The sequence below is a fragment of the Mya arenaria genome, chromosome 9 (genome assembly GCF_026914265.1).
Source record: "Mya arenaria isolate MELC-2E11 chromosome 9, ASM2691426v1".
In the NCBI taxonomy this organism is placed as follows: Eukaryota; Metazoa; Mollusca; class Bivalvia; order Myida; family Myidae; genus Mya; species Mya arenaria.
In genome coordinates this window covers 23,412,669-23,686,437 of record NC_069130.1, presented here as the reverse complement: position 1 = coordinate 23,686,437, position 273,769 = coordinate 23,412,669, and the positions used below count along the sequence as shown (strand labels likewise).

At 34.6% G+C, this 273,769-nt stretch overlaps 7 protein-coding genes and 2 long non-coding RNA genes across 15 annotated transcripts; 4 read left to right on the top strand and 5 right to left on the bottom strand.

The window, feature by feature from the left end:
- Positions 1–27,083: 27,083 nt before the first annotated feature.
- On the bottom strand, positions 27,084–30,732 carry LOC128202973 (uncharacterized). Its single transcript, XM_052904189.1, has 4 exons — positions 30,321–30,732; positions 29,878–30,051; positions 28,555–28,737; positions 27,084–27,752 (listed from the first exon to the last, which is right to left on the bottom strand). Exons 1-4 carry the CDS (start codon positions 30,595–30,597, stop codon positions 27,631–27,633), a joined length of 756 nt encoding a protein of 251 aa, XP_052760149.1. The 5' UTR covers positions 30,598–30,732; the 3' UTR covers positions 27,084–27,630.
- Positions 30,733–41,056: 10,324 nt separating this feature from the next.
- On the bottom strand, positions 41,057–45,140 carry LOC128246421 (uncharacterized). Its single transcript, XR_008263245.1, has 3 exons — positions 44,871–45,140; positions 44,562–44,691; positions 41,057–43,840 (listed from the first exon to the last, which is right to left on the bottom strand). It is a non-coding gene; the product is annotated as an uncharacterized LOC128246421 (long non-coding RNA).
- A 422-nt stretch (positions 45,141–45,562) lies between these two features.
- LOC128246420 (uncharacterized) lies at positions 45,563–52,203 on the bottom strand. The gene is made up of 4 exons (XR_008263244.1): positions 51,975–52,203; positions 50,404–50,601; positions 49,459–49,626; positions 45,563–48,739 (listed from the first exon to the last, which is right to left on the bottom strand). It is a non-coding gene; the product is annotated as an uncharacterized LOC128246420 (long non-coding RNA).
- Positions 52,204–56,444: 4,241 nt separating this feature from the next.
- Positions 56,445–87,877, top strand: LOC128246486 (vesicle-associated membrane protein 3-like). Of its 2 annotated transcripts, XM_052964711.1 has the most exons (7): positions 56,445–56,557; positions 69,954–69,989; positions 72,896–72,959; positions 73,821–73,899; positions 75,482–75,561; positions 78,176–78,227; positions 83,020–87,877. In XM_052964711.1, coding segments are annotated over exons 1-7 (414 nt in total). In that variant the 5' UTR covers positions 56,445–56,555; the 3' UTR covers positions 83,121–87,877. The 2 variants fall into 2 exon arrangements, with proteins under 2 accessions (XP_052820671.1, XP_052820673.1); XM_052964713.1 differs by lacking the exon at positions 69,954–69,989.
- Positions 87,878–100,189: 12,312 nt separating this feature from the next.
- LOC128203097 (uncharacterized transporter slc-17.2-like) lies at positions 100,190–117,800 on the top strand. Of its 2 annotated transcripts, none has more exons than XM_052904373.1 (13): positions 100,190–100,297; positions 107,191–107,423; positions 107,860–107,963; positions 109,032–109,161; positions 109,963–110,050; positions 110,415–110,510; positions 112,007–112,137; positions 112,892–113,041; positions 114,653–114,785; positions 114,941–115,091; positions 115,452–115,542; positions 116,618–116,716; positions 117,336–117,800. In XM_052904373.1, the coding sequence occupies exons 1-13, from the start codon at positions 100,270–100,272 to the stop codon at positions 117,696–117,698; spliced, it is 1,797 nt and encodes a 598-aa protein (XP_052760333.1). In that variant the 5' UTR covers positions 100,190–100,269; the 3' UTR covers positions 117,699–117,800. The 2 variants fall into 2 exon arrangements, with proteins under 2 accessions (XP_052760333.1, XP_052760332.1); XM_052904372.1 differs by having other exon boundaries at positions 107,773–107,963.
- Positions 117,801–120,929: 3,129 nt separating this feature from the next.
- LOC128246434 (solute carrier family 25 member 35-like) lies at positions 120,930–131,773 on the bottom strand. 3 transcript variants are annotated; one of them, XM_052964629.1, is made up of 8 exons: positions 131,693–131,773; positions 131,117–131,215; positions 130,710–130,777; positions 128,413–128,520; positions 127,565–127,700; positions 126,519–126,633; positions 125,574–125,677; positions 120,930–123,337 (listed from the first exon to the last, which is right to left on the bottom strand). In XM_052964629.1, exons 2-8 carry the CDS (start codon positions 131,195–131,197, stop codon positions 123,017–123,019), a joined length of 933 nt encoding a protein of 310 aa, XP_052820589.1. In that variant the 5' UTR covers positions 131,198–131,215; positions 131,693–131,773; the 3' UTR covers positions 120,930–123,016. The 3 variants fall into 3 exon arrangements, with proteins under 3 accessions (XP_052820589.1, XP_052820590.1, XP_052820592.1); XM_052964630.1 differs by having other exon boundaries at positions 131,655–131,750; XM_052964632.1 differs by having other exon boundaries at positions 131,647–131,740.
- On the top strand, positions 131,746–243,206 carry LOC128246433 (kinesin-like protein unc-104). Of its 3 annotated transcripts, XM_052964626.1 has the most exons (45): positions 151,507–151,661; positions 152,110–152,225; positions 154,417–154,520; positions 155,705–155,796; positions 168,099–168,278; positions 169,097–169,159; positions 174,059–174,237; positions 177,251–177,362; positions 179,025–179,168; positions 181,875–181,892; positions 183,130–183,208; positions 186,826–186,904; positions 187,244–187,383; positions 187,975–188,143; positions 188,932–189,087; positions 189,623–189,714; positions 190,653–190,841; positions 191,221–191,372; positions 192,401–192,518; positions 192,919–193,001; positions 194,094–194,162; positions 195,789–195,961; positions 198,262–198,414; positions 202,100–202,240; positions 202,460–202,581; positions 205,053–205,141; positions 206,390–206,498; positions 206,931–207,111; positions 207,567–207,657; positions 208,538–208,665; positions 209,096–209,194; positions 210,777–210,836; positions 212,772–212,843; positions 214,948–215,099; positions 215,595–215,815; positions 216,105–216,190; positions 219,239–219,357; positions 223,376–223,521; positions 223,956–224,080; positions 226,794–227,010; positions 228,164–228,273; positions 230,509–230,764; positions 232,963–233,082; positions 236,279–236,397; positions 236,507–243,206. In XM_052964626.1, the coding sequence occupies exons 3-45, from the start codon at positions 154,421–154,423 to the stop codon at positions 236,541–236,543; spliced, it is 5,340 nt and encodes a 1,779-aa protein (XP_052820586.1). In that variant the 5' UTR covers positions 151,507–151,661; positions 152,110–152,225; positions 154,417–154,420; the 3' UTR covers positions 236,544–243,206. The 3 variants fall into 3 exon arrangements, with proteins under 3 accessions (XP_052820587.1, XP_052820588.1, XP_052820586.1); XM_052964627.1 differs by lacking the exons at positions 151,507–151,661; positions 181,875–181,892 and adding an exon at positions 131,746–131,865; XM_052964628.1 differs by lacking the exons at positions 151,507–151,661; positions 198,262–198,414 and adding an exon at positions 131,747–131,865.
- Positions 243,207–247,344: 4,138 nt separating this feature from the next.
- Positions 247,345–253,543, bottom strand: LOC128203038 (uncharacterized). The gene is made up of 4 exons (XM_052904288.1): positions 253,522–253,543; positions 251,669–251,937; positions 251,063–251,284; positions 247,345–249,584 (listed from the first exon to the last, which is right to left on the bottom strand). Exons 2-4 carry the CDS (start codon positions 251,913–251,915, stop codon positions 249,337–249,339), a joined length of 717 nt encoding a protein of 238 aa, XP_052760248.1. The 5' UTR covers positions 251,916–251,937; positions 253,522–253,543; the 3' UTR covers positions 247,345–249,336.
- Positions 253,544–257,400: 3,857 nt separating this feature from the next.
- Positions 257,401–263,750, top strand: LOC128245865 (uncharacterized). Its single transcript, XM_052964086.1, has 4 exons — positions 257,401–257,618; positions 258,409–258,689; positions 261,238–261,667; positions 262,591–263,750. Exons 1-3 carry the CDS (start codon positions 257,401–257,403, stop codon positions 261,360–261,362), a joined length of 624 nt encoding a protein of 207 aa, XP_052820046.1. The 3' UTR covers positions 261,363–261,667; positions 262,591–263,750.
- The last annotated feature ends 10,019 nt before the right edge of the window (positions 263,751–273,769 follow it).

The window sequence follows — 273,769 nt, the reverse complement described above, 5'->3', positions numbered from 1 at the left end:
CCAGAAGTATATTACAATCAGGGAAAATGATATTTTTACTAGAAACTGAATGGGCAAAAATCCATTTAAATATGATGGTAAAACATTGCAAAACTTTTACTCAATTACTAATATTAATGAAACAAAACTCCCTATTAAACCAAAAACATTGAATGAATTATTGATTGTATATGAACAATTTGTAGCCAAGCAACTCGGACAGATCATCTGCAAAACATCTCAGTGAGAATACAGAATGTATTCTTATTTGTTTGTTACAAAAAACATAACCCTCCAAAAATGTTGCAAAATGTTAAAAATGGAAACATGTGTTGTTTAGATTTTAAGGGCAAATACAAATACTGCTTTCATTACAGAATTATCTAAACAATGCTTTCAATAAACTTTTAAAATAATTTGTGTTTTGAAATGACCAATGAATTTGACAAACATCATGTTTAATGATCAAAATTAGAGCTAAATTTTAAATTTAGAGCTAAATTTTAAAGGTATATATCGTACTTAAAGAGATATATATTTTAGACAATTGACAATTAAATTTACACATTTATACCCCACAGTGACCTTTTTGTCTTGCCTTTTGATAAAAATGTGTGTTTTTACAACTGGTGGGAAATAAAATTGTATGAATAGATCCATGTTGAAATGTAGATTTTAAAGGCCCAAGATGTTTAAGTTATGTAAACTTATCATATTATAAAGTGTATGCATATCTAAATGACCTCTCTTAACATTTTTGACATCAAGTATATTCTGAATTAAGCATGGAACCAGATTTCCATAGCATATGGGACTTTCTAAAGACCCAGTAAATTAGAGAAGTTTAATCTTATCAAGATGTAATTACAAACATATGACTTCTCCTAATCATCACATAATATTTTAACCCACAGGATGACAAATGCAAAAAGAAATGTTTACAGATGACCCTAACTCTCGGTCCGGTCTACGCAAGGTTTTGAGCGTTTTGTACGGATGGTCCTCACAGTCGTCAGTCGGTCCAATACAAACATGTAGCTTGTATAGATAAAAGTTCGATTAACACACGCAGTGAATACTGCCCCTGGACGAATGCACGTTGATAAAAACGCATAAATACATCGTTCGAAAATACAGCAAAATGCAACTATTGAGCTTTAACGTATTATATATCCATTTTGTAACACATTCTTACTATTCGGTAAACCGTTTTTAGACATTTTTTGGTTATTCATTTTTAAATTCATTGACACTCTTATAAAATGTGGCTCTGAGACTATTAGTATCATTGAAAGTACTAGAATTATGATTATGATATAAAAAAGAAGAAAAAATAGTTCATCACGTCAGTAAGTTTTTATACTATAAATACGTAACTTGCGATTACTTTATTATAATCGTGAGGAAAAAATACCAGTCGTCAATAACCGCATTTCAAAACTATATTATGTATGAGTGAACATCTGTGTACATGTTAATTTTGAAATATATATTATACACGTCATTCAACCCTATGAGTAAGCAATATATTAAACTAAGTTTGTAGCAGCAAAACATTTCAATATCAACAATCTGACTCTCAGTAATTTTGCAAGATTTATTGTACGCTTCTAAATACGTAAATACTATTTACATCAGGGGAATTGGCATAAACTTGTCACCTTAAACTTAACGAATTATTAATTGACTGTGCCTGAACGTACAATCGTTAAATCGGTAGCATTAAACATTTACTTAAGCTCCATTAGTATGTTCGCTAAATGAGTTCCATTCTTTTGTTTACTAAAAGGCCGATTTATTAATGTTATGAAACATTTAGTTGACAGTAGCTAAAATGACGCGCGAGCGATTTATTAGAACTGATTTACAATAGACTATCTATTAGACACTAGGCAGGCAACGAGCAAACCTCATTTCAAAGAGATCATCCATTTAAAACTAGACAGACAAAATACAAAACTGTCCAAGTCTTTTAAAGCGGATACAACTATGGATGATAAATTGCATATTGTAGTTGGGGGTCAGGCCTTTTCAATTGGAAAAACTCTAATTGACAAAGGTCCATCATCGAAGCTACAGAAGCTGTTGAATTGTGAACCAATCAGCGTTGAAAGACCTCCCGAAGTATTCACCGCCATTTTGGGCCTGTACCAGACAGGCGAATTGCACGTGCCGTTGACGTCATGTCCGAGATCTTTTCTTTGTGAGTTAGAATTCTGGGAGATTGACTTGGACGTTATTGCACTGTGTTGCTCTCAAAGGTACGTTGAAAAATAGGACGGCAAATGTAAATTTCTCTTACTCCAAAATAATCAGTACCATAATTGGTACAATTGTTTTAATTTACCGAAAAAGATGAATCAATATCGAAAATAATGCAATTGGGTAAACTAGAATTAATTTAAAGACATTTAAAGAATTTCCTAAAACATGCATTTTAGTCTGGAAAATTTCGGTGAAAATTGCGGGTAGTTAGTTCGTCGAGTAACATGTTTTAGGAAATTCGGGTTTGAAATTGCATTTTTTTTTGTTAAAACTGTACATTTTCTTATATATTGACACTAACTCTACAAGGAAAGTCCAAAAATGTAGAGTTTGGTTAAGATTTGATAAAGTAATGGCCTCTTAAACAGGGTCATGTCCGCAAATACATGGAAATTCAGGGTCAAGTCGTCACCCTTTACAAAGAAAATAAAATAAAAAAATAATAAAAAAAAAATCTCACAAGTTACAGATACCATATCATATTCTTACTAAAATTTGATAAGAAAAAAATTGATAAAAAAAAAAAAAAAAAAAAAAAAAAACGGACCGGGGGCGTGGTGTGTCAAAACAACGCAACCTGCCCCTGTGTGTACAACAATGCGAACGATTTCTTCACTAATCTGGCAGGCTAATTTAATCAAACTGTTTAGTAGCACATGCATGTAGATCAGGATCGTTAGTTTCAATATGTTCCCATTTTTACAAACTCTGCTTTAAAACTAACCCTTTAAAAAAATGTTTTATTTACCTTTATGCTATGTAATAAAGACCTTTCTCTCAACAGAATAGAAAACTTTTTAAAGGACCAAGTCATTCACCAAAAGTTCTTATCCTCGCATGCGCAAGAAGAAAAAGGTCGCAACGTCTGTTTTGGCCACTGCTCGGGATTAAAGAAGCTGAGGTCTAGCGTGTGGAACGTGTTGGATTATAAGGAAAAATCATGGCTTTCATTAGTATGTTGAGTAATTGATAATACCTTTTAAGTAACTGCTTAAAATAACATTATGACAATAGCAGTTTCGATCCAAATTCGAAAGGCAGTTTGGTTCGTTCATTTGGTGAATATCAGAACAAAATAAAAAGTCCACGGATCAGGCGGCTATCGCTATCTTTTTTTTAATTCATCCCTATAAAGTAGATTTAAAATTTAAAAAAATAGAGTGTTTTTAAAGCTGCACTCTCACAGATTTACCGTTTTTACAACTTTTTTTTTACTTTTTGTCTTGGAAATAGCAAATCTTTGCGTAGAAATCTGCAGACCAATGATATAAATTGTTGACAAAATATCAGATCGTAGATTTTCATATTTCCGTTCGAAAACTAATGTTTTATGCATTAAACCGTTACTAACGCTTTAAGAAAAATGCATAAGACTTCAATTTTTGAACTTAATATAAAATAATATAAAAATCGGCTTACTATTTTTTGTCAGCAGTCTTATATGACTAGTTTCCATGGATTTTCGCGAAGATTTGCTCGTTCCAAGACAAAAAATAAAAAAAGTTGCCAAACATTCAACCTGTGAAAGTGCAGCTTTAAAAATAAATCATGCCCTATTTCGTTCGCGTATTATATTATATATTAGTATATTGCTGAGGTATATATTGACGCATGCGCATTGCGCTGAAGTAACCGTGTGCTGCGGATTATTTAAACACAGCGTGTAAAACGAAAATTCTGTCCGGGCTTGTTTTTGAGACGGAAATCATAAATCTTGAACCTCTAAAACAATGATTTAAGAACATGCCAACTGGACATACAAAAGAAGCCACCAATGTGTACACAGAACAACAAGTTAATATTGAACATTGATGTAATGTAATCGTTCATTTGTGGATGTAGTGTCGCTTATATTAACTTCTTTATTGTCTTGGAATTATCAATGTGACCATGTTAAACATCTGAAAGACATTTACTAGAAAAAAATTGATTGCAAGTGATAACGCTTAATAATCGTTTGTATGTGTGAAAACAATGCTTGACCATTTCAAATTCGATTTGTTTCTTTTCCAGCTGTACTTCGCCATCAGTGTTCTGGTGGTCCTCACGTCCATCTTTGTTATCGCGTACAGCACGGATGAAAGCTTCCATCGAGCTATGACTAACTGTGAGCGTCTAGAATACATGACCAGAAACAACATGAAGGATGTCGAATACGTTGAGAGTAAGTGATTTAGTGTTTCTCTTATGCACTCTCCATTCGAAACTCATTGGCCTCTTTTTATTGGAAACAACCTCGGATGTATGCCGGTTCATCAAGAGAAGAAGTTCGTAAATGAAATTTTTAATTAAATGAAGTGTTTTTGCTTATATTCGTCTATCTAAGTTTAAATTGATTGTCAGTGAAGTGTATTTTTGCAAACATAATTAAGTTTCCCGGGAGAGTTAAGTCATCAAGTTTAACTGCTAAAAATACTACGCGATCTACATGCAGCTAGCGTAGTTAAAGTGTTCCGATTGATGACACTGTAAACAGTCCATACACATCCGAGGTTGGTTTAGACAGAAATGGCCGAGGAGTTCCGAATGATGCACAATCCTTTGAAACCTACACATTGATCTCCCTTGACGAGCATAAATATCTAATAAATATAGATTTTTTTCTCTCAAAATTTATATTTTATAATGCAATATTGTGTTAAGATTTAATTATTGTTTCAATACTTTTTAACCAGGTTTTCAACGAAAACCGGGTTATTAGAATGAGGTTGTAGTTGGGCGGGCGGACGGGCGGGCGTCAAACATTGGTTTCTGTTCAATAACTTTAGTTAGCATTGATAGATATTGATGAAACTTGGTATGTAGGTAGTTTATGGGAAGAGCTAGCTTGGGATTGCTTTTGAGGGGGGGGGGGCTAAGGTCGAGGTCACTGTTACTAAAAATAAAAAAATGGTTTCTGCCCAATAACTTAAGTTAGCATTGATAGATATTGACAAAATTTGGTGTGTAAGTTGCTTATATGAAGAGCTAGCTTGGGATTGCTTTTGAGTGGGGAGGGGCTACGGTCAATGTCACTGAAACTTGAAATAGAAAAAAATATTTTTTGCCAAATAACTTTTGATAGCATTTATAGATATTGATTAAACTTGGTGTGTGGGTAGCTTATGTAAAGAGCTTGATTGGGATTGCTTTTGAGGGGGGGCTAAGGTCAAGGTCACTGTTACTAAACATTTAAAAATGGTGTCCGCCCAATAACTTTAGTTAGCATTGATAAAAATTGATAAAACTTGGTGTGTAGGTAGCTTATGTTCAGAGCTAGCTTGGGATTGCTTTTGAGGGGTGGGGGTGGAGCTAAGGTCAAGGCAACTGTTACTAAAAATAGAAAAATGGTTTCTGCCCAATAACTTTAGTTAGGATTGATAGATATTGACGAAATTTTGTGTGTAGATACTAGTAGCTTATGTGAAGAGCAAGCTTGGAATTTCTTTTGAGGGGCGTGGGGTTAAGGTCACTGCTACTAAAAATAGAAAAATGGTTTCTACCCAATAACTTTAGTTAGCACTGATAGATATTGATGAAACTTAGAGCGAAGGTAGCTTATGTGAAGAGCTAGCTTGGGAGGTTGGGTCAAGGTCACTGTTCCTAAAAATAAAAATAAATGTTTTTCTGCCCAACAACTTACTTAGAATTGATGGATAGTGACGAATCTTAGTGTGAATATAGCTTATATGAAGCTGCAGATTGAACTTGCTTTTGAGGGTGGGGAAGAAGGTCAAGGTACTTGATTTGTTGCGTGTAAGTTAAAAACTTTTTTTTTCCAAAAGCAGACAACTGATTTTTTCAGAATATTTTACAAGGTGAGTTAATTTTTTCTGTTGATTTATAGAAAAACAAAACTTTCTTACTTTATTGGGTAACAAGTCATGCAACAAATTAATTGGCTATAATTTCTGATTGCCCATAACAAAAACCTGGTTTCGTCGCATTGCGGCGTTTCTAGTTTGTATTTAGTATAGATAGCTTTTCAATTAATTTTTAACAATAGCAATTTATTTCAAATGAGGGAAATTTTGTAATTGTCGAATGACGTCACGTGATTTTAATCATTGTCACATGACATGCGTGGTTACAGTGAAAGCTTCATGGCATTTTGTATGGTTTCCGCACTAAGGTGTATGGTTCTCCTATTTCAAGATCGTTTATACATTTTAAATAACTTATATAGTTCTATCATTGAGTCCCCATTTCTCGCCAGTTATTCATATATATTATATATTCAAGTCTTGGTGTTTTCCTTGAACCGTTGTTCTCAACTTAACGTGTTTTAAAGATAATGAATTCAAACGTAGTTTAACTTGATATATCACATATTTGCATTGCCTAAATTACATTTTCATCACCCATGAACCATACGTTAATTTTGTCAACTATTTATAATTTACAAATTCCTACTGGATTTTAAACATGTGTGTGCGTCTTCCCACTCACTTATTTACAAACGTAGTGCGTACGACTTCAAACAGAACCAAAAAGTATATTCCTCAGTTTCTTATTATGTTACGATTTCTTTTGTATTTGCAGAGGAATTCTTAAAGCACTGTGATTCACTGGTCGTTCCTTTTCAAAGACTGGCGAGTCTGCGTTTTAAGATTCAACCTGATGGCTCTAGCTTTGACAACCAGGAGGAGGATATAGAAACACTTGATTTTGTCGTGCCGGTCGAAGAAGAGGTGTCTAAAACCACATCGTCACCTTTACCAGACTGTCTCCAAAGAGAGGCGACAACGTTTTCCATTGTTGAAGAACCAACATTAAATAGTTTGGAAGACTTCTTATCCGACATCATAGAGTTGTCTGAAACGTCTACCAAACAAACAAAACCAACCAAGCCAACTAATGATGATACAACAAAGGTTATAAACTTTGAAATCATAACAGAAGCAAATGGTATAACAACTGACGAAACTAATGTTGAATCGAGTACAGACACGAATGATCATTCTGAAACAAATACAAACAATGACTCCACAATAGAACACACTCTTGGTCGGAGACTAACACGCTCTGTCCAGGAAGGCTATCATAGTTCTAAAATGAAAGCAGAACCGACCTCAATGCTACTTAAGAAGAGGCAAAATAAAGGATTTAAACATGTTCAGAACGTTGAAAGTGTTTCATCTCATCTAACGAAATCAAGTCAAAAAGACACAAGTAATCACGATTTCTTGAAAAGATTTATATCATATTCTAGACAGGAAAGATCTGCCTCTGATGCTACACCTGGTGTACTTGTTGAACCTGCTATATTGGTTACATCTTCACCTTGTATTAGGGCTTTTAATCAAAAGGTGCGAAGTCTTCCTGTTACTCGGTCGGTTTCCATTCCTAATATGAAGGTTAAAATTACAGTCTTTGCCACCTTAGAAAGCATTTGTCTGGTTTTCTTCACTGTTGACATACTACTTCGGTTGCTGAGCTGTCCGAGCATTGTGCAGTATTTCAAATCGATTATCAACATCACGGACGCGATTGCATTAATAGCGGCATATGTCTACATGCTTTGCCTTTTCCAAGTTAAAGTGCAGCGTTATCAAAACAGCTGGATTGATTTTCTTTGGTATATTCAGCTCCTTAGAGCGTTCCGCTTGTTCCGAATAATGGGTCACATTAGGGCAGGAAAGGTGTTGCTGTTTGTTGTCCTCCACAACATGAGGGACTTTCTAATTGTTGCGATTTTCCTCGTTGCGGGTATGTGCACATTTGCCAGCGTCATTTATCTCGCCGAAGGAAAAGACGTTGTGAAAGATATCCCTACCGGCTGGTATTGGGCTGTTGTTACTATGACGACTGTTGGGTACGGAGACATATCACCTAAGACAGCTGTTGGACGAGCACTTTCCTGCGTTTGTGCGCTTTGTGGGGTGTTGATGTTGGCAATGACGATTCCTATCGTTGCTGAAAACTTTATCAAGCTATACGGACAAGCGAGTGCTAAGCCCGTTTTAAAGGAACTGAAAAAGAAGCTAAATGCTTCCGAATCAGCAGGTCCATGTAAAGAATTACAGGATTAAACGTGAAGCTTTATTGGGAACAGTGACAAAAAACAAATACAACAACATATGCAACTTTCTTAGTATTCTAATGAAATTTCATAAACATTCAACCAAGTATAATAATAGAACACTATCCTTTGATGCATACTCGACGTATTTGAAATTAAGGATTAAAATAGAGGAACAAATAGCGTTGAACAACTTGAAAGTCACAACAAAAAATGGGAAGTACTTAAAAATACATTATAACTTAATAATAAAAATCACAAGTAGCCATACAAACAAATCGTAGACTTAAAAAAACAACAAAAAACATTAATATAATATATAAGCTAATACAGTGGACATCGATTAGTGACGTGCGTGCGCGCGTGTGTGTATGTGTGCATCGTTTCTGAATATATGTATATCCTATCAAAATACATAGATTTGTTGTATAGGTTGAAAAATTAAAATTGTACTGATATATATATATGTGTGAAAATGAATAAATAATAATTACTGGACTGATGCACATCAAAGGGCAATGAATATATCACGTTAACCTCGTGAAGTGTCCACAACTTTAGGATGTTGGGGATGCGTTTTTGTAAAATTATATCTCACTATTTAGGTGTAAGTAATCCCACTCCGACACATTTAGGGTTGGTCGGTCGAAATAACTTATCTTCTCTGATTTTGTTTCTATTTATCCACACCATATATGTATACCTTATAATATTGGGCCTTGAATATTTGTTGAAGGTTCTCGTGTTCCTGAGATAATTATAAAATGCAACTGCAATAACGTCGTTGAAAATGCTAAAAAGCAAAATTAATAACGCGGTTTAATACTTAAAAAATACTTTCGATCATATCATCAAAGAAAATGTTATTTTTCATGTTGAAACTAAGGGAAGTACGTCCTTAAAGTTTGATTACCCCACCTTTTACAATAGCTTCAAAGAAGGAGCGATATTTATCGCAGGAATGATTTCGTTTAAAGCTTGCTTATACAGTGTAGTTGATGGTTTAAACTCCGGCCCCATTTATTTCTTGAAACTTCTTAAGCTTAACAGGCTTAAGTAGCTTATTTCAATAAGCCAAAATACATATTTAAATTGGATTTTGATTGATGAAAAATGCTTAATTATTATTATAGTAAAGATAAATCCCATTTAATGAAACCATATGTCAAAGAAGTAAATATTACACAAAATTATTTAAAGACAAAAATAGAAATCTTAGATTAATCCTGTCAAAAGGGACTTAAGAAGTTTCGAGGAATTGGAGCAAGTTGAGTAGGTCATGTACTAAACAAATGTTACGTAGCTGCCTCATAAATAAATCGACTTAGTCAGGTTGCCGTAATAATTGAAATAAAGGACGTGTAATACTGGGCGCTGACTGGCTGAATGGTTGCATAGCAGGCGATGAACTATAATTCTTGGAACCTTGTTTTGTGTTTTGTATTATTTGTTGAAATATGGAAGAATGACCGATTGTAAATAAGGTTCATTCACAGTGAAACTAAACTTAGCCTATGTGTGTGTTAAAATTATATTAGTTTATTGTCTGATTTTCAATATGTGTCGATGAATTGTATAGCCGTTGATCTCTTTGTAATTGTTTTTACCATTCTTGGAAGCAAATGACAAAGCTGTTTTTCACCTTGATATTAATATAACAATACTGTTTTGTCACACTTAAACACAGTAGTATAATAATAGTTCGTAGTTATTTTTTTGCAGATGAAGATGACTTTATTTTATTGTTAAAAAAATCGTTTATGTTTAAAGTTTTGAACACATGTTAAAAGAGATAACAGGAATCAAATTGGAAAAAAAATAATCATAAGTTGTTCAACACGAAAAAGAACATAAGCATGTAAATATATACTGGTTCTTAAAGTAACACTCTTATTCAAAATGAATACATGCAATTATATAACAAACATCAATTTTTACTGATAAACTATTAAATACTTCGTGAATGCTAAAAGATTTACTATGTTCTGCTATAGTCTCATTAGGTAGAAATACCATGTTTTATGCTCATTTCTTTCCAAATAAAATCGGTATCCTTCATAAGAACCATTGTTTTCGACATTTTTTCATCGTTTTTGGAATATTATAACAATATTATTAATTGTTGTAAATCTTATTTGGGAGTGAGAGTGCATTTTTAAATAACTCCTGGAATATAAATCTGTAGTTAAAGATTGTCAGATCAAACCCAGAATATTTTGACTTCAGTATAAGATCGTATTTTATATCAGTGTGTCATAGAAAAAGATGTTTTCAAAGGTGGCGAAAAATATTTTTTATATATTGCATGATATTATGTTAAAGATTTAAAGCTGCACTCTCACAGATATACCGTTTTTACAACTTTTTTATTTTTTGTCTTGAAAAGAGCAAAGTTTTGCGTAAGTATCTGCAAACCAATGATAAAAGATTGCTGACAAAAGATCAGACCACAAATTTTCATATTTCTGTTCGAAAATTAATGTTTTATGGCCCAAACCGTTACTAACGGTTTAAGGAAAATGTATAAAACATCATTTTTCTGAACTTGATAAAAAAGTTGTCAAAACGTTTAATCTGTGAGAGTGCAGCTTTAAGTATGGCAAAAAATATATAATTATTTTTTTCTCATAATAAACCTCTGTTAATGAGATTAGCTATTTCCCGTCCAGATTTTTTAAGAGGACATACTTGAATGTGTAAAATCACTTTTAAAGACATTCCCACATACATAACTGATAATTTATTCTTTTTGACGATATTGTATACCATGTTTGCAAATAACGTATCGCAAAAGAATTCTTCTTTTTTATTTCATGTATTCAATATTTGTATTTGTTTGATGATTATATCGATGATCTATATAAGCTTGAGTTGAATAAATATTGTGTTCTGCTCGTTTTGTGCTACAGTGCGACAATCGATAAATAACAATCATACTGACCTAAGGGTCGATCAAATTGAAATTCATGTCCTTATATAAAAGTTAAACAAAGATCAATAAAATTTTATGAATACGGCCAGGGGTGGTATTTAAAGCTGCACTCTCACAGATTGAACGTTTTGACAACTTTTTTTTTGTCTTGGAACGAGCCAATTTATGCGAAAATGCATCTAAACCAGTCATATAAGACTGCTGACAAACAAAAGATCTCAGATTTTTATAATTAAAAAAAAGTAATGTTTTATCCATTCATCTTAAACCGTTAGTAACGCTTTTAGCCATAAAACATTAATTTTCGAACGGAAATATGCAAATCTGCGATCTGATCTTTGGTCAGCAAACTTATATCACTTGTTTGCAGATATTTACGCAAAAAAAATGCTCATTCCATAAAAAAGCTGTAAAAACGGTAAAATGCAACTGAAGGAATATGGTCATATACCATTGACTTTATTTTACTGTATGGTTGGTTATTTACATCACGCAATCCGATAAGCTACACCAATCATGGATCCAGTTAATACTTATATTGCATACCAACACTTGATTGCTTTATGTTTAGAAAGGGCCAGTTTCGAACAACACCTGAGTGCAGTTCTGAATAATATTTACATGAAATAACTTAAATTATATCAAAATCTAGTGCAACTTGAATAATTAAAGAAAAAAAAATGAAATTGCGTATATAACTATGATAAAGTCTCAGATAATGTTTAATAAAACCCCGAGGTTCACACGATGCTGTATTAAATATAGTAATTGACTGGAAATATCAAAGCAACTAACTCCACCACTGGCTCACTATCATTCGGAACTCCTCGGCCATTTTTTTCAAAAACAATCTCGGATGTATGCCGGTACATCAGTTGAAGTAGTTCGTATTTTTTTTAATTATATCGTTAATTAAATTTAGTGTTTTAGAGTGGTATTAATTGATCTAAGTTTAAATTGATTACCAGTGAAGAGTATTATTGCAAACATAATTAAGATTTTCAAGAGTAAAGACATAAAGTTTAACTGCTAAATAAAATTACTACGCGATCTACTTGCAGCGGACTTAAACGTACCTCTTTTTGAGTATGTAAACCGTCCAAATACATCCGAGGTTGTTTTTGAAAAAAATGGCCGAGGAGCTCCGAATGACTCACTATAGGCTAATGAGGTTGATAAGTGGGCGGAGCAAAGCGCTTTGCACACACAGTACCTGGGCAGTTGCCGAACTCTTTTTGAGAACTTATTCGGTACATTTTCCAGTTCAGAATAATCTCTCTTCAGACACTATACAAACTAACTCATCCGGTACACCTCGCCGTTCATGCTCGTCTTTCTTATGACACGATATAACTGACATCACCCAGAACGCCTACCCGTTCAGGCTCGCCCCTCTTATGACACGATACCAACGAACTCATTCGGTACGCTTCCCCGTTGATAATTGTTGCTCTCCTGACACGGTTCGTTTTAAGGAGATTTTTTACCGAGTGGTGCTTCTGCAAGGGACATTATATTATTTCGACGGCCTTTTGAGTATTGCATACTGGTTGGTTTGGTGGGTGATTGGACAATTGGGAAAACGCAAGGAAAGTTAAATGACCTCAATGGAAAAATGAAAAATAAAGCTGTTGGCCGTAGCAAATTCATATTCAAATTGATTGTTGCATTAATTTTGCATACTATAATTCGATGAATAAATTTGTAACGGGTATGAAATTGCCGATAGAAAATCATTAAGTACTATGATTCATCATGAAGACTTTCGACTTTCGCGGTTGTTAAAGGTCCGCGCTACTGCCACTCATCCGATACACTCTCCCTGCGGCATTGACAATATGCCAGCCAATGCGGTTGTATTCTAAGTTATATAACCTTAAGTACGATCTTTATGGTTAAGAATGGCTCATTGGCTACGCTCACTCCGCCCATTCTTAATTATTGAGATTTTACTTCAGGTCATCTAACTATTACTTAAATCAAACAAACAATAGCTGTAAGCCCGAAATATTAGAATAATCAAGAAAGTATTATATAAGTATGATATACGTGTATTAATGAATATTATGTAGTAAAGAAGATTTGAAATTGTTTTTTGTAAAAAAGATAAGGAAAATTCTCTTTAAGATGCTTAAAATGTCAATACGGCTCCTGATTTTAGATAAATACCTAATGCATGGCCACTAAACGCCAGCTCTACCACTAAACTGTGATGCAAAGAAATATGCTAGCATTTAAAGTACACTTTGTTGCCTACACACACCATAACAGCATTCATGCAAATATAACTGTTATGTTAAGTACTTACGCCGGCACACAACAAAACTAATAAGCACTTCTTAAAAAGGAACTATACAAATAAGTTGTGGCACTGCTGCTCTTGTGATGGCACTGTCGAAAAGCGGTGGCGCTGTCGAGAATGATTTGCACTCTAAGTAACATAAAGATTTTGGCATATAACATGTATCTTTTGTGAGAATATTGTTCATTGGAGCTGTATGAAGAAGTGAAAGCCGGACAACAAAAGATGCCCGTAGCATTTATGACATGCCTCCAAATTCATTACAAAATACTATTTTCCTTATGTTTTCTTAATTATATATCTTGTGTAGAGAATGGTGTACAATGCCGGGTGGAGAAAGAGATGACGGTACAGGAGAGCGGAAGGAGAGAGGGAGGTGGATGAAGTAGGAGAGGGGATGAGTAGAAGAGGGGAAAGAGAGAGGGAAAAGGGGATGGAGTAGAAGAGGTGATTGAGAGTGAGAGTGGACGAGGGAAAGGAGAGGGGGGAAAGAAGGAAGTGGGGGATGGAATTAGGAGGGGTAGAGAGGGGAAGGAGAGAGAGAAAGGGGATGGAGTAGGAGTGAGCGTGGGGATGGAGTAGGAGAGAGGAAGGGGGATGGAGTAAGAGAGGGAAGGAGAGGGGAAGAAGTAGGAGTAGGGCAGGTAGAGATAACGAGGGGGATGGAGTAGGGGAGAGGAAGGAGAGAGAGAAAGGGGATGGAGTAAGAGAGGGAAGGACAGGGGACCAAGTAGGAGTAGAGCAGGTAGAGAGAACGAAGGGGTGGAGTAGGAGCGGGGAAAGAGAGGGAGTAGGAGAGGGGAAGAAGGAAAGGGAGGTGGAGTATGAGCGGGAAATTGAGATAGGAGATAAGTAAAAGAGGTGAGGGGGTAGTTCTGGTAGTATTTTGATAGTTCTCGTAACATGCGCGACCACATACGCATGTACGATGGTAGCTCTGAGAGCCAGGGAAAGACAGGAAAGAAGAAAACAGATCTCGTACCATGCACGACCACACGTACGAGCGGTGGCTCTGAGAGCCAAGCTCGAAAACTAGCACCGCTAGATCCCGTACAAATTCATCCAGGATTATAAACCCCGGGATATTGTTTGATAAAATGCAAACGTAAGAGGTTTAAATCGCAGATTTCTATATCACTTTCCGTGGAAATGTGTTTTGAATAAATGTTCGCAGTGATACACAGAATGTCTACATGTTGTTCTGTAATATTTTAAGAGCATTGTCCTGGAATGACATTTTCCCAAAGTGGAGTTGAATTTCTTAATTTGGAGATTTAATAAAATAAATCTACTTCCGTTTTTCTCTACAGTCTATTTTTATTATATATAAATATTCTATAAATAATTGTACTATTATTATAACAATGCTTAAGTGTAGCGCGTTTAGCCATTACAATGAAAGGTGCGAAAAAGACCATGGGTGAAAATAGGATTTAATACTGAAATTACGGACCGGCAGTATAAGTGTTGATCTTGCTGTTTAACTTTTGAAATATAACTTTTGAAATATGCAGAGCGCTTGATATTTTTAAAGGAAACATTGTACGTCACTAAGTCATAACATATATATTCAACTCCACGACATGTTTGATTTTTCTTAAACTGTTACTATCAGTATACCTGGTTTTTGATCCACAATAAATCTTCGAGTTGGACGTTTTTTTCTCCAGAATCACATAATTTGTTACATTTTATGGTTAGAACTTTATTCTACGAATACTCATATATTACGGCCAAACATGTGTTTTTTTGCATCCCGCTTCATTTCATTTGTTTCAACATTTTGTTTCAACATTATGCATTGTTGTTTTAGATTGTTTGCCTGAAAACGATATAAAAACAAATGAAAAAGTTTATTAGACTTATGTAATTTTCCTGATGTCAAAAAAAAAGAGGGGTTTTGTCCGTTTTAGGGTAAGATCGCAATATATTTCATCGAGTGAGCACCAAAAGCTATATTTCACAGTTGGCGAGTGAAAGATATACTTTTGGTGTTCACAAAGTGAAATATTTTGCGATCGAACACTAAAACAAACATGTTTTTCTGTTATTATATACCTATTTTAAAAAGTATATAAAATGGAATTATATTTTTTGTTTGTTTTTCAGAAAAGCGCGCCAGATTGTATCCGAACGGAACGTCATTTCGGAAATGACGTCGCTGAATTTGTGTCCCAGCCTTGTGCGCGCTGATGATTTATCTGGATTCGAGAACCGGCTTATATTTCAAAACAGTGAAAAATATCAAGTCGATATTTTTACTGTTTGAAACAGAGAAATATAATTTTTATTTCCCTGATAAATATCTATGAACCACCCCGGACAGCATATGCTATAGATGTGTTCATCAAGCAGGCATATTAGATTTAAAGGCAAAATTATATTGGTTTTGAATTATTGTAAATGTTTGTATGCAATGTTCTGCACATGTTAATATGAAATGTTATTCAAAAGTTGTTATAAATTGCCATGTAAATGTTATTTATGTAATATTAATATGTAAGGTTGTTTAAATATTGTTATATATTGTCGTGAAAATGTTGTTATATATTGTTGTAAACATTGTTATGTAATGATTGGTAAATGCTATTTATGACATGATATGCAAATCATATTTATGGAATGATGTGAAAATTTTCTTTACGTAATGTTTTGCTAGTGCTGTTATGAAATGTTGTGCAAATGCTCGTTGTGAAATCTTGTGAAAATATTATTCTGTAATGTTATGTAAATGTTGTTATGAAATTTCAATTTTAGGTTTATGGTTTTACAATAGAGGGACATTTTTGAGGTTAAGATACAAGACATTTCCATCATTATAATAATCGGTCAGACATTCTTTATGACATGCTTTCATTTGAAAGCTACAAAAACATAAATCCTGCAATATACTGTGAATGATTTTGAAAGAGCCTTTCTATTTTGATCTAAAATCTACAGCAATGATGATGGCATAAACTTATGAACTTACACCTAACTCAAGTTACGTGAATTGACGACGTTATATATTTTCTGAAAATAACTTTGAATAACACTTCTTTCATAGTATGTGTTATGGTTGCCTTAGGCACTTCGTAGTTCGTACATATATAAACACACACTTCCTCGTATAAAAATACTATTTGGCAGATTTTGAAGAGCTCTTATATAAGACAAATACAGTCCGATAATAAAAGCAGGCTAGTCAGATGGAGGATTTTTGTATTGTAGTTGGAGGTCAGACGTTCGAGATTGCAAAGACTCTTGTCGACAAGGGCCCGCCTTCAAAACTACAGAAATTGGCAAAATGTGAACCAATCAGAAGAATTGAACGGCCGCCAGAGGTGTTTTCCGCCATTTTGAGTCTGTATCAGACGGGTGAGTTGCACATGCCTATGACGTCATGTCCGGCAGCGTTTCTTCGCGAGCTTGAGTTCTGGGAAATTGGCACTGAATCTATTCCTTTATGTTGTTCTCAAAGGTACGTATGGTTATGTTTATTACTTGAATAATTTTAGGAAAATATAAACTGTTCGAAATGTTATCAAGGATTGAATGTTTTATAGTGATAATATTGCGGCTCATCACATTAAAAAAAATACTCAATATTTATATTCAAATAACTTTTTTTTTTCTTGGATAGTCCTAATTTACAATACTGACCAATAAAGCTTCCAAATATAAATACGGCTGTTTTAACTTTGAATTGATTCCTCTAAACAATGGAAACGTATAAATATATACTTTTTCGATAAGTTGGTCCACTTTATAAGAAGTATAAAAGGTATTTTTGAATGAAGGGTTGAAATGCTACAACAAAATTAATAATTAAAATGTAATTATACAAGTCATTCCTATACCTCAGTGAAATACAGTTTTGAGTGATGTAAAATATATTCTTCAACTGTAACTCCACAATATTTAACACTGCATTGTTAAATAAAAACACAAAAGTTAAACATAAATTATTTTTAGCCAATACCTTTCTCTTATTACACTTAAGTGTTTTCTAGCAGGCGCCCGTTATCTTTCCGCTCAATATATTTAGCGCTAGGATCTGTCATTTTTGCCAAGGAAAACAACAAGTGGAATATGGACGCTTAAGTCGCCAACACAAAAATCGTCAAAGACTCTGAAGCGACTGTTTATATGGATAATGCATTTCACTATGTATCATACATTAAAAGGTAAGTTGTTTACGCAATTTTTCAGTTATATTCATGCTCATTTATGGAGACCTTTCTGTTCACAGAATAGAACACTTTCTAAAGGACCAAGCTCTTCAACAAAGTTTTTTGTCTGCGCAATCAGATGATTCTGTTTCCTGTCATGTTAGACACTGTTCTGGATTACGGAAGATGGTGGCTGGTGTTTGGAAGGTTTTGGATTATAAGGATTCTTCATTTCTCTCATTGGTAAGTGATTGTGTATGTTTTGATCAAAATGAGGACATTTGGACAAATCCGAAAACACAACTAAGGCAAAAATACGTCTATAAACCGCTTGACCCAAATAATGACCTTTTGGCTTGACACCATTATTAGTAAAAACGTCCGAAAGCGAAAAGGTTGCTTAATTGAGTCATATGCTATGTACTTGTCTTTCGAAATTAGCTGCCGGTTGTGCCAGCAGCATTCAAACTCCTCGGCTATTTGTATCGAAAACAACCTCGGATGAATGCCGGTATATTAGTTCAAGTAGTTCGTAAATTTAATTAAATGGAATGTTTTAGATTTGTATTTATTGATTTAAGTTTAAATTGAGTGTTTTATTGCAAACATAATTACGATTCAAAAGAGTTATGTCATAAAGATTAACTGCTAAATAAAATTACTACGCGATCTACTTGCAGCGGACTTAAACGTACCGCTTTTTGAGTATGTTAAACGTCCAAATACATCCGAGGTTGTTTTCGATAAAAATGGCCGAGGAGTTCCGAATGGCCAAAATGTCATTAATATAACTTGAAACGTCCGAAAGCGAAAAGTTTGTTTAAGTCAAAATCCTATGGACTTGTCTATTGATATCAATTGCCTGTTACGTCAGGAGCATATAAAGCACCAATCGGGGCACCTCGGCACTTTTCATTCGAAACATTCTCGGACGGTTTACAATGTAAACATTATTTATATTTAACTACGTTACTAGTAGCTCGCGTAGTAATTTCACTTCAGCAGTTCAGGACTTTATATTCTTGGAAATATGAAAGGTCAATGTAGTAATACTTTTCACTGCGAATCATTTTATACTTATCAATAAAAAATATGCGTTGAAACACTACACTAAATTAATATAAATATTAAAAATTACGAACTACTTTACTCATGCACCGGCGCACATCCGAGGCTCGTTGTATGGCGGAGATGGCCGAGGTGTTCCGATTGGAATATCATGACAAGCAGGAATAGGAATTAATAGTTGATAAATTTATCTTTGACACTATATCAGTTATGTTTAACACAAAAAAATAATTATTGTAAATTACTTTCACAGCATACATGAGCTTCATAACAAACCACACCACTGGAACTGCAGTTCATCTTTTAGAAACAAAATCAACTATGACTTTATGATACTTACCTGCGTCATGTTTACTATACGATCCATATCTTGTTGTCATTGCTTATATAGCCGAGTTATCTCCATCATTGAATGACAGCTCTTCATTTCAATTCGAAAAAGGTCACTTCCTTAATAATCCCCGGCTTTAAAATGATGCACACCGCATCAAGTAAGTTATTATAGCATTTTATCCATGTCAAAGCATATTAAATATTTGTTAACCAGCTTAACATGCAATAACCTGTAATATTGAAGATTTCATTAAAGTATCCATCGAACCGGAAAGAAAAAATGACATTTACTCTTCTTTTACCGCATAAGAAAAAAAAATACGTAGTTACCGGAAGTAACATTAGCGACATCGATTTTGGACAACCACTATCGATTGTCGCCGACATAGCATTGTCAGCGACGATTTATCGATTATACTCGATAATCGTTTCATCACTTATGGACATATACGAGTGTTTCTGTTTAACTTCATTCCCTTTATTTTTCGGGATCAAACGCGGGTTTGCAACAAACCTTCAATCGTCGTATTTCAAACAAGCTGGTATAAAGAAATAATTGTGACCCCGATAACCAGGCCACGAGTAGAAACGATGCTGAGTTTTAAAGCGTCACAGTGGCACATTTTTACTGTCAATGAACCAAGCTTCAGTCTTATCAAATCAGCTTTTTGAAAAACGTGGTTTCTCGCAATTCGTCGAATTCGCCTTTGTCCTGGTTTTAACAAACGGCTGTACTTAACCGTCACTATGACAAAAGGCCAATATGGCCATAATATTCCAGCTGTACTTTATTATCACCATTTTCATGTTCGCTGTGCTAAGAGTCATTATGTAAATTCCTATCTCAGTCGTACTTCACTATCAACGTGTTCATTGTCAGTTTGGCCATTCTAGTTCAGCTGTACTTCACTATCAACCTGTTCATTGTCAGTATGCCCATTCTAGTTCAGCTGTACTTCACTATCAACGTGTTCATTGTCAGTATGCCCATTCTAGTTCAGCTGTACTTCACTATCAACCTGTTCATTGTCAGTTTGTCCATTGTAGTTCAGCTGTACTTCACTAGCAACGTGTTCATTGTCAGTATGCCCATTCTAGTTCAGCTGTACTTCACTATCAACATGTTTATTGTCAGTTTGCCCATTCTAGTTCAGCTGTACTTCACTATCAACCTGTTCATTGTCAGTTTGTCCATTGTAGTTCAGCTGTACTTCACTAGCAACGTGTTCATTGTCAGTATGCCCATTCTAGTTCAGCTGTACTTCACTATCAACATGTTCATTGTCAGTTTGGCCATTCTAGTTCAGCTGTACTTCACTATCAACATGTTCATTGTCAGTTTGTCCATTGTAGTTCAGCTGTACTTCACTAGCAACGTGTTCATTGTCAGTTTGCCCATTCTAGTTCAGCTGTACTTCACTATCAACATGTTCATTGTCAGTTTGCCCATTCTAGTTCAGCTGTACTTCACTATCAACATGTTTATTGTCAGTTTTCCCATTCTAGTTCAGCTGTACTTCACTATCAACGTGTTCATTGTCAGTTTGCCCATTCTAGTTCAGCTGTACTTCACTATCAACGTGTTCATTGTCAGTTTGTCCATTGTAGTTCAGCTGTACTTCACTGTCACAATGACAAAAGGCCAATATGTCCATTATATTCCAGCTGTACTTCATTATCACCATGTTTATGTTCGCCGTGCTAAGAGTCATTATGTTCATCCTATTTTAGCCGTACTTCACTATCAACATGTTCATTTTCAGTTTGCTTATTGTAGTTCATCTGTACTTCACTATCAACATGTTCATTGTCAGTATGCTTATTGTAGTTCAGCTGTACTTCACTATCAATGTGTTCATTGTCAGTTTCCCCATTCTAGTTCAGCTGAAGTTAACTAGAAACGTGTTCATTGTCAGTTTTCACATTGTAGTTCAGCTGTACTTCACTTTCAACATGTTCATTGACAGTTTGCTCATTGTAGTTCAGCTGTACTTCACTAGCAACGTGTTCATTGTCAGTTTGGCCATTGATGTTCAGGTGAAGTTAACTAGCAACGTGTTCATTGCCAGTTTGTCCATTCTATTTCAGCTGTACTTCACTGGCCATAGTCAAAGTCAAAGTCAAACACCCTTTATTCACTCATACCATAAAGATGGCAAATGAGGTCTTGTACAAAACATATATACATGGCGGCAGATACATTGTTAATTTTTAAACTTCAATTCATATGATACCCAATACGGGTATCGGAGAGTCATTCACATGAAATCATAAAACATAATTGGCTAATCACAATGAATCAGGTTGTATCAATAGTATAATTATTACCTGTAAATCACTTGTACATAATACAAAGAATTCTCTAATAATTGTGTGGCTAATTTGGACATGCGTTTTCATTGTCATTTTGTCAATTCTATTTCAGTTGTACTTCACAATCACTGTGCTCATGGTTCTCATGTCCATCTTTGTAATCGCGTACAGCACAGATGAAAGCTTCCATCGAGCCATGACAAACTGCGAGCGTCTAGACTACATGATCAGGAACAACATGGAGAATGTCGAAAACGTTGAGAGTAAGTAATTTCAATGCTTTCCACAGATTTCAGAACATATCACACATCAAAGCATGTCATGAACGTTTTATAATAATCGTTAACTTCTATCTCGTAATTCAGTTTATTCATTATCGACAAAAGCATGTTTATTTTTTCTGTTTTTCCAGAAGACTTGTTGAAACATTGCGATTCTCTGGTCGTACCGTTCGCTTTATTCACTAGCAACACACGTAATGGCAACTTCGAAGACAACATGGATACCGATCAAACAACACTTAACTACATAATTCCGATCGAAGATGAGATATATCCACCATCAACACCATTTTCAACGTTTCTTGAAGGCGAGACAATAAAGCCCTTTTCCTTCGATCAAATGGCTAAAGCCATTGATGACCTTTTTGCAAAGGAGGTAGACTCGCTTGAAGCGTCCGAGAAACAAAGCAAATCAAACAATGACTCAACTGATGAAAATATGGTTTTAAATGGCAGTGCAAGAGAGGGAACAAACGGTGGCATTACCATTGAATCAATTACAGAATTTGACACAGGCAGTAATGTATTTGGTGATTCAGACACGAACCGTCTCAGAGGCTTGCCGAATGACGAACCAGAACAATTAGAGAGTTTTAATCTCAGAGGCTTGCCTAATGACGACCCAGAACAATTAGAGCGTTTTGGTCTCAGAGGCTTGCCGAATGACGACCCAGAAGAATTAAAGAATTTCGATCTCAGAGGCTTGTCGAATGACGATCTTGAACAGTTAGAGGAGAACTTCAAAGGTAGCTCAACTGCACGAACACAAGATGGCAAAACGGACGCTGATAATATGGGTGTATTTAAACGATCAACACCATCAGTAAGACAAATAAGAGATGCACATCCCGACAGAATAATAGTATCTGCACCAACTACTCATACACTACATAACTCAGATTCAGGTTCTGGCTTTAAGATTGTGTCTATTCCAAACCTGAATGTTAAAATAACTGTTTTTGTCTGTTTGGAGCTGACAAGTCTAACCTTTTTCTCCATTGATATTCTTCTCCGTTTGTTCTGCTGTTCAAGCATCCGAAAGTATTTTACCTCATTCATTAACATTACGGACACGATTGCATTAGTATCGGCATATGTCTACATGCTTTGCCTTTATCAGGTGAAAGTTCAGCGTTATCAAAAAAGCTGGATTGATTTCCTTTGGTATGTTCAGCTCCTTAGAGCGTTCCGCTTGTTCCGGATAATGGGTCACCTGCGGGCAGGGAAAGTATTACAGTTCGTTGTTCTGAACAACATAAGGGATTTCCTTATAGTTGCGATTTTCCTCGTTGCGGGTATGTGCACCTTTGCCAGCGTCATTTACCTCGCCGAAGGTAAAGACGTTGTGAAAGACATCCCTACCGGCTGGTATTGGGCTGTTGTTACTATGACGACGGTTGGGTACGGAGACATAGTACCTCTGACAGCTGTTGGGCGCGCAATTTCTTGCGTATGCGCTCTTTGTGGAATTCTGATGTTAGCAATGACAATTCCTATCGTCACTGAGAATTTCATCAAGCTGTACCGACATGCGAGTGCTAAACCCGCTTCGAAGGATCATGTTAAGAAGTTTAAAGCTTTGAAACCGAAATCGGTCTCTTTGTCCATCAGCACTGATATAGATAGTAGGTTTTAGCTATGACACATTTATTAAAATTTCATATCCCGTTTATGCTTACTTTCAAACATCATGTCATACTCTCGAAATTGGAAAAGGAGGAACCAAAATATTGATTTAAACCATTTAGTATGTAAGCAACGTAAGGTTAAAGACGCACACTTACTCCTAAAATTAAATTTAACACAATTAATACTATTGTTTTAATATTCTGGATGAATAAATGTCGAAAGCAATTGTTCTTATGAAGGATACCGAGTTTAATTTGAAAGATTTTGCATGAAACATCGTATTTCTACCTTATGAGACTATAGTAGATCACAGTAAATCTTTTAGCATTCATCAATCATTTGATATTTTTTGCGCGTTTTTTCTATGGAATACACTGTTACAATCTTGTTATCAGTAATTAATATTTTCAACAAATGCATCATTTAGTAAGTAGTTAAAGATGTATCAGTCAAAATTTATGTTTGTTATACATATGTATGTATTGATTTTGAATGAGGGTGTAATGGGTGTATATGGTATCTATTTTATGACAGTGGGACCTACTAGTCATCAATGTGTATGTATCTGTATCGTATATTTCATTGTCGTGTGGCCTTACAGCGAAATAAATATATTGTCATGATTATTGAGTTAGTTTCACTCATATATTGTTGATATATCAGTTGTGTATGAAGTAAATACTGTACTCGACTAAATCGGGTGTACCTTGAAACGGTTATACCTCTTAAGCAATGTACCCATAAGATAAAGACTTTTATTATATAACCGTCATAAATCTACACGCCATACATATCGCAAAATACGGTAGTCCGTATTCCACTCTGGACAGTGCAATACGGCCGTATTCCACTCTTGTGACGTCACGTCATAACTAGTTTCGTTGCGCGATGTTAAAATGACGTCATAAAACAAAATAGTGCGTCGTTAAAATGAAATGTATTATGAAAACATGTGGCTTTTAAGCGATATAAGCAGTAATGTATATAATTAAAGGGTTCTTAGTACAGTGTTTTGATCCGGAATGTCGTAATCGACTCTCGTGGATTTTCGCAGATTTTGATTTCACTCCGAATCTGCAAAAATCCACTCGAGTCGAATACAACCTCCCGGATCAAAACGCAGTACTAATAACCTTATTATAGACCAATATGCTTTCTTATTGAAGTTGTTAAATATTACCTTACTTTTGAAATTGAAAGACAAAAGTTAGAAATTAAATTTATTTTATAAAATTTAAAATTAACAAAAACAAAAATAAAATAAATAAATAAATAAGAAACCATTATTAATATCTGAAGCAGGATTCGATTCAGAGCTTGCAAGACCTCTGCGGCATCGTTGCCTATCAGGTGTTATGTAACGCTAAACAAACAACATGCGGCGAAAGGCGCTGACATTCAAACGCGTATGTGTTTGTCTTACAGTTTAAGTGAGCACACTTTTATACAAAGTTATCTTTTTTGTCGGTCCCTTTCTTATGCAACTGATTATATAATAGTTATTGTTGTTGTTATTCTTGCATATAAATATGAGCCAATGCGACAGTGTTGCTTTAAAGAACTATATCCATGTATGACAGTACATATTACACAATTATACATTTATATATATATATAAAATAAAATTTATAAAATCACCAACAAAAGTTCAAGGACAAGCTCAGAAGCCCAACATTTGACCTTAAAATTTGTGTTTAGAACAAGACTTAAGCTTTATTGTATATCTCGATAGGTACAGTTCATAACGATTTGACAATCTTTACCATGAACAACTGTATATGTTTTTCGATATAATTACATTTGAAAAAAACACGGATGAAATGTACAGGGACAAACCCGCAGCCCAACATTTGACCTTGACCTTTGTTCTTAGAACAAGGATCATGGCCGAACATGATTTTGGATGTATAATTCGAAAGGTGCAGTTATGAGCAATGCGACCATCAACATCGACTTGCGGATTAAGGCGATGGCACACCCAGAGGTTTCAAGTTGACTTATTATTTAAACATTATATATTTTATAAGTTATGATAACTTAAACTTAGTCACTCGCGTTGTCATGATGTTGCGCGAGAGTGTGGTCTTGTGCTGTGAGGGAAACCATTGTACCCGGAGAAATCCGTTTGTCCGGCTTGATGACCACTAACCAAACTTACAAGCATAGTTGTTTATGTCTATATTCGAGATACAATTTGAATGCTGTCAGATTTCAATGACTATATATTTCCTTGGAAACAACCACAAACCCCAATAAAGCCATTAAAATCATGTATTGTTCGTATACTAGAGAACCCAGCGTTCGTTCTTTGTTACACTTCCAAAGTGTACCCCATTAAACGCAAACTCCTTAAACCGCATTTGCCATCTTGAAGCCTTTTATTCTGATGCAAAATATGAATAAAATAAACCACACTAACACGTAAAGTTTATTATCTTAAACGTTTCGGCGTAACACCTTCATCAGTGGATATAAACAAACAATATAAACAGGATGTTACGTCAACGTCATATATCTGCTGCACGTCGCTTGGCGGCAAAATAAGCGACGTTGCTAAATATATATAGATTCTTTATATGATAAAAAACATACAAATTAACATATTATTATTATTATTATTATTATTATTATTATTATTATTATTATTATGGATCATTAATTGATACAATTAATTAATTTTACTGCAAAATATGTGAATTCTTAAATAACATGCTGAAAAAAGCTATGACTGTAATATATAGCATTTTAAAGTAAATTTGCTTAAACTCGGATCTTATATCAGTAACTTTTTCACTTTGGTGACGTATATGTGTTTCATTATGTATCAAAATGTACTTGGTATTCTAAATGATGATGCTAAATTCAATACATCAGTTAAAGATATATGTGTTAAATATTTAGGTAGGATGCCGTGAAAGGTATTCCAACCTTGATAAAATATATACATGTATAGTATATACTGTCAATCTGATATGCAGTGATCATTAACGAAAGTATTGCCTGTGAACAGGAATAAAATACAGCTAAACAAATATAAAAAAAAATCCCACATGGGAATTTTACCACGTCATTTAAAACAGAAATTTAAGCCATGCTCTTGTTTTCATTTAAAGATGCAATCTTACTCCCAAATAAGATTTAACACAATTAATAATATTGTTTTAATACTCGAAAAAGAATGAATAAATGTCGAAAACAATGGTTCTAATGAATGATACCGAGTTAAATTTGAAAGAAATAAGTATAACGCATGATATCTTTACCTTATGAGATCATAGCAGACCACAGTAAATCTTTTAGCATTCAATCGTTTAATATTGTTGCGCCTTCTGTTATTAAATACACGGTTACAATTTTGTTATCAGTAATTAATATTTTTCATAAATGCATTATTTAGTAAGTAGTTTATCAGTCAAAAATATATTTGATATGCATGTGTATATATTGATTTTGAATAAGAGGGTCACTTTAAAATATCAACGTATACTTGTATTTCAGATATTTCGGCCTATATATCACACTATCACTATCAGTCTGCACTTTCATGTTTTGCGATCTTATCTCACATATGTGGGAAATGGCTTCGAAGAATTTTTATATCCTCTTAATTTGAAAACTTCAGGTATTTTCCGTAAAAGGTAGACGCTTTCGAATTGGTTATCCACATAATCGGTTGAAATGGAATATCTACGGAACACGCAATAACAAAAAGTATATACCATTGGAAATTCCTTGTTTTCATTTGTACACACACAGTTTTCAATGATAACTATAAAATTCTTGTTCGTTGAAAATAGCGCTCACGATAAGGTCAATGAAATTTAATGGTTGACAAGTCAGACAGGTTTGAAAAAGCATTTTATTGCAAACACTGAAGGTGAATTTGGATATTATATAAATAAACATAGATATAATTAAATAGTATAGAAAGAAGTATGAATAAGGCATAATTATCTTTCATAAGGATAAATTCAAATATACAACATTGAACTCAATGCAACACATCTTACATAATTCACAATTATGTCAAACATACATACTAAAGAACAAAAAATGTTACGACGCCATTCAAACACACTTTTTAATAAAAGTATTGCCAAATCATACTTTTGTGTGATTTTTTAGTGTTACGTCATGAAGCAAATGTGCCAACACACATGTGATCCTCGTCATACAGATATGCTGAGAAGGCCAATATATGGCAAAGGACTGTAACTCAAAGTACAGAATCGTGAGAAAGGCATTTATGCGCGAGTAAATGAAAACAAATCGTAAAACTGCAGATATTTTCTTGTACGGGTTGTCATTTGACGCATGTTCAGTTATCATGATAAACCACTAATGGGTCTTCTTCAGATAAACGTTAAAATGAAGCGTTAAACGGACCTCAATTTCAAATGCTGGTCCCCATTCTGTTGTTTCTGCTCTGTAAATACTGGTTTATAATTGGTCCACCTCAAGTGGTCCAGCTTCCATTTGTACTTTCTGGTGACAGAGCCTAGAATACATCAATACAAAGAATTACCGGAAGCCGACTGTTGACAAGAATTTAGTATGTAGTTTAATTCGTTCAACGTCAAAAGTCTAAGAAAAATCTTTGCGAAAGACAACACTTGAAATCGATCATTTCATTGTGTACATAAAACTTCCATTTCGCTAAGAAAACACTATCTTAATGTTTATGTTTAGTAAACCTACACAAATACATGAAGTTCTATGACGAAATTTACATAAGTAAGCTGACGACCGGTGATTTATACAGGATACAATGATATGATGCCTTTTTGGCGCCTCCTATCACGTTAAGGTTGGTCTGCATATATTAAACGAGTCTTGATACGCGTCCTAACGTAATATTTCTTTAATTGTATGCCCTTCTAAGACTTCTTCCATGTTTTGGCGCATTTTACGTAGATTGAAGACGTTAACAAGGAATCTCCCGGAATTTCCATTCCGGAAATGACATAATAAATCAATCGCATTAATCTTAAAGAGCATGTTCTTAAATATAAAGTTGAATATTCTTTCATAATGGTTTCTTAAGGAAATCAATAAAATTCCTAAAATATATTAATTATTTATGAATATAAATATCGCATTTAACACCGGATTGTTACAATTCATTGCGGCGAAGTGTATCCCCTACCCATGGACATGGAAAGGGATGCGGAGGAGCATATACCAAAAAGTTGTATACAAGCAGATACATAGTAGGTAGGTTAAACAATTTACCATTCAGGTCGTTACAATTGTAAAACACATTTATTTTTAATTGATGAATAGGTCCAGAAATAACTTACAGCAGTCAACATCTTTCAACTTATTAATACTCCAGATTACACCAATGCTGCAGTAAAACATAACGGCTAGTCCCGAGATGCCTGCATACATGTAGAACAGCGAAGTAAGATTGGAGGACTTAAACCCCATGTCCGGCACAACCTTGGCTCCAAAAACGATGTACAAAGCCATGTACATGAACTCTGTAATACAGAAGTGCAAAATTCATCGGAATTTTCAAGACATGTACAAAGTCATCGTCGGATACCCCCCATACATCACTGCGCTATCTATACCTCATTGTATAACGTGGGCGATCTCGTAATCCTGATTAATAATTGAGGCAGATTCATTTGTTCCGCAAGGGACCAATGTGGGAATATGCGCAGTCACTGAACAAATATTCAGGCGATAGTTCGACTTGAACTCGCCCCACCAGTTCACTACAAATCTAACGAGCTGCGTAGACCTCACCCCCCCACACACACACACTGACAGGAGTGACTTAATAGAGCGCATTAAATTGTGGCCCGCGAATTTATTGAGAGTAGAGTTGTCTCCCCTGCCTCATGTATATGCATTAAAACGAGATTTTGTCAGTAAAAATATTTGTGTGACGGAAAAAAATATCGTGGTTGCCGACGATGTTTTGAAAAGAATGTTAAAAAACATTCAATACGCCACGTATAACGACTACAAGTTTATTTTTACGCTACGCTGGTTTAATATACTCTTTTACGATTTTTTTTATTTCACGTATTAATAGGTATATGACAGAAAGTAAAATATTAATGATTAAGTATGGAGAGGGTTAGCGTAGCGAAGGAGCCTCTCTGAATCATTAAGATTTTGATTAAGGTCATATAACTGACTGAGAATACAACCTTATGGGCTGACACATTTTAATTGCAAAAATTTACGCAGGGTGTGTGTATCGGTTTGGTGGCAATAGGCGGCCCTTTAAACAGCCGCGATAGATGAAATTCTTAATGATTAAGCCTAGTTCTGAATAATTGTCTATCTGCATCATTGGCTGAAAATATAGGTTTTATTGAAAAAAATAATATAGCATTGATCTGCTACTATTTAACAGAAATTGTATGAGCATTGTACATAAAGGCTCGCATCCTTAAACAATCTTTGAACCCTTTGAAAAAAATGACGACAAGTGGCAGTTCCTCAATATTGTATAGTTTCCATAACATTATCATAAGGTTTAAAATAAAGTTTTAACACGTTAAAATGGACAACTTCTTTTACTTATAATTTTTAAAATCTGATGCACTCTTCAGATTTCAAAATCACCTCGGTACCATACATAAAGGTCAATGTCATGTCCTTACCAAATAAAATGGTTGCACAGAAAACCAGCACGCGCAATATGGAAGAACACCATGTTAGTTTCTTGCAGCAGTAGATGGGCACCGAAACGATACAGGTGAGAACGAGCAGGAAGGCGATGAAGAAATATGGAGCAAAGTTGAGGTAATTGATGACTTCAAAATATGTCGGGAGTGCTAAAAAAGAAGAAAACAAGCATGTTTTAATATCTATAACATTGTCAGAATGAATGATTTAGCAGATGTGTTTTATCCCAAGTGCCAATCAAACTATTGGAATTATTATTTTGTTTTCAAAATATCTTACTCAGAAACAGCTTAGTCTTGTAATGCATTACTTTCCTTATCAATTGTTCTGCTTGAAAGCTTGCACATTGTGTATTGTGGTATATCACTTACCAATGCGCTTACCAATGGAATATGATATGGTGATATAATAAACATACCAACTCCTTTTGTCTTGCCACATGTGTCGTAACAACAACAACCACCATACTTGAAATCCAGTTTAGTGCATGGTCTGTCATACCGGTTACATTCTGACCGGATTTCTGCATATTTAAAGTTCAGGTAGCTGAAGGTAAAATTAGTATATCCGACATCTTCTGAATTCGTTTCACTTACTAAATAAGTCCAGGCATTTGACGCGGGTGCCAAAAGTAAATGCAAAATAAATACGCATGAAACATATATGAAAACATGTCGTAACTGATCTTTAACCATTTTTAAACAGTTATTTGTTCTTTTTTAGTATGAACAAAAATGCCTTTTAATAAAGCTGTATTCCTTCTTAACGTACTGGTTCCTTTTAAAAGCGAACTATTCTGTAAATGTCTTGTGTATATATATCTACAATAGAAGAATATGCGCATGTAAAATATTTCGAAATTACAGTGGAATCCCACATATTAGCTGCAAATTTTCCTTGTGGTTATAAAAAGATAAGACAAGAATAGACAAAAAGTCAAAGCGAAAGTACTACGTATTCAATGAACCAGTACATATCAGGTGCATTTTAATTTTAAAATGTATCCTTCTTTTACTGACCGTTCCAAGGCGGTACCTAACATTCCATGATAAACATACCTAGTTTTTTTTATAGTATATATATGCACTGTGTTGTTTGTGGAGTTGTGTGCTGTTTTTCCATGTTTCTTGTTCGTGATGTTTTTAGTTTTGTTTTTGTTTTCCTATGTCTTTGGCATTTACCCTGTGCTATTAAACGGGGTTTATGTTAAAATTTTGGCTACTGAGTTTGTTTCTGTAGTTTTTCACATAAATATTGGTGTTATTTATTCAAAAATGACCTGTGCTTTTATTTAAAACGGTTATTTTACACAAAAATAATTTATAGTTTATATAACTTTATCTAATATTACAGCGATTGTGAAACAAGCTATAACAACTTATATTAATCACTCTCGTTGGCACGATGTTGCGCGAGAGAGTGGTCTTGTGTTGTGGGGGGAAACGGAGTACCCGGAGAAAACCCACTTGTCTGGCTTGGTGACCACTAGCCAAACTCACATGCGCCCAAGCCGGGAATCGAACCCAGGTCGCCTTGGTGAGAAGCGAGTGCGCTAACTCCTGCGCTAACCGGATAACCTTTATCATTTATAAAACACAATACTACAACAAAATGAATTAATAATCCTTATCTCACGTGAACAATCAAAAGTGATTTAATAAAGCAAAAAATGTGCTGTTGCAGATGGTGTTAACGGCAACATGACTGCCGAAAGAGTTTTAACTAATTTTAATGCATTAATTAGTACGATTCAGTAAGAGCAGAGCCAATTTTTCGGCAAATCTAGATGCACTATTACTCCCAAAGAAGATGTAACACAGTTAATACAATTGTTTTAATATACCCAAAAGTATGAACAAATGTGGAAAACAATGGTTCTTATGAAGGATATCGAGTTTAATATTAAGGAAATGTGCAGAAGACAGGGTATTTCTACCTTATGAGACCATAGGAGAACGCAGTAAATCTTTTAGCATTCACCAATCATTTAATATGTTTGCGTTTTCAGTTATTAAATACACAGTTATAATATTGTTAAAAGTAGTTAATATTTTCCATAAATGCATTATTGAGTAAGCAGTTGAGGGTGTATCACTCAAAGTTTATGTTTGTTTCACATGTGTATGTATTGATATTGAATAAGAGTGTCACTTTAAGAAGAAAACATAAGATAAGTTTAATTCAAAATCATGATTCATATAAATCTCAATATACATGTATATGTAATGTATCAAACAGATCTAAATAGTAATAAAAGCATTCTCTTTGCCAGAGTGATGATACTCTGAGATTTATGATTATCAATCCTATGATGAATGAGAATGTACTATTACATTATTAAGCTGGGTCAATGAGTGAATGAATGTATTTGAACATGCTTCAAATCTTTTCTTGCATCTATACAACTATTTAAAATTTAGAATTGTTGTTATTTTCACATCGTTTAAACTGAAGGAATTTTTTTTTAAATTGCATTATTAAAGTATTGACGGTTTTATATACATTCATACATGTTTAGTATGCGCTGTGAACAATGTGTAAACAATTTTTCAACCTAATGATAAACCTTGTAACAATTTCCCATCTATTATTCATATTCTGCTATTTGAAATATATGTCAACAATATACATTTGTTAAGTACATCACAAAAGCAACAGGACAGTATACCCGTGTTAAGAATGCGAATTTAAAAGTAAAAATAAGAACTCAATTGTTAATAATTATTTAATTATATGATGAAAATTGTTGTTGTTTTTAGCCTAAAACCGTTAGTAGCACGATTGCAAATTGAATTATTTCAGGCTAGGTAAATCTATTGTAATGAGTGTGTAATATGTTTGTATTTGTGTATATGGTGTTTATACGTTTGTATCTCTAGTACATCCTTTGGGCCCTTGCCTTGTGCCTGTTGTTTTTTTTACTTTTTGTCAGCTTGGCTTGTCCCTGTAGTTTTTATTGTATGAGTGGATTAACAAATAACTGTTTAATGCTGCACTCTCACAAATTTACCGTTTTTACAACTTTTTTATTTTTTGTCTTGGAAAGAAGAGTTAATTTTAGCGTAATTATCTGCAAACCAATGTTCCGTTCGAAAATTAATGTTTCATGGCTTAAACCGTTACTAACGGTTTAAGAAAAATGCATAAAAATCAATGTTTGAACTTAAATATCAAACTTTTCGATCTCATTTTTGTCTTATATAACTGGTTTTCATGCATTTTCGCAATAATTGGCTCGTTCCAAGACAAAAAATAAAAATGTTTACAAAACTTTCAATCTGTGAGAGTGCAGCTTTAACTGAGTATTTTACAGTTGCTGTTTGGTTCATAAAAAGTCTGTAAAATAACTCAATTTCAACAATTTCAATTTAAAGAAAATCGTTACAAAAGAATCCCTTTAAAGGGTGTCATTTAAATACAAAAGGAGTAGGTTCAGGAAGGCTCGATTTAAGCCCTGCGAATTTGCAAAAACAAACAATTAGTTATCGAGACATGTTTTAAAAATGTTTAGCATGCAAATGTAGACACATTGTGTTCTAATTCACCAAACATTTTTCAAAAACATGATTAAAAACTACGATTGGAAGGTGAACGAAATGCCAGGTTTGCCATTTACCCGGAATTTGATAAAAAAAAAGAGAAGAAGATAGAATGTGGCTGTATGTTACACATAAAATAATTTAACCACATACTTTGTATTTATGACAAATGATAAAAATGCCATTTAAACTACAATCTGTACCTATATTGCATCATGTAATTCTTTCTTGTTTAGTGAGAGAGAAAATTGTAATCTATTTCAACGAATGTATTAACACCACAATGGCAGTTTTATTTTATTTATTTATTTATTTGTTTATTTGTTTATAATGTGTTAATAATTTTATTTATTTTTGATATTTAAAAAAGGAGGGGTGCAGGACCAAAAAGGAGCCTTCGTGAACTGACAAGTGAGTGGTCATATATTATTCGCCAATGCTAACCATTAATGTAAAACTTGAGGGTATGGTTTTTTGTGTTGTTTGTATTTGTGAAAGTGGTGTTGATATATTTGTGTCTTTAGTTTATTCACTTACTTTATTGTCATTTTGTCACTGACGTGTGTCCCTTAACAGGTTTTATTTTTAATTTTCGACAACTGGGCTTGTCCCTGTAATTTTCATTGTATTAAAATGCACTATTCTGGACGCCATTAAAACAGTTCTAACTTGTTTATTAATGGTGGTTTAAACTAAGTAGGTCATGCACTATGACGTAACAGCCTTATAAGATAGTCGACTTCGTCACTTTGCTTAAATAAATGAAATAAAGGGTATGTACCACTGCACACTGATTATCTGCATAGTAGGTGTAGACCTTTAATTCTCGAAACTTTGTTTTGTGTATTATATTAGTTGTTGAAATATGGAAACAAAAATACATATTAATTGCATTGAGGCCCGCGACTCCAAGTTTGGTTATATCCGCGCTGTACTTTTGTATTCCGGCATTTTATTTTTAGCAGAATATAACTATTTTTAGATCGCTATATCTACAAGATAAGTGTGGGTCAAAATAATGGATGCTCTGTTAAACAAAGGTAACTTGCTGATATTTACTCTAGAGTTAATAATGATGCAAAAAGCTACAGAAACAAGCTCAGTAGCAAACAGTTTAAACATAAACCCGGTTTAGTGCCAAAAAAATCCTGATATGAATATCGACCGCCAGTATCCATATGCTTTTATATAACTTTTATGAGATACAAAGAAGAATCAAAATTGATTGTCTTAATGTCAAACACGTTGTATCTAGGACCAATAACTACTATCTCGTTGATTACGCTTCAAATACAAAGATGTGTCTGTCATTCATCAACAGCAAAGTTTATTCATTTAATGACTTGAACATTTACGGCCTTTCAAGCATATATTTCTAATAAGATGTTTTCATTTATTTAAAAACAACTTCGTTTTGGTGTATTCTCGGCATAGTGTTAGACATTCGACTTTTAATTTATTTAAGCACACCTGTACTGATAGTATTCTGCATTCTAGTGCAAAATATCTGATAAAACAAAAAATATTTTGCAGTTCAGAATTTTTCATTTGTTTTGTGAAATTTATATACGAAATATATTCGTTTTCACCAAATATTTTTGTTGTCGCCTTTCAACTTCAGTTGTCCCTGAACATTGATTTTAATAAGCATAATATGTATAAATTATAAACGCCGTCATTATATAAAGCAGGGAGGAGAGGGGATTTGAGAGAAGGGGAAAGATTTTATTTATTTATTTATTTATTTGTTTGGGGGGGGGGAGAAAGAAGGAAATAAAGAGAGAATTGTGTAAAAGGGGTAAAGGAAAGATAACTTATGAGGAGGGGGAAAGGATGTTGTTGAGGGAGAGGGCTAGACTATGGGAATGAGAGATAGGTGATGAGAGAGTATTTGAGGGGAATGAGAGTATGTTAGAGGGTATTTGAAGCACGAAGATGAAAAGAGTGGGATAGAAAAGAAGCTAGAAGGTGTAAAGGCGAGAAAGAGTGGGGTAGAAGAGGGTAGGAGAGAAGCAAGTAAATGAAAAGGCAAGAAAGAGTGGGGTATAAGAGAAGCTAGAAGATGGAAAAGCGAGAAAGAGTGGAGTAGGAGAGGGTAGGAGAGAAGCAAGAAAATGGAAAGAGTGGGATAGAAAAGGGTAGGATAGAAGCTAGAAGGTATAAAGGCAAGAAAGAGTGGGGTAGAAGAGGGTAGGAGAGAAGTAAGAAGATGGAAAGGGTGGGGTAGAAAGGGTAGGAATAGAAGCAAGGAGATGGAAAAGCGAGAAAGAGTGGAGTAGAAGAGAAGCAAGAAGATGGAAAAAGTTGGGTAGAAAAGTTAGGAGAGAAGCTAGAAGATGGAAAGGCGAGAAATAGTGGGGTAGAAGAGGGTAGGAGAGAAGCAAGAAGATGGAAAGGCAAGAAAGAGTTGGGTAGAAGAGAAGCTAGAAGACGGAAAGGCGAGAAAGAGTGGGGTAGGAGACGGTATAAGGGTGAGAAAATAAAACATGGGTAGAGAAATGTAAAGGAAAATTAGAAGAGAATGGGTAGAAGAAAGTAAAGGAACAATTTGAAAGATGATAATGGTAAAGGAGGGTTAAAAGTGGGAATGGAGAAAAAAGGGAACTAAGGAAATGGAAGAGTGAAAAAGCAGGCGGTAATTTGATAGTTCTCGTAGCATGCGCGACCACATACGCGTGTACGATGGGAAAGGCAGGAAAGAAGACAGATCTCGTACCATGCACGACCACACGTACGAGCGGTGGCTCTGAGAGCCTGGCTCGAAAACTAGCACAGCTAGTTCCCGTACAAATTCGTCCAAGAATAATAACCCTTGTACATTTTTTATCACAATGCAAAACATGTAGGTTTAAATGGCAGATTTCTATATCACTTTCCGTGGAAAAAAATATTTGTATAAATTCACACAGTAATAACCAGAAAACTTACATCTTATAACATCATATTTTTAGAACTTAATCCTGGAAAGACAATTATTAAAAAATGAGTTAATTGTCATATTTTAGAGATTTAGTAATATTTTTCTTCTTCCGGTTTTTCTACGGTGGTTGACATTATTAATAAATATTCTATAAATAAATGTATTACTACAATAACAATGCTTTACTGTAGTGCGTTTATCCATTACAATGAAAGGTGCGAAAATGACCATGAATAAAAGGATGTGTAACATAAGTTGCAAACCGGCAGTACATTTAACATTGATGTTGCTATTTAACTGTTTAAGTATAAAGGTTGAAATATGAAAAGTGCTTGATACTTCTTGGGGAGAAAACATTGTATTGCTACGTCTTAAAATATGTAATCAAATTGACTTTTATTGATTTTTTAACTGCCACTTATCACGCCGTTTTTGATCCACGTTTTGTTTTCGAGTGATTTTTTTCTCCAGTGCACCATTTCAATAAAATGCCTAAATCATAAACCTTACGCTCCTAAATAGTACTCAGTAAAGTTACGGGCAGAATGCATGCGATAGCAATCTGAACACTTTGGCCTCTCGGATGTATATGGACGATTTACAATGTCAAATATCTGTACATTTAATTACGCTGCAAGTAAATCGTATAATAATTTCAATTTGTCAGTAAACCTTAAAGGAAGTTCATCGGGGTTTGCGTTCTTAAGACTTCCTGCGATACGTAGATAGTCCCTAAATGACTAGCGCGTGTACCTCAAGCGTAAATCATACCACGTTTTCGTTTCATGACCTCAAATTAACTAATTATTTGATATTTAAGTAACAGATAAACAAATTAGTAATATCCTGTGTGGCTTTTCGTATAAAGATCACACTCCGTATGCTCATTTAGAGTTCAACCATCAATGTATTAATGACTAGACAACACATAATGTTAAAGGTGAATATCCAAGTGGCTAGGACACGTCCAATTGTTTCGCGCCCGTTAGGCCGTCTGAATTCACCCTGACTTCCGGTGAAATTCACAGAAATGAACTGAATTTCATTTAAAAAAAATCATTCGTCATTATAAACTAGAAATCCCATTGGTCATTGTAAAATAAGGCTTAAAATTAAGTGTGTGGTTAGGGTAACATGGCCCCCAAGAATAGGTAGGGTAGGTAGGGATTTAAAAAAAAATAGGTTTTTAGTTTGGAACAGGTTTGTTTGCTTTGTTTTTGTCCTTTTTCAACAGTATTTCAGTTTTATTAGGACATTGCTGTAGCTAAACTTTCGGTAACTATGATTTTCCTTGATAAACGTACCCTTAGATTGATATACCGGCGCTCTCCCAACTGTACAAATGGCAACATACCAAGGTTTCAGTCCCAGTTTAAAATAAAGTCAAATTTTGTTAGGCACCAGCCTGTGTCAGAACTCTCGGAATTTTATATTTCCTTTCTATACTACAAGTTTGTCCTGCTGCTATTTCATTTAAACTATTTTTTATGATTGCATCATCGGATAAAAACATGACAAGTGAAAGGCTCATGCCTTTTCCTGCAGTGGTGGGTGGGGTATATTAAAATAGACAGCATTCAATCTTATGTTTGGGAAAACTTATCCTTTTATCCAGAGACATTTTGTTCCATTGTATACACCTTACTCTGAAGAACGTAAACTTGGAGAATTTCCCGATTAACTATACAAGTGGAATGTCGTACAGCTGTTCTTCATACAAACGGGTCCATGGCCCCTTGTAGGATGTTGACATGTCATTCTCGGATATAAACCCCGGCTCGCATAAAAACAATATCTCTGCTTCTTCGAAACTCATATTGGGTGTTTTGATCTTAACTTCTGGACGTTCTGGAATGTCATGGCGACCACACGCCGTTTTTACGATATTTATGACGGCGGAATTGGTCGCCATGTTTTTGTTGTGTAGCGATTCGCACAACTCATTGTTTTGCAACGCGCCGAGCATAACGCCCGTTCAGTACTGTATAGTTCCGTACCGGGCACAAAATGGCGATCAAAAATAACAGTACGGTCGGCGGTATTTCCAGGTAGGGTCGGGTGACCCGAACCACACAATTTAATTTTTTAGGCCTAAGGTAAATTAAATAAAAGAGTATTGGAAATTAGCTAACGACTTTTCCTGAAAAGTAAAACAGATCATCTTTTAAGGGTTACCGCAACGAATAAAACGATAAAATAGTATACACATTCATTCATGATTGTTTTTGGTGTAATACTGCTTTGTTTTCCTACCTCTCGTTGAGACCAACTTAACATAAACGTCATTTCCGGTGGTGTTAAATTCCCGACCGATAAGCCTACGATATAGAATAAGCGGGGTAATGCTCTGACCAATTGCTCCTTGTTTTGAACAAAAGTCAAGGTCAAATTTTGGGCTGCTGGGTTGTACCTGTACTTTTCATCCGTGCTTTTATTAATTAAATGATATCGAAAAACATGTATAGTTGTTAATGATAATAAATGTCAAATCGCTATTAACTGCACCTTTTGAGATTCACATTTTAAACCATGTAAGGTCTTGAATAATCTTTAAAACACAAATTTCAAGGTAAACTTTTGGGCTTATGACCTTTTCATATATAATTGTGTACTTCCGTATATGGTAGTATTTTGTTCAAGCCACACTCACTTTATGAGTTTATTTTCAAAAACAAAACAACAGCAACAACAACAACAACAACTTTTATATAATTAAATGCATAAGAAAACGATATAATAGTGAATACTTGGTTTACAAATATGTTCACTTTGAAACACATTTCTAAGAAGCCTTCTAGATACCGCAATGTCGGCAAAATTGATAGAATCACGAATTGTGCGTAAAGAGTAACACAATACCAGATAGGTAACTTTGCCTCAGTTGTACTATATTTCCCTATTGATATCGGCACCATACACATGAAGTGTTTAAATACTTACAAAAATAGTATAAAGAACTGTTTAAATTTATACAATACAGTTATAGTAAAATAATTTTAATTTTAATAATGCAATCAAAACTAGAACACCTTTTAAAAGTACATCAACATAGGACAATCAACAATCAAGTATCTTGTCTCAAAACAATTAATTCGCAAGTCACAGTTCATTGTTCAAGAATCCCTATTTTGACATTTTTAAAATAAATTTAATATTTCTTACTTTTGTTTTCATTTTTTTTATTTAACTGCTTAATAACACAGTATATCGGTCTATCGGGACTCGCTCATGCTTGGTAAAATGCATTTTGTATGACACAATAAGGTTTATAAACACATATAAACTGACCCCAAGGAGAAGGTGGCTTAAACAAAATAAAACCAAACAAGAATACAAGTTTTTGATATAAAAACATTTAATAATACCCCAACACCTAAAACACTGTCCTGTTTGAAAAATGAAGTCCTAACATGCTTTAAGATGATTATCTCAAAAGATGCAGTAATTTGCGATTTGCCATTTAATATCATAAAACACTATACATGTTTTTTGATATAATAACATTCAAAAACTATAAAAGAATAATTAAACTTAGTATGACAACTCAGCAGTCCAAACATTGACCTTTGACCTTTGTTTAAAGAATGAACCAAGGTCTAACATGGTTTCAGAAAGCTATCTCAAAAGGTGCAGGTATTAACAATTTGACATAATCAGTATTTATACTTTGGTCATTTAACAGAAACAATTTTACTTTACACTAACACTAGATTTGATACGTCAGTAAAAGTCATTTGTTAATTCGTTAACATTGAGGTAGGATACCCGTGATTGTATTCCCACCTTGATGAAATATAAATAGTATGTATAAGCCGTCAGAAATAAGAAAATACTTGTTTTGCCTGTGAACAGAAATAAAATACAACTAAAAATAAGTACAACAAAATGATAATATTTGGGAAATTCACCACCTCATTTAAATCGCAATTTAAACCGCTGTTCCAGTTTTCGTTTGAAATGTTTAAACCAACTCAGCCTTTACAATTCTGTTTTGCGATCTTATTTCACAGAGTTTGCAGGTATCGGGGATAAGTGTGGTGAAGTACTTCTTTAGCCTTTAAATTTTCAAAAGAAAGGTAATTTAAGTAGCACTCATATTTATAATCAATACATATTGAATACATACTCGTATAACAAGCATAAATTTTGAGTGATAAACCTTTAACTATTTACTAAATAAGTAAATTATGGAAACTATTAATTACTGGTAACACGATTGTAACCGTGTATTAAATGGCTGAAAACGCAAAACATTAAATGGTGTGTGTGTTAAAAGGTTGATAGTGATCAACTATCGTCTCATAAGGTAGAAATACCGTGTTTTCTGCACCTTTCTTTGAAATTAAGCGCAATATCCTTCACAAGATTCATCCTTTTCGGTTTATCAAAGCAATTGTAATAATTGTGATAAATCTTATTTGGTAGTAACAGTGCATCTTTAAAAGTAAACGCTTTCCAATCGATCATCCACATAATTAGTTGAATAAATTCTACGGACCACAATATAACAAAAAGTATATACCATAGGAAATTCATTGTCTTCATTTGTACACACAAAGTTTTCAATGATAACTATAAAATTCTTGTTCGTTGACAACAGCACTCATGATAATGTCAATAAAATTGAATGGTTGACAAGTCAAATATGCTTGTTCAAATATTTTATTTCAAACACTGAAGATGAGTTGGCTGTAACAAGCATAGCATATTAATGAATATAATAAAAACAGGTTGAAATGAAACATAATTATCTTCCATAAGGATAAATACAAATATAAAATGTTGAACCAAATGCAACATAATGCAAATCTTTCATAATTCACAAACGTGTCAAACATATACTATAAAACACAAAACGTTACGGCTTCATGCAAACCCAGTCCAGTGGCGTAGCTACATACAGGCCTTCAGCTTTTTTGAAAAAAGACGAATTTTAAATAACCCAAAATGCAATAAACACTACTAACTACTTAAACACATTGAAAAACTCAACAGTTTGTTTTATTTTAACCAAAGTTTGGTGTGTGTGTTTTTAAATTACGTGCATGGTGTATTGCTGATTTTATTCTTATCATTGCAAATATGATTAAGTGTGTTTAATGCACATATAAAAATTCCCAAACTCACAGAGAACCATCGGGCCTACAAGTTTATTTAGGCCTAGCTACGCCGTTGCAGACTTTTATTTATGCAATTAGATAAATGTTAATGCAATTGTAAAATGTTTCAAAATTACAACGGAATTCCACTTATTAGCTTTAAGTTTTCTATCTACCGACAGAATCATAACTATTTTAACGGATTAGTATGGTGTAGAAAAACAAATTATCGAGACTCGAAAGTCGAAAATCCCAATTATATTTAGCCACAAGTCATGTAAAGGCAGAGATGATATTTCGGAAAATCTTGAGCAAGAAAAGAAAGGAAACGATAAATTTTACTTCAAATACTGGTCCATGCAATATATGACATGACAGATCTCAATACATGTGAAATGTAAAAAAACTCATCAAATCAAAAATGAAAGTTGTAATACAAAAAGCTTAATACAAATGTTAAAAGCACACATAACAAAGGCTCTGTGGACCAATACATTTGAACATGCTCCAATTCTTTACCAGTATCTATCAGATTAAATTTTATTAATTTATTAAAAAGAATGATTGGTACTTTCACATTGTTTGAACTGAGGGTTAATCTTTCAAATTTGAAAAACAAACAGTGTAGTATTGGGGGCATTATATAGATTCATACTTGTTATCTTGTACGTCATCAATGGGAATGGTACGAAAACCTTGAACATATTTAATGGTAATAGAATTAAAATAAGCATAGTAATAAAACTTGTAACAATAAAACTATAATAGATATCAATCTTCTGATGATCGTAGAACCATATATATATATCATTATTTATTGCCAGCTACAGACTGACTTGAACTACTAGTTCGACAAATTATTCAATATAGATACATGTCACCAATACTCATTTGCAAAGTACATTACCTAATAAGCAACAGGACAGTATAAAAGTGTAAAGAATGTTAAGATTGTTATCTATACGTTTTATTGTCTGATCGCGAAACAAAATCGTATTAACTGTGAACAAAACGCTTTTTATAATCATTACGATAAAATGCAATCACTTTTTATTTCAAAAAAGAACTCAGTTATCAATGATTTTTTTTAATGTGACAAATGCTATGTTTTTCCGAAAAGCGTTAGTGATGCTAGTGAACATTGAATTATTTTAGGCTTGAGTTAACAAAATTCTGTTCAAACGTGTAACAGCAGGCTGGCTGTGTGTGTTCATAAAACTGTGTTATTCAACTCAATTTCAACAAAGTTTAGTTTAATAACTATTATCTTATGAAAAAATACAGTTGACAACATATATACAATACCTGGAACATGGAAGGATTTGATATATACTTATTATAAACTTGGATTAGTAGGTAAAAAAATGACAGGCTTTGCCATTTTCCAGGAATGTTATAGAAAAATAAACAATGTTGCTGCATATCTTACCCTAAAAATAGTTTGTATTTACAATACTAAATGTAAATTAAATATGAAGACTGGTACAGAGTGTGACAAAACGATTATGTAATGAACGAAAATGTGATAAAAACGCGACTTTTTGCGTAATCTGTACCTAGTGTATATAGAGTTCATCATGTATTGTTTAATTGTTTAGAAAGAAAATGGTAGTATTTATATTTACATTATGCAAAATTATATTTTATTCAAAGGTATGCCTCAATCACCACAGTAGCCGTTGTTGATTTATTTATTTTATTTATTTATTTATTTATTTATTTAGTATTATTTGTTTTTATTCATTTTTTTCTATTTACATGTTCAACGTTTGAATGAAGATGGCATTGTCAAGCACATCTAACTTATATAAAGATCAGTATAGTTTCAGTTTTATTAAAGAACTGGACTGATATGGACATCTTTTTTAATAAAAAGGTATAAAACAATATAAAAAAGAAAGTAACATGAGTATTACAATACGTTCATGGCATCAATTTTGATATAAAAAAGTACAAAACAATACAAAACATGAGTATTACAATACGTTTCATGACATCATTGTTCATTAAAAAATACAAAAAGTAAAATGGATACATTAGAAATATAATACACTTCAAACAATATCACTCGGAAACATATCAGAGTCAACTTGAATCATGAAAAAAATCATATAAAATATAAAAAACAAGCACATTAATAGATGAGATTGCTATAAAAACGACACCAATAACAGGTTTACAGATGATGCCAATAAAGGTGGAATCAACTCACCACTTTTCTTCTTCACAAAAATAGACAAATTCAAAAGGATGTCAAGGTCACTGTTTTGAAATAATTGTTGGAAGTTCAGGTTATTCTGACGTAAGGGGGCGTCAACACAAAATACAACCAACACTCATTCAATGTTCCATTTTACCATGTTGTAACTTGTGTTACAGTCTGAAAGAAAAAAGGAAGTAATAAAAGCAACATCTAAGCGAAAGATCCATCCTGCGAGGCACACAATGTTAACGCAATATGAAAATGGCACTAACTGCACTAAAAGTTATTTGTTCCCGTAACATCTCAAAAGAAAATAGAGTCGGTAGGTAGGCATAACTTTCGTCTCCTTTTTTGAGATCAAGGAATTCTGTACTAAAACCGGCCTTTAACAGGGTACATCGCTATTGTAAAAAGTTTTAAACTGTTCACTAATAAAGGAACGTTTTTGGGGGAAATTACGAACAAAATCCACATTTTACACCTTATGCAAAAAGCATCCAAAGCAGCTATCGTCTTTTAACACCGTGCGTAAAATGAGGTCTTAAAACGGCCTACACGTAGATTGTGCATAAAATTCTTCTTCTTGCAAATAATTATTTTTTATACAAGGACGATCAACTAACCTGAACTCAACTATAAAAGAAAGTATACATTTTGATATTTCCGATAATTTTCATTCTGGGATTTTTCCCTTTCGGGCTTTTCCCTACAGATCTTTTGTTCTCGTGCTCTCTAATTGTTTTGCCATTTTTTCCGATACCTGCACTGTTCTAAACATTCATGATGACTTTATTTTGTCTCTGAGTGTTACTTACCGCTCATTCTAGATCTGGATCATTTCGATTACATTCTTTATTTTAGAGAAATGTCATTTTTAGGAACTGAGTCAAACACTTACATCATTGTAAACCTTTCAACGTAGAGATGCCACACACCTTGCAATAGCCGCATGCAATAAAATGGACAAGTCCTTAGAAAATTGCAAAAGTTGATTCCTAACGCGTTGTACATGGCTAGAAAGAGGACCTCTGAAATGGCATATCTGACATACAATTTCATTCATTCTAACGTTTGAAATATGAATATATCATATTTAACTTGTAGCTACGTCACTCGTGAAAATATTACTTATGCTCTACTCATCTTTTCATGAACCTAAACTAATATTAATATTAGAATGATAAAACAGTGATCAGTGAGTCATTACCAATTACAAAGGCTGCACAAATTGTGAATCTTTGTTCTCTCTGCCAAATCTTTTCCACAAGAATCTGTATGGATATGCGTATCACTAGCAAAGCCAAATAGAAATATGGCGAGTGGTTGACGTAGCTGGCAACTTCATAGTTTGTAGGCGGAACTTTAGGAAAACAGGGGTAAACTATTTAAATATTCAACAACATCAGTAGCAAAAAACAGTGTAAGACGCAGCATGGTTCTATAAATATATGTAACATAAGGCCACAACAAGTTGATCATTTGTTCTACGGATTTTGCTCGTAGCACAAAAGGAAAATTTCCGAAATGAGGGAAAATTCGAAAGTAAACAAAATGAATTCTGCAAAGCAAATAAAAATAGGCGGGAGCTTTTTTTATTTTTAGGTGCGGAAAATCCGACGAAAAAATGATCATCTTGCTGTGGCCTAGATAAACACTTTTTTCAAAACGTTTTTGATTATTTCTTCTTGCGTTAGACCATTTCCCCAGAAATTTGATTTAGGCATGCGCCTTTGAACATAATTTATTCTTAATTTTTCGTTCAAACATTCAGTACCATAACAAAATACTAAAAATGTTGAGCTATCAGTAAACAGAGCAATTTTAAGTGACACTATTATTCAAAATCAATACATACAAATGCATAACAAACATTAATTTTAAGTGATACACCCTCAACTTCTTACTAAATAATGCATTTATGGAAAATATTAATTACTATTTATATTATTATAACCGTGAGTTTAATAGCTGAAAACTCAAAAAAACATTAAACGATGGTGAATTCTAAAAGATTTACTATGGTCTCTTAAGGTAGCAATACCGTGTTTTCTGCACATTTCTTTTAAATAAAACTCGGTATCCTTCATAAGCATATTTTTTTTTTCGACATGTGTTCATCCATTCTAGTATATTTAAACAATTGTATTAAATGTGCTAAATATTATTTGGTAGTAATAGTGCATCTTTAATGCGATTGGTATCTATAAACTGTATTCATGAGATTGTTAAAATTAATAACTGCAAGGATTTCTTAACGTGATTCTGCCAAAGCTGTTTTCCATTTTTCTCTTGAACATCGACACTTCATCTAATCATAGGGTACAGCTTTGTTCAAGCCTCATTTACACCTAGCGGCAACATCACATGTCTTCTAAACTCAGTAGACAATTTATTGAAATTATTATTATCAATGATCATGACACTGACCCAAAAAACAATTCCATAGTCAAACCTCACATGACCGTCTTTATACGAAGTTTTATAACACTGCAAACTTAGGTTATAAAGTACAATAGGTTTTATGTTAATTTTAACGAGACACACACCCTACTGATCGCAAATTAAATCACAAGAAACGTCTTTACATAAACTTCCTAGAAAAATCTTGTATGACTATCTATAAAAATCTTCACAAATGTTTCCTACAAACTATGTTTCATCATTAAACTTAAGTTAGATGTAAATTTATTGTTTCCGCTCCTAGTTACAGCGACCTTGACCATGACACTAGTGACCACAAAAAGCAATCTCAAACTATGTCCCCACATGGGCAAATTCAAAGTTTAAACACAATACATCAATTATATCTAAAAGTATTGAGATTGACCTTGACTCTACTAACCACAAAATCAACCTGAAGATACGTCAGAACATAAGCCACAAACACACAAGTTTCATCACTATTCTTCAATTCCAACTAAAATGACTGAGACACAGGTGTGACAAACCTTAGGCCGCCCAACAATGTACCACAATTTTATACTAGTATCTTTGTGGTTTTTTTTTTCACAAAAATACCTGATTTAAACGCTTTTTTTCTCAGAAGCTATACTTTTTCAGTGTAAAATAAATTCGTTGACTTTGATTATACGACAACAGTATCTATTACGTGAAGTAGAAATGGTGTTGTATGTAAATGGTCCCTGAAATTCACCAATTTTATTTAACTTAGACAACTTACCCATTTCTCTAACTTCGACCTGTTGGTCAACTGTCTCCTTTGCTAAGGACGTGAATTTATCCAACAACCAAACACAAGCAGTAAAGAGAGGGGCATTCAGTAAAATATGTAAAACAAGTCCATTTATAAAGCATTTCAGAATTTCAATTATCCAACATTTTGTAGAATCGTCAAGCCGGGCTAAACCAAAATCACAAGTAGCGTATTTATTCCACAATAATTTCGCACTTTCGTTTGACGATGTCAACGTGTCCTTGCTTTAAATGAATTGCGGGTGTCTAAATCAGGAAATCAGTTGAACAGGTTTCCCACATATAAAAATAGCATTTCTTTTACATCATACTTATAGATTTTTAAAAAACGAGTTTCTATTTTATTTTTAAGAAGTATTTGTTAAAACAGAAAGAGTTAACTTTGTATGGTTAAGCAACAATATCTTAAACTTTAAGAGACAGAAAAATAGCAAAAAATAAACCTCAATAAAATTGTGTCCATGCCTGAATTGTATGTCAGTGTACGTTAACACCGTTGTGCAATTGGTCAAGTACATGAATGCATTAGAAGAATATACAACAAAGAGAAAAGAAATAGATTTATGACATATGACATAATGATTGCACAGAATGATATTACAAACAAGAGTATTTGTGTTATAGCTTAACATTTACTTGATTACATATATTATTTTCGAAAAAAGGATATCTAACTCTGAGCATATACTTATCTTGATTGTTAAATAACAATATAGAACAATCTGACTTATATAGTATTTTATATAGTATACATGCACTGTGTTGTTTGTGGCGTTTTGTGTTGTTGTTCCTTGTTTATTGTGTGTGGGTTTTTATGTTGTTTTTGTGTTCTATGTCTTTGGCGTTTACCCTGTGCCATTAAACGGGGTTTATGTTTAAACTTTTGGCTACTGAGCTTGTTTCTTACTTTTCACATTAATATTATATACAAAATTTTGGATTTATTTATATTTTCTTGATCACCATATCTAAGTTATAAAGCGGTTCAATCTTCAACTTCCCTAAAAATATCTTACGAAAACGTCATCTGATGAATAATTTTTCTATCTGCCAAGCTCGTAAATTGACAAAAGTGTGTGAAATAGTGTCCTTCTTTTGTGCACCTTATTCCACAATGTATGGTTCTCTAGAAATGTTTGTTTAAAGTATATTATGTTCCAATTTTTCCTATGTCAATCAACCGCTTTTAAAATGTAGTTTGTACATTGAGAACAGTTTAGAATTCATCATAAATGGATTTACTTGTATTTCAAGACATCTTAGTAGTAAACTAGAGATAGTTTTCATACAACCAGTTAATCTCTCTGAGACATCTTCCTGATAAAATATCGATATTGGCAATATTTGTATAGATATACATTTTAACATAATGGCCATCATTTTTAATAAAATTTAAAGTAAAAAAAGATAAAAAAAAAATTAAAAAAAATTAAAAAAACTGGAGTATTGCATTACACTTCATGGCATCATTTTAAGTAGAAACGTACAAAAAGTAAAAAGAGGAAGAAAAAAACGTGAGTATCACAATACACAAACAATATCACTCGGAAACATATAAGAGTCAACAAGAATCATGAAGAAATAATACAAAATATAAAACAACAAGCACATTAATAGGTTAGATTGTTATAAAAACGACATCAATAACAGGTTCACAAATGATGTCAATAAAGGTGAAAATGAATTCACCACTTGTGTTTTATTTTCTTCTTTTACAAAAATAGACAAATTCAAATGGATATGAAGGTCATTGTTTTGAAATAGTTTGTTGGAAGTTCAGGTTATTCTGACCTAAGAGGGCGTCAACACAAACAGACGCTCATTCGCTGTACCATATCACGATGTTGTATCTTGTGTTACAGTCTGAAAAAAGGAAGTAATTAAAGCACACAATTTAAGCGAAAGATCATGTGAAGCATACACTGTAAAAGCCGAAAAAGGTTTTTTTGTTACCGCTAACTTCTCAAATAAAATTGGGCATAACTTTCTTCTCTTTTCTTGAAAACTGGGATTTCTGTACTACACTGGCCTTTACCAGGGTGTATCGCTATTGTAGAAAGCTTTAAACTGTTCACTAATAAATGAACGCTTTTTGAGCAAATTACGAGAAATATCCACACTTTCGGGTGGAAAAATAGGGTCGATCGGTTTAGTGGACGGTAATATTTTTTACGCCTAATGCATAAAGCATCCAAAGCATCTATCGTCTTTTAACAATCACCGTGCGTTAAATGAGGTCTTAAAAAAGCCTACATGAAGAATGTGTATTAAATTATTATTCTTGCAAATAATATTGTTTCAATACAGGGATGATCTTCTAACCTCAATGATATAAGAAAGTGTACAGTTTGTTATTTCCGATAATTTTCGTTCTGGGATTTTTCCCTTTCGGGTTATTTTCTCTACAGATCTTTTGTTCTCTTGCTCCCCATTTTTTCAGATATCTGCACTGTTCTGAAAATTCATGATGACTTTCTTTTTTCTCTGAGTGTTACTTGTTGCTCGTTCTAGATCTGGATCACTTCCATCACAAAGATTATTTTAGAGAAATATCCTTTTAAGGAGCTGAGTCAAAAACTTACCCCATTGTAAACCTTTCAACGTAGAGATGCACCATACCTATCACCAGCCGCGTACAAAGAAAGTGACAAGCCGTTTGAAAAGGCACCAAACCAAGAGGATGAACCTAAGATCAAGGTCAGGCACAACGTTGATTCCTAACGTGACGTACATGGTAAGGTAGATGACCCCTGAAATGGCATATCAGACTTAACCGTTAGCATTTCATACAAAATATAAAATATATATATATATATTCATTTATAGTTTAATTAGAAGTATGCAATAATTTTGAAAACATGTGAAGTAGTTTGAAATTATTCATTTTAAAATGTGTGCCGTACTTAATTGAGCGTGTAAGTACGCCACGCCCCCTTGTTTACCAGATACTGCCCCCCCCCTATTCAACCCTAATCCTGCGTAACAGATACAATTATGTCTGCACATTTGGTTTCTTAATTGGCATAATTACCAATAGTTATGTGAAAAACTACAGAAACAAGCTCAGTAGCAAGTCTATATTTTCAAATTTAATCGTAAGAGTAACGAAACATCCCCTACTTTATTTTTTTTTATCTATCAGGGGTCCTGCTTATATTTTTAAAATTAAAAACAAACCGAGTTTGTCTTTATATAACTTACGATGCATGGAAAAAACTATATGAGGATTCCACAGTGGATTGAGTTATGAAATTCCACTATGACATATACAGTATATATAAATATATATATTTAAGTGAGATAAAATTGATTTATATCTTGCTTTTCGGTGGGTGGATAATGACATGAAAAACTTACCGTAGACACAGTGACCTTATCTTAATATAAGTTCACTCATTCTAACGTTAACAAATATCAAATTTTACAAGTAGCTACGTCACTCGTGAAAATATTACTTTTCGTTCTCACTTCATGAACCTAAGTCAATTAATATTACATTGATAAAACAATGATCAGTAAGTCATTACCAATTCCAAAGGCTGCACAAACTGCGAAGATGCACTGTCTGGTAAGACTCCAATTCAGGTTGTACATTAGTTCTATCTGCCAAATATTTTCCAAAAGAATCCGTATGATATCCAAGAATATGCAAAGCATCAGCAAAGCCAAAGAGAAATATAGCGAGTGGTTGACGTAGCTGGCCACTTCATAGTTTGTGGATGGAACTATAGGAAACATAGGTAAACTATTTAATATTCGACAACATCATTATCAAGTAAAGCGTTAGACGCAGCATGGTTCTACTTATATATCTTACATAAGGTCACAACAAGTTGCTCATTTTTTCTACGGAGTTTGCCAGAAAAAGTAGAAATACAATAGGAAATTCCGCGCAGCCAATAAATAAGTGCGGGCACAAAAAAAACTTGACCAACTTGTTGTGGCTTATGGCTTGTTTCCAAAATGTTTTTTTTTAATATTTCTTCTTGTATAAGACCATTTCCCCGGAAGTTTGATTGAGGCATGCGCTTTTAAACATTTTATTCTTCATTTCTCGTTCAAAACATTCAGTACGATAACGAACTGCTAAAAACGTTGAGCAATCAGTAAATAGAGTAAACAGAGCAACGGTAAGTGTTCAGTATATATAAACAAGCAATTACATTCACTATGTTCCTAAAAACTCGATAGTCTGTATTCATGAGAATGTTATATATTAAAATTTATAACTGCATATATTTTTTAAGTTATACTGCCAAAACTGTTTTCCAATTTTTCTGTGACATCAACCCTTCATCTAATTCCAGGGTACAGCTTTAGGGAATAAGCCTCATTTATACCAAGCGGCATCACCACATGTATTCTAAACACAGTAGACAATTTATTGAAATGATTATTATCAATGATCTTGACATTTATCCCATTGACCCCATATCTTTTCCATATTATAATCTAACATGAACTTTCTATAAACGAAGCTATATAACATTCCAAACTTCAGCTATAAAGTAGAAATATGTTTTATATTAATTGTAACAGAGACATTAAGGAAGCTTCCTAGGAAAACTTTAATCACTTTATATTAACTGAAAATCAATCCCAAGATCCTACAAACTATGTTTCATCATTATACTTCAATTCTATGTAAATTTACTTTCCCACTTTTACTTACAGCGACCTTGACTATGACACTATTGACGCCAAAAAGCAATCTCAAACTATGTCCTCACAAAGGCAAATTCAAAGTTTCAACACTAAACATAAGTTATATCTAAACGTATTGTGCGGAAACCAATTTTCTAATTTGAGCAGCAGCGACCTTGACCTTAACCATATTAACCACAAAAGCAACCTGAAGATACGTCAGCACATAAGCTACATACACACAAGTTTCGTCACTATTCTTCAATTCTAACAAAAATTACTGAGAAACAAGCCGGTGTGACAAACCTTAGGCTCTTCAACCTGTCCGCCAGCTCATCGGCCAACAATGTACCACAATCTGATACTAGTAACTAGGATTTTCTTTCGAAAAAAAAAGTGGTTAAAAGCTTTTTTTTCTCAGATACTATACTTCAATTTAACTTCGACGACTTACCGATTTCTCCAACTTGGACCTGTTCGTCAACTGTCTTCAAAAACTTGAATTTATCCAACAACCAGACAGAAGCAGTAAAGAAAGGGATATTCAGTAAAATATGTAAAACAAGTCCATTTCTAAAGTATCTCAGTAACATTATTATCGTGAAGCCGGCTTAAACCACAAACACGAGTAGTGTACTTATTCCGAAATAATTTCACAATTGTATGGTCAATATCAACGTGTCCTTAAAATGAATAGCTAGTGTCTAAATCAGGAACTTAGTTAAACAGGTTTCCCACAAATGGAAATAGCATTTCCTTTACATCATACTTTAAGATTTTAAAAAATCGAGTTTCTATTTTATTTTTTTTAAGAAGTATTTGTTAAAACAGTAATAGTTTATTTTTGTTTGGTTAAACAACAATATCTTAAATTTTAAGGCAAAAAAATAGCAAAAATAAACCTCAATACAACTGTGTATATGCCTGAATTGTATGTCAGTGTACGTTAACAGCGTTGTGCATTTGATAAAGTACACAAATGCATTAGAAGAATGTGCAACAAAAAAAGAAATCAGATTTATCACATAGCAATAATGGTTGCACAAAATAATATTACAAACAACAGTATTTGTGTCATGGCTTACCATTTACTTAATTACTTATATTATTAAAACAAAGGGATCTCTAACTCTGATCATATACTGATCTTAATTGCTTGATAGACATGTTAACCCAGCTCAAACAACGAGTAGAGTACCTTTTCCCCAAGGTATTTCACAATATGAATGAAATGTACTTTCGTTTTGATGTCCTTTAAATAAATTCCGTGTTTCTAAATAAGGAATTTAGCGGAACTGGTATCCCATATTAATGACATTATGCATTGTTTTCAAAACAATGACTAGTACTCAAATACAGTTTTGGCTATAGAATATATTTCCCTTAAAATCATGACCAAAGGCGTTAATCTGCATATCCTATGATAGAATACGCGTTCTTAAAGTTTTAAATGTCTATGTTTTTTTTAAATGAGTTGAGACTGAGATTAAGATTCAACGGAAGAATGTTCGTGATATTGGGGCCAGGAGGAGCAGATCAAGTGTAACTATTGAATGCTTGGGACTGGGGACAATGGTCGTTAAAAAATATTCAACTTTGATATTAACATATAGCGAGCAAAACTAATCCTGACATATTACCAAAGGTTTGAAGCATATTGCAATCCAAAGTAAAACACAATATACAACCCGATTCTCAAAGCTGGATGCGTGAAACGGTCACTGGTCAGTTAAACTTAGTGAACAGTCATCTTACTTAACGTTATTCAACACTCCATTTTTCTAGTATCGTTTTCTACTCCTACCATACAGACTTAATAATGCAATTGATTCTTTTGTTCAGAAAATGGACGAATGCTTAGAAGGTCAAGTCATTGTTGATGACATTGTATGCTCTGGCGATGACAGAGCTGAAGATAACGCAAACCTCGACTTGTTGATGCAAATATGTCGAGACAAGTGTACCAAATTAAATACTTACTAAACGGAAATTGGAAAGACTGAAACTCCATTCTTTGGCCATTTATTGACGCCACATGGACTTAAATGGACCACAAATACGACCAAGGCAAGCAATGAAATGCTATCACAGACTATCAAATCAAAACTAGAGACGGTTTTCGGCAATATAAACTATCTGCAACGATTCGCACCATATATTGCAAAGATGACAAGTCCATTGAGAAATTTGCTAAAGAAAGACGTTACATTCCGCTGGGATGCGGAACATGAAAATGCCTTGCAAAAGAATAAGACTGTGATCACACAATAGCCTGGTCAAGTACTAGCCTACTTTGACCCAAATCAATATTACCAATATAACCATTGACATCAAATCACCTACAACCCAAAACTCACGACAAAAAACAAAATCAGAGTAAAAATGCAAAATACTCAGCAAATGTCAAATCGTATTATGGTCAACAAAACCTCTAAAATTAATATCCGAAGGTGAAGCAATACGCCGTAGACAAGGTAGGAAATGCGTACCAGCTATTGAAAGGAAAAAGTTGATGGTAGGTCGTACATTGTTGAGACTGCCGATGGAGATTCGTATCGAAAAAATCGAAGACACTTGCTTAAGTCTAATGAAAGATGACCCCAACAACTATCGAGCCATCACTCTATCGTCGGTTATCTTTAAAGTTGTTTATATAGTTATTTTGCAACGATGCAATGACCAACTACTTACAAACATTGTAGACCAACATGGTGGCTTTCAGGAACAGTTAGGGTGTTCGATGTCATCTTTTGCGTTACATGAAAGCTTATTATTTCCCCGGGAACATTCAACTGTATATCTGTGTTTTCTGGATGGGATGCAAGCTTTTGGCCGCGTCTGGCACGATGGATTTTCTACAAACTTCTGCAAACCGCCATGAACAATACAACACTCCTTGCAGTATAAGTGATCTATACAGCAATTCAAAGTCATGTTAGATTTAAGGGTTTATTGACCGAGAACTTCGACATCCTACAAGAAAATCCTCAAGGCCAAGAGACGTCACCCATAATGTACCTTGTCTTTATCAACGGACGTTGCTTGACAGTAGATTTGGCCTGTACATTTACAATATTTCCATAGGATCGCCAACGGTAGCCGATGATATGGTGTTGTTGACACTATCTAAACCCGGAATGGACACTTTGATAAACATTTTTTGCAAACTCCCGAAAATGGAGATTTTTATATAATGCAAATAAATATGCCGCCTTAACATTCAACAACCGTTTACATCAATGTCATATCTTCAATTTTGGCAATGAACTCAACAGTTAATGTGATACGTATACACCTTTGGGAATTATTTGCAATTCAACATTGTCCTCGACAAGGTCCATGTGTGTATCAAGCTTCGTGGCACGTAACCTCGACATCTGCAACGGTGAAATCCATCCGAAGTCGATGTCTCCATAAACTTTGAAGACTGCCTATGAGAGTGTCGTATTGCCTAAATCTCTGTATGGATGCGAGACATGGTTCTCTTATTCATAATCAGACATACAAAAGCTCGAAACGGCACAATTTGCCAATTACTTACGATATGTATCTCAAGGCTCGGTATTCGGACCGATGTTTTTTGTCATATATATATATAAACCACCTACATGGAAAATATTAAAAACGATAAAGATATATATTCAGACGCCGACTTCACCAGCGTGTTTAGAGAGATAATTTATAACTCAGATATGGTATTGTTACAAGAAGACATATGCAGTATGGCGTGCGAATTGTCTGATAAATAACATCTTCAATTTCATTAAGACAAATGTAAAAATAATTTAAAATAATAATATAAAATAAAAAACAGGGTCATTCATACCAGCTTAGACCGGAAATTACATTTATGGAGAAAATCGTGCAGTAAAAATGTTGGTGTAATCATTAATGATAAACTATCGCTTGAAAAGTTTACCAAGCAAATTCAGTATTGGGCACAATGAGAAGATCGTTGAATATTTATTTTATATTCGTGTTCGGCACGTATATCCATTGTGTTGTCCCCACAAGGAGAAAAACATTGTTACTACTGATAGGCTACAAAAAGGGTTACTATATAATGATCCCAGCGATTTAGAGGAAGAACAAAACGTTATCTACAAATGTACAAATGTAAGTTATTTCAATGAAAAAGAACTTTTTAAACTGAATGATGTCAGTAATACGAGAACAAGGGGAAATTGCCAAAATCTGTATGAATATATGCCAAGTCTGTATGTACGAAATATTAGTCGATACCTGACCAATAATCCTTCTCCCGGTCGATACATATGTAACTCTATAAATGAATTGCAGTAAAACTTAAACACTTTTGAAAATGGGTGTTATAGGTACCAGGATAATCAGGACATTATGTTCAACTTTGGAGCGTTAGCTTCAACCAGATCCAGTAATGCACCAGTCAATTGTAACCACGGCCCCCAAGGTCCGGGGGTATATCGGGGATAGCCGGGGAAATGGGCCATGTTTTTACCTTTTAGGTGGCCGCGCAGTGCCGGGTGAATGCGGTGGTTTTTTCTTAGCTTTAAATATAGCGGGGAATGGGCCTTACCTAGGGTCCTTGTGTTACGGGGGCATTTGGCGAGACTTTTACCATCTTTTCGTCCCCGCAGGACGGGGATTTTAGCCGCGGATGGCTGGACCGATAGTCAAAGTCCCCGCTAACCCCCCTCACCTGGGTGGGGTGGTTACAATTGACTGGTGCATAAGATAAGGTAAGATAATATAAGATAATCTTTATTCAACGTCGGTTACATTCAATCAGGGTAACATTAGCTACAATTGTCCGACAAAACAAGCTTATCCAATAACAAGCAAACAAACGAGTAATATTAAAACATTCATCCAAACGAGTACAATTAAGTTCCCGGATCGGGAAAACTGGGTACGGTAAATTTACGGAGTTTAGTAAAATATACGGGTTTTACTTCAGGTGCCCGGATGATGATGTCATTTGCATAGGAAGCCATTTTGTAATACATAAACAGCAGTCAGGCCATTTTGAGCCGAAACAGGCAAAGAAATTGTCAAAATGTAAGTATGGAGTGACAACATTTAAAAGACAAAACGATTTAGCAGAACGTTGAATCTCACCGTGCATTTGCATTTTGTTCAAGAAGAAACGCGAATATTTTAGTACGGATGTTTCAAAATAATCATTCGATCATCTGTCAAACCTTCACATGAATCATGATCATGATTGGTTGATGTTGGTTAATGTTCTATTATTGCTGACAGTGAATTCGTGCTATTATGAAGTTATTCAATAAGTCATAACCAGAGCTCCAGATGAATTGTGTAATTGTATTGTGTGTCGGTAAAAACCAGTCCCCCTCTAGCTTAGTTAGTTACTGAATTTTGAATAGATCTTGCTAGTGTGCATTATTTTGTTCAAACTTATTATGCACCAGTCAATTGTAATCACGGTCCCCCAGGTCCGGGGGAAATAGGCCGTGTTTTTACCTTTCAGGTGGCCCCGCAGTGCTGGGTAAATGTGGTGGTTTTGTCCTCGTGCCAAAAAATAGTGGGGAATGGGCCTTACCTAGGGTCCCTGACCCCAGGGTCATTTGACTGGGATTTTACCAGCAGTTCGTTTCCGTAGGTGGGAGATTTTAGTCGGGGTTGGCTGGACCTCAAGTCAAAGTCCTGCTATTCCTCAGACCTGGGGGAGGGGACCGTGGTTACAATTGACTGGTGCATTATCAGGTGCACGTTCCTTCCCAGGTTTACTTAACTGGTGTTGGAAGAATAAGGCATGAGTGTCTTCAGAGCTTTTTCTATAGTACCCACGGGTCCGACTATCGGACCCGTTCCCAAAGCAAAATATCAGATATTTTTCCCAATCTTCAGAAAAAAATCCTAATAAAAAAAAAGTTTTTTTGATAATTGAACGCGGAAATCATTTATTTGCATCACATCCAGAGATCAGTATTAAATATTATCTGTCATGATTTATTTCAATAGATATTTACACCCCAAGGATTGCTATTTCAGCCATTTTGGGTCTTTTAAAGGGAAATGAACTTATATTAAATCATTTCGTAATTCGAAGGGGACTAGACAGCTTTAACTGTAAAATTTCCCTATTTCGGCATTTTAACGACGCAAAATTTCCCAAAATGTCTAGGGTCTTTTTCCCAAAATGGGCAGAAAAAGCCCTGGTCTTGCTACTGGGGGTATCGAAATGTGGTAGAACTAGCCGCCTGGTTAGCTCAATCTGTAGAATGCAGAGCAAGTGTTCCAGTAGTTGTGGTTCAAGTCCGGCACACACTTTCTATAACTAATTTTGATAATCTTTTCTTGTCTGTAGAATGCAGAGCAAGTGTTCCAGTAGTTGTGGTTCAAGTCCGGCACACACTTTCTATAACTAATTTTGATAATCTTTTTTTGTAAGTACAGTACACTCAACGAGTTTGACCCACTTTCCGTTTCCCTCCGTGGATTTTTGCTATCGCGGACAACAAAATGATCTTATCGACTGTCCGCATTCCTTGGAGAATTTAAGGCCCTCCGAGGGTGATCAGGCGACCGAAGAATAACGAACTCGGCGTTCCTCGGAGGGGTTAACTCCGCAAAACTCTGCGGACACTACAGTACACTCCACGCGGAACTACCACTTTCCGTTTTCCTCGGCGGATTTCGGTCATCACGGACACGACATCCAATTGATCATAATCCTATTTCCTCAGCGTTTTTACTCGTTCACCCACAGAGGCTGATCAGTGGACCGTATAATTACAATCGCCGCGTTACTCGGAGGTAAAAACACCGCGAAACTCGGAGGAAAACCGATACGAATCTCCCACTGTATCTAATTTTGTTTAATTTATTTGATAATTTTTGCTACACCCGTAATTGTTTATAAAAAAAAATTATTTCGTGTACCTAATTTTCGGACACCCAAAGAACATCAATCGTAACTTTCACACTTACCAAGTTTCACAGACGAAGATTATTGATTTTCATCTTTTATCCTGGCTAGATTACCTAACCGTATAGTACACCACTGTGACAAGTTAATTAGTAAATACCCATCTTAAACATGTATTGCATGTAGAAAGAGATAGTGTGAAATATTTATTGGAGGATTAAATAAATAACAAGGGCAATCAAGGGATTAAGAAAACAAAGACATGACATTTTTGTAAAACAAACTTTAAAACTTATACCACACTTATAGACTGTAAGAAGCCATTATGTACAGGTATACTTACTGAATCATCAATAAAAGTCAACACATTCAATGATATAGGTAACTAATTAATGTGATGAATTAAAGTTGGAAATGCAATACTCCAGTTACATTCGAAAACACCACTCAGACACATTAATCCTGCATAACAATATACATGCTCTCCATGAGATCCTCGTGGGTAAAACTGTGAGTTATGTGACGTCACACAGAGTGACTGTTTGATCTGAAGCCGATAGAATGTGTTATTCATTTCAATGCATGTATAAAATGGTGTTTAATGGGATTTTAATTAACTTGATAAAGGATTTACACTTATATGCGTAATAAATAAGTTTAGAACCATTGATAACTACGGATAAATTAATAAGTCAGGTAAAATGCAAATTAGGAAAAAAAGACCGAAAAATATTCACACTTACAAAGTTCTCAACACCTTCATTACTCCAATCTAATTTAAGTTATCAACACCTTAATAATTTATAGTAAGAGAAAGATAACAATAACAAACACAAACGAACGCTATCTTTTAATTACATAATGTGAAAAACAACATTTGTTAGACGATGCTGATGAATATTGATATGGAAATTTTCGATAATTGTTTTTAAAAAGAAACTTACTGTACTTTGAAAAATTAATTATCTAATTATTTAATACTGTTTTAACAGAAGCAATGTACTGTAGTAGCTATGCACAACACGCGGAGTTCCACGATTAGGTCAATAAATCGATACGATCACCGGCGCTACCGGCAATAAAACCCTCCATAGAAAATGATTAACTCGGTGCAACTCAGCGAAATTTAGTGAGGAAAAAGGTTGCGTACTCGGCGGAAATCCGCAATAAATTAAAAACGCCTCCGAGTCACCGAGGAAAGTGGTAGTTCTGCGTGGAGTGTACTGTAGATAAGAATCTACACTAAAGTTATATTTATTTTATTAAAATTTTCAACCGATTACGACGGCTCCAGTAAATTGCTATTATTCTTTTTCCTCTGCCCATTTTGCATTAAGTTAGCTTACCACAAGAATGCAGTCGTATTTCACTAGTTGCACATGCATCTTATAAACGTGTTATTGCTAATGACTGATAAACATATTTCTTCTGAGAAATTCTAGGTTACACATTTTCGGGAAAATCAGGAGGTCAAACACACGTTCCAAGTTCACAGCGCATGGTTTTGAAGGCCTTCTTGCCTCGTTTTCTGTGGAAAATTCCATGAAACGTCATAGCTATTTTTAACCAACAATAATAAATAGTATATTCTACATTGTATTGATCACGCGCTTGACGTCAGAGGTCATGGTTCCGTGTGTGTGAAAGTTTTCAGTATTGATACTGAATTCAGTATTTTGGTAAATATTTATCCTATATAATGTATTGTAAAAATGGCATTTCCCTATGTAAACACCCTATTTTCAGTATTTTGAAAAATTCAAACTTTCACCCATGTGGTTCAGAATCGTGTAAATAGTCGGCTGCTTTATGATGCAATAACTTAGTGGATATACTTTAATGATTCAATGTTTATAATTCAAGACAATATTCGATTGGCATTTACGGACATAAATACAAATTAAACATTGGTACATGTAAGAATCATTTACGCTTAACAATGTGCATAAGCATAAAAATAAATAACTTTTAAACAAGAATGATTTCTTGCTTATCTGATTAGACTCGGAGTTCCGCCGCGGGATCATAAAATCGAACGATTCTCAACGCTATTGTTCATATTAAACTCGGCGGTAAGCCAGCCACTCGGAGGAACTCAGGGAAATTTTAGTGAGGGCAACAGTTTTACCCTTGGAGGAAACCTGCGATCACCGACTTTATCCCTGGGAGTGAGCGAGGAAAGTGGGTCTAACTCGTTGAGTGTACTATATTAAATAAATGACTGTAAAAAAATATTATCATTCATGGAATATACATTGTACAGTGCCAATGACGGACCAAGGTATTCATTTTCCAACAGTTCTATGTAAACTTCAATCAAAACTAGGTTTTGCATCACTTATATTGGCAACTCATTCACTGACCAGGTTTTTTTTAAAGCTTTTAAGTCCCTGCTAAACACTGATTATACATGTGACCGCCTTCAAAGCCTAGTGGTTAAGGCGTCCGCCTCTGGAGCAGGAGGTTGTGGGTTCGATCTCTGGTCAGGTCATACCGAAAACCATTAAAAGTTGGTACAAGTAGCTCCCTTGCCTGACGCTTAGCATTTAAAGGGTAGTGCTTGGAAAAGTGGTGTACTCAGTACTGGTTTAACCTAGGAATATGTCACCCGTGTATTGGTGCTTTACAGCGAGCACGTAAAAGAACCAAGGGGTCTCTTTGAAAAAGAGCTAGGGTACCGCACCCGGACTCCCTTGTATCCCACTAACTTCCCCTACGGCAGTGATTTTTTTGGTGCAATTTTCTGCCTTCTAAAGACTGTTTCCCCTTGCAAAAAACTGTCCATTTTCCCCAAAAAGTTTCTAATTATTTTCCAATTTGATAATTGTCCATTATGTGAATGAATAAAAAAGCAATGAATTTGTTGTGATATACAGTAAACAAAATCTTGACAATACTTACTCTGTCACAGCATTATGTATGCATAAAAAAGTTAAAACATGTATATTTGCCATTATATTAGCTATTTGGCCTGATTTTGTATTTTTCCCAAAGGCGAAATATTTTCCCAATTTGTAAGGCACAGGCGGTAAAAATAATTCCGAAAAAATCTCTGCCTCCGGGTGCTGTCCCTTCAGCAGAAATAAAAAGGCAGTGGCCGAAATTAGCACAAGCCCTGCACTGGTAAAATGTCTTTCGGGCTTGCTCAAATTTTGAAATTTATATAGCAGGGCTTGTTCAAAAATTTGATGCCAAGCAATAGTATTAGAATTCGGGCTTGTTCATCCAAAAGTCTGATTTAGATGACTGAAAAGGCCCCTGTTGGAAATAAGTGCTTGGGTTATTCTTGACCTCAAGGTCTAAAAAAAAGCAAAAGTAACAACAACAACAACATTTAAGTGTTGAAAATAAAATAAACATGTTTATAGTGAGTTAATAACAAACTGTTTGTACAGAGCTTGTTTATGTATTATTTTTGTTGCTGACTGGAAATGTATAATTCACATCAGTGCTTTTTTGCTGAACCAATTTAGAGCTAAAATTAAGAACCATTCCCTATGCTAAACCATTAACCTTTTCCAAGATGTGAAAATCAAATTGATAGTTCCAAATTCATGTTTTGAAAAAAAAATAGGATGAACAAAATGTGTTTTTTTATGAACATGTTTGTGTATTCTTAAAGAAACAAACTTAAACAGAATGTTTTTTTTTTTTCCTTTTTTTATTTTAAGAATTCTTTGTTCATTGAAGACAAAATTGAAATTCTCAGTTTTAGTCTAAATGGCCCTTTTTCCCTATCAGAAAGGCCAGGGTCCCTTTTTTCAGATGGTGGGAAATAACACTGGCGGGGAGGGGGGGGGCATGTTATTTGTACAAAATAAATCCCTATCTTGTCTTTCATATAAGGCCCTATCATGTCACATTGTGCATTTGTCAGATTTCTGTAACAGGCATTGGTCGAAATCCAAAACAAGCCTGCAAGCCCTGCTCCGGTTAAATGTCATCCGGGCTTGCTAAAATTCTGAATTTTACATAGAACGACTTGTTAAAAAATTTGATGCCAAGCAATAGTATAAGACTTCAGGCTTGTTCATCCAAAAATTTAATTTTGACGACTGACATGTATATCATTGTCAAGGGGCGATTTCAATTTCAATTTATAGCTGCACCCTCACAGATTGACGTTTTTGACAACTTTTTTCTCTTGGAGTGAGCTATTTTTGCATAAATGTGTGGAAATTAGTACAGACTACTGACGAAAGATCAGATCACAGTTTTTATGCCCCCGAAGGTGGGCATATTAAAATCGCACCGTCCGTCCGTCCGTCCGGCTCTATAACTTTCCCTTGTATGGACAGATTTTAAAATAACTTGCCACATGTGTTCCACATACCAAGACGACGTGTGGCGTGCAAGACTCGTGTCCTTACCTCAAAGGTCAAGGTCACACTTAGTGTTTATTCACAATGAAGTGCTGCATATAAGGACATAGAGTATAGGTTGTCGTGTCCAGGCTGTAACTTTCTCTTGTATGGACAGATTTTAAAATAACTTGCCACATGTGTTTCACATACCAAGACAACGTGTCGCGTGCAAGACCCGTGTCCCTACCTCAAAGGTCAAGGTCACACTTAGTCTTTATTTACAATGGAGTGCTGCATATAAGGACATAGAGTATAGGTTGTCGTGTCCGGGCTGTAACTTTCCCTTGTATTGACAGATTTTAAAATAACTTGCCACATGTGTTCAACATACCAAGACGACGTGTCGAGTGCAAGACCCGTGTCCCTACCTCAAAGGTCAAGGTCACACTTAGTGTTTATTTACAATGGAGTGCTGCATATAAGGACATAGAGTATAGGTTGTCATGTCCGGGCTGTAACTTTCCCTGGTATGGACAGATTTTAAAATAACTTGCCACATGTGTTCAACATACCAAGACGACGTGTCACGTGCAAGACCCGTGTCCCTGCCTCAAAGGTCAAGGTCACACTTAGTCTTTATTCACAATGGAGTTCTGCATATAAGGACATAGAGTATAGGTTGTCGTGTCCGGGCTGTAACTTTCTCTTGTATGGACAGATTTTAAAATAACTTGCCACATGTGTTCCACATATCAAGACGACGTGTCGCGTGCAAGACCTGTGTCCCTACCTCAAAGGTCAAGGTCACACTTAGGTGTTTATTCACAATGGAGTGCTGCATATAAGGACATAGAGTATAGGTTGTCGTGTCCGGGCTGTAACTTTCTCTTGTATGGACAGATTTTAAAATAACTTGCCACATGTGTTCCACATACCAAGACTTCGTGTCGCCTGCAAGACCCGTGTCCCTACTTCAAAGGTCAAGGTCACACTTAGTGTTTACTTACAATGGAGTGCTGCATATAAGGACATAGAGTATAGGTTGTCGTGTCTGGGCTGTAACTTTCCCTTGTATGGACAGATTTTAAAATAACTTGCCACATGTGTTCCACATACCAAAACAACGTGTCGCATGCAAGACCCGTGTCCCTACCTCTAAGGTCAAGGTCACACTTAGGTGTTTATTCACAATGGAGTGCTGCATATAAGGACATAGAGTATAGGTTGTCGTGTCCGGGCTGTAACTTTCTCTTGTATGGACAGATTTTAAAATAACTTGCCACATGTGTTCCACATACCAAGACGACGTGTCGCCTGCAAGACCCGTGTCCCTACTTCAAAGGTCAAGGTCACACTTAGTGTTTACTTACAATGGAGTGCTGCATATAAGGACATACAGTATAGGTTGTCGTGTCCGGGCTGTAACTTTCCCTTGTATGGACAGATTTTAAAATAACTTGCCACATGTGTTCCACATACCAAGACAACGTGTTGCGTGCAAGACCCGTGTCCCTACCTCAAAGGTCAAGGTCACACTTAGTGTTTATTCACAATGGAGTGCTGCATATAAGGACATAGAGTATAAGTTGTCATGTCCGGGCTGTAACTTTCTCTTGTATGGACAGATTTTAAAATAACTTGCCACATGTGTTCCACATACCAAGACAACGTGTCACGTGCAAGACCCGTGTCCCATCCTCAAAGGTTAAGGTCACACATAGTGTTTATTCACAATGGAGTGCTGCATATAAGGACATAGAGTATAGGTTGTCGTGTCTGGGCTGTAACTTTCCCTTGTATGGACAAATTTTAAAATAACTTGCCGCATGTGCAGGGTTCGAATTTGGACTCGCATACTCGCAAAATGCGAGCGACATTTGGAAATTGCGAGTGACTTTTATTCAAGCTCGCAAAATTCTGCGAGTGGCTTTTTCTAGACCACAAAATGTTAAAAGGAAAGTAGAATAAACATGAACTTAATTCCGCTATGTAGTCGAGTGTAAACAGCCTATAAGTGGCATGTTTACACTACCGGTATAAAGAAGACAGAACGGAGTCACGCTCTAGTAGGTTTTCAAAAATAGAACAAATACGGAAAAGGCCGAGTTTTATCTCGAATCTTTCCGGGATGCTCCGAGGCGTGCATAATACAAAGTAAATACGAATGACGTAATCACCTAGCTCAATCATTGGCTAAATTTAGCGCTTTTGCGCACTATATGTAAACCCCATCATCCTGTCAAAATGAATAGACTTCGTTGATCGATATATTTCATGGTCCAAAGTATCCACGCTACATTTACTGTTGCTTTTTTATTATAAATTTATTATTTTATTGTTTTTAATACTTCTAGACTTAATGAAATCTGTAACGTGCTTGTCGAAGGGGTATTAAATAACCCGATGGCGAGGGTAAATATACAAAGTGAACAATGTCAAATTATTGGACAGCTTTGTTATCAAAAAGCTGCCAGCATCAGACGAGTCTTTCCATACCCCCCAAATAGAATAAGCCATCAACAAGTTCTAGATGTCGAGTTACTCAAGATTGATACTTTTTAATATTCATAATATGTCTTAGGTTTTAATTTCTACTTTAATTATACAATATCAGTGATCTGCCTAGGACGCGCCCTTGCGCCATTGGCGCGAAAAAAATCGGGATGGCGCAACGAAATACCTGTAGACGGGCCGATCGGCGCGCCCGTTTTTCGAAAAGCCGTTTTGACTTAATCGAATTTTTAAAAAGCCGTTTTGACTTAATCGATTTCTTTTTCAGAACTTTTACAGCACAGCATTCATTCAATAAAACAACGATTTTCATTGGTCCTTATACGTGTAACTATCCAACCGCAAGGGGTAGTATTTTTTTTACCAAATTCAATGTTATTATCATGGCTGAGAAAAAGAAAACAACTCAAATTAGATGGGGGAGATATAAACAAATTCAATTTCAATGAGGCCCTGGTGCATTAGAGGAATGCAAAACAGAGGAAAATGTTCCTGGTTGGGGAGGGTTATAATTTAGGGATGTGATTTGTCCGCGGATCTAATGGCCAAAAGGACCCCCCCCCCTCCCCCCCCCCCCCCAAAAAAAAAAAGTAAATAATTAAAAAGATTTTTTTTTTTTTTTTTAGCTGATTCAAAAAGTTACTAGTGTGCTTTTGGGCCAGTCTTTCTTCTACGGCAGTGTGCTTTTGACCCCAAAAGTGCCCTCCAGCTGCCAGGTCAATCACATCCCTGATAAAGCATAACAACACATTGACATGTAAAACTGTTCTTAACATATATCATTGTGTCTCATTTGTGCCATGTTTATAGTTTTTTTTTCTAAATGTTAAATCAATCTGTCCAATATTTGAGAATACTGATGTCATGTGGATGTTACACCATGTATATAATGGTTAAATAAAACACTTTCATTTAAAAGTTTTAATTTTTCCCCAGGAGAAGGTCATGGCCCTTCACTTTTGAAAATGGCCCCTAATTTTCATGACTGCTGGGCCATTCGGCCCCATCTTTTTCAATCCTTGGCAGAACACTGCAATATTATAAGGGAATAAAGCAAATAATAAAATTGCAAGTTGATTTGTCATTTTGCGAGTTGCCTCAAAATGCACTCGCAAAATTTTGCGAGTGCTCCTCAAAGTTAAATTCGAACCCTGCATGTGTTCCACATACGAAGACGACGTGTCGCCTGCAAGACCCATGTCCCTACCTCAAAGGTCAAGGTCACACTTAGTGTTTATTGACAATGGAGTGCTGCATATAAGGACATAGAGTTTAGGTGGTCGTGTCAGGGCTGTTACTTTCCCTTGTATGGACAGATTTTAAAATCACTTGCTACATGTGTTCCACATACAAAGACGACGTATCGTGTGCAAGACCCATGTCCCTACCTCTAAGGTGAAAGATACACTAAGTTTTTATTCACAAGGGAATTCTGAATATAAGGACATAACAGTGTAGGTTGTCAAGTATGGGTGGTATTTTTTATGTTCAGAGGCAATTTAAAATAACTTGCCATATGTATTTGACACATAAAGGCAAGATCAACTTTTCATGTACTGACCTTGTTCGTAGGTCAATGTCACATTCGGGGGCATTCGTCACATACTGTGACAGCTCTTGTTCATATTTACATTAGACAATTGATGTTTTATCGCTTTGTGATACCAACCCTTTCAGAGAATGAACTTTTCGGCAGTTTTCTTTCAAACAGTTAAAATCTGTTCTATCGAGAGTTATCCTGCATGACTAAATTGAATGCACTGATGCCTAATTAAGCTGATTCTGAGACAGTTTTCTATAGAAAATGTCAAAGCTGTTGATCTGTGAGAGTGCAGCTTTAAAGCTTGTAATAACCCTGATTGGTCAAATTGACCCCATTTATGATGGTGATGTAGGGGCTTCTGCGTAACACATATGCTGGTAAAATCATCAAATTAATAGCTTTCAGTCAAAAAACTCGCTCTCTGCTGAAAACATTCTTTGTGTATTCAATGTGCATTTCTACATATTAAGCTTTATTCAGATCAGACAGATTTGGGGAACTTATTCTTCCATAATATAACCATCTGATTCTTGTCTATGAAAATGTTAGAAAAACATTTCATTCATTCAAATCTTAAGGCAGTCTTAAATCATAAAAAACAGTGTGTGTTTTTTTGACAAGTTTTGGGCCGGCACTCGGCCTCTAGTATACTTTTTCCAAAAACTAAAATTCCCAATATAAAAAAAAATTGTAGGAAAAACAGTTGTTACATGATTTGGGCCCGGGAATTTTTTGTGGGAAAGGATCCATGTTGTCTTGAATTTAAGTAGTAACAAACCTTATCAATTTTGTTTTACTTTCTTGAGTCTATATTTTAGCATTATTGTTTATTTTTATGAAAAATGGGAATTCCCAAATAACATTTAGTCAAATCAGCCCATAATTCTCAATCTGAAAGACCCTGGCTCCAAATTGGTTGAAAAAAACTAAATATTGAATTGTGAATGTTAATGCATATAGACATGTATAGGAATGCAAAAAGTGCTTCATTTAGTACCTTACTTGTAAAAAGTAAGCAAGCCCCAGATAAATCTGTTATCCTATTGGGCCAGTTTGAATGACTTTGTGCTGTATTTGGCAGTGTTCGGAGCTCTGTACTCGGAAGCTATTGGATTATTGATCCACCAAGAGTTTTCATGGGGAGAAGAGAAGGTTTTTCTCCGATACTTTCTGGAAAATGGTCAATCAATAAGTTATGGCTGACGAAGGTCTAGTCTGGCAAAATACATATCTGAAGGACATTTACAGGCTGGTTTTGGGAAAAGAAAAGATATATTCTTTCCTTTGTGCAACGTTGGACTCTGATTGTCTATTTTTGGATGTGTTGTTATGGTAACAAGTCTATGATTGGATAATATTGCGTTGGTGGATGCTTAAAGCAGCGAACAAGCTGAGCAGAGAAAATGAGATCTCATGAGATTCTGAATTAAGAGGCAGGATAAACACCCTTAAGTTTTTTGTAGAATCAGCTGATGTGCAGTATTGGAAAAGATAAGTGAAGATCTTGCTTACTGAATGGAAGTGACATTCGAATGCAAATTTCTGCACAAAAGGGATAATAGTCCTTTATCTGATTTTGTCTGATGCTTGGCTGGTTGAATTTACAACTTAGTAGGATTGGCCATATTTGATCTTCCAGTTTTAGCAGTATTACACATTCTTTGTGATTCATTGGACTTTGTAATCTGTTCAGATGATACTGGTTGCTAGCTGTTTAAAATTGCAATATAAATGAATCTGAAAAATAACACGATGCCCAGGAACTGACCATTCAAGAGTGTTTGCTTTTGCAGAGGGTGTATGAATAAGGACTAGGAAATGTATGGTTCTCTCTAGTGAGATTGGAAACCAATCAATGTATTGGATCCGTGGGTGTTCTTTGGATTGACTGAAACTGTCTATGTGGCTATTGGAATATTAATTTGGAAACAAGTAGTGATATTATTGGAAGTATTCCCTTAAAAGCAATGTTTTGGCATTAATTGCTATATTTTTCACCAGAGTTCTCATCTAATAACTGATTATTGCCAAAGATGCTTACTCGTTTAGTGCTTTGACCCTTACTTTCGTGCTTATTCTAACTTATATGCATTATTAATGGTTTCTTGGGTTGTCTTGGGCAAGTCAGATGGATCTAATGTATTACATGTCACTGTGATTTGGGAAATAGATCGTTGTAGCTTCAAACAGTGCTATTGATGGATAATGATCATAGCTTTAAACACTGCCGTTTATGGATCACTCTTACCCTATGCAATAATTGTACAGTATTGTTAATGTGTATTGACATGCTACCAGTAGTGAAACTGTGAATTTGACCATGTATATGTGTAAATGAGGTCTTTGAGATCATTTCTGGACAAACTAGTGCAACTATTGGAGTATACTTAGCTACACAATCAGTGCATTTACCTCAGCTGAATAGCATTTTGAATTAAGTCTTTTGATTATTTGAGTGGAGGAGTTTTGTTATAAAAACAATGTGAGTATAGTCATTCAGATGTTACCCAGTACATTATCTTTATGTGGAATAGAAATATCCATATTTAATAATTTTTTTGAAATTTGTCAAAAGTTTACAATTATAAAAATGTACATAAAAATATGTGCATTTAATCACATACATAACCTCCAAAGTGTGGTAAGTGTATGTTTGTGTACAGACTTTGTCTGTGTTTCTCTTTTTCTCTCTTTCTCTCTCTCTCCCTCTTTTCTTATCCTAGACGGTGATAATGCGATGAATTAACCAAGTAAACTTTCTTTTTGTGATGCTAATTGAAATTTGCTCATCTATGCAAGTTTTTGCATATGCATGACCCAACCATATACTGTGAGTTATACAAAACCTATTTGTCTACGGGTTTCCCAGACAAATAGAAATTTCTTCATTCAGCATTATACTCTGTGTTGGGAGAATTGCACATAAGACATGGTTAGTATAATTTTTAGGTCAGTAGTCAAGGTGGCCTTTACTAGAAAATTGAAGGGTGCTCCAGCTGTCAGGTGACAGTACAATGCAAAGATTTTTAGTGTTATTGATATGCCTCTGACAGGGCACTGATGCCTTGTTTTCTATGGTTATGTGAATGGTTCTTTAATTTTCAGGGAAATGCTAGAAGTCTACTCGAAAAGTTTAAGTTTTAAATATACATAAATCAAATAGTGGGGAGGAATTAAATGTTTTATTCATGCCTTTGCCAGGGCACAGAACCCAGCAGCAGGGCCAGGCGGGCCACCGTGAGTTCTCTTCCTTTGTAGCGCTGTTGTCTCACTTGCTTTTATTCTTTTGTATAATTATCTCACCCAGATAAATCAAAGAGAGTGAAGAGTTTCATGAAAACATTCTCTCTCCTATTTTATTTTGGCCAGATCATTTGCAGGTATTTGTTATTTACACATGTGTAATTTTTTGGTATTAAGCAAGCAAATAGTCCATTCAGCTTTGAAAATGAACTTCAAAATTACCATATTGGCAGGTTTTTTAAAAACACTTGGTCAATGTTTTTTGAAAATGTCAAAATTATTCAGGTCTTTAACACTCTAAACTGAATCCTCAAATAACTCTTTTATTTAATACTTTAATTGCACATTGTGTATACATGCTTTATCGTGTCGAGTGCATTATCTTGATGTGCTTTAAATAGGCATTCTTTTATGGATTCTTTCAAATTGCATGTCTTGGTCTATATCAGTCTGTTACATTCATGGCATAAATTTATGCTCTCTTATTTTTTTTGTTCCTCTTCATGAATAATGTATACATTGTATATATGCATGCATGCTTCTTTTTTATGCAGCTTTATTTATATATGGAACTTTTTGAGTGTATCTCTTTACACTTACACCTGTACATGTAGTACAAGCTACGTCATGTTAATGTGATTTAAAAATTTTTTACTGAAGGTGTCCGTCTCAAAGTGTTCTTCAGTGATTTTTTTTGGTGCAATTTACTGCCTTCTAAAGGCTGTTTCCCCTTGCAAAATACTGTCCATTTTTCCCAAAATTTCACAATTTTTTCCCAATTTGATAATGTACATTACGTTAATGAATAAAAAAATCAATGAATTCCTTGAAATATAATCAAAATCTTGACAATACTTACTCTTTCACAGCATAACGTATGCATAAAAAAGTGAAAACATGTATATTTGCCATTAAATTAGCTATTTTGGCCTTATTTTTCTCAAAGGCAATATTTTTCCCAATTTGCAAGGCACAGGCGGTAAAAATATTCCCCAAAAAATCACTGGTTCTCATGTTTAGATTGTCCTGTTTAATCACAGTGAGAACTAAATTATCTGATTCATTCCAACATCTCCTTAAGTGCTTTGATTTTGATTGAATGCTTATCGTTTATCTGTAATTGGATCATTGTCAATGATCCAATAAAGACATTTGGCTGAATATGTTTTCTTTAAAGTGCTGCTTCATGTACATGTATTAAATATATACATGATTGTTGAAGCAAACAGTCATTTTTTTTAATTCAATGTTCATGATTTTCAATTCAGTATACATGCTTGTTTCAGTCAAAGTAGCTGTAAATGATTTTTCAAGTCAATGTACATGTTTGTTTAAGTCAATGTTTAAGCCAATGTTCATGATTTTTTAGTCAATGTACATGCTTGTTTAAGTCAATGCACAATTGCCTGTTTAAGTCGATGTACATGGCTGTTTAAGTCAATGTACATGGCTGTTTAAGTCAATGCACAATTGCTTGTTTAAGTCAATGTACAATTGCCTGTTTAAGCCAATGCACAATTGCCTGTTTAAGTCAATGCACAATTGCCTGTTTAAGTCAATGTACATGGCTGTTTAAGTCAATGCACAATTGCCTGTTTAAGTCAATGCACAATTGCCTGTTTAAGTCAATGTACATGGCTGTTTAAGTCAATGCACAATTGCCTGTTTAAGTCAATGTACATGCCTGTTTAAGTCAATGTACATGGCTGTTTAAGTCAATGCACAATTGCCTGTTTAAGTCAATGTACATGGCTGTTTAAGTCAATGTACATGGCTGTTTAAGTCAATGAACATGGCTGTTTAAGTCAATGCACAATTGCTTGTCTAAGTCAATGTACATGGCTGTTTAAGTCAATGCACAATTGCCTGTTTAAGTCAATGTACATGGCTGTTTAAGTCAATGTACATGGCTGTTTAAGTCAATGCACAATTGCCTGTTTAAGTCAATGTACATGGCTGTTTAAGTCAATGCACAATTGCTTGTCTAAGTCAATGTACATGGCTGTTTAAGTCAATGCACAATTGCCTGTTTAAGTCAATGTACATGGCTGTTTAAGTCAATGTACATGCTTGTTTAAGTCAATGCACAATTGCCTGTTTAAGTCAATGTACATGGCTGTTTAAGTCAATGTACATGGCTGTTTAAGTCAATGTACAATTGCCTGTTTAAGTCAATGCACAATTGCCTGTTTAAGTCAATGTACATGGCTGTTTAAGTCAATGTACATGGCTGTTTAAGTCAATGTACATGGCTGTTTAAGTCAATGTACATGGCTGTTTAAGTCAATGCACAATTGCCTGTTTAAGTCAATGTACATGGCTGTTTAAGTCAATGCACAATTGCCTGTTTAAGTCAATGTACATGGCTGTTTAAGTCAATGTACATGGCTGTTTAAGTCAATGCACAATTGTCTGTTTAAGTCAATGTACATGGCTGTTTAAGTCAATGCACAATTGCCTGTTTAAGTCAATGCACAATTGCCTGTTTAAGTCAATGTACATGGCTGTTTAAGTCGATGCACAATTGCCTGTTTAAGTCAATGTACATGGCTGTTTAAGTCAGTGTACATGGCTGTTTAAGTCAATGCACAAATGCCTGTTTAAATCAATGTACATGGCTGTTTAAGTCAATGCACAATTGCCCGATTAAGTCAATGCACATGGCTGTTTAAGTCAATGCACAATTGCTTGTGTTTGCTTGTTTATGTCAATGTTAAAATCAATGCTAATGATTTTTTTGAATCAATGTACATGATGGTTTTAGTAGAAGTAGATGGTCATGATTCTTTATGTAGATGGTCATGATTAAGTCACTGTACATAATTTGTTTTAGCCATCATTGATGATTGTTTCAAGTATATATGTTCATGAACATTAAACCATTTGTTCCCCATTTTCAGGGAGGGAGGACAGAGGGATGTTGGCAGTAAGAGGCTGCAGCAGACGCAGGCACAGGTTGATGAGGTAATATTCACAAACAAACCTTACAATGATATGGAATACAGTAGGATTCCTTGATTTTGCAATATACATGATAGATTTAGTGATTTTTTTGGTGCCACTTACTGCCTTCTAAAGGCTGTTTCCTTCCCCTTGCGAAAATGAGTTCATTTTTCCCCAAAATTCATGATATTCTCCCAATTTAATTATTAATTTAATACAGATTTTATAGTATAAAAAACCAATGAATTTGTTTAAAAATAAACATAATCTTGATAAGAGTCTAGCTCTTTTACAGCATAATGTATATGCAATAAAAAAAGTAAAAACATGTATATTTGCTATTGTATAAAATTTTGCTATTTTAGCATGATTTTTGTATTTTTCCCGAAGCCGAAAAAAAATAAAATTGGAAGGAACAGGCAGTAAAAATCATGCCAAAAAATCACAAGCATTAAACTTTTTCAGTTTCTTCACAGAATAAGTTTTATTAACCCATAACTCTTGTTTGCCAGTGTTAGTTTCTGTTTTTGGTACTGTTCATCAAAATAAGACTTGGGTGAAAATCCCAAATTCTAACACAAGTGCAACAAATTACATCAATTTATTTATTAAGCCCTGCTATATACAACCCATAATTCTAGCAAGCCAGGGGTTGTATTCAATATAGTTCTATCCTTAGACATGCAGACATGGCTAAGTGTTCAGTTGATTGGTCTATTAATCAGTCCAATCAAAACACTCAGATTCTACTCGGAAATTTAAGAGTTGTTTAATGAATATGACCCCTGGTAAGCCATTTATTATAGCACAGATTGCTGGCTTTTACTAATTTCGTCCTCAAGTTCTATGATTTTTAAGGGAAGTATTTGTTGTCCATTCCAGGTTGTGGATATCATGAGAGTTAATGTTGACAAGGTGTTGGAACGTGATCAGAAAATCTCAGAACTAGATGACAGAGCAGGTACAGTAGCTCCGCCATAGCGTTGTAGTTTTGTTTGTACCAATAATCAGGGTTTCTAAAAAAAATCACCCCCCCCCCCCCCCCCCCCCCCCATCCCCAATGATGTCCCCTAGCTACAATAGGATGTCCCCTTGTAGTTAAGGATGGGATGTGACAAACACTGTTTGTATATTGCAATTTCTGTATTTATGCCCCCACAAAGTGGCGGCATATAGGGTTGCCCTTGTCCATACGTACGTCTGTCTGTCTGTACGTACGTACGTCCCGAAGATTGTTTCCGATCTAATTCTTGATAACCGTTTGTCCAATCCTCACCAAACTTTAAACACATGTTTGTGACCATAATATCTTGATCAAGTTCGATAGTCATGGAAATCGCTTTAGTCATTTAGGAGTTACGGCCCTTTTTTGTCAAAAATACTTCAAAAATATATGTTTCCAATCTAATTCTTGAAAACTGTTTGTCCAATCCTCACCAAACTTTAAACACATGTTTGTGACCATAATATCTTGATCAAGTTCGATAGTCATGGAAATCGCTTTAGTCATTTAGGAGTTACGGCCCTTTTTTGCCAAAAATACTTCAAAAATATATGTTTCCAATCTAATTCTTGAAAAGTATGTGTCCAATGTGGATCCAACAAGTTTTTTCCTGCCTGAATGGCGCCATATAACCTATACAGTCTTGCGATGCCGTAAAACCCAACTCAACTCAACTTATCCTATATGTGCAGATTATCCTGAATAATCATTATGGCTTATTTTCTGTGACAAAAAATCGAAGTGGGGGCATCCGTGTCCTATGGACACATTTCTAGTTTTTACTTAAAAAAACAATTTCGGACCGATTTTTTCGCCCTTCTCTGCAAAGTCAAAGATTTTGGTCCAGACCAGCAAATTGCCGGTTTTTAGAAACCCTGCCAATAATTTATACTTCTAACTGGATTGTGACACACTTGTAGAAGTTGTCTTCTGGGCTGGTATTCTTAAGTCATTTACTAACTGAAATTATTTTCTAAAGTTAAGTATCACGCATATCATATGAGAAAGTAACTTTACTAAATCTGAAATATGATTTCTATATTGATTTGGTTGAAAATGCATAATTTTGTGTGTAAAATATGAATCTTTTATTTCGACTTTGAAAAGGTTTTGAAATTGGTTTAAATAAGGAGGCTTTAATGATTTATGAATACCAGAAGAATATCTGTATCGAATTGCTTATAATACAGATATCATGCACAGGTGCCTCATCCCTGAAGTTTTTTGTTGGCTATTATATAAGTCTACCAGAAAACATTAAATTCTTGGTGTTAAATCTCAAATTCCTTCGATAAGAGTTCTTCAGTTCTAGTCCAACAAATTCTTTTATCTTTTAAGACCAGAAGATTAGGAAAGCAAACTCTTTTTGAAAATTTTCATTTGGTTTGCATTCATACTTTTTATAAATATTTTTTAAGCAAATCTAAAATGTATGATCCATTTTACGGGTATGTCATAATATGAAATATGAAAAAAGATTTTAATTAAAAAAATATATATATAAGCCATTTTGAATTAAAACCCATGTGTGTCCTTTTAGATGCACTTCAAGCGGGTGCGTCACAGTTTGAGGCGAGCGCCGGCAAGTTGAAACGAAAGTTCTGGTGGAAAAACTGCAAGGTACACTAACAGAAAATATTTTTAATTTTTTTTATATATTGACTATTTTAAGGACATAAGTAATGGTATTATGTATATGAAAGGTACTGGTTTCTGCCTCAATGTATGCTGATTTGATATATTAATAAGCCTTACAATTTTTAAGTATAATAGATACTAAAGGAAATGTGAGTCACTGAAAAGAATTGTTGAATGAAGCTTTTGCAATGATTAAGTTATTTTACATGATGGTTAAGTCAATTCTAAAGCTATTAAGAACTGCTTTTATGTTTTGTCTGGAATTTTTTTTATCTGTGTTTAGGGCAACGTCCTACTTCCTGGCAAAACTCGTCAAACCTAGAGTTTTTCTCGACCAAAGAAAGAAAAAAATCTGAGTTACCAATTTTTATTTTTTGGTAACCGTAAAATCCATTTGCGTTGATATCTATTAAAAACATTAATAATTATTTAATACACAATACACTGAAATGTCATGGTAAGAATTTGCGACCACTGTTTTGAATTGAACTTCAAAAAACACTTTTTCAGAAACGTACCTAGCATTTTTGAGACTGTTGCCCTAAACTCAGATATATATATGTATATTTTAAAATAAAATGAATGGTTATTTCAGGTATTTATGGCAATTCCTCCATATCTTGGTAGGACACAAATTGTGTGTCGAAAATCAGAGTTCAGGGGCCTTATTCAATAAGCATCTTAGTAACAATTTTCAACTTAGTGAAAAATTGCCTTTTTTCTAATTTGAATTTAAAGAACACAAACAATGTACGACACCAAAAGTATGAAAATAAGCAAGAAAATGGTCTCAACATTATATGCATATGAATTAATCTGATGAAGAGTAGCGGGTATATAAAATAATCCATGTCAAAAATAAAGAAATTTTCACTAAGTTGAAAATATTAACTAAGATGCTTATGAATATGGCCCCAGGAAGTTATATTAACATTCTATTTTCCGCCAATTTTAGATGATGTTGATACTAGGAGGGATTATAGGGGTTATAGTAATTATCATAATAGGTAAGTCAGGCAACCAAGCAGCCCCTTGCCGGAGAAGTGGGTGTGTCCATGTTGTGATCCCTCCATGTTGTGTTTTAGTCTGTTAGCCATATTATTTTTTTCAGCTGTTATTTTCTGCCGTTTTTTGGATTGAAATATATCTGAAAACTATTTTGACTGTAAGAATTTTCTTAGAAGAAGTATAGACCCAGATTTCTGAAAACTTATTTTCTTAAACGTAACAGGCTTAAGTAGCTTATTTCTCGTAAGCCCAAAATTTCTCGTAAGCCCAAAATTTAATATATACTTCAATATGATTTTTATAGATTAAAAATGATTTATTGTGATTGCCATAAAAATAATTTCTATTTAAAGTCTAAAAACTCTTAAAAAGTTATTATGAAGCAAACAATAGAAAAACAAAAATTGTGAGCTTAGCTTAATCTTGTTATAAGGGACTTAAGATGTGTTGAGAAATTGGGGCCAAATCTTACTGAACAATTCTTTAAGAAAGTTTCTTTCTTGACCTAAATTTTATTGTTATGAAACACTGAGAGTAAACACTGCAGTTTTCATAACACTTGACGTGTGTTGAAGGGACCCGCACACTGAATTTTATTATTGAAATTTAAGCCAGTGAAAATAACATGATATTTCTATGAGAAGTATGAAATAAAAATATTTCAGGATCTTCACACGGAATTTTTGTTGGCTTAGTTTTATTTATGAAAATTTAGGCAGTGAAAATAACGTGATATTTCATAAGCATAAAAGAAAATTGTTTCAGTTAAGATAGTGAATTGTTAGTGTTGCAATTTTCACTGTAGTTTGTAGCAGCACACACTTCTTTAGTTATAAATGTTGTCACTTTGTTGTGATTTGTAGATATTCTACAGCAAGGAGTGCCCTGTTTCAGAAAAAAGATATTTGTGAATTTATTGTGTTACCTAGTTATGCATCAATTTTAAACATTACAACACAATGTTCAAGATATTTTCCTGCTGTAGAAAACACCAGTCCCTGACTGAATTTACAAGTTAGGGGCTTACATTTTGAACTTACTCTGCATTTCTGGGACCTTCAGAATAAAGAGGCTACAAAATAATGTAATTGTTTATACCAGTGGGATATTGATTCATATTAGTCATAATGGAGGTCCATGATTACGAACAGTCTCAAGTCTGACTCACGACCCAAAACTACAAACCTTCATCTCATTGTAACTTTCCTTCTGTAAGGACATTTATGGTGAATTCGATTTTTTTATGACCATCTGAAAGTTTTACTTTTATGTAGATATGTTTGAAAAAAGAATGGAATAAAGAGGGCATTGTGTCATGTAGTAAAACTGCTTTTCTAAGACTTGAGTCTAGACTCAGACAGAACTGTTCATGAATCCCAGACCCTTGATATATTGTCACACTATTATGAGCTGCAATCAACCATTATTAATATATTCTTAATAATAAGATCTGTATTGAATTAAAAAAAATGCTAATTGATGTAAAATACTTGACATGGTGAGGTATATGCTTAAAATTGGTGCAAAACTATTGTGTTTTTTTGTATGTTGTGATAGTTAAGTGCACCTTTGAGTTCTTTATTTTCAGATGTGGTTAATACTGATTGCTATAATTGTTGTGATTATCATTATCATTATCGGTAAGTATCGGGACGGTTTTGGAAATATAAACTTGCTTGGTGAAATGGATGAGTGTTAGTAGCTAGTACAGTGTTTTTTCTGACCATTTTGGAACGAAATTTGGCCTCATTCTTATGCTATTACGTATACCTTCTTTTTCAAAGTTCAAAGAAAAACTCACAATTTTATGATAAAATATGAACAGCATTCTTGGTCATTTCTAGACAAAATTGTGTTTCCAAATTTTCCAGAATGATGCATTTTTCCCAATCAGAAATTATATCAATTGCCTGATCTTCATCCCCGCCTGTCTCCTCTTTTTCCATCGCCCCATGAATTTTATTGACTAGAACCAAATAGTTGAAATAGGGTCTGTATTTGTGTATCGGTCTGGGAAAAGCCTTTATTCATACTTACAGTGTCTATGTATAAAATTCACATGTAAAAAAAGGAGAATTGTTCCGATCATGTTTGTGGTTCCCCTTAAAGCACATGGTTATTGTCTCTAGTGCAATAAAAAAGAGCATGAACATATATTCAATAATGAAACAGTCTTCTTAAAAAAATAAAAAAAAATTGTTCCACCACACTCCGTTAAAAAAAAAGAATTGGATGAAAAACTAGCAATATTTTATATTGGTCTAAGCAAAATGATGAGAGAAAAACACTGTAGAAAAATCTGCAAATATTGGTTTAAAGCGTTTTCAAATTAACACTTAAATGAGAGAATTTTGCTGTAAGTAAATATCTGTTATAGAATAAAAATGAGATGCATACCCTAAAAATGGGTTATGATAGTTCTGTTAAAAACCATTATACCATTAAATGTATTGATATTCTTAGAAATGGAAAACCGTATATTTGCAGTCATTCATATTTAAAGAGAATCTAACGATTAACACACATTTAGAGTTTGACAATGATTACTGTATAGGAAGCTGAGGAGAATAGTGTAAATATGGGCCATCTATCCTCGTATTGATCTGCAAGGTAAGGGTTGGAAACTCCTGACAAATACATTCCAGCCCTAGACAGCTGTTAATGATATTATGACTCAGACGGCTTTCGTAGGCCTTGTGTACATATTGATCATGATCTTTTAGGAAATAATTGCTTTTTTTTTTTCGCTTAAGATTGCAGTCATTTCCTTTCTTTACTATGTATGTGTATATACATACACATATATTTATTTATATATTCGGATGAGTCAGAATTTTTTGCTGTGGTATTTTTCGGTCATTGAATTTAGACTTTTGGATGGGCAAGCCCGAATTCTTATACTATTGCTTGGCATCAAGTTTTAACAAGCCCTGCTATATTAAATTCAGAATGTAAGCAAGGCCGGAAGTCATTTTGCCAGTGCAGGGCTTGTGGGCTAGTGTTTATTTCGACCACTGTATCCTTATTAACTTTTTATTCTGGCCTGGGTTAATTTTGAGAAAAAGAATCGGACAGCCCCTTTCCTAATTCAAAAATATATCAATAAAATAGAATTACAGTTCCCAATTTCCTATATTGAAGAGGAAAAAATAATTGAGAAAAACGATGTGAACTTGTGTTGTGATCTAGGGATAGAACACATGTTGTGATGTGATTTCACTTCCTGATCACTTATACCCATGTATGTAATGAAAACTATGCTATCAAGTTGCAGTTAAACTCATATTACCAGCAAATTTCCATAATAAATGCATCATAACAAATTGGGTATAACAAATAAATGTTCAGTTAACTGATACATATTGAGACTCAGTCGGAAAGCATGTTATAAAGGCCTCTGCAATAAAGAGTAAAAATCTCTAAGTCAGGCCACAATTGATAAATCTTTTGTTAGACTTCACTCAATCTGTAAAAATACCAACACCTAGTTTCCAATGGACATATTTTCCTCTTTTCATTGTGGAATCAATAACTTATGAATCCTTTGTCCAATTATGACACAATTTGGTCAGAATGTGTATGGGCATTATATCTTGGACAAGTTCTATTACCAGCCATATTGCTATAGTCACTTGAGAGTTATCTCCCTTTCATTATAGAAATTACCTATAATTGGTGTAGACTTAAGCCTACCAACCCTCCCCTCCAAGTGTCAGTTAGCTAAGGCCAAGCAAAGTATTTTGTGTTTGTGGCCTCATAGCAGTAGTCTTATAATAAACTACTTCAGTGACTTGATGGTAGTGTTTTTTGCAAGTCAAATACCCCATGGAACATGATGTGGCCAAGCAAATTTGAAAATTAGAGGGTGGCCAACAATTAGTCTGTATATGACTTGTTTTTGACTTACCTGAGTTGAAAAGAGTTGCACTTGAGGTCTGTATAACTTGTCTTTGACTTAACCAGTGTTCTCAATAAGAACCGGCTGCCGGCCAAAATGGACATTTCAAATGGCAATAGGGCCTGTTCAATTTTGGAAAACTAAATGAATTTTCAGTAGAAAAAGTAGAAGCTGGTCGGTTACTTTACTATTTCAGACGGTTCAACCGAAACTTATTGAGAACCCTGCTTAACCTAGTTGAGTAGAATTGCCCTTAAGTCTGTATGACTTTGACTGAATTGAGTGGAGTAAAGTTGCTCATCAGTTGGTATGACTTGTCTTTGACTATGCTGAGTTGAGCTGAGTTGCCCTTAAAATGTGTATGACTTGTCTTTGACCTAACTGAGTTGAGCTGAGTTGCCCTTAAAATCTGTATGACTTGTCTTTGACCTAACTGAGTTGAGCTGAGTTGCCCTTAAAATCTGTATGACTTGTCTTTGACCTAACTGAGTTGAGCTGAGTTGCCCTTAAAATGTGTATGACTTGTCTTTGACCTAACTGAGTTGAGCTGAGTTGCCCTTAAAATCTGTATGACTTGTCTTTGACCTAACTGAGTTGAGCTGAGTTGCCCTTAAAATGTGTATGACTTGTCTTTGACCTAACTGAGTTGAGCTGAGTTGCCCTTAAAATCTGTATGACTTGTCTTTGACCTAACTGAGTTGAGCTGAGTTGCCCTTAAAATCTGTATGGCTTGTCTTTGACCTAACTGAGTTGTGTTGAGTTGCCCTTAAAATCTGTATGACTTGTCTTTGACCTAACTGAGTTGAGCTGAGTTGCCCTTAAAATCTGTATGACTTGTCTTTGACCTAACTGAGTTGAGCTGAGTTGCCCTTAAAATGTGTATGACTTGTCTTTGACCTAACTGAGTTGAGCTGAGTTGCCCTTAAAATCTGTATGACTTGTCTTTGACCTAACTGAGTTGAGCTGAGTTGCCCTTAAAATCTGTATGACTTGTCTTTGACCTAACTGAGTTGAGCTGAGTTGCCCTTAAAATGTGTATGACTTGTCTTTGACCTAACTGAGTTGAGCTGAGTTGCCCTTAAAATGTGTATGACTTGTCTTTGACCTAACTGAGTTGAGCTGAGTTGCCCTTAAAATGTGTATGACTTGTCTTTGACCTAACTGAGTTGAGCTGAGTTGCCCTTAAAATCTGTATGACTTGTCTTTGACCTAACTGAGTTGAGCTGAGTTGCCCTTAAAATGTGTATGACTTGTCTTTGACCTAACTGAGTTGAGCTGAGTTGCCCTTAAAATCTGTATGACTTGTCTTTGACCTAACTGAGTTGAGCTGAGTTGCCCTTAAAATCTGTATGACTTGTCTTTGACCTAACTGAGTTGAGCTGAGTTGCCCTTAAAATCTGTATGACTTGTCTTTGACCTAACTGAGTTGAGCTGAGTTGCCCTTAAAATGTGTATGACTTGTCTTTGACCTAACTGAGTTGAGCTGAGTTGCCCTTAAAATCTGTATGACTTGTCTTTGACCTAACTGAGTTGAGCTGAGTTGCCCTTAAAATGTGTATGACTTGTCTTTGACCTAACTGAGTTGTGTTGAGTTGCCCTTTATTCTGAATTTCTATTTATATTCAACATTATAGCCGCCCACCTTTACACTTAAAAAGGTAGGGAATTAATATAACCTGGAAATGGATTCAATTATTCATTTTAAGGGGTCAGTTGTATTAAGTTTATGGCAGGCATATATGAAATATTTTAAAAAGAATTGCCCCTTTTCCAAAATAGCATTTATGGTTGTGCTTGTTCTCAATTGTTGGCAGTTTTACTTCATTTCAAAATCTATTTAGTTAACCAATGCATGCAAATCAGATCCCCAGGAATTACAGGCAGCTAAAATGTTATTGTATTATTGTGCAGAATACATTTTATATTTATTAGATGTATAAATATTTATTTTTACCTGGCAAATTTTACATTTTGTAATATACTTTCATATGGCAAATGCTACATTTTGTAACATAATTTTATATGGCAAAAACGTTTTGTTACATAATTTTATGTGGCAAATACCACATTTTGTAACATAATTTTATAAGGCAAATACATCATTTTGTTAATAATTTTATATGGCAATAACAATATTTTGAAACATATTCAGGCATGGCAAGTACAACATTTTGTAACAATTTTTTTATGGCAAATACTAAATTTTGTTACCTTATTTAACATTGCAAAAACTTTTAACAAGTTTACATAAACAATTATGACAAATACATAAAACCATCATTTGAGGGCTCATTACATGACTGGTGTAACATATAAAAATAGAAGGACTAACCTCAATCTTGCAGTTCCCATAAAACAAATACACAGGTTTACAAGTAGCAAATAGTTACATATTTTTACATGACTTTGAAAAACTTAAAAACCTATTTTCATTTGGCAAATACACTATTTTACATGTTGTTTATTACAGTATTTGTGTGTTACTCTAGGGTATCTAAATACTTAAAACAGTTTTTCTGCGTTGTTATTTTCAGTGTACGTAGCCACAAAATTCCAAGGTGATGACAAGTCCAGCACGCCAGCTGCAGTCAAACCCGCCGCCACAACAACCGCAGCTTCGCCTGCGGGGCGCTGAGCCCCTCCACCAACACCCCAGGGGAAAACCCCCAACCCCAGGGCAACCCAGGGGCAAGAGTCCCAAAACCCCACTTTTCGTCTCTTACAAACCCCCTTTTGGACCTCTTGTGGGTGCGCTATTTTGGCATCCCATCTATTCCCCCCAAGTTACCCCCTCATTTTCTGTACTACCCATAAATTATTTAACTTGTTTATTTTACTGATATTGATATTTTGTATTTAAAGTGTATGAAATGTTGATTTAAATGCATTTTGAATAAGAAAAAAAAATGTTGTTTACATGTACTTTAAATACTGTCAAGATTTTCTGTACTATGTATTCTTAATTGACTTATACATTACTGTGAAAATCAATTGTACGGATCTGTAAAAAAATAAATATAACCCTTTCATTACTGAAAATAGAACTATATATACTTTATATTGACTTTGGTCAATAAGACCAAAATACGCATGTTGTTCACCTCATCGTCAAACATCATTCCAAACATTGAGATGAACAGAAGTTGTGTTGTAATTTTGAGCTGAATGACTAGATTGTTAGAAGTTTGCTTGTTCATTGTACATGTTTTAAAGGGATTTATTCATCATGCTTTATTAGGTAAGATATCGAACAATTTATATTGCATAAATTGTGAACAAAGTGCTTGTTACAATGTTAAAACATCATCAAAAGTTTTAACAAAAGCTCTATTTGTTGTTAGCAATTTTGTCAGAACATGTTGTACTAATATTTTGTTGAAAAGAGTAACGCGATTAAAAATTGTATGATTACAAATTTTGGTTTGAATGGCTGTCGGGTTTTTTTGGTTAGTCAATAAAAATAATTCTTAAGAAGTAAATTAAAAAGTTTGATAAAAAAATATGACCAACTGTCAATCAATCAATTAGCCAGTCCATTTAATGTATTAACCATTATCAGACATACAATGGCCAATTGTTCAGAGCTTCGCTAAAGTGTACAATGTTGTTCAAGTGATTATCATCCTTCAAATTTTAACTACTTTGAAAGATTTTTTTCCCAATTTGATTAATGTAGATTATGTTTATGAATAAAAAAAGCAAAGAATTTCTTGAAATATAAACACAATCGTGACAATACTAACTCTTTCACAGCATAATGTATGCATAAAAAAGAGCATGCATATTTACCATTGTATATGCCATTTTGGCCTAATTTTGTTTCGAAAGTCAACTTGTTTCAATTTGCAAGACACATGTGGTAAAAATAATTCCAAAAAAAAAAATCACTGGATTTGAAACAACTGTTTCAGCTGTACTTGTTTGAATAAAATATATTTTGTGTTTAAAACTTTTCAACGTTAATGTTACAATGTTGTTAACTTTAACACAGTTCTGAACAATTGACATGATGTTTGATGTTCTATAGAATTTTAGTCTGGTCAGTTTTTCATGATTTTTTTTTATTTTTGCTTAGTTTGTGAGGTTCAGAATTAGCTTATCAATAATATTAAAATATTACCAATCATTGGTAAATCAATATAAATCAACACAAAATTTTAACATTCTGAAGTAGGCTAGCAGTCATGGCTTTAAACAAATTGATGTCTTTTATGTTGTAAGCAGACTTAGATCATAATTTCGTGTTTTTAAGTTGTGTACTATACTGGATTTCTTTTGATGAATTACACTTAGATGTTTACTGAATTACACTTAGATGTCTACTGAATTACTCTTAGATGTCTACTGAATTACACTTAGATATCAACTGAATTACACTTAGATGTCTACTGAATTACACTTAGATATCAACTGAATTACACTTAGATGTCTACTGAATTACTCTTAGATGTCTACTGAATTACACTTAGATATCAACTGAATTACACTTTAGATGTCTACTGAATTACACAGTTTCACTTGCAGTCGACTGAATTTCACTAAGATGTCTACTGAATTACATTTATATGTCTACTGAATTACACAGTTTCTCTTGCAGTTGACTGAATTTCACTTCGATGTCTACTGAATTTGTGTTCAGATATTTAAAGTCCCTTTAACTGAAATGACATGATTTTTACAGCCATAATAAGTTTTAATGACATGCCAGCTCTAAATACAAAACTTGTTTGGCTGTTTGTTTACAGGTGAATGGTAAACCAAAAAGAGAGAGATTTTTAAGAATGGTACTTATTCATTTCATAGTAATAACTTTTAAGATGTGTGGTTAGATCATAGGTTCATGTGGGGATGTACTATTATTGTGTGATTAGTTACTGTTGTCAATGAAAACATTCCACTAACCATAGAAACGTAGAATAACCTGTTTATATAATAAGTGAGTTTGGATTTTCAAACATAAAACTTAATGTTAAGTTTTAAGAATCTCTGTCAGGCAAGGTTTTGTATTTTTTGTTTCTCTGACCTACAATCCATATTTAAAAAGATATTTTAGAAAAAATTGCAATTGCATCTCTTTTGCGGATGACAATAATGAAAACGATATTTTTCATTAAATTGTCAGCATTGGCTAGGCGCATTTTGGTATGTTTTTAATAATATTTTAACATTATCAAACAAGACATTAATTGGACGCAATCAAAATACGAAACAATGATTGTTTTCCATTGATTGTAAGGTATCTTCTCTGTTTTCATCCAATTGAAAGTAAAATCGAACAAATAGAAAATCGTTGATTTTGAAAAATATATTTCTTTCTCCTGAGGACAACTTTCTTCTTTTTTTAACGTCAGAGAAATAAAACATAAAAACTTGTCTCAAATATCAGTTTTAACTTGTGCTTCATTAGATCTTCATTTGTGAATATTCATTTTACTCAGTTATTCAGTTATTAAAATTATTTCACGTTTATTAACTTACTTTTACCTGGCAAGTTTTGTTGCAAATTTGACCTGGCTTTTTGGTTGCAAAAATTGAATTGAATGTCATTTAATCATTTAATGGATCAGAAATCATAGAAAAAGAGTAATCTTTTGATTTTTTTTTTGATTTTTTTTGTACAGTTGATAATATGAGGGAAATGAGGAAGGATAAATCAAGAATTAAAAATAATACAATTACTAATACCTAATAAATAATCATTATAAAGTTGTTATGAAATGTATACAACTTGAGCAAAACTGCTTTAAGCTTGGAAAGGAATTACAATATTCTTTTAAACTTTTGTCTTCAATATTAAATATCAAATGAAACTCATTCTGTTCTCTTCCCGGGAGTGTTGTAAGTAATTATTCCTTCTTCATTTTTGTATTTACATTATTGGTACAGCAAGGAATTTGTTAAATGTGTTTGATTTCTTAATATATTTTTTTCAAAATTTGGTCTAAATCCTTAAAGAATTGGAAACAACAACAGTTTTGTCATATCAATTGTCAGATTTTGAACATTATGACATAAAATAATATTAAATTGTTTAAAAAAAAAAATATTAAATTGTTTAAAATAAAAAAAGTTTCATTATTTAGACTATCTTTGATGGATGTATTATTGTAGCCACATGCATAAAATTTGGTACCCTGAATAACTTAAAATATTTTTGGCACTACCAGGTACATGTTATAATGTCTTTGGAATGAAGGCTTATTTTCTGGAATAAACTCACATTGATAATGGCAAGTGCTATTTTTGTTAGGATATAAACTCATTGTGTTCTTTTTTTCCATGTTTCATTGTTTGACTTCGTAATTAATCAATATAATATTATTTATTGTATATATTCTTTGTTAAAGTGTATATGAAGTTGTTGTACATATTTGTTAACAATTATTTTCAGTTTGCTTAGCTTTTAAGTTCATAAAATATCAGGGGTTCTAAAGTTCAGGATAAATATTGAAATCAGGAATCAGGTCTATAGCTTCACTCTGGCAGATTTACCGTTTTGACAACTTTTTTTATTTTTTGTCTTGGAATTAGCCAATTTTTGCGTAAATATCTGCAAACCACTGATATAAGATTGCTGACAAAAGATTAGATCGCAGATTTTCATATTTCTGTTTGAAAATTCATGGTTTATGGTTTAAACCGTTACTAAAGGTATAAGAAAAATGCATATCATTTTTAATCTAAATGTGAAAAACCGCGATTTGATTTTTTGTCAGCAGTCTTATATGACTGTTTCCATGCATGTTCGCATAAATAGGCATGTTCCAAGACAAAAAATAAAAAAAAGTTGTCAAAACGTTCAATCTGCAAAAGTGCAGCTTTAAACTTGGGAGAAAAACTTTTAAAGAGGTCTAAGCCCTTTTACCCTGCTTTGGGCATGAATCCCTCAAACAGACGCCAGCTATTTTTCAGGATTGACAACTATCAGCTGTTAGAACCCCTGAATTACATTGTTCTTTTGCATGTAGCATGTTGTAGAATTTGTTATTCACGGTGAATTCAAGTGATCTTTTTTCTTGTAAAATAAAAACTAAAAAAAAATATCACTGACTGATTTTTTGCTAATAAATGTTCTGATATACCGGTAGTCAAATTGATGGAGCCATATATGTAGCAAAACTTTTGAAAAGTATCACTGAAATAAGCAGACTGATTTGCTAATGAATGTTTTGATATAGTCAAATTGTAGGAGCCATATTTGTAGCTAAACATTTGAACCTGTTTATAAATAGTAACTAAAACTTTGAACAATTGCTTTACTTTACCAAAATTTGTTTTGGTACTTGGTAAATAGATGTTATGTTATGTTTAAAAACTAATTGTGTTATACTATTTGTATGAAGACTAAAGTGTGATAGTGTAATGGCTGGTAATAAAATTGTGTGAATACAGTGTAACGTTTATTTTCATTTTTATTTACACTTATTATTGCACATAGTTTAAATGGTTAGTCACACAAATGTATCTTTTGAATAATCCAAACATTGTGTCAAATGAAATCATAGCTTTAGTATGTTTGTAAATGGCCCATTTGAATGTGTTGACCTCAATGAAACATTTATATGTCATTTCTGCATCATTATTTAAACTAATTTGGGATAATGTATCATTTAGCTATTTCTTATTGAGGATTATAAGAAATACTTCATTGTTGCATTTTCTTAACATTAAAAGCTGCACTCTCACAGATGAACTGTTTTGACAACTTTTTTATTTTATACAGTCAATTTTGCGTAAAGGTCTGGAAACTAGTCATATAAGACTGCTGACTTAAGATCAGATCACAGTTTTACATATTTACGTTCAAAAATTGATGTTTTCTACAAAAAAAACCATTATTCTTTAAGCGTTCGTATCGCTTTTAGACATTAAAATTTTCTACCTAAATGTTAAAAACTTTGATCTGATATTTTGCAACCAATATTATATCATTGGTTTCCAAATATTTACGCAAATATTGGTTCATTCGAAGACAAAAATAAAAAAAGTTGTCAATATGGTCAATCTGTGAGAGTGCAGCTTTAAGATTTTGATTAGTGTTTTGGGGGAAATTTAAATCATATTGAAATCCATGTTCTGTATGTTCCATTTCGAAATGGAGCAAATGTATAAAAACATTGGATAACTGTCATTCATTTTCCTGACAATTCAAGGGTTTAGGTGATATGCTGTGTGAGCTTTCATATAGTAAAGAATGAGTAAATTTGTGCGAGCTTACATAATAAACATTAAGTAAATTTGTGCGAGCTTACATCTTATAAATGATAAGTATATTTGTGCGAGCTTACACATTATAAATGAGAAGTCAATTTGCCAGCTTACATGAAATAAATGATAAGAAAATAAGGGCAAGCTTACACATAATAAATGAAAAAAGTTGATTTGTGCTAGCTTACATTTAATATATGATAGTAAATTTGTGAAAGCCTTCACATAATAGATGATATTAATTAAAAAATATATTATTAAATAAAAAATATATTATGATTTGAAACATTCTCGATCTAAACTTAATGGAGCTTCACCCGGTCATATCTTTGTATATGATTTGGAAGAGATGGTTATTTACTGAAACATTGTACTGAACAACAGTGTTTGATCCCTCCAGTTACCGTTTTGGAGAAATCAATTTGCAAGTTTTTGAACAGTTATTTTATTTAACCCTTGAATTGAATGTTCAGAAAAACATTATTATGAGTATAAGAAACGTATGATAGTTGATATGGAATTGTTGATTTATTTCCAAATAGTGGTTAGTGTGAATAGGCTAGTACACCCATTTTGGTACTGTTTCATATCATTTTAGAGCTGCGCTCTCACAGACTGACCATTTTGACAACTTTTTTTATTTTTTTGTCGTAGAATTAAGTATTTTTTGCATTTAAATGTATGAAAGCAAGTGATATAAGACCGCTGACAAATGATCAGATGGCATGTATCCATATTGAGTGTTATTTTATATGGAAAATGTTGTTTTTTTCCTAAAGCGTTAGTAATGCTTTAAGCCATTGAACGTAAATATGAAAATTGTGACATGATCTTTTAACAGCAGTTTTATATCACTGGTTTCCAGGGATTTACGCAAAAATTGACTCTTCCAAAACAAATACGTAAAAAGTTATCAAAGTGGTCTTATGTGTGAGAGCAGCTTTAATATCAAATATCATAGTTGATGACTGTTCATGTTCTGTAGTTTGTTATACATGCATATTATCAAGTTTCACTTCATTGTTTATAGAGTTGGCCATTTTTCGGGGCCATGCTGCATCAGATTGCAAGTTTGATGATATTGGACTGAACGTAAAAAATGTTATTGGCACAGAGAAAGCTGACTATCATAAATAAAAAAGACGAGGCTTAAATACTAGAAATATCCAAAAATACAAGTGATATTCCAAATACCTATAATAATAATATAAATGACTATGTACCTTGTGGGTATATATGTTTTGTATGAAATAGAGGAACATATTTGGCAAAGAATAATCATTATGAGGAATTGTTTAAATATTGATGCCTCTAGAAGGATCACCATTATGGCCATAGAACTTATTGCTCATAGATGTAAAATATTTCTTCGGTGTAACATAAAAAAAATGTTTCCGGTTTTACGAGTTACCCTAATTTTGTACCTGACCCTAATTTTTTAGAACCATTGTTCCTCTCCTTTTTGGATAAATTTTCTGCGTTTGTTCAGGGGAGATGCGAAAATGTATCCAGACAATTCCATGTTTCAATGTGAAAATGGTTTTCAGACCCAACTTTACTATATTATTTATTTTAAGATAATCTATATTCCCTATATTTTTTGCTAGAGAAACTAGAAACATTTTTTTTTATATAGTTTTCCTTTACAAGCCAACTTACACATCATCTTGCAAGCTGAAGCAGCCGAACTTTCGACTTTGTGGTATTTAATTCATTGAAAAAAAATCACTTGGTCAGATTTATTGGTATAGAATTGTTATGTAGATATTAATATTAAAATAATGTCTTGTGCAATAGAATTTAAATATAATTTATTTAAACAGACATTGAAATGAACAATACCAAACTTACAAATGGAGTTAAAAAGGGTGCTCCACAAAGTCGTTAAGTTGAAACTTCACATTTATTAAGATGTTATTAATATTTCTGTGTATTAGATCACCTATTACATTATATTAAATTTTGGTTGGATAAAGATTATTTAGAGTGACTTAAATGTTCTGTACAGAAGAGTTGTTGTTGTCTTTAACATCCCTGCTGATTAACAGTAATATTTATCCTGACAACCTATTGTGCATTTAGTAATAACCGAACCCAAGAGGTCGTGAGCTCGATCCTGAGCCGGTAAACTAGAAATCATTATTTTCACCTAGGAAACGGTCTCGAGCAATTCATAACAGCTTTCCGATCGAGCTTAAATAAATTAGTACAATGAAGTAATGGAATGTTTTGATGCTGTTTCAAAGAAAATGAACCGGGCTTGTGTTTTCATACATGTTAGTAAAAAAAAAAACATGCTTATTTATTTGGTGCTTTTTGTCAAGTGTATGCAGTTCTACACGCTTTTGGGTAAAACACAGGTATGAACATGCAAATGGTTTTGTAATAAAGCACTTGAAACAGTTAGAAAAACATTATGAAAGAAACATGACTCACTATTGTGGATGGTAATTAAACTTGAAAATAGTCTTTGACTAGTGGTTAGCTTTCAAGTTAATCTAAATAATCGGACTATTATAAGGATTCAACTAACAGGGGGGTAGCTTCCTATAGGCCGTGTAGGCCGCGGCCTACACATTTTTTAGAAAAACCGAAAAAATAAAAATGCCAAATCTGCAATAAAAACTGAAGGCATAGGAGGGTGAGAGCTAAAAGATGAAATTCCGACAAATGCGCTTTAATATATAGGAAACCTGGTATTTCAAAATATATCGTTTTCCTTTGCCCTAAAGTACATTTTCACGCGACATTATCGAAAGTTGCATACCAGTAGTCTGCGCGTTGACGCCTTACATTAAACATTTCCAATCGGCTTGGTAAAAGTTTGCGGGCGCTTTATTATTTGAAATTGTAAACGGTCTGGCGCCAATATTGCCGAACATAGTCCTACGTATCATGATTTCGATAGTCTCACTTTGACTTCAATAGATAGAAATACAAAACAACAACTGCTAGAAGGAACTTGGCCATCATTCCTCCAGTACTAGTTTCCACCCGAGTGTTCGAACTATGATGGACACAGTTCAGGACATTGGATTCTTGTTCAATTTTTCAGCAAATCGACTAGCAGCGTTTCAGGACGAGCTTTCTAGAGAAGTCGCAACGAAAGAGGAAATAAACCGGCGCACTAAGCTTCGCTCGTTATGTGAGACACGATGGTTCAGTCGTGCGGACGTACTCGAAACGTTCCAAAATGCGTTCACCGTAGTGGTCCACGCACTTGAAACTATTAATGAAGACGGAGACGAGAAGGCCGGCCAGTATTTGTCCGCTGTACTGCCCTTTGAATTCATAATCACACTTGTAGTGGCGCAACACATTGGGTACTACTGTGAACCTGACAAATCTTCTTCAGAAGGAAGGCAATGATCTACTACACGCTGTTGAAGAAATAAACGTCATTGTCAAATTGTGCAATGACTGGAGGGCTGATCCTGATGTATAGACTGGACTGTACATGAAAGCAACGGATATAAGATCAGGCTTCGACATTCAACCATCAATGCCAAGAAGAGTTGGTCGACAGCAAAACGGAGCAAATCTTGAGGTGCAAACATCATCTGACTACTACTGTAACAGATTAACCTTTGTACAATGTCTTTAAAGACAGATACAGTGCACACCATTTATTGCCTTCAAAGCTGGAAATTCTGCAGAACGACATGCTGCCATCAATTTATGCTGCTAAGGCGCCTCATCGCCACGAAACATTTGACACATTTAAAACAGAATGGAATGTGAGATGGAGCATCACAGCCGCAAGTTTATCTAGACTACAAGAGACCACGAAGCAGACCAACAAGGACCTGTATCCTAGCATATTTACAATATTCGAGGTTCTTTCTATGCCACCTACATCAGCCTCTTGTGAAAGGTCGTTTAGTGGAATGAAACGTCTAAAAAACTTCCTCGCGCCATCAATGTGTTTGCGTCGCGAAAATGCCGGAAGCTAAGATTTTTTTAATGAAAGTCAACTGTGCTGTAGAAAGCGACAGTATATATATATATATATATAATAAATACACATATGCTTAACTTTGATTTTGGCAACAAAATGCATTAATATTGAGTGAATTTTAATTAATAAAATGTTCAATGTTTTAGTTCTATGACCTGTTTTCTTTAGCTAAAATACGTACAAAATTAATTTCAGGTAAAACATAATGATTTCGTTGCTCTTTTTAATGTTTTTACAACAACGGAATATACGCCAAAACGCACCTACAATCACCTAGCTAAGCAAAATTTTCGGGGGGGGGAGCATGTCCCCGGGCTCCCGGAAACGTGGCCTACACATATATTTTCGTCAAGCTACGCCCCTGACTAATTCCAATAGAATAGGGAAAGCAGAACTAAAGAACGCTATATTTTACTGATCAATACTTGAAGAACACTTAGACCCAGAAACCTAAAACTTTGTATGAAGGCTGGAAATGACCATCAGAGGAACTCTCTTGATTTTAAGGTCAGTGGGTCAAATGTCAAGGTCATGGTAACCTCGAGCTAAAAATACGATCAGTAACTGAAGAATGCTTCGGCCAATTAAGGAATGAATCGCGGGGTTGATGTCATTATCGGGGTATGAACGCAATTGGGTTGGTCAATGTGTGTGGAGTCCGAAGGACTCCACGCGTACTTTGACCAACCCAATTGCGTTCATATCCCCGATAATGACATCAACCCCGCTATTCATTACTTATATTTACACCAATAGTTCATTATTTCATTCAAGAATTGTTAAAAAAAATACTTCATTTCATTTAAGAAAACCTTTCAGTAATCCGTTCTTACCCATTCTGTAAATAGAACGACCCAACTATAACCGGAAACATTTTTTTTCAAATGACGTCACAATAACGCGGGAAAAGATCATCCACTTGAAATCACTTTAAAACGTAAAATTGAAACACTTCTGGTACCAATATATTTAAAATATAATAAACTAACACTTTTAAAAATGTTGATCTATATTTTACGGGACCTGCAGACACAATACAACCAATAACAGGATCAATAGCTTTCATGTATATTGTTATACAATGAATTACAATCCGAACATATTCGAAGATGTTGCGTTCATCGATTGATGAACGCAATTGCCGAAATGACGTTCATTTAAGGAATGGAAGTTGAGGTGTAAATATGAGACCTTAAACATGGTGAACAGATTGGGAATGGCCAGCAGCTGAAACGTATCGACGTTCAGGTTAAAGTTCAAGGTTGTGGTGACCTCATGCTCTTAAACCGTTTCCGATTAATAACTTTAGAACGCTTTGTCCAAGAGACCTTAAACTTGGTAGGCAGATTGGTTATTACCAAACTATGAACCCTTTTGATTTTGAGGTCAAATTCGTCGTGACCTCGAGCTGAAAATCAGATTCTGATCAATAACAGAAGAATACTTAATCCAGTGACCTCAAACTTGGTAGGCAGGTTGGTAATGACCAGCAGATGAACTCTATTGATTTTAAGGTCAAGGTTGTGGTGACCTTAAGCTGAAAGTCCGTTTTAAATCAAAAAGTGAAGAACGTTTAAGTACAGGTACGAGTTAACATCCACTCGCACTTGCAGTGACATCATTTCAATGTACATATTTGTTCTTTAAAATGTTTCAGGTCAAGTCTATAAAAAGGTAGGTTAGGTCATAATGGAAATATGTTCAATACTCGATGCTACCTGTACATTCAGAGCCAAATACAAATGTCAAGGAGACCCTTAGAGGGCATTTCTCACGTTCATGTGACAGCTCTTGTTTTTAATTATGTTCAATTTTTATGAAGAACATGTATGATTTTAAAGATGTTTTGGTGTGTTCAGAGCCGGTCATATTTTACGATATTTTTCAACGTTGTAATTTAAACGCAGAAGTTGCACAAGGACATTCAGGAACAGGACAGGTGACAAAATGATTTACTTAACATTATGGCTTTGGAGTGATACTGTTCCTAACTGTAAGAAAGATATATTTTGTTTGGAAAGCAGGCAGTAAATTTAAGTCGTTAACCTCTAAATATATTTCTTTTTTTAAACAAATATCATGTTGCACTTAACTTTGCTGTTTGGATAAACTGGTGTACTTTGGCATATTAGCATACTCATATTGCCACTTGGACGCAAACAAAACTGATTACATTTTTCCTACTGGAAATATGGGTAACTGCTTAACACATCGAACCATGTGGCAAATGGCGGCGTTAGCTCATATACGAATTTAAAAAAACAACAACATGTAAATAAACATTCAACATGGAACTAATTGCAAAATTATTAAACAGATCATGCATTTCATTTATCAAATCAATAAAATAATAAATCTATTGTCCATGGTTAATTTAAGTCACTGTATTTAAAATATATTTAGTATTTGAAAAGAATAAAATAATAAATCTATTGTCCATGGTTAATTTAAGTCACTGTATTTTAAATATATTTAGTATTTGAAAAGATGCAATCTAGACGCCACAGGACTTTGTTGTTTGATAAGTTGGCGCATTTCGGCATATAAACATATTTATAATGACGAAAGTATTGCCAAATAGATGCAATCAAAACTACGACGACATTTATAAATATTCCTACTTGAAATTGTCTTACACTCCCAACACATCCAAAACATGTATCAAACGCACAAGACTTTACCCTTGCGAAAAATACTATATTATTATTAATAATAAATCTTGGCTCATATAATGGATGTAAAACATATAAACAAATATGAAACATTGAACAAATAAGTTATCATGCAAAGCTCCAGCATAGGGTACTATACTAACACCTTCTGTGTTCATTATAAATGGAGATTACACAGTTGCATACAAATAAGGAAATCAGCCCAAAATTTGTTGTTTTTCTAAACTTAAGCTCTGAAACTGAGCAAAACGAATAAAATGTTGTGTCAAAGTAATACTTATAAAATCTACCACGTATCTCCTGCCCCCACTGGGTCATTTTTTAACGTCATTGTACACAGATACCACCCGAAGAACATTTTTAGCTCTACTGGCCAAAGGCCAGAAGAGCTTATGCGATGGTAATGTGTACGTAGTATGTGCATCCGTGCGGTCGTGCGTTCGTGCGTCTGTAAACAATTGGTTGTGAACACGATACAGTCTTCTCGATGAAACTTGTACAGTATCTAGATATCCATTAGAGCTCGGTTCCTTTCGAAAACCAGCAAGATCCGCCCATGAATGCCTAGATTATGGGCCATGAAAGTTTTAAAGAAATGCTTTCTATTTTTAGCCAGGTCTGCATGAGCGAATTCTATTTGTAGCCAGGTTTACATGTACATGTAAATTCAAGTTAACGGAGACAATTTGCAAGACTAGGATTTTGAGAGACAATTTGCTTTTTGCTTCTGCAGTTGATTTTGTGAATTATTCTGCCTTGTTCTTGTTGAAAGCCCAAAGGCCATTTTTTAGCTTTAAGTTCTGTAGCTTGCGCATTCATCTTAACAAAATTGGTTGTGAATGTTTAAGTTATGCACCTGGTTTCATTACTGGCCACACCCAGGGTTCACAGGTTTGGTAAACATAAATCTGGAAAGGTTTGAAAATCTTTTTGTGTGTTCGTGCATCCATCTCAGCACAACTGATTGTGAATGTTTGTTCAAATTGATCAATGTTGTCCTAGGATGCCCTTGACTTTGACATTTTGACCAACTTTTTTTAACTTTTAAAACTACAGAAATTTGTACTATGAGTACAGTTTTGAAAGCATTTTTTTTGTCGGATGACTTTTACTTTGCACATATTAAAATAGTTCATGCAGCTAATCTGCTTACAATACTTTCTGGGCTCAGATGTTGAACGTGCTACGTTTTCAGGTAACCCAAACACAAAACATAAACTATATGTCGGTTGCCTTTTACCCATACATACATGCTCTGGATTGATATGACCACAAAAGCCATGCCAGTAGAGCATAGGCCCTTTTGGGCCTCTTGTTTTAAACAGCGTGGAAATTCGTACGCGGAAGTATTTTGTAGTAGCTCGTGAATGGAAATTACTTACTTTAAACAATTAAATTTTAAAATTCCAATTCTTAACGATTAAGATAAGAACAGAATGTTTATTTAACTTAAACAAATATTGCTTATCGTTATAAATACAAAACACAAATAGTGCAAATAAAAAATTAAAAGAACAAGATGTAAATGAAGGAAAACATGAATACAAACATGTTATACAAAATCATAAACATTGATAATTTGGGGCTGTATGTGAGAATATTTTTAAAACTTATTTTATACATTCCAGTCGCTAGCTATTCTAATCAACACAGTTTTATTATCAGATAAGTTATGATATAGATTTAATCTTACTTGGATTTCTTTCATAACATTAAGGAATGTTAGCCTGTCTGTTATTACACAAATGGACAAACTAAAACTAAATGAAATTCTTCAGTATCGTTAAAAATACAATGTAAACAATTGTACATTTCTTATTTTGTCTAGAGATATTGTTACGTATATCTTGTTCACTAATCAAAACATGAAAACACAATCTGAGTTTAGCTTATATTTCTCTATTTAATTTTGACTAGTAAACCAGTTCACAATGGAACGTCCTCCAGTTCCTGATACACATACAATGATGAATGTGTCTCCATGGTAGCCTGCCAACCTGTTATATGCACTTATCTAAATCTGTCTCTAAACATGGTCATAAAACATGACGGTAAAGTTGGAAGGTAGTTGGTAGTTGGGGATTCGAATAATCAACTACTTACCAAGTGCCAGTTTGGGGATTCGAATGTTCAACTACCTGCTAGTTGTCAGTTGGGGATTCGATAAACACTGTTTTAATTCACTTTTATTCGTATATTCGCCAGTCGGATATTCGACCATTTCCAGTCGATTATTCGCGAATGTTCAACTGCAAACCAGTCAGTAGTTGGGGATTCAGTTTATGTCTTTATGTATGGTTTTAAAGGTCACATATGGGAAAATTAATCGCCAAATGTGAATTCGCGAATAATCGACTGGAAATGGTCATTAACAAAACACATTGCCTGAGTATAGCCCCTTACTTATGGATTATAGTATTATTATCATACCATATTATATTAAACTTAATATCACTAAGGACTGGTTACATTTGATCAAGGTCTTTTTAACTCGAATTAATAAAGAGAAATGTTTTGCCCGCCACTATACTATTCGCCTACATGAAAAATCCACCACAGAAAATACAGAATTGAGATAGTTCAACGAATTGACTATGTCAACAGCGTCATCATTATAAGTTCAATTATAACTTCTACATACAAAACGTTTTTTTCTAAACTCAATTTTCTAAGTCTTTTCCACATTCACCTTCAAATCCAGTTACTTCAAGAAGTACTTTAATCATTTAATGACACTAGTAAGTCCTCTTTATTATCTGACGGAAAAGCTGCGTCATCTGCATTATTGTATACTGAGATTTCATCAGTAGTTGTCAGACCTGCATTTAGACCTTGTTGTAAAAGAAGTTTAATATAACGTATAATTGAGGAAAGAAAAGCGAGAAGGTTATATTTCCTTGAAGTAAACCACGTTACTGCTAATGAATGAAAGTGACAACGAGCCCAAATGTTTAATGCACATTTTCACCTCATATATTATACATCGATCTAAACAAGGGCACGAACTTTTTTTATCAACCACAAGTTTGATTGTTTTTTTTACTAGAAGCGCCCTCTACCATTGTAATCATATGCCTATCGGCAGTCAACGATGTTTTTTCTTCTTTTATTGTTGCCTCCGTATAAGAGATTTTATGATAAAAACAGCATCAACCGCACTTTTATTACTTTTAAAACCAAATTGAGCACCAGTCAGAATGTCTTGCCCTTAAGCGTGGTATTTCATTTGCTGTAAATGTAAGTTATAATCTCAGGTTCAGACCATGTAGGTGACAATTAAAATACCTCTAATTAGCTGTAAATAAAACATGTGCATTATCAAAAATGGAAGCTGAAGCATAAAATCGGAAACACTTACCCCATAGTGATAATCGCAAAGTAAAACAATATGGAGGTAACGTTTTTTCTATATATTTATTGAATTTTACTGGAAAGTTATCACTGTTCAAAATTGAAAGTGAATACTAGTTTTTGCATGAATTTAATCGCACGAGTTAAGAAATGGAGGTTTTGTAAATATTTAATTCATATGCTAATGGCACATAGCGTTTTGTTATCATTACTAAAACAAAAAAGATAATTATTTATTAATTACTTTCTTATTTTACAAGCTTTGGGCAGCTAAAAAATAGACGATAAAGCGTTACTTTGTGTACATATTTGGTGCATAATTATATTTATGCATGTATATAGATGTCTTGTGTCTGCCTTGCGTTAAGTAAAGTCAATTAAAGTCGTTTAAGATTCATCATCATCATCATCATCATCATCATCATCATCATCATCAATCGTCAACTTTGGAGTAGTATTAGATAGTAGCAAACGCAACAGCAGCAGCAGCAGTATATGAAGCAGCATCATATGCAGCAATAGTTGGTGTAGTAGTAGTAATGGTAGTGGTAGTGGTGGTGGTGGTGGTGGTAGTGGTGGTGGTAGTAGTAGTAGTAGTAGTAGTAGTAGTAGTAATAGTAGTTGCTGTTGTTGTTGTTGTTGTTGTTGTTTTTGTTGTTGTTTTTATTGTTGTTGTTCATGTTCTTCTGGGGGGTTTTTTCAATTAAGTAATGTATAAGTTATACGTGCATCGGAGAGGCCGTCGGAAACGTTTGACTCCGACTTTAAGTAGACCTTCTTCCGTCCTATAATGCATCCTTCGTTACCAATGTGGCTTTAAACATATCCCATAATTTAATTAAGCATACAATTATGGCTTTTTATTATCTATTGTCGTTCTTTGGTTAAAAAGATGATACCTAGCTCTCATATTGTATTTAAACAGAATCATGATTCAATTTTAGGCTGACGAGCTTGACTGTAGATTCCATTGTTTAATGGGAAACGGTATTAGAATTCTCTGTTTGACCACATTGTATAAAACTTCCATAAGTTGTCCACAAGTTATCTTTAGCCTGGTTTGTACATTCAAAGATTTGATTGAATAAAGGTAAGTAATGGATAATAAGTAACCAATCAAAAACATTTTGAGTATCTTTGACCAAACCAAGGAATATACCAAGTTTTATATTATAGGCTACGTCAAATTAACACAAATTAAAAACTTGTAACACAGTGGAGTGGCTTCGACTAGCTCTAGATAGTTTTATAACCAATATTTGTCAAGGAATTCATTCCAAATCATGGCTCTTTAAAGAGATTAAATACTACAGATTCAAATAACAGCATACATTACGAGTCGCAAGTGCATATTACAGAAACTATGTGGATGCCAGAATCGCTACTGATTCTTATCTTGTCAATAGTCACCCAAGTATTTTGAAACACCGTCTCCCAATTCACTCTGAAGTCAGCATTCTTGTACTAACTTCATTATTACCTAGTTATCTTTCTAAACCTTACATTTAGAGCATCATTGAATCAGATATGTGATTTTTTATTGTTTCTTTCAATTAAATACACTAAAGTTTTAGATAGTATTCTTTACAGTTAATATGGAAGATAATACCAAGGACAGACAAGGTAAGACATCAGAGATTTTCTATCTTTCTAAACCTTAAACTTAAAGCAGTTTTGTATTAGATACATGTATTATGCTTTTATTGTATCTTATGTATTATACTTAATGCAGTTATGGACAGCATTTAAAGCTGCCCTCTCACAGATTGAACGTTTTGACTTTTTTATTTTTTGTCTTGGAACGAGCCAATTTATGCGAAAATGCATGTAAACCAGTCAGATAATACTGCTGACAAAAAAAGTTGATCGCAGATTTTTATATTTAAAAAATTAGATATTTTATATTCATGCATTTTTCTTAAACCATTGGTAACGCTTTTAGCTATAAAACATTACTTTTCGAACGGATATATGTAAATCTGAGATCTGATTTTTTGTCAGCGGTCTTTTATCACTGATTTACAGATCAAAAAATTGCTCATTCAAAGACAAAAAATAAAAAGGTAAATCGATGAAAGTGCAGCTTTTATAATTGTATAATTTTATAATTTAATATTGAGTTGGATACAAAGGACACACAAGGAAATATCTCAGACAGGATCACTATATATCCTCACATATATGGGCAGTACAAAGTGTAAATTTATGGGGAAAAAATCAATAACTGTTCACATGTTTGGCATCGTATTTTTTAGTTTAGAATTATAAGATTTTTGGGGGGTTTAAAATAAAATAAAACATAAGTTTGAAAATCCGGTGACCGTGGACAGGATTAATTTTCCTAGACGGTGCTTCAAGAATTTTAAATATCACATCCGAAGTTTAAGAACACAACATTTTAATATTTCAAAAATGATAATGTAACTCTTATTAATGATTTGTTTTCGCCATTTTCGCAAGTCGTATTCGGAAAGTTTATATTAATTCAATAAGTCTTTCAAAAGCATTTTTGTTTCATATATTTTCGAAGCCTTCCAAATGGATTATTGTTTTTGTTATTTTCCCAATCGTTATTGATTTTCTTTTAGTCACGTGTGTGCATTTCCACCAACAGCTGCACTTTACAGTGTTACCTAGGGGTTGTCTTAATAATCGTTTTATTAATTCCGAAATGCTGAGTGTTCCTTTAGAAAGCAACAGTAAATCTCTACGCCTTTTTTTATGGAACTATTTTTTTTGTTTTACTTTTGTATGATGCTCTCCTTTTCCGGAGGTATTTTTAGGTAGTACTCGGGGTTCAAGATCGTGATTCGCGGTACACATAACCTCAAAAGTTCTCCTTTTTTGATACAATTGTTTACGGCCTCTTATTCATTATGAATATATGTCGAAAAAAAGATTAAATCAAATTATTAATTCAGCATTTTAAATTTAATCATTTAAAGGGGCGGATTCGTGATTTGGTGTAGGAGGGGGCGCATCTTGACGTCACAGCCCTAGAACCAAACACTATATGGTTTAAATGTGGCAATGGGGTTTAGGTGTCCTCCCAAAAGAAAACATTTTTACTTAATAATTGTGCATTCTCGTGTCTATTCATATTCGTTCTCTGATGTTGTAAAAAAGGTTTAGATGACAACCTTTATCCGGTAGTTATTTACTATCATTGATCAGCGGCGTAGCTATATATAGGCATTGCAGGCCTGGGCCTACCCTTTTTTGAAAAATGACAAAATTCAAATACACCAAAACTGCAATAAAAACTCATAGCTGCTCAAACATGTTGAACAACTCAAAGGTTTGTTTTATTACATGTATAAAAACAAGTTTGGTGTTTATTGCTTGATTTTATTGCAATCATTGCATATATGATTAAGTGTGTGTGATGTGCATATACAATGGATGTAATTGTGCATTTTTCGTCTGGAATGCTCCGAAATTGCACCATTTTGCTTCTAATTTAAAAAGAAATCTTGTGGGGGAGTCTTATCTCCTAATTACTTAGAACCATCGGGCCTACAAGTATTTTAGGCCTAGCTATGCCCCTGTTGATATAAAACCTCTATCATCTGAGATGCTGTTTAATATATGTGTAACCACGTTATCGCAATGATCTACATTGGTGCAGGTCATTGAAATTAATTGTTTTGTAACACGTACTGATGGCGGTAACTGTCTTATGCAAAGCAAAAAATTTAGTCTAAACAATTAAATCAGAGTACTTGTATTAAACGGTCCTGAGTTTAGTTCAGGCCACTTGAGTTAACTTAAGCAAACATTCGGAACTTTCGGCCATTTTTATCGAAAACAACCTCGGGTGTATTTGGACGGTTTACTCAGAAATTGGTTTGTTTTAAGTCCGCTGCAAGAGGATCGCGTAGTAATTTAATTTAGCAGTTTAACTTAATGACTTTACTCTTGTGAATCTCAATTATGTTTGCAATAATTAAATACACTTCACTGGTTATCAAATTAAACTAAATAATAGATCAATAAATACAAGCTAAATCACTACGTTTAATGAATGGTATTATTAAAAAAAATAGATTGTTTTCGATAAAAAGAGCCGAGGTGTTTCGAATGTTAAGCAAACTGTTTTTGTTATAACCCTGTTGCATCGCAGCGCATACACTGCATGCTGGGGGGGGGGGGGGGGGCAAATCGCAAACATGTTTTGTGAAGAAAGGTATCTATATAAGTTTGTTGAAGTTACTTTGGTTCAGTGGCATGAATACTAGACCTTAAATATGTAATATTTGTATAGTTAACTCTCTAAAGGTCAGAGACCACTAAACAAATTTAATATATTTTTGTTGTCAAGTGTCCAATTTGCACGCAAAATAACACATAGTTCTAGTGCTTTACGAACACGAACACCATATATGGAAAGAAATTTCCATGTTTAGCATCTTTTTTTTCAAAACACAAACCATTTAGCTTCAAAAAGTTACAAAGATGGAAAGTAGCCATTGGTCTGAGATGGAATAAGCACCATTTGTTTCACTGCCATGTGTTTAGAACACCATGTTGTCACTTCTGAATTTGTGCAATTTGCTCTTTAAAAGACATACAACTTATTTTGTTTATACATTTTTTTGGCAAGTTCTAAACCATTTTTATAAGAAAAATAAAATTTGTTGAACGTTACCACTGTGGTTCGACAAAGTGACTATATTCAGTGTAGAAGTACAAACAATGCGGTGAAAATATAAACAAAAAAGTAGATCAAGTAGATCCAGCATGCTCAGCTTGTTTTTTGAAACCAAGAACCATTCAGTTTAAAAAACGCGAAAAGATAAAGAGTAGCCAATGGTATGAGATGGGATAGCCATTTTTTGTTCACTGTCGTGCGTTTATTAAAGAAAAAAACATAACACTGAGTAGTCACTTCCGAATTGGTGTAATTCGTCCTAAAACCGATTTTTGTGTGATCACAATACCAATGTTACTTCTTTTGAATATATGGACTGCAACATCACTATAAAAAACTTTTCTCTGCGATTAGCTGTGGTATATAGGCCGCCTCCAAATAAACAAAATGGCATTTAGACTACGACATTTCTTGATGACGAATGGCCAACATTTCTTGCAAACTTTACGACTGCTGAGAACGATATTATTGTGGTTGGCGATGTTAATTTTCACCTGGACAATCGGTCAAACCCTAACACGTCAAAATTCAACAGCGTTTTGGAAGCGTGTGGTATGAGACAGCACGTCACTGAGCCTACTCATGTAGCAGGCCACATACTAGATGTGCTTATTACCAGAGATACAGGCACAACGGTATCGAATGTAGAAATATCTGATCCCGGACTCCCGGACAACAACGGCAATACATCTCGTGATCACTTTGCTGTGGTTTTCAATGCTAGTGCGTCCAAACCACCACCAGTACGCAAAACTGTGACTTACAGAAAGCTAAAGTCTATAGATGTTGATGAGTTTAAAACCGATATTTTGGAATCAGATATTTTAAATAGTGTAAACGATAGTCTCAATGTTGATGAACTAGTTGATGCTTACAACGATGGTCTCTATTCCCTTCTTGACAAACATGCGCCTCTTAAGTCCAAGACCGTTGTACTAAGACCAATGAATCCGTGGTATTCCCAAGAACTTCATGATGCTAAACATTTAAGACGTCAGTTAGAGCGAAAGTGGCGGTTGACTGGATTGACAATAGATCACGCAATCTACAGAAACCAATGTGCTGTAACTAACAAGCTTCTAAATGTGTCCAAAGTCAATTACTACAGTGAGAAAGTAGAGTCTTGCGGTCGTGACATGAAAGGCCTTACCAAAGTAACCCAACATTTGATGGGTAATACCAAAGATGCAGTGCTGCCATCTGGTAAATCTGCAAAAGTTCTAGCACAAGACTTTAGTGACTTCTTTGTAGATAAGGTTGAATGCATACGTAGTGATATAGCCTGGACCAAGTCTCACCAACAAATAGACACTGTTGTTCCTGAAGCACCTTTTAATGAAGAGCAATTTTCAAACTTTTCAGTAGTCTCTGATATGGACATCTCAAAGATTATTCGCAATTCTCCTAACAAATCCTGTGAACTAGACCCCATTCCAACATGGCTGTTGAAAGATTGTTTAGGTGAACTATTACCATTGATCACCAAAATCATTAACACTTCACTTGAAAGGGCATATGTACCACCAGCTTTTAAAAGCTCAAGAGTAAGACCTTTAATCAAGAAGACAGGATTAGATCAAGAGGTACTGAAAAACTACCGGCCTGTATCGAATTTACCGTTTTTGTCAAAGGTTCTCGAGAAAGCTGTCGATTCCCAACTTGAAAGACACCTATCTGCACATAACCTTCATGAAGAACGCCAGTCTGCTTATAAGCAATTTCATTCAACAGAATCTGCTTTATTATGTGTACAAAATGACATCCTCCGCTCACTTGATCAGAATGAGGCTACGGTGCTAGTCATGTTGGACTTATCTGCTGCTTTTGATACGACTGACCACAGCACCCTGCTTTGCCGACTTGAACAACACTTTGGCATAGTAGGCAAACCTCTACAATGGATGAAATCGTATTTATCCGAGCGTCATCAAACAGTCTGTATCGATGGAGAACTGTCAAAACCTGTATGTTTGACATTTTCTGTGCCACAAGGGTCTGTTCTTGGCCCCAAGAATTACATCATGTACACCAAACCTGTGGGTGCGATTTGTCGGAAGCATGAACTTCAATATCATTTCTACGCTGACGATTCGCAATTGTACATGGCGTTTAAACCAAAGGAAGCTGTTTCACGCAATGAGACTCTGCAACGGATTGAATCGTGCCTAAATGACATCGTACTGTGGATGAACAATAACTTTCTAAAACTCAATGCTGACAAAACTGAAATGATTGTCTTTGTACCAAAACGTAGTAAGGTTGAAGACATTACTATACGAGTAGGTGATTCTGTTATAAAACCATCGACAACAGTTCGAAACCTTGGTGCCGTTCTAGACTCTCACTTAGACATGGAACAACATGTAAACTCTGTCTCTCGTTCATGCTTCATGCAAATTCGACAAATAGGTCAAATCCGGAAATACCTGACCGTTGACTCAACCAGAACCCTGATAAACACGTTAGTGACATCAAGGCTGGATTATTGTAATTCGCTGCTTTGTGGATCTCCAAAGTACGTTCTCAATAAACTCCAAAATGTTCAAAATACGGCTGCTCGGGTTATCACCAGGACACCACGTAACAGCCACATAACCCCTGTGTTAAAGGAACTACACTGGCTTCCGGTGCACATCCGAGTTGAGTACAAAATCCTCACTACTGTGTTTAAAGCGCTTCACGGACAGGCCCCTACTTACATACGCAACATGCTAGACATTTATATCCCATCCAGACAACTTAGGTCCCAAAATGATTGTTTAACACTGGTTGTACCGCGTAGTAGGACTGTGACTTATGGTGATCGTGCATTCATGACGGCAGCCCCTAAACTCTGGAATGCCCTACCTAGAACACTTAGAAGCTGTGAAACTCTGCCAGTGTTTAAAAGAGCACTTAAAACTCACTTTTTTAAGAAGTTTTATCTGGACTAATTACTTTGATAACCTTGTCGCTTTAGAGTCTTGAGTCTTATCTGTATCTTATTTTTATGTGTGTCTTTTTAACTCTTATTTTACATTTGAATTAGATCTGTGACTTGAGTAATATTGATGTTTTAATTTTTTTTTTAAATATTTTTATTTTTATCTTTTTAAATATTGTAACATTCTAGTAATTCTGTACAGTACTTTTGAACGTGTTAATGTACATGAAAAAAGTGCTTGAGAAGTCTGGTAAATAATAATAATAATAATAATAATAATCAGGTTTTGGTCCGCCTCGAGAATCAGTGTTTCTATTTCGACTTTTAAAGAAAGACAATAAAAATCCGCCATTCAGAACTCCACGGCTTATTATTAACTTTCCATCGAAAACAGCCTTGGATTAACGGCATACAGTGTCAAAAATCATTACATAAAACAACGCTGCAATTAATTCGTATAGTAATTTGAAATTTAGCAGTTAAACTTATTGACATTACTGTTTTGAAATATTCATGCAATAATTCCTGTCACTGTCATTGGCAATATATTAAACTTTCTATACAAAATACACGATAAAACACTACAATTAATAAATATTATTTATTTAATATTTTACGAACTACCTCTACTGATGTACCGTTATACACCGAGGTTGTTTTCGATTGAGACTAGCCAAGGTGTTTCGAATGGTTAAAACGCAACAGAACAAATGATCGTAAAATGTTATTTTGCTAACGCCATCTATGTATCCGTATACAAATACAAATATTTTACATGGTCTTGGATTTGTGTTATTTTGTTCTAAGAATGACAGCATGGCACCTGCTATTTTTCGTAATTTTACAATCACCATACTAAACTAAATACTTATGTGTTTTAGTACCAATTTAAAACGCTCTTTACCAAAATAACCATTTGTTGATTTTTTTGCTAACGTACAGATGAAGACGTTGACGTGCCGTGTTTCTGCAGCCAACGTTGGATTCTCGCCTACATTGGTTTCCTGGGCTTTGGCGTCGTGTACGCACTGCGCGTCAATCTCAGCGTTGCTGTCGTCTGCATGGTGAAATCACCGGTCACTGATGACGTCATCAACTGGAACGTGTCCACCCCATACTCGATTGAAAATGAATTTTGTGTGGAGGAGAGTAAGGAAGCCTCGCATTCAAATGACGTACGCTCCACATTTTAATATACAAGAACATTTAAGCCTCGTATTTTACAGAATAATTCTTTATTAATTCATTAATAGGTTGTCTTCAAAGGCTAATAGAACATTATTAAGGATATAAAACAAAATGTACGGGGCACTTCCATCATACCAATACAAATACAAATTAAATATTTTATAAATAACCTTGTTTTTTTCTCCTATCCCCCATTATCGCGTTGCCCCGTTTAACTGTTATATATGGTGGCTGATTTCTGCAATGTCGTTTTCTTACGACGAAAGGGCGCCAATTGTCAGGGCGGAAATGCGACAAGTGGCGGGGCAAAAAATAAACCGCATTATTATTTTGCAGTTTTGCCGCGCCACTTACGCATTTTCGCAAAAACACGAAATGGCAGAAAACCGCCACCATAGTAATACCTGTAATCTGCCCCACCAGAACGCGGAGCTGGACTGGAGCAGTACCACGAAATCAACGGTACTGGCCTCGTTTTTCTACGGCTACATTGTCACACAGGTGCCTGGGGGAATGCTTGCTGACAGGTTAGTAAAACATCAATATTACTTAGACGCATTTTTTCACTAGCCTGATTGACCCTATTTTCTCCTCCCGATCCTTTGTCGTAGTGTGAATTTCTTTTCGTTATTTCCCAAAAACATTGCATTTTTTTGTAGAAAATATGTTGAAATTGGACCATTTTATATCTAGAAACTGTTATACCTTGATATAGGTTGGTTTGGTACAGAATTCCGATTCTCAAGAAAAAGTTATGCCTACATGTATCTTCCTACGGTATTTTTTGAGATTTTTTTAAACAAAGCACTTTCCATGGCCTTACATTCGTGATCATGCAATACGGAATCTATTCAAAGAGTTGAATACATTACATATTGCAAGACCTCGAATGTGCTATTATATGTTTATCATTACGCCAAGTCAAGAGTTTAACTTTATTGTGTATGTGTTTCGCATTCGGAACTCCTCGGCCATTTTTATCGAAAACAATCTCGGAGGTCCGATGCAAGTAGATGGCGTAGTTATTTTATTTAGTAGTTAAACTTTATGACTTGACCCTTGGAAATCTTAATTATATTTGCAATAATGTTCTTATTGACAATCAATTTAAACTTAGATCAATAAATACAACTCTTAAAACACTACATTTCATTAATGATATAATTCAAAAATTTACGAACTACTTAAATTGATGTACCGGCATACATCCGAGGTTGTTTTCTATAAAAATGTATGTTTCGGTGAAATATCATGTGCGCCACTCATAATGCTTTATTTGATCAAACTGTGAAATAAATTTCGATCTTACGTTGAAATTCAACAAATATTCAAGAGCGATATAATTATAATTATACTATTTAATGGCCTTATTCCATAATGGCGTCTTGAATGATATAAAGATACGTATATACAAGTTAAAAACATGACACGTTTTCTCAATTGTTCTGATGAGCGCATATGAGCAAACTTCTTTCTGGACCTAAAAAGCAAACTGAAACATTCTCATGATGGACAAAATCGCTCATGTTTTGTTATTTATCTTGCAATTCTCACATCGCATAATTTATTCAAACACATGCTATTCTGTTACGCAGATATGGTGGGAAGCGGGTGTTGTTTGTCGTCATCCTACTGTCGTCTGTTTTAACCCTCGCTATGCCGATATGCGCGCGCACATCAGTTATTCTGGTCTACGTCATACGGGTTCTCCTTGGACTTTTGACGGTAAGTAGGTCACCAATTCATATACGTCATTCTGATTGCATTTTAAATGGAAAATTGAAAACAATGACATTTTAACTAAAATGATGAATTTGCTCGGTAGACTACGTTTTTTTTGCCAGTTTTAAAACAAACATCGTAATACCTTTTTATAACAACACAGCGCTTGTCCGACAGGTTTGTTTATTAGTTCATGCCATTGAAAATCGATTGTGGGGTTCGCAACGCTTTATGTTTTATGTGGCAAAGCGAAACAAAGTTAGAGGACATGAAGGCCACACCAAATCGAGGAATCGTTCGACGTTCTTTTTCCTTTATTACAAAACGCACACAAGTAAAAATTACGCAAACGCTCCTAATTTTTACCAGAAAATGGAAACATTTTCCATCTGACACCTGTTTTGGGCAATTTAGGGAGGACTGAAAGTTATGTTATTTGAGTACACATTCAAATAACACGAAGACGACATTTAAAGAAGTGATGATTGTTTAATACGTTCATTGTAAGTATTAATTATATAGGGAAGAAATGGATGCGCTTTTGCCATTGCCTGTTCTTGAACTACATAAAAAATGTAGTTTTTTTTTCGCCGGCATGCTCAAATTTCTTTCGGCCAAAATACGTCGAACAAAACATTAATTTCCTGTAGCTTAAGTCCGTTTTTTTCTCTTCAGAAATGTCGTATTTGACATTTAATTTAGTTAACAAACTAGATTAATGAGTATCAACGACGGAGAAGACAACTGCTCAGTTTAATGTTTGACTAATATCCATTAAAAGTTGCGCATGACGTTTTTCTTCAGGCGATGACGTTTCCGGCGATGCACGCGATGTGGGGCCGTTGGGCACCGCCGCTAGAGAGAAGCAAACTGACTACAGTCTGTTATGCCGGTACGGCCGTATGCATATTTCTGTTGTAAGAATTTAATTTAGCCATAAATTACCATGTATAGAACAAATGGAAGTTAAAAACTGAAACAAAAGAGTAACTATAATTATTCATAACACTTGAATAAATAGATATTCACGTTAATTTCCAAAACTAATATACTAGTATTTGATCTATAACGTAATAACACATATATTATTGGAATAATCACCATAAAACAGAGTAAACTTATAACTAGCTAAATTAGAAGTCTTATGGTATTTAAAATAACGATGGAGCTTTGATGGTTGTATTGTGTCCATAAAAGTTATTGTTTTATGCTTTCTTTTTTTACAAAGAAGTTCGCAATATCCGTACACATTCCAGGTACGACGCTGGGATTTGTGGCCACATTTAGTACCTCTGGAGTGTTGTGCGAATACGGATTTGACAACGGATGGGGATCTATATTTTACCTTACAGGTAAATGCTACGTCTATTTCAATCTGTGCTACCTCAATCTTTTCTGACTTCCAGTGCTTTGATTTTCTATTATGTTGATTTGCGAACTAGGAGAACTTGGAGAATGCTTGCGTCAGTGTTACAGAGTTAGGGTTTAGGAAAATGGCCTATGGATACCTACAATGCCAACATGGGGAATTGAATGAACTACTTTAAATTATTGTTTACAAATTTACGATTTCTCGCGAGAATATGTTAAAAATGGGGAAAAACGTTTAAAAACTGCTGTCGATACATTTTCCTGACTTAATTAACTTATATTCTACAGTACGAGCACAAACTGATACACTATCATAAAACCTCCAAATTTGGACAAATCGAAAAATATACATGTATATCCCCTGGGGCGATTGTTCAAACTTTTGACAAAGTTAACAACAGGATAAACGACGTCAATGTTAACTTGTAAATGTGAATATGTGATGATCTATTCATATATCAATATTAAATAAGAAGTTGGAAATAATGAAAATCACAATTGTATCAATATATCTTCCACAGCAATCAATATTTAAAAATTAACAACGATGACGTTAACAACGTTGTTAACTTTAACAAATTTCTGAACAATCGATCCACTAATCTTTTTATAACCATTTAAAGCCAATATTTATTAGCAGGTCATACAGGATGACTCATTATTTGTCGATATAGTGATATTTAGGGGGCATTGATTTTAAAATAATTTATAAAAAGATCAACATTTATTAAAAAAAATCTTCAGTGCCTTCTTATTTCAATGTAACTTAGGGTGACCAAAATGTAAAAATCATAGAATCATAACAAAAAAGGTGTTGCAAGAGCAAGAGTTGTCCCAATATATAATTAGGAATTAGGTGTACCTGTATGTTTTTTGTTTGTTACATCTAACCTGACCGATCCAATTTTTTTCCTCCCGTCTCTACACTGTAGTGTGGATTTTTTTTCGAAATTCCTCAAAAATGTTCATCTTTTGAGTGAACATGTTCAAATTTGACCACTTCACATCTTAAATTCTTTACTGTAGTGATATACCCAGTCCGGTGCAGAATCCCGGTTCTCAAAAAGAAAAAAATGCCTACCTACGTACCCTATTATCTGAGATACTTAAGTGGAAGCAAAAAACTTTTGGGGGGGCTTACGAACTGTCTTCTGGCCCCAATTTCTCGAAACTTCTTAAGCTTACAGGCTTAAGTAACTTATTTCAAATAGTCAAAACACATACTATAATGTGATTTTTGTAAATGAAATATGGTTATTTGTGATTTCCATCAAAGAAATTCCTATTTAAGGTTGAATAACTCTAAATGAACTTAATATTACGCAAATTATAGACAAGAAATAGTGAGATTAGCTTAATCCTGTTATAAGGGACTTAAGAAGTTTCGAGAAATTGGGGCCTGGTTTTTAAAATGTTGAAAAAAAAATGTTATGGCTTTTCCGTATTTTAAACATATAACGTTTTATTTTATCCAAAGGGGGCCTTGGTGTCCTTTGGTCCATGGTCTGGTGGTACATAGCGGCGGACACGCCTAGTCGACATCCCCGGATATCCGGTGACGAGGTCAAATACATCAAGGGCTTAGTCGAGTATAACACGGAAAAACGGGTACGGTAACTTTTGCGACATGCAGGTCGTGTGGCTTGCTTGTAAAATTGAATTTCTTTGTGGTGGATTTGATTCCTTGGTGCGCTATGGTTTCATGGCTTGATACCTGATTGACGCTCTCTGGGCTACGCTGATGTAGGTCGTGTGGCTTTGCTTGTAAAATTGAATTGTACTTGTAAAAAAAGACATTAGATGTTGTTCTTAATATTACACAAACCGTTTATTTCGATTTTATCAAATCGAAAATAAAATACCGCTAACTACATTATGGTGAGTTTGAATCTTTGGAGCGCTTTGGTTCCATGCTTCGAAATCTGAGTGTCGCTCTTTGGACCACGTATTTGGAACTCCTCGGCCGTTTTGCATCGAAAACTACATCGGATGTATGTTCATGGGCGGTTAAAAATGTCAGAAATCTTTACAATTTAACTGCGCTGAAAGTAGAGCGCGTAGTAACTTAACTTGAGATGTGAACGCTACACTGACAATCAATTTAAACAGAAAAACAACATTAACGTTTAAACACTACTGTTTATTTATACTATCATGTAAAATTTTACGAACTACTTCTACTAATGTACCGTCATACATCTGAGGTTGATTTCGATGGAAAATGGTCAAGAAGTTCCGAAAGTGAGCTGCTCTGACTGCCTGGTAACGGCGTGACCGACGCTCTTTTTCACATTTGCATATTTCATAATTATTCTGCACACTTTATATCTACATATATATCCCGGAACTTCTTTATTTCCAGGAGGGAAGCATCCCCTGGCGCGCTATCCTTACGGCGCCATGCCTCTGGGCGACTCTGACTGCTCATGTGTGCAACAACTGGACCAACTACACTCTTCTAACAAATATTCCAACCTTCATGAAGGAAGTGCTCAAATTTGATATCAAAGTGGTGAGTATTTTCTGACAATAATATACGCGAAGATTTATCCAACATCTAAACACTCAAGTTGTTAGTTTATTTTTATATTTTTTACAACGAATGTGAAGGAAGCTATTTTAAATTATCCTAAGTTACTCTTGTTGGCACTTTGTTGCGCGAGAGTGTGGTCTTGTATTGAGGCTTCGCGACCACTAACCAATCTCACATGCGCCCAGACCGTGGGGTCGTCTTTGTGAGAAGCTAGTGCTAATTACAGCGCTAACCGGACACTGGAGGTGTTGTAAGGAAGGTGTAAAGGACAGCTCGAAGTTTTTTATTCAGTTCCAGTAGATTAAACGATGGACCTTTAAAGAAGAGAGTGATCATGATTAATATCAAAGCGGTATGCATTTAAAAAAGTTTAAAATCAAAGCACTGAATGTGCTGTGAGAACGGTATTTTAGAGAACAGCGCAATAATACAGTTATTTAGCACTATAGGTTGATTTAATAACATTCAGGAAGAGAGCGGTCAAGTTTGATATTAACATTGTGAGTATATTTGACCACATGTAAAAGGAAATCGAAAATCAAAGCACTGAATTGAATGTGCTGTAAGAACGGTATTTTCGAGAAAATTTTCGAGATAATGCGCGCATAATTTAGCACCACTAAATTGATTTAATGATATTCAGGAAGGGAGCGCTCAAGTTTGATACTAAAATTGTGAGTATATTTGGCCAGATGTAAAAGAAAATCAAATATCAAAGCACTAAGTCTTTGGCAGTTATAAGTTGCAGTACAAAAATATGATTTAGTCGTAAAATGTACATGTATCAGTACTACATGGGGTAACCTGGATTTATTAAAAAAATGAATAATATTTTCCACTATGTAGTAGTTAGATGACATGAATTAAGAATGGGTTGAGTGAGCGCAGCGAACAAGCCCTTCTTTTTCATTACGATTCTACTTCATGTCATCAAACTGACTAAGAAAACAACCTCCTTGGCGTTTACATTGTCAGCAAAACATCTGACACAGGGAGTGCATATCGGGTAAGAGGCAGTAGGCGGACCTTGATACACCCGCGAAACTTATTAATAATTAGTCCTAGTACTTGGTGAATGCATATCTTCTCAACAATACCCTTTTTCTTAACTCTTTTTTCAAGCATAAGAAGTATTTTAAAATCTCTTTTTTACTCAGTATTTTAAAATACTTTTTATGCTTGAAAAAAAAAACAGTTTAAGAAAAAGCTAGGGTATTGTTGAGAAGATATGCATTCACCAAGTACTAGGTCTAATTATTAATAAGTTTCGCGGGTGTATCAAGGTCCGCCTACTGCCTCTTACCCGATACGCACTCCCTGTGTTATTATAAGTATTACAAGAACAAACTTAATTTTATTGTTTTGTCTCAAATTCTTTAAAGCTATTTGTGTTGTCAGACCCATTCTTTGAACCTCTACTAAAATTCATTTTGATTTTTCAGATCATAACGAAACAGATGTATTAGTATGGACATGGACTTTCTTTTTGATGCGTATAATTATGTAAATAGGAGTCAAATATGGAACCGAAAACTTTCTCGAGGGCAAGTAAAGGTGAATAAATACCAACGCTCTCTTTTTTACTCACAGAATGGAGGCTTATCGTCCATCCCATACGTTTGCCAGTTTGTGTCTGCTCTGCTGGCCGGCCAGTTGGCTGATTATATCCGACAGCATGGATGGATGAACACAACTAGAACAAGAAAGGTCTTTCAGACAATAGGTGGGTAACGGTGTTTACTGAATTGTACGATGTACAATTGTCATGGTAATTAATTTATATTGAATAACATTATTGCAGAGGCGGAATATTCTAGAACTAAGTTGCATTCATATTTTTCTTTAAACTTGTATACTGACTGTTTATGTTTCTTTAAGCGTTTCTGGGCGCGGGTGGGTGCCTGGTTGCCACTGGTTACTGCACATGCGAGAATCGTAGCGTGGCGGTCGCCCTTCTCTCATTGGCTGTCATGTGTATGGGCTTTGGACGTGCAGGATATGTCGTCAACCATGTAGACTTTGCACCAAAGTAAGCATAATATCATGTTTACAAAGTGAAATTAACATAAATATGTCGTCATATAAAACTATGCTATTCATAAGCATTTTATGTTTGGCAATCATATACATTTATTTCATTATGTACGGTGTTTATTTTGTATTCACTTTTCATGTCTAATTGTAATTCACATCGATGATGAGCCCATTGGGTTGCACTTCATTTATAATGTAATGGAATGTGATGGTTGTTGGTATCAGTTGGTGAAAACCAATCACTAATGCTTTTGACGAAAGGGGATACTGATTAATCAAAAATTTATATGCCTACTAGCAATGATTAAAAAACGTTTACATTCATCGCATCTATTTCTATACACTTATATTTCAGATACGCTGGACTACTTTTCGGGATCACGAACACCATAGCTACCATACCAGGAATGGTCGCACCCATATATGCCGGATACATGACTCCAGAAGTAAGCATTAATGTGTGATGTTTTACGTGATTATGTTTTTACAAGTTTGTTCGAGTGTATGTTATGGTACTGTGCCAGTTAACAATAAAGTTAGATTTTGTCTACTAGGGATTTCTTGCACAACAGACATGATCTTCCGATATTATACCGGGCCTGGTAATTTCCATCCCTGGTAAGACGACTCAAGTGCACCTGCACGCAATTTCAGAATACTATTTTAATGGATAATGATACTAAATTCAAAACAGAACGCTTTATAAGAACAGATTTAGAAAAATGTTCATAAACAGATATATTAATGAAATTAAATGATAACTTCAAAACGTCGACGTCTATCGGAAACTATTTGACGTTAACTTCAAATTAATGCGCGTCTTGACTATGACGTCAATAAACTACTTTGCATGCGCATTCTGATGCAATGTCTAAAACGACGCTTAAACACAGTCAAAAGTGCACTTAAATTTTTTTTTTTTCGTATGCATGAAAAGGACCGTTCACATGTGTACGGGGCGGATAAAAAAAATCTGACCCTCGGGCACGCTGCATGGCCGGTACATTGGCATGCCTCGTTACCGGCTGCCGCACGTGCCTTCGGGTCAGATGTTTTCATCCGCACCGCATGTGAAATATACTTACAGTTCAAACTGTTTTAGGCAATTATAATCATTAACTAGTCATATTTTTACTTTAATTTCTTTAGAGCCTGAGTTTCTATCCTGGGTAGTCCTGGTGTCCCTTTTAGAAGTCTAAGCAAGTGCTTTTGCATTTGCTTGAAAATTGACCCCGTTTTATAAACGAGTTTATACAAAAAGCACCAGATTTCACGGTCAAAGTCAGGGGGGTGCGGATAGACTTATTATCGTGGAAATACGGTATCTTATCTAAAAACGCCACTGAGTAGAGCAATTTATATGTGTTCGGGGTTTTACTCTCATTCTACCTATAACCATAACTCAATAGCATATATATTATCTTAGAACACCCCTGATCAATGAAGGACTGTGTTCTTCACGTTAACCACTGACTCTATTTGTAAGCTGAACATGTCTTTATTTAATTGATCTTATCTTAGAACACCCCTGATCAGTGGAGGACTGTGTTCTTCACGTGTGCGGGGTTTGACGCCTTCGGAATCCTCATCTTTGGAATATTTGCCTCCGGGGAAATGCAGGTACGATACTGATTCAGATTTCTGACATTGTAAATCATCCATATACATCCAAGGTTATTTTCGATGGAAAATGGCCGAGGTGTTCCGAATGAAATCCTTAAACTTCCATATGAAATTGAGACTGTCTTGTCAGTGTGTGAAACAAAACAGTTCTAAGCTACATTCAAATCCTATCGGGCATGCATTTTTTTTAAATTTAATCTCGATGCATTTGTTTGGTTTTAAAAACACTTAAACTGCGATCACATGAGGACATGCGGACTCGGGGCATGAGCTCAAACTTCTAGTTATCCGATGCTTTAAACGACCCATGTTTCCATTTACATACATGATACAGCATTGACACAAGAAATATAAAGGAATGTAGCCAAGCATACATTTTTGCCTCCACTAAAGACTGCACAAAATTGTACTTTTACATAAACATTACTATTAAGGGTTCATAATTAAACTATTTACACTATTTGACCACAAAATGTATTGACACTGTCATAAACCACAACAATTTCTTTTTATATCATACTCTGGTATCGACCTATTTTTCTCAAAGAGTCAAACAAATATGTTCATTTAATTTCTGGGTATGTGACAGACACTCACTCTTGCCTTTTGCCTTTAGGAGTGGGCTAAAGACAAGGACTTCAATATCGACATTGAAATTGACGTCGATGCGTCATCAAAACAAAATGACGTCAAAAAGAATGACGTCAAATCCTCCAAGCCACAAAAACCAAAGAAGAAGAAAAATAAAAAGTCACTACACGAAAACATGGTCGTGTCACGTGAGATCAGCATGGAGATCGTCGTCAGAGCAGCGCCAAAAGAACAACCGGTCCCTCAAATTGATGACGTCAGCAATGACGTTATGAAACCGCATGAGCTGGATATACGTATAGAAGAGGATGACAGGGAATATGAACCTGTGATTAAGATTGAGGAGGGAGGTATGGAGGGGGATGTGAATGAAGGTTTCAGATTGTAAATAATCGAAACTCTTGAATTTTGTGGTACATGACTTTGTAAAGAATAAAGTTAAATTATTGATTGTTTATAGTCATAAGAAATAAAGTCCTAGTCAGAAGAATATATGAGTAGTGTCTTTGTGTGAATAAGCATTGCAGAAGAAACTGATTTCAGTCTATACAGTCGAAACTCGTTGGCTCGAACTCCCAGGGAGCAGAGAAAATACTTCGAGCCTCAATAAAATTCAAGCCAAGCGGAATTGCTTACATTCTGTATAAAGAAATTAGTCCTTTAAATCCATATCGAGCCAACGAGGAATTCGAGCCAAGCGAGTTCGAGCCAACGAGGAATTCTAGCCAAGCGATTTCGAGCCAACGAGGAATTCAAGCCAAGCGAGTTCGAGCCAACAAGGAATTCGAGCCAAGCGAGTTCGAGCCAACGAGGAATTCGAGCCAACGAGGTTCGAGTGTATTTATATGAAAAACTACAGAAACAAGTCTGGTCGTCAAACGCTTTAACATAAACCCCGTTCAATGGCACTGGGCCATAGCGAGAAACACAGAACAACACAAACACGCACGCATCCATAAAGATCACACAATATATAGAATGTCTAAAATTGGGGTGTTTATTAAGGATTGTTGGGTACCGCCTAGGAACAGTCAGCAAAATGAAATAATATGAGACGGGCCTTTTTCTTGGTATTTAGGGAACAAATACCAGGTACTTGGAAATAATTCCGATAAAAATAGTACTAACATCATTGAATGTGGATTGAAAAAAGGCCTGTCAGTATAAACAAGATCAACCAAGCGGACGTCAATGCCTCTCTTTTTCTCATTCATGTCCAAAGAGTTTAATTTCAAACACAGTTTCCATGTCAAAGTGATGAGACTAGCTTACACATATAAAATGGACACATCTGCACAAAGTTTGATGTCAAAATCTTTGTATTTTTTGTTTAGGTATAGGCACTGAACTAGGAAACATTTCTGTGTCCATATTATGACTTATATTTAAATCTTTGCACGCCACAAACAACATAAGCGCTAACAATAACTACGGCAGTTTAAACATTTAAGCGCCGTGGTGTTGCTGAATGTGCAAATCGTAAGACTAGTAAGTATACAGCAAAGAACTTAACCATTTTGTGAGCAGCCCACTTTCGTCTACTTAGGTGTCTGTAGAAATCATCTCAACAAGTTACAGATTCCTTTTAACACATACACTTATGATAAAAAATTATGAAACAGAGGCTCTACCACTGTTTTGAATTAGAAATTATAGGAAAAACAGGTAACAGATTATACAGGGTGTTTCAAAAACATTTCACAACTTTTCACATCAAATAGATCTAGTATATACAAAATAGATCATACATTATTTTCACACGCATGTCTGTTGTATGACTTCAGTGTAATTTTGTTATGTTTGCAGTGTAAATCTGTTAGAATTATAAGAAAATAGAGATTAACAGCTAACAGATTATACAGTTATTTTAAAAACATGTATATACTAGATCTAGTTGATGGTAAAAATTGTGTATTCTTTTGGAAACACACTTTACAATCAGTTAGCTTTCTAAATTCCTAAAAAAAACATAAAATAAATAAAACCGCTATAGACAGAAAGACTTTATCTTATTTACACACGTATGCTTTTTGTATAATTCCAGTGTAATTTTGTTGTTCTAACTTGTAAATAAGAAGGGGAGATGAAGCATGGCATTCACAAAGATATTTTATTTCTATCATATTTATTATATAACAACTCATGAATAATATTCAAATAAGCTACGGTACATAACAAAAGTTAATTCATATTGAATATATTAAAAATACCTCTCATGTATAAATAGTTCAAATGAGTCAAAGATATATATATGGACGAAAAGGAACAGGTTTTTGCATCTTAACTACTAGTATTAACCGGAAGTATATTTTTATTGATGCAAGGTCTTAAAGGGGCTAGACACCGGATGATACAATTGCAAGAAAAAAGAAAATTGTCAAAAACTTGCATAAAATTGATATCGATTTGTACAATGCATTGAATCTTACTTACTGATGTATTACATATTACATCGCTTACGACACATGTATTTTTCGCAGTTTATGCTCATTTATTTCAATTCGAAATTTACTAGGGTTGTCTACCAGTTAATCCCAGTAAGTTTAAAAATAGCATCGGTATAATTATCGGTACTCATAAACAGATATAATTTAAACTGGGAAACCATTATGCGCTATTTTAAACGGGAACAGCAACACGACTGTTGCATTTATTATTTAAACCATGTAAAGTGATGTATTTAATGGCCTCCTACTAACTAGCATTGACAATTCTAGGCTTGTTTTGAGGAAATACTGTATTTGCTGATTTTTGGACCATCTGGTGCCTGGTCCCTTTAAAGTATCTTAATATGTAATATAAAGTGACAATCTTACATATATTTGTACATTGGCTACAATAAATAAATATTCATCGTGAACCATTAAATTGCTTACTATTTTACATACTTTAAAAACTTGAACATATTTTATTACATATAAAAGACCGCCAACCCCTAAGCAGGTTCTGACACTCTTTACGGCCAATCAAGGGGCACAACTCAAGAAATATAGCTAGAATTGACCAATAGACACAAGTCAATCAATGAATTTAAATAAAGTCTTAACAAAAAAATACATCCTAAAAACCACAACAACAAAGTAAATATCTTAAACAACAAACATTGAATGTGAAAAACAAAAACAAAGAGTTTCATATTATGAACACATAAGTTCTGAGTATCACAAACATAAAGTGGCAATACAGTGTTAATCTAGCTATTTAAAAGCAAAATGGCAACTTACATGATAATAACACAGTTCTATAATTTAAGAGAACTACATGTACTTAGCTTTAGAATTTTAGTTACTTTGTTTAAATCATTCATTCACATCTACTATATTTTTTTTTTCTCTTTATAACCAGGGATGTGATTGACCTGGCAGCTGGAGGGCTGAAACCATTTCGGCCATGGGTTCTTGGGGCACTTTTGGGGTCAGAAGCACACTGACGCAGAAGAAAAACTGGCTTTTTACAAGCACTTTTGAGGGTTCTTCTGACTTTAAATTTGAAGCAAACTGGGATATCAACTCTAACAACCAAACACACACTAGGATCTCTTTTAATCAGCTAAAAAAAAAAAAAAAAAATATATATATATATATATATTTTTTTTTTTTTTTTATTATTATTATTTTTTTTTTTTTGGGGGGGGGGTCCCTGGGGCCATTAAATCCGCGGAATTCCGCGAATCTGCGGACAAATCACATCCCTGAAAACGTAGTTATTTAGTTATAAATATGATTATTCCATATATTTTTATATGATTAATTGCACCTTTATAAATCTCACAGTTCAAGATGCAAATTTAATATTATAATCTTAGATGAAGTTGGATTAACGAATATATGCAATGTACATATTGGACAGGGTCGGTATTCATAAAACCTCTTGAGTCATTTCTTAAATTAAGTCGATCTTCTGAGATTTTCATAGTCAAATGTAACATAAAAGTATGTATATTAAAATTAATATTGGAAATAAAGCAGCTTAGATATTATAAATTTATTACATCATGTACTAGTGAGAAACTTGACTTAAGATGTTTTTGGAGCACCAGCTCTGGAATATTTGAATGGTTTCTAATGAAATTGATACATCGAGTGCATAATTTTATTATTATAGCATGATAATATATTTGTTGAAAAAAGTTAAATTCTAATCAATATAAGGCAATATAAAATTAATTCTTTAATAATTCTAATCAATGTAAGGCAATATAAAAATTATTCTTTGTTAATTTTATAATTGTAAGGCCATATAAAATCAATTCTTTGTTCCCTCATATTACAATTTACTGCAGGTTTTAGGAATGAAAATAGTGGAGAAATCATCAAATACATTTGCAAATTGACCATCTCCCTGTATATGCTCTTAATTTATCTACGGTTCATATTCAATAACCAACTGATAAAAAATTTAAGAGTAGAATCTAAGTGTTTTGATTGGACAGTAAAAATAGCTGGCCAATAGATGGAATGTAATCACTGAGGCATATCTAAGGATATGAATGTTTTGATTGGACTATAAAAATAACTGGCCAATCGGCTGAATGGAATCACTGAGGCATATCTAAGGCTAAGGATAGGAATTATATTTAATACTGCCCTAATGTTCTTTTTTAATATTAAGCTCTGGAAGTGATTATTATTTCTTTGCTTAAATGAGATTTAAGAATTTAGGCTGAAATCCTACATACCAATTACACTAAACACACAATCAATTCGGCATGGCCATAAAATATCTTAAGCACAAAGTCTGATGTTAATCATGTTAATTACAGTTTAAAACAGATATTAAAAAAGGCAGGGTGTTGTAGAAAAGGGAAAAGTTGCTGAACACATAATCAATTGGGTCTTACAATATTTCAAGCATGAAGTCTGATGATGGATAAAGCTGCCTTTCAAAGACTGAAGTTTAACCTTATAATTCCTGCAGATGCACCATTTGGCTGATTAATTGACAATAGCACCATTTGAAACATCATAAATGGTCCCTGGTTTGTGTATTTGTAATATCTAAAAATCTCTAATTATATATACTTTCTGTAATAGTAAACTCTGATTAAGAATAGAACTTTAACAAATCATCTCAAAACAGGAACCCGTATGAATGACATGGCCCCAATTTCGCAAACAATCGATCAAACTTAATTAGAACACTCTTTTTGTTTTGGTATGAACTGTGCAATGGTTTTCTTTAAACAAAATTCAGATTATTAAAGCTGCAGTCTCACTGATTGACAGTTTTGTCTATTTTCAATTTTTGTCTCAGAGCAGATATTGGTATCAATGCCTTCTATTCAGTCATATAAATAACTTGCAATGAAAAGAGCATTTCCTAACAGTGTTAGTATGCAGCTTTCAGCAATAAAACAGCTAAGTTTGGAACATAAATATGAACAACTGTGATTTAATGTTTTGTGAGCAGTCTTATATCACTGGTTTCCAGACATTTATGCTAAATTTGGCTCATTCCAAGACAAAAATAAAAAAAGACAAAACGATAAATCCTTGAGAGTGTAGCGTTAAAAAGAATTATGATATAGATAATGGAGATTTAATGTTTAAATTTGTTTTGTAAAATCATGTTTTCTTTTTTTGATATGTCTTAATGAAATATGATACTGTGTTAAGCTAAAGATTGTTCGAGAAATTGAGGCCTGGTGTCTTATTAGCACTCGAAATGTTTTGAAACTAATCCAACATACACTTCTAGCTATCAACTTTATATACTCTCATCCTCGTTCCACTTGCCATGAAGAATTCGTAACTGATCCCAGAACACAAGACTAAGCACTGTATGCGGAACCAGTCTAAAAAACGACGGGCCCCAGCCTTTATAGAAACCCCAAAGTCCTTCACTAGTAAAGATTTTCACGAAGCAGTCTAGTAAGTTTTTGTACATAATTCCTTTGCCATTTTTGTTCACTGGCTGGTTATACATTCGTGTTGAGACGACATCAAATGGGGTCATACAGGCAACAACAACGACTCCACCACATATACTTCCAATCAGTGAGTTCAAAAAACTATTTGGTTGGAAAAACTGAAATATAAAAGGAAAGAATATGAATAATACTGTTACTGTGTTGAACCCCCACAGGCCAAAGACTGTTGTTCTTTCAATGTTGGGAAAAAACGGGACTACTCAGAGGAAACCTACTCTGGTTTTGGGAACAAATAAACATACACACTTTTACATACCGGTAGTCTTGTGGTAGTTTCCGTGATACTATCAAAGCTGTTTTATGCTTAAACTTTTGACAGGCTAAACAGAGTCACAAGTAACTGCCCATTGAACAATGCCTTTTATAATTTACTTCATTGAGAAATGGCAACTACCCCCTAATACATGCCCTTGTTATATAATTGAAGCATAGAACATGTATCAATGAGGCTATGTATAGAGGAGTAAAAGGAGTATCAATGAGGCTATGGATAGAGGAGTAAAAGGCGTATCTACGAGGCTATGTTTAGAGGAGTAAAAGGAGTATCAATGAGGCTATGGATAGAGGAGTAAAAGGGTGTATCTACGAGGCTATGTATAGAGGAGTAAAAGGGTGTATCTACGAGGCTATGTATAGAGGAGTAAAAGGGTGTATCTACGAGGCTATGTATAGAGGAGTAAAAGGGTGTATCTACGAGGCTATGTATAGAGGAGTAAAAGGGTGCATCTACGAGGCTATGTATAGAGGAGTAAAAGGGTGTATCTACCAGGCTATGTATAGAGGAGTAAAAGGCGTATCTACGAGGCTATGGATAGAGGAGTAAAAGGAGTATCAATGAGGCTATGTATAGAGGAGTAAAAGGGTGTATCTACGAGGCTATGTATAGAGGAGTAAAAGGGTGTATCTACGAGGCTATGTATAGAGGAGTAAAAGGCGTATCTACGAGGCTATGGATAGAGGAGTAAAAGGAGTATCAATGAGGCTATGTATAGAGGAGTAAAAGGGTGTATCTACGAGGCTATGTATAGAGGAGTAAAAGGCGTATCTACGAGGCTATGGATAGAGGAGTAAAAGGAGTATCAATGAGGCTATGTATAGAGGAGTAAAAAGGCGTATCTACGAGGCTATGTATAGAGGAGTAAAAGGAGTATCAATGAGGCTATGTATAGAGGAGTAAAAGGAGTATCAATGAGGCTATGTATAGAGGAGTAAAAGGCGTATCAATGAGGCTATGTATAGAGGAGTAAAAGGCGTATCAATGAGGCTATGTATAGAGGAGTAAAAGGCGTATCAATGAGGCTATGTATAGAGGAGTAAAAAGGCGTATCTACAAGGCTATGGATAGAGGAGTAAAAGGCGTATCTATGAGGCTATGAATAGCGGAGTAAAAGGAGAATCTATGAGGCTATGGATAGAGGAGTACAAGAAGTATCTATGAGGCTATGAATAGAGGAGTAAAAGGAGTATCTATGAGGCTATGGATAGAGGAGTAAAATGGTGAACCTATGAGGCTATGGATAGAAGAGTTAAAAAGCGTATCTATGAGGCTAAGGATAGAGGAGTTAAAAGGTGTACCTATGAGGCTATGGATAGAGGAGTTAAAAGGAGTATCTATGAGGCTAAAGATAGAAGAGTTAAAAGGAGTATTTATAAGGCTAAAGATAGAGGAGTTAAAAGGCGTATCTATGAGGCTATGGATAGATCGGTTAAAAGGAGTATCTATGAGGCTAAAGATAGAGGAGTTAAAAGGCGTATCTATGAGGCTATGGATAGAGGAGTTAAAAGGCGTATCTATGAGGCTATGGATAGAGGAGTTAAAAGGCGTATCTATAAGGCTAAAGATAGAGGAGTTAAAAGGAGTATCTATGAGGCTATGGATAGAGGAGTTAAAAGGCGTATCTATGAGGCTAAAGATAGAGGAGTTAAAAGGCGTATCTATGAGGCTATGGATAGAGGAGTTAAAAGGCGTATCTATAAGGCTAAAGATAGAGGAGTTAAAAGGAGTATCTATGAGGCTATGGATAGAGGAGTTAAAAGGAGTATCTAAGAGGCTATGGATAGAGGAGTTAAAAGGAGTATCTATGAGGCTAAAGATAGAGGAGTTAAAAGGCGTATCTATGAGGCTAAAGATAGAAGAATAAAAAGGAGTATCTATAAGGCTAAAGATAGAGGAGTTAAAAGGCGTATCTATGAGGCTATGGATAGAGGAGTTAAAAGGCGTATCTATGAGGCTAAAGATAGAGGAGTTAAAAGGAGTATCTATGAGGCTATGGATATGGACAATGGAATTAAAAGGCGTATGAAGGAAAAACTTGGTTGATGTAGAAAACTAACCTTTAGGCTGATCACATACTCCTTGGCGCTGCTGAAGGTCGACAACTGGACAGCAGATCCAACCATGACCCTAGATACTGCCGCTGTTGTGCCCCGCCATAGACCTGTTGGGTATTATAATAAACATTACTTTTTCCATGAAACTTTGTCATTATAGTCTAACGGACAGCTGATCTGTCCATGACCCTAGATACTGCCGCTGTTGTGACCTGCACAAAACCTGGTGTGTATAAAAATTAACATTATTATCTCCCATATAACTTTGTCATTCTGGACAACTGGGCGGCTGATATGACCATGACCCTAGATACTGCCGCTGTTATGCCCTTACACAGTTCTGGTGCATATTTAACATTAATATCTTCCATGAAAGTTTGTCATTATGGACAACTAAAAAGCAAATCTGACCATTATCCAGATACTGCCAGATTTCATATGAATATAGGGAATAGTTTTTAAGTTATGGCCATGGTTAAATATGCACTCTTACTCCCAAATAAGATGTACCTCAATTGTTTTAATTTATCGAAAAGGATGAATAAATATCGAAGACATTGGTTCTTATCAGGGATACCATGTTTAATTTGAAAGAAAGGAGCAGAAAACACAGTATTTCTACCTTATGAGACAATATTTTGATCACTGTTTTTAGAACCCACAAGTCCTTTAATATTCTTGCATTTTCAGCTATTTAATATTATACAGTTACAATTTGTTATCTGTAATTAATATTTCCATAAAATTTTAATGCATTATTTAGAAAGTAGGAAAGGGTTTATCACTCAAAATTTACCTTTATTACACAGGTGTGTGTATTGAATTTAAATATGAGAGTCACTTTAAATTATTTGCACCACTCTACTAATGACAACAAAATTAATGACATGACAATTCCTCAACATATTTTTTTTTAACAGAGGAGCTTAAAATGTGATCGAAACTTACCTATAACACCATGCTCCCTGACAACAAAGGTAAAAGCCTTGAACATGCTGTCGTGTGGATGCTGCGTTCCAACTGCGATGGAGGCATTAGCTCGTGCCTGTAGTTGAGTTTTCACCTAGCAGAGAGAAAAGGCAACATAAATGTTTTATGTGCTATATCTCCTTATCTCATTGAAGTCCGGACAGCCAATGAAAGAAAACAGAAAAAGTTTCATTAAACATACAGTTGAAACCTGTTGGTTCGATATCCCAGGGACTGGTGAATATACTTTAAAAATATTGAGCCAAGCGGGAATGCTTACACAGATTTAAACAAAATCAGACCTTGACGTCCAGTTCACCTAACGAGGAAATAGAGCCAATGGGTTTCGTCTGTAGTTTTTTCATAAAACATTATAAATGGAAAATTCGCTCTGGGTAAAATATAGTGTGCCCTATTGAATTATTTTTCTGCATTGTTTTACTCCTACTGCAGACAAAATTCTTTCATAAGTCAAGTCAAAAAGAATCAAACAAGAGTGCCATGCAGTTAACCCCAACGCTCGTCTATTCGTGTTTTATTTTCAGTTGAACAAGGAGCATAACTTTAAATGATAAAAGCAAGAGTTAGTCTGCCATGCTATACATTTGTGTATATAAGTTTAAGTTGTGACTCACCCATTGTACTTAACCCATTTTATAATTCTTGCATACATAATTCGTATAGTAACAACATTAACACTGTTTGAATCAATGCGCAATATTCATTCTTACTTTGGTTAAATGGGAATAACTGGTCTTTAAATATTTGATAAAAATGTATGTTATGCCTTTGAATATTCAATTTGAGCCCCTGAATTGTATTGTCTCAATTTTTTCATGCTGTGAATAAATGTGTTGACTTGACTTGATATGTCTCTGGCAATATATGTACCAAGTTTCATTTTAATATCCTGAACCTTTTTGAAGTTTAGATCAGGGTTAACTTTTTGCAATAATTTCACAATAAGCTGACCTTATCCTCCAATAACAGAAGAGCTTAAACCTAACAGTACACTACCAGGTTACCATGTAGAAGGGACTGCCGACAGCTGCTCCCATACACCCAGCTGCCGCCCCTGCCAGGACGTTACGGCTCCAGATAACATTCCCATCTTTGTCTTTCGTGATCCCAGAATTGTTGATGATCTGATAGGAACCTAATCTAAATAGTAAAAACACAATCAGTTTTCCTTTCTACATAAGAACAGTGTATACAAACGCTATTGTTCTCTTGTAGAAAAGCATTACAGCCTCAACTCCATTGGCTCAAACTCCCATGGACCAGCGAGTTTACCCTGAGCCTCAGGTTATTTGAGCCAAGCAGGAATTCTTACATTCAGTAGAAAACATTCGGTCCTTTACATCCATTTCCAGCTAATGAGAAAACCAGGCCAAGTGAGTTCGTGCCAACAGGGTTCAACTGTATAAGCTATCCTTCCTTTAAAATTGTTTTTGATGAAAAATGTGCCAGATACAAAACAATCAAAATGACATGGAACTTGGTCATGATGTAATGGCTATTCCAGGAGCATCAGTCTCGACAGCAGCCTAATGAATGAAAGAGAGTTTAAGATGCTTTGACTATACCATTACTTACCAGATTGGTGGTATATAGATATTGTTTAACATTCGCCTTTCATATTTCTATATAAGAATGGCTCGTTACTTCAAAGTAAATGTGTATGTTTATTGTTATGATATTTTTTTTTACTTTATACTCTTTGTTTATTTATATGAAAAGAGGTGTGATGTAAATGAATAATTGTTTGTTTCGTTTGGTGGGGCAAAGGCCATATTGTTTTTGTCAGCATGTTATAATAACCACAACATTATTTTTATTTGGCCGAAACTATAAAGTTGATGACTGAACTCACCTCACTCCATTCATGAACAGCTGGAACCACAGTGCAGGGACAAGACCTTTCTGCAGGGCAGGTATACCATCTGTTTTACCAATGGTTATGAATGCATGGAAAGAATTTCTGAAATGGACAGAGTGAATGAATGTTATATTACAATAAGAGCACCAAGTTATGGTCAAGGTTAAAGTTTTTGCTCAGTGTCTATGACACTAAAGCTTTGACATTACCTGAACTTGAAAGCTAAAACGGGTACAAAGTTTTTATAAAACAGACAATAATAGCTCAATACCTTTTTGAAATACTGATACCCCAAAATTGCAAGCAAACCTGTAGTGTACAGTGCACCAACCTGTAGTGTACAGTGTAATAACCTGTGGTGTACAGTGTACCAGCCTGTAGTGTACAGTGTAATAACCTGTGGTGTACAGTGTACCAGCCTGTAGTGTACAGTGTAATAACCTGTGGTGTACAGTGTACCAGCCTGTAGTGTACAGTGTAATAACCTGTGGTGTACAGTGTACCAGCCTGTAGTGTACAGTGTAATAACCTGTGGTGTACAGTGTACCAGCCTGTAGTGTACAGTGTAATAACCTGTAGTGTAGAGTGCACCAACCTGTAGTGTACAGTGTAATAACCTGTAGTGTACAGTGCACCAACCTGTAGTGTACAGTGCAATAATATGTAGTGTACAGTGCAATAACCTGTAGTGTACAGTGCACCAACCTATAGTGTACAGTGTAATAACCTGTAGTGTACAGTGCACCAACCTGTAGTGTACAGTGTAATAACCTGTAGTGTACAGTGCAATAATCTGTAGTGTACAATACAATAACCTGTATTGTACAGTGTAATAACCTGTAGTGTACAGTGCACCAACCTATAGTGTACAGTGTAATAACCTGTAGTGTACAGTGTACCAGCCTGTAGTGTACAATGTAATAACCTGTAGTGTAGAGTGCACCAACCTGTAGTGTACAGTGCAATAATATGTAGTGTACAGGGCAAAACCTGTAGTGTACAATACAATAATCTGTAGTGTACAGTGGAATAACCTGTAGTGTACAGTGCAATAATCTGTAGTGTACAGTGTAATAACTTGTAGTGTACAGTAAATAACTTGTAGTGTACAGTGTAATAACATGTAGTGTACAGTGCACCAACCTGTAGTGTACAGTGTAATAACCTGTGGTGTACAGTGTACCAACTTATTGTGAACAGCGTAATAACTTGTAGTCAGGGCTCGACATTAACCACTGCCCGACTGCCCAGGGCAAGTATTTTTTGCAGGCTGGCAGTAGTTTTTAGAATCTACCTGCCCGATCGGGCAGTAACAAAAAAACCTCGTCATAGTGGTGACTTTTCTGGCAAAAACTGGTAGTCCGTACTCTCCTTCTTGGAAAGTATTTATCAAACCGAAACTAATGCACTCATTGGTTGTTGACTCGAAAAATCGGGTCAAACGGAGCTCCTCTGACATTTTCATTAGAAACTACGATGGCGAAGATGGCCGAATATTTTCCGATAGAGCTTGAGTAATTCCATCTAGATCCGTTGGCCAATCGCGTGAGCTGCACCAAATCCATATAGCTAGCATTACAGTTAATGCCCTCACAATGTACACAAATGGCGTTTTGACAGTCGACACTGTCAAGTTTTTTTAATGTTTCAAACGTAAAAAGGCTAAGTCATCAGAGAAAAAGACCAGCTATGAAAAGAAACGAAAATGACGCTGGGTCAAGTCTTGCGGAAACAATTTTCCTGGACTCAGACACAGCGAGAATGGTAATTTTGGCTATTTTTCGGACTGCCCCAATTTCCGGATGCTCGGTTTTTGGAACTTTACGATTTCACTTTACATTGCGATAAATTGTAATTTACTTCAAAATAAATGTAAAATTACATAATTATAATTCAATTTTATTTCATCCTTAATAATTTGAATGTATGTGCTAAGTTACAAATTTCATGACAACTGATTTATTTCAAATACAGCAGGCCCTGATGTGCAGGTTGATTCTGGAAATGGGTTTTGATGTGAAGTATAACAACAAATGAGCCCAAAAAAATTGGGCAAGTAAAAAATCCATTCGGGCAAGTGAAAATGGCTAGTTGGTTGCCCGAAGGGCAACCAAGTATTAGAATAAGCGTCAAGCCCTGGTAGTGTACAGTGTATCATTCTGTTGCATTCAATTTATTAATGTGTAGTGTACAGTGGATCAATCTGTAGTTTACAGTGTACCAACATGAAGTATACAGTGCACCAATCTGGAGTAAACTGTTGACTAACCCGTACTGTTCAGTGTACTAACCTGTAGTGAACAGTATAATTGCCTTTCTTCTGAAGTTCCCCCTGTAGCTGCATACGAGTTTTCACAACCTGAAGGACAGTACTTTATCTATTGAATATTGTCTTTTCTACATTTCATATTATCAAATTTTACTAAATTATCTTAACAGTCATGGTGACCAAGCTAACAATTTATGTTATATAGTTACATGTTGGTTAGCATTTAGGAAATGAAATGAAAGCAACCATAAAAATGTTGCTACTCAATAAACTTTGAAGACTTCCTTTAGGTCAGAATAAGAATAAACATAAGTAAACTTTAGTTCTTCTTAATATGAGCTTTGAAATAAATCACTGTTAACATGACAGAATAATAGCATTTAGTGTGATCATGTTTTACTTACATCATTACTTTTACTTATTTTTTACCTCAAGAGGGTTTGTGAAGACCCCTGCACAGCAGGCTGCTATACCGCCCAGTGAGAACTCTGCCAGGTGAGACTTCCCCATGCCTCACACTGATGTTTGCTTCAAAAGAATAATTCACAGTCATTATTTAAGTGCATAAAGGTCTGCCCACCCAAACAGTCTACATCAAATTTATGGCTAGAACTAGACATATCTCCTAATAGAATAAACATCATTAAAAAAAGAAGTAGCTGGACAGCATTTTAGAATGACTATTAGCAAATGCTTAAAGCAAATGGTGTTATGCAACATCTTAAATCAATGAATCCTTTTTGCTCAGTAACTTACAAGATTTTTAAACCATTCAAACAAATATTCGATCTCCTTTTCCATTAATCAATTCGAAAGAAACTGTTGTATGGCCTTTCCCTTTAATTCATTATAATGGTATAATGTAACCTGCACACCACTGAAACAACAACTTTCTCGCAAATATGTGAAAACTTACTTAGAAAATGACAAAAATTGAATGGATAATGTTCAATACATACTTGCTTACTTGTCAAATTATTTTTTGCATAAATTATTGACACTCACGATGCAAATTTCTTAAAATAAACGTTTGGTAAGACAGCTTCGTGATAATAATTAAAGGTCACACCGGGTGGACCATTTTGCGTCTCCAAAATTGACAAGAAGAGTATTTATCGAAGTTTTTTTCTTGAAAGGCGTAATTTTATTGATAGACAACATAGTTTCATTCTACATTGGTTTGTATATTTTATCTTTATATGTTCAAAAATAATGAAGTCAACACATTCATTATATAATTGTAAGAATGCCTATTTTCATATCATTTTCGATAAATTTATTTGCCGGTGTTTATGTAAACATTTTCGGTGGTAATTGGTCCCATCATTTTTCGGTTCTTTGGAATTAATCTCCAAAAGTGACAGTATAATAGATTGCGTTTCCTATATATTTCTGATGATATCTTGCCATTTTCAATCCCGTTGTAGCCGCAATAATGTGTGTTAAAGGAATTTTTTCAACTTTTCGCCATTCATTATATTCCCCTTACGTAGAGTTGCCAAAATAAAAAAACGTCAAAGACATTGAAGCAGTGTTTATATGGACTAATTCCGTTGCAGATGTATATCTAGAATTTTATGTGTTCAGAAACAATCATACTGTGAGAACTTTATGTGTTATATGTTGTTTTTAAGCGAAGAACCAAAAACAAAGAACAGTCTAAATTCTAATGTACAGTCGTGTTAACCTTAGCGGATCAGTATGGAAACAATGCTGTGCATTGAACAAACGTTTTACATTCTGAGATTGCAACGTTTACAGTTGAAAAGAAAAATATTTCCTCTTTTGATTGACATAAAATAATTCAATTTCAGTGCAGAAACCGATTAACTGACCGTTGTTTGCATGTACGAGTAAATGAGGCATTAGCGAACCAAATTTACCAATAACGGATCACGTGACATTCCTATATTGGGGGTTCTCTCAAGCGAGATTTTAGCTGTCAAAACTGACAATCAGTTTGTTTATCTTTTCTGTTAAATATATTTAGTCCCTCTTTTATGCATTTTATAGCGAGATTTTAGCTGTCAAAACTGACAACAATTAGTTTGTTTATCTTTTCTGTTAAATATATTTAGTCCCTCTTTTATGCATTTTATAGCGAGATTTTAGCTGTCAAAACTGACAATCAGTTTGTTTATCTTTTCTGTTAAATATATTTAGTCCCTCTTTTATGCATTTTATAGGTGATATCATGATAGGATGCTTATTTGGTGGTCTGTATCAGGTCAAGTCCGTAGAGATCGCATATATGTATTTAAAAATATCCGATTTGTTAAATAATTTCAACAAATTTCCAGCTGAAAACACTCAGGTCCAGTTAATTTTGAGAGCTTTTGGACTTTTTATAACTGTATAAAATTTTCAAAATGGATAGGAATAATAACTGTGTATGCATGTGCTTGTAAATATGTGAACTGTTTATGAATAGGATTTACTAATTCTATGCATAGAATAAACTCATGCTGATTGAGATAAAAAAAATTCATTCAAAAATAATTTGACAATGATTGAGGATAACAGAATCATAAAATCACAGTAAATCACATTATAATCAAGAATTAAATCACAGACTTTTAAAAAGTAAAATATGAACAAATGAAATTTATATAAACACATAACAAGTTGACTAGAAATTCTGACCAGCTAGCCTGAGCTAGGTGTTGATATTATGGTACTAACCTATGCAATGATATGAGGTAACAGGTTAAAAGCTGTTAGAAATAGTACTGTATAAGGTAAACCTATTTCTTAAACCTGAACAAAATACACAGACATCACGAAAACTGGAGTGAACAAGACTGATGGCAAAAGATGCAACAATTTGAATCAAAATTCAAGCTACTTTGAGTATAAAACATTGAACAACTAAATAAAACCATAACCCATATAAAGTACTTATTACAATCAAAATTGTAATTTGGAGATTCTTTGATCAATAACATCAAGCAGTTCTATTGCAGGTGAGAAATAATGAGCAACGAATTATCACTAGATTTGTTGAAAACAAAACAATGCCAATTAAATTCTAAATACATTCTAAAGACATATGAATTAACTGATTAGTTTATATATCAGTTTTAGTCCACCTTATTTTCATGGCAATAACAAGTATATCAATGTCAATTAACAACTATTTTCATCATATAAAACATTCGGGCATCTTTTTGAGTGTTTCTCTTAACATTTGTATAGTGTTCACTTCATCTTCTGCTGTAAGTACATATTTACATGGAATAACAATGCCACCACCACTCTCAGGTGGAGCAGGCCACGGTGGGAAACTGGGCGTCGGTTCACCAGTCATGATGGCACACACGTGTCCACCCGAATCAAATACATTGTAAAAACAAAGAATGCATGGTACATGGCCAATTGGAAGGGCAGCTATATCTGACAACTTAAGCTGTCTTTTATCATCGGTTACCATGTCATGTAAAGTGATATCAAACTCAGAAAGTCCAGGAATCCACACAAGGCATGCATCTTTATCTTTGATGTAAGTATATTCCCTATCTACAACAAGCTTTGTCACAGGGTCAGTTATTGGGGGTTTTATCTTGTACACATGGTACCCCTTTATCACCAAGTTCTCTAATGTGATAGATGTGCAACAGCTTGCTGAAGACTGTGGTTCATCATGGGCTTCCTTTTCTGTGGAGATATCATGGCCTCTTCCTCTTCTGGCTTTGATGGCAGATATATTAGGTGGTGGTGGTACCTGAAAGAAAATCATTTCAATTAAATACAGAATTAGGGAAAACGAAGAAAAAAGTAGAAGACAGCTGGCTAGTCCAGACGGCCACCTGAACTTTAAAGATTTTACAAACCATGAGCAAGTAACTTTGAGATTTATTTCAAATAATTTATTTTAAGTGTACTCTGCACAATATGATTATGTTAATGTGATGTTCTGTTCCAGATTCAAATGGTTACTTACCTCCACCAACTCTTCTCAATAAATAATGTTGTCAACTCCAAATTCAATCTTCATTCATCTGTAAAACTCAAGTGATATTTTTAAAAACAATCACAAACTGCATGGTATACACTTATGGAAGTGGCAATCCTCGATACCAATTAAAACACAGGCGTCTTTTAAATTAAAAGCTGATAAATATCATTTTTATGATATTAAGTGAGTACAGTACTGTACATCATATTTATGTATAATAAAAAGTCAAACGTATTTGAAACTAAATTAGATATGTGTGTTATAATTCATATTTTAATCATAATTAAAGTAACTTAAGTATCCAGCAATGTTTGTTTTATGTTTAAAAAAATCGCCAATATATATTGGCCTTTATAAAATGTATAAATTGTTCACTTACACATTGTAGTTGGACGAAAAGTTCTCAGAAAAAGCACATGTTGCAATCAAATTGAGGGCGGAACAACTGGGTCACGTAAACAGTTGCATCGAACGTTCGTATGATACAGATGATTTTGAAGTTCGAATTAACCAATATTTGTTGTGATTTTCACAATCACTTTAAAGTACATAACTGCCAATTTTCAGAAAAAAACACAATTAAATAAACTTTATAGCGTGTATTCAACAAGAGAGTGATCCGCTATTGGTTATGATCCGCTAAGGGTAACTTGACTTATCTTCTTAGAAAAAAATGTGATGTTTATTATGATTTGCCCATTAATATCTCAACACAAAGTCGTTTTTTTGCCAAATTGCCTGAAGCTCATTTTAAGGTCAGTGCAGCATTAAGTCCACCTAGTCCAAAATAATAGATGTTCAATATGGGATTCGCCTTCTAGTAATAGATGGATTTTCCGTATAAAAAATAGTAAAAAATATGTCCATGTAAAATTATCTGGACAATTAGTCCACCAAAATGAACATCAAAAGGTCTTGTGATAATTTTTGTACTTGACAAAGTTAAGACTTTACAAATGTCAAAATGATTAATGCTCATTTCTATAGCAAGTGCAGCACTGTGAAATCTCTGAAGAAACCTTTTTTACCTTAAAGCTGCACTCTCACAGATTTACCATTTTGACAACTTTTTTATTTTTTCTTGGAATGAAACAATTTTGGTGTAAATATCAGCAAACCAGTGATTTAAGACTGCTGACAAAAGATCAGATCGCAGATTTTCATATTTCCATTCGAACATTAATGTTTTATGGTCAACAGCATTACAACCAGTTAAAGAAAAATGCATAAAGCCTCAGCCTTATATCACTGGTTTCCACTTCTAATTGGAATGGTTCGGTTAATTATATGTAAACCCCACAAACGATCTAGCATAAATTGACTATGAATTACTGTAGTTTAACATGGTCAGACATTCTGGAAATTTCTATATATATCAGAAATTAAGTCATATATGACACCAAATCAGGAGTTCATTCCCCTTAAACTACTGTAAACCTAGGTTGTGTCACAGGGAGCATACACAATTAATAAACAGTTTATTTGTGAAACAGAAGTTTTGTCATTTGATGGAAAAAAAGTAAAATACAGAGTAGTTTTTACTCAAAATTAAAGCTGCACACTCACAGATTGACTGTTTTAACAACTATTCATTCTTTTGTCTTGGTATCAGCCAATTTTTGCGTAGGTGTCTGGAAGTGATTGAAACTGCTGACAAAAGATCAGATCACAGGTTTTTATATTTTACCTTCAAAAATTGATGTTTTATGCTTAAAAACTCATTTTTCTCAAAGTGTTAGGAAAGCTTTTAGCCATAAAATATTAAATTTCAACAAAACATGAAAAAGTTGTCCAAACTATTAGTCTAAGAGGGCAAAAAAAAAAAAGGATGAATATATGTTAAAACAATGGTTCTTTTGAAGGATACCCAGATAAATTTGAAATACAAGTGCAGAAAACACAGTAAATTTCCCTTATGAAATGATAGTAAGTAGTTCACAGTAAATCTTTTTAATAGCACTCATGATTCATTTAAAATTTTTGCCTGTTCAGCTATTAAATTCACGGTTACAACCGTGTTATCAGTAATTAATATTTTCCAAAATTGCATCATTTAGTAAGTTATAATTAAAGGTTTATCAGTCAAAATTGATGTTTGTTATACTTGTGTTTGTATTGATTTTGAATAAGTGTGTTACTTTAATAGTTGACTTCTATTGCTTCATTCAAGACATCATTAATTTTGTTGTTTTCGTGATTTCACCATGAAAACATTTGTATAAGGAGAACGCATTAAACTCTGCTATTGATTTGTAAACTGCGCAAGCCTTGCATGATTATCGAAGACCTTAGAATATCTTACATGTGATCTTTATGTGCATGATTACAATTGCCATGAAAGATATGCTACCAGCCTTTATTTGTTAGTTTGTCTAGATAGATGGAACGTCATCAGAGTTACTTTCAGGGATGTGATTTGTCCGTGGTTTCGCGGAATTCTGCGGATCTAATGGCCCCAGGGACCCCCCCCCCCCCCAAAAAAAAATATATATATATTATTTTTTTTAGCTGATTTAAATAGTTACTACTAAGTGTGCTTTTGGTTGTTAGTGTTGATGTTCCAGTTTGCTTCAAATTTGAAGTCAAAAGAACCCCCAAAAGAGCTTCTAAAAAGCCAGTTTTCCTTCTATGGCAGTGTGCTTTTGACCCCAAAAGTACCCCCAAGAACCCATGGCCGAAATGGTTTCAGCCCTCCACCTGCCAAGTCAATCACATCCCTGAGTTTTAAGCTGGGGGTTCTGGGACCCAAATGGTTGTCAAATTAGGGGTCTCTGGTAATTTCATGGGGTCCCAATATAATTGTCCAGCATCATGATTGAATAATCAAAGTTTATTTTATGGGGTCCCAGGGATGCATAGCAATGTGAAAATGGAGAGCCCTAGCCAGAAAAAGGGCATCGGGGAAAACTAAATGCATCATGTCCCAAGATTTATTTCTGTTTGGGTGACTCACTCATCTTCATTAATTTTAAATGTCTGATTGTGAAACAAGTTAAACAACAGTATATTAATCACTGTCAATGGCACGATTTTATGCGAGAGTGTGGTGTTGAGTTGTGGGGAAACCGGAGTACTTAGAGGAAACCACTAGTCTGGCTTGGTGACCACAAACCAAACTCACATGCGCCCAGGCTGTGACTCGAACCCCGGTCGCCTGGGTGAGACGTGCGTGCGCTAAACGGACAACCCAACTTTCCTTTATCCTGTCATAATGTTCGATATTTACATGCAATATATCTACTGTACTGTATATATCTGTCTAGATATGGTTTGTTAAATTTTAAGCTTTTCTGTTTTTCGTAGAAAAAGGTTGGGGTATTGTGAAAATTTTGTTGGCGTTGTTTTCGGTGTCATTGTGCAAAAACTTAAACCTTGGCCATATCTCAAAAACCATTCAAGATATTTAAATGAAACTAATGGGTGCCATGCTTTGGTAGAGACAATCAATCATGTACAGCAATGTCCACAACTCTGGCTATTTTTATTGTCGAGTTATGCCCCTTGTTGCAAAGGAAAAAATAGTAATGATTCAAAAACTGTTCAATATATTCAAATGAAACTTGGGTGCCATGCCTTGGTACACATTTTGCTAGAGACAATCAAACATATACAGTAAGACCCATAACTCTGGTTATTATAATTTTCAAGTTATGCCCCTAAGGCCTTGTTGCAATGGAAAAAAAATAGTAATGACTTAAAACTGTTCAATATACATGTTTTCAAATAAAACTTGGGTGCCATGCCTTTGTACATGTTTGCTAGAGACAATCAAACATTTACAGCAAGACCCATAACTCTGGCTTTGATAGTTTACAAGTTATGCCCCTGGTTCCAATGGAAAAAATAGACGAACATTTATGCTCTTGATTTCATTCCTTTTTCCTGCAATGGTTGTTTTATTTGATTTTAATGTGTGTTTAGATTCATAATCAGGTACCATTTTGGATATTGATTTTTATAACACAAAAATTTACCAGGCATTTTTTATGAAAAGTTGTTTTTTTTTAAAAAGAAACAGTGGATTATACAATCTCTCCATTTTACTTTCTTAATATCAAAATCTATGTTATAAGCTTGACTTTTTTTTTGGTGAAAGAAAATGGAGGCATTGTCATATCCTTGGTGTCACTGTCAGCGTCGTCAGCATGCACACAATTTAACATGGGACTGTCTGTTGAGTGAATAAGTTTATATATAATAACTCAAAAATCATTCAAAATATTTGAATGAAACTTAGATCATATGTTGCGGAACAATACACATTTAGTAGAGACTTGTCGAGTGGTATAGGTTTAGGTGTCCCCCCTCCCTCTCACTTTAGAGGTTGTGGGTTCAATCCCCACCAGGGGTACTTTCTCATGGCCTCTCAGAATGGATACCTGTACTGGTTTCTTTCCCAGGAAATGGACTCGAGAATGTTTCTATAAGCTATAAGCTTCGGTCACAATCAAGCTCAAAGAATTCAGTACAAACAAATACACATTTGCATATCAGGGCCTACCAGTAAAATTGTGGCTTAAACAATTGTTAAGTAAGGCCTCTTTTTTTTCTTAAAATAATCCCAGACGAGTGGTGGCGTTTGGTCCAGGGTGCTCTTGTTTTTTGGTCTTGGCTTGTCTCCAGAATAATGTTCCAACACTGTTTGAATCAATTCCGTCTTGTACAACCGATTTTCCCGAATCAATAAGACATTCCGTGGGGATGGTTGTTTCACAAAGACAGACTGTGATTGAGTTTGGAACATTCACGCAGACGAATACGAGTTTATGTAAATGTTGACATTTTCTAGACCATGTAATAGTAGCGTGTAGTGTCTTGTTGAAAATATGATATAAAACAGCTTGGAAAATACTTTTACCAGCAGTGTTGTTTTTGTCTGACCAATTTAGGGCCAAAATTCGGCTTCATACCCATACAATGCTTGAACATTAATTTTACTTTTTTCCCAAATCTGAAAAGTTAAATTCCCAATGACATGTTTTGAAAAAAATCAAATAATGTTTTTTTATTTTTTGTAATCAAATAATTAAACTGCCCAACCATTTTTTTATTCCTAAAAAAACAAAAAAGCTTTATCACATTCGTTTATCTTTTTTGTCTATTTCTTAAAGCATTCTTTCTCATTTCTAGCCAAAATTGAATTCCCAGTTTAAGTAAACATAATTCCAAAATGTAGCGAAAAAAACACTGACTAGGAAAATTCGACAAGATTAGAAGACACTGTTACTATTGATGTTGGAGAAACGATAACATTTGGGAATAAAACAAATTTGTTTCCTTTCCCTTTCATATTGGCATTCAGTTTCAACTACCGTAAATGCCCTATTAAACGCACATGCCTGATAGAATTTGTTGTTGTTCAATAGTTGTGTATTTATATATTGCAGCCATGATTTCAATGGACCTTTTTATACTTTTACACAGCATGGTGTGTTTACTACAATTAAGCAGATTTTTAAAAGAAGCTGTCAGAATGAGGAAAAATGCTTCATATTCAATAGGACTTCTATGGTAATAGCCACCCAGAATCTCTGACACTCACTTATTATTGAAGTCTTACCGGGGTTTCGAAATGACCCAGGGTATGGGTAAACAAGGACCCTGGCTATGCTGTCTGTCCCTCCGGCTGCTTTTTTTACTGCCTCTTTGGATTCCCAAACCAAGCCTGCTTACAGTTATTTTCCCTGCTATTTTCTATTAAAACAAAACCTGTAGTCTTATCCTGTCTGTGCTATTGAATACCCTAATATTACCACATGATTGTGTTTGCCTCAGGATAAAAGGGGTTTATAAGGGTTATTTATCCCACTGGTAATTTATGATGTCCCACTGGTAATTTATCCCATGGGTAATTAATCCAATGGATAATTTATCCCACAGGTAATCTATTTATCCCATGGGTAATTTATCCCACAGGTTATTTATCCATATGGGTAATTTATCCCATTGCAAATTCATTGTTAAAATCCCTACCCTGGTGCGGGGAAATTGGTCAAAATTCATAGGATCCGCAGTGTTCCAAGCATTATGAATTATTTTAAGAGATTCAGCCAATTCTATTCCCGAAGGGTGCCGGTCTCATTGGGCCAGTCAAAACCACACTGTCTGAAGTCCCTCATCTCAGTTCCCAAGCGCATCAAACAGTTTTTGGCCTTTAGTTTGACCAAAATTGCCAGTCATACGTATGGATTGACCATTTTTTTGTTTAGTTAATTATAATAAGGCAAAACTCTAAGAATCAGCCATTAAAATATAAGTGTAAATCTGAAGAATGAAACATCAATTTGATGTGGCCTCAAAACTAATTTTCTCAATTACAGAACTGTTCAAGATGTTCATTTCAATCTTGGTACAATTACCAATATTGTTACCAGTTATATTTTAATAATTTATGTTTATAAGATTCATGTGTATCTGTATTGACCAGGACGGCAAGAGACAAAATGACACTGGTATCCACTTGCTGTTCTCTTGTTGGTTCAAGTGTTGCTTGTTCCCCCTTGCTTTTTCCCCATTTATTCCCTCATACTTTCCCCATTTTCCCCCTTAAAAAAAAAGTTTTCTATGCAAAATCTCACAAATGTTTGCTTAGAATTAAAAATATGATATTGACTTTAAACAGTCTGAAAATCAAGAAAATCCTGTTTATGCCAAATATGTTAATTTACTGAATAGACGCTTGAATATTCTGCATTTCTCTATAGATATAAATACCATATTTGGCCGGAGATGTGATGCACTTGGGGACTGACATGAGAAAATAACTGCTCATCTGTGGTTTTGTTTTTCATTAATCAGGATATAAACTGAGATACTTTTTCCAGTTTATAAAGCTGCGTTTCTTCTTTTATAATTCAAGTGATGTCTCATCCTGTTTGTTTTTTCCAGCCGTTAACATTTTTCAGCTTACTTTTATGAAAGGATTAATGAACAAGGTAGAAGTGAATAAGACTTTGAAGAGCCTGCAAATTAATAAAATCCCTTAAAAGGCTTGTGTGGATCACAGTTGTCAGAAGCAGATTGGAGGGTGGGTGGCACTCAAAATTGTATACGTTTGCTTTTTATGTCATTATCGGGAAAAAAGTAATAAATTGTTAAAACTCTCTTTGGTAGCTAATCCTAAACCCCCCTGCCAGCATTTTAATCCACATAATTTTTAGTTTTGAGGGGGGGGGGGCATGTCAAAAGGTTTGCGCCCCAAAGTTATGCCCCCTCTATGTAAATTCCTAGATCAGCCCCTGGTTGTATATCCTTGTACTTATCATAATTAGACTTTCGAATACTTAAAGCCTTATTTCTTGAGCCTTGATTCTAAACACTAGTGTAAGAAATTATTGGTATTTCGAAGTTAAAATTATGGTCCGAATTCAGTATTTCACACCTATTTATCAATCATCGTTTTGAACTCAGTATCATCTCATAGTATTCACACCATACTGCGATAGCACTCGAAAAGGCACTGCTATATAAAACCCAGAGTTTGAGCAATCCAAGAAAGCATTTAAGAGTGCAGGTCTTGTGCTAATTTCGAACACTATGTTTGGTTGTGATATGGGCTATGTAAAAAAATGACTGTTACATTAGATTGTCTGACAAATAAATTACCAATATAACTGCTCACGGTTTGATAAACACCAGGGATGACATTTTCTCCTGATAATTGCACCCAATATAGACACTGTAATAGTCTGCATTTGTCTTATAGACAACCTTATAGTCTGCATTTGTCTGTAAATATTGACCATGTTTGGCCAGAGGTGGGATTCTCCGGGAAATGAGGTCCAAACGATCACTGACCAGACCACCAAATATTGGCTTAGTAGCAAGTGAAAGGCATCTTAAATTGATTCTTTGTTAAGCATCATCCTACTGGTAGATTATGGGCCTTCGGATCTAAACAAAAAATAAAAACAGTTTTCAACTGTATTTATAAAGTTAATACAGTAAAACTGCGGTCGTTCGAACAAGCGGTCATTCGAGAACCGGCGTTCCCTCGAGGTCGGAGCTTGGTCCCGAACTTTTTTCCTTCTATTTTCATTTAAAATATACCTACGCTGCATTGAAACCTAATTTTGTCGAGGAGTCGAGCAATATACTCGGTCCTAAGTACACAAATCATGCACAAAACCTTATGGCTCCCTCGAGGTCATAATTTCACACTTTTCCCCGAACGCGTGTTCCAAAATAAACAAACAATTGCTAGGTATTAAAATTTTCGCAAGTTGTAAAAATTGCAATGACAGTTGAAAGGCAATTTGATAAGGATCGAAAAACCGTTTAAGACTGTTAACGCATGACCGATATTAGTTAATATGGGAGTTTTAGAGGATAATTATGAGAAGTTAATGACGAGAAGTTAATTGTGAGAAATGTAAATAATTAAATAAAAATATGAATAAACACAACCATGTCGATCAAACATCAAAATCTCTGAAAAGAATTCCTTCTTGTCACTTTGCTTTGCAAGTATGGCAATTTTGTAAAAATTATAATTTCTATTTATTCATTTATTGATATTTCTTCTGCATTTTATATTTAGTATACATATAGTATATGACAGCTTTTCAACATGTGAGCAATTTCCACAACGCAACACATAATCGGTGTCTTAGAAAACAGACGACTTCAAACTTAAAATACACTGAAAGATATTTTATAACAGACTGGGGAATTCAAAATCGGGTCATTCGATACATCGGTTCCCTCGAGGTTTAGGCTTGGTCTCCGGCGACCTCGAGCGATTGCAGTTTTACTGTATACATTTAAGCACTGTTAATCCAAGCATCATCTATCCGAAATAATCACTTTTCGAATTAATTTTTTTGGTTCCGATTTTATTTCTTCTTTGTTTAATTAAAATTTTCATTAATAATCGGAAATGGCTTTTTCAAAATTATCGCTATTTCAAAGTTAAAATAATGTTCCTGATTCAGTATTCCACCCTACATTGTATACATCAATCATTGTTTCAAACTCTATCATCTCGTTGTATTCACACCATACGGCGATAGCACTCAAAAAGGCACTGCTACATAAAAACCAGAGTTTGAGCAAGCCAAGAAAGCATAAAAGAGTTCAGGCCTTATGCTAATTTTGAACACTGTTTGGTTGTGAAATGGGCTATGTAAAAAAATGAATGTTAGATATACATTAGATAGTCTGACAAATAAATGACCAATATAACTGCACCCAGTTTGATAAACATCAGGGATGACATTTTCTCCTGATAATTGCACTCTATGTAGACAACCTTATAGTCTGCATTTGTCTGTAAATATTGACCATGTTTGGCCAGAGGTGGGATTCTCCGGGGAATGTCTCAGGTCTGAACGATCACCGACCAGACCACCAAATATTAGCTTAGTAGCAAGTGAAAAGCTAATTAATAGAAATTTATTAGTTTGAACATTATATATTTTACAAAGGTTATGAAGAAAGTTATGATAACTTATACTAAGTCACACTTGTTGGCAGGATGTTGCGTGAGTGTGTGGTCTTGTGTTGTTTGGGAAACCGGAGTACCCTGAGAAAACCCACTTTAGCTGTGCTAACTTGCAATATGAACATGTTTCACCCATTGATAAGCAATTGTTTCCAAACAGTACGATTTTCACATGATATATAATAGACACCAGACAATCTGAGTGCCTCAATAGGATAAAACCATGAAATTCCATGGGGGTGGTCAATGCCATGATTTTTCGTTGCTTTAAAAGTTTGAAATGCTAAGTTCATCTGCAAACATCCTCTCCATAGTCAGGATGAAGCTTTCACATTACATGGTAGAAGTTATTACTGAGGTTTTTCGATGCTTTAAAACATTGAAATGCTAAGTTCATCTGCAAACAACATGGCGGTAGAATCTCGATTGTCAGGATAAAACCATCACATTCCATGGTAGAATGCAGAGATTTTTCGATGCTTTAAAATATTGAATAAGTTCATCTGCAAACAATGTGGAGGTTGAGTCTCGATAGTCAGAATAAAGCCATCTCATTCCATGGTAGAGTGCAGAGATTTTTCGATGCTTTAAAATATTGAAATGCTAAGTTCATTCTGCAAACAACACGGCAGTCAAGTCTCGATAGTCAGGAACAAGCTTTCACATTCGATGGTAAAAGTTAATGCTGAGATTTTTCAATGCTTTAAAACTTTGAAATGCTAAGTTCATCTGCAAACAATGTGGAGGTTGAGTATCAATAGTCAGATCGTATTCCATGTTAGAAGTTCAATGCCTTGATTTTTCTGTGCTTTAAAACTTTGAAATGCTAAGTTCATCTGGGAACAGCATTTGTTCTGATCAAATTTAAATGATTCCTTATCTGATGGCCTACAGATAATGCATTCATTATTGGACATTCACTTGATCATGCCAGAAATAACTTCATAATGGTTTCTAATTGACTTGGTGCATTTGTCAGTCACGAAACAGTCATAATTTCTTGATAAACAATATTGATTTACAATGTGAGAATAAAGTAGAATATCAGACAAAGGATTGAAAACAAGTCTGTAAAAATATTTACATCTGTTTCGTTTCATAAACTAACTTAGCAAAATCTTCTTGTCAGCCAGTTATATATATAGGTTATAAATTACATGAGTCATTAAGATCATTCAATGTAAGCTATTAAAGGGACTTGCTCATGTTTTTATACCAAAAATTTAAGTTTTCCTGGTAATGCATCTGAAAACATCATTGTTTTACTCTATGATATGGAAATTGCAGAAAAAATACAATTATAATAATAAAAAAAGTATTTTGGTTTTATGGTGAGTAGGGATTTTACCCATCCCTGAAAAGTCAAGAAAAAATAGGAAACAGACTCCTAAACAAATAGGCCACCAAGACATACACAAAAGTAATGTTAATTTTGTCCTTTTAACAATACATTGATAACATAATATGATATTGTAAATCAACCAATCGCGCAACAACAAAGCTGTTTTCAATTAATGCTTTAAAAATTGTGGTCTTCAAGGACGATATTTGAACAAATATCAACATTTGGTCTTCAAGGACGATATTTGAACAAATATCAACATTTGGTCTTCAAGGACGATATTAGAACAAATATCAACATTTGGTCTTCAAGGACGATATTTGAACAAATATCAACATTTGCTGAAGGGCTAAAAGGTGCATTTTACAAAAGCATGAACAAGTATGTTTAATGATTGAGGCTGAAAGGGGTTGGGGTCCTAGCCTCTGCTATGTCTCTTATGATGTGATAGATCATGAGGAAGGGAAGGAAGTTAACCCTTTGCATGCTGGGTAAATTGTCGTCTGCTCAAAAATGTCGTCTGGTTTATTCTAAATTTCTTTCAATTTACTTAAAACTTTGGGGATATATTGACTGAGTGGCAAACAGCTTGGAACCTGACCAGGCGTCGAGTTACTCCGTGTCTGGTCTGGTTCCAAGCTGTTTGCAAAGCCTTTAAAATTGCCATCAGCAGCCTATTAGGGTTAAACACAAAGCCCATGTGTCACTTATAGGTTTTAGAACCTGGCATTATTAGTTCTTACCACAGACGGTCTATCTAGACTGAAATATGCCAAGACTTTAATTTTGATAAGGATAGTTAGATAACATCGCAAATTAAGCTAACATAATTACTATTTAGCATGATGCAAATGGCTGCCTCGCTGACGGCTTGGTCACTTTTCAGAGGTTGCTTGTCATGTTGAGCTTGTCAAATTTAATATTTCTTGGATATTTCTAGCGATTAAGTTGAAGAGTAATTGAAGGGTGCTGCACTCTACCCTTTTTTGTAGCATAATTTTGCCCTCATTGTCAGAGGTAGTCAAAAACAGGGTGTGTATACCACGTGATAAATTATATTGAGGGCGGGGCTATGTAAGGGGCATGGACTGCGCCATGTTTCATTTAATATGGTGAATAAATAGTAAAGTTATCTTTGTTTCAAGTCTTCATTTGAGGCTAAATTAATAATTAATGCAGCTTTCCCTCGAAGCACATATGACATAATAAATCACATGGTACACACACTCACTCAAAGATATCCATTGGGTATTCCAAGGTTTTAGCTTAAGCATAAATGAATGGTGTTGCCTGCCCCCTGCTGTTTTATCGGATCGCCATTCAGCCTTCAGAACCTCTCTTACCTGTTATTCGGACTGAGCAGCCTTAGCCCTTTTTGTGGGGGAAAAATCATGATTTTTTTTAGTTTTGTGGAAAATTTCTCAGAGTACTTTTCAAACGTTTTTGGAACAAATGGAGTTAAATATCAATAAAGCAGTAAAAATATCACTCAGAAACAATAAATTTTGAGAATCTCATTTCACAACATTTTGTATTGAAAATTGGGAATTTCAGAGGCTATTTTGGGGGGAAAACAGGGGGTTGGCCCTTGGGAAAGTAGCCTGGTATCAGCTAAGGCAATAAAGAGTAAAAAGGCCCTAGACTTCATTATCAAGAGACCAGCCTATTTGGGCATCCTTTTGCCTTCATAGACTGGAAAGCTAAATGATAACACATATAATTTTATCATAAATACATAAAAATTATAAATACATATAAACTTAATATGTCTGTCAGTTGAAACCTTAGGCTTCTAATTACTAGATTTTTATCCCAGCTCGCCCCCTCTCTTCTTTCCACTGCCACTTAAATTTTACTGACTCAAATTAAAGTGTTGAACTTAAGTGTCTGTATTTGGGTATCGGTCAGGTACTGTTAGGGAACAGGGTCTGTTCATACCAGCCGGTGTCGATGTTAACATTCACATGTAAAAAAGGAGAATTCTTAAGATAGTGTTCTTGGTTTACCTAGAATAACATGTATAAGGTCCCTTATGCAATAAGAAAGAACATGAAAACATATTCAACGATGAAACAGTCATCTAAGAAAAAAAAAAATAACATGTCACCCCCCCTCTCCCATTAAAAAAACGAATGAAAATCTAGCGATTAAATTATAATGGCCTAATATTCCTTTAATTAACCCATTCCTAACATGGGTTTTTAGCTCACCAGAGCACAAAGTGCTCAAGGTGAGCTATTGTGATCGGTCTTTGTCCGTCGTCTATCCGTCCGTCAGTCAGTACGTCCGTCCGTCAACAATTGCTTAAAAAAACATCTCCTCTGAAACTACCTGGCTAAATTCAATGAAACTTCACAGGTAGCTTCCTTGGGTGTCCCTCTACAAAAATACAACAATGGGTCAAGATTGATTAACAACAACAACATAAACTAAATGGCCGACTTCCCATTTTGCTTTAAAAAAACATCTCCTCTGAAACTACCACTCCAAATTCAATGAAACTTTACAGGAAGCTTCCTTCGGTGACCCTCTACAAAAATACAATAAGGGGTCACGATTGATCAACAACAACAACAACAATCTGGCCAACTTCCTGTTTTGCTTTGAAAAAAATCTCCTCTGAAACTACCACTCCAAATTCAATGAAACTTTAAAGGAAGCTTCCTTGCGTGACCCTCTACAAAAATACAACAAGGGGTCACGATTGATCAACAACAGCCACAACAACAAAATGGCTGATTTCCTGTTTTGCTTAAAAAAACATCTCCTATGAAACTACCACTCCAAGTTCAATGAAACTTTACAGGAAGCTTCCTTGGGTGACACTCTACAAGAATACAACAAGGGGTCACGATTGATCAACAACAACAACAAAATGGCCAACTTCCTGTTTTGCTTTAAAGAAACATCTTCTCTAAAACTACTAATCCAAATTCAATGAAACTTAAAAGGAAGCTTTCTTTGGTAACCGTCTACAAAAATACAGCAAGGGGTCGGGATTGATCAACAACAACAACAACAACAATCTGGCCAACTTCCTGTTTTGCTTTAAAAACATCTCTTCAGTCTAAAACTAAGAGGCCAAATTCACTGAAACTTTAGAGGAAGCTTCATAGCAAGACGCTCTACAACAGGGCATTGAGATTGATCAACAACAACAACAACAACAACAAAATGGCCGACTTACTGTTTTGCTTTAAAAAAATCTCTGAAACTACCAGGCCAAATTTAATGAAACTTTACTGATAGCTTTATTGCATGACCCTTTACAAATATAAGACAAGGCATTGTCATCAGTAAAGATATGTTTAAATTGCAACATTTTTATTAATGCTTTGATGCCCTCTTATTTAAATCAACATGCCTTTTTCACTCTGCCAGCACCCTGTCCGTCTTCTGCAGCATCTGACCGTTTTTAAAACCCGGCTAAAACCCTAGATATTAAACCATGTGCTACTTTTGATTGCCGTCAGTAGAATGACAACCAGCGTCATCCTTATTCTACGCACAATACTGTGTTAATGTCTTTTCTCATCTCAAAAACAGTAACTGAGATCATACTTTATTGTTTAATTAAAGTATACCATTGCATGCTTTAGAACACTAGTTTAAATTTAACCAGGTTTTAAAAAGGACAGGGTGTTGCAGGAAAGGGACAGGGCTTTGAGGGAGAAAAGGGACAGGGTGCTGCAGAAAAGGGACAGGGTGTTTAGGGAGAAAAAGGGACAGGGTGTTTAGGGAGGAAAGGGACAGGGTGTTGAGGGAGAAAAGGGACAGAGTGTTGAGGGAGAAAAGGGACAGAGTGTTGAGGGAGAAAAGGGACAATGTGCTGCAGAAAAGGGACAGGGTGTTTAGGGAGAAAAGGGACAGGGTGTTAAGGGAGAAAAGGATACATTGAGGCAGACAGTGACTAGCTTGAAAAATTCTGAATTTGACTAATTGTTAGTAATTGTGTTTAATTGAACTAATATGAGGTTTTCAACTGCCAAATATGTTATAAGTGAGTATGTAAAAATTTAAAATCTTATAATGAGCTCTATTCAAAACCCAAAAGATATTTGAGAGTCTTGAGCTGGCAAAAGGGTGCCATGATGCTGGTCTCCACAAGGGCAGAAGGGTGCTACCAAAAAAGAACAGGTTGATTAGAACCCTTCCGCAACTCTAAAGCTAAAATTGTAGAACACTAATATTGTACAGGGATTCTCTCGTCTTTTGTACTTTTAAAAGAATTTTGAAACATTACCATGATGTAAACATGCAACATATACAATTGTTTTTCTCCCATATTAATTAATTAGGTTTTTAAAACAGGAACACTACATAGGTACCGAAACTGTGTGATGGCTGCAGGCTGTGAATAATGTAAGATTTTCAACGCTCACCAAGGAAGGGAGAATAGAGGAAATCAATTGCGTCAATATTGCGATCAACAAGATGACTCAGTCGGTCCAGTAATGGGCTACATTGTGTAAAACCGTACACTTTACGTGGAAATGTTATATTGTAGAATTTAAGCCAGTGTTGTTTTTTTCCACTTTTAATGGAATTGGTGGCGGGGATAGAGAAAAATTAAAGACGCTTTGGCAAAAAGGGGAAATGAATCATGTTAGTATTTTTCCCCTTTTTGCCAAAGCAATAAAGCACAATTCTTAACATTTTCTTTCAAATTCATTATTCTCATGTTCTTCACAGCCAGACACAATGTTCCTTTTTTATCTCTTGGTAGCAGGATCCTGCCCCTTTTTTGCAGCACCCTGTCCTTTTTAAAACCTGTCTATGACTGTACGTTTGGTTTTCTTTTTCATTGCAATTCAGGTGTAGATATCAGTTACATTTTGGCATATGTTTATAAAACAAATGACAAGTTCATAGCTTCCTACAAGCTGATCAGGGTCAAGTATTTAATGCACTCAACTTTGGTTATTGGTGTACATGACTTTGTCGATTTCATGTATTGGACTTTAAATTATCTACTTACTAGAATTTCGACAATGGACTATATCATAGTTATAGCTCGTATTATACAAATTAACCATAGTTAATCCTTATGGTGACTCTGTCACTCTCTTCGAATAAAATGATCTTACACTAAAACAGTCATGTTTTTCTTTTTATTACATTTTCTAAAAAGGATATAAAATGAAGTCAATTGCTACATAGGTTTTCAGAAAAGCACACAAAATTGTATGGGAACGTAGCTAAAAATGTGTCCCAGGCCTGTGCATGCTGACATTTGATTTAAAAGAAAGAGTGTGCTAAAATTTCAAATAAGTGAAAACTATCAAATTGTATTTTCAAAACAGTGTTTGAAACAGTGAAATATAATTTTTATGTCATTGATAAATTTCTATAAACCAAGGGAAAGCATATGATAAATTTGTTTAATTTGAAATACTATATAATAACATATCGATGACCTAACATCATAAAGGCGAGCCGCACCTTACTGCAAAATGCTCGGTAAAATGAGAAAATGGTGTTGTATCATGCGATCAAAATGTCAAGCAATGATTGGACATCTCACAGAGAAGCAAAAATGCAGAACCTTCAGAAATTGTAACTACAAAAATTGTAACTTCGACTTTTTGTAAAAATATCGTGTAATCTAATAACCAAGATTAAATACTAAAAATGTTGCTACTGAAAACATATGATTTTGTAGATTCAACATTTGGAAGTGAGACCATGGTTATATTACAGACGTAGTGATATAACAGTAGTGAAATATAAGAAGAAATATTATAAGAATTTTGTAATTGTTGTATTTCACTGCAAAAACACCTTGTTATATTACACCTTAGATTTCTAAAGGCCTCTTTCCTACTGCCAGGCTCTGCAAATATGGGATTTTCTGTGAGAGAGAAATTCCTAATAGTTCCATATCGGGGAAAATGCTTTCTGCAAGAATTATGCTGAACATCCTGGGGTATTGATCGCGCCGTAGCTCATTTCTATTGGTTCTCTCCGTAATTCCAATACATTAACATTGACTCACGAAGTCTCGGTGTCACTTAAGGTCAGACGAGAAAATATCTCAGTTTAGAATCACTAGTTATATTGAAGTTAGTACTGTAAATTATCGGAATACGTTACTGTACTGTATGAGTGGATTTATATGAATTTTTCTGAGGATTTATTTGAGAAATATCATAATACAGTGGATTTTTTGATTAGATAAAGTTTGTATTGTTGGGAGCATATATTTAGTCTGCGAGTAATTTGCTATTCACATTAGGTAATGCTATGTAAAATTATTTTTTACCGTATTGATTGTTTTTTGTTTGTTTTTTTGTTCGTGAAATTTCTGTTTTAATATTAAATTTATTTGTTAAAGATATTTCATAGGAATATTATGTGGAATAATCAGTAGGTTCCAGGAATAAAGAATTGAAAAATATTTAGATTTGATTTGTGACGCCTTTTCTCTGGCAATGACGTAATGGACTCTTAACATAAGAGCCCAATATTCATAAGTTATTCATAAACGTAAAAAGATGGACATTTTTTCAGTTTAAGCATATTATACCGTATTTTGAAGTTTTAATTGGGCTAAAATACTTCCATAACAATTTTTTATGACTTTGGGGTCTATTTAATAGAGATTTATTTTCTTTTAAGAATATTTTGTAAATTGATAATCGGGACAATTTCATAAACGAGGACAAATGTTTTGTGTTTTTCAGTAAAATATGGAGTATCTCTAACGGAGAATACAGCTTATATTATGTAAGGATGGGGAAAAGTTGACAGCTCAAGTGAAGAAATAAAGGATTATCATCTAAGAATTTCATAAAAAAAGGTAAGCATTTGATTTATGTTAGTGAAAATTCTGTCTAAATAATGACTGCCTACATATATAAATTTTTTAGTTGGTTTGGGTATTTTATTTAATGAAAACAGTTTTGGTATTGTCATATTTTGCTGGGGTTGGTGTTGTGTGGTCATTTTTGTTGACAGAGTTAAGCATATGCTAAAAGTAAATTATTTTTTAGGTGAGACAGTTAGAAACGAAGTTAGTTCTGTAAATATAAGAAAAAATAGTCATTGAAATTAGGCATTTAAATGAACGAGCCCAAATTCTTATACTTTTGCTTGGCATCATTTTTTTTACAGGCCCTGCTACATATAATTCAGCAAGCCCAGAAGGCATTTTACCAGTGCTTGGCAATAATTAGGTTAATTTAGCTTTCTTCAGGACATATCTTTTATTGATAATAAAGATAATTATTGTTTATTGTTGGACATTATATAACATAATATTATAAACATAAGCTATGTATAGCTGTTTTACCGAGAGCAGTTTTTATTATCAGCTAGTTCGGTGAAAAGATTTATTTTTTAAGATGCCTGTTAACTCGTCCAAACTGATAATGACCCTGTCATCACTTTAAAATCATTCAAGATATCCTCATGAAATTTAGTACACATATTACCTATGATAATTTGAAAATTACCAGTATGCAAAGCAAGGCCCATAACTCTAATAGTTGCTTAGTTATGTCTTATGACAAAATGCAAAAGAACAATCAAGATGATTTTTTTGTTGGCACGTGCTTGCAGTACTATTTCCAGCAGCCGCATCGGCTTTGACGTCCCAATCTCATTCCCGATCAATAACCTTCCTGGGATTTTTGTGGAGTCATCAAACTTGATACATACCTTGGTCAACCTCAGATGATGACCCCTTTTGTTTTTTGGGTCAGTAGGTCAAATCTCAAGGCCATGGTGTCATGGGTGCTCGAATAAACGACACTTCTGATATCTGGAATTCTATTTGCTTTTCCTCCTGATATTATTTTGTTTGAGATTTTTTTAACTTGTAATATCAAACAACACTTAAAAAAAATTAAACTTGGACTGAACTTTCTCATCTTGAAGCAGGTTAAAGTTCAACCATTATTGCTGTGCCAATAATTATATCTCATTGAGTCAATTTGTACTAGTGTTGGGAATCAGACAAAAAAATAATATTGATTATCAGGGAATGAAAACAGATTAAAGAGCAATTAGTTATAAGATATTTCCATTCATTTATAAACAGACCTCCTAGTTTGCATATTAGCTTCATAATTATTTTATAACTACAAATTTGATAAGCATTTTCTGAATTGAAGTCTTGTATGCTATTTTCATTTATCTAGCAAAATTGGTAATAAATTAAATTGGTAGCATCATTAGTGAAAGTTTCTAAAGATTTTAGGGATATGTGACAGAAATGGTTTGAAATTATGGAAAAAAACCTGTTGTGGATAATTATTTTCAGTGATCAATAGTCACAAAATCAATATTGATTAAAAGTTTGCAATGTTGACATTTTACCAAAAAAAAAATGATTTTTAATAGATCAAATAGGAGTTTGCAAGGTTTATGTCTTTTAAAGGCAGATATTCCTGAAAATGAGGTTTCGTCCATTTCGTATTTGAACAGTGAATATACATTACATTATATCACGCCTCCAATATAAATGAGGTAATGCCATTGGTCCAGGACTTTTCCATATTGGGTCACTCTATTTATAGAGTATCAAAATGGCGTCAATTTTTCGATTCCGATGACTAAATGAAACATTTAAACAAATTGTTAACAGGTTGTCATCGTGATATATACGTTACGGGGTTTTGCTCTCACCCGATATGGTTTCTTTTGCCCCATATATCCCCTATCAGGTTACCTACAAACCCCTAACTTAGATATAATATTGTAACAGGTGATAACCTGTTGGCCCGATCTCCGAAGGACCAGTGTAAATTCCTCGAGTCTTGGGGAAAAATTCGAGCCTAGCGGGCTTTGTTACATTCAGTAGAAAAAAATCGGTCCTTTAGTTTGTCATCCAGTTCGAACCAACAAGGAAATTGAGCTTAGCGAGTTCGAGCCAATGGGTTGGACTGTAGTTTTCACAGTGACATACACAAGTTCCATGATCTTAATTGGGAAACATTTTGTAAGGCCCTGATAAAATCTTAATTTGATGTATTTTACCTTTTTTTCAGCAAGATGTCGTCGGTGAAGGTCGTCGTGAGGGTTCGGCCCTTCAACTCACGGGAGATCGCCGCAAACTCCAAGTGTATCATTGAAATGAACGGAAAATCCACAAGTAAATAACTTTCATAGCAATATTTTAAGAAAATATATAAGTGTGTTGAATTATGGAATTTCTAATAATCATAACTTTTTTAATTCACCCTCATTTACACTGTGTAGTTGTTATTGTTAAACTGTATTTTAAGAAACATTTTATGTGAAAAGACAAAAAAATATCATTATTATGTAAAGATCTCGATTTTAATTTTTAGAATCTCAATTAAATGTCATCAAAATCGACGGCTATTAATTGCTCATCTCTTCAAAATAGAGAGTGAGAGTGGTGTAGTGGTTTAGGTGTCTCGGCAGTTCCTCACCCAAGAGGTTGTGGGTTTGATCCTTACCAGGGGATCTTTCTCATGGCTTCTCAAATGGACATTGAAAAATGGCCTCACTGCTGGAGATTGATAATATTAGCTATCAGCTTTTGTTAAATTAAATGAAATAAGTGAAACTATCTTAAGATAGCCAAGAAAAGAACCACGATACTACTGAATTGCCATAACGCTATGTTATGGCTAGTTTTCAAGTAGCCTGTCACTGCAGTTGAGGGGTTGCAAAACATTACAAGTATGTGTCGCCTCATGTATATGTCAAATTTGCTGTTGCGTTTAATTTAAATGGTGTTGTACTTGTGGACGCTTATAGTACACTATACATGCATAAATAACTTCTTTATGCTATTGTGCATGTCATCAGAGTTCGACACTGGTGTCATGGGATCCCGAGGATACCACATTTAATGGAGGGGCACTAGAACCTTGAGGTGACCCATTGGGACACCATCATTTGTTAGCAGAAATTTAAATAGAAACTCAGAATGCATGTTAAATTGAAATCTAAAGTAATTAAAAGTCACACAAATTATTTCATTTATGACTTTTTTAGCACAGGAGGTTGAATGGACTCCTGTCTTCAGGAAGGGACACTTGATGTCAACTTGTGGTGTCCTTTTGGGATCTCTAGGACATAAACTTAGTGTTGACTCCAATGTCATTCTTTAGAAACATGTATGATGTACGCATTCCTGGATGACATAGAGCACAAATAGTAGCCCATTTATACCCACACAAATACATTTAGGATTCGGCAACCTCATTGCTGCTTGACCAAACACTTAATTACAGATAGTGTACATCAGCAGACAGAGTGCATGTGTTGGTCAGTTTTAATGAAAGCATGTTTAATATATTTCAGCTATTGAGAACCCAAAAACTTGTGGACCGAAAGACAAACATGAACAATTCAAGAACTTCTCCTTCGACTACTCATACTGGTCTCATACTGATGTAAGTATCCCAATTAGCACAGTGCGATATCCCCAATACACTACTGAGCTATGCTTCCTTGTGAACCATGGGCAATTTGGCTAGGACACTCGCTGCCTTGTAATCATGCATGATAAATGAGGAAATTTCATTCCCTCTGCAATGAACCAATGCAGAAATATACACAGACGCTGAAATTAAATTATATAAATATAATATTCTGGCGAAAGCTGGAATTGTCTGCCAGATCACTACAAATTTTAAAACAGCTTTGTAGACCACTTGCCCTATGGAGACAACCGAAAATATTGTTATATGCGATTTCATTGGAAGAAGATTTGTATACCCTCTCTCATGCAAATTCAATACAACAATTTCTTTGTCAGTGAAATTTCCCCCGGTTTTTATTATTGATTGAACTAAAGAAAGTACTGTAGTTTCCCGACCATGCCAAATTATAGGCATTAGTCTCATACTGATGTAGATTTCCCTATAAGGGGCAATGTTTTTATATTTAGCAGCCTGTTGTTAACTATGTAATAGTTAATAGGCCAATTGTTCAGAACTTAAATAAAGTTAACAACGCTGTTAACATCATGATTGTTAACTTTCAAATCTATACCCTTCTGAAAGTTTCAGAATACGTTTTGTGATCTGCAGTATAATAAATAAGATTTGAGACAACTCACTGCTTCAGCTGTACAAATGTTTGAATAAAAGATATGAACCGATCAACACATACATCACGTTAAAAAGTTAACAACGATGAAGTTTACAATGTTGTTAATTTAAAAAAAAAAGCTGCTTGTTTATTATACCCCAAAAGGGGTTTGAGTTTATAGGAGTGAGCTAATATTGGTTGGTTCGACTACGCGTACTGGTCTTAAATATGAATTGTCCACATTAGGGGCCGGGTTGTTATTTTTGGCAATCTCTTGTAAACTAAGATGAAAGATAAAAAAGGGTAACAATAATGGCTAGAAAATCGCCAAATGCCAAATTGAGCACTCTGTATACTTTTTAAGCCTGCTTGAATTTTGAAGGAAAAAGTTTTTTTGGTATTGTCCTACAGCTTGTGTTGTTGGTGAAAAGTGTTGCGAGGTTTGATCATTCAATGCACGGGAAATGACCGCTAATTCCAAGCGTGTCATTGTCAACCAGTTGATTAAAAAGTAACATTCTTTATACATTTGAACCTTGCCTAATTTTTGTAGAAAAAGCTCTCCAAAGGCTTGTGTTGTCGTTGTTGTCGGTGTTGTCATGCAAAGTTTGTAATGATGGCCATAATTTAAATGTTGTAACTGATATAAAGTCTCTAATTTTCTGAGAAAACCCAGTCTGCTTTGCTACTTGCAAAGCTGTTTTTATATTCTTTGCAATAATAGTTGAATACCAGCTACAAATTGCAGAAAATCCTGACAGTAAGATGAATTATTACAATTGAAATCAATAAAGCATTATTGTTTGAAGAGCTTGGATTACCGATGAAACGTGAACAATCAGAAGAAAACCCTGGAAAACTTATTAGACCATTATTGTTTGTATCGATCGAAATTCCAGTGATTATAATTTTAGGTCCATGTTCGGATTTATTGTCAATTATTGATTGATAAAAACCTGATTGTTTCAAAGAAGGAGAAATATTTCCACCCTCCATGTAATGCAACGCAGTATTGATGTGGAAAATCCACTTTCTCAGACATAACCTTGAATTTCTTGTGTGTCTTGCCAAGCATACATGTGTGCTTTCTGCTTGTTTACAGAGATCGGTCAGTGTCATAATATCTATATTTCAATGTTTCAAACAGTGAAAATATTTGCCTGTTCTTACGTCCAAATCAAAGATCAGCATGTTCAGGGCTGGGACCCAATTTCAACGATGTCATTTTCGAAATTACAGTTTAATGTTTCGTATACAATTAAAAGGCCCGCCTTTCTCAACAAATGCAATTAAATGTCATAAAATATCCTTTTTATGCATAATTATTATGATTTTTTTTTGTTAATTTTCAATGTTTGCAAAATATTTCACCTCGTGAACACCAAAAGGGTGTGATTTCACTTGCTGCTGCACCACTGGTGAAATATAACTGTTGGTGCTCACTCGTTGATATATTTATATAGTACGATCCTTCACTGAAGCAATCAATTATTCTCTATATCATTGTCCCACATTGTCATGACAGCGTCACCCCTTTGTTTATGATGGACTTGTTGTAGAGTCTTCAAACTTGGTATATACATTGAAGGATGACCTCTATATTTATTTTTCAGTCAAAAAGTTGAAGGTCATAGTCAAACTTTTTCACAAAAGTCGACTAAAAATTCACAAAAATATTTAGATTTTTTCTCAACTCTTTACAAGTCAACTTAATGGCTTTAGTACATTAATGTTTAAATGCATTCCTGGTCTCTTAAAATTCTGTATCTTATAGTGCCTTTGCTTTAGTTTAGTTTAAACATATTTTTTTTACAACGATTGTGAAACAAGTTATAACAACATTATATTAATCACTCTCGTTGGCACGATTTTACGCGAGAGTGTGGTCTTGTGTTGTGGGGGAAACCGGAGAACCCGGAGGAAACCCACTTGTCCGGCTTGGTGACCACAAACCAAACTCACATGCGCCCAGGCTGGGAATCGAACCCGGGTCGCCTAGGTGAGAAGCGAGTGCGCTAACCACTGCGCTAACCGGACAACCCCTTTGCTTTCTGTTTCCTTGTTTGAAATATACTATCGTGAATACACAATTTTAGGCATTTTTGTCACTATTTTAACATTTCTAAGGGCTCTGACCCCCTTCATAAAAAGGTGGAAAAAAACTCTGCAATCACTTATCTTTGTGAAAAATCTTGAAATATAAATGCTGCACATTTTTCAACTGCTATATAATCACTTAAAAAATTCTGTTTGTTACCTTGTTTAATCATGTATCATTTATGCATATTTGTATCTTTAGATAATGATTGTTATCCATCTGATACGCTACCAGTAGTTTTAATAAACAAACTTTTAGATGTTTCTCATTCATGCTGCAAAATTGAATTGAATTATTTATAAATCTTTGGGCTTCCAGGCATTCAAACACAAATTGCCAGTATGAAGTTGAGAAAAAAAAACCCGTATGCATGTCACACATTATATAACAAAGGCTCTTAGAAGCGCCATTTTCATGCTACATTAAACATAAACTGAGAATTGCTCATGGGACTAAATAGTTTATGAAACTTGAACATTGGAAGTGGACGCAATGGCGATGTTCAGTGTTGCTTTGTTTAGATAGACTCCCTCATGTTTTTTTACCAATTTTTTTTTCATAGTAATTTAATGCATCTTAAAGCCAGGGATGTGATTTGTCCGCGGATTCGCGGAATTCCACGGATCTAATGGCACCAGAGACCCGAAACCCCCCCCCCCCAAAAAAAAAATTATTTGGTTGCATTCAGTTGTTTAAGTTAATTTTCCAGTTTGCTTCAAATTTAAAGTCAGGAGAGCCCTCAAAAGAGCTTCTAAAAAGCCATTTTTTCTTCTACAACAGTGCGCTTTTGACCCAAAGAGCCAATAAACCCATGGCCGAAAAAGTTTCAGCCCTCCAGCTGCCAGGTCAATCACATTTCTGAAAGCACTAATATTATATTTTTTTACTCTTAGATACCAACAATAGAGAAAAATGATATAAGTATAAAAATAACCCTGGTTTTAGTGTGGAGCTAAACGTGACGCAGGTATTTCAGGATATATGAACGCAGGAAGTCATTCAAGCACATTCCATAAAGTACGCTTAGTGCTTCTTGGGAAATTTGCAAGTGTGCCCTTTATTTGAGCTTTAAACATGTATTATGTCTTTTTGATTCAAAGTTAGAAAAGTATTCAAAAGCAGAGAATTTATTATTAAAGGACAGTTGAACAAGTCATCATACCTAGCATAAACGCTAGAAAAAATGCCATCAATCTTTATATATACATATTAGATAACAATTCATTATGATTAAAACTTCAGTATCTTCTGCAATTAGGTATTTGTTCTAAAAGAAATGTTATCGCCATTAATACAATAAAAGAATAGCTGATAATTGTAATGGCATATATCATTGGTCAGAGGACATCATCCAATCAGAACGCAATATTGAAATAAACAATGATGTCATAACCCACATAGGTTACACAATATGAACTTCAAGTTTTATCTTTTCAAAAGACAAGTGAATGAAAATATTAACCATGGGGCATTACTCACAATTATTTGACCCACAGTTATTGGACATATCACACATGTTGGTAGTGTCAAAGTTATGTACATACCAAGTTTCATGTCAATATCTCTTAAAAAAAATAAAATAATGGCCAACAACTTTTTGCATGACAACAACGGCATTGCTAATGGCACTAAGGCACTGGTAATAACTTGACTATTTTCTTCAAAAACAGGGATGAGAATCTACAGAATCCGGGATTTTCAGGATTTTTGTGTTATTCAATTTGTACATATAATTATGTTTAAATGCGATGTTGGGCTCTTAAAAGGCTGAAAACCAAGGATCTTCATCCCCCTTAAGGCCCTGGACCTGCCAAGGGGCCTCAATTGGCCCCCATGTGAGCTGGCATAAAGTTCAAGGATTTCTGCTTTCAGCCATTTTCACGTTCTGTATGAAAAGTAGACCATCTATAAAATGGCAATATTGTTGAAACATTCAGAGAACATTTTGTTTAAAGGTCTTCATCAGGTTTTTAGTTTCTTTGAACTTCAATTTAAAAGCAGTTTTCTTGACAGTATGAGTGGTAAAACAATCAAACCAACCAATCCTTCATGCGTTTGATCTTGCTAAATGGAAAAAAGCAAGTATTTTAGGCTCCTATTAAGTTATAAAACTGGAATTCTAGACATTTTGGAGTCAGAGTCTTAATGATAGCTTAGATAGACAGTAGTTAGGGTCATGATAGAGTTGTACAATGCATAGATATGGACATACATGAGCATATCCTTATTGGCACCAGAGGTTTGGGGGTGGGGGGGGGGGGGCTGAGGGAAGAACGTTTCTTTAAATCTGACTCAAAACTTGTATAAAATGCATCTTATTTCAATGTAACATTCTATCGGCTACAACGGGGCTTCCATCATATTTCTTTTGTGAAGCGTTAATAAATTATAACTTCCTTAGTGTTGGCCTGAATGTCTCCATACTAGCACATGCTTATTTGCAAAAACATTTACTTAATAAAACAAATTGATAACTAAATGGTAATTTGGAGGATAAATTCGTCTGAGGCCTTTTTCAATTATCAAATCTATATCTGTCTGGCAATCCCATGAAAGGATGAGACGTGATGGTAAACACTTAACTTTGATAAGTCACACGTCACACGATGTTTTGAACAACACATATTTTCTATCTGAATTGATGACAGGGGGATTGACACGCTACCCTGCACGTCTGTGTGGACAATAACTATACATATATCTTTTTCTGCGTCGGTATTCATAAAAAATTTAAGTCACGTCCTTACTTAAATTAGTCCCTTAAGTCAAGTATACCACTAAGGTCATACTCTAAAATAACCTCAAAATATCTGCAATTCTTTATTTCCATGGATTTTATTGAATATACAAACTTTAACGCTAATAACACTAATCTACTTTTCTACTTCTTCGGCCTCTTCTATGACTAGAAATGACTGATGTTAAGAAATGGCTGAGAAGTTTTATGAATTATGTAACGCCCCTTATCTCTGTGAGGTTGTAAAAATGTTTTGAAAGTAATTTAACAACTTATTTGGTTTTTAGGCTGTCCAACTTTGTACGGATGTTGGTAAAATAATGTCGAAATAGCTGCATCATATTTATGCAATGCTTTTTTTATTACATGTTGGAACCCAAGCATAAAATGGCTGAATATTGGCAAATCTGAAAATCTGCTGCTGTTTTGTTTATTCATTGTGCAAATAATATCTACTTCCTATAATGAGGATAAATCGTCATATTCCACAATCAGGATTGTGAAGTATTGATTGTACGTTGGCGATCAGAGTGCAATATTGAGTCACAAATCCCAAATGGAATCTTTTATGAATATCTCATTGAATATTGGCCAGAAAATCTTGGAGGGAACACAAATTGGCATCTGATGTGGTCATAATTGGCTTTGGTTGACCATAAATGGATGCAGATGACCATTATTGACTTAGGTTATGAACATAATTGTCTAGCTAGTTATAATTGGCCAACAGTAATTTTGTACTGAGAATTTTCTTTGATAATTTGTCTTTTTTGCTAAAATTGTGTACTTTTTTTGTCATCAAAATTATGTAATGTGACCGTAGAGAAAATTGCCATGAAATCAGCCTGACGCTATTAGTACTTTTGTTATCACTGTGAATTTGTTCACATGAAATGAAATAATGGTAGAAAATGGACTTGGCATTGTTTGACCCTATAGTTTTCATAGTATTGTATGACTTTAGCGAATTCTCCAAATAGATTATTAAAAAAATGAAATAAAGATGGAAGCACTTTTTGCCTGTTGATGGTGCTTGAATATCAATATTTTTTGCATAACAGACATGTGTTTATTTCCCAGACCCATAAAACTCTTATGTATAATCCTGACCCTGGGTAAGATAACTCAAGTGCAACTACGCGTCATCTGATAAAACTTCAGTACCCGTTAATGATATTCAAATGAAACTTGGTACACAGTATGTGGCAGAGACAATCCCCACATGTATAATCAGGGCCCATAACTTCGGCAGGGGATCATGTGATACCCGATTAAAGTTACGATGGCACGGTCAAAATAGAAATATTTTCGAAAATGTATCATTACCAGCAGGGCTTCGGAAAGTTCGAGATCTCAATTGGTCTGGGTGCACCATCTAGCATGTATAAATGCAGACTGTTTATAAGAAAAAAGTAGGTTTTATTTCGGACATTTAAAATATGAAAAGGCAAACATTATCAAAAATATTGGCATTATGTAATACGTCAGAAAAATGTATCTCCTGTTATGTACCACGTATTTGGACTGATTTTGTAACAAACGTCTGCCAATTAGAAGATATCTAGTGTTCGTCATAGCAAAAAGCAGCTGGTCGCGTTAATCTGATTTTGTTTTACTTTTTGTAAACATTCCCGCTTGGCTAAATATTCGCAAGGCTTGAAGTATTTTGGTTGGTCCCTGGGATCGAGCCAACAGGTTTTGTTTGTTTCTTTCTTTTGTTATTGTTTTTAAATTATCAGTTTTGTGAAAAGAAAAACGTTGGGGTATTGACTGAAAGCCTTCACGTCGTTGTTGTTGTCGTTGACAGTGGTCTTGTTGTGCTTAAACTTGGCCATAACTCAAAAATCTTTCAAGATATTCAACTGAAACTTGGTACACATGTTGCCAGAGGCAATTCACACATGCACAACAAGGCACATAACTCTAGGTTGAACAATTTTAGAATTATGTCCCTTTGATATGTGATTAAAGAAAAGCAGACAAGCCTTGGAATTTTGGTCTGCAGTGATCTTGTTAAACATTTGAGTGTTGCTGACAATTGGGCCAAACAACAAACATGTTGGGATGCAGGTTTCAGAATGTTTATCGAGAATTATTCCATCACTGCCTGCTAAAACTATTGATCTTGGAGAATCTATAAAGACTAGTCATTCAAGTCATGCTCACTTCTAAGGGAATGCAGAAAAAAATATCTGAGTCAGCGCAAAGACTCATAGAGACTTCCAGTATTTTACTGTTTAATCATCTCCCAATATTGATCGGCTACTGCGTCAATATAGAGGTCTGTTGTGGTTTCCTCCATGTGGTTGTTTAGAATTTGATGAAGAAAATTGATAATGTTCAACTATTGCTATTTTAAGCTTGTCTGTTTTTTTTGAAAACTGAAAGTTAAGTTAATGTTGTGGCCTTGTGGTGTTGTTGTCATCATCCCTTTTGTCAGTGTCATTGGTGTTGGCATGCAAAAACTTTTACCTTGGCCATTATTAATAAAACTGTTGAAGATATTCAAATGAAACTTAGTACACATGTTGCCAGAGACAAAAAGCACATGTACATAATGCTCATGTTTTTGGCTTTAATAATTGCTGAGCTATACCCCTTTTTTAAATGAGAGCAATAACAGATGGACGATTCTGTTCACTTTGTGGCACTCTTGTTAATGAGTGTAAGGTACTGAGGAAAATAGGTCTTGGCAATATGAAGGCCAATTATTTTAAGGCCATACCAAATCCAAAATTTGTTTAACATCAGGTTGCTAATTCAAAACCTCCCTATCATCAGGCCATGCATCTGGAAAAACAAACCAACAATTTGGGCCAAAGAAAAATCAAATATTATTCATTTGCAAAAAAGACATTATTAAGACAGATGCCGGGCCATGAAAGTTGATTTTCAAATGAAATCCATACAAAATGGCATATTGTACATTTATAGGTCTAGACAGCTAGAAATTAATTTTCTGCCTGAATGATGACTCAGCATTATGTAATCAACTTTTAAACTCTAGAAAAATTATTATTTTCTTATTCGCTAGAATTCTCAATAATTGTCTTTTCTGCTTTTTACCCTCTCTAGTAACACAAAAATAACAGTATAAAAAATTCATTAACAGGAAGCCTTGTTATTTAGCACTTTAACGCTCCTTGAAATTTATGCAACAAAAGAATCTAAATATAGGTTACAGTTTATTAAGTAATTTCTTTGTGAATAAATAACCATAAGGAAGCAGAGCACAGCAAAGCAACCGCTGTTTCTTATTCACGAAGAAATTACTTAATAAATACAAACCGACTTAGTGTTAGCTCCTCCCAAATTGCATCAGCTTTAAATCAAGCTGACTATGCCTGTGGAAAAGACCTGTCAATCGAAGCAAGATATTGTGGCGTAATTTAAATCAGTGTTTACACTAAAATTGCGCCTTTGCATATGCAAACAGTAGGTGTGTCTATATTCGCATGCGCAATTATAGCAATTAAAATACTTACCGTATTATATCATGTATAGGACGCTAGCATAGATAGGACGCAGGCAAAATAATAGTTGAAAAACGGGTAAAAACCCTTAATATATAAGATAGGACGCAGTGGAAAAATGTCAAAATCGGAGCCGAAAATTTGAGGTTGGTAAAGTATTTATAACATATATTGAAGTAAAAAACAAACAAAAAATTGTATATAAGGCATAATTCTATAACTGTATTGTGTATTTCGATAATTATCATCGTATTTTGGTAATTTAGCGTACACAACAATGATATGTCTTGACATTTTGAGAACATTCACGCATATTACAAATGCTGTAATATTCCCGACACGCCTTCTGACTGACAGTCAACTGTTGCATCCGTTGCAATAGTCCCCACATGCCTTCTGAATAACAGTCAACCGTTGCATCCGTTGCAATAGTCCCCACATGCCTTCTGAATAACAGTCAACCGTTGCAACTGTTGCAGCCGTTGCAATCGCAACTGTGTATTGTCAAAACTGATGATTGTTTTGTTAAGGCGTGTCGCTGCGCGGATTAATTGTCGGCATAATTAATGCGTGTCAGTAATTAGCCTTGCCAGTGGAAGGCACGTCGGGTAAAGTGGGAACAAACAACCATACGGTATTACCATCGCAATAGTTTGTTCTATTGATGCATTTCTAATGACAGACAGCGGGTGTTTTTCACACCTTCGCATATTTGAAAAGATTTGATATTTTCGACCTGAAAAGGACTTGGAAAAAAATGGGAAAAACAGATAAAATTCTAATAGCATAGAAAGGACGCAGGCAATTTTTAAGACGAGAATTGGGGGTAAAAAAGCGCGTCCTATGCATGATATAATACGGTAATCCTGAAGAGTCGTCTTTAGAAATAAGTAACAATTCTTCAAAAATAAGAAATGAAAGATTTTAAAAATCTAGCGCCCCTGCAATTGGCTGGCAATGTTGGGCAAACACTAAGTTATTTAAGAACATGTCACTATTTTTTTCATCTGCAGAGGACAGGTGCATAGAATGTGTCCTTTCATGAGAAGAAACATATCATGACTTGTGTTCAATAAAATATTTAGACCCAGTTATCGCAAAAACTATTTGGTGTTTGCATTTTTGTGTGGTCCAATGACAATCAAGGATTTTACAAATTTTCTGTTCATTAATCATGTTATTCATGTAATTTTATGCACCAGTCAATTGTAAACACAGCCCCCCAGGTCTGGGGTATAGAGGGGACTTTGACTTTTGGTCAAGCCAAGCCCGGGTAAAATCACGAACTGCTGGTAAACTCCCTGCCAAATACCCCTGCACCATAGGGACCCTTAGTAAGCCCCATTCCCCGCTATATTTGGCGTGAAGACAAAATCACCGCATTCACTCGGCACTGCGGTGCCACCTGGAAGGTAAAAACACCGCCCATTTCCCCGGCTACCACTGGTATACCCCCAGACCTGGGGCAGCTGTGGTTACAATTGACTGGTGCATTATTCTTCGAAGGCTTACTTGTTAAAGTGACACTCTTATTTAAAATAAATACATACACATGCATAACAAATATCAATTTTGACTGATAGACCTTTAACTACTAACTAAATAATGCTAATAAACAAAATATTGTTTAATGTTAACAAAATTGTAACTGTGTATTTAATTGCAGAAAGCGCAAAAATATTAAATGATTGGTGAATGCTAAAAGATTTACTGTGGTCTTCTATAGTCTCATAAGGTAGAAATACCAATTTTGTTTTATGCACATTTTTTTTCAAATTTAACTCGGTTCCCTTCATAAGATCCATTGTTTTCGACATTTATTCATCCTTTTTGGAATATTAAAACAATATCATTAGTTGTGGTAAATCTGATTAGGGAGTAAGAGTGCATCTTTAATCTACAGTGTCAGTAGTAGAAGGCAGCATATACTTGGTATTTGCATTTTTTATACCAAACTAGTTTCAGATTTGGTTTCAAGCTTTTTGGCTGTTTGGAAACCAGGTGTTTCGAAGGTTTTGCTTGAAACAACAAATGCATGGTTTTGTATACAGTTTCAACAAGATGATTGGCCTTGACTGCATGTAGCCATCATTTCTGAATTTCTTTAAAACAATGAGACCGCAGATGGTCGCAGATGCCTATATCAACACATGTTTTGAATTTCTGTCTGCCATGTTGTTTGTTCAAAGTGAACTAGTTATCGGATGGAATGAACCAATGAAACCAGCTCTGAAGGGTTTTTTAATAGTTTCAAAAACCAGTCTCAGTTTTCATAAAACAAACAATAAAACTGGTTTGCATTTTATTTGAAACTGTTACAACAAATACACCGTTCATGAAACAGATATAAAACCAAAACTTCTTTATTACCAACAAAAGCGCCATAAGTCTTTGCATTTTCATGTTGCCAATATGGCCTTCATGTTGGCCTGCTCTTTTTTCTGTAGATGGCTGGCCAAAATTTATATCTAACATACTTACATGCCATGCATTTCTCCAAGATCTATTTAATAAATATTATTCTTTAATTCTTTTTTATTAGTTTGTCTATTTTCATGGTATATGGTGAAGAAATATTCATAGATTTGGTGATAAGTTGGAGTTGAATTTGAATATTCATGTAGTATAAAATTTACTATCCTATTTTCCAAGGGACAGTGTTTTTTAATGGTAAAATGTATAGTTATATTCATAGGCTCGGTTATAAGTTATCATGGTTGAATATGAATAAATATGTAGTACAAAGTTTTACAATCCTTTTTACGATTCCCTGTCTATTTTCATGGTAAAAAATAAAGATATTTTCATAGCCATAGTGATAAGTTATTATAGAAAATGAATTTTAATGTAGTACGAAGTTTTACTATCCTTTTTTCCCCATTTTCTGTCTGTTTTCATCATAAAAAGTAAAGTTATATTCATAGCCTTGGTTTTAAGTTATGGAAGAATATGAATATTGATGTTACAGTACGAAGTTTTACTATCCTATTTTTACATGAAACATTCCGTAGACTAATTGGAATTATTATGTCTGGGTTCTGAAGATGTGTTGGCGACTGCATGCAGAAATTTAATGTTGGGGTTCACTCGAAACTGTTTTATATATTAAACATGAAACTTGGTACATATCTGCACTTTGCACCTTTATTTTAGCAATATCTGAACACTGTTTAAGAAATTACTTTTAAACTTGGTGCACATCTGAACTAGGACATTACAAACTTGTGTAGCAGGTCCCATAACTCCTGCTTAAAAATATGTTGAGTTATGCCTCTTATCTGAAAGAGAAAAAACAGGTGCACATTGGCAACCACATGATGCTCTTGTCATAACTGACATCTATCTATTTTCCAGGCAAATGACCCCAAGTTTGCAGACCAGAAAATGGTGTATAGTGACATTGGTATGGAAATGTTACAACATGCATTCGATGGCTATAATGTGTGTATCTTCGCCTATGGACAAACGGGCTCGGGAAAGAGTTATACCATGATGGGTCGGAGTGATGAAGCCCAGCAGGGGATCATACCTCAGGTAAGAGTTATACCATGATGGGTAGGAGTGATGAAGCCCAGATCATACCTCAGGTAAGAGTTATACCATGATGGGTCGGAGTGATGAAGCCCAGCAGGGGATCATACCTCAGGTAAGAGTTATACCATGATGGGTAGGAGTGATGAAGCCCAGATCATACCTCAGGTAAGAGTTATACCATGATGGGTAGGAGTGATGAAGCCCAGATCATACCTCAGGTAAGAGTTATACCATGATGGGTCGGAGTGATGAAGGCCAGGAGGGGATCATACCTCAGGTAAGAGTTATACCATGATGGGTCGGAGTGATGAAGGCCAGCAGGAGATCATACCTCAGGCAAGAGTTATACCATGATGGGCCGAAGTGATGAAGGCCAGCAGGAGATCATACCTCAGGTAAGAGTTATACCATGATGGGTCGGAGTGATGAAGCCCAGGTCATACCTCAGGTAAGAGTTATACCATGATGGGTTGGAGTGATGAAGGCCAGCAGGAGATCATACCTCAGGTAAGAGTTATACCATGATGGGTTGAAGTGATGAAGGCCAGCAGGAGATCATACCTCAGGTAAGAGTTATACCATGATGGGTCGAAGTGATGAAGGCCAGCAGGAGATCATACCTCAGGCAAGAGTTATACCATGATGGGTCAGAGTGATGAAGGCCAGCAGGGGATCATACCTCAGGTAAGAGTTATACCATGATGGGTAGATTTTCATCATATATTACAGTTTTAAACTTAAATTTGTAAATTTAAAGTGTTTCTTATTCAACAATTTTGTGTGTTACTGTTTTTAATAAATGTTTCATTATTTTCCAGCTTTGTGAGGACCTCTTTGAGAAGATAAAGGTGTCTGATGCCGACACCAACTACTCTGTAGAGGTGAGAACATAAAGAGAAATCACAATGTTACAAGAAATAAGAACAGCTTTATAGATTAGCATATTATTAAAAAATCAAAGCACCTATAGTGATGTAAGGAGAGAGTTACTTAAGATTCCATGATTGGTTTTATTTGAAGCCAATGTCAATGTAGTGTTATAAGGAATAAGGAAGTTCTCATGGATTAGCGAATAGTTAAAAAAAAACAATGCGCCTAAAGTGATGTAAGGGAGAAACCAACCGTGATTCCATGATTGGTTTGATTTAAAAACAAATCGCAATGTTACAAATGTTACAAGGAATTTAGGAAGTCCTCCTGATAAGCATATTATTAAAAAATCAAAGCACCTATAGTGATGTTAGGGATGTTGGTGATTTTAAGGAAAGAGCAAATTTCATATTGACTATTTTCGCTAGGTTGAAATTATGAGAATTTCAGAAAACATCAGTAAAATAATATCTAACAAGGTTTTGGTTGGTACCTGACTAATCTGTGACAAATCATGCTGGGTAGCTATGTAACGCAGAGTTCTCTGTATATGTAAGTGGTCGATTTTGGTGATCTATAGAAAATGAATCTTGCAGCAATGAGGCAGTGAGACAAAACTGGACAAATCCTGAACTTTCATTGGTCAAAAATAAGTGCAAACACCAATCAATCTGTCATCTCTCTTTCCAATATAAACAGGATACATATCAGGGATTTTTCTATAGTACCCACGGGTCCGACTATCAGACCCATTCCCAAAGCAAAATATAAGGTATTTTTCCCAATCTTCAGAAAAAAATCCCAATCAAAAAAAAAAATTTTTTTTTTTTTTTAGAAAGTCTTTTGATTAGTATTGGTTCATTTTGCAACATCCTAATAAATCATGTGATGTAAAGGTTTTTTGATAATTGATCTCAGAAATCATTGATTTTCATCACATTCAGAGATCAGTATGAATTATCTGTCATGATTTATTGCAATAGATATTTACACCCCAAGGATTGATATTTCAGACATTTTGGGTCTTTTAAAGGGTAAATAAACTAATATTAAATCATTTCCTAATTTGCAGGAGACTAGATAGCTTTTTCTCTTAACTGTAAAATTTCCCAATTTGGCATTTTCACGACGCAAAATTTCCCAAAATGTCCAGGGTCTTTTTCCCAAAATGGGCAGAAAAAGCCCTGCATATAACCATGGCATTAATATTTTGTCTGTCTTTCTCTGAAGCAATAAAGCTGTATTATTCCACAATCAATCGTCAAGGTGGAACCCAATTTTCTTGATTGCGCCTCTGCCGACTGGCTCGTAATTTCACAAGATAGTCTGTCTTTCTGAACCATGCACCTAGATGTAATTGCTTGGCAAAGTATCAAGTCTTCGAGTTGTTTAATATGGTGTGATGTGTGAGGTTCAATAAAAATGGTAATTTTGAGATTAGAAATATGTCTCTATTCATTGGCATTTACAAGATAATGTTGAAAAAAACACAATAACTTCTCACTTCTCAGAATAGCCTTAGTTGTTCATACTGATTAAATATTGCCACGAAATATAAATAAATAAAATATATATATATATATATATATATATATATATATATATATATATATATATATATATATATATATATATATATATATATATATAATTGAGAACTCGAACATATGTCATGAATGAAGTTAATTTCGCATCAGTATTTAGATTTATATATTAAGCTTTATACTACCATTGAACTATTAGCTGAAGCAGAAATTAAACCATTGAAATATTGACATTGATAGCTATTTTACCTTTGAATTATTAGCTTTTTTACCATAATGATTGAATTATTAGCTATTTTACCATTGAATAATTAGCTTTTTTACCCAAATGAGTTAATTATTAGCTCTTTTACCATTAAATTATTAATTTAATTTTACTATTGTATTATTAGCTACATAACCAATGAATTATTAGTTTATAAGATTTTAGCTTGTCCTGTTATCTCCCTTGTTTGACTGAAAAAATACCAGACTAGCATTGGCATTCTCTCAGTTGCACTCTTGTTTGAAGAAAAAGTCAAAGTTTTGTTACAGACACAGTGTTTTGTTGGTGCTATGCTGGTTGCCATAAGTTGAAGATTATATTAACATAAAACTTGGTGAACAATTGTTCACTGCAGCATTTATTTGATTAAACACACACACACAGCTAGTCCCATGTTCAAATATACCAGTTCTGAAATACCCAGAGATCGCAAATTTTGACTTGAGGCCTTTTATTTTTTATTGTTTGTTTAACAAACCGCCATGATTGAATATGTTCGTAGGTGGAGGAAATAAAATAAAAAATAAAAAATAAAAAACTGATTTTACTGTTTTGCTGTCAGAGAAATAACCTAAATGTAACCAGTCAGCAATGTTTCTTCAGCATTGTTGTCAAATCAAACATCTGGATACAAAATCAGCGCTTACGATTGGATGAGTTAAAGCCGACTGGCTACAGAAATGATGAAAAGTTTATGTAGAAGGAGTTGTCTTACTTTCCCTGACAATTTTATTTTAATCAACGGGTAAAATTTGGAGCGGACGGAATAAAAAAGTTTGGGATTTCCAATTTATACTGAAAGTAAGCAGTGTAAGGTGGTAACATTAATGTCCTGAAAAACGATGACGTAAACATCATTTTATATGATTGATTAACGCTTGGCACTATTTTAAAAAAAAATATCTATTAAGATGCAGTTTCTATTTTCAACTAGTATTAATGAATGATTTCAAAGCACTGGTAATTTGCACCTGAGCTTTAAGAAAGTATCAATTAAACACAGGTGGTGTGGTCTACTGTTTCAAAAAAAGTACGCTGAAATATCACCATAATACTATAGTTCCTGATGGAAAGATGATAATTATAAAAAAAAATGGGCTTGTTTAAGCTGATATGAGTCTCAAAGAGTATTTCCTTATACCAACTTTTGTAACTTAAGTTATTGTATGTTCTAATCCGATCAGGTCAAGGAGGTTCATCGAACATGACTTGTGGGTCTTAAATGGACTAGACACCTGATGGAACCAAAATTGGCAAATGCAGTATTTCCTTTAAACAAGTATTATAATTGTCAATAAGATTCAGGGAGTCCGAAATGATGCATTTTAATTGGGCGTAATTTGTTACATTTTTTCTCCTAAATGAAATTAAAAATAAACTTGGATGATTTTATTGGGTCATTCAAGTTTATTTTTAATTTCAATATAGGAGAAAGAAAGTAATAAATTACTCCCAAAATGCATCATTTTGGACTAGAAATTGTAAATATTTATTGGGGGAATATTATAACCCCCTAAAAACCCTACAAACTCTTAAAACAAAATAATGTTCACTTTGGAGGGCTTCAATTAAGTCAAAAGCTTATGCAACCACTAAGGTAAAGTCCAGGATCAGTGCCTGAGTAGCAAGAAAAAGGTTTTGAATGTAATATTTGAAACAGAATTTGCCAAAGGTCAAGGTCATACTTAAAGGTCGAGTTTGCTTAATTAAGTTAATTTTTGTATAGAATGTCAGATTAAAGCTTATGGGAACTGCAGTTCATTTTAGAAAATGAGATTAACTATAATGACTTTCATTATGGAGACAGAAATGCAGTGTGTTATTCAATTATTTTATTAATGTGCAGTGACATTCAAAAAGAAATTTCTCTTCTGATTTGCAAAACTAAATATTTCCACTATCCTGGTAATAAGATTTAAGCTCATTATTTATTTATGTGGAAAACTTTGGGGAAATGTCAGTTTTTTTTATTATATTTAATGTCATTATTAGAAATCCTGTTTGTGCTAAATCAGACTAAATCTGCTTAGGCGCAGACTGAGGCAGAAACAGATGTTTTACAGCTTTTATTTTAATGGAATTTTGAACTTAACAGAAAAGGAACTGTGAAGATTATAACATACAACAGAAAAGGAACTGTGAAGATTATAACATACAGACAAATGATCATTATAAGTCAGCTGAGAAAAATGAATAGATTTTTTTTTTTGTATAATATGTAATAAAAACAAACAAAAAACAGCAGGCATAGTCTACCTTGACAAAAAAAAATAATTTTCTTTGCCAAAAAAAACACAAAAAAACTAGAAGAACTTACAGTGGCCTTTAATTATAATAATAACAACAACAAATAAATGAAACCTCTGTAATATCGTTTTATAGAGTTTAAGAAAAAGGTATGCTTCTTTCCTGAAAAGGAAAAGTTTTTTTGTATGTCTGGGTTTTTTTTTGTAAAAATTTCATTACTCTGAGTTTCACTGACGATCCTCGTCATTGATATATTGTTTAAACTCCAACTTTTTGATAGTATTGAAACTTTTCAAGACATTCTCATGAAATGTAGAATACATGCTACCGATAAGAATAAGATATGTGTCCCAAGGCCCATCACTCCAGCCTATATGTGTATAATTGTCAGATTATATCCCTTTGCCACAGGAAAAAAATATTTTCATTAACAATCTTAGGCGTACTTCAATAATCTTAAATCTGTATAAATGTCACAAATGCCAAAAAGGTTGTTTTTTTATTGCCTAAACTTTGTGCCCATTTTTAATACTGGTAAAAGTTGAGTTCACACATTTGAGGAACAAAGTTAAAAAATCTGATAATAAGATAATTTCAATTTAGAACTAAAATCGACTAAAGTCATTATTAAAATGAGTCCAAGGTCTTCATGATACTCTCCTTTTTAAAGCATAAGAGTCTTGGGCTGTTTATATATACATATACCCTAAATGTTCTATTAAACGTCCCAGGTGTGTGTAATCATCATCATCATCATGGTTATCGTTATCGTCATTTTTGTTATTATTATTATTATTATTGTTAATTATCATTATAAATATTATTAATATTATCATTAATATCTCCCTTTCTAGGTGAGCTACTTCGAGATCTATTGTGAAAAGGTCAAGGACTTGTTAAACCCGAGTAACAAGGACAATCTACGTGTTCGTGAACATCCATCCCTGGGGCCATATGTGGAGGATCTCTCTAAGCTCGCTGTGCAGTCGTTTGAGGACATCAACAACCTGATTGATGAAGGAAATAAGGCGAGGTGCGTATTGGTGTTTCAGTTTGGTTATTCTGCATTGCCAGGTTTACTCTAGTTACCTTTCTTTTCAATTTCAAAGATTTGCCATATCAGAAAAAAATAACCCAAATTTTCAAACCCCTCTATTTACATTTTAACCATATTTAGTTTTGTTTTGGTGGTGGGGGCGCACATTCAAAGTTGCGCCCCTGAAGTTTCAGAACACTTACCTTGGCCAGTACATCAGTTTTAAAATGTTCTTTTTTAGCTCAATAAAATTGAGGCATTGTCATGGCTTTGGTGTTGCTATTGGCGTCAGGGTTGTGGTGGTCACACACAAAAAATCCTTGGGAATAAGTTCTGGCAAAAACTGTTCAATATATATTCTTTATGAAACTTGGTACACATGTTGAAATAGACAATATGTACAGAAAGGCCCATTATTCTGGCCTCAATAATTTTTTAGTTATTCCCCCTACTTAGTGTTTGCTAAAAAGTGTTCTGGTTAAAGCTTTGAGGCTAGTTCATGGTCTAGTAGAAAAGTGGTTGGTCTGTCAATTTCTGTTGAGATTTCCATGTCAATCAGAATACATTGTACCTTCCGCACTTTAGTGAAATATAACACTACAATAAACTACATGCACTCCCGCTTTATGGCTAGATGTATACACATGTGACTTCTTAATGTAACATTTAATTTGAGAGATTTTGTGATGCCATAAATGTCTGAAATGTGGTCAATTTGAAATATTGGATATTTAACTCATGACATTTCTGTTATTGCTGAATCAGGAACACTTAAATAAATGGATGTCTAGACCTAATTTTATCTTTTATATTTTGATTGATATTTCGTAAAATATTAAAAAACTAAATTAAAAATATTTGCTAAAGAAGTCCATTTTAGTTGAGATTTCAAAGGCAAAGAGATATTGTCAAAGCTGGTTTCGCTGATGAGAATATTTAGTCCATAAGTGTCATACGAACTTCTCAAAATTGCTTATCTCAATGGGCATGAACAATATAGGGATGAAACATGGCGCACATGTTCACTATGTAAATGACCATATGTGTAGGTACTCATGTCCACTATTACAAAGGCCATAGGTGTAGGTACTCATATCCACTATAACAATGCCCATAGATGTAGGCACAAATGTCCACTATGTCAATGGCCATAGGTGTAGGCACACATGTCCACTGTCCGGTATGACAATGGTCATAGGTGTAGGTACACATGTCCGCACACATGTCCACTAAGACAATGGCCATAGGTGTAGGTACACAAGGTCATGTACCCTGTGACAACGGCCATTGGTGTAGGTACACATATCCACACATATGTTGACAATGGCCATAGTAGCACATGTCCACTGTAACAATGGCCAAAGGTGTAGGTACACAAGGTCATGTCCACTGTGACAACGGCTATAGGTGTAGGTGCACATGTCTGCACACATGTCCACTATAACAATGGTCATAGGTGTTGGTACACATGTCCACTATGACAATGGCCATAGGTGTAGGTACACATGTCCACTAAGACAATGGTCATAGGTGTAGGTACACATATCCACTATGACAATGGTCATAGGTGTAGGTACACATATCCACTATGACAATGGTCATAGGTGTAGGTACACATGTCCACTATGACAATGGTCATAGGTGTAGGTACTCATGTCCACTATGACAATGGCCATAGGTGTAGGTACACATGTCCACTAAGACAATGGTCATAGGTGTAGGTACACATATCCACTATGACAATGGTCATAGGTGTAGGTACACATATCCACTATGACAATGGTCATAGGTGTAGGTACACATGTCCACTAAGACAATGGCCATAGGTAGAGGTACACATGTCCATCATGACAATGGCCATAGGTGTAGGTACACATTGCCACCATGACAATGACAATAGGTGTAGGTACACATGTCCACTATGACAATGGCCAGAGTTGTAGGTACACATTTCAGTTATGACAATGTCCATACGTGTAGGTAAACATGTACACAATGACAATGGCCATAGGTTTAGGTACACATGTCCACTATGACAATGGTCATAGGTGTAGGTACACATATCCACTATGACAATGGTCATAGGTGTAGGTACACATATCCACTATGACAATGGTCATAGGTGTAGGTACACATGTCCACTATGACAATGGTCATAGGTGTAGGTACTCATGTCCACTATGACAATGGCCATAGGTTTAGGTACACATGTACATAATGACAATGGTCATAGGTGTAGGTACACATGTCCACTATGACAATGGCCAAAGGTGTAGGTACACCTGTCCACTATGACAACGGCCAAAGGTGTAAGTACACATGTCCACTGTCCGCTATTACAACTGCCATAGGTGTAAGTACACATGTCCACTATGACAATGGCCATAAGTGTAGGTACACAGGTTCACTAAGACAATGGCCAAAGGTGTAGGTACACATGTACATAATGACAATGGCCATTGGTGTAGGTACACATGTCCACTGTCTGCTTTGACAATGGTCATATGTGAAGGTGCACATGTCCACTATGACAATGGCCATAGGAGTAGGTACACATGTTCTCTATGACAATGGCCAAAGGTGTAGGTACACATGCCCACTATGACAATGGCCAAAGGTGTAGGTACACCTGTCCACTATGACAACGGCCAAAGGTGTATGTACACATGTCCACTATGACAATGGCCATATGTGTAGGTACACATTTCCACTATGACAATGACCAAAGGTGTATGTACACATGTCCACTATGACAATGCCCGCAGGTGTAGGTGCACTTGTTCACTATGACAATGGCCATAGGTGTAAGTACACATGTCCACTATGACAATGGCCAGAGGTGTAGGTACACATGTCCACTTTGACAATGGCCATAGGTGTAGCAAGTCATTTTTACTCTGATTACAATTTGTTTTGAGTTATACCCCCTGATCACTTTTCAAAAACAAATGAGCAGCGTTTCTGTGTATAATCACTTTCGTCTCTCATCCATTGTTTTGTATGATTACAGGACAGTAGCATCAACCAACATGAACGCCACCAGTTCCAGATCCCACGCTGTGTTCACAATCGTGTTTTCACAGAGGAAAAAGGACGGACAAACAAAACTGACCGGAGAAAAAGTAAGACAATGGTCTACTGTTAAAATCTTACTGGTGCTCTGGAGAACTCAGTAATTTGAGGAGATGCTTGGGAAAACTCTCAATAATTTCAACTTGTTACTTGATACAAATACACCAGTTTTCACCATTATTGCTTAAGATATTGCAGTATTATGATAGACAATAAGATTTGCACTTTGGAAACTCAGACCCAGAACGTTGGTTAAAATTCGCTTATCTGACAGAAGATACAAGATCATTTTTTCTTTCATCCAGATACAAGAAAATTTATTTCATGTCAGACATAAATGAATTACAGCACTAGCTCTGCGAGCTATTTTCCGACAAAATGCAAATTAAATAACATATCAATAATGCAATGCAGAGCCTGGAAGATAATAAATACATGCTTTCAGATAAGATTAAAAAGTTAAATAGTATTAGCATAATAGTTAAGGCATAGAATAATATCATATTAAATGATTATAGATAAATTGATTCTAAATAGATGAAACATTTTAAACCTAATAAAAAAATGAGAAAATTAAAAATTTCACTGTTGACTATAAGATTTGTTTATTACAACTAATATGACAAGATTATACAGACGATGCATCCAAAAGAATTGAATGAAACAATTTATACTCTAAATTTGATGTTTGATCTGAAGCCATTTTATGCATTGCTGAGGGATTTCAGAATATAAGAACGCTCGATATAACTGAATCGCCAAGAAAATATCTAATTCTGGAAATAAGTCAATATCCATAAATGTCTCGGATATCCGGATCCATGTGGGCGAAAACATGATCCAAGAAAATGGCAACGTCTTTGTACTGGCATATTTCATATCCTAGTGAATGTTTCAAAGACTTCTAGAATATTTTGAGGTCTTCCAGACTGTTGAGTTTTTGGGGAAAATTTCACAATTTTTAGGCAGTATTCTGTGGTCCAGACTGCTTGAAGAAATTTAATTGTTGGGAGATGATCGAGAAACCTTTATCAAGTTTTACAATGGATAATACATGGTTATTCTCCACGTAATATGATTAAAATAGTTGCCTGCGTACAAGAAACCATATTAAGTTTTTGACATTTTCTTCCCAGTCTGGTTCAGGTTCATTTCAGAAGGATCTTCAAATTCATATTATTTTTTAAATGAAATAATATTTTTCCGGATTTTCTGAAAAATTTTCTTTTGTCTTTTAGTATTCAAGTCTGTAATGACTTTGTGTGTTTCAATGTTGGTTTTAAGCAAGCTGATTTTACCACCCAAGGGGTACAAAGGTGAAAAAGAGCATGAATACTATCATCGGTTTGTCTGTTTTTCGAACAAGTCCTATTTACCCTTAATGGCCAAGCTGATTTCTGGCTACTTCCTAACGGAACTGACCCTGTTTTTTACCCAAAAAAATTCACTGAAACTCTCTTCATTTTCAATTATTTTTTATATTTTTTTCAATGTTTATATAATGAATCTCACAATATATTAAATGATGTTTCCAAGTGAAATATTGTACTGCTCTATTCATATTAAACACTCTGTTTGTTCCCAAAATATTTGAAAAAACAACAACATGTTTTTATCCACAAAAGAGCTAAGGGTGTCTTCCCAAGAACTGGTTAAAAGGCCCTGCTTTGTTATGATATTGGAGATTTTAATATTCTTTTTCTAACCTCTAGGTGAGCAAGATCAGTTTGGTGGATTTAGCGGGCTCGGAACGGGCGGACTCAACAGGAGCGAAGGGTACCAGACTTAAAGAAGGGGCCAACATCAACAAGTCCCTGACCACCCTCGGGAAAGTTATATCAGCACTTGCGGAAGTTGTAAGTATTTAAATACAATTGGCGGATTGTTCGGAACTTTGTTAAGTTAACAACGTGATCAGCAATATTGTTGTTAACTTTTGAACGTGAAATGTTTAAAGATGTGCTCACATATTTAAAGATGAACAAGTACAGCAGAAAAGGGCTGTCCCATATCTTGTTTAAAATACAGCATATCAAAATTGTATCCTATGTATAAACTTCCAGAGCAGTTATTATTTTAAATTTAACAAAGATGATGATAATGACGTTCTATACTTTAACATAGTTCAGCTGAAAAAGGCTGTCCCAAATATATCGTAATTCACCTAAGAGTTCGGACACTCTAAATATTCGGACACCCATAATTATTATTATTAAACTTTCAAACTTGTACCACACTTATAGACTGTAAGAAGCAATAATCGTACAGTTATACATTAATCCTGCATAGCAATGTCCATGCTCTCCACGAGATCCTCGTGGGTATAACTGTAAGTTATGTGACGTCACACTTTGATCTGAAGCCGATAGAATGTGTTTATTCAGTTCAATGCATGTATAAAATGGTTTTTTAATTAACTTGATGAAGGATTTACACTTTAATATAGGCGTATTAAATAAGATTATGACCATTGATTACTACGGATAAATTAGTAAGTGGTAAAATGCAAACATGAAGAAAACAGGCAGGTTAAACAAACATGTAAATAAAATGTAAAAATGGTAATTTTCTATGTATTAGGACATAGAAAAAAAAAATTAATTTAAGGTGTCCGAACTCTTAGGTGAATTACGGTAGTTAGAAATACAGCACATCTAAAGTGTATCCTATTAACTTCCAGAGCAGTTATTATTTTAAATTTAACAAAGATGACGATAATGACGTTCTATACTTTAACATAGTTCTGAACAATTGGTCCAATATCTATGACTCGTTTATTTATAACACTTGCGTGTTTTTTTTCTATCAACTTGAAAGCATTGTTTCCAGTATTTATACTGCTTTTGTGACTTGGTCACCATAATACACTTAATGTTCAAAGGTCTTGGAATTGTATTGCAACAGCCAAATGAATGAGAGAAAAATAATCTGTTTGTTAACAAAGAAAAAGACATTTCGATTGACTTGAAGCAAATTATTTATGGTCATAATGTTGCAAATAAATAAGGTTTGACAAACAGGGTTAGCATTTAATGGAATTCTTATTTCAGATTCTTGTACACAATAGATCATTTTTTTCCTAGTAGGCGTTTTACGGTTAACAACCCTTGCCCCATTAAATTGAGATGAAACATGAGAAATTGCAGTACTTAAATTTGTTCTGATGTTAATATTGAACAGTAGGATAACACGCAAAAACATGGAATATATAACAAGATAATTCAAATGGGACATGGATTGAATTCTGTTGCCATAGCAACAGATTTAGAATAGATGAACTATTGATTGGTTCTAGCCTTTCTGAGAAAATGGGCGTCCATATTGTTGAGGCACTGTTGTCTCAATAAATCACAGCCAAATGGGTCTCGAGTGAATAATTGCGTAACCATATATAGCTAAAACAAAATTGTTGTCTGTTGCGTTGCTCTTGGCAAACAAACGTTACGATGTTTATATTGCTGTGCCTCATGTTAAAATTGTTTGGGTTTCTTAAGCGCTTCGTGGAAATTATCACTGATTTATTTTTAGACTTTTCAGTCTTTGCAATAACATTTTAAATCTTGTTCATGCAGGTCCAAATAAACTTGACAAAAAGGCTTGATGGCTGGCACTTTTAGTCTCTCACTCATTCAGTAAAATGAACATAATTATACCAGAAATGTATATTAAAGCTGCACACTCACATATAGAATGTTTTGAAAAGTTTTTTATTTTTTATCTTGGAATGAGCCAATTTTAGCACAAATCCATGGAAACCAGTTATATAAGTTGAAAAAAAAAGATGTTTAATGCATTTTTCTTAAACCGTTAGTAACAGTTAAATATGCCATAAAACATTAATTTTCGAACGGAAATATGAAAATCTACGATCTGATTTTTTGTCAGCAATCTTAAATCATTAGTTTGCAGAAATGTATGCAAAAATTTGCGTTTTCCAAGACAAAAAATTAGTTGTAAAAATGGTATATCTGTGAGAGTGCAGCTTTAAGATCCAAATGTATTAAATTTGAGCCATTGTTTTTTTTTAAAGGTAAACCCTTGAAAGTTGCACAAATGAAACATGATATTAATTTTATTGTATTTCTTTGTTTGACTTGATTTTAATGACCACAACAAAAAAGCATACGATTTGCATACAGTTGAAAAAAAGGGGTTTTCAATTAATATAGCTTAGTAGCCACAAATTTGCTGTTAATAGTGTGCCGTCATATGGCTAATGTTTAGCCCTGAATACTCAGATTAAATCTATCAAGGAATTAATCTAGAGTAAGGATTCTTATAGTTGCATATCTATCTTCAGAATTAAACTGAAAATGAATAGGAAAAATACTGTCAAAACTCGCTTTGTCGAACTCTGTAATCTCGATGTTTCTGGTTATGTCAAACTTTTTTTCAATGTGTTTGGTTTAGTTAGACATGTTGTATTTTGGTTATATCAAAATGTTAGTTATCTCGAAGTATTGTCCAGGGTCCGAAGGACTTTGACAAAGCGGGTTTTGAAGGTAATACGAAGCAAACATAAGATAATTAACATGATTGTGATGGTTTTCTTCATCTTCAAGAGTGCGAAGGATGTATCAGTAAGTTGAGAAATATCCGAATGATCCTGTAAATAATTGTTGTCCTTTTGTGTTTCATAGTTTATTGTGATTTTATCCTGACCTTCCCCTATCACAGTAAAAATGTTATTTGAATACCAGTGGAATTACACATAATACCAGTGTAATACTATTACATACCAGTGGTAAACTTTAACTACACTGGTATTCCAGTAAAATACCACTGCATTTCAGTGCTAAACATAATTGGTCATTAAGTTTGGACCAATGTAATACACTTGTGGTATTTTACTTCTGACCTAAAAGACTTCTGATTCAGTTAAATACAGTAATTAAAGAAAAAAAATCCAATATACCCCATGGATAGGAACCTAACTCCTTAATCCTGCGTGCAGACACATTTGGATTACTTTGTTTTGTTGGCAGTTGCGTCTTCCTCCTTTTTTCCTTTCAGTTGTCTGTGACTTTTGGATTAATAGGTGAAAGGTCAATGTCATGGTGACCTTTACTAGAAAAATATAGGTTCTTTTGACAGGCCACACATCCTACTCACAGAAGTTTAATTCTTATATATCCATACCCCACCCTCACCTCCACCCACCTTGTGTGTAGATTTAGACAGAAGCAGACTATTGTGAAGTGCTCTTTTGTTTTGCATGGATTTGTCATTTAGTAAATGGTAGTCCTCATGCAAAAAGGAGATATGGTTCTGAATGTCACTAATCAAAAAGATTATTATCAGTCTTTTATAATTTAATTTAAAAGTTACGAGAACTTTTCCTATACTTGTATGGGTATAGGTCGACCACTTTTTCCCCATTGGATACACAGATGACATTATTTTTTTGTTATCTCATCTCATAGATTTGGTGTAGTTGTTGTTTTCTGAGGTGTCAGCATGCAAAAGTTTTAACTTTGGCAATATCCGGGAAAAAAGAGAAAATATTTCACATAAAGCATGGTTTAAAGTCTTGATGGCTTTTTTAAAATTACATAAAATGTGATTCCAATCCTTCTGAGTTTATTACGGAGTTTTTGCACATATAATGCTCATTTAATTTTATCTGAGAAAGAAGTGGATCTAAACGAAAAAAAAATATTTTCAGTCAACTACCGAATTAGTATTCTGAGAGACTAGGCTTTCGCTTCAATTATAATACATAAGTAAAAAAATTATTTGAAATAATTATATAAGTATTTTTTGTATTTAATAATCTTACATATACATATAGTTATTTATATGTTTGTTATCTTTTAGGCTACTAAGAAGAAAAAGAAGACAGACTTCATCCCCTACAGGGATTCAGTTTTGACATGGCTTCTGAGAGAAAATCTTGGTAAGTTGGTGGTGACGCAGCTGTTGTTGCTATTGCTGCTGATGTTGCAATTGGCATAAATGATGATGTAGCTGAAAGTGCTGAAGCCCCAAGTCTTACTTTAACTACTGCTGTATGTACACAGCTGTTGTTACTACTGCTGCTGATGTTGCAATTGGTGGTAATGATGATGTAGCTGAAAGTGCTGAAAAACTAAGTCTTCCATTATCTACTGCTGTATGTACACAGCTGTTGTTGCTGCTGCTGCTCCAGATGTTGCGATTGGTGGTAATGATGATGTAGCTGAAAGTGCTGAAAAGCTAAGTCTTCCATAACTGCTGCTGTATAAATTGTTGATGGTGGTGGCGGTGCAGCTGCTACAGCAGCTGATGATTTGCAGACAATGATTGAAATCCCACTGCGCATTGTCCTGCTGATTTTGTGGTTGTAATGAAATTAGGACTAAAAAAATGTCATGTCCTGTGACAGAGCAATTAAGCAAATAGTCATTATCGATAAAAAGAAACCCCACTGTTGTAACAAGATAATTCAATCAGATATCATTTTCCTGTTTACTGACTGCTTTCTCTATGTGGCAAATTCCTGTTTATATTCCGAACACGAGCCATGGGATTTCAAAATTAAACAGATTCATTAAAACTTCTTGCCTAATAGCCATGTGTATTGGTTTCCATAGTAACAAGTGTCCTGACATTTTCTGTTGGTAATTGAGTTGTCTTTAAGTGGCGCTAGAATCATCTAAAGCCTGTGGCAATTAAATAACAAAGTTCATTTTGGTGTCAAATTTGCCCTTTCTTTTTGTCGCCTTGCGAAGTATGGAAGACACCTAGCGATCAGTTTCTCACTCTTGTCTATCCAATCAATAACTTTTAAATGGTTTGGTTAAGAGTCTTCAAACTTGATATGCACATTCAGTTTAAGTAAGAGTTTATTAAGTAATAAGTAACATAAATTTAAATAAGGAAGCAGAGCGCAGCAAAGTAACCATAGTTACTTGTTCATGATGAAATTACTTAACATTCTATCTGAGGCCTAAAAATAAAATACATTTGGTTCGGGTAACCCGACCCTACCTACGGAATAGGCACTGACCCTACCGTTTTTATAGTCAGTTTAAAAAAAAAATGAAAAACTAAAAAAAAAAAAAAAAAAAAAAATAATAATTTTTAATTGCATTTCAATTTGTTGTTTAAAACCTTAAATGCTTACTCAGAAGATAACTTTAACACCATTCTCCAATGATGAAAATGACATTCTTATATAAATCCTAATAAAAAATAAAAATTAAAAGCCTACCTACCCTACCTATTGTTGAAAAGGATGTAACCCTAACCAAACAGTTTATTTTTTTAGGCCTGAGCATGCACAGTTCTTAGCAATTTACCTATTAAATCATGATGAGTCATCTTCAGCAACATGTAACAATTCTTCACAAATAATGGTCAGTAGATGACCTATATTTATTGTGGGTTCAAAGGTCAAAGGACATGTGGTGAACTATACTAGAAAAATCAGGGAGCTCTTGACTGGTAACACATCTGATTTGTGGAATTATATTTTAAGAGAAGTTCTTGATCCCTTTTAATATTTTGAAAATCTAAACAACCCTGACATCTAATCCCGAAGGATACATTTTTATATGTCCATTTTTAGAAAGGGGCGATTTTAGTTTTTGCTGTGAGAGGCTGGCTTGCTGTGTCTAGTATGTTGTCCGATCAATAACTTTAGAAGCATTTGTCCAATTATCATCAAATTTGGTCAGAATGTGTATGGGCATAAAATTTCAGACAAGTTCCATAACCAGCCATATTGCTTGAGTCCCTTAAGAGTATTGTCTCTTGAATTGGCAAAAACTGTATTTACAGTTGTCTGCTTTCTAACATAACTCATTGATTATAGGACGCTAGGGTATAATTTTTAGGACGCAGGCAAAAAGATGTGTGAACAAAAATGAAAACAAATCTTTAAATCGCTAATATGGTATACGTTAATGTGGCTTAACATGCAACAATTTATCACCAAACTTGGTGACCTCAAAGCAAGATTTTTTAAGAGTTTTTTGCTGCAGTTGGCGCTCTTGTTTATGGGTTTTGCAGTATGATGATGGTATTTTTGAACTAAAATACCAAAACTATGATATCTTTAACAAAATTAATTAATTATTAAAGTCAGTTACTAATAAAATTAACAAATATATTTACAATTTTCTGGAGAGATCTTGTATCCTAGTTGTAACCAGACTTACATTATCGAATTAGATGGGGAAAAAAATGTCATAAAATGTCATAAAAACCACAATGAACATTTTTCTGAGACCATTTTTAGCTCGACTATTCGAAGAATAAGGAGAGCTATCCTAGTCACCCGAGGGTCGGCGTAACCACTTATGTTAAAGTTTTTGTAAGAAGTTGTGTACCACCTCAAATATTGACATATGGCTTTGAAACTTTGCACACTTGTTCACCATCATGCCCCCAACCTATACCCAGGAGGAGGTAACTCTATCAAGCATTTTGAAAAAATTATGCCCCTTTTTTTAATTTACGTTAAAGTTTGCATACCACCTCAAATATTTTCCATTCAATTTATGTAAATATCTCAGCACATCATGTATTGCATTGAAATCTAATCTAACAGTGATCCATGCATGTTTCGCCAAAACTTTTCAATCCATACACCAACTGTGACAGCTCATGTTGTTATTCTTGGAGTGTTTTTCACTTAAAACTGTTGTTAGAGCAGATGCAAAGGTAGGCTTAAATGATTCTGAGGTCATGTTTTTTTTTCTGAATCTTATATCATTTAACTTGAAATAACATCAAATATATTTTCTTTCTTGAAAATCCTAACAAACCGTACAGAAGTCTGAAATTTCATCTGTTTAATGACTTCATGCGATCAAAAATAGATAGGCACATGTTTTATTTGAAATTTACGATTTTCTTCAGCCATATCTTATAACTTGATACTGTTTGTTAAAGTTTATAATGTAATATACAGGGTCAAGGGCAGTATTCATAAAACATCTTAAGTCATGTCCTTGAGCTTAAGTCATTTTCTTAAGTTAAGTATCTCACCTATCATATGATATAATAATGCACCAGTCAATTGTAACCAGGCCAAATTCCCCCTATTTCCCGGACCTTGGGGGGCGTGGTTACAATTGACTATGGCACTACTTCAATTATATCTAAAATACTCTATTATCATTGATTCAAAATACATTTTTTCATGTTAAAAACACTTATACTTTTCCGTAAATTTGACTATGAAAATACAGGAAATTGACTTATGTTAAGAAACGGCTAAAGACGTTTTATGAATATCGGCCCAGGTCACAACCATGAAACTACACCAACTGCCCTTATGAAATAAAGTTATAAAAAAGTCATGCTATTTACTTGTGCATAGGTCACGTTTTTACTCGTGCATAAGTCACAAATTTGTGTATAGTATTTACGCTCCAGTTTCAAATTTGGAGTCAGTTTTTTAATTTGCGGGTGGTGGGGGCGGCGGGCTCGACAAGCTTCCGGACTCATTGAGGCTCCAAAGTTTTATAAGCCCTGGTATTAAGACATTTGTTTATTGGTCCATAATTATAAGCTCTTGTGTTGCAGGTGGAAATTCCAAAACCGCCATGGTTGCAGCTTTAAGTCCGGCAGACATCAACTACGATGAAACACTGAGTACACTAAGGTTAGTCATGGATACTTTGTCTTTAACTTAAAAGGCGCCCAATATTATGAATAACGGGGTAAGTAGGTGACCTGATATGGGATATACGGGGCAAAGGAAACCATATTAGTTGAGAGCGATATATAAATTTGGTGACCCAATAAGAAAAAATATTTGGTCACCGCGTAACTACAATTTGTAGTCCTGGACCAATGACGTTGCGTTATTTATGTTGGAGACATGAAATAGGTTGATGCCAAATTTTTATTTTAATGCATTATCATGCTGATGTTTTCAACATTGTTAACATCAAGAAAGCTCTGAACATTTGACCCATAATTTTATATGTTTTTTTCCCAGATATGCAGACAGAGCCAAGCAGATTGTATGCAAGGCTGTGGTGAATGAAGATCCTAATGCCAAAATCATACGCGAACTCAAAGAAGAAGTGACTAAATTACGCGATATACTTTCTCATGAAGGGATCTCAATAGGTGAAGGTATGTTTTATGAATTTTGGGGGGTTTAGAATAAAACTACTTTTTTATTGAGGAATGAGGTCATGTTTGTGAATTAGGGGTGGGGGGGATGATAATAATTAAACTATTTTTCTAATGAAGAATTAAGATCAAAGTATTTTTTTTTATTTTGTGGGTTTAAATGGGACTACTTTTTCATGAGGGGGTGTGAGGTTATGTTTGTTAATTTGGCGGGATTTTTACTGGAACTACTGTCTCGTGAAGGGATGACTGTAGGTGAAGGTATGTTTGTGAATTCTGGGGGTTCAAAATGGAACTATTTTTAAGGGAGGATGTCGGTAGGTTATAGTTCTTTTGTGAATTTAAGAGATTGAAATTTGACAAATTGAAGAAACTGCTTTCTCATGGTGGTATTTGAACATGTTAAGGTGTGTGTTTGCAAAATTGGAACTACTTTCTTATTCGGTGATGTCCGAAGAGGGAGCTATTTTTGTGCATCTTGTTGATTGGAGTTTGACAAAGAAGAGGAACTACTTTTTCATGAGCATACCTCAATAGGGAAACGATGTCATTATTCACATGCTTATCAATTATCGTAACTTTGTTCTCCAGGTTTAACTGGAATTCCAGTGCCCATTAAAAGTCGCTCTCGGAAGTCATCTGTCACAATTGAGGGAGAGGATGCGGTCGAGCGGTTACAGGTGTCCGAAAAACTCATCGCGGAACTCAACCAGTCGTGGGAGGAAAAGCTGAGAAAGACAGAAGAGATTAAGAAAGAAAGGTGAAAATGTGTTGTTATTTATGATTTATGGTGGTTTATAAAGTTTTATCAGTGTAAGATTGTTATGAATTTCACCCTGTGAACAATGAGAAGGAAATACAAGATACAAGAATCTTTATTTTAAGTTGGTATATGCTTACAAAAATCATAAGCTCAACGAGCTATTTTCCAACATGATGGAATAACAAACATACATAAGATATAAAAAGGTAACAAAAAGCTGGTGACCAGGAAATAAAAGCATATAGTTTTAAATAGGTACAAACATGGAACAATTATTTACAAAACCGTTTCTTAATATGTTTATACATAACTTAAGGTAACAAAAAGTAAGATGGATAAGAGCACTGCATACAGTGATAACATCAACTAGTTTTCCCGGCTGTACCGGCAATCCACACATATGGTTCTGATAGTTGACATATCACTGTAAAATGGTTAGTTCTTCTAATAAATGTTACTGGTGGGTACGCCAGCCTTGAAATATAACTTTTGGTGTTCATAGGGTGAAATATATTATGATTTTATACTGAAAGAAATAATTATCCTCTATGTATGCTATTATTGGTATCATCAATAGAGGCTTCTGAGAGTAATTTCTATTGCATTGTCATTACTAGTGATACATTTATCCTGAAAGGTTCTTTCGGTTATGACAAAATTATAAAAATTATACATTATTTGAAAAGATACATTTATCCTGAAAGGGTCATCCAGTTATTACAAAATTATGAAAATAAACATTATTTGAAAACTATGGTTAATTTATTTTGTATTTCCAACAACAGAGAGGCTGTGCTGGCTGAGATGGGTGTGGCCATTAATCAGGAGGGTGGGACCATTGGCGTATTTTCTCCAAAGAAATCACCGCACCTCGTGAACCTGAATGAGGATCCGCTGATGTCCGAGTGTCTCATTTATTACATTAAAGATGGTATCACAAAGTAAGTTGTTTATAAATTTATAATTGAATTGGGCCAAAGACTTGATTATGTTAATATTGCCTATAAAATTAGATTGATATTATCCGTGTAAAATGGCTGGTTGTACATTAAATAATCCTTTTAAGGTCACTTGTTTTTTTTTACACAAAAAGGTTGAGGTCATAGCTTTGATGATGTCCTTGATGTGTCGGGGTCTAGTAATATTGATGTCTCCACCAGGGTACTACCTCATGGCCTCTTAAAAAGGACCCCAGTACTTCTGCCAATTGTTTTAAACTGTATTAGTTGTCCTTACTTCCTCTTTTGGCTAGTTTGCACATAAAAGCAATTTTGATTGGTTAACAGTAATAGTTATATAAATATTGACCAATCAATACACATTTTAGTTAACTAACCAAACCAAGGAAATATCCGATTTTATACAATAAGCTACTGGAAATGGACTCAACAGTGATATATATGAGATTTTGGTTATCCTCATAATTCATCTAAAACAAATGAGAAGGAGCTAAATGGTGAAACTGTTGAATTACAGAGTAGGACGGGAGGGAGCCAAAGAACAACCTGACATCATCCTGTATGGAACGTACATCAAGGAGGAACATTGCTTGTTTGAGAATGAAGATGGTAAGTGATAAAATTTATACATGACTTACAATGTAGCTCATTTGTCATGAGTGAGAATCGTCTGCTGATTTTCTGGATTTGTTTGTCTCATAGGTAATAAATAATATTATTCATCATATTACCTCTTAAAATAGAAGTTAAAAAAGATTTAAATGTCACTTTAGGCTCCTAAAAGCCCCAGTGTAAAATTCCAGGATTTTTGGCAATTTTGGCTGTGATTTGTAGCTCATCTTTATTTGTCATAATGGTTTCTTTTCATCATTGAAGTAATGTTTTTCTTGTCGCGTGAATCTTTAATATTGGCTAAAACTTGAAAACCATTGAAGATATTAACATTCTTGGTACACATTTTCACCATTACAGTGTTCACACATGTCCCATAACTCTAGCTTAAATTAAGCATTCGTCATGTTATACTCCCAATAGGGAAAATAAAGAATGAGTGTTGTTGTGTTTTGGACTGAATTTTATTACCAGCCTGTGCCAGTATTCATAAAATATTTGAAGTCATTTCCATAGACCTTTTCCTAATTTAAATATCTCTCCTCTCACATGATAAAATGCACATTTATATATATTATTGACTTGAATGAAAATTCTAGGAAATTGTCTTCAGTTGTGAAATACCTGCCCAAGCTTACTACCATGCAAGAAACACATAAATGATGTTGGCTTTGTGTAAACCTTCTAAACTTTGAATGTTGAAGTAATAACTTCCTGTCCTTTTTCCAGGCAAGGTCACTATAAGCCCCATCGAAGATTTAGTTTTATCCCAGACAAATAATTTAAGACAAACTTTGAATGTTGCAGTAATAACTTCCTGTCCTTTTTCCAGACAAGGTCACTTTAATCCCCATCGAAGATTTAGTTTGATCCCAGACAAATAAATTAAGACAAACTTTGAACGTTGAAGTAATAACTTCCTGTCCTTTTTCCAGGCAAGGTCACTATAAACCCAATCGAAGATGCCATAGTGTACGTGAACGGTGTGAAGCTCTGCGGGCCAACAGAGTTGAAAACTGGGGCTCGTGTAATCCTGGGGAAAAACCATGTGTTCCGATTCAACCATCCGATACAAGCCCGTCAGAGCCGGGCCCTATTGTCAGATGTGTCAGATATTCCGAGTGGTGAGTTTCTGTGAATCTGAAGTATTGAAATGAGAAATCTAGGGTTTTTTATATTTTGCTTTTTAAGTTCTAGACAACTCAATTTGGCAATTAAGTAATAAGTTTCACTTTTATGGTAGATAAAAATGTCATGACTAAATAGCCAATTAAAGTCATCTTTCTTGTACCAGTAGCATCTAAGGAAGGCATTAGGTTTCATAAGCTATTTCTTTTTCTTGCCAATTTACTAAGATGTTTGGATACATTGTAATCAAAGCACGTTCATGGCTGTTTTGCTGTATAAATTACTTGTATGAGGAATTTAAGATAACTCACTTGCACTAGTTGATTAAACTCACAAGCCCATAATGGGATAATGATATTAATGACCTTAATTCAGAGCCAGTGGACTGGACATACGCCCAGCTTGAGCTGCTTGAGAAGCAGGGTGTGGACTTGAGGAAAGAGATGGAGTCAAAACTAATGGCCCTGGAGGAACAGTACAGGAAGGAAAAAGAAGAGGCAGATCTACTGTTTGAGCAACAGAGAAAGGTAAGGGGGTAGGGGAGGAAAAAGGTAAGGGGGTAGGGAAGAAGAAAGGTAAGGGGGTACAGGGCTTTTTCTATAGTACCCACGGGTCCGACTATCGGACCCATTCCCAAAGCAAAATATAAGATATTTTTCCCAATCTTCAGAAAAAAATCCCAATCCAAATTTTTAGAAATTATTTTTACCTGTACTGGTTTATTTTCAACATCCTAATAAATTATGCCATGTGAAGTTTTTTTGGTAATTGAACTCAGAAATCATTGATTTTCATCACATTCAGAGATCGGAAATATGAAATATTATCTGTCATGATTTATTGCAATAGATATTTACACCCCAAGGATTGATATTTCAGCCATTAAAGGGAAAAAACTAATATTAAATCATTACCTAATTGCAGGAGACTAGACAGCTTTTTCTTTTAACTGTAAAATTTCCCAATTTTGGCATTTTTACGACGCAAAATTTCCCAAAATGTCTAGGGTCTTTTTCCCAAAATGGGCAGAAAAAGCCCTGGGGTAGGGAAGGAGAAAGGTAAGGGGGTAGGGGAGGAGAAAGGTAAGGGGGAAGTGGAGGAAAAAGGCAAGGGGTTAATGGGAGGAGAAAGGGGGAATGAGAGGAGAAAGGGGGAATGAGAGGAGAAAGGTAATGGGATAAGGGAGGAAAAAGGTAACTGGATGTATGGCCCAGCAAATATAATCATTACTATATTTGTTTTCCATTTGTGAAACTGCTATGAAGATAATAATAAATTAATTTTCTATGGAACAAAATTTGATAAACATTAAATCAATTTGGTTTTGCTTAAGGGTTAAATTTGAGAAATAAATTTGGATTTTTTTGGAGAAAAGATTTGATGATAAAAAGATCAAAGAAAATTTCCATTGAATATGTGAGGCTTACTTGAGTTTGTCACCATGGTAGGGGTCGTCTTTCCTGTTACAAGGAAGGGCAAGCAATAAATGCTATAGGAGTGACAGTCGAAATACTTTCAAAGACCAAATATTTACATGATTGTGTTCTTATTTCAGGACTATGAAACACGAATCAAGACTCTTCAAGAGGAGGTGGAAAGGCACTCAATGATGTCGAGCGTCGTCACCGTGTCCGACCTTATATCTGAAGAGGAAGCTATGATGCAACAACAAGGTTATTTTTAGTTCATCTGTCTTTTAAAGAAATAAGTCCAGGTTTTGTCATAGCCTTGGTGTTGTAGTCAGCAGCATCGGTGTCGTTTGCCATAATTAAACAAAACTTTCAAGATATTCGAATGAAACAGGTTAACAAGTTGCAAGAGACAATAAAACACTAGAATAATTAGCAAGGCTCATGAATCTGGCTGTAATGATTATTGACATATGCCCCTTTTTGGACTGAAGAACAAATAAAAAACATCATTTTTGTATCGCTCAACGGCACTCTTTTGTGACTTAAATAGTGATGAGTCGAGTCTGCTTAGTGAATAAGATGTCATGTCACTGTGTTTATATCTGAATAAGACTCTCTTTGGCTAGGTGCCTTGTCAAATTTGATGGGCTTGTTATTCCAGAGTGTACATGGAGTGACAGGGACTATGCTCTGGCGGCCTGGGGCTTCCGCAAGTGGAAATATCACAGATTTACGTCGCTAAGGGTTCGTTATGTACTTATATATATTACAACATTTAGTCATTCCTGAAACATTACGGGCTATTTGAAGCAGATTGTCATAGACTGTTGGATTTATTTGCCCCACTCAAGCAAAACTATTTGAAGAGAAAATTCTGCAGTTTACCTTTCCACTATAGAAATCAAAAGAGAATATGACATCATAACTGATATGAATTAATAGACGATTTGAGATAATAAGTAATATAAATTGATGGAGGATATCTCACATCATAGCGATATAAATAATTGTGAGTCTATTGTAATTGGAAATTGATGTCACCGTTTGTCTTGAAACAAGAAAATGTGTGCAAATTGTATTGCAAATATATTTGAATAGGATTTGTTTTATCTTTCATTTGATGTCATATTCTTTAGTCTGATATCGTCAGAAACACATACATGTATATACAATTTTAAATGAATTTTCAGATTTTTTTTATATGCTTTCAGGTGAATTATGGAGATTTATAACTTGAATTTATTTTGATATTTTACTGTTATGAAATTTTAGCCCATTTTCACATTGAAATCAAGTAATACCATGCACAGGGCTGGGGCACAGATTCAACGACATCATTTTGGAAATGACGTTATTTTTTAATACATTTATGGCGGGCTTTTACAATAAATAACACTGTCATTTGATATCCCTTTTAGGCATATAATGAAAAGAAAAAAATGTTTGTTTCAGTTTTAGATCGCAACAATTTTCACCCAATCAACACCAAAAGTAAATATTTCACTTTGGGTAGTTTTTAGCCATCCATGAAATATAGCCTTCGGTACTCACTCCGTGAAGTATATTGTACTCTTACACTGAAACAATCAGTGATCTTCTTTATTTTTTACGTTGATTTATCTGGCAGTACTCAGCCTTATAATATGATTTTTTTTATTTTGATGTATACTTACATACTTCATTTGCCCCATTTGTTTCGTTTAAGTATAACATTTATTTTGTGTACATATTGTATTTATTTCATCAAAGTACCTCTTTATTTCATTAATGTTTCAAGTTTATTTCCTATATCTACTTTATTTATTTCATTTATATACCATCTTTATTTCGTTTCAGGATGATCTATGGGGCAATGCTATATTCTTGAAGGAAGCCAACGCCATTAGCGTGGAATTGAACAAGAAGGTATAAAGACCTCACTGTTTTAGTTCTAAAATTATCACGGTTGAAGGTAAATCACATCTATCTGTATCCCGGTTTTATTGTCACATACAACATTTCTGCTCTCACATCTTGAGAGGTAAAACAAATCAATTGTTTGGGGATGAAATTGCTATGGTTGTATCATCGCTTTCCTAAAATAAACACGTTTATCTCATAATGGCTGATATTCGTAAATCTGATAATAAACTTTATGGACATTGTTTCTAATTCTGTGTCTGCCCACATTCAAGGAATATTTTCTGAGTAAATAATAGTCTTGGTATTCAAGACTGGTTATTGCCCTTTTATGTAGTGATACAAGACTGCTGATAAATAGCATATCGCAGTGTTTTATATTTACGTTCCAAACTTGATGTTTTATGGCTTAACGCTTTAAGAACAAATGAAATTTTTGGCAGCTTTCCAAACAATAGAAAACTGTTCTATTGTCAGTAATCTTATATGACTTAAATAAAGGCATTGATGCCAAAATCAGCTGATTCTGAGACAAAAATTAAAAATATGTCAAAACTGTCAATCTGTGAGAGTGCCACTTGGTGGCATGTATGAAAAGGGATTATAGGAACAAGACTTCAATACCAAATATGAGACACCTATCAACACTACCAAGTCATGGGCAACTTCTCTTTTAAAAGCTACATGATAAACAATACAAAATAAGAAGACGTATTTTTGAGTAGCTGCTCCTAACAGACTCTCTACTAATGCCGCCCCCTCCCCCCAAAAAAGCTTCTGCGGCCATGTACCGGATGGTTAGAGGGCTTTCCTTGCCCACTTCCAAGGACTGCCCACACCCGGGCTCCAATTTCTAGAAACTTCTTAAGTCTCTTATAACAGGTTTAAGCTAAGTTCATTTTTTTTTCTATAATTTGTGTTATATTTACCTCTTTAAGATTTTTTAGACTTTAAATAAGAATTATCTTAATAATAATTTCAATTAACCATTTTTCATTTATCAAAATCAAATTTAAGTATGTGTTTTGGCTTATTGAAATACTGTGAAATCAATAATGTTGGTGGGGCATTAATGTTTGTGGTTTTCGTGGGTTGGGTGATCCACGAATTCAAGATCCCACGAAATATAAACCCTTTATTCACTTTTTCAATTGCCATGTTTAGGGATTGTTTACGTAAATATACGGACCTTCTCGGTGTTTTCACAGTTTGCAAAATTCTTAATTGGCATTCAATGGCGGCTTCGCCTATCTGTATTTATGATCAGGGTACATCTTCTTTTATGACCTTAATTTCCAATTGAATCGCTAATTGACATGGGTATATGCACTAATTGGCATGTCGTACCACTTTAGCGAGTGTCATAAACTGAGTGACGTATAAGACTGAAATCACGGGCCAGCGCATGGAAATAATGCAGACGATCTAGAACTATCGCAGTTTCGATTATTTATTTTTTTCAAAAACCACGAATTCAAGTACCCACGAAATTGTAATTTTTCGGGAAACCACGAAATTTCATGCCAACGAATATAAATGATTTCACAGTAATATACTTAAGCCTGTTAACCTTAAAAAGTTTCTTGAAATCAAGGCCTGTATATCTACATCCCACTGTTTTGTGTTTAACAGGTACAGTTTCAGTTTTTGCTGCTAACAGACACACTCTACTCCCCCCTACCCCCTGACCTTGTACCAGTTGATGAGAGAGATCTTCCACGCCCATTTCCTAGGAATGTGGTTGCCGTTGAGGTCCAAGACACAAAAAATGGGGCTACTCACTTCTGGAGTCTGGAGAAACTAAGGTAGACTTTTGTTAAAATGGCATTTTTACTATGTATTTTTTTTGTTATACATAACTTTTTTTCGTTTTCTTTCTTTTAAGGCCACACCAAATTGCTGTTTTGTTTTGACAGATTTACTACACATATTTTTTAGAAAATGGATTTTAAAAAAAGTATCATCCTAGAAAGCAAAAACGTGTTATCATATGAGTGGCATCGCACAATTTTGGGCCTTCGGACATAGTTATTACAAATGAAATAATCTTGCATAATAAATATGAAAAATAATGATTTTTTCTATGTAAATTATTTTTTTCCAAACTTTTTCCTCGAAAGCATTGTCATTTGCGCATCATTTTCTCAACAATTTATGACCCTTAGTTTACTCATGTTTCCATAGCAACCACAGATTTCGTCCCAACTTATTTTGACTGCATTCATAGTCTGTGTTTAAAAACGACCCAATGGATTAAAAATACAAAAATGAATCATCATTTTTTTCTGTATTTATGTTCCATAAAGATTCTGTGTTAGGAAAACGTATAAGTAGAAGCTAGTTGTAATATTAATACATTAATGTTGCATGTCCTTTTAATAATGTACTTACTTTCTTAATGACGTCATGTGGGTGAAATTGTCATGAAGTTTTCAGTAATACTTCCTGAAATATCAAATATTCAATATTCAAATACTCAATAAAATAATAAAAGCAAATATATGTCTGAAGGCCCAAAATCGGGCGATGCGGCTCATATTTCTCTTTCAACTCTTAGAAAGCTAAAACAGTCGTATTAAAAGAATACTCTGAGGGTTATATACTTCAAATTAAGAAAAAGGTAAAGAAAAAGGTGAAAGATATTAAGGATTATCATTCTAAATGATGAATAATGTAGAAAAAAATGGTACATATCCTTGTTGATGATTTTGTCGCCAGCAGCTGGTGCGAACAAGATTGCCGTTGTGGCCCCATATTTGACACTCTTGTTTTTCATGGAAACGGAAAAAAAAGGAGTTTCATTTTTCCCTTTCGCTCCATTTTTTATTTTTTTACCAAATCTGTAGAACAGAAAATGGAATTGGTGAGGCCTGACAGTGTATTTATTTTTGTGGTTTGATTGGTAAGTTTGATAAAAATTGTATTGAAAGAAAAGGTAGGTACCTCTACATGTTTGTTTTGTCTTGTTTTATTTTTGTGTGTTTGTGTGTTAAGGGTTTTGTTTTATATACTTTAAATGTAGAAAATGATTTTAATATTGGAAGAACGTGGTTAGGTATCTTTGCTTGTCTCTTGAGGTATTGTCATAGCCTTGTTGTCGTTGTCTGCAGCAACATCATTATTGGCTTCTTCTTCATACAAAATATTCAATTTTAGCCATAGCTGAAATAAAACGTTTAAAATATTTGTATGAAACTTGGCATACATGTTGCAGGAAACAATGTGAACATGTGTCACAAGACCCATAACTCTTGCTTCAATAACTGCAGAGTTACACAACTTGATTGACGAAAAAGTAAACACCAGACGAGCGTTGATTTTCACTATTGGTGCTCTTGTTTCCGTATAGTTTTATACAAAATATGTGTATTGTAAAACATAATAAATGTTTTGGAGTGCTGTGCAGAAATTAATGGCATATTTTTTATTACCATTCTCGATCGAAAAAAGTGAAAACGAAGTTGTTCATTTGGCAAAGTTGGGAATCATTCTTGAATTCCAAGCAATTTTCAAGCTCTTATAAATAAAACTTAATATTGAAGTATATATGATTATTTTATGCATCTGGAGTAAAATATATTCCAGTTTTATTCTTTATTCTCTTTCATTTTACTTGAAAATTCCATTACTTTTATCCTGATCGTCATTTTAGACGGCAAGTATGAGTTCCAACTTTGTCTTTTATATCATTCCGAATTTGCTTTTTTCTCTTCGTTAAATATTTATTTTTCGTGCACATTTGATTAAAGGGCTTTATTCTTGCTCATTTTTATGGCACATGATTCTTAAAAAAATCTTGTTTTAATGTTATAAATTGTTTCATTACAAAGTCTGCGGACTGAGACACTAACGATTTTGTTAAACATGTTATATTTAATAAATTAATTGATCAAGTACACAGATTTTGATTAACACAGCATACATACAGCTAACATATAAATACAAACGCTTATATGACCAAGATGGGTATTAAAAATACTACTAATAGACTTATCGCACATGTTTTAATGTCTAACTGCCCTTGCATACTAAAACTACTAACTTGGACAACCATGTTCTAATAAACACTGACTTAACGTGTTATATTTTACCCCCGATATTTTAGACATCGTTTGGAACTCATGCGGGCTATCTACAATGACGATTTATCGCCCGATACTCCGGAAGCGAAGCAGGACTTTATTTCCTGTCTTTCGGGATGTGGAAACCAGAACTATTTCAATTTTGTCAACCTAATGCCTTCTAGGTTGGTTCCTAGGTTGGTCTAACGTCGTTGTTCCACCGTATACTTCATTTCAGTGTTTTTTGGATTTATTTTGCTTTATATGTCGTATTTGTCCCTATAAATGCCCCCTGCGTGTGACAATTTTTGGATTTTTTAGCACTTTAAATCTTGTCCATGTTTGTCTGAAAAAAAAATTAGAAGTGTATTATTCAACACCAGAAGAAGTTCACAAGTACAGGTTTGTAGTCAACCGGCAGATTGTCTTACAGCTAAATAAGCTCTATTTTTATGTTTAAAATCAAGATGAGCATTTCAAAACCTAGAAACTGTGAAAATGCATTGAGCATCCATCAGGGAATGCCCATCTGTTAGAACAAATACGGTATTGTTGATACATGTTTGTATATAGATTTTTATTTTCTATTTGTTCACTGTTAAATTATTTCATAATTTTATCACTTATTTTTGCTCTGTATATATTGTTTTGAACTATGTTTCTTGCTTTTTAGCTAGTTCTATTTGAAGAAAACGTTTCAGTATTGTCATCATATTTAACTTTGTTGTCGGCATAGTCAGCGACACCGTGCAAAAACGTCATTGATAATTTGGAAATTGTTAAAGAAATGTCAAAATCAGTACTTACATACAACTGAAAACCCCCATTTTTATTATGCAGTATGAAGGGACTTAAGTGGTTGGTCCATACACGGGTATGTAGCAACTCAAAATCGTTTATTAATATTTGCTGCGCATAATTTGGGTGGAATTGAAGGAGTATTCAATACGCAAAGGGGAAGGAGGGTTACACCCCTCAGCTACACCTGTCTTATGTGTGGTATGTCCCGGAACTCTGGCTAAAATGTTGTAGACAATTACTCTTGGCTGACAAGTGTTTGCATCTGCTTGCATTGCTTTGCGTCTGCTTTCTTTGCATGGGGTCTGCTTACATTGCTTGGCATCTGCTGACTTTGCTTGGGATCTGCTTACATTGCTTGGATCTGCTTACTTTGTTTGGGGTCTGCTGTCATTGCTTGGGGTCTGCTTACTTTGTTTGGGATCTGCTTGCATAACTTGGGGCCTGCTTACTTTGCTTGGGGTCTGCTTGCATTGCTTGGGATCTGCTTACTTTGTTTTGGTCTGCTTGCATTGCATGGCATCTGTTTACTTTGCTTGGGGTCTGCTTGCATTGCTTGGGGTCTGCTTACTTTGCTTAGGGTCTGCTTGCATTGCTTGGGATCTGCTTACTTTGTTTGGGTCTGCTTGCATTGCATGGCATCTGTTTACTGAGCTTGGAGTCTGCTTGCATTGCTTGGGGACTGCTTACTTTGCTTGGGGTCTGCTTGCATTGCTTGGGGTCTGCTTACTTTGTTTGGGTCTGCTTGCATTGCTTTGGGTCTGCTTACTTTGCTTAGGGTCTGCTTGCATTGCTTGGGACCTGCTTACTTTGCTTAGGGTCTGCTTGCATTGCTTGGGACCTGCTTACTTTGTTTGGGTATGCCTGCATTGCATGGCATCTGTTTACTTTGCTTGGGGTCTGCTTGCATTGCTTGGGGTCTGCTTACTTTGCCTGGGTCTGCTTGCATTGCTTTGGGTTTGCTTAGGGTCTGCTTGCATTGCTTGGGACCTGCTTACTTTGCTTAGGGTCTGCTTGCATTGCTTGGGACCTGCTTACTTTGTTTGGGTATGCTTGCATTGCATGGCATCTGTTTACTTTGCTTGGGGTCTGCTTTCATTGCTTGGGGTCTGCTTACTTTGCCTGGGTCTGCTTGCATTGCTTTGGGTCTGCTTACTTTGCTTGGGGTCTGCTTGCATTGCATGGGGTCTGCTTACTTTGCTTGGGGTCTGCTTGCATTGCTTGAGGTCTGCTTTCTTTGTTTGGGATCTGCTTGCATTGTTTGGGGTCTGCTTACTTTGCTTAGGGTCTGCTTACATTGATTTTTTCCTTTTTTTTAACTGTTTTAATTTTGATCGGTAAAAGGTCATTTTAGTTTTATGACTACCAACTGTTTGGCTATGCAGTAAGTTTAAGGTTGTGTTCAACTTCATGTATGTTTGTCAGACAATATATACATCTGTCTTTATGACGTTCTGTAAGTATGTATTTTGACAATATGTATGTATTTAGTCTGACATTCTGTATGTCTGTCTCTGTTTGTATATATCTGTGTGTCTGACAATATGTATGTCTGTGTATCTGACAATATGTATGTCTGTGTGTCTAACAATATGTATGTCTGTGTGTCTGACAATATGTTTGTCTGTGTGTCTGACAATATGTATGTCTGTGTGTCTGACAATATGTGTGTCTGTCAGTGTGATATTATGTGTATCTGTCAGTCTGACATTCTGTGTGTCAGTCAGTCTGACATTCTGTCTTTCAGACATTCTGTAAGAGTGTCTGAAACCATTTCTTGTATATTGTGCTTTGGTTTAGTTTTCACTTCAAAAATTGGTCAAATTATATTGCATGTTTATACATTAGTCTTTTATTTCAGTTTATTGTATATCTTCAATATGTTTTTCTGTTTTCATTCCAGCGTTTCATTTTTCAGCCATGTTCTTACTAATGTGTTGATAGTTTTCTTTATGGTCCAATTTCTCGAATATTCTTAAGGGTTATAAGCTTAAGTATCTTATTTCCTGTAGCTAAAGTTTGCAATTAAACTTGACTTTTCAAAACAAAATATAATTAATCAAGATAAATGTGTTTTTGTTAATAGTCACAAAACTCTTTAAAGGTAAAATGTTACAAAAATTATACCAACACGAAAAATAGTCTGCTTAACTTGACCGTGTTACTTAAAATTGTTCGAGAAATTGGGGCATATTAATATTTTATTTTTGTTGTTTTTCGATTTCATATAAAATTTCATGAAAATAAAAATTTGAAATATTTTCAATTAAATTTAAACTTGCATTAAAATATTTAAAAACAATCTGTATTTAATTTTATGTTGTTCATTATACATTCTTTGAGCTTTTGTGTGTTTGTGATTGATATTATTTTGTACTTCATCTGAAATTTCATCTATAAAATCCACACGTTTCACAAACAAAAGCAATCAGTTTTTTGCAAAACATCTGAGTTATATTAATGAAGAAGGAAGTTCATATGGAATTTCTCTGCTTTCTGATTATCACTCTTAGATGTTAAGGAAGTGTTTGCCTCATCAAAGGCTATTGTTACTATTTATATTATGGGTTAAAGTCGGGGTATGCGGCATTTAATTAAAAAAAAAATACTGAGTGAACATGTGTTTGTTAATGGTCACTTAGGAAAATTTATTGGCGGAAGTCTGAACAAACATTGTTATGGAGGATAGGGTTGCCATCTGCATTGTTAAAGACTCAGGAGCACTTAACCAAGAACTATGTCATGCATTCATGTACTAAAAAAGGGATAGATATTGTCATAACCTTGCTGTCGGCGTCATCATGCTAAATTTTTTACCTTATCCATAACTAATAAAATCGTGCACAAAGTTCAAAACAATTTTTTTATATAATACCCACGTTGCAGAAGGCAATGTCGCATGTATGACTGTAGCAATGGGCAAATAACTCTTGCTTTTACATTGTTGAGTTATAGCCCTTGTTCGTCTCATAAACAAAAAACATCAACAAACGAGAATTGGCATTCGTTCAACAGTGTTCTTGTTTATTCTTACCTTGGTCATTAATAGTAGTGTGTAACCTGTTTTCACTCCTCCCATTTCAGACAGAGGCTAGAGCTGATGAGGGAAATGTACCACAATGAGGCGGAGCTATCCCCATCATCTCCTGAGCATCCAAACCTCGACTCTCTTACAGGGACAGATCCTTTTTATGACCGGTTTCCATGGTTTAGGCTGGTAGGAAGGTGAGTAAAAAGTGTTTTATTATCATGTTCTGTTTACTTTGATTATCAAATTTATGGCCAACATTTTCTGCGCATGAGTCTTAAAATTAACGCACATTCTGTGTGTACAAACTGTGGTTGAAATTAGCACAAGCTTTTCGCCTGTCAGACAATCTATTTTAAGGACAGCTGCCATTATGAAACAAGCTTTATTTTAACTCCATCTTTTTTATTTTTCAGGTCGTTTGTATACCTGAGCAATCTGTTCTACCCCGTGCCACTTACACACCGTGTGGCCATTGTGAGCGAGAAAGGCGAAGTGAAAGGATTCTTGCGGATCGCTGTACAGGCTATTCTTTCAGGTATGGTTTATTCAAAATACAAATAAAAGTGTAACTTTAATTCACATGGTAACATCCCAAACTAGTTTTAGTTATTGACAAATTCCTTGTTTATATAAAATTCTTTATCCAAATCGACATGACGCCAAACTTCCAAGATATAAATATTGATTATATTGCAATGTTAAACTATTGTAGAGATTTAAATAGTCACATGATAACCCTAGGCAAAAAATGCACATGGAATTTGATTTAATATATGTATGTTGTTAATTGAAGTAGGTTTTTATCAAGGGTAGTTGTAACTGATTCAAGAGTTGCATACAATTGCTAACTGAATTCAGAACTCTCTATATTGACTTGTGCCCAAAGTCTTAAATCTTTCAGCTAGTACCATCATTAAATATCATTGTTTACAGAAGTTAAATGGTACTTTAATAATTTTTGCTTTATAATCAATATTTTTTGCTGTATGTTCACTTTCTGGTGGAATAAATTTGTTTTTAGCTCCACTGGCCGAAGGCCATGGAGCTTATGTCGTCACAGATTGTCCGTCGTGAGTGCGTGCGTGCGTGCGTGCGTGCGTGCGTGCGTGAACTTTTACTTTAAACGACATCTCCTCTGAAACTGATAAGCGGATTTTGACAAAACTTCACAGGAATGTTCCTTTGGTGGTCCTTTACCAAAATTGCTCAAATGGTTCCGGTCCATTGCACAATATGGCCGCCAGAGCTAAAAATAGCAAAATCTTTAAACGACATCTCCTCTGAAACGGTTTGGCAGATTTTGATGAAACTTGACAGTAATGTTCCTTGGGTGGTCCTTAACCAAAATTGCTCAAATGGTTCCGGTCCGCTGCACAACATGGCTGCCAGGGCAAAAAAATAGAAAAACCTTTAAAGAACATCTTCTCAGAAACCGATGATCAGATTTTGATGAAACTTAACAGAAATGTTCCTTGGATGGTCCTTTATCAAATTTGCTTCAATGGTTTCGGTCCACTGCACAAGATGGCCCCCAGAGGTAAAAATAGAAAAACCTTTAAACGACTTCTCCTCAGAAACCGATGATCGTATTGCAATGAAACTTGACAGAAATGTTACTTGGGTAGTCCTTAACCAAAATAGCCCAAACAGTTCTGGTCTGCTGCACAACATGGGCACCAGAGCTAAGAATAGAAAAAAAACGTTAAACTACATCTTCTCAGAAACCGATTATCAGATTTTGATGAAACTTTACATAAATGTTCATCGGGATGCCCTTTAACCAAAATTGCCCAAATGGTTTTGGTCCGCTGCACAACATGGCTGCGAGAGTTAAAAATAGAAAAACCTTTAAGGACTTCTCGTCCGCAGTCTTCACGAAAAACATTTTAACCTACTAGCCAGTTGGACTAGCATAATGGCATATTTTACTAGTCCGAATGACAATCTAGTAGTCCGACTATTTTGCCACATTATAAAACTGTATGCTTGAGGTAAATACCTATTTCAATTGAGCAGCTTGCAGTTTGAGTAAACATTTCTTTATTATGATGCTCATGCAGTGATAGGGAGTGACATCCTTCTGTTGGGAATAGTGCTCCTTGTTTTTCAGAACCTATGGGTACTATGTAAAAACAAAAGGCATCTTGCTTGAATAGACTGTAATAATATCAACATGGTTAGAAAAGAAATGCCATGCTTTAATAGCTTTGATTACATTTTACTACTGAATTACCTCCCTTGAATAGAAAAAAAAATAATGTCTTAATTTTTCACGTATAGCATCTTTAAATAATTTTTAAACAATAATAATTTATGAGTAAACACATAAGCATAAAGTTCTCACAAAAAGATCAATTTGAAAACCTTACATTTATACATAGGAAAGTATATATAGACTGAACATTAATTTTCGTTTAAGTGACATTCTGAAAGTTTATGAAACAGCTATTTTTAGTAACTTAAATGGCCGAAAAGTGTAAGTGAAACACCAAGTCGATTCTATCTCGTCAGTTCTTGTTCAGGTTAGATATTTGCTTCATAATCTATTCAGATTAAATGTTAACCGATGATCAGATTTTGATGAAACTTGACAGAAATGTTCCTTGGGTGGTCATTAACCAAAATTTGTTAAATGGTTCCAGTCCACTGCACACCATGGCTGCCAGAGCTAAAAAATAAAAAAAAACTTTATACGACTTGTCGTCGAAACCGATGACCTTTTTTCGATAAAACTTGACAGAAATGTTTGTTTGGTGCTCCTTTACTCAAATTGCCCAAATCATTTCGGTCCACTGCACAACATGGCAGCCAGAGCTATTAAAGTAAAAAAATTTTTTAAATAACTTCTCCTCAAAAATTGATGATTGTATTTCTATGAAACTTGACGAAAATGTTCGTTAGGTGGTCTTTGCTTGAACCTTTTGGCCAGTGGAGCACAGGCACTGATGTGCCTCTTGTTTTGTCAACCTGGGAACAATTCAATTTTTTGTTTTGTTTTTCGTTTAGATAAGGAAGAAGCCCCAGAGTATGGAACAGGAATTCGCCAGTCCAGTAATGCCAAAATCACCTTCAATGATGAAGAGTATTTCCAAAAGGTAAAGTGTATTGCAAGAAGATTTCACCTTCATTATTGAAGAGTATTTCAAGAATGTTTCACCTTCGTTATTGAAGAGTATTTTAAAAGGTTATGGGCCAAATTCACCTTCATTAATAGAGAGTATTTTAAGAAATCAAGAAACCGTAAATCAAAAAGGTTATGGGCTAAATTAACCTTCATTATAATGGAGAGTATTTTAAGAAATCAAGAAATCTTAATTTAAGAAGGTTATGGGCTAAATTAACCTTCATTACTGGAGAGTATGTTAAAAAGGTTATGGGCTGAATTCACCTTCATTATTGGAGAGTATTTTAAGGAATCAAGAAACCTTAATTTAAAAAGGTTATGGGCTTATCTAACCTTCATTATTGGAGAGTATTTTAAGAAATCAAGAAACCTTAATCCAAAAAGGTTATGATCTAAATTATTTTACCTTCATTATCGAAGAGCATTTGTAGTATATAAGGTCTAATTTCAATTTCATTATTAAAAGGAAGGAACTTTAAAAGACAATGCTCCCTGTGATTTATGTTGCATCTATACCTAATGAAAACATTGTACAGTATACATAATATTTACTGTTAGAGACACAATTTCAATGTTCATATATTTAATGCTGCACAATTTTTGAGGCCCTGATTAAATTGTTTGTAAATTTCATCAGAAGTGTTTTCTGATGCATATCTAGGGAAAGTAAATATGGTGCCATTAAAAATATGAGTGAACCGCTTTTAACCATGAGGCGCCTTATTTCTTATAGAATAAAGGATTTTTACCTTTTAGCAAAAACGACTAACTACAAGGCAAACTACAATCATTTTGTTTGGGTATTTAACGGGAGAAAACATATACTTTTTCATGGGAAACTTTAAGGATATGAAATTTATTGCAATAGTTACTGTATTTTACTGTGTATAGGACACTAGCTTAGATAGGACGCAGGCAAAATAATGCATGAAAAATCGGGTAAAAAACCTTTACAACACAGATAGGATGCCATTTTTGTTTTGACGAAATTTATTGAATCACGAAAATGGCAAAGCTTATTAAATAGTACAGCACATGTATATAAATAATAAAATAACAATAATAACGATCCCGATGTTGCTGTATGATTAGAACTGTTGGATAGGATTATAAGTACAGATGAGAGCTTGCTTATACATATATACACAAAGTCATTTACATTTGAATGTTACACTATCATCAAACTTATGTAAGATTGATCTTATATGACATTTTACAGAAGCTATTGAGCATTGGTCAGAACTTGAAGAAAACACCAGTTTCCTCGACGGAGAATCTGCGCATTGTGGAAGGGGAGGGAACTACACCAGAAAATACAGACAGAAATGGTGAGTGGGCAGTTGATTGTTTGAGGTTGAAAACAGAAATGTGTTAAGTGTTATTTAAAATAGGAGCTGCCTTATTATTGTTACCAGCTTCCACATGTGCCCTTGGGTCAAAATTAGCTCTAACCCTCAAGCCCTGCACTGGTACAATAATTTCAGAACTTGTTCAAATGAACATAATTTGAAAAGAGTATTAAGCAGGAAACCACATTTAGATATTGCTTGATGCTGCGGGATATCAATTTGATTTCATTTTCCCAAGTTCTCATTTTAAGTTGCTGCTGTACTATTCGTTATTACTTTCAATGCTCACTTGATGAAATAAACTTTATATCCCTCTGAAACAAACAATAATCCTTAATGATTAGATATAGAAGGAAAAAAACCTGATGAGATATCGCTTTAAACCCTGTACAATGAATTGCTTTTACATAGAGTCTGATAATGCTGTCGAGGAGATGAAAAAGGAGGACATAGATACAGAATTGGCCACAGAGATTGACGTCAGCGAACTGCCGAACCATCTGAAAATTGGCTCCACCTTCCAATTCCGCGTTACTCTCCTCCAGGCTTCGGGAATCTCACCTCAATATGCGGATATCTTTAGCCAGTTCAAGTATGTTACGACTCGATTTGTGTAGTTAATTGGGATTTTTAATTGATCCAACTGTATAAAGCTGGTTAATTCTATTTGGTTTGGTTAGAATTAGCCAAAGTGTTTATTGATTGGTCAATATTAATCCAATAATTACTGGCGACCAATGAAACTGATTTTATGCGAAAACTGGCCACAAGCCTCTGGATAACTCATCGAGTTTTATACTATTGGTTCCTGCAGGCTGCTGAAATCTTACCAGATTATATTGACAATTTTTATGTCCCTCAGTTCAAGGAAGTTGGTGAATGTATGGTAGTGTCTAGCTACACCTGGGGGGTCATTAATGTGAGGTTAAGTACACCGGTGGTAATTATACTATGAACGTATCATTCTCTGAAATATTTTAATATTAAGAAAAAAAGTATAAACTAAACTTTTAACAGTAGCAATATAATTTTTTTGTCCAATTTCAGCTTTCTCCATCGTCACGATGAGGCATTTTCCACAGAGCCACTGAAGAACACCGGCAAAGGCCCGCCTCTAGGCTTCTACCATGTACAAAATGTTAGTGCTCTATTACTTTTTTTTGCATGTTATTAGGCTTATCTGTTTTTCAGAGATTTGAATAATCTGCCAATTGGCATTTTTCTGTCTATCAAATGGCTCTTGGGACTAAAAAATAATACAAATAAATATTAAACTGATTAACCGATTAAAAAAAGTGAACTTGTTGCTTGGGGATGTTACTTTTACTTGTTATTGACACTCAAGTTTGCTTCAAATTTAAATTCAGCGGAGCCCTCCAAAGGGCTTCTAAAAAGCTAGTTTTGCTTCTGCTGCAGGGTGCTTTGCCCCCTTAGACTCCCTTTTAGGGAAATGAAGCTACCTACAAACCTGTGGCCAAAATGTTTTCAGCCCATCACCTGCAAGGTCGATCAAATCCCTGTTTTTTTAAGGAAAGAAAGTTGTGGTATTGTTGTAGAATTGATATTATTGTTGGCATGAAGGCTAAATCAGCGTGTGAAAACTTTTAAGCCTTTGCAAACTCAAAAAAGGTTTAAGAAATTCAGATGAAACTTGGTACTCATGTTTTCAGAGATAATATGTACATGTATAACAGTGCCCTTAACTCTTAACTTTGATAATTGTGGAGTTAAGCTTTGTCCTCATTGCTGTCTTGTTCATAAATATTTCCAGTAATAGCTTATGTTGCCAATACAAAAAATCCTATCTGAATGGTTATGAACTGCAAAAACATGTTTTGTTTTTGTATTTAAGAACAAGTTTTAAACTTTGAGCTAATCTGTTTTTCATTCATTTCCTTTTACTTTCCATTTTCATTTTCTTCAGTCATGAGACAAAATCAAAGTTAATTATTGAAATGATTGATTTTTTTTATGTATTTAAAAATAGCAATATCATATCTGTGACTTATTTATTTCAGTTCACAGTGACAATAACCAAGGCGTTTATCGACTACATCAAAAGCCAGCCCTTGGTCTTTGAAGTGTTCGGCCATTACCAACAGCATCCTCTACATGAACAAGCCAAAGACTCAAAACACCAGCCAATGTAAGGAACTAAATTAACTAGTTATGTACTGTAGAATGGTTAAATTTTGTGAGGTCTTTTTTCGTGATTTTAAGGTTTAAGCTTTTTTTGTGCAGTTTAAAAAAATTGCATTACCATATTTTTTAAACAGTGAACCATGCCATATTCCTTGGCATGGGACAAGATCTCTCTGGTATAATTTCACTCAATCCCTAGGTGTGCGTGATTGCGTTAATATGAGCTAGATTGCTTTGTGCAATACTTTGTCTTACAACATATTTCAGTCACCATAGTACTTTTTAGTTAAAAAGAAATGCTAGTGTAAATGAAATGCTTAAAAAGGAGAAACATGCAAAGAAATGGCTGCATCACTCAAAAAACCATGAATCTTCTTAGCTTGCTCTTTTTTCAAATGTGAAATCGCAAGATTACATGTGAGCATGATTTTCAGAGCCCGACGACCCTCAAGTAAGAAGTTCCCGATGTTAATGCCCATCTCGAAACCTGTGCCCTCACCCAAGTTTGGTGTTATCACGCCCCAAGTCACCAGGTAACGTTTTAGTTGGACCTGTTTTGATTCTGTTAGTATTGTGCTTTGATGGTAAGTTCCAAGGCAAAATTTTAAATGTACTTGTGTGTTATTTTATAAATGTTGTTCTCTATACACATTTATATTGTGGTATTTCATTGTGCTTTGATATGATTTTTTTATCATGAAAGACATTTTGTGAACACAATTTACATAAAATAAGATATTTTTCATATAGGACATTTTTATTTTTCCTTCATTTCTTTTTATGCCCCCACAAAGTGGCGGCATATAGGGTTGCCCTTGTCCGTACGTACGTCTGTCTGTACGTACGTACGTCCCGAAGATTGTTTCCGATCTAATTCTTGAAAACCGTTTGTCCAATCCTCACCAAACTTTAAACACATGTTTGTGACCATAATATCTTGATCAAGTTCGATAGTCATGGAAATCGCTTTAGTCATTTAGGAGTTACGGCCCTTTTTTGCCAAAAATACTTCAAAAATATATGTTTCCAATCTAATTCTTGAAAAGTATGTGTCCAATCCTCACCAAACTTTACATACATGATTGTGACCATAATATCTTGATCAAGTTCGATAGCCATGGAAATCGCTTTTGTCATTTAGGAGTTACGGCCCTTTATTTGCAAAAAAAGACTTGAAAAATACGTCCCGAAGATTGTTTCCGATCTAATTCTTGAAAACTGTTTGTCCAATCCTCACCAAACTTTTAACACATGTTTGTGACCATAATACCTTGATCAAGTTCGATAGCCATGGAAATCGCTTTAATCATTTAGGAGTTAGGGCCCTTTATTTCCCAACAATACTTAAAAAATATCTTATCCGATCTAATTTTTGAAAAGGATTTGCCCTTGTGCAGATTATCCTGAATAATCATTATGGCTTATTTTCTGTGACAAAAAATCGAAGTGGGGGCATCCGTGTCCTATGGACACATTTCTAGTTTTTTTCTTGTTGGTAATAATGTAGCCTCTCACTTTGCATATATTTTCATTTTTGTCTTCATTTTTAGCTCCCTTGTTTTTAGATATTGTCATAGCCTAGGTATCGTTGATGTCATGGTTGTGCCAAAAATTAAACTTTGGACATATGTCAAAAAACTTTCAAAACATTTACATTAAACTTTGTGTATATATGTCACTAGTGACAAAATTCACACATGTAGCAAGGCCAACAACTCTGACTTAAATAATGTTTGAGTTATGCCTCTTGTTCAACTGAGCAGTATAACAGATGAGTGATGGCATTTTCTGTTTGTATTTAGTTGCCAATTTGTCATGCCTAAAAAATGGCCTAACATTAAAAGACTTATGCCATAATGTAAAAAAAAAAACAATTGCAATTACTATAAAATCGTCTATGAAATAGTAATCTCTGAAACGACATGACAACTTTAAAAGTTGTGGCTGATTTTGAAACAAACAGTTGATTTTATTCATTCACAATATGGATAACATTAAAAAAAAAGGCACCTGTTTATTTCCTGGTTTCACTTATGTTCATGTTATTGTATTCAATCTTTACTTGTTGTGTATTTTGTGTATTTTATGTGTATTTATTTATTGCGTGTGTGGCAGGGAGAAGTTTAAAAGTCCCAGTAAACTCATTATTGACACCAGCAAGGCCAGAGGAGAAGAGTAAGTATGCTTGCTTCTGATTGGGTGATTAGTGTGCTTGCTTCTGATTGGTTGATTTGAATAATATTTGTGTGAGGGGTGTTCAAAAGATGATTTGGATGTTCAAAAAGATATTTTTTGTTGCTAAAATTAGAAATGACTATAAAAAAAATCATTATTAATACCAGGAAGGCTTGTGGAACAAGATTAAGTTTAGTGCTTGCTTTGTTGATTTGAAAAGTATTGTAAGGAGTTTTTAAAGTATTCTATAAAAAAAATGATGGCTGTTAATAAACTACTTATCTATATTGTTGAAAAAATTAATAAAATATCAGATAGACTTTTACAAACAGTGTTTTAACTTTAAATTATGCTACAAACATTTTAACATACATGTAATTGTTACCTTAAAATTCATTTGAACATCCCGACTTTATTCAGATATGACTATATGCCTACTATGAAATAGTTTTTATTATTTGAATGCTTTCTATCAGTAGTTAACTACATGCATTTTACCTGTTAATCTAAAATTCATTCTTAACCTTAATTAGATCTTATTTTCAATCAATTAGCTACTAAAACAGACAAGTACTTCTTAAACAACCTTTTTTTCTAAGATAACAATTCATACTAACAGTAACAATATCATTTAATGTTAAAGTTGTGTATCTAACAATACTTTTGTATATAACAGCACTTTTGTATCTAACAATACTTATAAATACTTATATACTGATTAATTATACCTCTTTCTGTAGGGAGGATTTAACAGAAGACCTGTAATGTTTATTTTTATTCCCATAGTAACAACTTCCATATGCATTTCACATAATGTCGACCATTATCAAGTTCTGATTGAAACCTTGGGCCAGTAGAGAAAGTGTCTTTCCCTAGTCTCACATAACAACCCTCCTTTTCTAAGCAACCACCTGATTTTAAAACTAACCTCTTCCGGTTTAAAATGGAATAAGTTAACCAGTGGTAAAAGAGTGGGAAGGATTACTGGTAAGCTCTGCTTCCAGACAGTCCACTGTTTTATACAGCTAATTTTTCATGCACATTTTCTATTCAGCTGTACAATGAATCAAAATAGCTCTGTGAGAGGCTGTAAAATTTTAGCCACAGGAATCTAGGTGCCACTGTTAGTCTGTATGCTAACATAGTGTTGCATAGAAATTATTATAAAGCGCTCGATAGGTAATGGCTTGATAAACTCATCCCATTGCATATTATTACTGCACTAAATGCTTATTTAATATCAAAGTATATTACACAAACAATTAACTATGGCATAGTCTATGCAGTGATTAACGACATCGTTGTTAATTTTAAATTGTGAAATATTTAATGATGTGCTCACGTATTTAAATGGATAAACAACTGCTGAGAAGGCTGTCCCGAATCTAGTTAGAAATACAGTTGGTCACAAGTGTATCCTTTAAACTTCCAGAGCAGTATGGATTGAAAGTTAACAACGATGATGTTAACAATGTTGTTAACTTTTACAAAGATCTAAACATTTTGCCAAATATTCCATCATAATATTCCCGATAGTATGCATGTTATAATCTCATCTCATTTTATTAAAATGCAAAACCCAGAAATGATAACTATACGTTATGCTTTCGTGTCCTTATATTCATGTTCATGAAAGTAAAATTAGTTTCAAATGCTTGTTACTGAATTCGTTGTAGATTATACGCATGAAAAAATAGTGATGTAGACAAATATACTAAAAAACTCTTAATTCTTCTTTTTGAAACAAACGAAAATAACGGAAATGAAACAATTTATTTAAGTCAATTAATAAAATCTATAGGATGCAGGCAATAATATCAATCATATTCTGGGGGCGAATAACTGCATACTATGAGCTATCATAATATTCAGTTTTGGATATGTATCTTGTTATCTTAGATGTTTATTATGTGGTATTTTATCCTTCCATTTCAGTTCAAGCACAATCCATTCACGGTACGACCTTCTGGTATGCTTTGAAATCTGCGAGCTGGCGCCAAATGGGGAGTAAGTTGCTTTGTTACTATCATTTCTTAAATCTGTTTAAAAACAAATAGCACTTCTACTACATTTGCCAAATATATGTGCACACAGTTGTAGATCACAGTAATGATATGCCTTGTTCTGGCAACTTATCATTGTTATGTTCAAAGATATGTGCCCGCAGTGGTAAATCACAGTAATAAAATGCCATGTTCTAGTATCTTATCAATGTTATGTTCACATATGTGCCCGCAGTGGTAGATCACAGTAATAAAATGCCATGTTCTAGTATCTTATCAATGTTATGTTCACAGACATGTGCCCGCAGTGGTAGATCACAGTAATAAAATGCCATGTTCTGGTGTCTTATCAATGTTATGTTCACAGACATGTGCCCGCAGTGGTAGATCACAGTAATAAAATGCCATGTTCTGGTGTCTTATCAATGTTATGTTCACAGACATGTGCCCGCAGTGGTAGATCACAGTAATAAAATGCCATGTTCTGGTACATCTTATCAATGTTATGTTCAAAGACATTTGCCCGCAGTGGTAGATCACAGTAATAAAATGCCATGTTCTGGTGTCTTATCAATGTTATGTTCACAGACATGTGCCGGCAGTGGTAGATCACAGTAATAAAATGCCATGTTCTGGTATCTTATCAATGTTATGTTCACAGACATGTGCCCGCAGTGGTAGATCACAGTGATAATATACCATGTTCTAGCATCTTATCAATGTTATGTTCACAGATATGTGCCCGCAGTGGTAGATCACAGTGATAATATACCATGTTCTAGCATCTTATCAATGTTATGTTCACAGACATGTGCCCGCAGTGGTAGATCACAGTGATGATATGCACTTGTTCTGGTATCTAATCAATTTTATGTTCACAGATATGTGCTCGCAGTGGTAGATCACAGTGATAATATACCATGTTCTAGCATCTTATCAATGTTATGTTCACAGGTATGTGCCCGCAGTGGTAGATCACAGTGATGATATGCCATTTTCTAACAACTTCTCAATGTTATGTTCACAGATATGTGCCAGCAGTGGTAGATCACAGTGATAATATACCATGTTCTAGCATCTTATCAATGTTATGTTCACAGATATGTGCCCGCAATGGTAGATTACAGTGATAATATACCATGTTCTAGTATCTTATCAATGTTATGTTCACAGATATGTGCCAGCAGTGGTAGATCACAGTGATAATATACCATGTTCTAGCATCTTATCAATTTTATGTTCACAGATATGTGCCCGCAGTGGTAGATCACAGTGATGTATCTTATCAATTTTATGTTCACAGATATGTGCCCGCAGTGGTAGATCACAGTGATGTATCTTATCAATTTTATGTTCACAGATATGTGCCCGCAGTGGTAGATCACAGTGATGATATGCCATGTTCTAACAACTTCTCAATGTTATGTTCACAGATATGTGCCAGCAGTGGTAGATCACAGTGATAATATACCATGTTCTAGTATCTTATCAATGTTATGTTCACAGATATGTGCCCGCAATGGTAGATTACAGTGATAATATACCATGTTCTAACAACTTCTCAATGTTATGTTCACAGATATTTGCCAGCAGTGGTAGATCACAATGATAATATACCATGTTCTAGCATCTTATCAATGTTATGTTCACAGATATGTGCCCGCAGTGGTAGATCACAGTGATGTATCTTATCAATTTTATGTTCACAGATATGTGCCCGCAGTGGTAGATCACAGTGATGTATCTTATCAATGTTATGTTCACAGATATGTGCCCGCAGTGGTAGATCACAGTGATGTATCTTATCAATGTTATGTTCACAGATATGTGCCCGCAGTGGTAGATCACAGTGATGTATCTTATCAATTTTATGTTCACAGATATGTGCCCGCAGTGGAAGATCACAGTGATGTATCTTATCAATTTTATGTTCACAGATATGTGCCCGCAGTGGTAGATCACAGTGATGTATCTTATCAATTTTATGTTCACAGATATGTGCCCGCAGTGGTAGATCACAGTGATGTATCTTATCAATTTTATGTTCACAGATATGTGCCCGCAGTGGTAGATCACAGTGATGTATCTTATCAATTTTATGTTCACAGATATGTGCCCGCAGTGGTAGATCACAGTGATGATATGCCATGTTCTGGCACCTTCATGTTACACCAAGGGATACAGAGACGTCTAGCGATCACCATCACACACGAACAAGGTCCTGATTTCTTCTGGAAGGACGTCAAGGAGCTTGTTGTTGGTATGTCTTCCATATTAAAGGATTTATTCCCTGTCTGATTTTCCATTTTTAATGAAACAAGCCATTAAATTGTCATTAACCAGGTTTTCAACGAAGGTTTTCAATGAAAACCAGGTTATTAGAATGTGGATGTCATTGAGGAGGCAGACAGGCATCAAATATTGGTTAACAATAACTTAAGCTAGCATTAGTGGATAGTAATGAAAGTTGATGTGTAGGTAGCATTTGTTAAGAGCTAGCTAGGGATTGCTGATGGAGGTGGGGTCAAGGTCAATGTCACTGTTACAAATATTGAAAAAAAATAATTGCCCAATAACTTCAGTGAGAATGTAGTAAAATTTTGCACTGTTAATCTAACATTTCACCACTTGACGCTTGCTTTATAGTTTAAAAATGCTATTCTGCAAAGTAATTTGAATTAAGTACTATTGCAAAGTAGTCCCAAACTTCACCATTTAAAATGTTTTTTAAATAAATATGTCATTTATTTTTTAGGTCGTATCCGGACAACCCCAGATTTCCGAGACTATGACACTGAACACACCGTTCTCTCCCTCGGCTTGTTTCCTGCGTGCTACATCCAGCAACCTTCCGACGAGCGTGTGTTTTTTCGATTTGAGGCCGCATGGGATAGCTCATTACACAGCTCACCATTGTTGAACAGGGTGACGGCATCTGGGGAGAGAATATACCTGACACTGTCAGCATATCTTGAGGTGAGATATTTCGGTTAATACCTCAGATGGTTGTATTTTTGCAGGGTCATTTTATTTTTTGTATTTGTAAATATGAATTTATATTTCGCTAAGTTTTAGAGATAGAAACTGATTTTTTCAAAATGTGAATACTATTCAGGCGTAAAAAATAAGCCACAGTATTAAAAATGTTTAAAAAAAAGAATATAAAAAATTCCTTTTTTGTATGGGTATGGGTCATTGTCACAAAATAGCCAATTAAAGCTGGGTAATATGAAATATATTCATACACTTCTTTGTCTTATTTCAGGTTGATAATAGCCCCACACCTGCGTGTATAACAAAGGACCTTTGTATGGTGATCCACTCTCGTGACACACGTATTTCCGCTTCCAAGTATGTACATGTTCCCTTAACATGTTTGTTGTGGGCTGTGTATGTTACAGTCTGATAAGATAATTAAGATGATTTGAACAATAAGGCAAGGTTTGTCATAGGTTTGGTGTCATTCTTGTCGGCATCATTCTTGTCGGCGTCATTTTTGTCGGCGTCATTTTTGTCGGCGTTATTCTTGTCGGCGTCATTTTTGTCGGCATCATTCTTGTCGGCGCCATTCTTGTCGGCATCATTCTTGTCGGCGTCATTCTTGTCGGCGTCATTCTTGTCGGCGTCATTATGCAAAAACTTTAAACCTGGCCATTACTCTTAAACCGTTTGAGATATTTAAATGAAAGTTGGTACACATGATGCTAGGGACATTGTACACATGTTGAGCAACTCCCATAACTCTGACTCTAAGTATTTCAAGTTATGCCCCTTTATTATTAAGAAATAAAACAGACTGGTGTTGGCATTTGTTCTGCGAAGTTCTTGTACAATAGAAGATATACTGCCATTATTTAATGGTGTAGATAGTTTAAACCTGTATAGTTTTGCAGGTTTTATTGATGGCATTTAAATGATATTATCAGATTAAATTTTTATAAGTGTCAAAAACTCATTAAACTAAATTGAAATTTAATTTTTATCAGACTTTCAGTTATCAAAATGTTGTATATGTGTTTCCCTTCTTCACTTTACATGTATCTTAATTTTAAATTTGTTATCGTTATCAGACCTTATTACAAAGCATTATGTTTCTGACAACATAATGGTTATTATTATGGCTAGATTACGATAACACTAGCAAATATGTGAGTCAGAAATATTTTTTTAAAAATGGTTAACATTTTTTTGTTCCGACTCATATAATTTGTTAAATTATTAGAATAATGATAAATATTCTTAGTTGTAATAAATATTATGTTGTATGCTTTCTGTAAAGCTTTCTTCAGTTTGAGTTCCTGCCATTTGCTGTAGCATTTCATATTGTTTTGGTCAAGGGTTTTCTTTAAGGTATCAGACACACAAATATGTTAATTTGGATGCCTTAGGTGACCCCAAACTTTTTTGATATCATTTCTAGAGATGTGAATTGTATGTATGCAGATTAGCAGATTGCCGTGGATTTAACGGCTTCACCCCCCCCCCCCCCCCCAAAAAAAAATAAAAAAATAAATAAATAAAATGAAATTGATTAAAAAATATCTGGTTGCTTTCGATTGTTTCTTTATTTGTTGTAAGAAATGAAAAATCAGTTTGCTTCAAGTTTAAAGTCAGAAGAGCCCTGAAATGGGCTTCTAAAATGCCATTTTTGCTTCGGCAGCAGGGGGCTTCACCCCCTTTCACCCCCTTACAAGTTACATGTGGCCAGGAGGTATCAAATACCCTTATGAATGATACCAAAATTACATTGGGTCACAAGGCATCAAATACTCTTAAAAATGATACCAAAGTTACATGGGGTCACAAGGAATCAAATACCCTTACAAATGATACCAAAATTACATGGGGTCACAAGGAATCAAATACCCTTACGAATGATACCAAAATTACATGGGGTCACAAGGAATCAAATACCCTTACAAATGATACCAAAATTACATGGGGTCACAAGGAATCAAATACCCTTACAAATGATACCAAAATTACATGGGGTCACAAGGAATCAAATACCCTTACGAATGATACCAAAGTTACATGGGGTCACAAGGAATCAAATACCCTTACGAATGATACCAAAATTACATGGGTCACGAGGCATCAAATACCCTTACAAATGATACCAAAATTACATGGGTCACGAGGCATCAAATACCCTTACGAATGATACCAAAATTACATTGGGTCACGAAGCATTAAATACCGTGACAAATGATACCAAAATTACATGGGGTCATGAGGCATCAAATACCCTTACAAATTATACCAAAATTACATGGTGTCTTGAGGTATCAAAAGTTGACACAATGCTCAATGGGGCTTTCAGAGAACAAGCTTAGTTGTTGGCCAGATACCTTAAATTTCCCTGTACCTTACTCCACACTTCGGTAGAGGGCTTCACATACACAGATCTTTTCCTTATTTGAGTGGGACGGTCTCATGGATTAGCTATATTTCACCCATCGCTAATACAATCTTTGAGGCCCTCATAGCTGATTTATCGTGATATCTTTTAATTCATTAATAAATCAGGGCCTCATGTAAATGTAAATACTGATTTCATTAGATTTAGAAGAAATATATATCTCAGGGTTATTTGCCTGTAAATCTCAGAAATAAATAATCATTCATTCTTTATTTTATCCCTTCCCTGATGTTGTGACACCTCACTTAAACAATGCTCTTTACAACAATTTATAGTTTAGGAAATTTCAGCTCAACTGTTTTTTATGGAAAAAAGTCATTGCCTTGGTGTCGTTATTGTCCTGCGAAAACAGCTAACTATGGCCTTAACCAAAAAATGTCTGAGATATTTGCATGAAACTTGGTACACATGTTACCTGCTGAGTGACAAAACATACTTTTGTAAGAGTGCCGAATCCTCTAGCTTTAAAACTAATTGAGTATTGCCCCTTTAGATTAAGCATTATTTATTCTGCAATGATTGTGAAGAAAGTTATATTAACCTACGATAAATCACTCTTGTTGGCACGATGTTTGAGTGAGTGTGTGATCTTGTGGTGTGGGGGAAACTGGAAAACCCTAAAGAAACCCTTTAAAAACAATAACGGAAAAGCGTTAAAATCAACTTGTGTCCATGCTCTTCTTTTTGACTCCACTTTGTTATCTTTTCACATTGTTCTAAGCTGTGTCAAAAAAGATGTATATTTCTAATTCAATGGACTTCTTCGAAAGAAAATTGCGGTAAATGTATCTGTGAACTTATCCTCGAAATATGAGCTAAGTGTGGGAAGTACAATAAAATCAGGGGGGATAACATAATTCTACCACAGCAAAGGGCAGCAACTCTTTTCTGAAGAGTTTTTCAGTTAGTCTTCAATATTAACCAGACTTCCTTCACTAAGCTCACAAATAATTACCTCCCTTTGTCTTCCATGACAGTAGTCCTTTCAGATCTCTGAGATCGTTTTTCGGAAGTGGGTCGAAAACATCGGACTGCAATCGGGTGAGCGGAATCTACGAAATGTACCTCCGGCAGATGTTCGAGACAGGTAGCCCAGGTTTGTGACGGTTATTTACGCTTTCTTTGTTTTTAAATATCCTTATTTGCTCTGCATCATGCTCAAGCTTGCTTTTAGCTGTGTAGAAGAAAGGCAAGCTTCATGGTGATCTTGATCCCAAGTCAAGGTTAGATTGTACTAATTTTTGGTGGTTTGTAGAAAAAGCTGCAAGCGTCAATCTTATTAGCATCACTAAAGAAAATGGTGATCATTTAATGCTGTTTTAACTGGTTGAAATTATAGTCATCCAACAATGTACCAAGTTATGGTAAAAGATTGCTAGTATGCTATTACAAAAGTAATGGTATGATGTGACATATTTTGTGTACATAGTACATAACTAACAAGTTTTAAGTTTTTTAGTGGTCTACATTATATTGTATACACTACCCAATGATTGGGCCAGCCACTGCATTAATCTACCATTTCACCAGATTAATATCAATTATGGCTGACTACTGATTTGTTATAATGAATGTATTAAAAAATTTGAGAGAATGCTGCCATCTCATTTGACAAAATAAAATGTTGACTGTGAAGTTAATGGTTTAAATGATATTATGTCATACTTTCTCGTTATGTAAATTAGAACTCTGGTTCTGATATTGTCATGTGTGGTAAAGATCAAAGCAAGGGCTTGAGAGTGAGACTGTTGTAACATCTTTTATATTTATATTGAGTTATAACAATCCTGCACTAAACCTGCGATAGGTCTGTTTAAATTGAAGGTTTTTTACACTTTTTTTTATATTTTTGATGCCAAAAGAAGGGGTCCTAAAGTTCAGGATTAACTATGAAATCAGGATTGAGAGCTTTAAAGGGACTTGACACCAGATGCTCCTAAAAATAGCAAGTACAGTATTTTCTAAAAACAAGCCTAGAATTGTCAATGGGAGATAGCAGGCCTATAATACATAATTTTACACGATTAAAGTAATTAACACAACAATCGTGTTGCTGTCTCATAGATTCCTCATTTAAAGATAGTGCATAATGGTTTCCCAGTTCAAATCATATCTGTTTATGAGTACAGATAAATAAACCAACGTATTTTTAAACATAAACTGGGATTGACATGGTAAACAACCCCAGTAAATTTTCGAAATTAGAAAAATGCACAAAAGCTGCGAACGATGCATGTGTGATACATCAGTAAGTAAAATTTAATGCATATACAAAATGATGTCAATTTTATGTAAGTTTTCGACAAGTTTCTTTTTTTCTTGCAAACGTATCATCTGGTGTCTAGTCCCTTTAAGACCTTTTTTGCTTGTGGCTGTTAACATTGTAAAGCTTATACATAAGTAGAGAACTGTAGAGAACATTGGCTTCCGATGATATTTATTGATTTAATTTCATGAATTCACGATATATGACATCCGCTTATTTTCGCACAAGCATTGCTTTGCAAGTTTTATGCCTTGTTTGTAAAAACTGTCAATGAATTTTGTATCAATGTAAATATACCATTGTTATGATTCTCTTAAAATATAAGCCATGTAATAACACAAACCGTTGTTGAATTATGTATTCTTTTATTCATCGTCGGATACCCCTGATATACTACTACGCTATGTGTATGAAGTGTGATGGAAAATGTACCGTGATTGCCGATAATGTCTTTTTATTAAACGTACATTAACTATTTTAAGGCCTAAAAAAAAAATTGTTTGGTTAGGGTTACATCCTTTTCAAAAATAGGTAGGGTAGGTAGGCTTTTTTTTATTTTTTTTTATTAGGCTTTATATAAGAATGTCATTTTCATCATTGGAGAATGGTGTTAAAGTTATCTCCTGTATAAGCATTTAAGGTTTTAAACTCCATATTTAAAAACCAATAAAAAAAAGGTTTTTTTTTTTTAAGTTTTTCATTTTTTTTAGCTCCACTGGCCGAAGGCCATGGAGCTTATGTCGTCACAGATTGTCCGTCGTGAGTGCGTGCGTGCGTGCGTGCGTTCGTGCGTGCGTAAACTTTTACTTTAAACGACATCTCCTCTGAAACTGATAAGCGGATTTTGACAAAACTTCACAAGAATGTTCCTTTGGTGGTCCTTTACCAAAATTGCTCAAATGGTTCCGGTCCATTGCACAATATGGCCGCCAGAGCTAAAAATAGCAAAATCTTTAAACGACATCTCCTCTGAAACGGTTCCGCAGATTTTGATGAAACTTGACAGTAATGTTCTTTGGGTGGTCCTTTATTAAAATTGCTCAAATGGTTCTGGTCCATTGCACAATATGGCCGCCACAGCTAAAAATAGCAAAATCTTTAAACGACATCTCCTCTGAAACGGATAGGCAGATTTTGATGAAACTTGACAGAATTGTTCCTTGGGTGGTCCTTAACCAAAATTGCTCAAATGGTTCCGGTCCGCTGCACAACATGGCTGCCAGGGCAAAAAAATAGAAAAACCTTTAAAGAACATCTTCTCAGAAACCGATGATCAGATTTTGATGAAACTTAACAGAAATGTTCCTTGGATGGTCCTTTATCAAATTTGCTTCAATGGTTTTGGTCCACTGCACAAGATGGCCCCCAGAGGTAAAAATAGAAAAACCTTTAAACGACTTCTCCTCAGAAACCGATAATCGTATTGCAATGAAACTTGACAGAAATGTTACTTGGGTAGTCCTTAACCAAAATAGCCCAAACAGTTCTGGTCTGCTGCACAACATGGCAGCCAGAGCTAAAAATAGGAAAAACCTTTACACCACTTCTCCTCAGAAACCGATGATCAGATTTTGATGAAACTTGACAGAAATGTTCCTTGGGTGGTCATTAACCAAAATTTGTTAAATGGTTCCAGTCCACTGCACACCATGGCTGCCAGAGCTAAAAAATAAAAAAAACTTTATACGACTTGTCGTCGAAACCGATGACCTTTTTTCGATAAAACTTGACAGAAATGTTTGTTTGGTGCTCCTTTACTCAAATTGCCCAAATCATTTCGGTCCACTGCACAACATGGCAGCCAGAGCTATTAAAGTAAAATTTTTTTTTAAATAACTTCTCCTCAAAAATTGATGATTGTATTTCTATGAAACTTGACGAAAATGTTCGTTAGGTGGTCTTTGCTTGAACCTTTTGGCCAGTGGAGCACAGGCACTGATGTGCCTCTTGTTTCAAACTGACTATAAACCTATTCCGTAGGTAGGGTCGGGTAACCCGAACCAAATGTATTTATTTTTAGGCCCAAGTTAGAAAAATAAAATGGCGTTAGTGGTCTAATGAAATAAGTGATGGGATTTGATTAACTTCAGCTTAATCGCTTTACTATCAATAAAATTCATATAAATTGGTATTGGTGATCTTCATGTTAGGACCACTGGTAAAAATAAGCTTTAGTTGGAACTCTTATATTCAGAGTTTTTCCGTATAGTCAACTTGCACTGTCTAGAACAAATAACATCCTTTCAAAAACAGGTTGGGTAGGTTGGCTTTTTATTTTGTTTATTTTTTCATTAGTCTTTATGTAAGAACTTTATTGTTATCATTGGATAATAGTGTTAAAGTAATCAGTATATCAGTGTTTATCAGTTTACAGCTTTTTATACTACTTATTAAAACACATACACATTTTTGTTAAGAATTTTTATTTTTTTTTAATCAACAAACAATAAAAAGGGGTGTTGGCATCTATATTGCAGTTAGGGTTATGTAACCTGAATGAAGATTTCTTTTTTTAGGCCTTATTAATGAAGATGTTGGTTAAAGATTATTTTAATATTAAGTCAGACGTCTTTCACTGAGTGACCCAAAGTTTACAACAGAATATTTATTTACGATTGCAAGATTTGAAAAGGGTTTAAATATTGTCTGTTACAATGTCGAACCGAATTCTCTACTCACCTGGCAAATCAACTTGCCCTGAAAATGGATGGCCCTGATTGGTCAAGCCTATATGGGGCCTTAATAATTTTTTTGTTCATAGAACATGGCGCATGCAGGAATCTTTGAAAAATCTTATACTTTTGAGTTGAAAATAATGGGTTTTTTTGTCCATGCCTTTTGCCTACAGGTGTGCAGCGCCGCCAGCGTCGTGTACTGGATACCTCCTCCACCTATGTGAGAGGGGAGGAGAATCTGAACGGCTGGCGTCCACGTGGCGACTCCCTTCTCATTGACCACCAATGGGAACTCGAGAAACTTACAAGACTTGAACTGGTATGTGGAAAAAGCCGGGGTGTAGCTAGCCCTCGAATCATAATTGTACTGGGGGGGGGGGGGGCTTGGAAATTTTTTGAAAACCATGGTGCATTCTTGGCATTCTGATGTGCTTTTTTTAGTACTGGAAAATTGACAGTTTAAGGATCATGTAGACAAGTACGCATATTGCAACTTTGGCTGATTTTTTTTTGTAAGAATCATGTGAATTCAGCCGCGGACTCGTGTATAGGCAGCTACGTGCCTGATAAGTGTCATTTAAAATAAGCTTGTCTAATTTTTGAACAAAAAACAACTAAGTATTGTCATTATCAGGGGATGTGATTTGTTTGCAGAATTTTGCTGATCTAATGGCTGATAAAAACAGTTCACTGATTGCTTTTAGCTGTTACTTTATCCTTGTCTGTATTAACACTCCATTTATCTGTCCACAGGTTGAAAAGTGCCGACATGTCTTACTGCTTCGCGAAAAGCTGGCTGAACAAAACAAAACACAAGAGCTGAGCAAAATGGACAAGGAAGCTACAAACATGTCCAAGAAGGCCCAAACACAGTTAAGGTAATTGGTGGGGGGTGGGGGTGGGGGGTGTATGTTATGCATAATGTTTATGGAATTCTATTGAAATGAATGTCAGATGCATTATTGAACAGATAATATGTTAAGGAAGTTTGTGAGATAAGTGTCTAATCTGAATTTTGATAATCAAATAAATAAAACAAATACATTCTCTCAAGGAAAGATAATTACTTTGAGTTCAGTATCATCAGATGTTACCTCCCCTGTTGTAAATAAGCCCCTTTGTTATATACATGTTAAAATATACTGGAAAACTGTGTTGAAGTGATGCTTGTATTTATGATTGGTATAAACAAACATAAATTTTGAGTGTGATAAACCTTAAACTACTAACTAAATAATGCTTTTATACAAAATATCACTTACTGATAACAAGAATGTAACTGTGTATTTAATAGCTGAAAACCCACAAATATTAAATGACTTGTGGGTCTTTAAACATTTACTGAATTCAACTAACATCTCATAAGGTAGAAATACCTTTCTTACAAATTAAACACAGTATCCTTCATAAGAACCATTGTTTTTGATATTCATCCTTCCTTTGTGGTAAATTAAAACAATTACATTTATTGTGGTACTGGTTATTTGCGAGTAAAAGTGCATTTTAAAGATCAAAATCCTTATCATTTAAGAAAACTGATATAAAAAAAAATGTTTTAAAATTTTTAAAAAATCAAAAAATTAAAAAAAATCATACAATTTTTATGCCCCCCTTTGAAGAAGAGGGGTATATTGCTTTGCACAGGCATGTCGGTCGGTCGGTCGGTCGGTCGGTCGGTCCGTCCGTCCGTCGGTAGACCAAAGCTTGTCCGAGTGATGACTCAACAATTCCTGGACGTATGGTCATCAAACTTCAGATGAAGGTTGGGCCTGACCAGTAGATGAACCCTATAGATTTTGGGGGTCATTGGGTCAAAGGTCAAGGTCACAGTGACCTTTAATGGTATTTTTTTTTTAAAGCTTGTCCGAGTGATAACTCAACAATGCCTGCACCCATGGCCCTCAAACTTGACATGGAGGTTGGGCCTGACCAGTAGATGACCCCTATTGTTTTTGGGGATCATCAGGTTAAAGGTCAAGGTCACAGTGACCTTGAATGGTAAAAGGTTGTCCAAGTGATAACGTGACAATGCCTGCACCCATGGCCCTCAAACTTGACTTGGAGGTTGGGCCTGATGAGTAGCTGACCCCTATTGTTTTTTGGGCTCAATGGGTCAAAGGTCAAGGTCACAGTGACCTTGAATGGTAAAAGGTTGTTCGAGTGATAACTCAACAATGCCTGCACCCATGGCCCTCAAACTTGACTTGGAGGTTGGGCCTGACCAGTAGATGACCCCTATTGTTTTTGGGGGTCATTGGGCCAAAGGTCAAGGTCACAGTGACCTTAAATGGTAAAAGGTTGTCCGAGTGATAACTCGACAATGCCTGCACCCATGACCCTCAAACTTGACTTGGTGGTTGGGCCTGGCCAGAAGATGGTCCCTATTGATTAAAGGGGTCATTGGGCCAAAGGTCAAGGTCACAGTGACCTGGAATGGTAAAAGGTTATCCGAGTGATAACTTGACAATGGCTGCACCCATGGCCCTCAAACTTGATTTGGAGGTTGAGCCTGGCCAGAAGATTGTCCCTATTAATTTTAGGGGTCATTGGGCCAAAGGTCAAGGTCACAGTGACCTTGAATGATAAAAGGTTGTCCAAGTGATAACTCAACAATGCCTGCACCCATGGCCCTCAAACTTGACATGGAGGTTGGGCCTGACCAGTAGATGACCCCTATTTATTTTAGGGATCAAAGGTCAAGGTCACAGTGACCTTGAAAGCAAACTCGACAATTCTTGGACCTATGGTCATCAAACTTGACATGAAGGTTGGGCCTGCCCAGTAGATGACCCCTATCGACTTTGGGGGTCATCAGGCCAAGGTCAATGTCACAGTAACCTTTAACGCAAAAAGTTATCAAATCTTCCCCCACTGATATCTTAACAATGCCTGAACCTATGATCATTAAATTTGACATGGATGTTAAGCCTGACCAGTAGATCACCCTTATTGATTTTAGGATTCATAGAGCCAAAGGTTAAGGTCACAGTGATCTTGAATGGTAAAGGTTGTCTGAGTGATAACTCAACAATGCCTGAACCCATGGCCTTCAAACTTGAATTGGAGAATTGGCCTGACCAGGAGATGACCCCTATGGTTTTGGGGGTCATCTGGCCAAAGGTCAAGGTCACAGTGACCTGGAATGGTAAAAGGTTGTCCGAGTGATAACTCGACAATGCCTGCACCCATGACCCTCAAAATTGGAGTTGCATCTGACTTGTAGATGACCCCTTATGATTTAAGGGGTCATCGGGTCAAAGGTCAAGGTCACAGTGACCTTGAACGAAAAAATTTGTCTTGTGATAACTTGACAATGCCTGCACCCATGGCCCTCAAACTTGACATTTAGGTTTCAGGTGACCAGCTGATGACTCTGGATTTTGAGTTCACAGAGTCAACGGTCATGACGGTCATATCACACTTTATCCTCACACTTTAATGGTCATAATCTTAAAACAGCAACAAAACAGCTGTCATTTCGGTCCATGCATATTTCATTCAATTGTCCATATAATCCTGACAACATGGCGCTCAGGGGGGGCATAATGTTTGACAAACATCTCTTGTTAAAATATGATTTTGTTTCTTCAGAAAAACGCTGTCACCTGCCGATATCAAAGAAAAACTTGAAGAGAGTATAACAGAAAAAGAAGACGACACAACAGAAAAAGGGAGATTTTACCTCCTGCGGGATAACAGTTTCTACAACTTCCAAACTAATGGAGAACCGGAGAAAGAGCTGGCCGCGAAGTGTTTGAGGTTCATCTTACAGGGAAAATTGCCGCCAAATGTTCCATCTAGCATCAAGGTGGGGGTTAATTGGTTGTTATGTGGATTTCTTAAAGGGACTAGACACCAGATGATCCTAAAATCGGTAAATACATTATTTCCTCAAAACAAGCTTAGAATTGTCAATACGAGCTAGCATGAGGCCGATAATACATCGCTTTAAATGATTAAATTTACTGAAATATTTTGTTGCTGTCTCAGCTGAGTTTACGTGTTTAAAAAAAGCGTATATCGGTTTCCCAGTTTATAGTGTGTATATTTAGCATGTGAAAAGTCACATGATTAGTACACATACATTTACTGACGCTATTTTTAAATTTACTGGTATTTACGTGGAAGACAACCCAAGTTAATTTAGAATTTAAAAAATACGCAAAAACTGCAAAAGATACATGTGTCATTAGCATTCAACATTCATATGTAATTTTTTATTTTTCTTGCAATAGTCTGGTGTCTAGTCCCTTAAGTGTTTGTTTTCTCACCTTTTTGTGATTTGACTTGAAACTAAATCAAATTAAGACATAATAATTATATACTTTGTTTAATAAATGAATATATTCGTAATGATTTTGTTTGTCATAGGGTTATCAAAATGCACCATTCAGATTAGAAATTGTTCTTATTTCCGTAGGGGAGTACTCCCAAACGTTCCTGCCAACATTTTTAAACAATTTTGATTTTGGTTCTCAGGATGAGGCGAATATCAAAAGGTTCTGCCCCCTGTAATGTCAATTCCTGCATCCACCCCTGCTTATGAAGCAGACACAGTTGGTCTATAAACTGAGCTTACTCACCAGGGTGAAAACTTACCCCTATACACATTCACTACAGAGCTTTAAGTCTAGCATAATTCAACAGAATGCAACAGTGTACCTCTTTGATGGGAGGCTGATACTTTTACCAAATAGAACAGAACAGACATATTTCATGTGTCTTATGACGACTATGAAAACAACAAATGTAAAAAGAAAATTATATGTCACAGTATCGATACCTATACAGGTGGTGAGGAAGTGTGTAAGCATTCCGGTAGCTTAGTCAGTAGAGCACTCGCCCTGATAACGAGGGGTCCTGGGTTCGAGCCCTAGTCTGGCTGCTCATTTTTCTCATCCAGTGACATATATTTTAAATTTTTTGATTCACAATACAATTTTATACTTATGGCATTTCAGACGCCAATGACGGAGTCCGTTACCAGTTCTGTGTCATCGTCGGACAGTGAGGTGGTCAGTGGTGAATCCATGGGCTCAAGCATGGTCTCCTCAACATCTGAAATGTTCAAGTAAGTGCCGTAAACTGTCATTTTGCCATGATTGAATAATCGTGACATAATCTCTCATAAAAGCCTACATTTGTACATGCAAGATAGTTATAGTGGCTGACAGAAAGAGTTTGAGTGTGTTTAAGCAGGCTGTCCAGCGGTCCTAAAATATTCAGTTTAAAATTGCTAAATTTCCTACTAAAACTCAAAATTAAAGGGAATTCCTAAAAAAGCCGTTATTTTTTATGTCAATTCATATTTTTTTTCATTTTTCTTCTCTAATTGCCTTAACAGTTTTGAAAATACAAACTAATACACTCACTATTTCATGTGTCTTTAATGTAGTTAACAGTTCTTATTTAGAGTATATTCAATTCAGTGAATAGCAGATGACCAGTGGATCCATGTCAGGCAATTAACAGCTGAGACAATGGAACCCTAGTGTATGTCATTCCTGTACTTATACAGGGTTCGCACAGACTTGAAAAGTGCTTGAATTTTGGGCTGCTAGATGAAAAGTCCTTAAATTTGAAAAAAAACTCCTTGAAACTACTCGATTTTTATTGTTGCCTTGAAAAGTGCTTAAAAAGTAAGAAATGGTCCTTAAATTTCCTTTCAAGTTTAAAAATCAGTTTGTCTGCGTATTTTATGTTTGTAGTAAGAAAGACAGAAAGTAGAAACTTTACATAAATAGTTCGATTTAGTTTGGGTCTCGCTTAAAGAAAGAGAATTTACGTCAGTGTATCGATCGGATAGTGTACGGGGTTTTGCCTGCGTTGCTATTTTCACAATATAAAATATTATACAAAACTGTTTCCGTTTTGGTTTCCAAGATGGCGTGCGTCTTCAATAAGAAATGGTTTATTTCATACCCTTGGTTGGTAGATCAAGACAACAAGCACAAGGCAATGTGCAAATTTTGCTCCAAAGTCATTGATATAAGTTCTATGGGCGAGTCTGCGATCAAAAGCCACGCGAAATCAGACAAACATAAACGGAATATGTTGCCGTCAACTTGTACGCTGGACTTGTTTACCACTAAGAAAAGTGATAGTTCTACTGGTTCTACAAACATTTTTCCCTCTATACCACCACCACCACCAACACAGCAATTGACCAATAACAATAATAATAATTTGAAAAGCTATTTGAACAAAAACAGTATATTGAAAAGTGAGATTTTGTGGACATTGCAAACAGTTGTGACTCATTGCAGCTACAAATACAGATGTATTTAAAGCAATGTTTCCAGATAGTGAACTGGCATAAAAAATAAAGAAGAAAAAAGTGACAATTGCAAATGACATAGATCATTTGGAAAAAAATGCTGATTGTCTGTTTGAAAAACCCGAAAATACAGGCAACTTAAAGTTGTTAACGGAAGCAAATTGTTATAGGAGAAGAGCAAAAGAAAAAAAGACAATTAGAGATAGCCTTTCTGTAGAAATGAATGAAAAGTTGAAGCAATTATAAACAATTTGGGTGAAATTGTATCTTCTAAAACATTGAAATAAAAGTGGAAATTTTATATTTTGTTCCAAAACTTTTAAACATTTGTCGTTTATGTAACTAATAACGAGTAAAGATAGTCCTTGAAAATCAATTATTAGTCCTTGAAAACTCCTTGAATTTTAAGCCTGACTTGCTGTATGAACCCTGTTATAGTATGTGAGTTTATTTTTTGTTAAGTTTGCAGAGTATGATGTTTACAGCCACCATATTTAGCCCTTAAATTCCTAATTTTAGCTCTATATTAGCCCTAAAATTTCTTTTTTTAACCCTAAAATTAGCCTCTATTTCTTGTCAAAAAGTGCTGGACAGCCTATTAAACTATCTGGTAAAACAGGTGTTTAAATCTGTATTCATAAAAAGTTGTTTTCACTGCATGCCTAGATTACATATTTATCTTTCTAGTAATATACTGATGGTTTTGATTACAAAAATATTGCATACTAATATTATCACTGTGGCCTAATTTGGGCTACGAATCTGTTGAGTTTCAAAAAGCATTGAGTTTGACTGTTTCATACATGTACTTGAAGCTCATCTGTTTTTCAAAGAACTCAGGGTAATGTGTTAAACTTTGGTATTATTTTACCATTTTTTAACTAAAACACAGTTTACGCTAAAAAATGGGGTTACGCCTGAAAACGATTTTGAGTCTTACGATCTTTATTAAACTGGTCTCTGGTCAGTAACACCACATGATTCTTTGTAAGTTAACAATCATTTTACTGACACACATCCTTTCTTCAGGTCAACAATATCGGAGGCTGCAGTGAAGCCCTCCAAATCTAGCGATAACATCTCCACCTCCAGCGCGGACGGGGTAGGCTCGGCAAACAGTGGGGACCGCAAACTCACCCTGCCAATCAAGGGCATCCGACCGGACCAGGATAAGTGGATATTCGCCCCAGATATTGAGGAGGTTCGAGTGAGTCCGGTGGTTGCAAGGAAAGGTTACCTGAATTTCCTTGATGAGAAGTCGAATGGCTGGATTAGAAAATATGTGGTATGTGGATAGTCTGTTTTGTAGGACTGTTATCACTATTTATGGGTATTTTAGCAAAGTGATGCAAGAAATTTTTATATTAAACAGAAAGTCATTAACGCCTTTCCTTCTGAAAAAGCATAACAGATAATCGTAAAAGGAGCTGCCATATCCCCCAGAATTTGAATCCATCTCCCTGTCTCCCAGCTGGGGACTTATATCCCCTGGGATTAAAAAACAAACAAACTGGTATATAAAAAAAAAACACACAAATTTTATCAGAGAGTTGATTTTAGTAGCATGTTTACAAGTAATGCCCTCTCTGCTTTGAAGCATTATTATTATGCCCCCCTTCGAAGAAGAGGGGTATATTGCTTTGCACAGGCATGTCGGTATGTCGGTCGGTCGGTCGGTCGGTCGGTCCGTCGGTAGACCAAAGCTTGTCCGAGTGATAACTGAACAATTCCTGGACGTATGGTCATCAAACTTCACATGAAGGTTGGGCCTGACCAGTAGATGACCCCTATTGATTTTGGGGGTCATCGGGTCAAAGGTCAAGGTCACAGTGACCTTTAATGGTAAAATACTTTTAAAGCTTGTCCGACTGATAACTCAACAATGCCTGCACCCATGGCCCTCAAACTTGACATGGAGGTTGGGCCTGACCAGTAGATGACCCCTATTGTTTTGGGGGGTCATCAGGCTAAAGGTCAAGGTCACAGTGACCTTGAATGGTAAAAGGTTGTCCGATTGATAACTCAACATTGCTTGCACCCATGGCCCTCAAACTTGACTTGGAGAATTGGCCTGACCAGGAGATGACCCCTATGGTTTTTGGGGGTCATCTGGCCAAAGGTCAAGGTCACAGTGACCTGGAATGATAAAAGGTTGTCCGAGTAATAACTTGACAATGCCTGCACCCATGGCCCTCAAACTTGACTTGGAGGTTGGGCCTGGCCAGAAGATGGTCCCTATTGATTTAAGGGGTCATTGGGCCAAAGGTCAAGGTCACAGTGACCTGGAATGGTAAAAGGTTATCCGAGTGATAACTTGACAATGGCTGCACCCATGGCCCTCAAACTTGATATGGAGGTTGAGCCTGGCCAGGAGATTGTCCCTATTAATTTTAGGGGTCATTGGGCCAAAGGTCAAGGTCACAGTGACCTTGAATGATAAAAGGTTGTCCAAGTGATAACTCAACAATGCCTGCACCCATGGCCCTCAAACTTGACATGGAGGTTGGGCCTGACCAGTAGATGACCCCTATTGATTTTAGGGGTCAAAGGTCAAGGTCACAGTGACCTTGAAAGCAAACTCGACAATTTTTGGACCTATGGTCATCAAACTTGACATGGAGGTTGGGCCTGCCCAGTAGATGACCCTTATCGACTTTGGGGGTCATCAGGCCAAGGTCAATGTCACAGTAGCCTTTAATGCAAAAAGTTAACAAATCTTACCCCACTGATATCTCAACAATGCCTTAACCTATGATCATTAAACTTGACATGGATGTTAAGCCTGACCAGTAGATCACCCTTATTGATTTTAGGATTCATAGAGCCAAAGGTCAAGGTCACAGTGACCTTGAATGGTAAAAGGTTGTCCGAGTGATAACTCAACAATGCCTGAACCCATGGCCTTCAAACTTGACTTGGAGTTGCATCTGACTTGTAGATGACCCCTTATGATTTAAGGGGTCATCGGGTCAAAGGACAAGGTCACAGTGACCTTGAACGAAAAAAACTTGTCTAGTGATAACTTGACAATGCCTGCACCCATGGCCCTCAAACTTGACATTTAGGTTTCTGGTGACCAGCTGATGACTCTGGATTTTGAGTTCATAGAGTCAAAGGTCATGACGGTCATAACACACTTCATCCTCACACTTTAATGGTCATAATCTTAAAACAGCAACAAATCAGCTGTCATTTCGGTCCATGCATATTTCATTCAATTGTCCATATAATCCTGACAACATGGCGCTCAGGGGGGGCATAATGTTTGACAAACATCTCTTGTTAGATTATCAACTAATGGTGTGAAAAAAATCAACAGACACATGTGTTGCATTGTATTGTAACAAGTGTCGAGTAGACTGCTCTGATTAAAGGTGGATTTTCATTGGTTGAACTATATTTTGGTTCCAGTCAGAAAATTTAGTTCGGTGATAAATAATGCTATGACCTTTATTTTATCTCTCCCCTTATTTATCCATTCAGGTTGTGCGTCGCCCGTTTGTGTTCATTTACAACACTGAGAAAGATCCGATGGAGCGGGGAGTGATAAACCTGACTACGGCACAGATAGAATACAGCGAGGATCAACAGTCTCTCCTTAAGGTATATTCCATACACAGTTATGTGAAGTCTGGCCTTTAGGAAGCCCATACACAGTTATGTTAAGTCTCTCTTTAAGGTATCCCATACCCAGTTATGTGAAGTCTCGCCTTTAGGTATCCCATACACAGTTATGTGAAGTCTCGCCTTTAGGTAGCCCATACACAGTTATATTAAGTCTCTCCTTAAGGTATCCCATACCCAGTTATGTGAAGTCTCGCCTTAAGGTTGCCCATACACAGTTATGTGAAGACTCTCCTCTAGGGATTTCTTACATAGTTATGTGAAGTCTCGCCTTAATAAATTCCAATAGTGTGATATCCAAGACAGTCTCACCTTACACAATTATGTGAAATCTCTCTTGCCTTAAGGTTGCCTGCACACAGTAATGTAAAGTCCTGCCTTGGTATTTCAATTATATGAAATTAAGGATGAACAACCATCGCATGCACAATAATGTGAAATTTAGGATCTACAGTCTCTACTTTAAACGACATCTCCTCTGAAACTGATAAGCGGATTTTGACAAAACTTCACAGGAATGTTCCTTTGGTGGTCCTTTACCAAAATTGCTCAAATGGTTCCGGTCCATTGCACAATATGGCCGCCAGAGCTAAAAATAGCAAAATCTTTAAACGACATCTCCTCTGAAAAGGTTCGGCAGATTTTGATGAAACTTGACAGTAATGTTCCTTGGGTGGTCCTTTATTAAAATTGCTCAAATGGTTCTGGTCCATTGCACAATATGGCCGCCACAGCTAAAAATAGCAAAATCTTTAAACGACATCTCCTCTGAAACGGATAGGCAGATTTTGATGAAACTTGACAGAATTGTTCCTTGGGTGGTCCTTAACCAAAATTGCTCAAATGGTTCCGGTCCGCTGCACAACATGGCTGCCAGGGCAAAAAAATAGAAAAACCTTTAAAGAACATCTTCTCAGAAACCGATGATCAGATTTTGATGAAACTTAACAGAAATGTTCCTTGGATGGTCCTTTATCAAATTTGCTTCAATGGTTTTGGTCCACTGCACAAGATGGCCCCCAGAGGTAAAAATAGAAAAACCTTTAAACGACTTCTCCTCAGAAACCGATGATCGTATTGCAATGAAACTTGACAGAAATGTTACTTGGGTAGTCCTTAACCAAAATAGCCCAAACAGTTCTGGTCTGCTGCACAACATGGGCACCAGAGCTAAGAATAGAAAAAAACGTTAAACTACATCTTCTCAGAAACCGATTATCAGATTTTGATGAAACTTTACATAAATGTTCATCGGGATGCCCTTTAACCAAAATTGCCCAAATGGTTCCGGTCCGCTGCACAACATGGCTGCGAGAGTTAAAAATAGAAAAACCTTTAAGGACTTCTCGTCCGCAGTCTTCACGAAAAACATTTTAACCTACTAGCCAGTTGGACTAGCATAATGGCATATTTTACTAGTCCAAATGACAATCTAGTAGTCCGACTATTTTGCCACATTATAAAATTGTATGCTTGAGGTAAATACCTATTTCAATTGAGCAGCTTGCAGTTTGAGTAAACATTTCTTTATTATGATGCTCATGCAGTGATAGGGAGTGACATCCTTCTGTTGGGAATAGTGCTCCTTGTTTTTCAGAACCTATGGGTACTATGTAAAACCAAAAGGCATCTTGCTTGAATAGACTGTAATAATATCAACATGGTTAGAAAAGAAATGCCATGCTTTAATAGCTTTGATTACATTTTACTACTGAATTACCTCCCTTTAATAGAAAAAAAATAATGTCTTAATTTTTCACGTATAGCATCTTTAAATAATTTTTAAACAATAATAATTTATGAGTAAACATATAAGCATAAAGTTCTCACAAAAAGATCAATTTAAAAACCTTACATTTATACATAGGAAAGTATATATAGACTGAACATTAATTTTCGTTTAAGTGACATTTTGAAAGTTTATGAAACAGCTATTTTTAGTAACTTAAATGGCCGAAAAGTGTAAGTGAAACACCAAGTCGATTCTATCTCGTCAGTTCTTGTTCAGGTTAGATATTTGCTTCATAATCTATTCAGATTAAATGTTTATTAATTGTTTAACTTTTAAGCATTATTTTGGGTCGATATTTATAGTTTAAAGGAAAAACTTATATCTTAAACAGCGACAACGTGTCGCGAGTGGCAAAAGACCCGACATCACATCAGAAGTGAAAAAAAGATGGTCTTATGCAGGACTAAGTGGATGCGTGTTGAATGCTGCTTGTATAAATATATTTTGATAATCAGTAAGGTGGTCTTTGCTTGAACCTTTTGGCCAGTGGAGCACAGGCACTGATGTGCCTCTTGTTTTTTCTTGGAATGAGCCAATGTATGCGAACATGCATGGAAACCAGTCATATAAGACTGCTGACAAAAAATTATATCGCAGATTTTTATATTTGTGTTCAAAAATTTATGTTTTATGCATTTTTCATTAATTTTTAGATGGAAATATGAAAATCTGCGATCTGATCTTTTGTCAGTAGTCTTTTATCACTAGTTTGCAGATATTAACACAAAAATTGGCTCATTCCAAAACAAAAAATAAAAAAGTTGTCAAAATGGCGAATTTGTGAGAGTGCAGCTTTTAAGTAGCTCAAACACAATTATGAGAAGTCTCACCTTTGGTCAAACACAATTATGAGAAGTCTCGCCTTTGGTCATACACAATTATGAGAAGTCGCGCCTTTGGTCAAACACAATTATGAGAAGCTTCGCCTATGGTCATACACAATTATGAGAAGTCTCGCCTTTGGTCATACACAATTATGAGAAGTTTCACCTTTGGTCATACACAATTATGAGAAGTCTCACCTTTGGTCAAACACAATTATGAGAAGTCTCGCCTTTGGTCAAACACAATTATGAGAAGTCTCGCCTTTGGTCATACACAATTATGAGAAGTCTCGCCTTTGGTCAAACACAATTATGAGAAGTCTCGCCTTGGTCAAACACAATTATGAGAAGTCTCGCCTTTGGTCAAACACAATTATGAGAAGTCTCGCCTTTGGTCATACACAATTATATGAAGTCTCTCCTTAGGATATCCCATTTACAGTAATGTTGTCTCACCTTAGAGGATCCTTTATTTACATACAAAATTATATATTTATATTCTGATCTTTGAAATTCATTACATATGGCTCAATGCCTACATTTCACCTGTCATTCCCAGGCGCGGAACACGTTCTCAGTGTTGACGCGTTTCCGAGGTTTCCTTCTCCAGACACCTGACGACAAAGAGTTCCATGATTGGCTCTACGCTATAAACCCTCTACTAGCTGGACAGATTAGGTATGGAGAATTTCTATTGTCAATTTAACGTGCTCTTATTTCAAGCAAGATATCTAAAAAGAGTACTTGATTGTAGCTTTTGTCAAAAATGATGTATGTTATTTTTCAGATCAAAATTATCCAGAAGGAAACAGGTTCCAATTTAATCATGAAGTCCTTGACTCTGAAGATTAAAAGATCAAATACATGAGTGCTTTCCCTTTATTTTAAATGAATTAGACTCTGTCAACTTTGCCATACAAAACACAGTAGGCGTTCATCAAGTTGGAGGTTATAACCCCAAGTTCCTCCAGTTCATAAAAATTGTGCTCCGACGAGACTTCTACCAGCCAATCATTTGGCTTGTGTCACTAAATATTTCAAAATGTATTTACAGGATATTATTTTTTGCTTAAGTATAGTTCAAAGTTGATATTGTGATATCGATATACATGTAGTCACATATTCATGTTTATCATCGTAGAAGTACATGTATGAATATCTGGTCACTAAACACACAGACCTCAGACCACGTGAAACCATAGTCATTTTAGTGTGCTACATTCGTGCTAGTGTTTTATCATGCTTTTGTTGTTTCATATTGAGACATGGAATAAGTGATTGATATATCTTTTAAGACATTGATTGATTTTCCCATGGGATATATTGAGTTAAGTGACTGATATTTGCCATGAGACATTCATTAAGTGGTTGAGTTTTCGCATGACATATTGACTTAGTGATTGATTTTTCACAAATAAATTTAGTGATTGATTTTCCCATGAGATGATATGATTTAAGTGATTGATATTTACCATGAAACATTCATTAAGTGGTTGAGTTTTCGCATGAGACATTGATTAAGTGATGATTTTTCCATGAGGATGAATTAAGTGATTGATTTTTCCCACGAGATATAAGACTCTGCTGGAGCAAGATATTGTTTTTTTCTCTTATGTGAATTACAATTATGATATTTCAGCTATCAAATATAATTAAATGTATGATTCTTGTGGGAGGTTACAAGCGGAGTATGAATATGATATTAAGGATCTATTCATCATTTCAAAATAGCTCGAAAACTAAAAACCTTTTTTCGTGTTTTGTGAGGATAAGTATTAAGTATTACAGTGTTGTTTTTCTTCTATTTGTAGATAAATGAAATTCGTAGTTGTGATGAAAGAGACGCTTTTATGAATTATTCCAATAAAAGACTTTGCTGGTCATTGTATATATGCTTAATGTTGCATTTGTGGCAATCCATGATTTGCAATACAGGATTTTTTTACCAAAGTTTTTTTTTTTAAATTACCCTTTCTACAATTATTTTGATTTTTTTATGGCAACCCCACATCAATTTTGAATTATTCAAATGGTTTAAAGTGTAGAGAGAGAATATATGAAAATTATACCATAAATTGATATTACAAAAAAGCATTTTTGGCCCTGATAGATCGCTAAATTTTCCAAATCGAGGCTTCCGACTCTGTGCTGAAAGTCCCATGCTTCAACACATATGAACTCTTGTTTCTAGTGGCATTGAGTTTAATGTAATGCATTTAACTATAATTAATGTAAACAGTTCGCGTGCAGAGAATAACAAGTCGGCGGGGCATATGAGATATTATGTTATATAATTATTGTGTTTCTAAGGAGGAAAAAACAAGTGCAGGTCTGGTATAGTGGAACTCATTAAACATTAGTTTAAAGAAGAATATTGTTAAAAGAGTGATTATAAAGTGAGGTGTTAAATTTTGATGGTAGCTGTATTGAATGTTCATGTATTATGTAATAATGTAAATGTGACACTGGTTCTATTTATATAAATTATGTCCATTTCCTATTTTGTTGACAATATTATTCATTCCATGTTAGTGTGCAATATGTCGTGCTATTTTTATTTTTTTGAACATGATATCTATTTCTGCGAGGGGTTGAAAGTTTGGCTTTGTATAATTCTTTTCATGGGTGAAGCAATACTTCAAGACACAGACCAGACTCAGAGCTTAGAAGGAGTTATCTCCCATCTTGCGATTTCACCATTCCTTAAAGCTTTAAAAATATTCTTGTTTTAGATTCATCTTTAACTTAAACTTCATCATAGTTAAGCCAAGATTAATCAATTATAATAGTTATCTCAGAAAAAATCTTTGGAAACCTAAGGTGCTATATTTTACTACACTTACAGCATAGCTAAAAGTTGTTGGAATATTTATAAACTCTCTTTTTTAAGGAGACAAAATCAACTTTGTTTAAACATCAATATGTTTCAAACCAGTGTTCAGATTATTGACGACTTTGGTGCCGTTTTGATTATAACTTATTTAAGTGATTGTGTAGGAAGATTAAGGTTGAAAAAAAAATCGAATAAAAACTTAATCAGAAGTACAAATTTTGAATTTCAGACTGTAATCTTGTAATATTATGGAAGAAAATATGAAAGTTGCCATTTTCTGTGATAAATTTTACATGTATGTGTAAAGTATGTTCTATGATAACACAAATTTAAAATTTACAACAAATTATTTTTTTCGTAAAATTTTATCAAGATAATATGAAATTATATCTATGCCATTTCAGGGAAAAAAGAGATAAATTCAAACATGAGAAACCTTAACAATTTCCTTGTAGTAATAGTTCTAAACTTTCAATTTCAAAATTTTCTTAAGACTGCGATGCTCATTTAAAAATATATGATAATCTGTCATTATTTGTGATGAATCCGTGATTGTTGCTCGGAAGGATTTGTCCGTAGAATTATGTATTATACTCGTTACTGTGTGAATGGAATTGATATCAGATATTGAAATAAATGCATACATGTACATCATCGCCTGTCCATTTTGCTGCATTTTATGCCCATACAAAATTGTTATACATGTAATTATAAGGTCATGGATTTTTCGAGGGAAAACACCGACGTATTGTCATAGCATTGATGTTGAAAATATACACATGTATAACTTGTCCCATAACTCTGGTTTTAATGATGTGAGAGTTACCCCCCTTGTTCGACTATTGGAAATGGATGAGCGCGGTCAATTTTTCTAGTATTTATTATTTCAAATACATTTCTTTGTTGACAGTACCATTCCAGTGTGTTACATTTATCAGCTTGAATCATGACTTTGGCAGAATGACGAACGTCATTTACATACATTTGAATGTTCAATCATGAATCCTAATATAACAATTACTTTGTAAATGTTGTACATGTATATGCTTTAAGTGTTTTCACTTTGTGTACAAATGTTATTACTGAGTCTAAGTTTTCATATATTATGCGTGTAACTTTTTTCATAAACTATAAAGGAATGTAGCTTATTTACAATGAAATTATTGAATAATTAGTTCAATGATGTTTAATAGATTTTCGATCATTCCTCTTTTAAAAAATTAAGTTTGTAAAAGTGTACCCCCAAATAGCTATAGATCTATACGAGTCATTAATTATTATATATGTTAAAAGAATACTATTTCCTTCTCTTTGTTAAAAATATTAGCTTAAATTGTTGTGATATTTTGTATATTATTTGTATGTTAATTTGCTGTTTGTTACTTGAATTAGAAAGAAAGGACTTCCCAATACATACATCATCAAATTCTGTATAAAAATAAGCTGGCTCCTATTACATGTTTCATAAACTATCGTTAATCGCTTAAGGATGTAAATTGACGTATCTCATAGCCGCGTGTTCATTTAATTCATCCTTAGGTTTTGTGCAATAAATCATGTGCCATTCTATTAACTCATCTGTTTTTCAAGGAAAAACAGTCAAAGTATTGGATAGCGTTGGTGTTGGCATCGTTGTTCAAATTTTTTAACCTCAGTCATAACTCAAAAACAGTTCCAGATTTCAAATAGAACTTTTTGTACACATGTTGCGAAAAGAGACAAACATACATGAATACGAAGGCCTGTAACTGTGGCTTTAATTCATTATTGAGTTTTATAATGCCCCTTGTTAGACTGAAATGAAAACAGACAAGCGATGACGTTAGCTCTACGGCCATTTTATTCAAATAGCGAAACATGGACCCTTCAGATATGATTCAAAGCTACAGTGTTCAAACTCATTTTCATCTCTCTATTGGATCTATAAATGCTAGTATAAATATGATTCAATTCAATTCAATTGATGATTATATGATGTTGTCTAAAGAATAATGCTTTGGTTCCTTTTTTGGCTTAAAATTCTTTTCTCACTAACAATACATTTCCAAAAACACAAGGACCATCTTCTCCGCGAGCGTGTGACAAAATATCATTTGATCAAGAAATCCAATTGAATTAAGAATGAGATAGGTCTAGTGGTATAGGTCTCCGTCTCTCACCCAGGAGGTTGTGGGTTCGATCCCCATCAGGGGTACTCTCTCATGGCTTCTCAAAAAGGATACAGTACTGGTTTCCGCCCAGGAAACGGACTCGAAAGTGGTCTTATAACTATCAGCTTTCGTCTCAATCGAGCTAAAATAAATGAATATAAACCAATTGAATACTTTACTTAACCCTTTCCTTCTAGAGAAATGGCCACATCAGCTCCCCTTGTTATATAACTTTATGGTAAAAGAGTGATTCGGTGAGGCTTTGGACAAAGGAGTGTGTATATTTATGAAGGAATGGGTTATAGAAGGTGCAAAAAAATCAAATAAACATGTTAACTTTTTCAATTAGATGATTTGTTCTGATAGTATATCTCAAAGCAACTTGGATTAATTTTTTCGCAAAATCCATTATAAGTCTGATATATTTGTTGGCAAGATGGCCGCTGTGTGCTTGAATGGACAAACAGATACATTAACATTGATGTAAAACATTATAATTCCATCTCTTATCTTCTATTTAAACTTGAAAGAAAAAGGGAAGACAACTTTTTTTAATTGTTTCTTACATTATTGTATTCTATCATATTTTATTTTTATCATTTTGTTGATTTAAAAAAAAACCTATAATGATTAGACTTGTAAACTGTTATATGAAGCAAACCTAGCTGTTATATTTTATTTACACAATGTTTAGTAAGAGGCCCATAGTTTGTATTAAAGAAATATCTTAAGTAAACCTTGTACCTTTTTTCCATAACTGTTTTCTTATTCCACTTGTAACATTTGTTATTCTTGGCATATATTTTGCAATAAGAATATTGAAAATTAATATTTTAAGCATTAGTTTCTTCAAGAAATCTGGTATATAATAAGAAATATACAATTCAAAATTTTACACTTAAGTGAAAAGATGTTTTAAATTTTCGTAAGATGCTATCGAAATGTGACCTGGACTTCTTCTCTACAAATGCTACAATGCCTTGCTATTTTAGTTTTATTTCTTGCCAAAATCTATTTATGTGCTAGAATTTATGTTTGTATTTTGAGTTTCGTTTGTTTACCGGTACTTGATTTTGTTATTTTGTTATATTATTATATATATTGCTAGAAAAAGTCTGGTTAACTTTGACATATGGAAGTAGCCGACTTTTATAAAACCGTGCAATACATATACAGTTCAAACAAACAAGACTGAAATATGTCTTTATTATAATAATTAAGACAACAGAATGCTTTATGAAATATGCTCACCTTTTTTATTGATTTTTTTTTTTATCTCATTTGTTTTTTTAAAGAGAAAATGTTGAGGATAATTGTAATTGCTTTGGTGTCGTTGATGACGTTGAGACCACAGCTAAATTTTTTATAGAAGATATTAAACGAAACTTGGTACACTTGTTACAACAAATAAAACATGCAAGTACAGCATGGCCCATAACTCTTAAATAAATGTTGAGTGATTCCCCTTTCTTCGAATAAACCATTGACAAACAAACATAGGCATTCCCTCTGCGACATTCTTTTTAATTTGAAATCGCCATTTACCAACATATACTGTTAATATATGATTAACAGAGCTGCTTGTTTTTGAATGCCGTGCTAGCTGGGGGTTTTAATGATTTTTGACTGATAATATGAAAAGCAAGCAAAAATACCTGGATTCTTGCATAAGATTATGAGACTGAAATAATAAGATCAATATACAATAGATCTATGTCTATTTGTTTGAGGAAATCAACTGTTATCTGAACAAATACTTTCAAGATTAAAATTGCAAACTGGGATGTTTTTATGACAAGAAAGTATCTCAATGTTTTCATTTTCAAATCAATAATTGTTCATATATTGGATTATAAGCTCATAGACTTTTGAAGAAAATAGCCGAAGTATTGTGCTTGTTGGCATGCAAAATAACTAACTTTTGGCCATTATTATAAAAAATGTTAAATGTAATCAATAAATGAACATAGTATACATATAATCATGTGGCCAGAGAGAATATGTGTGTGTGTAGCAAGGCCCATAACTCTTGCTTTGATAATAGTTGAGTTATGCCCCTTTTCAACTGAAAAACAACAACAACAGACGAGACTTGGCATTCGTTTGCGGTGCTCTTGATTATATTTCAGTTTAGAAATCCATGTTAACGCTGTTTATTGTGTGATAACTTGAGACTAGCAAGCTTAAAAATCTGGATACTTGCTTAAAGCGACTGAATGAATGATCAATACACGTTTTGTATCGGTGAAGGTGCACTGAACAGTTTATAATCTTCAATTGGTTGAACTTGCTTGGTGTGTTTTAGCTTAACGCTTGATCAAAGAATGAATAGCTGCAAGTATATTTTTTTTAAATTGTATATATCTAAGGAATAAGTTGTATCTAACTAACATTGGTACCGGATTTATTTATGAAGAAATAATATTACTGCTTTTAACATGTTCTAATAATTATAGTCTATAAACTTGTGTATTTCATACAGGGTATGGGGTCGAATATATATATGTATATATATATATATATATATATATATATATATATATATATATATATATATATATATATATATATACCAGTCAATTTATATTACCTAAGATAATATACAAATGTGTCTGGGGCCGTATTCAATAAGCATCTTAGAAACAATTTTTATCTAAGTGAAAAATTGTCATTTTTTCTAATTTGTTTTTTTAGAAAATGGACAATGTTTATCCACCAAAAATATGAAAATAAGCAAGAAAATGGTCTTAACAATATATGCATATGAATAAATCTGTAGAAAAGTAGCGGGTATTTAAAATAATTCTTGTCAAAAATTACAAAATTTTCACTAAGATGAAAATATTCACTAAGATGCTTATTGAATATGGCCCCTGATTAACTAATACTGAAGTTTTCTAAAACTGATATACTGTTTCTTGACATCAGAGATAGTACCTTATATAATACTTCATCTTTTTTGGTGGTTTATTAAAAATATGATGATAGGTAATAACATTAAAAAAGTGAGTTTATCACCATATGATTTCATTTTCTGAAATTTTATTTTGTTTCACTTTAAAGAAACGAATGCAAACGCTATCCAATGCTGGGAAGAAAAGTCATTGATTTCATTTAGCTAATATTGTGTTCTGTTTTCCAATTATGCATCAATTAAATATACTTTACAAGCATGAAACAAAAAGATAAACTGCTTGTTTCAGTGTAAGATCGCAATATATTTCACCAGTCCTAGTGTGCACCATAAGTAGATATTTCACACATGGCAGAGCCGTTAGTAAAATATAACTTTATGGTGCCCAATCAGTGAAATATATTGTTATCTTTAATTCTGAAAAAAATGATATAATCCCATATTTGATTTTCGGAATGTAATAAGCCAGATATAACGAATTCTTGTCATATTGATATGATCGATCAAAATTAATTTTTGTGTCTTAGTCTGTGATAATTTTATAAATAATATATATACCAGTATCCACAATTATTTATTTTGCATATTGATTATGTTCTTTATTACTTTTTTATCTGTTTTCATGACCTTGTTAAGTATTTATTTTAATAAAGTTATGACAAAATGTTTGTGTTAAGTTGCAGTGTCAAATTAGTTTTGTTTGTAATGAAGATTTTTATTAAACTTAAATTGTTGTTTTTATTCTTCTTTAAAACCCTTAATTGTAAATTGCCATGAAGTTTTGGACACAAAATGTTGAAAGAGAAAAATTCACTCTTCATATTTATGCCCCCTTTTGAAAAAAGTGGGGTATATTGTTTTGCACATGTCGGTCGGTCGGTCTGTCTGTCTGTCGGTCGGTCGGTCGGTCGGTCGGTAGGAATACCAAATGGTTTCCGATCAATAACTTGAGAACGCTTTGACCGAGGGACCTCATACTTGGTATGTGTATTGGTCATCACCAGCAGATGAACCCTCTTCATATTTTCAGTTATTTTACTTATGCAATCATAGTAACTTTAAAAAAAACGTCAATTTTTTTTCCCCGAACATTTCATATTTTTTGCAAGAGTAAGCGTGTGGTTACCAATTACCATGGATATCGTTGCTATGTTTCACCTTCCTGCTACATAGTTACCGTTAGCAATGTTGTCGCAATTTATCTCTGTTTACTTTATTGTTAGTGAAAAAAAATAATGTTACTGCAAAAACATGCAAACAATAAAAAAAACTATCAAAATATATTGTTTGTTTTTATTATGCTTTTTGTTGCAGAAGTTGCAATTCGGATCTCAAACTCCTCTTTATTTCAGGATTTCTGCATGCGCAATGTGGTATGAAGTTATAAACAAACTTGTTTATGTAATACTGAGCAGAAAGCTTTTTTTCAAGTAATCTTAAACTTAAATCTTGCTGATTATACTAGTTATGACCAATATTCCAACTAAGTTTGATTGCCGTAGGAAGAAGTGTATCAGATACCATAAGCCAAAAACATTTTTTTAGTAAAAGTTACCATGACCAACAGTCAAAAGTGGTCATTACATTAATTGTTATAACCTTTAAATATTCCTACCATGTTTGAGGACTGCAGAATAAAAAGTTCCAAACATATTGAGCAGAAACCCATACATTTTTGACGTCGTACCATTAAAATCAATATGAGTCATCTTTTAGTCATGGTCAATAGCATTATTAAGTCTGAAAATTGTAGAATCAAACATACTGGATATCGATACCCTCACTTCAAAATGCTGAAGCTGCCTCTTTTCCCTTTTTAAAATTTTCAAATCACTAAAATCATAAAGACGAGCCGCATCTAACTGCAAAATGCCGAGTAAATAGTCTAATGAGAAAATGGTGTTGCATCATGTGATCAGAATGTCGAGCAACATGTTGGACATCTCACAGAGAAGAAAATGCTGAACCTTCAGAAATTAAATTTTTCAAAAAAAATGTGTTAACAAATTACCAAGTTTAATTACTTAAAGCATTGCTACTAAAAACATGAGATTTTGTAGCTTCGACATTTGTAAGTGAGGCCATCGATATATTGAGTAGGAAGTATTTTCTGCAATCTTGATCATCTACGGACAATGATCAATGTACATGCTTATACAACAAACCTTTCACGAGTGATTGATTGGAAACCGCTTTTCTAGTCAAGATCACAACAACCTTGACCTGACCTACCGAGCCCAAAAACAATATGGAGTCAACTACTGACCATGACCAATGAGCATACAAAGTTTGAAGACACTACAACATGTCATTTAGAAGTTATTCATCTGAAATGTCAGTGATCAAGATGCCGAACAAAGTGATTTATATTTGTCAGCAATTCTTCGCTGATGCAGAGACACAAAAAACAATATTTATACCTTTTAAATAACTTATAAACAAAAGTATTTCATTTATCCCTGTTTGAAGGCTGATTTACTAGTACATTGTATTGAAGCAGACTTTATATTTAAAAAAAAAAAACATTAACAAACACCTTAAGGGGTATCAAAGTTACATTAAGAATGAAGAGATGGCATGTGCTGCCCTCCCCACACCCCTACTATTATTGCAAACTTGTGTCAACAACTGGTGTAGGTACCAGCTCTAATAGGTACCAATTCTCAACACCAGTAATTCTTTCTACCCAGCAGGCGACTGTCTTGAATGTGATTTTTAACATGGTTACAGTCTCAGATGTGATTCATGTTAAGCCAAGTATTTAAGTATACACTCAAGTTTGTATGTAGAAATAGAAGAGTTCTGTATATTTATCAACCTAAAATTCAATGGGTCAAATGTTTGAGACTTATTTGGGTTTCCCCCGATCAGGTAGTAGACATTTATAAATGTCCCAACAGTTTGTCTGTCTGGATGTCACAAAGGGCGTTTTTGTTGATACCAAACCAGTTTCAGTTTTGGTTTCAGCAGTTTCGAAACCGGTTTTGATAATGTTGCTTGAAATAACAAATGCATGGTATTTGTACAGTTTCAACAGCATGGCAGGGCTACTGCATGTAGCCATTATTCCTGTACTTCTTCAAAACAATGATACCGCAGATGGTCATTTGCCTGTTTTATATTAAAGGTGTTTCTACACACGTGTTTGATTACTGTCCGCCATGTTGTTTTTCAAAGTGAACTAGTTTTCAGATGGAACGAACCGATGAAACCGCCTCTGGTTGGGGTTTCGATGTTTGGTTTTCGTTAAAAAAACGATAAAACTGATTTGAGTTTTATTTGAAACTGTAACAACAAATACACAGTTCGTGAAACCGATATAAAACCGAAACCAGTTTATTACCAACAAAAACGCTCAAAGCTTGTCCAAGCAAATCACCAAAATTGCAGGAGGGATTTTGATGAAACTTCAAAGAAATGAGGAGTACCAAGCCGAGTTGTGTATTAACTTTGACAAGTTCATTTCAGATAATCCTTCAAAGAGTTATGGCCCTTTGATATTCTACATATAGTGTTTGTAAGGATAAGTCTGTTCACACAAAACCTCCCAAACTGCTGGATGGATTTTAATGAAATACCAAGTACCAAGCCTAGTTGTGCATCAACATGTTCTGCTCTGGTATTTTTTTCACAGAATTATGGCCCTTTGATAAAGTGCACATAGAGATACTTGTTTGCATCGAGATCAAAAGTCTCAAAATAATTAAAATAACGAATTGTGCGAGAAATAATTTATACATTTTTATTTGACAAACAATTATTGTACAACTGCCCTATACAAATGGTGATTATTTCTACACAAAGCAGCATATGATACATCCTTGTAACTAACTGAACACAGCACACAACAGAGAGGTTTTAGCCAGGTTTAAAAAGAAAGAATACTGCAAAAGAAAGACTGGGTGATAAGGCAGAAAAGGGCCCATTTAAGAAATTAAATGTTAATGAAATTGACAGAAATTGTAAGCGGATGTGTTTTATAGAATTAATTTTAGTTTTCAACTGCCAAATAAGTATTTTGTTTGTACCTATCTATAGTCATATAAAATTAATCCAAACAAAACAAGAGCACCGTGAAACGGAGCATTATACGCCCGAAGAAGATTCGGCTTGAGGTCTTTAATAAACATTTACCTGAGAATACAAGTTTAAAAGTAGCAGGACTTGGAAAGTGCTCACAACACATCCTTTTAATGTAGCAATAATTTGTATAAAGTTATTTAAAAATTGCTTTATTGGTTACAAAGTTGTGGCTAGGACATGTTTTCTAAAAATTCCTTTATTAGAGTAACACAAAGTTGTGGCCTGGACACGGAATTGCTAACGCCCCCCAGTGAAATTAGCCTTTGAGGTACGGACCTGGAAAGCATGCTTGACAAATCCTTTTAATGTAGAGATGATTTGTATAAAGTTATTTGAAAATTGCTCTAGTAGTAACCCAGTTATGGCCTGGACATGGAATTGCTAATGTCCCCCCCCCCCATGGTGATTCTAGTGTTTGAGGTATGGACCTGGAAATTGCGCGCGACACATCCTTTTAATGTAATGATGCTTTGTATAAAGTTATTTGAAAATGACTTTATTAGTGACCAAATTGTGGCCCGGACACGGATTTGCTAACGCACCCCCATGGTGATTCTAGTCTTTGAGGTATGGACCTGGAAATTGCGTGCGACACATCCTTTTAATGTAGTGATGATTTGTATAAAGTTATTTGAAAATCGCTTTATTAGTTACCAAGTTATGGCCCGGACACGGAATTGCTAACGGACGGACAGACGGACAGACAGACGGACAGACGATGGAGGCCATAACATAATACGACCCTTCGGGCGTATAAAAACTATTTGGCAGGCAATTATTTCTATTAAGACAGAAGGGTGTCCATGAAGGTCTCCATGAGGGTGGACAGGTGCTACCAAAAAAGTAAAGGGTGCAGCACCCTTCCATAAATCTTCAGCTAAAACCTTACAACTATAAGCAAAATACAGCAAAAACAAATACATACATGTATGATGTACATATGTATAAGATACTATTATAATCATTGTGTATATAATGTGTTCTACTGTAGAGTATAAAATACAAAACGTCCAGTGTTTTGCTGATTTTGTGCCATCAGTATATAATAAATGGCATAACAATAAATGCTTCATGTAACATGACACAATGTCTCAAGATAACGTGACAGGTGGACTAAGAATGAATTTTGGCCTTAAAAAAATTCTTTGTTCCTGGTTCCTTTGACCCTCTTAATTTGCCACCAACTCAAAAAAAAAATATTGCCCTAAAAAATCACTATCAAAAAATAATGCGCCATCCAAATTTTGTTGTCTGAAAATGCGACATTTGCTAATTTCACAATAGGATTTTTTCAGCATTGAGCAGTACATTAGTTATTCGTTTTATTTGACACAATTTCAAATGCCATTTGACAGTAATTTAACATGTCTGATTAAAAAATAAATAATAATAAAAAAACCTTCCTACCAACCCATACATTTTTGTCATGTCATGTTTTGTAAATGAAGTTTAAGAAGTATTTTGTCGAAATAAGATACTTAAGCAATTTATGCTCAAGATTTTTTAATAGTGCTATTATCACTTTCAAAAAGGTAAAGAATCGGGTATCCATTATTAGTAATACTTTTTATTTACACTCTTGATATTACACCTACATGTATATACATGTAATAGTGTCAGACACATTATGAACCAGATCACATATTTTCTTTTTCACGTACAATAAATTTTGAGCGAGCATTTTCTTGAGCACATGTCATTTTCTTGTCGATGTCTTTAATCTGTTTGCGTTGCATAATGTTCGCGGGTGAGTTTACGTCAATGGTTCGGGCGGAGAGGGGGGAGCGTGTAACGTCCTTGAGTGCTGCTGTCGTCTTGGCAGGGAACAGTTCTTTGGGTTGTGAATTCTTCTGTTTCTTTTTCTTCAGCTTCGTATTCTTCAGTTCTATGAAAGCAGAACAATGAGGTATATTGGTTAACTGATATTTTTTTGAATTAAGTTAGTAGTAGTAGAGCACAAAAGTTATAAATGGTTTGGTTAGGGTTACGTCTTGTTCAGGAACAAGTAGTGTAGGTAGACCTTTATTTATTAGACTTTACATAAGAACGTTGTTTTCATCACTGGGGAAAATTGTAAAATTAATCATCAGTATAAAGCTTTAAAGGTTTTAAGCCACCTATTAAAACACACACAATTATTTTTTTGAAATATATATTTTTTTATTGTACCTATTGACTATAAAAACAGTAGGGTCTGCACCTATTTTGTATGTATGCTCGGGTAACTCAAAACAAATATATTTTTCTTTTAGGCTTTGTTTATTTTCAAAGCTAACAACTTTTTTCTATGCAATAGGATTCGATGATCCACCTCATAGTACATATAAAGATAATTGTCATTCCTGAAAAATAGCTGTGGATCTGTTTGTGTATAAATAAGAGATTCATGCCCAAAGCAAGGTAAAGGGGCTATGACCCCTTTTGAAATTGTTTCCTAAGTCATTCATTTTCATTTCAAGATACTTCCTAGTGTGTCCAAGGCCTAAAAAAATTGTTTGGTTAGGGTTACATCCTTTCCAAAATAGGTAGGGTAGGTAGGCTTTTTTTATTTTTTTATTAGGCTTTATATAAGAATACCATTTTCATCATTGGAGAATGGTGTTAAAGTTATCTTCTGTATAAGCATTTAAGGTTTAAACTACATATTGAAAAGCAATTGAAAAAAAAAACGATTTTTTTTTTTTTTTCATTTTTTTTTAGTTTTTCATTTTTTTTTTCAAACTGACTATAAAAACGGTAGGGTCGGCACCTATTCCATAGGTAGGGTCGGGTAACCCGAACCAAATGTATTTTTTTTTAGGCCCAAGCAGAAACAATCTTTACAACAGAACAATATTCTAAAGTTACAAGCTTTCAGTACTGATTTCAGGACTAATCTTGAACTTTAGAGCCACTTGTATCAAAGATGTGCTTTATGTCTTTTTTAAGTTTTAAAATGATTAATTGCAAAAAGCTGCACTCTCACAGATTGGTCTTGGAATGAACTAATCTTTGCATAAATGACTAAAAACCAGTGAGATAAGACTGGTGACAAAATATCAGACTGCAGTTTTTAATTTTTATGTTTAAAAAATTGATATTTATGCCAAAAGCATTACAAACGCTTTAAGAAAAAATGAGTTTATCAGCATAAAACATCAATTTTCAAACGTAAATATAAAAAACTGGGATCTGATATTTTGTCAGCAGTCCTATATCACTGGTTTCCAGACATCTGCTAAAAAAATTGCTCATCCCATGATGAAAATTAATAAAGTCAAAACAGTGTATCTGTGAGATAACAGCTTTAAGTCCCAAAGCAAGAGTGACAAACCATGTGGATTAAGACAATAGGGTCAGACAAGACCAAAACGTAGCACCTACCAAGCATAACCTGCTCATCATGCGGCACCAACCGTGTTGATTCGCTTGTTGGGAAATCTTCCAATGAGAGATCCTCGATACCAGTAACTCCGAGCATATGAATATCATCCGGTAGCATCTGGCCTTCTTCTTTGTCACTGTGATGGTGATGGTTAGGTGCCGAATCTAGTTTATCCAGGTCTAATTTGTGTGTTTTGGCATTGAAGGCCTGCTTCTGTTCCCCTGTTCAGAAGATATTAACATTAGAAGTATGCATTATAAGGAAGTGAAAATACTTTGATCGGCGCCTATATTTTAACATTATATACTTTAATAGTTCTCCAAATATTTGTTCTAAACTGTAAAGAAATTGGTATGGTTTTCTAACTAGGATAAGCCATTTATTAACAAAGTTGTAAAATTTTCACCCTAAGCCTTTTCTACAGCAATGTCCTTTTTTAAAACCTAGCTACAACTCTATGCCACTATTTGTAACTTGTTTAACAAAAGAACAACTTAGAAAATGGAGACAATTCTCGAATTAAGTTTTCAACAAGTCCGACTTAAAGTCTTACACAATGTTAGACTTTCATAAAACAAATCAACAATTTAAAAAGCACACTGTACCCAGTTTAGTCTGCTGTAAAGCATTCAGTGGTGTCCTGTCAATGCCCACCGTAGGTGAGCGAGGGTCTAGGGGGTCCTGTAAGGCTCCCTCTGGAGTTTTCTCCACAACAATCGGAGTGCGGGGAATTTCGCTGGTAGGGGAGCGGGGATCAAATGAGAGTATTCGATTCATCTGATCAGGTTTGGATGGTGGGGGTGGTGAGTCGGAAATTGTTGGAACCTCTTCATGGCTGTTCGTTGTTCCCATGGTGTTGAAATGTTGATACAGTCTGAAAGAAATTCAGTGACATTTGAAAATAAGAATAAGAGTTTAAATGATAATTTGACTTTCAATTTGTTTTTATTTCCAGGTTTTCTAGATTTGCTCAGTGGGAAGCACTCTGGGCTAATGTTCTGACGCTTGTCCTTTCAATCTTCTCAGTGGGCACACTTCTCTACCGAAATTAGACATTAAACTTTAGTGGTGTTTGCTGCCAGGAGCAATGTTCAGAAAAAGCAACAGTGGCTTAACACAGGTATGGTTCTCTAACAGACTAAATTATCCAGGCAGCTGGTTCTTAACTAGCTATGTACAGTAATAAGTGCTCAGGGATACTATTTAATCATTTGACATTAGTTCTGTATAGATCTGTATCCAGTCCACCAAGTACGAAAATCATCAAAAGATTCTATGACATGCCAAGTGTCTCTTAGAATTGTGAAAAAAGTGACAAAATTCTTCAATTGTAAATTAACCATAGTATATTTCAAAAGAAGCAATACTAAGACCCTTATAAAATCTCAGTTTGAAGAATTCTTCAGAGAATTAGACTGCATTTAGACATACATGTACTAGTTGACTTGTGTCACTTGTTTAAGAGTTTAGAAAAATCATAATTTTCAGTTCATCTTTTTGGGAATTGCGAATGGGACAGTAATTAGGCCCTATTTTCAGTCCAAAATTCAATGCCTCTGATTCAGGTGGACTCACTGTTGTTTTTCTAACACAGAACAGAGTTGACAGAAACATCATATATATAGATTAGCTACAATAATGAGCAATCAGGGATATTTTGACATTTCTAATGTATCCCTGTCTTGAGTCTGCCATTGTAAAAAAAAATCACCAAAGAATCGTTGACAGCCATTGATTTAAACATATTTTATTCAACATCTCTCTCTCTCTCTCTCTCTCTCTCTCTCTCTCTCTCTCTCTCTCTCTCTCTCTCTCTCTCTCTCTCTCTCTCTCTCTCTCTCTCTCTCTCTCTCTCTCTCTCTCTCTCTCTCTCTCTCTCTCTCTCTCTCTCTCTCTCTCTCTCTCTCTCTCTCTCTCTCTATATATATATATATATCGGATTGAAATGAAAGCATAGCTTTTTAAAGTTTCTCTCAGCCATTAAGGTGGACTAATACATAGATATGTCATGCCACATGTGAAACCAGCAGTCTTACACAGGACAGAGCAGACAGAAACATCTTATACTTTTATACATAATCCACCTGTAAATCCTGCACTCCGAGAGTCTTTTGGTGGGCTTACCTGAACACTCACACAACAGGTGAAATCAGGATATACATTATTAAAATATCAGCATGTTTATCGGCTTGATAAGAGGATTTTAAATAAAGTTATTGAATAAAACCAGAATGTTTATTATTTACATAAAAAGCGATGCCGATCGAGCGTCACAGGAATAATTGTCACGAAAATATATGACATAAAATGTTTGACAACAAAAAACAAAAATAATTTGAGTTTGAGCTTCATGTGAGTTTTCATACAACGACATTCAATGGACTACAACAAAAGAAGGGTTTACATTCTAATTATGAAGATGATTTGATTGTTTTCAAGGCAAAGTAAGTTTGTTTACAATTTTGAAAATTCTGTTTCCGGTTTGCAATTATTTGTAACAGACAACAGTTTTGATTTTACCCGTCTGCCGGTTTGCCTAAAATACGAAAGTATGATTTTTTCTAAAATACGAAATTATGCTGTTGTTTTTCTGTGAAAATATATTTTTTACTGAAAAACAAAAAAAAACAATTCTCAGATACTCATTCCGATAGTAAGATTAATTACAAAAACAAGAAAATTATGAAATAAAAAAGAGAAGATTTTTGCCATTTTTGCTGTTAATTAGATTATTATATTTTTTTATAGAACCGTAAAAACGGTATTAGAGCATCTATTAACCCTATTGTGGGTGACACCGGAGAACCCGGAGAATACCCACTTGTCCGGCTTGGTGACCACAAACCAAACTCACATGCGCCCAAGCCGGGAATCGAACCCGGGTCGCCTAGGTGAGAAGCGAGTGCGCTAACTAGGGATAAAACGATGATCGAGTATTGTCGAAAGTCGATTATTTGTGTCCGAGGTCGGCGATAATCGATTTCATTATTCCATAATCGATTATCGCTAATGTACGACAAAGGGAAGTAACCGTGTTGTGTATGATTTTCTTTAAAACGTTTTTACATAAAATCGTGAAAAAGTGGTTCTTGTCATGCTATTTTTTTCTTCATGTAAAAATGGATCATTGAGCTAAACTGATAATGTAACATGTTATATTTAATTAAATATTCTTGTATCTTGTAGCATTGGTTTGATTGAACTGGCATGCACACTTTTCTAATTTCAGACTTAGACTCTGAAATGGCCTTTTTTAAAGTAAAAAATCATCTTCATTGTAATATATTTATCAAATATAATTTTTTTCTTATCAAGTAAAAATGATTATTTATTCAGCATTTCCCCATGTTATATCTTGCTAGAAAAATATTAAATTCATTTTAACATGATGTCATGATAATTGATAAGTATTTCATGTAAAAGATTGGAACATTTTTTAAAATGCTACATGTAAATACATTTTGTACTACATTTTTGTTTCAAATTATGTAATATCTGTTTTAAAGTGATGAAAATGCTGATAATTATGTAGATAGATTGTTTATTTCCTCCATAATTGGAGAGCAAATACATAGTTACATACAAATGTGACATAGATACAAAAGTTTGGTGACAAATAAGCACATATTAAACATTACATACAGCAAATAAATAGTATACATGTAAAAAAAACAAAGCAAATACATAGTTACATACAAATGTGACATAGATACAAAAGTTTGGTGACAAATAAGCACATATTAAACATTACATACAGCAAATAAATAGTATACATGTAAACAAACAAAGTGTGCAAATTAATAATACTTAGAGCATAACCTATTAAGACTATAGGAAAATATAAGTAATTATTAATTACAAACAAATACGTGTAAGTTCAATAATAATCAACCTAAACATTCTAGGGTCGAAACGAAATGTTCTAGACATGTTCTATGACATTAAAGAACTATTATCACATATTTTCAAATATTTTATATGTTTAATACATTGCACCCATATTGTCCTAAAATGTGCACATAGCGTACTGCAATTTTAAAGCAGGACACACGTTTCATATCATTCATGCTAATGTGAACGAACCCAGATAGTAGTTCGAGCATTTGTTCGTCGGGTTCAAGACTCACAAACTGTTGGTAGTTTTTCGCACCCATGCATTTGTATATATGTTTCCACATTTGTTGTCTATACTGGTCCGTTTTTCTACAATAGAGTATTGAGTGTGCTGCTATGTTTTCAGTCGAAATGTTACATTGGTGACATGTTACAGTATATCGTCGTCCGAAGAATTTGCAGAGGACTCTCATTGATGAGCGGCAGTATAGAAGCTGATCGCTGTAGATTTTACTGAAGACCCACAGAATCGATGAGGAGTAGTCACAGTGTATTGTTTTGAAAGTTTCTAACTGTGTATCGCCTCCTCTAGACTTGTACTCTTGACATACATGAATATGAATCGCTTTTCGGACTGCTGTTTTCCACGCGTTTTCATTTGGGAAGTGTGAGGTCGCCATAAATTCTTCGAGTACAAGTTTTTATTCTCATTTTTTCTTAGAATTAAGTTATCCCCTAAAACATTTTACTAAATTATCATTGTAACCTGGAATATATAACAAAACAGCATATAAAACATAACTGATTGTAATATGTTTATTCATTTAAAGACATGTATGTACAAACCAATATAGTTTTGGATATATTTGTAATATATTCACTTGTTCCGTTTCGATTATATAATCGATGATTAATCGAAATGGCTCGTCCGATTTTTTTCGATGATCGATTATGACTTTGGTCCGATTTTCAATCCCTAGCGCTAACCACTGCGCTAACCGGACAACAACGTGATTGTTTGATTGACATTATCACGTGATGTTATCAATGTCTTGTTAAAAGGTAAAAAAACATTTCGATTGAGTCTAAAATTTAAGACAGGCCTGTCCAGACCGCCTCTGGATCAACGGAAATCGCCGTACCGGTCCGGAATTCGTTCGAAAGTCTTCGGAATTACTACTAAAAAAATCACAACTACGCATTTATGTTATTATTTTAATTTGACACCTTTGTATCAAATCACAATATTATATAATAAAGTAATTTCAGTGTTATTTATTATTGATTTACTAGTATACGTTACGACGAAAAAATAACAATTAACAGCAAATTTAGCTTCATACGAAACATAAAAATGATAGCAATTTTATGAGATTATTTTGGTTCTTAGGGAAAGTTTTAATATAAATAGACTTACCATTGCTCGGACATTGTCACCAAAAGGTGCCCGTCTCATATCTGAAGGACCTTTTCTTTTAACGCTCCTTCGACACGTACAATAAATTCCTTCTAAATATTATTTTTGAACACATGGCACGATAAAAAATAAGCCAGTCTTATTCTTTTAGCCATATATTTCTATTTTCAAATTTAATTTTATATTAGCCAACGATACAGGGCAAACTTCAGTGAGAATACACTGTTAAATCTGCGTTCATCTTCAACTAAACCATCCTATGATAATAACAAAATCGAACTACTAATAAACATATTAGTGTTTGGTTATTTTCGCCCAAAAAAGTCTCGTTTTCCACCAAAAATGGTCTGTTTCATACATGTACATGGTTGGGGTAAAAACAAAATCAGCTTTTTTGTTTTGTGATTTCATATCAAAGTTCGTACTAAACTGTTTTCAACTGTACTACATAGTCAAACAGTTTTAAGATATATTTGACATTTTTCAAAAGAATGGTAAGTTATGCTTGTTTCTAAAAGTACATGTACATCGGCCGGTTTCTATATGCAGTTTATGAGATGACAGTCTTAGCTTAGGCAAATACATTCTTAGTGTATTTGCTAGCTTCTATAAAATTTTGAAAACGAAGACCGGATGAGATCGGGACCGGGAAATCGTATCGCCCCATATGCGAGCTTTTTTAAATTGTAAATTATTATTTTTGCAATATTTACAGTATTGGTTCATCAGAGATGTGTATAATTTTGATCAATGGACAGTCGCTACATAAGATTTTTAAAGTGGTTCTCGCTTAGGTCATATTTCACTCCTCAGTTTGCAGTGAAAATGTCAAATTGATATTTTCACTGTTGTTATTTCACTGATAAATTACATATTTCATCGAAAGCAAATGATAGAAACTATATGTATTTTAATAAAAAAGAAATATATTTCATGATAAACTTTTCTATCTTTATAATTATATATGTACATTACATATTCGGGGGAAATATCCCGAGAAATTTTCTTGTTTCAGTTAAAACTCCTTTTTCGTATTTTAGTCAAAAAATATTTACGTAATTTAGTCATACTGTACTTAAAATGAAAATGGCGGCTATGTCTGACCCTACGAAAGAGGAGCCTGCTTGTTGTTTATGTTTGGTGACAGAAAGGCGACTGTTTTGCCTGAAAAATAACAAAGCCTCACGAAATGAGGTGCATTCTGTAATCGAATTCTTGATTTCGAAACCACTTGAACGCATTTTTGACAAGCTTTTCATTTGCCAGGCTTGTATGAATCTCTGTGACAAGATAACAACATACAGGTAGAGTATACACCATCACCTTTGTAGTGTAATTTCTATTACTAAGTTCAAATTGATTCCGATCGAAGTGCATTATGACATTATTCATTCCTTTGCAAACCCTGTGGCTTAATTGCTTATTAAGGATAATCGCAATGTTGAAACGGACTATATTTTAATGTCTTTATCTTCAAGATTGCATTCTGAGTATTTTTGGTCAGTCTGTTGGTAAACCTAATTTGAAAAATATTTTTACTAAGTTTTACTTTCAAGCTTGTGCATGTTTAACCCCTGATTTTGTAAACATCAGCTATCCATTTATGACTTTCAATAAATTAACAAGTATCAAGAGATTTAGTACCATGCGATGGCAACGGCGAATCAATTCGTTCGCCAAAAGTACAAGACTAAAGGCGACAACAAGCCAAAAATTTGGCATTGCCGAAAAGCTTGACAAACAACAATAACAATAAAACATAGTTAAAAAGTTGGTCCATGTACAATTATATGGACTATCCCTTAGTCCACCTAAATGGCTGTGAACGAGTATTTTGACGTTTTTCTTTACTATGCAGACTCGAGACCATATATAAGAAATGTCAAAATAATAAAACAGTATCCCTGATTGCTCATTATTGTAGCTACATGTAGACTATCCCTGTGGTCTGAAAGCATGAAAATGTCTGATGATCTTTATTAATTTGTGGTTTACACTTAATGCTTACATGATAAAATGAATATGAAATTGATAGTGTTAACAATGGTCTCTGAAATGTTATTTTTAATTTTGTGTCTGTATTTCTTATTTCAGGGCGAATGCCATAGCACATATCGATAAAGTGACTGCCGAAACTAAAAGAGTGTTTAACGGATTAGATAGAGTGGTTACCGAATCTGATAATGTGGTTACCGAATCGAGTAGAGTGGTTACCGGATCTGATAGAGAGGTTACCGAATCTGGAAGAGTTTTAACTGAATCTGATAACACCAAAACAAGTGCCATTACACCAGTTCAGACTCTTCAAGCACTCTCTAGGATGGCAAAAGCTGCTCAAAATACTACCATCTCTGACGAAAAACTCAAACTGTCAGGTATGATTTTATGGGTTTGAATAAAAATAACAGTTGATCAATCTGTCCACTTGTTCAGATGATCGATTTTTATCGAAAATTGATTGGTTGTGCCTGAAATTGATGACAATCGATTGTATTGGGTCATAATCGATCATCGATTCAACCGGCAATTTGTTTTTCTTTTTTCCTCTGGTTATTTGCATTTAGTTAGTTTCTGCCAATTCTCTCCGTTGGGTTCATTTATGCATTCAGAAGTGTTCACTTGTTATTATGCCCCCTTTTGAAAAAAGTGGGGTATATTGTTTTGCACATGTCGGTCGGTCGGTCGGTCGGTCGGTCTGTCTGTCTGTCGGTCGGTCGGTCGGAATACCAAATGGTTTCCGATCAATAACTTGAGAACGCTTTGACCGAGGGACCTCATACTTGGTATGTGTATTGGTCATCACCAGCAGATGAACCCTATTGATTTTGAGGTCAGTGGGTCAAAGGTCAAGGTCAGTGTGACCTTTACATGAAAAACGGTTTCCGATCAATAACTTGAGAACGCTTTGACCCAGGAACCTCATACTTGGTAGGTGTATTGGTCATGACCAGCAGATGAACCCTATTGATTTTGAGGTCAGTGGGTCAAAGGTCAAGGTCAGTGTGACCTTAACATGAAAAACGGTTTCCGATCAATAACTTGAGAACGCTTTGACCCAGGGACCTCATACTAGGTAGGCTTATTGGTCATGACCAGCAGATGAACCCTATTGATTTTGAGGTCAGTGGGTCAAAGGTCAAGGTCAGTGTGACCTTTACATGAAAAACGGTTTCCGATCAATAACTTGAGAACGCTTTGACCCAGGAACCTCATACTTGGTAGGTGTATTGGTCATGACCAGCAGATGAACCCTATTGATTTTGAGGTCAAAGGTCAAGGTCAGTGTGACCTTAACATGAAAAACGGTTTCCGATCAATAACTTGAGAACGCTTTGACCCAGGGACCTCATACTAGGTAGGCTTATTGGTCATGACCAGCAGATGAACCCTATTGATTTTGAGGTCAGTGGGTCAAAGGTCAAGGTCAGTGTGACCTTTACATGAAAAACGGTTTCCGATCAATAACTTGAGAACGCTTTGACCCAGGAACCTCATACTTGGTAGGTGTATTGGTCATGACCAGCAGATGAACCCTATTGATTTTGAGGTCAGTGGGTCAAAGGTCAAGGTCAGTGTGACCTTAACATGAAAAACGATTTCCGATCAATAACTTGAGAACGCTTTGACCCAGGGACCTCATACTAGGTAGGCTTATTGGTCATGACCAGCAGATGAACCCTATTGATTTTGAGGTCAGTGGGTCAAAGGTCAAGGTCAGTGTGACTGTAAGCTGAAAAAAGGTTTTCTGATTGTCCATATATTATTTTTCATTCAATTGTCCATATAATCCTGACAACATGGCGCTCAGGGGGGCATAATGTTTGACAAACATCTCTTGTTGTTAACAATATGGCTGACAAGAGCATTAAATAAATAACTTCAAATTTAACATAACATAAGCATAGTTAAGGATTATGAGTTATTGTACGAGAATAAAACTACAATTAAGGTATTGTCAAAAGCCGATTGTACTACCGATAATCAGTTACCCAACACTACTGTCCGCTAAGTTTCAAACCAGTTAAACACTGGATTACAAGAGAAATCATTAACAATACTAACTCGTACCACTACGGAGGAAATGCAGATTTGGAAAAGTAGTCCCACATGTACGCTATTTAGTGGTTTACTAAATAGCGTACATGTGAGACTACTTTTTCAATATGTAACTTAGTTATATATCTTTTAATACAAGATTCATCATGTTGATATTAGCAGATATTTGTAAATAAATGTCAGATTAAGTTCATGTATTTCTTACTTTATTTCATAATATTATTGGCCCATTTAAGAACTTTTTTATCGCAACATATCAATATACTAGTATAAATTGGAAAAAACTTTTATGCTTACTCATCGATAGTTGTTGCTCACACCTTGCATGTATACTGGACAGTGGACACTTCTACTTTACTAGTTATATATGGGTGGACTTCTCCAAATCTGGTACAGCTTCTTTATTTATCATTCACTGCTATGTTTACCAACCATTAGTGTGTGCAGAGCTTCAAACTGCTGGTATGCATATTTATGAAGATACCTGAAATTCATTGCTCTCAAATCCATGTCCTGCATTGAACTAGTACTAGGGTGTTCATGTCGGAGCCCACAAAAACTCACCACCACTTGGGAATCAACCCGAGACCTCTTGGTTAGGAGGTTGACGCTAACTCTGAGCCATTCCGACTTTCCATATACCAAAAAGTATACAAATCATGGAGAGTTTGCAAATATGTTTTTTGTTGAAATTTATAGAATTTATATTCTGGTCACAGTGTGTGAAAGGTTTGCAGCCTGGACAGACTAATTTAAAACACATTGGCACTGTGACAAAGCATAAGCAAGTTCAAATGAAAAAATATGTTGTTGTTTTTTTGCACCTTCTTTTTGACCAAATGAATATTATTATTTTTTACTTTTTAGATCGAATTAACAAAGGTAGGAGCAGCCGTGCCACTGCTCGAAAGACAAAACGGAGCAGACCTTCTGAGGACCATTCATATACAAGGAAAAAAAAGGCTGAAAGTCCAAGCACTAAGGAAATATAAGTTCATATGCTCACTTCTTAACACATAACTGTAAATGTGCAAGTGTAATTCAATTATGATGTACAAAGTATAAAATGACTGCATGTCAGGCACTTGAAGATATTTATTTATAATAATTGGGCCAAGTTACTTTCTTTCATGAATACGGTACATAATGCAACATGGCTACAATTATTGACAATCCAAAGCATAACAGCATCACTGAAGGGCTATCAAACTGGACAAACGTGAACAAACTTGACTGATTCTGCAATACAGTAGTGGAGGAGATACTTGCTGATCTACATATTCCGTTTAATGTCCAGGTAATGTTTAGTATTTACCAAAATTACATATACATTAAAGACTAAAAGAGGGGCTATTGCAATAAAAAAAAAATGTTATTAACATGTTTAAGTCATTTTCGCTTTTGGTCCCTGTTTTTTGTTCTGTTCAAAACAAACTTGTATTAGGTTAGGGTCAACTACTTATACAGTTGTTAAGGTAAGCCATCCATCATTATGGTAATACAAAAAATTGCATTTGGTCAAGTTTCATTGTCAAGTTTTAAAGCACTAATTGTGTATAATTTTAGAGTTTTCACTGGGGGCTTTTTTATCGTCATGTTATTTAAGAAATAAATTAATGAATGTGCTTAGGTCATTTAATAATAGTAAAATTTTGATTCATTACCCCCCTTTGGCATACTTTTTTATCATAATAGTAGTGTCATAAATTTGTTTTGTTCAAAAATGTACTGGTAATCCATGCAAAAATTATATAATGGTTAATCAATATAAATTAAACAGAAATAATCTTGATGTTAATATAAAAAATGCTCTATTTCACATCTTTGCCTATTCATTGCAGCATTTTGAGTACAAAGTTACTACATTTGGTAATATTCCATCAATAAGTGGGGGTAAAATTTCACCTTTGGCTTCAAAAGTTTGTTTAAGTCACTCTTGGGGATGTGACACGGTCAAGCCATAATAGGGCCTGAGCAGACCTTTATAAACTCAACAACAACAACAACAACAACATCTTTGCATCCTAATGATGGCTTACCTAATGTAAATGGTTTTCAAAATTTTGATTAGTATATCGTAACCTTAGTGCAAGAACTCAATGTCTGCTTCTCTTTCAAAATACGGTTATTGAGTTATTGCAAGAAGCTGAAATTTTCACTTCAGTAACTTGCATGAGACTGTTTTCGTTTTTGATCTAGGATCAGTTTGTTATTTTTCAGGGAAGAGAGGAAGCTCTTGAAGTGGAAGGCATTGTCCAGGCACAGCATGAAACGTTACAATGTGACCAGTATATAGCAACTATAAATGATGGGAAAATGTTTACATTAAACTTAACATAGATGGCTGTGACTTAGTTGTTGAGAATTACTTTGAATCTTTGAAGAAAGGATGTCCATTAAAAGTAGTCAATATGGTGCATAATGTTATGTTGTGAAAGTTTGAAAAGAATGATAATCTCTTAAATAATAATTAATGTCAAGAATTTTCTTCAATGGGTTTTTTCATTGTATAAAATGAAAGAATGATGTTAAAAGAACCTTTATTGTTTTCGAAAACATTATTCTTTTTTTATAGTCATTCAAGGTTGTACAAATATCTTACGGATTGGAACAATTACATTATATTATGTCCACATGTTCATGTTTTTCCTGACTATTTTCCATGAGTAATAGTTGTATTACTGTAATTAATAAAGAGTATTCATATGATATAAAACTACAGTCGAGTCCTGTTAGCTTGAATTCCTCGTTTGCTCGAACTAGATGTAAAGGACTGATTTCTTAATACTGAGTGTAAACAATATTGCTTGGCTCAAATTTACCGAGGCTTGAGGTATTTTCGCCAGTTCCTGGGAGTTGGAGCCAATGGGGTTCGACTGTATAGTCATCAATAAATAACTGAACAATTACAATACATAAATCATTAGCAAGGAATTTATTGGGGGATATATTATATGTATTCTTTTAGTTCTTAGTTTTATAAACTGTATGTATATGGTATATATTGCATATAAGTTTTAAGCTTGATGCTGTGTAAAAGATACCAGTAATTACGTACATATAAATAGAAAGTCTGTTGTACCTCAATTTGTGTGGCTATATTTTTTATAGTCATTTTAACTTGAAATGTGTATATATATTAATGTATGGAAATAAATAAAAGAAATATATATGTATTGATGAGACTGAATAAAACTAATCAAAATTATTAAGACCGAGTATACATTTGTCTCTGTAAATGTCCTGAAAGGAATGAGCAGGTATTGTTGCTAATCCAAGGAGATAGCAAGGGCCCGTATACATCTACATCTAAGTAGAGCCTAAAAAATTGTTTGGTTAGGGTTATATTCTTTTCAAAAATAGGTAGGGTAGGTAGGCTTTTTTTATTATTAGGCTTTATATAAGAATGTCATTTTCATCATTGGAGAATGGTGTTAAAGTTATCTCCTGTATCAGTGTGTGTATACCACGTGATAAATTACGTCATAAATGCTACGTCGGAAGGCAATATTTTGCTTCGAATAAAGACATAAGTAACTTCACTATTTCTTCACCATTTGCAATGAAACATAGCGCAGTCTACGCCTCTTAATGAGCCCCACCTTCGGTCTTTTACCAGAGTTTGATTGAGAGTTTAGTTTCTTCAATCACTTCGACAAACCTTTTCACATTACGCCGTCTGACGGAGCACTGTCAAAAAACATTATTTTGGAAACAGGTTTGTTGAAGTGTTTGATTAAACTATTTACCTTCTCAAACTTCGGTAATAAAACAAAGGCGGGGTTCTTTAAGCGGCATAGACTGCCCTTTGATTTATTTAAAACGGTGTACTAAAAGAAAAGTTATCTTTGATTTAAGTCTTCATTGCAAAATATTGCCTTCCGACGTAGCATATATGACGTCAATTATCACGTGGTATACACACACTGTGTATAAGCATTTAAGGTTTTAAACTCCATATTTAGGAATGAGTGTTAAAGTTATCTTCTATTTAAGAATGTCATTTGCATCATTTTATTTATTTTTTTCAAACTGACTATAAAAACGGCAGGGTCGGCGCCTATTCCGTAGGTAGGGTCGGGTAACCCGAACCAAATGTGTTTGTTTTTAGGCCTAGTTTCTAACTTAAGTCGATTTATTAAAATTTTCATAGACAAATTGAAAGAAATGTATAAGCGTTTTAACATTAAAGTATGTCGGTAACATCAATAAAAATAATGTATTTTGGGAAATTGTTTTTGTTTTATTCATATGACTAAGGAGACGCTTAAAATTTGGAAAGAGACTGAAGTTAGGTAATGACTAGAAGTTTTATGTACCCCTTGTAAAAACAAGACTGGAGCCATTCAAAATGAAAATGAAGTTAACATACACCAAAACATCAATACATATTGTTGCAATTACTAAAGCAGCACCTGAAATACAGCTGAAAACTTTGGGAGTATGATAAAATTGAAGGATATAGTGTTCTTACTAATTTAAATCAATGGCAGATGACATACAGGTACTGCTTAAAGTTCCAATCAGTAAGATATAGACATGTCGGAATCATCATCATTTACAACAGAAAGTGCCAAAGTCACCATTTTGTTTTGATAAAGCAAACTTCATATATATAGTTAAAACCACAGTCAAGCGATTGCTCTGAGATTTACCTTTCACACTTATGATAAAGATGAAGAAAAATACTTGGATGAAGATCTTTTGAAATAGCTTATAAGCAATTATTGCATTTTGTCATTCAACATGACTGTTTAATTTTGTGATGTGGCATAAGAAACTTAAAAGTTTGTTTCTGGTTTCGCGATCTACCCTATGTTTTCGCACCGACCCTAAACATTTTATTGCATTGAGAATTTTTTTTTGCCATTTGTTTGATTTTATTTATTTCAAAATGGATTTCAAAATATGAAGTGTTTTAGGCTTTCCTTTACTTCATTGTTACGGATATTTTAACACCTCAATCGATAGCTTCATAGATACAGGTATTTACGCAACATCGATAGCTTCATAGATACGGGTATTTACGCAACATCGATAGCTTCATAGATACGGGTATTTACGCAATATCGATAGCTTAATAGATACTGGTATTTACGCAATATCAATAGCTTCATAGATACTGGTATTTACGCAATATCGATAGCTTCATAGATACAGGTATTTACGCAATATCGATAGCTTCATAGATACTGGTATTTACGCAATATCGATAGCTTCATAGATACGGGTATTTACGCAATATCAATAGCTTCATAGATACTGGTATTTACGCAATATCAATAGCTTCATAGATACAGGTATTTACGCAATATCGATAGCTTCATAGATACTGGTATTTACGCAATATCGATAGCTTCATAGATACTGGTATTTACGCAATATCGATAGCTTCATAGATACGGGTATTTACGCAATATCGATAGCTTCATAGATACTGGTATTTACGCAATATCGATAGTCACCCGAACATTTTACGCACAACATTTACAATGAGCACTGAGTTCGCCTCTAAAGCACTGTGGATGGTTACCCCGCCCCCAAATAGTTTTTAGCTCTATTGGCCAAAGGCCAGAAGAGCTTATGCGATGGTAATGTGTACGTAGTATGTGCATCCGTGCGGTCGTGCGTTCGTGCGTCTGTAAACAATTGGTTGTGAAGACAATACAGTCTTCAGTTTTGATTGTATCTCGATGAAACTTGTACAATATCTAGATATCCATTAGAGCTCGGTTCCTTTCGAAAACCAGCCAGATTATGGGCCATGAAAGTTTTAAAGAAATGCTTTCTATTTTTAGCCAGGTCTGCATGAGCGAATTCTATTTTTAGCCAAGTTTACATGTACATGTAAATTCAAGTCTAGAGTTAAGGGAGACAATTGCAAGTCTAGGATTTTGAGAGACAATTTGCTTTTTGCTTCTGCAGTTGATTTTGTGAATTACTCTGCCTTGTTCTTGTTGAAAGCCCAAAGGCCATTTTTTAGCTTTAAGTTCTGTAGTTTGCGCATTCATCTTAACAAAATTGGTTGTGAATGTTTAAGTTATGCACCTGGTGTCATTACTGGCCACACCCAGGGTTCACAGGTTTGGTAAACATAAATCTGGAAAGGTTTGAAAATCTTTTTGTGTGTTCGTGCATCCATCTCAGCACAATTGATTGTGAATGTTTGTTCAAATTGATCAATGTTGTCCTAGGATGCCCTTGACTTTGACCTTTTGACCAACTTTTTTTAACTTTTAAAACTACGGAAATTTTTACTATGAGTACAGTTTTGAAAGCATTTTTTTGTCAGATGACTTTTACTTGGCACATATTAAAATAGTTCATGCAACTAATCTGTTTACAATACTTTATGGGCTCAGATGTTGAATGTGCTACGTTTTCAGGTAACCCAAACACAAAACAAACTATATGTCTGTTGCCTTTTACCCATACATACATGCTGTAGATTGATATGACCACAAAAGCCATGCCAGTAGAGCATAGGCCCTTTTGGGCCTCTTGTTTTGTATTACATTGGCAATGAACCCGGGGTTGCATTCTAGAGCACTTGTTAGGATAGTCACCTGAACATTAACACGCACAACATTTACAATAAGCTCTGAGTTCGTCTCTAAAATACTCTGTAGATGGTTACCCCGCCCCAAAATAGTTTTGCTGAATTATATTGGCCATGAACCCGGGGTTGCATTCTAGAGCTCTGAGGATAGTCACCTGAACGTTTTACGTACATCATTTAAATGAGCACTAACTTCGCCTCTAAAGCACTGGATGGTAACTCCGCCCCAAAATAGTTTTTCTGTATTACATTGGTAATGAACCCGGGGCTGCATTCTAAAGCACTGAGTAAAGTCACCTGAACATGTTACGCACACGCAACGTTTTCTTTGTTTTACATTCATCATGCCCACAGTGTTGCATTCTTAAACACTTGGGATAGTCACCTGAACATTTTACGCACACGCAACGTTTTCTTTGTTTTACATTCATCATGCCCACAGTGTTGCATTCTTAAACACTTGGGAGTCACCTGAACATTTTACCCACACCAAAGACAAAGAACAAAGATTGGCATCTAAAGCACAGCGGATTGTCACCCCAACTCGACTCTTTTTATGCCCCCACAAAGTGGCGGCATATAGGGTTGCCCTTGTCCGTACGTACGTCTGTCTGTCTGTACGTACGTACGTCCCGAAGATTGTTTCCGATCTAATTCTTGAAAACCGTTTGTCCAATCCTCACCAAACTTTAAACACATGTTTGTGACCATAATATCTTGATCAAGTTCCTTAGCCATGGAAATCGCTTTTGTCATTTAGGAGTTACGGCCCTTTATTTGCAAAAAAAGACTTGAAAAATACGTCCCGAAGATTGTTTCCGATCTAATTCTTGAAAACTGTGTGTCCAATCCTCACCAAACTTTAAACACATGTTTGTGACCATAATATCTTGATCAAGTTCGATAGTCATGGAAATCGCTTTAGTCATTTAGGAGTTACGGCCCTTTTTTGCCAAAAATACTTCAAAAATCATTATGGCTTATTTTTCTGTATTACGTTGGTAACGCACCGAGATTCGCTTAAAGCACTGAGGATAGGTACTTCCACGTTTACCCACAATATTGCATCAAGGGTTGAAATCTAAAAATGTGGTTAGTCGTCTGAACAAAGTATGCACGCCGAACTTGACGGTACTATTTCCTGGTCATTTGAGGCATTCACGAATTTCAATGAGAAAAGCGTCGAACCATTCGTTCGTTGGAAACGATAACTTGTACAATTTTGTATTCACAAGGAAGTTTATAAGAATGTTGGAGCTTTTCTACAATTATTATAAAAAATGACACATTTTGCCAAACGTTACGGCACTATGTCCTGGCCATAATGCAGCATGCACGGACTCCAGTTAAAATTGCGGCTGACCATATAAAACAATATTATGTACAATATTTAGGAGAAAAATGTTTTATTCACAAGTATGTATGCATGTAGAATTATGTGCCTCTTTTTTATTGTCATGATGGACCAATAGTTCGTTGGGACCTTTAATTCGAACATTTTTCTAGTTATAAGGATGAATACATGTAAAGTGTTGTACCTTTTAATAGTCACCCGGAACACGAGTCTTTTTGCGAAATGTTGCGGCCTATTTTCTGGTTTGGCACGATAAATTGTACCTTAATGTATTCAGAATGATGTATAAATGTAGAAAAATGTATCTTTTGTTTGTCATGAGAAACACGGAACTTTTTGCCAATCATACCGGAACTATTCCCTTGTCATATTGCGGCATGCACGAATTTTAATAAAAATGCAGCGAACCAAGAGTTTCTGGAAATTGATAATTTGTACAATTTTATAATTATAAGAATGCAGAAAATAAATATAAAAACCCAAAACAGTTCTATTTATACCGCACTTTAGAGACATACACCTTTATATCTCAAAATTCTTACACCGTCTTAACATTAGCTTTCAATGACATAAAATTGTGCGCAACATTAAATGAATTATTCTAATAATATAAGAAAATATCCATCATTTCGTGACACTTCTTTTAAAACACACACTTCTGTTTCTGTTACAGGAAAAATCATTAGGAGGGTTATTTGACTTATGTTATATGCTATTAGCTAAGCCATTACCGAGTTTCTGATTAATAGGACGTTTTGAACAACATCTCAAGTTAGAAAATTTGCCAGACAAAAATAGATTTGTGGCACAAACGTGAAAAACAGATACATTCTAATGTAAGTTTGTCGTTTACAACAGATACATTCTAATGTAAGTTTGTCGTTTACAACAGATACATTCTAATGTAAGTTTGTCGTTGATACATTCTAATGTAAGTTTGTCGTTGATACATTCTAATGTAAGTTTGTCGTTTACAACAGATACATTCTAATGTAAGTTTGTCGTTTACAACAGATACATTCTAATGTAAGTTTGTCGTTTACAACAGATACATTCTAATGTAAGTTTGTCGTTGATACATTCTAATGTAAGTTTGTCGTTGATACATTCTCATGTAAGTTTGTCGTTTACAACAGATACATTCTAATGTAAGTTTGTCGTTTACAACAGATACATTCTAATGTAAGTTTGTCGTTTTCAACAGATACATTCTCATGTAAGTTTGTCGTTTACAACATATACATTCTAATGTAAGTTTGTCGTTTACAACAGATACATTCTAATGTAAGTTTGTCGTTGATACATTCTAATGTAAGTTTGTCGTTGATACATTCTAATGTAAGTTTGTCGTTGATACATTCTAATGTAAGTTTGTCGTTTACAACAGATACATTCTCATGTAAGTTTGTCGTTTACAACAGATACATTCTCATGTAAGTTTGTCGTTTTCAACAGATACATTCTAATGTAAGTTTGTCGTTTACAACAGATACATTCTCATATAAGTTTGTCGTTTTCAACAGATACATTCTAATGTAAGTTTGTCGTTTTCACCGCTCTTATATTTGCACCTTACTCTTTAGTATATGACATTAATCAGAAACAAATACTTAATTTCAGGTTATCATCTTTGGGCGCATTTTGAATCAAGTTCGTTTTCTACCAAACGTTTGACCCGTTGCACTGGTCCGTCCGTCGTAGCAGCCTCCTGCCCTTCCTTCTACGTTCTTGTAGAACGGTTGGAGAAGATGCACGCTGTGTAAACTAGTTGGGGCGTTTTTGTTAATAACAAACCAGTTTCAGTTTTGGTTTAAATGGTTTCAGCAGTTTCGAAACCGGTTTTGATAGTTTTGCTTGAAGTAACAAATGCATGGTTATGGGTACAGTTTTAACAACTTGGTGGAGCTATTGGATGTAGCCATTATTCCTGAACTTATTCAAAACAATGATACCGCAGATGGTCGTTTGCATGTTTCATATAAAAGGTGTTTCAACACACAATATTGAACACTGTCCGCCATGTTGTTTTTCAAAGTGAACTAGTTTTCGGGTGGAACGGACCGATGAAACCACTTCCGGTAGGGGATTCGATAGTTTCAAAAAAACGGTTTCGGTTATAAAAAGGATAAAACTGGTTTTAGTTTTAATTGAAACTGTAACAACAAATACACATATAAAACCGAAACCAGTTTATTACCTACAAAAACGCTCTAAAAGAAAATGAAAGACATGAGAAGAGGACCGGGGACATGAGCGTAAGGTCTTAGAGAATCTAGCGATATGTTGCAAGGACGGTAACTCAAGTTCTTGAATGAGCTGGCGCGGCAGTACGGAAAGTAAATTGTGCGGAGTATGATTTTGTTTTGAGTGTTGTGATGTGTATAGTTCCAATGTGCAGTGTTTATTTGCGTTTTAAAATTATAAATACATGTTTGTATACTCATCTAAAATATAAATAATGTCTTTATTTTCAAAGAGTATTTCTTATTTTATGTCATGCTTATCTCAATGCATTGGCAGTTAAACCACATAATAACGGTGTCAAAGGTTGAAGAATGCCGACATAACTAGGGCATATAGTTTCCGCTTTGTCCGTGTGTCCGTCCGTCCCTCTCATCTTTGTCCGGTAAATACCTTAAAAACTACTTATGGTATTTCAGAATCCCACAAGTCCTTTCAACATTAAACTGACGTGATGGTGTTTCTGTTGACCACTCATTACCTCTTAGTTTGAAAAACAACAACACATTTGTTAAATTGTTTGACATTACTGTCAATCTTAGCCATCGACTTTACAACAAAGGCATCAAGATCAAAGGTCAATAGTTTTCAGAACTTTTCCATTGGCAGGCTTGACACTGTTGACAAACATCTCTTTTGTTCAGGGCTGTCCATTTCGTGGTTTTGTGCCCCATTCCAAATCCTAATAAGTATAAATTCTCCCCTTGTTGCTTATTTTCCCGTTTCTCTGTATGACAAAAGGAGGCAGTGTTGTGTGTTCTTGCTCTACTGGCTTATGCCATGGGATAGTGTTCGTCGAACGTGGGTCCGTAAACATTTTCTTGTGAACGCAATAATGCCTTCAGAGTTGCTTATAAAACTTATGATAGTTATTGACTAAAGCACATTGCTTTCATACATTTTAATAAATAAGTACAATCTGTATCGAACCTAGCACTAATCTTTCCCACCTTGCACTGAAAACAAAATAGCCTCATTCATCCGTATCTCTCCGTGTCTACTCCAGACAGTGAATACTTCTTGGACATGGTGGTGGAAATCAAAGGGTCTAAAATGAATGACCAGCTGGAGACAATTCCCTAATTCCCGGGACTCAATTAAAAGGCTGTGATCAAGCAATATAATCGACAGCGCAACGTTCCATTCGTTTCAGACGACAATTTATTTGAAATGCTGACTCGTCTAAGGTAAGAGATATGTGCGTTTAAACGTATTAGATTTATAAAGGATCGAGACCAGAAAATGTCACAGTCTTGTTTCGGACGTCATCTTTTTGCAAAGATGTTGACCTAGGTCACAACTCAAAAAACTGTTTCACATCAATCCTAGTACATAATGTTACCAGTGACAGTATGCTTTTATGTAGCATTGTTCATATTCATTTACTAATTCCAAGACAAAAAAAAATATAAAAAAAAGTTGTCAAAACAATCAATCTGTGAGATTGTAGCTTTCAGACAAAATTTCTTTTATACTAACTTTAATTGTTTCAGCTAAAAAGAATGTATCTACTTCTAAGGTGGATTTTTCGAAATTTAGCTGCTGTGGACACTACCTAAAATGGTGATGAATACCATACAGAATCACAACTGCAATACCATATTCGGTAAACTTGTTTCTAGTTTAATACAAACATCACGTTTTTATGGATTTTATGGTTGAATTAAAATGGGAAAAAACTCAAAACATATTTTGAGGAACAGAACAATCCCAACGCTGTTGTTGACGAAGCCATTTCAAAATTATTAATTTTTAAGTATAGAGGAGGCTTTTTTCTTTATTATCAAAAAGTGACAGTATTCATTCGGTGTGTACTTTAAATCTATCTTTATCCAGATGTGACATAAAAGCGATCAGCTTTTTAATAAAATATGCTTGTACATTTATAACGGTCGGGTTCAAAATGTTACAGGTGTTCTCATTGTTGAACTGTTATGGAAAATAACATTTTTTTTCAATTACATTTTTGTAAAGAAAATATTTCAAATATAAGTCATGAATTGGCTCGTTCTTCTACAGTCATAAAATATCATGACATGTACAATATGACAGAAGCATATATGGAGTCAGAGAAGTAAATTTGATAATAAACATTTTCCGGTTACATGTTTAACTGTCTCTGAACATTTCAATTCTTCTGATCACAGTCTTCTTTTATGCCGATTAAAACAAAAAGAACATAATAATTGGCAGAGGCCAATGGGGAACACGTTGTTAGAATAAATATTTTAATGTTTCAGTTTGACTTCTTTTATATTATTGGCATATCACTGTGTGGGAACGGACACCGGATATAGCTCAAAAAGTGATAAATCGATAAGCGTTTGATTTTGATACATGGAAAGTTTTCTATCATGTTTTGTATTTTATGGTTATATATTTATCAAAATCGAAGAGTTTCAAATAACTTGACCCTGTGCATTATACGACTATGCTGAAAATATGTCTCCTCTTTTGTATAATAGCCCAATTCTCGCCGAAAGTTGCATGATCGCTCACAAATGTTCATTTATGTGGTACGATTTCAAACATAAATCAACAAATTTGAAAATAATAATAAAAACTGAATCGAGCGATTTCATTGTAATTACAGTATCTAGTAATGTGTAAGATATCAATACGATATGTTTTGTTGTTACGGAGATATTCATACCTTTTGATGCCCTGGCGGTGTACTGGGGATAGATGAAGCAAATACATAACTGCACAGGGGATAGCTATTAAGTGGACTGAGGATAGTAACGATGTAATAAGAATAACGAGACTGTGATAATGATTACGGCCATTTACCTATACGCGAGCTCGAGGGAAGTTGTTCGATGTTGTCCATATCGAGGGATGAGAGCAAAAAAAAGGTTGCTGTTTTTTTTTTGTATCTGTATGCACTTAAAACTGTTTCATTCATACAGATTAGTTAACCATGATGTGTTTTTCACAAGCATCAACGTTCGATTTGCAAATATCTAAAAAAAAAAAATACTCCGGTAATCTGATTTATTGAGGAACACAAAACATATGGCCGTAGAATTTATGTGATGTTTGCTATTCATATATATAGTATTGCTTTGTAAATCAAGGTACGTTTTGCACACTGAAAGTCATCAGTAAGGAATGAGATATTGCGATCAAATTTGGAACATGTGAAGTTTTTTCTAAGCTTGGGTCGATGTTGCTATTACTGAGAACAGAATAATGGTCTCTACTCGTTCACTTCAGTGAAAAAGTATGTATTGTGACCAACCCTG

Coding starts and splice junctions, on each gene's coding strand:
- LOC128246486 (XM_052964711.1), top strand. Junction 69,990..72,895: donor GCAGGGCCAGGCGGGCCACC/GTGAGTTCTCTT, acceptor CCCCATTTTCAG/GGAGGGAGGACAGAGGGATG. Junction 73,900..75,481: donor AGAACTAGATGACAGAGCAG/GTACAGTAGCTC, acceptor GTGTCCTTTTAG/ATGCACTTCAAGCGGGTGCG.
- LOC128245865 (XM_052964086.1), top strand. CDS start 257,401: ATGGCGGCTATGTCTGACCCTACGAAAGAGGAGCCTGCTTGTTGTTTA. Junction 257,619..258,408: donor GACAAGATAACAACATACAG/GTAGAGTATACA, acceptor TTCTTATTTCAG/GGCGAATGCCATAGCACATA. Junction 258,690..261,237: donor CGAAAAACTCAAACTGTCAG/GTATGATTTTAT, acceptor TTTACTTTTTAG/ATCGAATTAACAAAGGTAGG.
- LOC128203097 (XM_052904372.1), top strand. CDS start 100,270: ATGGAAGATAATACCAAGGACAGACAAG. Junction 113,042..114,652: donor TCAAATTTGATATCAAAGTG/GTGAGTATTTTC, acceptor TTTTACTCACAG/AATGGAGGCTTATCGTCCAT. Junction 114,786..114,940: donor AAAGGTCTTTCAGACAATAG/GTGGGTAACGGT, acceptor TGTTTCTTTAAG/CGTTTCTGGGCGCGGGTGGG.
- LOC128246433 (XM_052964626.1), top strand. CDS start 154,421: ATGTCGTCGGTGAAGGTCGTCGTGAGGGTTCGGCCCTTCAACTCACGG. Junction 177,363..179,024: donor CAAAACTGACCGGAGAAAAA/GTAAGACAATGG, acceptor TCTAACCTCTAG/GTGAGCAAGATCAGTTTGGT. Junction 224,081..226,793: donor AAGGCCCAAACACAGTTAAG/GTAATTGGTGGG, acceptor TTGTTTCTTCAG/AAAAACGCTGTCACCTGCCG.
- LOC128246434 (XM_052964629.1), bottom strand. CDS start 131,197: ATGGGGAAGTCTCACCTGGCAGAGTTCTCACTGGGCGGTATAGCAGCC. Junction 128,521..130,709: donor AATTATACTGTTCACTACAG/GTTAGTACACTG, acceptor TGTCCATTTCAG/AAATTCTTTCCATGCATTCA. Junction 126,634..127,564: donor TCGGCAGTCCCTTCTACATG/GTAACCTGGTAG, acceptor TCTCTCTGCTAG/GTGAAAACTCAACTACAGGC.
- LOC128203038 (XM_052904288.1), bottom strand. CDS start 251,915: ATGGGAACAACGAACAGCCATGAAGAGGTTCCAACAATTTCCGACTCA. Junction 251,285..251,668: donor TTTACAGCAGACTAAACTGG/GTACAGTGTGCT, acceptor TCTTCTGAACAG/GGGAACAGAAGCAGGCCTTC. Junction 249,585..251,062: donor TGATGAGCAGGTTATGCTTG/GTAGGTGCTACG, acceptor CTGCTTTCATAG/AACTGAAGAATACGAAGCTG.
- LOC128202973 (XM_052904189.1), bottom strand. CDS start 30,597: ATGGTTAAAGATCAGTTACGACATGTTTTCATATATGTTTCATGCGTA. Junction 30,052..30,320: donor TGGCAAGACAAAAGGAGTTG/GTATGTTTATTA, acceptor CTTCTTTTTTAG/CACTCCCGACATATTTTGAA. Junction 28,738..29,877: donor CTGTGCAACCATTTTATTTG/GTAAGGACATGA, acceptor TCTGTATTACAG/AGTTCATGTACATGGCTTTG.